This window comes from Trachemys scripta, chromosome 3 (genome assembly GCF_013100865.1).
Source record: "Trachemys scripta elegans isolate TJP31775 chromosome 3, CAS_Tse_1.0, whole genome shotgun sequence".
Classification (NCBI taxonomy): domain Eukaryota; kingdom Metazoa; phylum Chordata; order Testudines; family Emydidae; genus Trachemys; species Trachemys scripta.
In genome coordinates this window covers 43,303,894-43,592,251 of record NC_048300.1, presented here as the reverse complement: position 1 = coordinate 43,592,251, position 288,358 = coordinate 43,303,894, and the positions used below count along the sequence as shown (strand labels likewise).

Sequence of the window (288,358 nt, the reverse complement as noted above, 5' to 3'; positions counted from 1 at the left end):
GACCATGCACCTGGTTTCCAATAGTGCTCATTGAAGTCGATGACAGTGCCTTTAAAAATCAAGCTTTTTATTTAGGTGTGTCTATATGGATTGCAGAGCGTAAGTATAGGTTTGTGAATTTTGGCCATATTTTATCTCAGACCTTGCATTTATCTGCTATCTCCAGAAGCAACATGATGGACAGTTTGCCTTTTGTGAATAAGTGATGAAAACATTTGTACATAGCAAATACCTAGAGTTTACATTTTTGGAGGGGAATATAAAATGCAGAGACAGAAGATTTTAATTTTTTTCAACCTTCCACTAATATTGCTACTATGGCTCTAGACTATGACATATTTGTGGATTAGATAAATGTGTCCACTCAGCTGAATGACTGAGTGAATAACTAATGTATTAATGTGCATGCAATGTGCACATTTATTAATGTGCATCTGCCAAGCCTAGTGTAAAAAATTTCTTCTATGGACATTCTTTTCTGTCAAGAATTATATGTTTTCAGGCATCAGAAAAAAACTCAGTTCCCCTCACCCCCACCCCAGTAATATAAACCAAACAAAAAGCAACCAGTCAAATAGCCATTATTGGTATGTCAGCTAATTTCATCATTAATCAATCATTCACTCACTTCATTGTGATACTGAGGTGTCTCTTGAGCCTTACTTCAGAGAAGCTTGCAGGACATGAAGAGGATTTTGTACAGTCATGCAGAGCATAAACATAACATGAAAGAAAGATATCTCAGCATTATGCAGCAACTGTTTAACAATTAATATATGGAGCATTTAGAGTAAAATTCAGCTATTAGCTGATAGAAAATTAAGCATGTTTCCCCTTTATTTTTGCTTTTCATTTAGTTTTTCTTCTTCTTGTGTCTAGATCTTTGGACTCCCCAGTACTAATATCTTGTAATTCTGCAGTAGGGGTCAGGGCCAGGTCAACTACAAGTTCTCTGACAACACTTCATGCTCAAACACTCCCAAGCTGTTTTGCTCGGGGGGGAGACAACCTGGTGTTGTTACCAAATGCCAAGACCCTAGTTGAGATGCAGACAATGCTTCCAAGCTCCCATTATGTTGTTTCAGCCCTGAGCTCTGAAGAGTATCGATAAGGGGCACAAAATAAAACAGGGAAATCAAGAGACAGGGAGTAATAGATCTGTGGATCTTTGTTACTGTTATATTTACAAATAACACAAACCATTGAGCGGGGGGGACTGGGCTTTGCAGTTCAGCATTGGCCTTGATTACATTATCATTTCTCAGATGTGGAAAAAAGTATATTTGAACATTGATACAATGAAAGTGAATCAATCACAGTTCCTGTATTAAAGAGTTAGCCTCTCCATTCCCCTGTAAAAGTGTCAGCAGTGTACGTGCATTTGTATAGCTTATCCATCTGAATCAAAAGTGTATTCTATATGTGTTGAAAGAGAGAAACTTTTTGTGCCCTGAGTTATTTTTATGTTGTTCACAGTACCTCCTCTCTGTTCTCATGCCCTCTCAATATTGTGATTACAGCTGGTCAGAATTTTTTTGTCAGAACACTTTTTTGAACAAAAACGGCCTTTTGACTAAAATGAAAATTTTCACAGAACTGTTGGTCAAAAAGAATCTCCGGAACTAGAAATAGCTTTTGGTGACATTTTTTAGCTTACTGTAAAAGTATCTGGTTTTGATTATTAAACATAAAAAATGTTATCAAAAGCCAAACTTTTTTTACTGAAAAGTGGCATGTTTTTCATCAACTCCCCTCCCCACAAATCACAGGAAATTTTAATAAAACTAATTGTAAAAAAAAATCCTGAGAAAGATCATTGGCATTGTTTGACTATAGCTAATTTTGAGCCCTTATCAAAACGGTGATTTAACATTTTGAGTTAGAGTGAAACCTGCACTGAAAACCATCTTTAAAATACAACCCTCTACCTCAAGAGAGTGCTTCAAAGTATCCCCAGGATTTCCAGGATATTTTTCCTTGTTCTGCAATTAAAAACATGTGAAAATTAATTTTTTTTCTGTAGTTCTTTGCATCCCAAAAAATCCCCAAACTGATTTTCAAATTGTACATTTAGGAATCACTTCCCCAAGCAATGAAATGCAGCCGTCTCTGGGGTGGAATGCAGCCACTGTTTAACAAAACACACAACACAAAGAGCAGTTCAGGACAGGAAGTGAAGAAGAATAACTTCTCTAGTTGAAAATGGAGAGATTATGTAGAGATGGAATATAATTACCCAAAACTGAATCTTAAATTCTGCTTCATCCGATTTTCTGGATTTTCAGTCTGTTTGCTTAGATTTAAGTGTCAGAAATGTAATTTAAAAGAAACAGAATAAGAAGACAGAAAACATTGGAATGAACAAGAACTATTGCACAGCCAGTGTTAAAAAATGTCTCTTTGGGCTAGACTGCGGCATTTGTGCCACTTCCTGGTGTGGGGGATAGTGCACAATCTCTCCTGGGAGGTCTCAGGGTGTGCACAGGATAGAAGCAATCTACTCCATCAAAGTACAATGGAGCAGATTGTTCCATACAGTGCACCTAGCCCACTCCATGGATGAGTTTGAGGTGGGGAGTTGGTATGGCCTCTTCAGTCCAACACTTCCTGTCTTCAGGCAGTCCGGAGTCCCAAAGGAATGAAGACTCAGCTCCCAGCCACACAAGCAGACGACTGGCCAACTCAGAGTTGGGGAGGAGGTCCCCTTCTGATAATCACCCCTGCCGAGCCACCATGGAGTGGCAGTCCCATCACCCAGAGTCCTCTTCTGTGGTGATTAGTCTCTCCCTCCCACGCAAAAGGCTTCAGAGTTAAGAACTCAGTAAAATAAATGGAGCATTCATCTTCCCCAAAAGATAAGGCTTTCTTCACTCACAATTCAAAACAGAAACGTAAGGTTTGGGTCAGGCAAAAAAAAAAAGCAGAGAGCTCTTTGCAGCCTGCAGTCCTGATATTATAACCTCCCCAGCCTCTGGGGGACCAGGTAACAATAGGATTTGATATACAGCAGGAGTTTATTTGAGGGATGTTGACAAGCCTAATTGCTTGGCTGCCACCACCAGCTGTAGGGCCTCTGGCTGGCTTGGGACAGGGGTTTAATTAACTCTTGGTTTGCCAAGTTTATGTAGGGTTTGCATTCCTCATCACAATTGAAAAAGTGACAGAAAGGTTGTAATGACCAGAGGCATATAGTGAGTGGCGAAAACTGTTCCTCTAAAATGTGCACGTCTCTATACAGAAAGAGAATAAGGAAAATGCTGAAAGGTTATAACAGTATTAGGGGAATTAGTACTAGATCAAAATGGTTAGTGAGCCTAGAAATTGGATTTCTGTGTGAGTTCTCAGCATGGTGAAAGTAATGTGAAGTACTGCTAGCTCATGCCAGAGCAGACCTTTTTTATGTGTTATTCAGACGGCTAGTCACTTGAATAGAAGTGATCAACCAAGGCAAGAATACCATTACAAATTGTTCTCCAACAGAAACAATGAGTCAACTTCTCTTAGCAGTCTCTGTGCCATTATTCCTCTTATAAGGATTTTACTGAACTTTGATCATTTTAGAAGAAGCAATTTTGGCGAATATATGGAACAGGTGACAGGAGAATACAGATCAGAAGACTAGGATTGCTTATCATGACATCAGGCATCACAGATGTTAGAGTCTGCATCATTTCTACCCTGCAGATGTGGGTAATTTGTAAGTCTAACAGCAAAGACCCTACAGTAGTGCATAGGCAGGTTAAAGTTGCTGTGGGAACTTTAACTGTACATTTCCTGATGATTATAGTGATAGTGAAATCTCAATTTGGCATTAAAGTTGTGGTTTTGCATTTAAATTTATACTATCATATGTAGAAAATCACACACAAAAAACAACATTACTATTTTTGTTAAGGAGCTCCCACTTGATCCAGAATATCCCTCATTATGCCTCAGGATATCATGTTAATACAGGGTATTTTGCTACCATTTTCAGGACCTGATTTTCAGGGATGCTGAGCATCTATAACTTTAGTTGAAGTCAAGATGGAGGGGCTCAGTACCTCTGAAAAATAGGCCCAGGTTGTATTAGCTACAATACCTTGCTTTTCTCATTTTAATATCAGTTTGAATGTATATTTTTATGATGTTTTAAGGCAGAGTGTATTAAACTGAATATATGTCGGCTCATCCATCTAGTATAATCTCTTGGACTGGATCCTACAACCTCTCCTTCCTTGTTTCAGACCTGGCTCCCCTGTATTTTCTCTCAGGAAAGATTGTTTCATGTCCTTTTCCTGGTGTTATGCCTCAGTGTATTCTTTCTGGGAAAGGTAGTCATCATGATTCAAATATGCATACACAAGAGATGTCTTCCTGAGCCCTGAGAACTCAGAAAGCTTCCTCTGCACAACTCATGTGATTGTGTTATCTTTTGGCTTGGATCAGTGAATCGCACTTGTGCATCATTTTTGACAGGAATGGCTGGGAGTGCTTATATATCCATCCACACTGTCTGCTTATTCACAGTATGTTTCATCCATACCTCTCATTGGGGCAGAGCTTTTGATTTTGCCTCCCCGACCAAGGTAATTTAAAATGCTGTGTCTTTTTTTTTTTTTTTTTTGGCAATGTACACATTCTTAATATGACAGATCGTGGGCAGCTACCCACCAACAAATTAAAAGATCAGTTCCAGTAGCTACATGTGAGCTAACACACAGAAGGTGAGATTTTAGATAGTTGGTAAACTCAAGTATCGCTTCTGTTGGCTGTTATGGCATGAGAAGTTAATTTTCTACATTGCACTGAGAGTGCGGCAGAATACCTTTTTATCCATTTTAAATAGTCTCTTTTTTCATCATTTCTATCAGATAAGAGTACTTTCTCTTTGTTCACCAGGTAATAATAATAACTCCTTGTTCTTAAACACTTTTCATCAGTAGATTTCAAAGTGCTTTATAAAGGAGGTCAAGAGGGGGGAAACTGAGGTATAGGGAGGTGATGTTATTTGCCCAAGGTCACTCAGTAGGTTAATCGCAGACTAGAACCAAGGTCTCCTGAGACCTATTCTAGTATGATGTGCACTAGGCCATACCAGCTCCTATTTGTTGTCTTGCTGGGCTTTTAATGTGCTGACACGCTAATGTATAAAGCTGAGCAGTTCTAGCATTCAATATACAGTATAGAACCAACATGATTAGATACAGTATGACACCTCCCCAACTGTGTACTCATGTAAATCCATGTGCTTATTTTTATTCATTTTCTTCCAACTCAATCAAAAATAGCAGAATAAGATAAAAAGGGATGCTGCAATCCTGATGGACCCCACCCATTAGTGTTTCTCTGTGAATTGATATTTTTTGTTTGTTTTGGTACTTTTAATGCAGCTCTCAGTGTCAAGCTATCCTACAGCATGAGCAGCACAAGATGGCATTCATGCCAAGACAGGAGAGGGTCACAACGTTAAGGAATCTGCCAGTGTTGCCTATACGATACACAGCTGATAGGAAGGGGGAAATTTTCAGTGTAGTGCAGAGGAATTAGACATTAAGAGATGAAGAATAGTGGCCACTTAATTCCATTCCCCCTGTCCATAAATATTGTTCCCAAATAGTTTGAAGTAGAAATAATTTGAAAAGCCAAAGGCCTTGTCCAATGGGCTGAGCACAAGCCGAGACACAGGATCCTGAATCTGGTATTGACCCAAACTATGGCCTTGAGTGAGTCATTGTCTCTTCTTTGCATCAATTGACGCATCTGTAAAATGGGAATAATAACTCCCAAATGGGAATAACAACAACTCCCTTGCCACTTGTGTGGTAACTATTAGTTTGCTGATGCTTTTAAAGACCTTTAGCAAGGTGTGTGTGGCTGAAGCAGGGCATTTGGGGTCTTGGATTCTATCCCCACCGCTGCCACTGACTCACTGTGTGGCCCTGCTCAAGTCACTTACCTGTCTCATGTGCTCGTAAGCCACACTGAGATATTCAAAGTGTCGTTACTGTGGAAGGTATTGGACATGGGTGCCATGCGGGGTATCAACTCCCTTCATGGTGAGGAGCCCTGCTCTATGGAGTCCCCCTTATAACGACACATGGGGTAACCATAAGTGGGTGGGGCATGAGTCTAATCAGGGCCAGCTCTAGGGTTTTTGCTGCCCCAAGCAAAAAAATGTTTGGCTGCCCCCCATCCCAGCCCTGGGCTCCTCGCCGCACCCCCCCTGCCGCCCCAGCCCTGGGCTCTCACCTCCCCCACCCGCACCCCCCTGCTGCCCCAGCCCTGGGCTCTCCCACACACACACCCTGCTGCCCCAGCTCTGGGTTCCTCCTACCCCCCACCATTGCCCCCCACACACACACCTCGTGCCGCCCCAGCCCTGGGCTCACCGCCCCCACCTGCACCATCCTTCTGCCACAGCCCTGGGTCACTGGCTCCCACGGCAGGTCATTCAGCAGGAATTTTAGATGTGCACAGAACACAGACAGGATTGGTTCCCATATGGTTACAGAACTGCAATAAAGTGGAACAATTTTCAGCTTGTGTGATTGGAGGATATCTGGATGCATATTATAAGACTGTCCTACATAAATGAGGAAAAGTTGAGGTGCCTTTATTATTCTTTTCTTCCACTCTTTCTTTCTATGGGGAATTTGCCAATGCAATATCACTGTCTTCCTTTTAAACAAACAAACAAAAGGCAATGGCTGTTGAAAATAGCAATTCCAGTCCTAATAACCACTGGGAAGCATTTCTTGCTCAATTTTATCCTACTTTTTCTACAGCAAGTTACAGTGGATCAGTATATTTGATTTGGGAGAAATGAAGTAAAAGCTGCCCAAACTGAGCTTGAGCACTCCTGAATTTTGAGGTGTTCAAATCTGGAAGGCAGGTGCTGGGGGAGGGAAGGGAGCCTGTGGCTCTGCGAGGAAGCACGGCAGCATGTATGCAGCCGTGTGTCTGGCGCTGCACGAAGCCAGACACGGTGGTCTGAGTGGCACGGTAAGGGGGTTGGGGGGTTGGAGAAGGGGTAGAGCGTTCCAGGGTGGGGGCAGTAAAGGGACAGGGAGCGGGGGGGAGTTGGATGGGGCGGAGGTTCAGGGGGGCAGTCAGGGGCAGGGAGAAGGGGGGGTTAGATGGGTCAGGGGTTTCGGGGGGGCAGTCAGGGGACAGGCAGCAGTTGGATAGGCATGGGAGTCCCAGGGGTTTGTCAGGGGACAGGTAGGGGGTGAGGTCCTAGGGGGCAAGTTGGGGGGGTCTCAGGAGGGGGCAGTTGGGGACAAGGACCAGTGGGGCCAGTGGAGTCCTGCGGGGCAGTTAGGGGCAGGGGTCCCAGGAGGGGGTGATCAGGGGACAGGGAGCAGGGGGGTTGGATGGGTTGGGGTTTCTGTGGGGGCAGTCGGATGGGGGCAGGGTGGGGCCCTCCCTCCCTGTGGAGAGTCCTATTTTTTGAATGTTAAAATATGGAATCCCTACTCACAGTGCAGCTCTCCATTCACAGCAGGCTACAGCAGGAGGTCTCAGCTTCCTCACTCCCTCCCCCTCTTTCCTGTTGGTAATGGCCAAGGGAATGCTGGGCAATGTAGTTCTTTGCCTGCTCCAGGGCTGGCTTTATAGGCAGGGAGCTAACCAAGGAACTACAGCTCCCAGGGCCCCCTGTTGGTTCTCAGCTCCCATGCTGGATCCCTGCCGCCCCTGCAAATAGGCTGCCCCAAGCACGTGATTGCTTTGCTGGTGCCTAGAGATGCCCCTAAGTCTAATGGAAGGATGGGAGGCCGATAGTCCATTCGGGATCCTCTTGTTTCCTGAACCTACTGGGGAGCTATATAAAGCCATTTCAGTCTGAGAGCCAAAGTACCTTCTGCAGAGCAACCCACAGCCTCTGTGCAGCTTATGAGATGTTTCCTCTTCACCCCCCATGTATCTTCCCTGTACCCAGCCCGGCTAAAGAAGCTGGGAGCTGCATGTGCCCCTAAATTAATGGGAAACTAAGAATGTTGCAAAAGAGGGGAGTTTGAGAACAGGCCTGATTTTATAACCTCCCTGCACCCCGCCTCCCCACCCTTGCTTTTAATTCCAGAGCTTCAGCATACATGGACCATGAAACACAAGGCCCTGGAGGCTATGTAGTTTTGCTGGGTAGGGCTACATTGGTGCTCCAAATGATACACTGAGCATTGCTACCACTCTCATCCTTCAGGCTAACGATGCAAAGACTCGTTTAGTTTAGGGCCTGATATTTAGAGGTGCTGAGCACTCAGACCTCCCATTGACTTCAAATGGAGATCCACATGCTCATCTCTTCTGGCAATCAGGTCCTACTTAAAGTCTCTACTCTCTAAAGCCTTCAGAAATAATGCATGCTGTAGCCAGTAGATGTCAGTAAGTGATAATAAAACACTGGTTTGTACCAAATGCTGCAGTTCCTTGCTACAAGTTTCACTTCGACTGCACCCTGGCCTGCGTAGAGGCTGCATCACTCTCTCATGCATTAGTGAACTGCCACTGAATAGGGGTTTATTTCTGTTTGAAATACGCACCGATCTTGAATGTGAAATAAATACACAGATGGCACGGCTCTGCCCTGCCATAGTCTGCAAACACGATGTCAAATGTGTCAAATTTCCTGCTCTGTGTGCTGTAGTTTAGCTCTCAGATGCCAAAGAGAAAACCAAGTAGATAACTGTTTGGAAGCCAAATTAAGGCTGCAGGAGTTAGAATCCTGCTGTAGCGTGGGAGGGATAGTGCACCACCCAAGTAGTGGTGTCGGAAGAGTTTTTGCTCACAGAAGCCAGAAATAAGCATAATGCCTCCAGGTGCAGCGGGGAAGTGCACTAAACAGCACGTAGTACACATTTGAGCAGGTGTAGCATGCGTTCCCCCTAGCATACCAGTCATACCAGTGCTGAGCAGTCTGCAGAGGGTAGAGTGATGTCCATGCCCCACCTCATGCAGCTATTCTATGAGGTGTTGCTGGGGCAACAGATCTGGGTCCCTGAGGAGTCCTCCACACTGCTTGGCACGGGGCTCCAGTGGAGTCATCATGGCTTTGGCAGCTGTTCCTGGGGCCGCTCCTTAAAGGGAAACCTTCATCATGACTGGCAGGGGAACTCTAACCTGACCTGGGCACTGGCATGATGATATGTGTCTCCTTACCATGGGCCTACCCGCTCCTCCCCCAGGCCTGCCCAGACAGATCCTTAGACCTGGAGAGATTCCTCTGTGGGGTCCACACAAAGGGTGAGGCACTGAGCTCCCTTTCTGTCCAGGAGTAGAAGATCCATTCAGGAGAATCCCTTCCCAAAGTGGATCTCAGGAACACGATTGGGACTGTTGTTATCAGGAACCAAAAGATCAAAAACTTAGGCCTTGATCCTGAATCCCTTATTAAGGAAAATACTCAAACATTTATCTCAGTGCCTGAAAACAAGGTTATCATTAAAAGTATTGTGCCACAAATAACTGTTGGATTTCTCTGCATATATGCTGTTAGTTCTACACCCCTAGAACTCCTCTGTGGGAGATCAGCACCATTTGTCATGTTTAGTTCATGGAGGTTAGCTTTGCTCAGGGGTAGTCCACACACAGTTTTTGTACCACTATGGCTATATCAGTTTAGAAATGATTTATTATGATTTAGATTAGGTTTATGATTTAGAAACTGATATAGTTAAAATGGTACAACCCCTGTAGTGTGGATGCAGTTAGACCAGTATAGAGATGCTTATATTGGTATAGTTTAGTCCCATAAATTTCTAAACTGACCGTTATAGTGGTACAAAAATTGTGTGTACACAAGTCCTTAGTGTAGCTTTGCTTCTCCTGCAGGGGTAGTAAACATGAGCGAGATCCCAGGCAAACATCCCTCCCAGGTACTCACTGCTTGTTTATTCCACTTCCAATCTCACTAGCAGGGCTGGAGAGAGGCAGGAAAAGTTAGTGCCATGTTTCCCTCTCTTCTGGGTAAACGCCTCTCCCCATCACTGAGGCAACTGAATGCGTGTGAGTGTTGACAGGCATATGGAAAGTTACTATGCTGTTGTGAGGAATTTTGAATGAAAGCCTCACAACTGAGCTTTGAACTGTCTGTGTCTGTACTTAGCTCTACAGGCCTCCAGCAAAGTAGAACAAATTCCAGTGGCCTGATGCCTGCAGCTGAACTTTAAAGCGAACCTCTGAGTGGAGGCATCCTGGAGGCAGGCAGGTCAACACGCACAAAAGAGCCAGTGTTTTTTTTTTTTTTTTTTTAAATAAAAAGTAAAACTCTCCTTTGTAGCCCATTGGAAAAAAATATCTATTTATCTCACTTGGGGCCACAGGTAACATTGTCATTATGATTTATTTTATTTCCAGGGCTTAGTGAAGAATGGCACCTGACTAATAAGCAATTAAGGAATTTTTTTAAAATGGAAACAAAGCTTTAAGTTTCGTGTGTGCCATTTCCCAGCCATGTATGTTCTGTCCACTCCAGCACTACGGCTTGCTTCTCTGCTGGTTTCATGTCAGTGTAACTCCATTAATGTCAATAGAATTGTCCTGGAGTAAATGTGATATAATACGGTGGTGAATCAGATCCCTAGTATACTGCAGATAGCTTAAAAAAGATTTCAAGCCCACTATCAGGGCTTTCTGCACCTCACTTCTAACCACTTTATTCATAAGTAAATAAGCTGGCTGTGGAACACACTGGCATGGGTGGCCCAGCCCCAGGAGAACACTTGCTATCAGTGTTATTTCTCTAGCTCAAGTGGGAGAGGCCTGTGCTTTTGATGCTGGAAGTCTAGGGCTCTATCCCCATTGATAACCTCTGGTGGGGATCATTTTGAAGTGACTGCATGCACAATGCCTTCCAGAGCTCCCCAGCATAGAAGAATGTATTCTTTGTGTGGCAAAGGGCCAGGAGTCTCCACCCTGTCCACTTCAGGGTGGCTAGCCTCCTGGGGGTCAGTAAGGGTACGGTGGGTACCTCTACACTACAATAAATCTGCGGCGCAGAGTCTCAGAACCTAGGTCAATCGGCTCGAGCTCACGAGGCTTGGCTGCGGAGCTAAAAATAACAGTGTAGACATTTGGGCGCAGGCTGGTGCCCGGGCTCTGAGACCCACCCCCCTTGTGGGGACTCAGAGCCCAGGCTCCAGCCTTGAGCCCAAAAGTCTACACAGCATTTTTAGCCCCTCAGCCTGAGCCATGGCCATGCTGTGGGTTTTTTATTGCAGGGCAGATGTGCCCTTTGGGTACAGCTATAGGGTATGATTGCAGCTCATGTAGACATACCTGAGCTAGCTTTTAATCTAGTCATGCCTGGGGGCCTGGATAATTGCTCAGGTGGCTAGTCTACTCTGAAGCCCTTGCTGCCATGGTTCTGCTGTTCCATACCTGAGCTAGCTAGATTAAAACTAGTTTGGGTATCTCTACACAAGCTGCCTTAGCGCCTCATAACTGAAGCATTGACATACTCAAAGTCAGCGAAGGAAGGGAGAATGCAGAACTGTGATTGTGGCTGGTGCTTGTGAAAGGGCTGAAGAAAGATCTTTGCATCCATCCCTAGCAATTTATATCAGGGACTGCCACAGTCTAGCCCTGTGTAAAAGTCTGAGAAAGGACCTCAGGATTTAGCTCTAAAACTTTAAAATTGTTAAACCTATTTTCTTCAAACTGGATTTGATTTTCAAGTCTCAAATAGCAACAACTCAATCCCATTGATTTCTATGACATAATTTGTGTGAATGAGATGGGCAGTATTAGGCCCCAGATTTGAGGCTTCTAACTTCAATCATATGGGGAAATATTTTTGTCACACTCAAATATCTCCAAAATAGCTCAGCCAATTTCACTCGAACAATTCACCTCTGGGCTGAAAACAATCACGGCAAATTTCAGCTTGAAAGGAATGCCTGCAGGAGATTCAAGCTCCTAAAAAAGTGAAGTAAGACTGAAGTCTTCTACCCAGCTCTTCCCAGAAGGTTGTCCAACTGTGTTGTGGTAGCTCAACTCTAGCATATTTAGTCCATGCCTGAACCAATGATGAGAGTCAAAATGGGTGAGAGTAAGGATGTTGAAATTCAGCAATGAAGTTTTTAGAAGTGAGGAAGCTCTGGGAGAAATTAAATAGTGTAAAACAATGGATGGAATGAGAAAAGGGAAAATAGGAAATGTGGCCAAAGGTTATAGGGGTCATCCAGTAATGTGTGTGATACTAAAAGTGAAAAAAGGTCAATTCAGATGAGGAAGGTAGTCCAAACAGTAGTCCATGTTAAGATGTTTCATTGAGGTCTAAAACTTCGAGAGCAGAAGACTGGAAAATTAAGTAAAAAGCAAAGGTGAAAATCAATATGGAAATTACATGAAGTTTAAAGGACACTTCTAATTGTTTTTTCATATTATTATTGATTATAGTAATAGTTAGTTTTTGGGCTCCCATACCCAAGACCTCGAGTGCATTAACAAATGATACCTCCAAACACAACCAATCTGAACAAAACTAAGAAAAGGAATAAAAGAACAATGCAGATTCCCACCCTGACCATTAAATAACCCAACATTAAACAATTATTCAAATATTTCTTCCCTTGCTATTTGCAATAAGCCCTTGAAAGCTTGAAACCAAGCATGTGCATACACACAAACTGATTTGTTATTGTAGGTCACCACTGTTGACATATTTATTCACCCAGTTGCTTGTAAGGCCTGTTCTTTTAATGGCTGATCCAAATCCCCTTGGAATCAATGCAGGTCTTTCCACTAACTTCAGTGGCTTTGAATTATGCTCTTTGGTCCTGATCCTGCAGTCCATCTCTATTCAGCTTAAATGTAGGTGTGTGCTTATAGAATTTAAGCACATTTTTAATTGCTTTGTTGAATAGGGGTCGACTTAAACATGTGCTTAAATGCTTTGCTGAACTGGGACCGGAAAAATATGAAGCTTCTCTCAGTGTGCAGTGACAATCTGCAGATTAAACTAAAGATGTATGTATGAAGTTGAGTTTAGCAAATCGTACCTCCCAACTGCCCCCTTAAAAAGATTTTTTTTTTTAAATAGTTTTCCTTTAAAGCTCTATTCTTACCAATTTTATCCTCTGTTTCCAGAAGATTAATGCCTTTTCCAGTATCCATCTCAGTAACAATCTCTCCCAACACACCAGCACATCTCCATGTCACATGCAGTGCTCTGACAAAGCAGGAAATCACCTCTGCAGCTCAGCAGGAAGCAGACCCAATCATCTCACTCCTGTTTCCACATGGAAACACAGTCTATAAGAACTCTATTCGAGTGACAATTTTCCTTGTTTTGCTGCTGCTTTTCCTTTAATGTATGGAGATGCATCTAGCTCATTTGACAACTCTGAGTGCAATTATTTCCTTGTATCACACTGCAGCCCATCCATCATTCTCTCATTATATTAATTCTCCGCAGTCTGCTTCAGTTCAGTTTAAATATCAGCCATAGTTTTCCCCCTTAAATCCAAGTTACATTGAGTCATAACCCCAAACAATCAGTTATCCTCTCCTGCTCCCTTCATATCACGTTTTCACTCCTCTTATTAGTGAGATGTTTGCTGACAACTGGCAGGAGGAACTGTAGCATTGTTCTCTAGAGGCACCAAACCCCGTGCATTTTACAACACTTTAATTTTAACTTATTATTCTCTATTCATACAATTTAGATCTTTCACTGCTACTTTCTTTGTGTTGTCAGCCATTTCTTTTGATGCCTAAATTAACACTAATAGAAACTTCTCTCAACTGTTTTCACGTCTCATAGTCTCATTTTTCTAGACAGAAAGAGGGATGCATGCAGTTCCCGCTGAAGTCCAAAAGTGTTATTTTGAATGCTGATCTGCAAGTGCAACATGAAGCGTGAAATATTAACGGATTGAAATGGAAAGGGATATGGGAACCCTCCAGAAACATAAATGCCAACTGGCTATTTAGAATGGATGCTGGAAGCTAGGATCATACCATCCATTGCCACGTAGCTTTAAAAACCTGTGATTTCCTTGTGCGCGCAGGAAAAAATGTTGGACATCACTGAAAGAATGGAAGGAGTTTTCTGTTTCAATCTTATATCTCCACATTGCCCTTCAATTTTACCCTTTAGATCCAGCCTATTCTAAGGTGCAATCTGAGCAATTTTCTTGGCTTTGTTTTATGGTCTAGTGTATAATACTGTCAAATCATGCTGAGTAAAAAGGCTGCCTCGGTGTCTCAGGGACCTATTTCAAAGGCCATGTCCAAGAAGTCCTGATGTTATTATACAGTGAGCTCTTTTCAAGAAAAAATTAGCTCAAATCACTAACAAGCAACAAAATTCGGCAGGGTTGAAGCAGGATCAATGGAAAAGAGTGGTCTTACATTTTTGATACAGTACTAGCCAAATTCTGAGATCAACTGGCATTCACCTCAGTAAGGGCTGAGTAAAAACTGAGTAAGAACGCCACAGCCCTGTAAGTTTCTGTTCTTAACAGCATTGCAAGAAACTGTTGATATGTACATTTCAAAGATGTCACAGGACAAGGTCTGCAGTCTGCTCTATCAGCAGATTGTGAATTTGAGTCAGTTTTCCTTTGCTGCAGAGGGGATGTACCCAGCTGGCTCTGCAGTCATCTCCTATTGCACCAGTAAAGCCACACTGACCAGCATATGGTTAACGCAGGGCCAAGTCTCCACTCATTCCCTGCCTTCTCCCGCCCTCGTGTATGGGGGTGGGAGGTCATGTAAGTAGCTCTGTGGTGGCTATTGTCCCCTCTGCACAGCTACCCATAGTATGGGTGACTAATACAGAGGAGAAAAGGGGTGACTTATAGTCCCTTACTCCCTTGCACGGGCACACAAGACAGGCCGCAGTCTGGCCGATAGCTATGTATTATTTAGGCAGGCAGGCATAGTTATGAATTATGAAAAGGCATGTATGTAATCTGGAACATGCTAAATAGCTAGATAGACACACAGAGTCTATTTCCTCAACACAGTTGGCTGAAACCTACGTGTTACCTGAAACAATCATCTCCCCTTGACTGGGAAATGGCAGTTGTTTCTGCAAGAAGTTGAATCATGAAATCCTCCATCTGCAAGAAACATTATTCAGCAGCTGAAGGCAACCCAGGGACCAATCGGCACGATGTCATTGATTTTCCCAGTACTGCACACGCAGCACTTGGTGCTGTAATTTATCAACTATTTATAGAAGGGTTTGTTTATGCCTGCCTATTTTTGCAGGGGAAGCACACCATGCTAACACAAGCAAATCCAAGAATATAAATGGAAGTTTCTTCTGATCAACCAGAAGGAGTTACAGCTTTTTCTTTAATCTAGAATGATTTTGAATTGCACCACAGGACACACAAAAATCAAGCATTGTTGCAAAATTCTTCATCTTATTAAATGACCAGTAATGTACTCTAAAATACAATGTGCATTTTTAATAATAGATTATATGCTTCTGTAGGGCCAAATCCTGACCCCTCAAGCAGTCATTAGTCAAATTCCTATTGTGGTGATAGGTTCAGACTCAGCAATAGATTCGGACTCAGCGCTCAACTCTGCCACAGCTTCCTGTGGGATACTGGGCAAGTTGTTTAATCTCTCTGCACCTGAGCTATAAAAAGTATTTTCTGCTTAGATGGTAGATGCTTTTCTTTGTCTCTTACTCTGTGTTTGTACAGTGCCTAACATCATCTCAGTTAAAGCCTCAAGGTACTGCTATTTTACAGGGGTTTTGATAAATGAAAATGTTGACAATGTTTTTGATTAACAAATAAAAATATCAAAAGGCACTGTAATGGGGTGGCACTCACCTCTCACAAGAGCCCCGGGTCGAGTCTGTGTGCCTGCCCTCTCTCAGTTTGTGGTGACCCCTCTCGGTGGTTTCTCAGGCAGGTTTTCAGTGTCTCAGCCCTCTGGCCAAGTCTCATACACAAGCCTTTAACTTGTCCTGGTATAATGCTGTGCCCCCAGAGCTGCCTCCCTGGAGACACTGTCTTCCTGCGTCCCTCCCTGGGGTCAGTCCTTACTCAGTCCCAGCAGCCAACCAGGAGCCCTTTCTTTGCCCCCCCAGACCCTGTCAGCAGCCATCCAGGAGCTCTCTCTTGCTACCCCAGCCCCTGCCAGAACTGAGCTGTCCATGGTGTGGCAGCTCTTTCAGCCAGCCAGGAACACAGTTTTTTCTCCTCCAGCTCCAGGCAGCAACTGGCTGACTCTGGCCCTGCAACTCCTTTTATGTGAGTCTATGGGGCCCTGATTCCCTGCTCCCTGTGGCCTCCCTCATTTGCTGCTTCCCCGCAACAACTCTAGGATGCTTGGAGGAAGTCTCTTCTGCTCCTCTCTGGGACGGGGTGTGGTAGGACCCTGAGGTCTCCAGGCCTAGTCCACCCCATCACAGGCACACTTTAGTGAAAAATGAAATGTTCAATTTTGGGAAAAAAGGCATATTTTCTACCAAAAAATTTCTTTTGAAATTTTCAACCAGCTCTAATCTAATGTCATGTAGTTAGTTAATGGTGTAAATAACTTCATATGATATAGCAAATCAGGCCCCCATTATTTGGTACACTTCCATATACTGTATGATCAGCTAAAGAATATAAAATGAGTAAAATGTATCTGTAAAAAAAGAAAAATATGGATGATTGACCAATTCTGATAAGAAGCACCGTCAGCTCCTACAGACTTTACTAAAGGCTAGAGTGCAATACTCTCCCAGTAAGGTTGAGTGGTACCTTACTACTCAAGTGGTCCCACTGATTTCAATGGGATAACTCAAGGAGTAAGTTAGTGAGGAAGGGTATCACTTTAAAGCCCTGAGAGTTGAGTGTACTCAACACCTTTCAGGACTGGGCTCATTGAGAGGAAAATTAATTGTAGCATTTTGAGATGAATAAAATTAATCTTTATAGTATTTTCTAGGGTCTGAAAAATTGCACAATTTATATGCTAAATCCTCCTGGGGGACGGGAGGAGAGTAGCTCCAGTTTCCATTCCTAAGTGTCTGTTCCATTTAAAGCATGTTAGCCAAGCGAATGAAAAATGCATGAATCAATCAGCAACAAGGACCTTGATCTCAGAATGAGACAATGCTGAGCATTGAGATTTATGGTCTTGCTACCATAAACAACAATTGCAATGGGAGATGACATCAGAATAGTGAGAGAGTTTTTCATTTATTTTCTTTTCCTGTTGCTCACTAGATGTTGATTTCTGTGTCACCCTGTCAAGTGACTAAACGTTCACTGCTTTAAAACCTTACCAATGTTTGTTTAGTTAAATTCAGGAACATCTCAAATGCAAGTATGAAATTACCCTGTGTTTGCACCATGGATTATTTTATCCCCAGAACAATTACCTATTGCTCATTATCATCCTGCACTTGTTCTCTGTGCAGAACTTCCACTGAAATTAAATCGCCAAGAAACATACTATCCTGAATGTCTTGCATTGATGGGGGTAGATAAGACACTCATTCTGACAGCTTGCAAACCCCATCTATCACATCCATGGACAGTTGCAGAATAGGCAGTAGAGCTGTACCCTGCAGCTATGAGACCTACAGTGTGCACTGATGAACTACATCCTAATCTCAGGCCATATTCTGTAAAGTGCTAGAGATGGGAGCAGTTCCAAAATCCACATGCAAACAGTTCAAACACCCCAAAGTTTATGGATGTTTGGATCTGGGGTTTTTGTTGACACTCATCTCTAACACAGAGAATTATAATGGGCAGAAATATTTATAACACAATATAATTAGCACACAGATAATTGTTGCCCACATACCATATATCCATATACTGACACTCCTCTAGTAGAAGACTGTGTACATATATACATGGTAGGAGGGTGGAGAGACACTCACTAGTAGCATATTATCGTGGAGATGTGTATTGTGACAAAGTTCCTCCTCTATCTTGGTGGGTCCTGCGCTTATTGGCGGATTTTCTTGCCTCAGAGATTCACCATGTGGGTTGGGGAACAGCCTAGAGACCTTCCCCTCTGGAAGAACCCACAGTCCAGGTCAATTGGGAGGTTTGGGGGGAACCCAGGCCCACCCTCTACTCTGGGTTCCAGCCCAGGGCCCTGTGGACTGCAGCTGTCTATAGTGCCTCCTGTAACAGCTGCATGACAGCTACAACTCCCTGGGCTACTTCCCCATGGCCTCCTCCAAACACCTTCCTTATTCTCACCACAGGACCTTCCTCCTGGTGTCTGATAACACTTGTGCTCCTCAGTCCTCCAGCAGCACACACTCTCAACTCCTTGCGCCTCTTGCTCCCAGCTCCTCACACTCACACCGCAAACTGAAGTGAGCTCCTTTTAAAACCCAGGTGCCCTGATTAGCCTGCCTTAATTGAGTCTAGCAGCTTCTTCTTAATTGGCTCCAGGTGTTCTAATTAGCCTGCCTGCCTTAACTGGTTCTAGCAGGTTCCTGATTACTCTAGTGCGGCCCCTGCTCTGGTCATTCAGGGAACAGAAAACTACTCATCCAGTGACCAGTATATTTGCCCTCTGCCAGACTCCTGTACCCCACTGGTCTGGGTCTGTCACAATATGCATTTGAAATTGGCTTCAAATATCAGATCCAAATCCAGATTTGAACTGCCCAAAGTCAGAGGATATTTGGATTTAGGGTTTTGTTTCATGACCATTTCTTGAATGAATGGCCCCTGTCCTGTGTTTTATCCTTGTTGCAATGAGTACAGCTCAAGTTGGTAATGGGGCAGGAGGCCAAAGGAGACTTTACACTACCTTTATGCCCTCCCTCACTTACTGATCCTAGAACCAGCCAGGGATAATCGGCCTCAGGGCTGATTCAACATATGCTTGGCTGCCTCTGGCCCTGGCCTCATCATAGGGTTGTAGATATGCCCCAGCCATGCTCCCTTCCATCCAGACATGCTCCCTACTCCAGGGCCCAGGGAGCCAGGAGGTGTGGCATAAAACTCAAGCTAGTGAACCTCTACACTGGGGGAATATGCCAATTACACAAGCATTATAGCTGTTCCCCACTGGGGTGGCACAGAGCATCCATAGCAAAGCCAGGGGTCTGTCCCAATACCCATGTATGAGAAAAATCTGAGTGCATTATATTGCTAAGGCAGAGTCACCAACCAAAGACAACATTTTAAACATGGTTTTGCACAAAATCCCTTAAATAAATCTATATAGGGTGGTAATCTGTCAGGTTAGTCAGCATAGGAAAAAGATACACAGAAATTGGTATATATACACACCCTAACCAAAAACAATTTAGTCTCTTGCAAGACTAGTTCCACACCTCTAGTGTATAGTCTCTCTCAATCACCTATTGTACACAATGGAGAGCTGCAATTTCACAGGACAGATCAAGCAATTCAATGAGGTTGAATCAGTGACACAGCCAACTTTCAGGATGATGTGGCAATACATGAAGATGTTTGAGTCTTTTCTGCTCTTTATTTGATCTGTTAGGACTGGTAATTGGAATTTGCACCTTGCAGCACTGGAAGACTTTGTGAAATACCTTTTTGCTTTAGATTTAACGAACTATTCTGTGATGATTGCCTGGTACCTCCCTGACATATGGGAGGAATTTTGAAAAGGAAATTGGGTTATTACTATCACTCCAACCATTAAAAGTTGCTACCCTGCCAGGTTTCCATGCCTTTTCTGGATGTGACGCTACTGGCAAATTGGCTGGAAAGACCAAATTATCTTACTGAAAGGCATTTGATTTGACCTCCAAAGACTCCCTCATCACTCTGAAGGTGCTTGAAATGGCTGAGACAGTCACTGATGAGGTCATAAATGCACTGGAGGCATTCATATGCCATGTTTACCATTTGAAGACCAACATTACGACACTTTCAGAGCTATGTTGGTGGACGTTTTCCAAGAAGCAGACAAGCAGAGAAAAATTGCCACCACCAATGGATGCATTTATACCTGCTATCAAGAGGGCAAATTATCAAGCAATGGAATGGCTCCGAGATGATCGAGCACATGCAAAACTATCATCCCTATCAGGCATGGAGGGGTCTTGGAGGATAGACTGATCACACCAGTTATGTGTGAAATACCATGCACTCCTGAATTAATCCTTCAGCTAATCAACTGCTCATGTGCAAAGACCAGATGCTCACCACCTTGCAAATGTTTGGCTGGCAGCCTGTCTTGTATGGAGACATGTGAGTGCGGTGTGGACAAGGATCAATGTGACAATGTGGCTAGCAGTGGCACTCTAGATGGAGATGACACTGATGATAACTGATAAAAAATTTTCAGTCCTACATGTCAATGCTAACTTCCCCATAGGATTACCAAAAATCCATGTCTTTTTATGTAAGCAATGCATCCTTGTGTTAAAGAATAATTTTTAAAAGCTTGATTTTTAAATATTTTCTTGAATGTATATCTACATCATTGTTCTAGGCTCATCATGTTTGGTACAATTGTGTTCAGGTGAGAAAGGGCTTTTGAATGATACCCAACTTGATCCATTTCTGATAACATTGTAGTATCAAAATTTCCACCAACTAGAGGACCTGGAACTGGGAGGCTGGGGCAGCAAGTCCCCCCTGCCATGCTGCAGAGGCTGACAACATAGAAATTATGATTCTGTAGATTTTTCTGAATCAAATGACACCTCTCTTATCTTTCTCTCACTAACTTGCCAATGGAATAAGATTTTACTACATTAGGCTCCCAGACTGTTGGGTGCATGGAGAATTTAGTCATGTCCACTAACATAAGTAGGAAATACTCGTGTTATTACTCTACACTTTAAAAATAAAATAGACCTTGACTGAATAGTCCACATTGAAAGAAATATGTTTGTACTTTGGCTTTACGGGTTTCAGCACTTCAGTGAATGTTTACCTCTGTTAATCTAGCCAAAATAATGAATGTTAAATTATATAAATGTTTTCATTTATATTTTCTAGGAACAGTGCTTAGTACAGTCCCTCACAGAGAATGTCATTCAATTCTTAGTAAGAATTCTATGTCTCCTCGCAGGAACATCATTTAATCCACAACTAATTTCCCTAGAGGATTACTTGAACATTTATTTTAATTCCCTTTCAGTTTGTGAGTTTATGAAATCTTACATTCTTCATTTTAAAGCTGAAATACTTTTATCATGTCAAGTTACATTTTTATACAACTGATAATAAGATGCATGTACAGTAACAAATAATTCTATTGAATACTTAAGGCATGAGCTAAAGCCCAGCAGAGTCAATGGGAATCTCTCAGTGTAGACAAGGCCTCAGAGTGGCAGACAAACCTAGCAGTGTATCCAATATATACACAAGTAGGTCAAGTATAGGGATACCTACGGAGAACAGAATGAACTGCATGTGTCAGTGCCTGTCCATCCCTTAGCTTCATCACTGTATGGGCCTCAATGGGAATCTGGGACTATAGGAGAAACAGAGCCTCCGGAAAAGGCTTTAGGGCTTGAGAGAAAGATAATAACCTAGAATTCAATATTAGGATTAGAAAGATTTAAAAGCTTCAAGAAGAAAAGTTAGGAGATTGTACAAGAAAAAAAGAAAAGCTGGAAATCAGGGAAATAGTAAAGCTGGGCAGAAAACAGATTTTCTGTTTTGTGGAAAATTCTGAGAGTTTCATAAGTTTTCCTTTCTAAAGAGGAGCAAAACCAAAACATTCTGAAATTTCCTGCAAAATCAAATTCTGGAAAAAAATATTTTGGTTTGACCAAAACATTTTGTTTCAATAAAATCAAAACATTTTGTTTAGATATTGACTTTTTTATATAAAATGTAAAACATTTCAACACAAAACCCTCCAAAACTTTCCATTCCCAAAATCAACAAGGAGTCCGGTGGCACCTTAAAGACTAAGTTTTATTTGGGCATAAGCTTTCGTGGGTAAAAAATCTCTTCTTCAGATGCATGGAGTGAAAATTACAGATGAGGCATTACATAATGACACATGAAGAGACGGGAGTTACCTCACAAGTGGAGAACCAGTGTTGACAGGGCCAATTCGATCAGGGTGGATGTAGTCCACTCCCAATAATAGATGAGGAGGTGCCAATTCCAGGAGAGGCAAAGCTGCTTTTGTAATGAACCAGCCACTCCCAGTCCCTATTCAAGCCCAAATTAATGATATTAAATTTGCAAATGAATTTTAGTTCTGCTATTTCTCTTTGAATTCTGTTTCTGAAGTTTTTTTGTTCAAGTATAGCTACTTTTAAATCTGTTACAGAATGTCCAGGAAGACTGAAGTGTTCTCCTACTGGCTTTTGTATGTTACCATTCCTAATGTCTGATTTGTGTCCATTTATTCTTTTGCGTAGAGACTGTCCGGTTTGGCCAATGTACATGGCAGAGGGGCATTGCTGGCACATGATGGCATATATAACATTAGTAAACGTGCAGGTGAATGAGCCTCTGATGGTGTGACTGATGTGGTTGGGTTCTCTGATGGTGTCGCTAGCAGGGCCGGCTCCAGGCACCAGCTTAACAAGCAGGTGCTTGGGGCGGCCAAGGGAGAGGGGCGGCACCTGCGGCAATTCGGGGGCGGCAGGTCCCTAACTCCCTCTAGGAGCGAAGGACCTGCCGCTGAACTGCCGATCGCAGCTTTTTTTTTTTCCAATTGCCGCCACCGATCGCGACTTTTTTTTTTTTTTTTTGCTTGGGGTGGCAGAAATGCTGGAGCTGGCCCTGGTCGCTAGAATAGATAAGGGGACAGAATAGGCAATGATGTTTGCTACAGGGATTGATTCCTGGGTTAATGTTTCTGTGGTGTGGTGTGTAGTTGCTGGTGAGTATTTGCTTCAGGTTGTGGGGCTGTCTGTAAGCAAGGACTGGCCTGCCTCCCAAGGTTTGTGAGAGTGAGGGATAGTTTTCCAGGATAGGTTGTAGATCATTGATAATGTGCTGGAGAGGTTTTAGCTGGGGGCTGTACGTGATGGCCAGTGGTGTTCTGTTATTTTCCTTGATGGGCCTGTCCTGTAGTAGGTGATTTCTGGGTACCCGTCTTGCTCTGTCAATCTGTTTCCTCACTTCCCCAGGTGGGTATTGTAGTTTTAAGACTACATCCACCCTGATCAAATTGGCCCTGTCAACACTGGTTCTCCACTTGTGAGGTAACTCCCGTGTCTTCATGTGTCATTATGTAATGCCTGCATCAGTAATTTTCACTCCATGCATCTGAAGAAGTGGTGTTTTACCCACGAAAGCTTATGCCCAAATAAATCTGTTAGTCTTTAAGGTGCCACTGGACTCCTTGTTGTTTTTGTGGATACAGACTAACACGACTAACCCCTGATACTTCATTCCCAAAATGTTGAAACAGAACATTTCGACCTTTTCAAAACACTTTCTTTTCCAAAATAAAATTTTGCTGCAACTGACACTTTTTCATGAAACATTTCACTTTTGATGAATTGCAATTTTCTGTCAGAAAAACATTCCTTCAGAAAATTTCCAGCTAGCTCTAGGAAATAGCTGGGAACAATTATCAAAAGGCCTCTAAAATGTAATTCACTTCCAGTTTGGTGCTTCCCTACCCATGCAACAACCATCATCTAGGTGGGTCTAACTCAGTCACAAACACTGTGAGGTTGCACCATCTTACACGAACTTTTATTCTGGCCCACTATTTCTAGCCAACAAGGAGTGTTAAAAATATTAGTCACTCTCTTTAGCTATCTTTCATCCCTGCAAACACACACAATATTCTTCCAGCCAAGTGATCTAGAGGAAGCACCATGTCATAATTTCCCCTCACCTTCAAGCACCCCCTTGTGGATTGGCATGGTAATGTTGGGATTACTGCCTCAAGTGTCCCTCAAAAACTCCTTAAAAATTCCACCATACATTCTCTTCTGTCCAATATTATCCCTAACTGAGGCCAGTTTATTGTCCCACACAGTGCAAAGTCGTCCTTGAAAGCCCCAAATACAGTCTGTTTATCCCCCACACACAGTGCACATAGTTCATAAAAACCCCAAAACACAGTCCAATGGCTCAGCCCTTTTCAGCCTCCCAACACTGGCTCTCCAGTTCAGAAACATCGGCAGGCTAGTTCCTCCACTACTCACCGAGCCTTCAGCCCTTTTCAGACTCCCAGCACTGAGCATGGTTCTTCTTTTAAGCCCCTCCCTGGAAAACTACCTCTTGCTCCACATGTCTCAGGTTGGGCCGATTAGCCCCCCCCCCCCCCCTTCCTGGCTCCCAAGCCTAATTATCTTGGCGCAGATCCTCAAAGGTATTTGGGCTCCTAGGGTGGGATCCATGATGGTGCCTAAATCTCAGTTTTGGCTCCAATGTGATCCACAAAACTCCCACCAAACCTTGTAGGTGCCTTTTTCAGAGTAAAAGTTCCCTATGAATCTATGTTCCTGCCTCTGGGCATGTGCACTGCTGCCTCACTCTAGGCATCGGGATGCCTAAGCCTCAAATCACTTCACGAACCAGGGGAAGACAGGTGTTCAGCCACCTAAATTGCTTGCCTACATCAAAAGGTGTGCTCAGAGGCCATGCATCAGATCCCACTCTAAAACCAGCTGAAGAAAGAGGTGCCAGCTGAAGAAAGAGATGCCAGGTTGTAACTTTTAGCCAAGTGGTTAGGGTTCAATTACCCTCTCTCTGCCAATGGGGAAGACAGGATTTGCCACCTCTCTGGAGAGTGTTCTAACTACAGGGCATCCACTGGGGAGGTGGAAAACCCTGAGTCCCTTTTCCAGCCACTCTTTCTTTAGCTATCCAGAGCATAACAGCTTCAATAGAAGAGACTGGGGGTGTCCCATATCAGAATACCTTATAGCTCAGTGGTTACCATCAGCCTCTAGCAAGGAAGAAGGCCCTTGTTCAAATCTTCTATCCCCTTGTGGCAAAGAAGGGTGAAATGAACCTGCATCTCCCATGTTGCAGGGGAGTGCTCTAACCACTGGGCTAAAAATCATAAGCCACTCCCCCACCCTCCATTTTGTGTGGAGCAGACAGGCACCTTGCTCATTCCCTCAAAGAGCATTTTAGGTGCCTAAGCTGTCTGACTACAGGTGGTGGGTTTCCCTTGGTGGATCGCTAAGCTGACATAAACGCTTACCTCAGAGAGGGGTGGGGCTTGGCATCTCCCATTGGCTAACTGAATTGGGAGGCTAATATGCTGGCTTTTGTGGATCCCATTCTCAGGTGCCCGTCTCTCCCCATAGGGAGCTTAGGCACCTAACTCAAGCTTTGTGGCTCACAATGTTGTTTCTGTGATTATCTAGGGGCCTAAAAATTAGGCACCATCATGCTGAGTGTTGCATCACCTGAGTCCCTTCATGGATCCTACGCCTCACATCCATTGAAATCAATGGATGTTAGGAGCCTAAATACCCTTAAGGATTTGGGCTCTCCTGACCCCAGGTTATACCCCCGCCCCTGACTAGGGCTAGCCAGCGTGCATCTGTTCAGTTACAGAAGAAGTGACACTCTTCCATACAGGGGGCACCCATAAGGTCCTGTTGATGCCATTCTTGTATCTTCTAATAGAGGTTGCACTGATTTACTCGGCGCATCAAAAACAGACAGTGCTACTTCAGGGGCCCCCAGCATGACAAAGATAATCTGGAGATTGGAAGTCAGGCCTTCTAGCTTAGCAACACACAGTGCTTTCTTATGTTGGCTTTTCTTTTAGCTAAGAAGGACCTTCCAGCATCACCCATTTCCCCAGCAAGGTTACCGCTGTAGGAAAAGACTGGCGGCAAACATAGTAATGAGCCTGTTTCCACTGAGATTTGCTAATCACTATTAATTCCCCCCCTGCTCCCAAATGCTTGAGGAACTACTTATTGAAATTCTTCTTCTCCTGTTTTACTGGAATCCAGCACTGCTGCTGTCAAACCTGCCAACAGGCGCAGCAATGCTACTGTGATAAAATAGGTCCAATTCTATCCCAATCTTTCTTTCCTAGGGAAGAACAGAACTCATTAAATAATTATCAACTGTGACAAGAAAGTAGCTGGCCAAACACTTGCTGCTAATCTAGGCATGACAGCAGGACTATACCTTTCAAAGCGGTAATTAGCTAGATGAACAACAACATAAGTACCAGACAATGACATGGAAAAGATTGTCCCTAAAGGACAGATTCATTATACGTAGGGTTTAGTGTTTGGGTGACTTATGAATGTTATTTTCCATTATACAATTACACTCCTCTCTTTCTCCCTCTTTTCATTTTGTTCTCTCTGTACAGTATATGGAAGGGGATAGTGAGAGAATTTGTAGCGGTGGGTTGGAGTGAGCAATGAGAGGTAAGTGACAGTAGCTACTATAAGGACACTGGTATTTTCATGAGTTAAGGAGTCACAGGATGGGGCAACACTGTCATCAATCATTCCCAACTCATGAAAATTTGAAATCTATTACACAGCCCACCATCATTTTATATTTGTAAGCTATCTCTGTAGGTGACTGCAAAACAAGTCAGTGATAGTTATGAACTTCCAGAAATAACAGGCCTGATCTTCAGTTAGGGCAAACTGAAGTCAATGGGGCAGATTTACACCAATGAGCATCTGGACTAATAATTATTGATATATTTATCTATGACTGGTATTTTGCAATTATACAGCTATATGCTATATTCTAATGCTCTATATACTAATTTATATTATAATGTTGTTTGTTAAACCACTTTCTCTTGCATGTCCCTAATCTGCCAGAGATAATTCCATGAAACTGCAAAGTTGACATTTTGTTGTACACTGGTACAAGGATCAGACTAGATTCTAAGGTATTTCTCCTCGACTGAACATCAAAGCATGATTCCTTTAAACCAAACAAATCATATACACCAAATGACCCGTGTTACAAGACGGACAATTACAGTGAACTGGTAATCAACACCAGTACTGGAGCAGTTGTTATACTGCATGAAATAAATCACAGTCTGGAGAAGTTCACTGCTAATAATAAATGCAAGAGGGAAGACCATGATCTCACTTACACTCAGGTCTGGAACTATATGCAGCCAAACTTGATTTAAATGGGATTCTTTGTATGTACATAAGTGTTTACAGGATGGCAGCCTTGCTTTGGAATGCTAGAATAAATCCAAGTAGTGATGGATTAGTTAGCAGAGTGCGGGTGAGATGGTCAAAGGTGCGTGCAGTTTATCGTATGGCTCTGTAATTTATTCTAGGATTAGCACAAGTGCATATTTGGCATGGGGCTATAGATACACATACACACATATATACACAGAACCAAACTTTTTTGGCATGTGGGCCACACAATCATTTCAAACTGAGACTTTGGGCTGTACTCAGGGCCAGCTCCAGGGTTTTGGCTGCCCCAAGCAGCCAAACAAAAACAAACAAAAAAAACAACAACAAAAAGCTGCAATCGCGGTCTGCGGTAGCAATTCGGCGGGAGGTCCTTCGCTCTGAGTAGAAGTGAGGGACCCTGCCGAATTGCCGCCAAACAGCTGGAAGTGCCGCCCCTCTCCGAAGTGGCCGCCCCAAGCACCTGCTTGGTAAGCTGGTGCCTGGAGCCGGCCCTGGCTGTACTTGTTCCAGGACTGCTTGTCTGTTTCTAACACACTGAAGTGCCTCAGGCTTCGGACTCATTCTTTATTTGCTTGCCCATTAAAGTTCTTATCTCACACTCCTTCTTGGCAGAAAATCCTGTTATTCCTGCTTTATGCTGGCCTAGGCCCTTCTTCTGCCTCTGTTCCTATTAACCTATGGCAGTGACAGGAGCAAACTGAAGCAAACGGCTGTAGACTCTGCTATCAGACTGTGAAACAGCTGCTGTGCAGAGGGACCACACTGAAAAACTTCTATATTTTGGCCACTTCGGACATGGGATAGGGAAAAGGGAGAGCTTCCATTTACAGATATTTAATTGCTGAAAAACAGGGGTGTGTGCAGCAGCTTTATTGGCTGCCACACAGAAGTAGCACTTTTCAGGTACAGTGGAACACCGCTATAACGCGATCATTGGGGTCCAAAAAATTCAATCGTGGTAAATGCGGGGTCGCGTTATAGCAGGGTTCCACTGTACTTGTGTCCAGCTTCCGCGCCCTGGCTAGGTGGAGGGAGGGAGCGGGGGAGAGAGAGAAGGGGAGTGGCCAGGGCTTCCTTCAGCTGGGGCGCTCCAGCCGGGAGAGCGGGGCCACGGGGCTAGCCGCGCTCCGGCCGGCACTCTGGCCAGGGGAGCGGGGCCCCCGAAGACGACCGCCGCCGGCCTGCCATGCCAACTGCCAGGAGGGCTCCGCGCCACTCTGCAGCCCGCTCCCAGCAGGGCGCTCCCCTCCTCTGCGCTGCCGCCCCCTACATTGGTCGGCGGGGAGGGAAGGACGCGGGCTGGAGCCGGCCCTGCCGGGGACAGAGGTGCGCCGGGGCTGCAGCGAGAGTCGCGCCTGCTGCAGCCGCTGGGGCATGGACCACAAACACCCTGCGCCTGCCAGACTCGCCCTGCACCTGCTGCAGCCGCTGGAGCCAGACTCACCCCGCGTTATAAATGAATTTATGTTATAGCGGGGCGCGTTATAGTGGGGTTCCAGTGTATTTTTTGGCACTTAGTAGTGCCATTATCAGTCTTTGCATCAGCATCCAGTGGGCCCATGTTGCAACTGTTAGTTTTTATATAATCAGTAGTATATCTAAAGGTGCATGTGTCTTATTAACTCTGTTTTCTCCTAGAGCTCCAGGAAGAAATCACAGCCAGTGTGGAACAGGCTGTCCAGCACAGTCTGTGATTTGGGGGGCATGTCATAAATATAAAGGAAAGGGTAACAACCTTTACGTATACAGTAATATAAAATCCCTCTTGGCCAGAAGTACAGAATCACTTACCTGTAAGGGGTTAATCAGTTCAATTAACCTAGTTGGCACCTGACCAGAAGGACCCACTGGGGAAAGATGATACTTTCAAAACTGGGGGAGGGGGACTTTGTTTGTTCTCTTGTGTGTGTGTTCGCTCTTGAGACAAAGAAAGAGACCAAGCAGGTAATCCAGCACCTATTGAAATGAAACATCTAAAATTACAGAAATTGTAAGTAATAGCAAGGAAATGCATTAGATTATCTTTTGTTTTAGCTTGTGAATTTTCCCTATGCCAAGAGGGAGGTTTATTCCTGTTTTGTAACTTTGAAGCTGAGCCTAGGGGAATCCTCTGTGTTTTAAATCTTTTTATTACCCTATAAAATTACCTTCCATCCCAATTTTACAGAGGTGCTTCTTTTACTTTTTTTTTATAATAAAGTTCTTCTTTTAAGAACCTGATTGGTTTTTAGTGTCCTAAAACCCCAAGGGTCTGGTCTGTGCTCACCTTGTTAAGCTATTTGGTTGGTGTATTATTCTCAAGCCTCCCCAGGAAAGGGGATGAAGGGGCTTAGGGGGATATTTGGGGGGGGGGGAAACAGGGCTCCAAGTGGCCCCTCCCTGAATGCTTGTTTAAATCACTTGGTGGTGGCAGCAATACCGTCCAAGGACAAGGAAAGACATTTGTGCCTTGGAGAAGTTTTTAAGCTAAACTGGTGGAATATAAGTTTAGGGGGTCTTTTATGTGGGTCCCCACATCTGTACACCAAAGTTCATAGAAGCATAGAATCATAGAATATCAGGGTTGGAAGGGACCTCAGGAGGTCATCTAGTCCAACCCCCTGTTCAAAGCAAGCCCAATCCCAACTAAAGCATCCCAGCCAGGGCTTTGTCAAGCTGGGCCTTAAAAACCTCCAAGGAAGGAGACTCCACCGCCTCCCTAGGTAACGCATTCCAGTGCTTCACCACCCTCCTAGTGAAATAGTGTTTCCTAATATCCAACCTGGACCTCCCCCACTGCAACTTGAGACCATTACTCCTTGTTCTGTCATCTGCCACCACTGAGAACAGCCGAGCTCCATCCTCTTTGGAACCCCCCTTCAGGTAGTTGAAGGCTGCTATCAAATCCCCTCTCATTCTTCTCTTCTGGAGACTAAACAATCCCAGTTCCCTCAGCCTCGCCTCATAAGTCATGTGCTCCAGACCCCTAATCATTTTTGTTGCCCTCCGCTGGACTCTTTCCAATTTTTCCACATCCTTCTTGTAGTGTGGGGCCCAAAACTGGACACAGTATTCCAGATGAGGCCTCACCAATGTCGAATAAAGGGGAACGATCACGTTCCTTGATCTGCTGGCAATGCCCCTACTTATACAGCCCAAAATGCCGTTAGCCTTCTTGGCAACAAGAGCACACTGTTGACTCATATCCAGCTTCTCGTCCACTGTGACCCCTAGGTCCTTTTCTGCAGAACTGCTACCTAGCCATTCGGTCCCTAGTCTGTAGCAGTGCATGGGATTCTTCCATCCTAAGTGCAGGACTCTGCACTTGTCCTTGTTGAACCTCATCAGGTTTTTTTTGGCCCAATCCTCTAATTTGTCTAGGTCCCTCTGTATCCGATCCCTACCCTCTAGTGTATCTACCACGCCTCCTAGTTTAGTGTCATCTGCAAACTTGCTGAGAGTGCAGTCCACACCATCCTCCAGATCATTAATAAAGATATTAAACAAAACCGGCCCCAGGACCGACCCTTGGGGCACTCCACTTGAAACCGGCTGCCAACTAGACATGGAGCCATTGATCACTACCCGTTGAGCCCGACGATCTAGCCAGCTTTCTATCCACCTTACAGTCCATTCATCCAGCCCATACTTCTTTAACTTGGCGGCAAGAATACTGTGGGAGACCGTATCAAAAGCTTTGCTAAAGTCAAGGAATAACACATCCACTGCTTTCCCCTCATCCACAGAGCCAGTTATCTCATCATAGAAGGCAATTAGGTTAGTCAGGCACGACTTCCCCTTCATGAATCCATGCTGACTGTTCCTGATCACTTTCCTCTCCTCTAAATGTTTCATAATAGATTCCTTGAGGACCTGCTCCATGATTTTTCCAGGGACTGAGGTGAGGCTGACTGGCCTGTAGTTCCCCGGATCCTCCTTCTTCCCTTTTTTAAAGATGGGCACTACATTAGCCTTTTTCCAGTCATCTGGGACCTCCCCCCATCGCCATGAGTTTTCAAAAATAATGGCTAATGGCTCTGCAATCTCATCCGCCAACTCCTTTAGCACCCTTGGATGCAGCGCATCCGGCCCCATGGACTTGTGCACGTCCAGTTTTTCTAAATAGTCCTGAACCACTTCTTTCTCCACAGAGGGCTGGTCACCTTCTCCCCATATTGTGCTGCCCAGTGCAGCAGTCTGGGAGCTGATCTTGTTTGTGAAGACAGAGGCAAAAAAAGCATTGAGTACATTAGCTTTTTTCACATCCTTGGTCACTAGGTTGCCTCCCTCATTCAGTAAGGGGCCCACACTTTCCTTGACTTTCTTCTTATTGCTAACATACCTGAAGAAACCCTTCTTGTTACTCTTAACATCTCTTGATAGCTGCAGCTCCAAGTGTGATTTGGCCTTCCTGATTTCACTCCTGCATGCCTGAGCAATATTTTTATACTCCTCCCTGGTCATTTGTCCAATCTTCCACTTCTTGTAAGCTTCTTTTTTGTGTTTAAGATCAGCAAGGATTTCACTGTTTAGCCAAGCTGGTCGCCTGCCATATTTACTATTCTTTCTACACATCGGGATGGTTTGTTCCTGCAACTGCAATAAGGATTCTTTAAAATACAGCCAGCTGTCCTGGACCCCTTTGCCCTTCATGTTATTCTCCCAGGGGATCCTGCCCATCTGTTCCCTGCGGGAGTCAAAGTCTGCTTTTCTGAAGTCCAGGGTCCGTATTCTGCTGCTCTCCTTTCTTCCTTGTGTCAGGATCCTGAACTCGACCATCTTATGGTCACTGCCTCCCAGGTTCCCATCCACTTTTGCTTCCCCTACTAATTCTTCCCTGTTTCTGAGCAGCAGGTCAAGAAAAGCTCTGCCCCTAGTTGGTTCCTCCAGCACTTGCACCAGGAAATTGTCCCCTACACTTTCCAAAAACTTCCTGGCTTGTCTGTGCACCGCTGTATTGCTCTCCCAGCAGATATCAGGGTGATTAAAGTCTCCCATGAGAACCAGGGCCTGTGATCTAGCAACTTCTGCTAGATGCCAGAAGAAAGCCTCGTCCACCTCATCCCCCTGGTGTGGTGGTCTATAGCAGACTCCGACCATGACATCACCCTTGTTGCTCACACTTCTCAACTTTATCCAGAGACTCTCAGGTTTTTCTGCAGTTTCATACTGGAGCTCTGAGCAGTCATACTCCTCTCTTACATACAATGCAACTCCCCCACCTTTTCTGCCCTGCCTGTCCTTCCTGAACAGTTTATATCCATCCATGATAGTACTCCAGTCATGTGAGTTATCCCACCAAGTCTCTATTATTCCAATCGCATCATAGTTCCGTGACTGTGCCAGGACTTCCAGTTCTCCCTGCTTGTTTCCCAGGCTTCTTGCATTTGTGTATAGGCACTTAAGATAACTCATCGATCGTCCCTCTTTCTCAGTATGAGACAGGAGTCCTCCCCTCTTGCACTCTCCTGCTTGTGCTTCCTCCCAGGATCCCATTTCCCCACTTACCTCAGGGCTTTGGTCTCCTTCCCCTGGTGAACCTAGTTTAAAGCCCTCTTCACTAGGTTAGCCAGCCTGCTGGCGAAGATGCTCTTCCCTCTCTTCGTTAGGTGGAGCCCGTCTCTGCCTAGCACTCCTCCTTCTTGGAACACCATCCCATGGTCGAAGAATCCAAAGCCTTCTCTCCGACACCACCTGCGTAGCCATTCGTTGACTTCCACAATTCGACGGTCTCTACCCAGGCCTTTTCCTTGCACAGGGAGGATGGACGAGAACACCACTTGCGCCTCAAACTCCTTTATCCTTCTTCCCAGAGCCACGTAGTCTGCAGTGATCCGTTCAAGGTCATTCTTGGCAGTATCATTGGTGCCCACGTGGAGAAACAGGAAGGGGTAGTGATCCGAGGGCTTGATGAGTCTCGGCAGTCTCTCTGTCGCATCGTGTATCCTAGCTCCTGGCAAGCAGCAGACATCTCGGTTTTCCCGGTCGGGGCGGCAAATAGATGACTCAGTCCCCCTGAGGAGGGAGTCCCCGACCACCACCCTCCTCCTCCTCCTCTTGGGAGTGGTGGTTGTGGAACCCCCATCCCTAGGACAGTGCATCTTTCGCCTTCCAATCGGTGGAGTCTCCTTCTGCTCCCTTCCCTCAGATGGGTCATCTAGTCCACTCTCCGCATTAGTACCTGTAGAGAGAACATGGAAACGATTGCTCACCTGTATCTCCATTGCTGGTGCATGGACCCTCCTTTTTCTCCTTCTGGAGGTCACATGCTGCCAAACCTCTTCACAATCCTTCTGTCCCTGCTGCGCCTGCTCTGAATCTTCAGAACATTGTGGCCGTAGAAGCATCTCCTGACATCTGTCCAGGAAATCTTCATTTTCCCTTATGCAACGCAGAGTCAATACTCGTTTCACCAGCCCTCGAAACTTCTCTTCCAATATGGAGACCAGCTTGCACTTTGTACAGACAAAGTCGTTTCTGTCCTGTGGAAGAAAGACAAACATGGCACAACCTGTGCAGGTTACAACAGCTGATCGCTCACCTTCCATATCACCTTCCTCTTAAGAGCTTCCTCAGCTGTTGCAGGAAATACTCAGAGAAACCTGCAGATGAAAGCCTCAGTGCGCTCTCCCCAAGCGAACTCCCAGGCAAATTCCCGCTGTTAGCCTCTGCTGTTCGCCGCTCAGCTGGTTCCCTGCTGACTGCCCTTATATACCAGTCAGGCCCACTCAAGGCCCACCTGGAATAAAGAGTTCAGAGTAGGGAGGGAACCCTGACAGCAACTGTGGGCTGGTCTATACTACACAGTTACGTCAACATGAGGCAGCTTATGTCGACCTAATTATGTCAGTGTCTACACTACAGCTACAACCTTCCTGCCGCCAATGTAAATTCCCTACTACACCAACTTAATAACACCACCTTCACGAAATGTATGTGGTTTATGTCCGTGTAGTTAGGGTGATGCAGTGTCTGTGTAGATACTGCATCCTTTACATCAGCTGTTGGTGGTCTTGTCAATTTCACAGCAATTGACAAGGCTGCCCCACTCCCGTTGGCGAGCAGGCAGGAGAGGAGTGAGAAGCCCTGGGTGGCTTCCCCCACTTCCGGTGGGAATGGGGGCAGCCCTCCAGGAGTCCAGGAGCCTGTGGGACAGCCTAGCTCCTGGCAGGAAGCTTCCAGCCGAGCTGAGAGATCAGGCTTTCAGCTCCCCACACTGCCCCTCTTAGGTTGGTGGAAGTGCTCCTGGTGAGGTTGACTTATGTTTCTAGTGTAGACATGCCCTCAGTGTGCAACTGATTTCCGAATTTTCTGTTTAAATTACTATATGTTAGTTGGTTATTTTTGGCAGGCATTTATTGATAGCATTTGGCACCAACTTCAAATGAGCAGCCAAATTCTGCTCTCAGTTACAACACTGTGACATCCGGAATAAATATTTATACAGGTGTAACCAAGAACAAAATTTGGTCCTTGTATCTTTATATAATATGTCTTACATATTATATCTGCATGTAGGTATAAGAGATGAGACTGAACGATAATCTCAGATCCAACTCCCATCCCAAGCTTTGGGAAAGTCTGAATTCTGATCTGATTTCAGATCTGAACTTTGTGGCTTGGGCCCCGCTCTAACACATATAATAGTACAGGCAGCTTAATCTTCAGCAAACCAGTCACTTCAGAAGACCATTGTATAATATATTGAAATACCACTCACAAAAGCAGCACGAAATAGTCTGTACCGCTATCAGCTAAAATATTTTACCTTAAGTACCTTCAGATTCTTCATCATGTCAAGCTACATTAATCACTTCACAATCCTTCTAGCGATTTCTAAAGTAAAAGAAATAAAGTAATTGACCAGGGCCTGGGAACTAGGTTTTCATATGAATGAATTAATGGAGAGTGAGGTACTCCAGATGACTGCACAGCTTACTCCACTTGTTCCATTGTGTGGTGTACCCATGCTGCCTGCATGTCAAAAGGTATATTTGTATACAGGAGTCTACATTGTCTAATTTTGGAGTGGATACTAACACAAACAAATATTTCAATTATGCCTATACAAAAACAATAAAATTGTATGCCAATGTCTATCCAATTGGCATGAAAGCCTGAGCTTAGGTTTGTTGCATTCAGCAAACATTAAAAAGTCATATATCAAGCCACTTTCCTGTTTATCATCTTAAAAATGGGAAATCGCTAACTGAACAAAGTCAGTCACCAAGGCCGCCAAGCTAAGTTTGCTGTGACATTGATGAATATTCAAGCCAATGTCTTTCAAACGTTATTGTGAATCACCTTTCCCTCCTTCCTTCCCCTGCTTCACTCATCTTGCTGGCTCAGAATTTTCACCTTTGTCTCAGACCTCAGCTGCCTTCAGTTTATTGCATATGATTGCTATTGTCTTTGTCTCTTTTATCCGCTTCGCTGTGTCTCATTTTCCTAAAGTACCTGGCACCCACTTTTCCATAACATTGTTCCTTTGTTTCAGGAAAACATAATTTCAGGAGGCAGCAGAAATACAGTTCCAAAGGACATAAGGTGACATCCTCTTTCACCTGATCTTTATTCATATCTGGTTTTAATTGCATTTTTTTCCATTTCTCAAGCACTCTGCAACTCCCTTCCTCCCTGACAGGAAGGCGCATTTTATTTCTCATAAAAATGCTTTCCTACTGATCTTCTATTCTTCAGAAGTTTCAGAGGCCCTTATGTTACCTGTTGGTTTTCTCATGTGGTTTGACCTGTTGGCCTCACTGTAGTTTATTACTGTTTCGACATTTTTCCTCTTTCCTAAGTTAGGCAGGACTTTCCCCCTACTGTCATTTCTAATCTCTGCTGTCATTGTCTTCAGCATGAATCTTCCCAATTTATGTTTTTAACTGTGTGACTGATAGCTTTCAATGTCTGACCTGCTATGGCTTTCTTGAAAAGAACATTTCCAATCTAAGGTTAAATTTTGTGCTTGGCTCAAACATAAACTTACCTGCCTAATTTAAATAGTTTTATTTCTTGTCAATGCCATCTATGTTCATTTCTACCAGGTCAAGGAAAGGACACTATCAAAATTATTGGCAAGTACCTTCTTATCTCCCTGATGCATTGAAAAAACCCTCAGATCACTGAAATAACACAAAATCACAGTTACTTGTGTAAATGGCATGTGATTTTCTGTGTATACTGTATTTTACTCCAGAAGGCACAGTTCCTATTGTACGTTCCATTTAGAAATCAAACACAATTGCCCTGCAGCTGTATGGTGCATTCCGGTGAAGTTTAAGGTAGCACAAACTTGCCCATGAATCTATAGATCAGAGGCAGGCAACCTATGGCACACGTGCCAAAGGCGACACACGAGCTGATTTTCAGTGGCACTCATACTGCCTGGGTCCTGGCCACCGGTCCGGGGGCCTCTGCATTTTAATTTAATTTTAAATGAAGCTTATTAAACATTTTAAAAACCTTATTTAGTTTACATACAACAATAGTTTAGTTATATATTACAGACTTATAGAAAGAGACCTTCTAAAAACGTTAAAATGTATTACTGGCACCCGAAACCTTAAATTAGAGTGAATAAATGAAGACTCGGCCCACCATTTCTGAAAGGTTACCGACCCCTGCTGTAGATTAATGGGGCAGAGAAGTACTGGTATCTTCTTTTTTACCCACAAAAGACAGCTCACATGTTCAGATTGTGCTGCAGTCCAAAACCAAAGTTCAACTAGCCACTGGAGTAAAAAAAAACACACAGAGCCTATATCTCAGAAACTGCCCAACTCTTACGGAACACTCCTACAGAATTTAATACAAAATGGTCAGTTTCTACAGGTTTTTTTAAACCATCCTATTGCAGAGATATCTAGAATTCATTACAATGGTTCAAAAAAGGATATATAAAGGGTATCATTCTCTATCGGTTTTAGAGTCATTTCTGTAGAACCCCGTTACATTTCTATAGAACCCTCTGGGTTTCATGACAATTAAGTTACACAGCGCTTTTTCATAAGAGAGCTTTTTTCTGATAGATGGTTGGGTGGCTTTCTGGAGATGTTCAGGGGATAGCTAGGTAGCTCGTGAAGGAGAAGCTGGGGAAAGTTGGGTTTGTGAGATTGTCCAGAGGCAAGTGGCCAGTAGAGGAGGAGAACTGTAGAGGTGCTTTGTAGGAGGTAAGGAACGATGGCAGCTGAGGGTTGAGGGAAGCTGAGTGTATGGAGCGAAAGCTGGACAGATAGCCTAGGGCCAGTACTGGGTCCACTCACCTTCTATCTCCACCTCTGCTCTGCCTACTCCTCCTGTTGTTCTCTCCTCTCTCCAATGCAGCAGAGTGAGCCGCTAGTACCATAGCAGGTACCACAGCCATGGTACCTGCTATGGTGTCCATGAGCCCTAATCACAGGCCATTCCCATGGCCCAGATGAATGCTCGACATCTCAGGTGGGCTGCAGGTATCAGGTAAGACATTTGTCAGGTCTGCACGTGACTCCCTGTCTGGCAGCCCAGAAGGTATTGCCTGTACTCCTACAAAGCTAGAGGGAAGAACATTAATCATATGAAATAACGAATAGGAGTGTGTTCTAGATATGAGAGATGGTACACTTAAGCAACTGGTATGGAAAAGCTTGCCAATATGATGGCAAATGTGACCATAAAACCAACCCTGAAGAAGAAAGATTAGTCATCAGTGAAAACAAGTTTCTCTCCTTCTCCAAAGAACTGAAAAAAGGTCAGAAGTTGCTCTACCTTTCTTTGATGAAGTTAGTAATTTGATATTATTTCATGTTATTCTTATTACCATCCCATTATTCCAACACAAAAGACAGGTCCTAATGAGATAAGAATACCACGATTCGACACATATATATATTTTTAAAAGCGGTACCACATTGTGAACAAACATACAGTGTAATCCTAATTATTGTCCTAGATAACTATCAGACCAAAAAAATCCTACAATCACACTGGAGAAAACAGCTAAATTAAATGGAACTTTTGGTTCTAACCATCACTACTAAACTGTGTTATAGTGTCACTGGATTCACTAACCTATTGTTTAACTTCCAAGAGATAACAAAAATTAAAGTGTCTTGAAGTTTGGCTCTTAATGTAAGCTGAATGCAACAAATTCCATATGAGCATAGGATGAATTCTGGTGTAGTCTGCACAGATAAGTGATTGAAGAAATACTGCAATAGGTTAAAACATTCAAGTACTCAGACATCTGCATTTACAGAAGTAGTAAATGAAATAAGCAACTTGACACCCATTTAGTCAAAGCATTGGCTATGATAAGGGAGATATGGAGAACAATGGAAGCTAAAGCTAGAGTTTCAATGAAAGTTTTATGATCTATTGTCTTTTTCTTCTTCTACGGCCTTGACATAGGGATAACCATTAAGAACAGAGGGAGGACAGAAGCATCAGATTCCTGAATGTAGAAGATGGCAGGATTTGTCATGTTAACTAAATGCAATTCCTTCTAACTGCTGATGCTTTGCACAAAAAGAAGCCAACTATTGTGGCTTGAACACATCCATCACATGGCCCACAAGGGTTTGCTGAAGTGAAAATAGCTGAAAATGATTCAGAGATTAACAAAATATAAGATACAAATTACAGCAACTGTCTTTGAGAGGACTGACTCAGTAAAGTGTTGAACAACATCCCATGTGGTAGCTTTGAATCACCAACTGCTTATTTTGCTAATAAGGCTATCTTTGATAGGGACAAAATAGCTTCCTGAACGACATATTAACTATGCCTTATGTGCTGGAGCTCCGGCTTTGCCTTAGGGGGTCCTGCGCTTCTAGGCAGTTAGGGCTTGCCTCAGAGGTTTGCTGTGACCTTCAATGTAGCCTCTCTCCCCTCCTAGAGGCAAGGGTTACAGCTTACTGCTCCAACTTCATCAACGGCCAGTCAATGCGTTTGGTGTAAGAACCCCAGGGGTGAAAGTAAAATGGAGCACTTAATGTGGAGCACTTGGAGTAAAATGGAGCCAGCTCTCCCCCTACCCCGGAAGGGGCGGGGCATCAGGCGGAAGGGGCGGGGCTGGGGCCAGTGTCCCCCAGCCAGCCCATCTGCGCTGCCAGTCCCGCGCCACCCAGGGCTCCAGTGGCGATTTAAACAACCCGGGGCTCTGGCCACCGCTGCCGTGGCTTTAAGTCACTGCCCCTTTTGTGTCTCCCCCATTGGCGGCCCTGCGCTTTAAAGTCAGCGGTACGGGCTGGTACTGGTGGCTACTTTTTACCAGTACACCGTACCGGTCCATACTGCCTTACTTTCACCCCTGAAGAACCCTTTTTAGTCCCTGTCTTCCTACTCAGGTAGTGTTTCTGTAAAGGTGTGGGAGGGTTGGGAGGAACCCGGGCCCGCCCTCTTCTCTGGGTTCCAGCCCACGGACCCTAATGGCACCGGCAACAGGTACCTGTTTCCTATACTACCGGAGCTATAGCCCTTCCCTGGACTACTTCCCCAAACGGCCCCTCCTAACACCCTCCTTGGTACCTGACCACGCTTGTTCTTCCGGGTCTTTTACTGCACATCTCTTTCTCCCAGTCTTCCCACAACACATCGTCTTACTCCCAGCTTCTACCAGCCGGTCTCTCTGAAGGAGCTTCCTTTTAAACTAGTCCCAGCTGGTTATAAATGGGCTTCACGTGATCTGATTAGCCTGTTTCCCTAATCAGTTCTTAATTGGTTCCAGGTGTCTTATGGAGTCTGCCTGACTTAATTGCTTCTAGCACCTTCCTGACTGCTCTGGCTCCTGCCCTCGTCACTCAGGAAAGAGAAAACGATTCATCCAGTGTCCAGTGTGTTTTCCTTCTACCAGACTTCTGCACCCAACCGGTCTGGGTCTGTCACACTTACTTATTATCATCTTATTAACTAGTCCTAAGCAACCATCTTATCTGGATCAGTTTTATCAGGTCTTAAATAAGAGGATCTAGCTTAGGCTTTTTCTACACTATGTACCTTTTACCGAGAGCTCTCCTGCCAACAAAGTGCTGTTCACACCAGCGCTTTTCATCGACAAAACGTTTGTCGTTCGGGGTGTGTGGTTTTTTAACACCTCTGAACAACAAAAGTTTTGTCGTTCAGTTGCCTGTGTAGACAAAGCCTTATAGCCACTAGACTGCAAGTCACTATCCATTCTATTCCAGAAAATTCATATCATCTGATTGCTATTTGGTGGCTTATGTGAAATTATTTTGGTGGTCTGAGTCCTTTTCCCAATGGATAGGTGTGCATAGTACTCCATGATTAACATTAATTGACACACTTTTAGGAAGATTCAGCAGAAAGGCCAAGGATTGAATGAGCTAGGGAAACCAAACATTAACAGTAATCATCATCATTTAATTGCACTCTTAGAGGTGATCCCTACAGAAAACTGTAGAAGCTGTGCTGGGAGCTTGATCAAAATGTACCTGTTATGGGGCTTTAAAAATAACTCCAGGACTGTCAGTCTGGCTCCTAAAATCACTTTCAATACTTTTTAAAAAAAGTCTTAGGTATATAGCTATTTTGGAACAAATATTTCATTAAATGTAAATGTAAAACAACACTGATGGTATTATGCTGCCGTTATATAAATCGATGGTACACCTCACCTGGAATACTGTGTTCAGTACTCTATCTAGAACTCAGCAAAGTATAATAAATAGAGGGGTTTCAGAGAAAAGTGATGAGAATGATTACAAAGATGGATAAACTTCCATATAAAGAGAGATTGAAAAGACTGGGACTGTGTGACATTCCCCCCTGGTGTTATCAGGACCGGTGATCTGCTAGGTCACTCCAATCCTTGACTCTGGGAGCCAGCCTTATCCTGCTCTGCTGTAAGAACCCCCACTCCTGGGCTGTTTACGCACAGCCTCTAGTGTGTAAGCTGCTCCTTGGATTGTGCAACCGAACGACACTAGCCAATATCTCCGGTCCCAGACACAACCCTAGGAACCTCCGTCTTGCAGTGTCCAGTTATGCCTGCTGGATGCTGCAAGCTTATATGAGTTCATCAATTTAACAAAGAAATTGATATGTACCAGGCTTGTTATCCCAAGGGGAGTCTCTGACACACTTCAAACCAAACGCACTGCTTCAGGTAGAATAAACAAACAGATTTATTAACTATAAAGATAGATTTTAAGTGATTAGAAGTCAAAGCACAAGAAGTCAGATTTGGTCAAATTAAATAAAAGCAAAACACATTCTAAGCTGAGCTTAACACTTTCAGTGCCTTTACAAACTTAGATGCTTCTGACCACAGGCTGGCTGGTTGCTTTTCAGCCAGGGCTCTCCCCTTTGATCAGCGCTTCAGTAACTTGGTGTGGTGGTGTCTGTAGATGTAGGCAGAAGAGAGAGAAAGAGCATGGCAAACATGTCTCCCTTTTATCATGCCCTTTCTTTCCTCTTGGCTTTGCCCCCACCCCTTTAGAGTCAGGTGAGCATTACCTCATCGCAGTCCCAAACAGACCAAAGGAAGGGGGGTGTGACTCACTCGAGAGTCCAACAGATCCTTTGTTGTTGCCTAGGCCAGTGTCCTTTGTTCCTGTGAGGCTGGGCTGGGTTTGTCCCATACATGCCCTGATGAGGTGTGAACTGCCCCTCTGTTCTTAGAGAGTTTTTTCCTGGGCTTGCTTTAAGCCATGAGAATACATTTACAGCCTCATAATTATAAACATGAAATTATAACCTATAACATTACTATAACATTACCGTAACAACAATTACTATAACAACAATGCTCAGTGCATCATGAGCCTTCCGAAGACACCCAACATGACAAACTTTGCATTGGATACCACACAATCATTTTATAAGGATGACATGCGGGCGTAGAATGTTCCCACGAGGTACAGAATATCACAGACTGTTTAGAGAGGAGATGAAAAAGGAAGGACATGACAAAGTCATACAAAATAATGAATGATATAGAGAAAGTAGATAGGGTGAATAGGCATGCCCATTTTCATAATGCAAGTTCAAGGGAACATTCAATGAAACTGAAAGGCAACAACAGGATAAAGAGGATAAAAGGATATACTTTTATACATGATGCACAATTAGCTTGTGGAACTCAGAGCCACAAGATATGGGAGGCTAAGAGCTTAGTAGGTTTCAAATAATCAATTGACATTTATATAGTTAATAAGAACATCCAGAATGATAAAACAAGAGTTTTGGAAGAAATGTAAGTCCCCATGCAACAGGGCATATGCCAATCTCCAGCTGATGGGGAAGAAACTCCTTATGGCCAGGCTATTCCATTGCTGCCTATTGGAAGGTTTCTTGTACCTTCAAACTTCTGGTACTGGCTATTGTCAAGGAATCAAGCTACTGGACTAAATGCACACTGCTCTGAGCAGGTATGGTGATTGCTATATTCCTATGTTCCTAAAATGTGCACATTTCCTACATTCAATCAAACCAAAGCTCCTCAACCTTTGATTCTGTCATTCCTCTCCTCCTGCAAGGCACAAAGAAAATAGTCATGCTTCCCATGATTGTAAAGTCCAGTATTAAATATCTGTGTTAATAAACAAGTAGACATCTTTACAGCAATTTGTAACAGTGAGGATAAGTAACCATTGGAACAAACTACCAAAAGAAGTGGTAGATTTTATCTCTCTTGATATCTTCAGATTAAGACTGGATGCCTTTTTGGAAGTTATGCTTTAGTTAAGCACAAATTATTAGACTCATCAAAAGAGTAAGTGGGTGATATTTAAAGGTCTGTGAGATACAGGAGAACAGATTAGATGACATAATGGCCTTGTGGCCTTAAACTCTAGGAATCTATAGTTGTGGGTTTTTAGGGGCATGCTAAAATGGGAACCAAAAAGGACACTCACCCAGAATATAAGGGAGAGCCACCAGCCCTCCCCCACCCCCTCTGTGAACTTTTTTATTGGGAAAGTTGGCACATAAGGACATAGTTCTTCTCAATAGACTGTGATTGGGGAAATATGTGGCCTTGCTTAGTCTTGGGTCCGGGATTACAGAGGAGGGCACTATGTCCATGCAACTAGAGAGATAGTGCATAGTTCAGTGGCCTTGGGATATACCCACATGTCAGTAAGGGTGAGGTGGCTTACTACAGATAGTGGGATTCATTTAGTGTCATTCACCTGTGTCCCTGGGGACTTGCAGACATTTCCCTTGTCTACAATGCCTTTACAAGTAATAGGATAGATATGATGACCCTGGGTATCTCATTCACTATCCTGGCCAGGAATCTGTGGGATAGATTTGGTCCCAGGAAGTGCTCAATGGGTCAAAGATCTTGCTCAAGTCCAGAGCACAGCAAAAGTTGCAGATAAGCAGCAAAAGGGAAAGTATGTGGCAACTTCATGAGGTTGTGGTAATCTTGGGCCAGATCCTTATCTGTTGTGAGTAGGTGTATTTTCTTTGAAGACCCTGGAACTATGCTGATTTACATCAGTTGAATATCTGACCCGTGGTTGCTCATTGTTTTTTTATTTGCTTGAGTCCTGCAGTGGCTCTTTAAGCAGAAGGTAATGCAGATCTGGCAGGGGCAAGCTGGAGTTAACACAGAATGGCAGTTATGAGGTTGCTGATTCTGTGTGAACTGCAAACATCTGAGTGTTGAGTGTCACTTTCACACCTAGCAGCTGCCCTTGCCTGTTCTCTGTAGTCATCCAGTTCTGTCAGCTTGATAAGGTCCTGAAACTGCATTTGCGCTGCTGTTACTTTTTGTCTTTGGTAATTTGATATTGACATATCAAAAATGCTTGCAAACTTCACTTAGTGGATTGAAATACATTAATCTACAGGCAAACTAGTTCCATACAACAGGCAAAAATTCACATCTTTGCAACTTTCAGGCCAGGGCCTCATTCTCCCATATGCAGTAATAACCTGCACTGGGGATCTAAACTTGGAGAGTTGAAATTTGTGGAGTTCTGTGGGAGTTCTCCCGTGGGGCAGTGGGGAAAGGAGTTTTCTTCCTTCATGGTGTAGTAACTAGGCTATGTCTACACAGCGCAGCTTACAATGGTGTGGCTGTGCCGCTGCAGCTGCACCATTGTAAGTGCGCTGTGTGGCCGCTTTTTGAGCTCTCCTGGCAACAAAATAAAACCACTTCCAATGAGGGGCAGTAGTTTTGCTGCCAGGAGCGCGGCTCCCACCGACAAAGCGCTGTCCACACCGGCACTTTTCGTTGTTAAAACGTTTTTTGTTCAGGGGGGTGTTTTTTCACACCCCCGAGTGACAAACGTTTTAGTGATGAAAGTGCCAGTGTAGACATAGCCTTAATCTGTGTTAGCCCTGGAGTTTGGGAGGGAGGAGAATCTGATATCGTTTGGCTGTTCCCCCAACCTATCCTGCCCCATTAGAATCTAGGTACTTGTATTGAAGGGAAGGAAGGAGTATGTCACAGAGGTAGCATTCCCCATTTCCATCATTATGTCAGCTGTGAGTATGTCTACACAGCAACTGAAGGTGTCATTGCAACTCAGGTACACATCCATTCCTAGCTTTAATCTAGCTAGCATGGGGACAGCAGTGAAACCACGGGGGCACAGGTTTCCGCGCAGACTAGGAATGTAAGTATGTGTCAAGGAAACCAGGCAGGCTTATACAACCCATGCTGAAGCCTGTGCCATAGCAGCTTTACTGCTATTTTTAGCTGTGCCAGCTAGATTAAAGTTAGTGTGGGTATGTCTACCTGAACTGCAATCACACCTCTGATTGCAATGTAGACATATCCTGTGATTCACTGTGCATAAAGAAGTTATGGGGAGCAAGATGGCCTTAATTATTTCTATCTTCAAAGCTTGGTTGAGTCTGAAAGCTAATAAGTGATTAACAGTGGGCAGTTACTAATCTCTCTTGCTCCCTATCTTTTTCATTAGCTCACTGTTTCCTGGCCACCCTATTCATTATTATTTAAAAGCTAGTGGGAGTTTGGCTGAGTAAGGAGTGAGTAAAATCTGAGTAAGGGGGGGGGCCTCAGGATTTAGAATATTTCCATTTCATAATAGTACCTACCACTCTTATACTGCATTTCAAAGAAGAGACAAGGTTACCAAACCAGACCTCTCTGGAAGCAACAGTACCTGATATAGAAGAGTTTATATCTGTTTTTTTCTTGTCCTTTCTCTCCTCACAGGCTGATGGCCTATAATTAGGGCCCTACCAAATTCATAGCCATGAAAAACGCATCACGGACCGTGAAATCTGTACAGTATAAGGTAAAACACACAAAAGACCAGATTTCACTGGGGGAGACCAGCATTTCTCAAACTGGTGGTCCTGACCCAAAAGGGAGTTGCAGGGGGGGTCACAAGATTATTTTTGGGGGTGTCACAGTATTGCCACCCTTACTTCTGTGCTCCCTTCAGAGCTGGGTGGCCGGAGAGTGGCGGCTGTTGGCCATGTGCCCAGCTCTGAAGGCAGTGCCCCATGACCAGCAGCACAGAAGTAAGCGAAGCAATACCATACCATGCCACCTTTATATCTGTGCTGCTGCCTTCAGAGTTGGGCGGCCGGAGAGTGGCGGCTGCTGAATGAGGAACCAGATGTGCAGGTAGCAGCGCAGACGTAAGGATGGCAATACCATACCATGCCATCGTTACTTCTATGCTGCTGCTGGTGGCGGCTCTGCCTTCAGAGCTGGGCTCCCAGCCAGCAACCCCTATTCTCCATCTTCCCAGCTCTGAAGGCAGAGCCATCACCAGCCCCAGTGCAGAAGTAAGGGTAGAAGTACTGCAAACCCCCGCCCCCCCTCACACAATAATGTTTCGACCCCCCCTCCCAACTCCTTTTTGGCTCAGAATCCCTATAATCACAACACCATGAAAATTTCAGATTTAAATAGCTGAAATCACGAAATTTACGATTTTAAAAATCCTATGACCATGAAATTGACCAAAATGGACTGTGAATTCGGTAGGGCTCTAGCTATGATTATTTCTTACACATACCCATAGCTGATTTTTACTCTTGACTCACAGTTCACTTGAGGCTTTAGGTCTTAGTGACTGACTCCCTGTAAATTCCAAGTGAAGGAGCTTGCTTGGCAAGGTCTGTTCATCATGGTACATAATAGAAAAATACAGCTTTCAATGTAGGCTGCTCAAAAGTTTCTCAGGAATTCAGATCATGTTAAAATAACTGTATTGATTCACTAACTAAACTAAAAATCTTTATATCATCCAGTAAAATGCTCACAGTTTTCCACAGAGCAGTTCCAAGGTTGTGCATGAAGGTGAATGGCTTTGGTTCTAAGCACTTCTTCATTTTAAGAAATTCAAAGAACAGACACCGCACTTTGTTCTTTGACTTTCTTAAACCTATACCACACTTCAGATCCTTCCATGAGCTTTCGTCTTTCAGTTCTAAAACACAAAAACTTCAGAGTTTATAAAAAAGATAGAGAAGCAGAAATGTCCTGGGACACATGGTACCATTTAGAGATTTTATCACCCACCATTCCTGCAAGGTGTCCTCAACACCCCTTGTAGGTTTTGGGAATTGAGAGCACTCAGGCCCAGCTCCCATGGGAGTTAGGTGCCTAAATACCGCACCGGATCTGGGCCTCAGCTGCTCTCATGGGTACCTAACACTTCACAGGAATGTTATTTGAACAGCAACTGCACAAATATTTATATGATTAACTTATTGAGAATCAGTATAAACTGATTAACCTATGTTTTTCAATACAAACACAATATTTGGAAGCTAGTGTTTGGCTAGAATATCACTTTCCAGGTAATTATTCATTCTGCCATTCCGACTGATTCCCAAAAATCCATTCATATAAACTCACATACCATGAGAATGAGCATGGCACGAAAACTTAGATAAATTAGACAGATCAGAACACTGTGTTTTATTAGTTTAAATATGTAATTTTATAACAGGGGGAAAGAGGAAAGGACAAGATATTTACAAAGTTATTTTTATTAATAAACTGTCAAACCAGTTTTGGAAAACATCCGAAATATGTTAAAGCTACCCAGGCAACTGGGTGAATTTCTCCCTAATGATTTAAATGGAGCTCAGGGCTTATGGTAAGTTTCACCCTATGTAAATAGATTCATATATTAACTCTTAGAAAGTTTGAACTATAAGCTAAGTTATCTAGGGTAGACTGAATAAAAGCCAATTTAGTAAATATATTTTTTAAAATATAGAAATACAGATGCTTACTCTGGAAGAGGGCCAATGAATTTCAGATTCTGCCTCTTTATCCTCAATATGATCCGATTAATATGCTTCTTCCACTGACGCTATATTTTTAATGGTGCAAGATGCTGAGCATTCTGTGGGACCTAAGCCAGTTAAGCACAAGCTTAGCAAGTGGTTAGGCTCATTGCTACAAGTAAGGACATGATGTGAAATTCTGGCCCCATTTAAATCAATGGGAAGTTTTGCCATTGACTTCAATGGGGCCTAGATTTCACCCCTGGACTATATAATAGTATTTTATGAGATTTGTTATGCAAGTTATGGACCACTTTTCATGTCAGTAAAGTATATATGTCACCACGTGGGGAATCAGAAATTTGATAACAGAGGGCTCTTCAATCTAGCAGACAAAGGTATAACAAAATCCAATGGCTAAAAGTTGAAGCTGGAGAGGTTTAGACTTGAAATAAGACAGAAAGTGTTAACATGAGGATAATTAATCTTGGAAAAACTTACTCAGGGTTATGGTGGGTTCTTCATCACTGGAAATTTTTCAATCAAGACTGGATGTTTTTCTAGAAGATATGCTATAATTCAAACAGCAATTAATTCAAGGAAGTCCTATGGCTTGCTTTATGTAGGAAGTCAGACTAGACTATCACGAAAGACCTTTCTGGCTTTATAATCTATGAATCATACTGGATTAAACACCAGACCAGTTTCTCAAGTAATGTTGAGTTTCTTCATTCCATGGACTGCATTATTAATTATTATTTAACATTTATATTGCAGTAGTGCCTACAGGCCAACCAGATCAGGGCTCCATTGAGCTAGATACTGTACAAATAAACAGTAAATAACAATCATTATCCCAAATATTTTAGTTTTTGTTATTTATTTAGAATCTATTTTTGGAGTTCTAATTGACTATAATTCCATACTCAGTACCCGTAAATCTATGGTGGTGCATGATTTACATTTAGGAGGAGGGAGTGGTATTACATTTTTTAATTACTGAGCCATACTTTTCCATTTTGGTTGCTGACCCTTTCCTCTTAAAAAGATGTAGCAGTTGGACATAAATTAAAATAGTTTAGACCCAGAGGGCTGAATTATTTTTGTAATGCTCCAGTTATTTCCATGTGTTAATATGAGAGAGAACATTGAAAAACAAGAACCATAACTGGATGCATGCTGACATAAAAATGTTTGAAGTTTATATTTAATAGCTTATACAGAAAGACTTTTCTATCATGGCAATTTGGAAGTTAATTTATCTTCATTTCTTTTTATAAGCAGCTAAGTCAGTTATATCAAAACAAATATCATTGAAACCCAGCTGTCAAGCTGTTGCATCATATTAGAAGGCACAAACATCAAGGAAGCGAACAGTTCATTTACCTGGATAGCACCAAACTAGCCAATGGAGACCTCAAAAAAGAAGTAACATCAAGGATAGGAAATGCATCCACAGCATTCACTAAACTCAACAATGTATGGAAATCAAAGGTATACAGCACCAAAATAAAACAGAATTTTCAACTCAAACATAATCTCAATGCTAACTTACGGCTGCAAGAGTGGGAGATCTATTAAAATATTAGATAGAAAACTAATTGCCTTTGAAACTAAGTGCCTAGAAAGATTCTAAGCATTGAGACTGTATTACCAGTGAAGAGATCTGAGAACTTACCAGCCAGCAGCTTGTCTTCACTAGAATTAGAAGGAAGTGCTGCATGTATTTGAGGCATGTACTCTGGACGCCAACACAGAGACTCCCACATGAAGCTGTCAACTGGAAACTAACTGGTGTGAGGAAACGAGAGTGCCCAGGAAGAACCCTTGGCAGGGAGGGCAGAACAGTCAATCTCAACACCATAGAGCAGATGGAAGTGGCAGCTAACTACAGAGAGGGGTGGAAGAGACTGGTTTCTACCCTATGCACCAATATTGGTGCAAGAAAGACATCGGTACTGGAACTACGGGTGCTGGAGGTGCTTCCACACCCTCTGGCTTGAAGTGGTTTCCATTATATACAGGGTTTACAGTTTAGTTCAATGGATCTCAGCATCCCCATTATACAAATTGTTCCAGCACCCCTGAAGAAAGGTATAATGATAAAATAAAAATCAAATAATCATTAAGAAAGTGAATCATTCAGTTACTTCCTTTTTTCTGTGTAACTGTACACTCTTAATATACCATCTTGAGCCAAATTCAGAGGTAAATCAAAATTTGTCTAAGTAAACCTAGTGGGAGTTTTGAGCGTATCTTCTTTTGGCACGTGGATTACACTAGTTTGGACTCTATCTACATTTAGTTAGACTCACTTACACTTGCTTGCTTCAGCCCTTCTCCCTTTTGAGCCCTCCCCCCGGAAGGCTCTGCAGGCACAGAATGCCCTTTGTTCAAAAAGTGCAGTGGTGAGAGAATGTTTTGCATTTTACATTTACCTACTGGTAATTATTTCACATTTCTCTGATGCTATTTGGTTAAGATCTTCCAGTGCAAGGACTGGATTGGAACATTTTGGTTAGTATTAAAACTCTATGGCCCACTCCCATAGTGCTTATTTAGGGACCGCTTCGGATCTCATTTACAATAGACTAACACCAAGGAAGGGATTCTAACTTTACAGGGTATAAATGGCCCTTCAGTTTTACTGGCACTAAAATCAATGAATGGGACTCAGTTTACTATTTTAGTTCACGAAAGTCTTTCTCAACATTAATTTTTTTATTCTTGTTTTGCACCCTCTTTGATTTCTAGTTTATTCATTTACTTTTCCTTGTGAAATTTTTCATTTTGTATATTCCAATCTGCACATATAGACAAACTGTTTCCAGGTAATTTATTGTACAAATAATGTCATGTAAAACTAAATGACCACCTATTTATAGCAGATAGCATACCTTGGATGACTGTATTAATCTAGAGTACACACGTACTACAAGTGATGCAGAAAATATTTATATCCATCTGCATGCTTAACTCGTATTTCTGAAATGAATATCCTTCCAGTGGTAAGTCCAACTGCTGTATAACTAACAAAAAAACTCATGTATTGAAATGCTTAGGCACAAACGTGTGAGTTAAGAGCATTATAATAGCCTTAACTAAGCTTTCTTGAGCTTTGTGGCGTTGAGCCTTACCTTGAAGATAACTGTAGTATAGATTTATTGCATTTATTATTTCTAAGGTAATCAAAGGTAACACTTATTCCTAGTTTGAGTAAATTTAACATTTCCTAGCTCTGATGGCTTTTAGACACATTTATGACATTATTTCTTCTGTTGCACTGGCCTGTAGTATTGATGATTGTATGGGACCCACTGGAACTTTTTGTTATTTGTTTTGTTGCTAATTTTCTTGTTTATAAATGGGAAAGCCTCACCCAGGAGGCTAACTAATTGTAGGTAACAAATAATTACCCCCATTAATTCAACATATTTCCTTCCAAGCTATCAAAATATTGCAATATTCTAGAGTAATGCCCCCATGGTCCTCCACGTCTCATTTTCACTGGTGTAAATACGAAATAACTCTGCTGAAGTCAGTGGGGTTGCATGGATGTAAAATTGAGGTATACTTTTTATAAGTAGGGCTTCCCAAAGCATCTGCGGTCCCTGCAATTCAATTCCTAAGGTTCCCTCATGGATTCCATGGGGTTCACAACTACATGGCAGTGCACGTAGAGTGACGTTGTTAAGTACCATTTTGCTGGATTTTCTAGATTAGGAAGCTTTGTCATATTGGAACCCATTCCAATAGCTCAGCGTCTTTGTGAGTGAGATAGCAAGAAGTTCCCCAAGGCCTGTAGTATTGATGATTGTATGGGACCCACATGACCTTGCTCACTAGCCCTGTTTATAAGGCAAGCAACAAATTGAGAGGCTGCGTGTGACCTACACAGCAAAAATCCTCAGCATGACCACATTTTCTGCATCTTTCTTTACATGCTTAGCTGCTCTTCTTGATAGAGAACCTGAGGTTGGCCTGAGCCAATACTGGTCCTCTGGGATTCATTGTCCATTATACTTGCCCAAGATCAGGTTTATGGTTGAGACTGAGGGTTTATCTATAGTGGATAGTTTTGCTGCTTTAGCAAGACCAGAATAGTTAAAGCAGCAAAACCTGCCTCGTGTGGATATACAGCTTATTGTGATTCAGGAAGAATAAGCTACACTGGTATAAGGCACCTTGTCCTTTATACCAGTATAACTGTATCAACACTAGATGGCTTTTGCATATAGTGTTATAATTATATCTGTAAAAACCCACCCTCTCAACCAATATAGTTATTGCTATAATTTTTGGAGTGCAGAGCAGCCCTAGGGATTTCTGCAGCTCTTAAGGCTGAGCCAGCAATCGGAGAAGACTTTCAGTGCTGATTCCGGTGACCAGACCTCCCCAATATTAGGGGTTTTGTTTTATACAGGCAACTATTACCCCGCCCCCCCAAATGTCCTAATTTTTCCCACTTGCTACTTGGTCACCCCAGTGCTGATGCCACAAGCACAGCTGTCAGAAGAGGGGAGGATCAGAGAGAAAAGTCCCCTGCAGGGAGGCCCCAAGTTTTGAGCCATGGCGTTGTCCGGGTTCACTGCATGTCTCATGATGCCCTCGGCCTCTTTTTTCAGTCTCAAAGGTGGGGCGGCGGGAAGCAACCGCCCTGTCATGCCCAGCAGCTTGGCCTCCTCCAGGGCTTTGGGCACCCGGTGGCGGGCGAAGGGCGGGTAAGCGGGGCGCGCCCGGAGGATGGGCGCACGGGGTCTGCCCGCCCGCCCGGGGGAGGAGGGTGCTGCCTGGCAGGGCGGGCTCTAGGACCCGGTGGGCTCCTGCGGCGGTTTCCCGGGGAGTCGGCTGCCGATGTACGTGGTGCCGCGCGGGTGACTCGGCTCCATTAGTAGCGGCCTGGCGGGGAGCCGCGCGCCTGGCCGGGAAGGATGCGGGCGGAGGGGGGCCCGCGCGAGGAGGGCCTGGAGCGGTTCACCAGCCCGGGCAAGGGCCGGGGGCTGCGGGCCCGGCAGCGCTTCGCCCCGGGGGAGCTGCTCTTCAGCTGCCCGGCCTACACCTGCGTGCTGACCGTCAGCGAGCGGGGCAACCACTGCGAGTGCTGCTTCGCCAGGTACCGGCCGGCCCGGCTCAGCGCCGGACAGCGGCTCCCCGCGGGTCCTAGCACCGCCCGCCCGCTGTGGGGCCGCGGCAGTGCCCGGCAGAGCGGGGGCTGGGCACGCCTGGGCCCGAGAGGGGGTTGGTGGGGAGCGGGGCTATCCCCAGGATGGGTTGGGCTTGGGGAGGGAGGTTAGAAGTGAAGGGTGGATGGATCCTGTGAACAGACTGAGCCTGGGCGGGGCAGGGGAGGTGAGATCCCCAGAACACGTGGGTTTCTAGTGGTAAGAGAGGATGGGTGGAGTCCAGCTGTGGGGGGTGGTGGCCTACACTAGTGGTTTTCAACCTTTTTGTTTTTTCCTCTTCATTTGTGGCTCCCTAAAAATTTCAAATGGAGGTGCTGACTCCTAGTTTGTGGACCCCCCCCCCATCTCCAGTCAGCAGACCCCAAGTTGAAAACCGCTGTTCTATGGTAGTGACAATCTTTCACAGAGGCCTTTGATGTAGATGTTGAACCCCCAGGGGTCTGTGGACCACAGGTTGACAATTACTGCCTTAGATTAGGTCTCTGGGGGTGACTTGGTTTCAATCCTGTGCCTTGCCATAGGCTTCCTGTGTTACCACGAACAACTCACTTATTCTCTCTCTCTCTGCTTCCTTTTCCCATCTGTAAAATGGGAATAGTATTTTCCTATTTCACATGGATGAATTAGGGTTGCCAACCCTCCAGCATTGTCCTGGAGGCACTAGGAATTAAAGATTAATCTTTAATTACAGATAATGTCATGTGATGAAACTTCCAGGAATTTATCCAACCAAATTTGGCAACCATATTTGGCATAAATATGTTAAAGGCTAAAGCACTCATATATTAGGATAAGGGGGGGCTCTATATCTTAGATAGCAGGGGCATCGGTGAATACTGCTGCATCCATGATTGGCACTGCCAAGGGCTTTTACATTGCTGAGACACTTTCCCCAGCCTTTCATTCTCTCAGATTTTCTCTCCCTCAAGTCTATACTCCTCTGAAGATCCATTGACATCCAAGTTTGTCATTATTACACTGTAATTTGATCTTCATGTCCCGATTTTACTCCCTCCTTTTTATTAATTAATCGTGGAGGTGAGCACCACAGACATATAAATACATTCATAAAATAATTCCAAATATGGGCTACAACTTCCTGTGGACTCCAGGATCCTCCTTTAAAAAGCTTTCCTTTTTACAGAATTGTTTCTTTCTTTGTATAAACTTTATATGGGTCTTTGGGTACAGCACTGTTACTAAACTTCTTCCTTAAAACTGTTTTTCTTTCAGTTCCATGTTCAATTCTGTGTAGGTTGTTCTATCGTGCTCATCACCATAGTATCTGAGCACCTTCCAGAAATGCATTAACTAAATGACTAACATCTGCTCTGTATGTTTGTTCCTTCAAGTGTCCCAAAAAAGTGTCCCATTTCCTCTTGAGAATATTCTCATACTCTGTGGCATGATTCTGAAAACTCTTAGGCTGAGGAATAACTTTACTCATGTGAATAATTGCATTCAGTGTGACTAAAGTTACATGCATGCCTAAGTCTTTACAGATCAGGGCCTGTACAGTAACTCCCCACTTAACTTCCTCTCGCTTAACATTGTTTCGATCTTATGTCCCTTCTCAATTACAGAAGATGCTCCATTTAAAGTTGTGCAGTGCTTCACTATAACGTCGTTTGGCTGCCTGCTTTGTCCACAGCTCGCACCCCCCCATCAGCTCCTCTGCGCCCCCCCCCCCCAGCCCTCCTGCCCGCAGGCAGACCCCGGGGATCAGTGCCTTCCCCTTCCTCCCCCCGCCTCCTGCCCACAGCAATCAGCTGGCTTGCGGCATTGGGGGGAGGGGGGGGGGAGCGAGGACTCAGCACACAGGTTCCCCCTACCTCCCGAACTCTGCAAACCAGCTGATTGCCGTGGGCAGGAGGCAGGGGAGGGAGGGGGGAGCCTGTGCGCCAAGTCCTCCCTCCTCCCCCCTCCCTACTGCCCCCTGAACGTTGCAAGCCAGCTGATTGCCACGGGCAGGAGATTGAGGGGGGAGGAGTGAGGACGTGGCGCACCTCCCCCCCTCCCTCCCCTGCCTCCTGCCGGCGGCAATAAGCTGGCTTGTGGTGTTCAGGAGGCAGGGGAGGGGGGGGAGCCTGCGCGGCACGTCCTCGCTCCTCCCCCTGCCTCTGAACGCTGCAAGCCAGCTGATTGCCATGGGCATGAGGTGGGAGAGGAGCGAGGATACGGCGGGCAGAGTAAAGGGGGGGGGAGAAGAGGCAGGTTAAGGGTGGGGGCTTGGGGGAAGGTGTGGCGTGGGCGGGCCGAGGGTTGAGCCCCCCGCCCCTGGTGCTTGCAGAGTAGGGGAAGCTGCCGCTGCTGCTGCGCAACGTGCTTCTCCTAGCCTAGAGCACCTTCAGCCTCCTTGCCTGCCTCATTGTCTCCAGCGCCAGTGGGCTGTGCCTGTGTAGGGTAAGGCGGGGGCACCTCCCAACTATAGTACTGAACTGTACGACCAAAAAAAAAATTCCCTGGAACCTAACCCCTCCATTTACATTCGTTCTTATGGGGAAATTGGATTCGCTTAACATCATTTCACTTAGTCGCATTTTTCAGGAACTTTAGAATGTATCTAACCAAATGTTGCTCAAACAAACATTCACCAAACTTCACCTGTTCGGCAAGATGTAGTTAAACGTGTACTTTTCATGGGTCTTCTCTGTTCTCTGGCCGATGCCTTTCAATCTCCATGCTTCCTAAACCATATTTGAAAGGACACCATTAAGTTGAAACTGTCGATTTCAGCAAAATTAACTAAAATACTTTTGGTGAAGTTGACCCAGATCTAAGTTCCCGGCACATTTTTTTTTAAAATTTAGGCAGTTTGTTTTTAAATGTTTCCCTCCTCTATTGCTTTTTTGGGGGGGGAGGGGTGGGCCTTTCCCACAGCCAAACACTCAAATAGGTGGAAACTGATTATACATGGGGGAAACAGTAAAACTGATCTGCAGAGTGCTATCAGATACACAAAGCTAATGAACTGAAATATATAGAGGAAATTCTAATGACTTTTAGATATAGTACTCTTAAGGGTTACTCAATAGTAGGCATACAGTTTTCAGATGGAAATTTTTTTATTGATGGTGGTGACCTTTAAACCTCAACAACTTTTTTTTTGGGGGGGAGGGGGGTAATGGAGGGAATACACTGCACCTTGCAGCAGAATGAGGACTTCCCTATGGTATTTGCTGTGTTATGGATGTATACAAATGAAAAGGGACTGTGGAGGGTTGAGGGAAACTTTCATAATACATTGAGCGCAGAGCAGATGCTGTACTCAGAATTCAGTCACTTGATAACAGGATACTGAACAAAATGTTTAAAATGTTGTGTGTTTAGATTTCAGAGGGCTTGTTGATTAATAAGAACATTTTCAACCACACAAAAACTATTAGATAGACAAGCAATAGAACTAAAACATTAGGACGCAAAAGATATACATCTCTACTCCAATATAACACGAATCTGGATATAAAGTGGTAAAGCAGTGCTCCGGGTGGGTGGGGCTGCGCACTCCAGCGGATCAAAGCAAGTTCGATATAGCGCAGTAAGATTTTTTGGCTCCTGAGGACAGTGTTATATCAGGGTAGAGGTATATATCCAGGATTAAATCAATCAAGCAACCAATACTTAGAGAAGAAGGAAAAGCAATATATCAGTGTGTGGGATGTAATTACAAAGTAGCAGCATAGAATAACATGTTTCTGAAACTGTGGCTTGATTAGAATAGTAAAGTCTTTTACATAATAACAGCTATTAGGAAAACTTGCATTTGAAATGCTAAATAAATAAAACAAAAATAAATAGACTAGGTTCAAGCTGTAACCAGAATATTCTGGACAGAAGGTCATTTGATTAGGAAAATACTGTGTATTGTGCAAAACTATTTAAAAATAAGTGCATTCCTGTCGCCCAGAGCATATTCACTAAGTCATGAGTGTATGTCAAAGCTATGGGGTATAGCCTCCCTATTAAATTCACTATTAGAAGATAGATATAACTTCTGTTTTATGTTTTTAAGGAAAGAAGGATTGTCCAAGTGTGGAAGATGTAAACAGGCATTTTACTGCAATGTGGAATGTCAGGTATGTGTTACAACAACTTGTGAGGAGGGTAAGGGTTCACTAACGCAGTAAGCTGCACTTATCATTAGTTTAGTACAGCACTGACAGGCTGTAATCACATCTACTGTTAAACTGGTCAGTTTCAGAATCCCACAGATGCTGAGAATGGAGTTGTGTCTTGGACAATTACAGGATTTAGACATGTTCATATTAAGTCATTCAAGATGGGCTATGCTGGGACATGGTATTACTGAGACATTTGATTAGTACAGCCTACCAGCCCACTAATTACTTCAGTAACCAGCCTACTTAACGTTAGTCCCCTAAGCTGGTGAAGAAGTCCCTGTCTAGCTGAAATATCAAAAATAAATATCTGAGTTAGCTTTTTCAAAATCTGTTGCAAGTGTTACTGTTGTTGATGATAATAATAGTGTATATTAGTTTAGAAACCTACTGTGCTTCTTCTCTTAGTCTTCAAAAAAGAACGAGATAGGTTCCTGGAGGATAGGTCCATCAATGGCTATTAGCCAGGATGGGCAGGGATGGTGTCCCTAGCCTCTGTTTGCAAGAGGTTGGGAATGGGTGACAGGGGATGGATCACTTGATGATTACGTGTTCATTCCCTCTGGGGCACCTGGTTTTGGCCACTGTCGGAAGACAGGATACTGGGCTAGATGGACCTTTGGTCTGACCCAGTATGGCCACTCTTATGTTCTTATATTCTCACACTTCTACTAAGAGGCAGAGATAACCAGAGTGGCCATTCTCTAAATTTCATGTTATGGAGCTTTAATATGCTTTAAAGTAGAATAGAATGAAGGACTGGTTCATTGAAAAACACCCCAGTTCAATTATAATTCTATTTTTTCTTTTGTTATGGAGGGAGAGCTTGTTCTTATCTAATTCACTGAATCTAGCCAATCCAGTATCCTGCCTTTGCATGCTGTCAGCTTGACCTAAAGTAACCATGCGCCTTATGTTTCCCTTAGTAGTCATCGTCCCCTCATCCCCAGAGGGCCGGTTTCTGATACCTTACTCACGTCAGTAGGACTGTTTGTGGAATAAGGCATTACCCAATGTGAGTAAGGGTCCAGAGTTAGGTACTAATCAATGTGAGTAATGGGCAGCAGGATCTGGTCTCCTTTGATTTTCTTTCATCTGCAAAGGACAGTGGACAAGGGTATATTTGCCTATTAGCTTTGTTTCACGCCCCCCCTCCCCTTTCGCTTTCTTCATTTCCATTATTTATATAGGATGGAAAGATCCCTGGGAGGTGGTAATATGGCCAGACTTGTTCATGACAACATCTGGGAGGCGATTCATAGACTCTAGGACTGGAAGGGACCTCGAGAGGTCATCGAGTCCAGTCCCTTGCCCTCATGGCAGGACCAAATACTGTCTAGACCATTCCGGATAGACATTTATCTAACCTACTCTTAAATAATCTCCGGAGGTGGAGATTCCACAATCTCCCTAAGCAGTTTATTCCAATGTTTAACCACCTTGACAGTTAGGAACTTTTTCCTAATGTCCAACCTAAACCTCCCTTGCTGCAGTTTAAGCCCATTGCTTCTTGTTCTATCCTTAGAAGTTAAGGTGAACAAGTTTTCTCCCACCTCCTTATGACACCCTTTTAGATACCTGAAAACTGCTGTCATGTCCCCTCTGTCTTCTCTTTTCCAAACTAAACAAACCCAATTCTTTCAACCTTCCTTCATAGGTCATGTTCTCTAGACCTTTAATCATTCTTGTTGCTCTTCTCTGGACCCTCTCCAATTTCTCCACATCTTTCTTGAAATGCGGTGCCCAGAACTGGACACAATACTCCAGCTGAGGCCTAACCAGCACAGAGTAGAGTGGAAGAACGACTTCTCGTGTCTTTCTTACAACACACCTGTTGATGCAGATGAACTATCCCTCTTCAGATCAGGCTCCCCTCTCCCCCCGCCCCATATTTTAGTGTGCAGGAGTAAAAATCTTCAAATGGCCTCCTACTTTTGAGTCACAAGCTGGTTTGGAAAGCTTTTAGCAAAGGCAGCTTAAAAATGTAAATACTGATATTGGCTTACATAAGAGGTTGGAGGAGATTGTCAGGAAAGTAGTTGCATAGAGCAGAAAGTGAAAGCTTCGTGAAATTAGCATCTTTAAGGATCCAGGTGAAAGTCCTGCAAAAGCTTAATAGGAAGCCTAGGTAAATCCTCTGACAACCCATAATCTCATCATGAGAAGCACTTGCACTTAGTTGTAAGAAGTGCATGCTGGGAGACATTGTTTCAAACCAACCCTGTACAATTCATGTGAGAGAATCCAATAATTTTTGCAATAAAATTGCTTTGTGGTCTATAACATCTTCCATCTGAGAATCTTCACAAACAAGGAAATAAGCTCCTGTGAAGTAGATAATGGCTGTTGTTGCCATTTTACAGATGGATTAATTAAGGTAAAGAGAAGTTAAACAACTTGGCCCAGATCAAACAGCAAGTGCACATCGGAGGCAGTAGTAGGACCTAGATCTCCTGACGTTGAGTCATTTGCGTTATCCACAAGTCCATCCTCTGCCTTCCAGTATTCTGGAATCTACACTCCAGACTTGAGGAGCCTTATAGAATAGGAGTTGGTTCCTCTCCTCCCTTACACATTGGCCCCCCAAGAACAGGTATTAATGTATTGTAGATCACTCATTATTTTTTACAGTGTGAGGTAGTGTTTGTATCTTGCTATCTCTAATGTTTTTAAAGGACCAGAACGCCCTTTATTATGATGAAATGTCCTTCCAAGAGGAAAAGTCCTCTCACCATCCATTCAGGAAGACAGAACATCCTGAAAACTTCAGGAGACAACATTTAGCAGAAGAGCTGTTTGTGTGCTAAGCTAATGATAATTAAAACCCTTCCTACATATGTATACATAATGCTTTGTATATAAAATCATTCAGTAGTGTTTCAATGTCTTGAGTGTAGTGTGATGTGCCCCAGCATTGGCTCTTTCTTCATCACTACATGTGAAATGCTTAGGGCTTCTTGCTCTCTCGGCATAAATCTATCTTCAGTGTTTTGGATCCTTCTGAATCACTCAGATGAAATTTAGGAACGTTGCTGGGATTCAATTCTTCTGACATTCTTTCAACGTTATCTTCAAGCACAACATTCTTTAGAAACCGGTCCCCACTGACTGTATATGCTGCACAGACAATCTACATCACATCTTCATCCTTGTCTTGTTCAAAGGCACTTTTCACCAATTCAGCAATTCTCTGTCAAAGCTGAGAAGGACATCTGTGCCTTGATATTGAACTTGTAACAGTGGGGTGTACAGTAAATGTTTCCCTTTCAGCTTCCATGGATGTGGGACCTCATGCTTTGGTTTTCTTCATACCAAACTGATGAAAGTCTGGAGCTGCACTTAAGAGCTTTCTTATAGCATTGTTCATTTGATATTTTTAGTACTCTATGAATCCACACCCATTTGCCCAATTGAACTAAAAATTGCCCTTGCCAACAAGAACCTGGTATAGATACAATGCTATAAACATAATCTGAAAATCACTCAGTCTGACAGCTGTTTGTCACATTCGGTGTACTATGTGGGACATGAAATCAATTTCACTTCAATTCACACTCCCCTTTCTAAAACAGTTTAAAACATAAGAACGGCCATACTGGGTCAGACCAATGGTCCATCTAGCCCAGTTCCTGTCTTCTGACAGTGGCCAATGCCAGCTGCTTCAGAGGGAATGAACAGAACAGGGCAAATCACAGGGAGTGATCCATCCCCTGTTGTCCAGTCCCAGCATCTGACAATCAGAGGCCTAAGGACACCCAGAGTGTAGGGTTGCATCCCTGACCAACTTGGCTAATGGACCTATCCTCCATGAATTTATCTAGTTCTTTTTTGAATGCAGTTATACTTTTAGCACTCGTAACATCCCCTGATGACAAGTTCCCCTTGACTGTGTTGTATGAAGAAGTAAAGTACTTCCTTATGTTTGATTTAAACCTACTGCCTATGAATTTTATTGGGTGACTCCTGTTTCTTCCTGTATGTGAAGGAGTAAATAATACTTTTTCTCAACACCATTCATAATTTTATAAACCTCTACCATACCTCCCCTCCATACCAATCATCTCTGTTTTCCAAGATGGACAGTCCCAGTCTTTTAATCTTTCCTCATATGGAAGCTGTTCCATAACTCCAATCGTTCAGTTATCCTTCTCTGGACTTTGTCCAGTTCTAATATATCTTTTTTTTGAGATGGGATGACCAGAACTGCATGCAATGTTCAAGGTGTGGGTGTACCATGGATTTATATAAAGGCATTTTGATATTTACAGTACAGACCCGTTTACACGCGACCTGTTTACATGCGAATCCACTTAAAGCACGGTAGCGTCATGCTCCCAGTGCTACCTATTTAACACGCGAGACTCATTAACACGCAGTACAGGGACTTGCTATGTAGCACTACAGATTTGCTCACTAACTCACTGACATAGAAATCGACAGGAAGTGCAGAGCGGAAATGTGTTGTATGTCTTTACCATCACGCACGCTTAGTCATTGTCACGCTAGAGAGATATATAATATATACAGTAGTACTGTAGTTGTATAGTAATACAGTATATATACTACATTAGAAAATGTTAACCGTAGGCCTAATATAATGGAAGAGGGCAAGTGTCAGCGTTCCTACACTGTAGAAGACAAGCTAGCTGCAATAGGTCGAGTAAATAGTGGAGAAACCCAGGCCAAAGTTTCAAAAGATATTGGGATTGCCGAATCTACTCTCTGATGATGGCTAAAAAACTAATCTAAACTGAATGGCTTTGTACAAAATATTGATTCTGCTGCGGGGCTTAAGTGAAAACATGTGCTTTGTTCAGCAAAACCCACAATAGATAAAGCCATGCGCACATGGTTTGCTCAGGAAAGGCTTCAAGGAATGCCGCTAAGTGGGCCAATTCTTCAAGCCCAAGCGACAAAATTTGGAAATTTAACGGGGATGAATCATTCCAAGCCAGCTAGGGGTCTATAAGGCTAGGTCTACACTACCCGCCTGAATCGGCGGGTAGAAATCGACCCCCCCCCACCGTAGTGAAGGCTTGCCCTAAGTCATTTTAAAAAGCATCATAGCATAGCGCAGGTATAGATTTCTGGAGACAGCTGATGAATCAGCTGCAAACGCATTTCCCACCGAGTTAAAATCTATTTTACAAAATGAAGACTACCACGAAGAACAACTTTATAATTGTGATGAAACCGCTTTATTTGCAAAACTGCTACCTGATAAGACTTTAGCCTTTAATTGCGAGACACAGAAAACAGCTGGATTTAAAAAGATAAAAGATCGTCTGACTCTTCTTTTTTGTAGTAATAAGACAGGCAGCCATAAGCTTACCCCTCTTCTCATTGGCTGCTTTCATAACCCTCACTGCTTTAATCACCTCAGTAGAGTCAAACTACCAGTAATATACGCTAACAGCAAAAATGCTTGGATGACGAGACACATTTTTGACGACTGGTTCCACAACAGCTTTGTTCCAGCTGTTCGTAAGCATCTGTGTTAATTACAAAACAATTTCTATGGTTACTCCATCCATAATTCTGAAAACTTATCCAAAACCTTTTGTTTGCTATTTTAAACTTGCATACAGACTAATGTATTATCGTAATTCATATATCTCATGCAAGGTATTGTATTTTCCTAATAAAACAAGTTATTTTTTATATATTTGAATGATGCAAAAGTAGGGCAAAAATCAGGGGGGAAAAAAGATGAAATTCAATGCAATAAGTGCAGTGTAATGCACACTGGAAAGCATAATCCCACTTCTATATACAAAATTAGCTGTTACCACTCAAGAAAGACCTTGGAGTACAATTTTGGGCAACACAGCCACACAGCCTCAGAAAGTGGGGATCAAAGATGATTTTAAACAATTTTGATCTCTTCCCTTTCCTGATTCCAGCCCATCCAGGTCCCGGTACTGCAATTTAGGGTAACCTCATGGCTCCTCTAAACTACACCCAGCTGCCCAGAGCTTCAAGGGGCTATTTTGACAGCCAGGTATCACCAGAGCACAGTGACCTGGCTATTCCCTGTTTTCTGTCCATGCCTCCACTCCAGGGGCCAAGTGGCAAAGGTCCACTGAACCAGCCTTGTGCCACCTGGACATTCCTATTAGTAAGGGGAATCCTGAGGAGGTGGATTTAAGTCCAATGTAACTTTGGAATGTTTCTGTTATGTTAAATTTTCATTTAAGTGAACATGCCTCTGGGCTGGGAAAGGAGAGTGAGAGGAGACTTACAATCCTTGAGTTATCAAAATTACTATGGATATAGTGAGAACTGATCAGGAGCTCCTATCTTACCCTTCCCTTTAATATGAGAACAAGGGGACACTTGATGGAAGTTTAAGGCAGTAGGTTTAAAATAAAGGGAAATGCTACCGTAATTTATATACATTGTAAAGTCCATGTGTGGTCTTCACTCTCTCAGGAGATCATTTTGAAAATACTTTTAAAAAGGATTAGGTGATTTGTGTACATTTAGTTGGGCAGTTCCTCGAGTCCTTACTTGAGACATATTCACATTGGTTTTAATGAGAGTTTTGACTGAGTAAAAACATCAGGATTTGGCCCATTGTTGATAAAAGACCAAATGTTCCCCTCTGCTTCCAAGAGGGGAGGGTAGCAAAAAAAGCACTGGACTTGGGGTAGAACTGGGGGAGGTGTAGGGAGAAGGGTTCCACTGTAGTACTCTGTGGTCATGGAGGTGTGAGGCATTCAGGTAGATATCCTGGGCCTCTGAACAGATCGCCTGAGATCTGCAGGTTTTTAGATTAAGCACCACTCTGATGGAATGCTCAAACAAGCTGTATCTACTTCTGAGATTTCCTGTCTCCCACATGTGAATAACCAGCGTTGGATAAATATGGACTCAAGTTATTAAGTCAAAGTATTTTGTGTGGCAGCTGTACAAGCTAAGGCTGCACTCATGGTAATCAAATCTCATTCCTTGCATAGAGTAGCTACCTTACTGGTCAAACTGTTAGAAGTGTTAGTATATGGAAGTGTTTGCTTCTCAGTCTCTTGTCCCTGTCATCTCAGGACTCATTTAATTTAGATTGTGACTAGCTCCACCTGTATCTCTCACGTTATTTCTGCTAATATTGCCCCATTGTCGCCTTTGCCCTACCAGCCTCACTATCCCCTTCATTTCTCAGTCCCACTCTCATGTTCATGTCTCCTTCCATGTTGCTCCATGTGCCTGGAATGATCTTCGCTTCCAGTGGGCCACTCCCTCACCCTTTCCTCATTGAAATCTGTCCTAAAAAGACTCACTTCTTCTGGGAGTCCTTCAAACGCTAACCCATGTCAATCTCGTATCCTCTCCATCCCAACATTTTGTAAATGGGGACGAGAGGGAAAGAAGACACAAGAGCTTGAACCTGAATCACGTATCACTGGGTGAAGCACTTCAGGGCCATATTGCAATACCTTTACTCAAGCTCAACAGTAACATACACCACAAGTAGTCCCACTGAAATCAGTGGGATTCTTTGTGGGGGCAGGAGCACTGCCCAACCCAAGTATCAGTGGTAGAATCAGGCTCTAAGTGTTTGCATGATTGGGCTCCATTAACCCTTTCACTGGCTTTCCCAGGACCTTTTTGTCTTATCTGTGTATCTGTATTCTAGACTCTCTAAGCTCCACTGGACAGAGACTATTTTTATTTGTGTCTTCTTTTGTACCAACAAAGCACATCACTGCCATTTAACAAACGATAGTAATTTTACATGGGACTGAACAATGTTTCCCTTTGGGCTTGTATTGAGTACTGTTTTTTTGTAGTATGCTGCACTAGTCTAGTCTTCAGGCAAATAATCCAGTAGTCCTAGCTGATGCAATCGTTTTGAAGAACTTGGTGGAGGAGGTTACTTTTCCACTCTCTTTGATGTGGAAAACACAAGGCTTAGCAAACTTCCTTTCCAAAAGTGTTGTCACTCTGCCTTAAATGAGGGGAAAAATACAGGAGACATAATGAAAATAGGAAAAAAAGATCATTAATACAGCACTGGGGATTCAGCTAGAACAATGATACCTGCTATAATTCAAACCACTCAGAGAAAACGTGGAAAAGAATGCTAAATGCAATCCTGCTGTGATTGCAGAGAAGGGCTCTCTGAGTGTTTTTATACCAGGTATTACTCAGTCATCACTGTTCTCTATTCCTGCAATGTTTCAGGCTTTTATCTTGCTTTGCACAATCCAGCCGTATCTTGTCCCTTTAACCTCCCTACTAGTTCACATAACTCAGTATGAGTCTGCCTGAGGAAAGATTTTAATTAACAATGCTTAGAGAATAAAGGAAACAAATGCATTTTGAAAACATTATTTTGAGACAGGGATATAATTTTGTATCTTGGCTTTGTTTTTCAAGTATTCTTATTAATTAAACAGTATATGTGAACATAAGTCTGTATTAAAAAAAATGTAGGGTCTGATCTTACACTTCTTCTTGCACACCGAAAACTCATCAAATTGAAGTCAGTGGGAGTTTTGGATGTGCAAAGAATGAAGGACTGGGTCCTCATTGTGTAATTCTTGAACACACAGGCTAAAGACTAAGGGCCCATAGAAATTTTCCAACCATCTCTCAAGTGCATAGGAATTCAGTATTTCCAAGGACAAATTTTGCAATGTGACTGCTGCATCAGTGGGAGCATCCAAGATATTTTTTTAAATGATATGACTAAAATGTAAAATACTTTAAAATTCTACATTGTTGTCGCCTCTTAGAACGGTCAGACCTTGGGGTTGCTTCACATAGGCTGCATGTAAAATCTCAATTTTGGATTTGAAAAAAAGAAACCAAGGGCAATGGGCCTAACTTGGCAAGGTGCTGAGCACCTTTTGCAATCTGTTGAACCTCCAGTGTGAGTTGAGGGCCTTTGTTCCCTCCCACGGCGAGTCCCTAAAATTTATCTCAGTGTATGGGGCAATTACAAATGGCCATTTCCAATGGAAACTCCTGAGGCATCAAGATGAGACAGTGGGTCTGACTTTTATTTTGGTATATAAAGCCTTAAATAGCCATGGGTCAGTCTACCTGAGGGACATTGAGTTGCTCCAAATCCTATCATGGCACTTGAGGGTGGTGATGATGGTCCCCATGCTGGAATTTTTCAAGGGTGATGTGCAGGGCTGTGACTTTGGAGTATGTGTCAGAGTGAAACCTTAGTATCCCTCTAGGGGGAGCCAAAGGCTTCTATGTTCTCACTTTAGCTCAGTGATAAATTTGTGGGACTTGTTATGGTATGCTCCCCTGTCTTTTCTCCTCTCCACCCCACACCTTCCTTGGCTCAGGTGTTTTATTTGAGGATAGGGATTGATTGCCTCTTAAGTATTAAGGGACAAATGCATAAATGTAACCCATTGTGTGGGTTTTTACCACTTCATATGTCCTGTGGGCATGAATGTTAGCACTATATGATATAAAATTGAACATTGATTTATGTTCTAAATATACAAATAAGGTGAAATACACTCCAGTCCAGGAGAGGCCTGAACCACAGCCTGTGTATCACTTAAATCTGTTAATGTGGATCTCTTTGTGCAGGCCTTAATGGCCTGCATCCATTTCATCCATAGAGTGTTCAGGAAAGTCTCATACACCCGAGAACAGCTGTTCATAACTTTGCTTGATTGCAAAAAATTAATTACATGAAATGTTTTACTGTATTTAAGGGAAGTATGTAACATTAAATTTTAACTAAAGGGTGTCTGTCCTCTTTCAGCCACTAATCTTGCTACTACTGCATTGGAGAGCCCCAGGCTTATTCTATTACACTTTGCTAACTAACAAAATAAATCTGAAGAATCTATTCAATAGGTCTGATTCTGATCTTATATACACTGTCTTTATATTGATGCAAACTCATAGATTTCAGAGGACTTACTCCTGATTTATACCAGGGTCATATCTGAATCGGGGCCAATGTATTTATTAAATGGAAATTGAACCCAGTCTAACCATTAAGCGAGAACCTATTCTCCCCTTCCATGCTTGTTGTGAACAATAAGGATTGATTTAGAAACAGTGTTTCATGTTTGTTTCTTCAGAGTTTATATTTTATTTCCACCAAATAAATGAAGATAGGATGACCTTGACTCATCCTTGGCGAGCATGTTTAAAAAGAAAAAGACAGCTTTGTCCCTTAAAAATTACTCCAGCTTTTGTTCCAATTTAGCAAGTATCATTTTATTTTTCTAAAGGAAACACATTTCACTTGACCTCCAGGTTCTGGTGGGACTTGCTGCATCCTCTTTTTTCATCTCTTATTCTACTGTGCTTCTTTTTTTTTTTAACCTTCCAGAAAGCAGATTGGGCTATGCACAAGCTGGAATGTTCTGCTATGTGTGTTTTTGGGCAGAACTGGAATCCCTCAGAGACTGTGAGACTGACGGCGAGGATTCTTGCCAAACAGGTGAGCAGAACGCAAGACTTTGTCTGCTTTCAAAGGGGGGGGTGGAGGCGAGGAGCCGGAAGAGCAGAAAAATGAAAATTTGACCTACAGTAACTGTCCCAGCTTCGTGTTAGTTTCCTGTATACAGATTGGCTGCAGTGCTGAGTGTGAGCAGCTGAAAAAACTGACGGCTGAAATGGCTAAGACGGCATAACGTCCAGTTGGATGCTCTGAGAGGTGTTAAGCTGATGTCTTAGTAGAACCAGTGCAGTGTGGGCTCAAGAAGTCAGTGCATAGCATCAAGGCCAAAGTAGCATAAATGAGAGGGGGATCAGACTCAGTGTTTGCGGTTAAGTTGATGGATGCCACATGTGGTATCTGTTGGCAAACACCGGCTTTTTAATGGCAGCCACTGTTGTTAGACTTGTGTGAAACAGAACTTCCTTCAGCTTTTACTGTATAGCATTGTATAGTTATAGCACCATTCACTCTGTAAGCACCCCATAAGTCCTGATTCTCTTCTCATTCAGACAGATGCATATAGTTACATAAGAGCGGCCACACTGGGTCAGACCAATGGTCCATCTAGCCCAGTCTCCTGTCTCTGACAGTGGCCAATGCCAGCTGCTTCAGAGGGAATGAACAGAACAGGTAATTGAGTGATCCAATTAGAATGAATGGAGTGACCCTGATGTAAAACCAGTGTTGGAGGAAGGAAAATCAGTCCCTTCGTCTTTGGAAAGAGAAGGATTATTTATAGGAAGATACTACGCTAGTGTGCTTGCTCTGATGTTGCATTATTAAATCCATCTGTAATATTCCTTGGAATGCAGAATTTGTGATAGTGGGAAGGGCATAGCAGAAGTGTTTGCAGGGAAGAGATTGGACCTGTAAGTTTCAAGGTTATTACACTGTGTATTTTTGCAAAGCTCTAAATGCTCTCTGCAAAAACAAATCCTCTTTGAAGCACATTTGTATGATCGAGGTCTGCGTATATGACAAGGGCAACCCGGATACTGTATATAGAGAGGATTTTGATGGCCTGCTGGGAAGGTAGCCTGCATATTCCCTCTGTGCCTGTGTGTGTGGGTTTAGTTTTTTTAATTAAAGCACAGTCTAGTGGTGATCCACAAACAAAATTAGATGTTTAATGATTAAAAGTCATTGGAATAAATTTGTGCTTGAGGGAGGGGAGAACCTACATGTCATATAAAAGCTAAATATGCAAACCATAGTCCCTGAACCTCAGCTGCTGGGCCACCTGCAAAGCCATATATAATGGCCAGGATTACAAAGAAGTGGCCTTAGGCCAACAATAGAGCACTGCTTTTGAACTCTGTCAACAGTGAGTTTATTCACTTTCCTCAAAGCAAAGCCTGTCTCTTGCCTGCTTTGCTGCTGTTAGTAGCTTTCTGGGTTTCTAGAACAAAGTAAATGACATATTTTAAAATACTGTACTGGTTATGTGTGTATATTTGATTGGAGTTAATTTATGCCTGCTTTATTTGGCACAGCAATATATATATTTATGGCTTGTAAGGTTAGTCAGTTTGACCAGATCACTGTTCATTGACCTTTATAAAGCCTGAATACAGTGAGAGTTTTATGTTTTTGTTTTGTGGGTAAAAACTCTCAATATAAGCGTTGATTGACAAAATATGTGATAGTTTCACTTTTTTTTCTTGTCATTGCAATCTTTTTCTGTTTCTAGAAAACCCACCCTGAAAGAACACAATCAGAAAAATTGCTTGCTGTAAAAGAGTTTGAATCACGTAAGTAGAGAAGACTTGCAGGTAACAGGAGCTCTTTTCCATAGTGCATTTAGGAGTTGCTTCATTACCCTTCATCAAAACCTTCTCCAAGCATCTCTGTTATAGAAGGAAGGAGTGAAAAAGAGAACCGCATTTCCAAAATTTTTTGTAATGCTTTAATTTCTTTTTCTGTTGGTAGCTTGGGGGAGTGGGGAAGTGAGGGTGAAACTTTAGACAGATTAATTATGTAGTGTTCATCCATCAGATGGCTTTCCTGGCACTCTGGTGACTTTTCTGAATTGTAATGTTGCAAAATTAAAATAGCTGGTATTGTTACCAGGGGGCATAAAATCAGAGACAGCACAGTTGTTTGATGGTGACAATGACTAAGGGGCTAATTGCAGAATCCTCTGGACTGCAGTTCAGTGTCTGTCACTGCCAGTCAAATTTGACATGTTCTCTATGATTGTGTTGAAATTCCATGTCCTGAATGCTCCAAAGTGATCTGAGGAAGGAGAGAAGGCAGTGGCTTGCTTTTATCTGGAAGGTTACTGTTTCCACCCCCACGCCCTTGAGGCAGTTAGAAATTGAGCAACTGTTAAGAGTAACCGGCCTGGAATAGTCTACATGGCGCTGCAGTGTTGCTCCCTTTCTTGGTATTGATAGTATGAAGCGATAGTATTGTAGGCTTACATGCCTTTCATCCTGAAGGATTCCCAAACACTTGACAAAGTGCTAGACAAATGCTGTCATTGATGGAGTGAGAGGTGGCAGTTATTTAACCAAGCCCAGCAAGACTACAGGACAGCTTTAGTACAGAAGGTGAATGAGATTGCCTCAACTGGAACTGCCAGGGGGAATGGAATAGGTAAAATGTTGGCATTTGTCCAAGCCAGAGCAGCCTACACAGAGAGGAATTTCGAGGACAAGTTGTCAAACAAGCTAATGGTGGGAACCGAGAGGTGGGTGTTCATGGAGGGTTTTCTGTGGATTCTGCTGAATTTTAGCCTGCGTTAATATAAATATCTTACTCATTTGGAAGCCCAAAAGGGTTGGGGTTTGGGTCAGTGGATGCTTATCCAAACTGTGGCAGTGCCCTCCTAAAGCACTGAGATGCTCTGCCACCACAATTCTGCCCTTCTCCCCCAAAGGCTCCCTTGCTATTTCTGGCTGTCTTGATGAGAAGCCCCCTCTGCTGCCCGTTACCCACCCCCCTTTGGCATCTTCAGCAGTTGCCCCCCGCCCTCACTCTCTTCCCAGGGATGGGTGAGTGAAGAAATGGCATAGGATTCTCATTGGAAGGCTTCATCTTTCTTTCTTACACCTGAGCTCTCCCTAGTTCTCATCCTGAAATTGTCCCATTTCAGTGTCCCCACTATTCTGTGTCTCCCCTCAGTTGTCCCCACTCTTACGTGTGTCTCCCATTTGTGCCCCTCCTTTTCAGCTCTTTTCCCTGTAGTCTCTCTTCTCACTGCTGTCATATTTTGGGGGGTGCAGAGGGGAATTGTAGCATTACTTTGCTTTGTAGGTGTGATTTGGTACTCTTGCTACTGTGCAGAGTAGGGAGGACGACAGTGGTAACAGCTAGGCACTCCATTCTGCTTCTGTTAGAGTGAGAGCAAAAAGTGTCTCAAGCAGAGAAGGGACTGGGAAAATGCTCAGTCCACAGCCCCCTCGAAATGTCAGACGGCTTAGCTGCCCAGGGTTTTGTCTGGAACCATGAGTGGGACTGGATATAAAATACCAGGACACGACCAGACAAATATGCCAAGACACCACTGCTGATGCCCCAAGCCTTGCAAATAGTAGAGATCTTCAATGTCTGCAAGTGGTTAGGACCTCTGCTGTTAGAGATCCTGTCTTTTGGATGAGGGGCAGAACAGTCTCTTCTAGTATTCTACTGGGACACTTTCAGTACGGACTAGGACACGTCTACATGGGGAAGGTCTGTCATGTTGGGAAATGTTTCACTAGCATGATATTAAATGTGGCTTAGCACCTTTTGTAGACGAGGCCAAGTAGTGTATAAGAACATATTCACAGCCCTGGTTAACCCTAGGGCTAAGTTAACCATCAGCTAACATGTTTTAAATACTACTGTTCTTGTCCTCAGGGATATTGTGTTTAATCTCTTGTTAATAAAAAAGTATCAGCCAACATTTTCTAACCTCATGCATTTTCCCAGTGTATACACGTGGCCTTGGAAGGAGAAGCAATCACAACCACTTCTTGCAATACCTCCATACAGCTGTTCCTTGGGTGTCTCCCATCCAAGTTATGACCTGTTCTAACCTAGCTATGGCTGCAGTTAACCAGAAGAGAGTTCCTTGTATTGAAACAGGATGTCTTCTTTATCCACAGACCTTGATAAACTAGACAATGAAAAGAGAGAGCTGATTCAGAATGACATTGCTGCTCTTCATCACTTTTATTCAAAGCACATAGAGTACCCTGACAACGCTGCCCTTGTAGTCCTCTTTGCACAAGTAAGTTGGCTAGAATAAAATCCATTTAGGTAGGTGGGTATTGTGAGAATCTAGACTTCGTGAAAGAAGCAAAAGACAGCAATGAGAACAGCCTTCCTTGTATCCACAGCAGAGGGGGTAGTGGTAAAGCATTGCTATGGTGTTCTCTCCCAGGCACAAGTTTCTAAATGTGATCCAGTAGTTCATTTATCACCGCTCTGGACAGGTGGCAAGGAAGCAGAATGTTATTTTGGATAACATTTTGAAATCTTAAAATGGTTAATTTTACCTCTGTCTTTTATCTTGAATTTCACATATATCCAGACTTCATGTATTTTATTGGACATAGTAGTAGTTGTGATGCTTTAAGAGTGACATTTCGCCTTCATGCCTGCGTCCTCTCATCTCCCCCCCCCCCCAAAGTGAATGCACATTTTAATCCAGAATTGCGAAGCATCACTCTATCTTTCTGTCTGGACTGTGTGTTTAAGCCTCCAACAAAGGGTGCCATGCCGTCTGTGGTGGTAGGTTTTTGAGATATGGACAACTGCCTACTATTGGGCTGAGACTGCCCACTCATTTTGTATAGGCCAGTGCCTAGCAGTAAGAGGTCATCGTTGCTATTATTACCTTAATTAGTGTTTAAACTGCTGTACTTCAGGTGAAAGTTCCAGTACTGTATTCCATTACTTATCCTCTAAGCCATCTGGTTTCCCATGATTCACTTTTTGTTTTTGTTTGGTTTTCTTTGGCGATTGAAAAGTTTTCTTTCTATTTTTTTTTAAGCCTTTTCAGCTTGTCAAGTGATCTAGAAGGAGATGCATCCAAAATTCAGCTACTTTCTGCATGCTGCTGACCCCCCATTTCCTGCCCTTGGGTACTGCAAAGCCCTCTTCCCCTGCATCCCTGGCATCCGCATTGTTCCCTTCTGTCCCTACAAAACCCAGCTAATGAGATCAGCGTTCTAGCCTGTCACCGCGTCCATGTTACGCGCTACATATTCCTCCAGGTCCTTCCACTGACAACCCTTCTTGATCACATCATGCTCAAGGGGCTTGTCCCCTTCTTCTAGAGTCTGCATAACTCTGCCCCCAGCTTTCTTGCCTGCTCTTGTCTCTTATCCTCTATTGTATCACTGATGCCAGCCTTGAATGCCGTTCAAGTTTCACAAACTTCCCTTTACACATGGAACGCTCTCCCTGAATTAAACTCTAACCCACTAACCTCTTATCCTTCAAATCCCTTCTCCTGACCCATTTCTGCTATGATGCTTACAAGAAAGAGGCACCTACCGATGACTAGGCTGAGAGTAGTTGGAGGTACCTGACTATATATTTATTTAAAAAAACAACTTACAAATCAATTGGAACCATAAAGTTTTGTGTCCGTCACCAGCCTATGTAGCCCTGTGTTCTTATTGCTGTTAACCCCATCCTCTTTCCCGCCTGTTTTATGCTCACCTGTTTTGTGTCTTGTTTTAAATTTGATTGATGGCTTTTGGGGCAGGATGTTTGTACTGCACCTAGCATGCTGAGGCCCCCATCCTGACTGGGACCTTTGGATACTGCCACACTACAAGTAATAATTATTAGAAGTTATTTTACCATTCTGAAGGTGGTGGTGAGGACTCTTTATTTAGAACTATGAATTCTGCTTATGTAGTTCATTGATCTTTATCTGAAGGATGGTCGAGGTGGGTTGGGGGTGGGGTTTCACACTGCTTCTAAAGTACAGTTCTCACTGTAGTGTGGCTAGTGGAGTATAGACGTATGTTCCCAGTAGTTTCAGTAAAGAGAAAAGACGAGGGATTCTTTCAGGGGGCTTCATGTGTAGTTGACAATCCTACTAGTCTATACTTGATCGGCCACACCTGGGTCTATTGTGTCTTCATTTGGCACTTGTGAGACAACAGTTGTGTTCATTCCATTCTGGTATCAGCATGGAAAGGAGAGCTTATCGATACTGGCAGGGAGATATATGGGGGGTTAACTTTCTGCGGGCATAAATGCAGCTATCATCAACATGGGGCCTAAACTACTTGATTGGGGTTGAGATGGATTTTAATGACTGTGAACATAGACGGGAAGTGCAGCTTTAAATGTTGTTTAGTGCACACGCATTGACACTGAGACTATTGTGGGCCAAATCCTGAAGTTCCTACTTAGACTAAGGGCTTGTCTACACTACCGCGTAAGTCAATGTAAGTTACATCACTCAGGGGTGTGAAAAAGCCACCCCTTGAGCAGTACAAGTTACATCAACTTAAAGCAGTGTCCGCACCTGACAATGTTGGTGGAAGAGCATCTCCGGCCACCGTAGCCTCCACCTCTTGCAGAGGTGGAGTAATTATGCTGATGGGAGAGTGCTCTTTCGTCGGTGTAGCGTGTCTTCACCAGACGCGCTACAGCGGCACAGCTGCACCCAAGCAGTGCAGTAGTGTAGACTAACCCTAAGTTCCCATTGAGCTCAATGAGAGAAAAAACATGAGCAGGGATTTCAGGACATGGCTTTATGGCCTGCTTGACTCCTTTCTTTCAAGTGTATTGACAAATATCTGGCCTTGTCCTGTGTCCATGTATTTTAATTAAACCTGTCTGCTCCTGTCCCTCCCACTATGTCTCCACCGTCATTTATTCCCATTGTTAGCTTCTATTCTTTTTGCCACAAAGTTCAAGTTCTTCGTCCATTACTAATAATTCAAAATAAATAAATATTTGTACTGCAGGTGCAGTTTGAGGCATTGACCAGGTTGCAGCCCCACTGTGCCAGGCCTTGTGTATCATATTCAAGGCACTGCACAGGCCCTTCACTGTCTGTCTGGTTTTGTTCACCCTCCCTTTTCTTTGTGCACATAGCTCTGTCCAGTCTTCTGTTGTTAGCATTCCTCTGGGCCTGATCCTGGTCCCATCAACATTCGTAGTTAAATTGCCATTTGAAGCAGGATTGGCCTCTTTTCTCTCCTCTGCCACTTCTCAACTTTGTGCCTTGCTTCACAATGTCCTCTCTGCTTGGAATAGTCTCGCTCTATACAGGCAACCTGTCTCTCCTTCTTCCAAAAATCTCTTTAAGCCTCATGTCCTGTCCTTGGCTATCCAAAGGCTGATTTCCTCTGTGTTGTGATCTGATTCTACTCTGGTGCACGAGTCTTTATCCTTTACATTTAGTCTGCCTAAAAGACTGTAAACTCAACATGAGGACTCTGAACACTAGTAGCTCTGTATAAATACTGACTAAGAATAAACAAAATTGCAACCAGATTACTGCAATTTACTGCTCAGCATGGTCCCTTATAGCCAGAGTATGTATGTAAACATGGAATATTAAACCAGAAGATTGTGATTACCAGAGATCTGAGCTAATCACTCTCTCTTTTCCTTAGGTTAATTGTAATGGCTTCACAATTGAAGATGAAGAACTATCTCACTTGGGATCAGCAATATTTCCTGAGTAGGTTGGATTTTATTTTTTATTTTTTAAACAGACGTGGTAAATTGAATTAACCCATGGTTATGATTCTGTCTCTAATGAAATACTCCAAGATACTGGAGATGTAGCACAGTGGCTTCAAAGAACTGTTTCGTGTATATAGAGGGACCTGTATAGTACTGTGCAATGGAGTTGTGCAAACTTTTTATAATGAAGTTTCACCTGCTTTTGTTGGAAACCCAAAAGTCAGGCCATCTTTGCCAAAGAGTTCAATAAGGTCCACCTACCTTTTGATAAGGGTACAGTTTCAGGTGGCTGTGAACCAGTTTATGATTTTAGACTGCTTTGATTTAAAAACTTTATTATTTCAGCAGAGTTACCCTTTCAGTTTGTTTTGAAACCATGAAACTCAGGGTGTGAACCACATCCAGATTGATCTGAATCAATGGGCTTCTGATGATCAAAATAAATTGAAAATAGTTGCATAGATGACTTCCCCCATAAAATCTTTCCATTTTGTTTTAGTTTGGTGGAGTCCTTAACCTGGTGCTCTCTGAGCAAGTGATTAGTCTCTGTTCAATGCCATCTCCCAAGCTTTGTTCCTTTTTAAGTAGCGGATCTCCTTCCTACATTCCTCCAACCACCTCCTCTGATGTTTTAACAGTGTGATGTGTTATGTTGCCATGACAGTGAAAAATTATGTACAAACTCTGTCAACTCTAGAAATAAATCACAGATGTTATTAAAGTGCTGTTCATGGAATAGGAGACATGGGTCTTTCTAGTGCTCAAGAGGAAGAAAGGTGCCCCCTTCAAGGGAGTTGGTTTGCAAATTCCCCTCTTGCTGCTGACAATATAGCCCATATTGAAAGCATTGCTTAATCTGAGTTTTCTAAGGTATTGAGCACATCCATCGACATCAGCGGGAGCTACAGGGTGATGGTTGGTTGTATTACAGTAACATTTAGAGTCCTCAGCTGAGGACCGGGTACCATTGTGCTAGGTGCAGTTTATGTTGTACATAAACAGAATAACACAGTCCTTCCTCCAAAGAGTTTACACTCTCTAGAAAGACAAGGCAAAGGGTGAGAGACAGGCAGGGATGCTGTTGTCTTATTACAGATGGGGAACTAAGGTACAGAGAGATTAAGTGACTTACCCAAGTTCACAGAGGCAATCTATGGCAGAGCAGGGAATTGAATCTAGAGCTTCTGAGTGCCAGTCCAGTGCCTTAACTGTAAGACCATCCTTTCTGTTTGAGGGTGCTCAGCAACTCTGTGAATTAGGCCTTTTGAATTTAACAACAATTAGACCTTTGAGCTAAAAGTTCTCCTTTTTGATCTCTGACCAAAGATGCAATTATTATTTTGTGGGGGGTGGGTTAAAGAAGGTATGTTAGCTACTATGTCTCATAAAACAGACAAACTGAATTTTCTCAGAGCCCAGAGTGCTGGAGGACATGCTTTCCCCCAGCAATTAGAATTCTTTTGCACACTTTGTGTGCATAACTGAAAAATAATTTTTTTTTTTTTTTAGACTTGGGGCCTGCTTTTGCTCTCTCTGAAGTTGATAGGAGTTTTACAGTTGGTCTCGGACTCCAGTGCAAACAAGTGGCCTTTTGTGTACTAAGTTTCTGTCTGCATTGCTTTCACGTATAATACTTAGTGCTTCTCTTCCCCAAGGGATCCCCTGGCACTTCTCAAGCTATGAGCCTGGCTCTGGTCCCACTGAGACTTGCCATTGACTTTACAAGGCCTGCTCCTGCTCCCATTATACATACCACTGTTATATAGTCACCTTTGGAAAGCAGCTACCCACTAGCATTTAGCACACTGCACAACAAGGGATGGAAGGACCATTTGTCTGATCCTACCCTATTCATTAGCAGGACCATTCGTTGTAATTTTATAATAACAATACTATAGCCTTTCCTAAGGTGGCCAGACAGCAAGTGTGAAAAATCAGGACAGGGGGTGGTGGGTAATAGGAGTCTATATAAGAAAAAGACCCAAAAATCGGTACTGTCCCTATAAAATCGGGACATCTGGTCACCCTAGTTTTCCTAAGGTTACCTATGTTTTTAGCTGAGACGCATCTTGCAGAGCAAGATGACTTGAGCTATGAGATGCTGAAGTGATGCTTTTTGCTTTCAGACACAAAAATTGCCCTTTTGCTTTTACAGTGTTGCACTGATGAACCATAGTTGTTGCCCAAATGTGATTGTAACGTACAAAGGGACCTTAGCTGAAGTCAGAGCTGTTCAAGAGATTGAACCTGGAGATGAGGTAAATGCATATCATGTGAGTGTAAATGCGGTGGTGTGTGGGCATGCATGTGGTAAAGTGGGGGTGAATTTGGCTTGTCAAGCATCACTCCAGTTAAAATGGAAGCCTGTTCCTCATGTCTCTTGTCTTTCAATCAATTCTGAAAACTCACTTTAAAAAAAAAAAAAATGGGGTGGGGCAAGGGGAGACAGTATCTTTTTGTTGGTTAAACCAGAGGAGTGTGAGGCAGGGCATATCTCTGCCACCAGTTCAACACAGGAACCTGACCCCTCTGTGCCTCACTTGCTCCATCTGTAAAATGGGTATAAGTAGCTACCTCACAAGGTAGCTTTGAGGCTTGAGTTATTGATGTTTAGCTGATACTTTGAGATCCCCATATGAAAGGGGTCAAATGAATGTAAACTATTACTGTAATAATTACCATTACCAATATAATAGTATTGTAAGGAAGATGTGGAGGTAGCCAGAACAAGACCAAGTAAAAGGAGGACTGATCACTTCTCTGCTATCCTACTTCTGTCTGGACAGAGTGTTCTTGTAACATGGAGCTCATCCAGACCAGACTGGGTAAAACAGGACTATGCCATGAAAGAATGAAGTTATTTTGACCTCTATGACCCGGGGGGGGGGGGAGGGGCAAGACTGTCAATGAAGGCTGGATTGAATTTCCCATGACTAGAACAAGGCATTTTAGGTTGCGTCAAGCCAATCTGGGTCAGTCACTGATCTTTGACAATGTGTCTTCATCAGCAAAGACCACCTTTATCTGTTAAATTTATCTTGGGCAGGGTGGGGGAGGTGCTCAACCATAATCTTGAGTGACAACAATGGTGCATTTGCTAAATAATCATGGAGTTTGTGTATGATTTCACTGTTACACCTCGATAATGGCATATGAATGATAATGGCTAATCATGTTAAAATAAGTTTGAGGTTAATTTTGGTGGCAATTGCCTATTTATTTATTTGCTTGGGCTTTTTATTTAAGTGTAATGAAAATAATGTGACTGAAGTCACTAAGAGGAGGAAAGCTGTTTGGGGTCAGATTGTGAACACTCCTTATTGACAATGGGTAAAGATTTACTTGCCTGAGTAATGGGACAACCCAGGTGTACAATTCCTCCTCATTCTGAGTAGGGGAGTTGGTCACAGTAACATCAGCACACATTGCAAACAAAGTTTAATTAATGCACATGAGAGAATTACAAGCTGGCTATTTAGTGTGACATCCTGGACATACACCTCTACCCCGATAGAACGCTGTCCTCGGAGCCAAAAAACCTTACCGTGTTATAGGTGAAACCACGTTATATCGAACTTGCTTTGATCCACCGGAGTGCGCAGCCCCGCCGCTCCGGAATGCTTTTTTACTGCATTATATCCGAATTTGTTTTATATCGGGTCGCGTTATATCGGGGTAGAGGTGTAGTATCTTTTATAATGGACTTGCTGTTTGTGGGGTTAAAATGAGAAATAGAACACATCTCTTGACATCTTGACTTTTAAGGCTGGATTGTTATTTACAAAATGATTGCTGATTCTTTGTTAGAAAATTCCCAAAACCGGAATCTTGTATCCCATAACTGGTCTTTTAACATGTAAAAAATGTGCAGTGTGTGGACAAAGTGTGTTGGACTGAATCTCTTTGCTTGTGTACTACAGTCACATGGCCTGTGTCTCCATCTTCTGGTTCAGTGTAGCCATTGCAACAGAAAACTGTCAGTTTCCACTTAAAGCTCCTGCATCTTGTGTGTTTTGTGCCTGGGGAACTAAATGGAGTGCCAGCATAGAACAAAAACAGGTGTAAGTGAAATTGTCTGCTGTTCAGAGAGAGTAAAGACCAGCAAAGACTAGATCAGATTAGCACAACATTTTAAGACTTGGTTCAATTTTCTTATTTATAGTTTTTTCTTGCTCTTCAGTGATGAAGTGGTCAACTGTGTTGTGTATTTAGAATGTTTCTTGGGAGGATACCATTTTAAAACAAAACAGTTTAGTTAGTGCCAAGAGTTCCACTGTGCAGGGCTCAGAAGTAGAGGGAAATTAAAACTAATGAATGAGAAATGCCTGTAAATGAACTATAATAATCTTTTTGTACTTTAAAAATATCACTGCTTTAAATCCTGATAATTTTTTTTTAAATACCCTTCCAGAACTGAAGCACTGGATCTCTTTTGGAAAGTGGAAATCTCCTCAATAAATTAAAGCTCTTGTCCTAAATTTTCCAAAACTGCTAGTGATTCTGGGTGCTCAACTGGAGACACCGTAAAGGGACCTGGTTTTCAGAAAGAGCAGAGCACCCAGCCTCTGACAATCAGGCCCCTTTAAGGTTTCTCAAGTTGGGCACCCCAAATCAGTAATCACTTAGGCCCCAATTTCTAGCCTGGCAGGAGCCGAGATGGCACACTTAAAGCCGTGATATTTTTAGGTACAGAAAAGCTCTCTTGCCCAGTCCAGAATCTTGCCTGTCCTGAGCCTCCATTAGAGGGGAAATTCCACCCTTAGAAGGAGAAAGCATTTCTCTGGCAGACTGAATTAATGAAATAGCGACTGATTGGAGCTGCTGAGAAGTTTTAAATGTAAGAATTAGTCCCTGAGAAGTGGGATTAGTGGACAGGTGATGTGATTGTAGGGATGTGATCTGTTGTACAGGTATATGGTGATCAAATATTAGATATTTGAAATATATGTATGGTTTGTGTGTATGGGGTGTTTGTTATAAAATGTGGGTGCACTTGCATAATAAAGTAAGTTTTTTTTTTTTTTTTTTATTTGATTTTGTATGTTTTTCCTCTAGATTTTTACTAGTTATATCGATCTGTTGTACCCTACAGAAGATAGAAATGATCGGTTAAGAGACTCCTATTTTTTCACCTGTGACTGCAGGGAATGCATTACTAAAGAAAAGGTAATATAACCATGTATAGAAGTATGTTCCTGGTGACCTACCCACATACCAGAGGCTTTCATGCTGTTTTCTATCTGACTAATCAGATTTGGAATGTAGGGAGTGCTTTCTGTCTGAGACCTTCTCTCATACCCTTTCTCTCCACTGTAATCGTGAAGTATCCTAGAATAGCCTGGTGGGTACTTGCTTAAAGGTAATATGAAAACTGTTAGACCCAAATTTTTGTACTGAGTGTCTCCACAAACTGGATGTATGGGGCATTTTGCACAGAAATCAGTTTTTTTTCTGACTTTGGTATTCTTTCCTCCCCTCTCCCCCCCCCTCCCCCCGCATATTGTGAAATTCTCTTGGTTCTTCCTGGCTTTCTGAAAGTATCCCAGGATGCAACATTACAAATACCAGAAGTCTCTCTGCAGTTCATGGTACCAGTGATGTACTGAATGATTGATTAATTCTGGTCTTTCTTCTGTGAACCAAGAAGTACCACAAGGATTTCACAGGGGGAATTTAGGGCTTGATCATGAACCCATCGATGTCAATCCTGGTTTGCCACTGACTTCAAAGAGTTCAGTTAAAAGAGTTAATTAAAACCTAATTCTGTGCTGAATGGCTCCCACAGCCTGATAATTGGGGATTTTCAGCAAACAAATCTCTGCTTAACTGAGTTCTTGTATTTGCGCTGCAGCTCAGCTTTAATGTGACAATACATGTGTGGCACTAACTATCAGATAGGCTAACTTTTGTATCACTTCCATGACCTTGTGTGTTACCCTTGTTATATGTAGTCAGAGAAAAAAGGCATTATGATGGTAGCTGTGGGAACAAAGTTTCAATAAAAGCTCTTTATTAAAAAGAAATCTTGTTAGGCAGAAAAAATAATTGATTTGTTACATACTGTAGGTTACAGTTAACTGTACAAATTAATCAAAGACCTATATATAGATGGCTTTATTTTAGTAAGAAATATGTCACAATTACCAGGCTGACTGCCCCTCTGACTCCTCTTGATCTCTTTGAGTACACCCTCTTTCAGGTCTCTCGCCTGTAGCGATCAGCTTTCTGAGGATGAAATTACACAATTCTCCCACTCAGATCAGATACTGGGCTGCAGGCCCCTGTGATCAACCATGATTACTCAGCAGGCCTGACTTGTGCGCAGCACCTGCAGCTCTGTTCTCTCTAAGGCAAAGACAGTGGTAACCAGTGACCAGCGTCTCTTTAAAGCAACATATTTAATATAACAAAAGCATTAAGAAAAAACAGGTCTTAAAACAATAAAACAGACTGTATTCATGTCTAGTTTACCAGGTATCTAACTATTTTCCACATAGGGATCCTGTAAGTCTGAGTCTTATGGACCACTTGTGAGACGGGGTCTGCAATCCTACACAAAAGGAAGGCAGGCAGGGGGTGAGAAGCCTGCCTGCCTGCAGACAGCAAAACCAGTCCCACCCTACCTCAGCTGTGAGAAATCTCAATTAGGGAGAGAGAAGGCCCCAGCTGCTGTAGCTAATGAGGGCGAACCCAAGTATAAAGAGGGAGGAAGAGACCAGGTAGAAGAGCTCAAGACTTCAAGGGAGTAAAAACTCTTTGTTAGAGGAGCTAGTGTCTGCCTGCCTCTGAGAGACTACTTCCCTCCTGGAAGTACAAGGGAGGTAGCTGGAGATGGGAGTCTTAAGGACCAAAGGTTTTTTGACTCCTTCATGTGATGTTTATGGACTTGGCCTCTTTTTCTTGCTGATTAGATTTATGCCACTGTTGCCCAGGTCCAGGACTGACCTAGGCTGCTTGAGCTGGGTCTTTGTACAAGGTGGTGTCGGTCATTGCTGACACCCCTCCTGAGAGTCTCATTAGTGAAGTCTGTTCCCATAACTCACAAACCATCCTCCTCCTGCACCCCCACACTCCCCTAAGGGAGAATGTCCTTTCAAAGCTGCTTAGTCCTTTTGATCTCCAGGTTCCCAGCCTGGCAAAATAAAACTTGCATCCTCCTTGGAGACAGGATGAAACTAATTGCTTCCCCTGTTGTCTGTCAAAGGTGTGCCTGGATATTCTTAGCTGGGACCATTGTGTTGCTTTCCTGCTTAGTCTCGCCGTAGTCCCCACTGATTTTAAGCATTACAGACCTATAATAAATATTCCACAACCCCCAATATAAATTGGATTCTCGTTAACTAGGTAGGATCTCAGTATTCTTAGATTATTATATAGGAACTCCATGACCATCACGCTCAGTTTTCTATAATATAAATATAGGGTGAAATCCTGCCCCTGTTGAAGTCAATGGGAGTTTTTGCCACTGGCGTCAATGGAGCTGGGATTTCACCCATAACATTTAACAATGTACCACTCACAAAACAACCTGTCGCTCTACCTCTTATGGAAATATCTACAGTCAAAAGGACATGAAGGGAAAGTATGGAATGGGATTCATTTTCCATTGAATTAAGTTTCTTGGTGGGCCTAAAGTGTCTGGGTTTTTAGTAGGGGAATTTAGAAAACTTATGTCAAATAAGCAGTGAAACTTTTTATTTTGAAGTGGGTTAATGACTGACAGTGCAACCAGTTACTACAGTGATGGGCACTTTAGAAATCTGTGTAAAAACAATATTGGAAAACTCTCTTGGTTTATGGACAAAGGAGGGCAATGTTAGATGAGCAGATCAAGCAAATACAGAACAGTGGACACAATCTGCTGTTATACCTACACAATGGGGCCAGACTATTTGAAATTCTGTGTCTTGTGTTACTCAGGTGAGACTAGATGATCAGAATGGTCCATCTGGCCTTAAGATCTGTGAAATCTGTAATGTGATTGAAAGCAGAATTTGGCCATATATAAAAATGATTGGAAAGGTGAATTTAGAGAAGTTTGATTAGTTCCAGTCATGCCAGATGCACTGCATGTACGTCAGAACCCTGCTAATCTGCCCTTCATTAGTTGCATGCTAAGGATCACCCACGCACAACCGGCAGTCTTCCCCCACCTCTCAAAGCTCACATAGCCAGGACCAAGAGGCTTCTGACACCAGGAGCTCACACTTTAGTTTAGAGTTCACACTGCGGTTAACACTGGATGCTTCTAAAAACCCAACGTCACAAGGCAGCAGTTCCGAGCTTTTGAAATTCTTGGAGAGCATCATAGTGTCTAACTGGGGACACACTCTTCACCTTCTTGGAGAGGCAAAGGGGCAATTGACCTGCAAGGGGTGCTTGTACTAGGTGAGGAAGCCATTGCAGAGATAACAAGAGCAAGCAGCAGCTTTCTGGTTTGTAGCGTTATAGCATGACCCCACAAACCAGCACTGTTTCTGAGAGAGCCATTTTGCCACGTCATCCCCCCTAGCAACTATATCCTTGCTTGTACCAGTGTTGTTCTCGTACTTCTGAGGCACCTATTGTATGGTGCCCAGCACTATTGGAGAGAGAGCAGGGGGTTTTGAGTCCTGTCCTGAGGCAGTGCCTTGTGAGATGGAGTCAGAGGCGCTGCTGAATCGGTGCACTTTGCACCGCTTGTAACTTCCCACCAATACTGTGGAGAAACTGTGGCAGCTGGATCTGAGTTGAAGACCTTATCACAGCAACCAGCTGGTACAAGTGACATTTATAAAACGCCTTGGGATAGCTCTTGCGTTGTGGACGCCGTCATCATCCAGGAGTTTGCAAGCTCAGAGCATTCCAGCCGAAGATTTAGAGAAAAATTACAGAGGCATAGTCTACTTTATCTGTTTTCTCCCCTACAGATTTCAGTGATTTCTTTGTGGGAGTCTAAAATTCCAACCATGCCTCTTTATTTTATTAATTTTATGTAGCTTTTAAACTGTGTGTGTGGATGTGCCTTTACATGTGAGGTTTGGGATTGCATTTGTAATTCTTATGTTTCCTTTCAGGACAAAGATAAATTGGAAAAACGCAAACTGAATGAACCTCCATCAGCAGAAACTGTCCGAGACATGATCAAATATGCCCGAAATGTGATTGAGGAATTCAGGAGAGCCAAACACTACAAATATATCCTTTGCCTTGCCTTTCTCTTGCCCCTGCTGGCTTCTTTTGCAAGTTTTAAATCTTTCTGATATCCTGAGGCTCACTCCTTTTAGACTGCCCTTACCCCCCGCAATGCAGTTCTGAAGGCAGCTAGAAACTAGACAGTCTTGTTCTCCTCTTTGTTTGTGAAGAGAGAATTTTCTCTGAAGTGGGTGCACGCGTGTATGAGAGGGATTGTCAGAACATTGTGTTGCTGCCTTCTCTTTACAAAAAGTGTTGTTGTTATGCTGAAGAATGTTTGTTTCCCTTTAGACTGAAAATGTTTCCTGTCTTGAGTGAGGTACATTTTAACAGGTAGAAAATATTCAAGTAGATCCACCACATCCCAGAGCTGGATGGCTTTTTGGCCAATCTGCGTTTGTGCAGAAGCCCATACTTTCTAAGACATAATGGGTAGAAAACTAAAGAACTGAGCCAACAGCGGGATGATTTTAAAGCCCTTAAAATGTCAAAGCAGTTAGGAAGGTTAGTGATACTATTTACAGAGAGTCTCGTCTTACTGTCCTGAAGTTAAGGACTAGTCCAATGGACTGCAGTGGCTGTGGCCCTTAGCCAAGCCATACAGGCTAATTGCACACCGCCAGAAGTTTCCTTCTGTTGGGGTCCAGGCCAAGTCTCTGTCTGTTGCTTTTTTTAAAGTGTTACATCTGAGCCAGCCTCAGCCCTGGGTGCACTCAATGGACTTTCATCCCTTTATACCAAGTCTGGATTTGGCCCTCTGGCTGCACCTGCCCCAATTTATCACATGTGACAATTTAGCCCTTGAGACTATCTGGAGACTCGGCACCAGAATCTGTGGATGTGGCGGTAGTAGGGGCCGGTGGTTGACATTAAAGGGTCTCCCTAGCTGAACAATGTCAAGGGCCATGTAAGGTCTGAAGATTTAATGATAGAATAGTCTTGATTTTAAACATTGGAAGGAGTGGCTACGAGGCCTTAATCGGGGGGGGGGGCGGTCTCTGTGCTTGTGCAACACAGGGGTGCAGCACCTCTGCAGAGCAGCAGCTGCAAATATCTGTAAAAATAAAACTCAGCTGAGCGTCCCACCCTGCACGCTGAGCCTGGTTTTGCAGCAGAGGAGGTAGGTGTGGCCCACAGAAATCTGTTTCCACTGATAAATAAATTGTAAACTCTTCAAGGCAGGGATTGTGTCTTCATGTGTGTTGCACAGAACCATTCCCTGGTCGTGACTGGGATCTGCGTTTGCTAGTGCAAAATAAGCATGGAATAGAGCCATGGAGGAAAACCCTTCAAAAGGCTTTTAAAACTAGATGGAGTTTGTTTGTATTTTTAATCTTAAAAACAAAAAGCTTGTTTGAGCAGTTTAACCATCCACCTGACATCCTGGGTGAGAGAGGTGCAGAGAGCAGACCCAAACATAAGATCATCTAATGGTCACACTAAGGACAAGCTGGTCTTACTATAAAAATTGAGGGAAGAGCAGAAATGACAGGTAAATACCATTGAATAGTGAGTTGAGGGGTGGTCTTGTATAATGTTTGTAGATTATGAAACTTAAATTGTTTCCTTTAAAAATTACTCTTGGAATGCTCCGAAGGGTGTGTGCAAGAGAGAAATGTGTGTGCAATTCCAGAGCTCTTCAAAGTGCTCTGCAAACACTAATCCTCACAACGCCCCTGGGAAGGAGACAAGTACTGTCTTATCCCTTGGATCAACTGGAGCATGGAAAGGTGATGCAGCAAGGCCACCTTGCAAGTCTGTGACAGAGCCAGGATTAGAACACTGGAGTTCCTGTCGTATGCTCAGCCCACTAGACCACACTGCCTCTCTGCGTAACAGAGGCTTTCTGTTCACACGGCAATGAAAAAATTGTGCAGTGCCAAAATAGCTCCCACCAGCTATTGTTAAAAATAGTCTAGGGATGAAATCCTGGTTCCACTAAAGTCGATGGGAGTTTTACCATTGACATCAGTGAAGCCAAGACTTCACTCTGGATGTCTGCAGTCACAAGGGCTGGGTGTCTTAGGGACAGAGTAGCACTCACCACCAAATCCTGGGTGTTCCTCTACTTGTGAAATTGAAAGCATTGCTTCTTCAGTTGCTGTTATCCACTTCAGCAGGAATACTTGTGTGTTGCCATGGAGTAGGCTAGGGTCCTGGAGTAGCACGGGCTCTTTGCGAAATGGTCGTGCTTAGTCTTTTGAAGGCAGAAGAAGAAATAACTTCCATCACTCGCTGTAGAGCATGGCCATGAGAACTTTATGGAGAGGATGTGAAAGCACTTAGGGGAGAGATGTTGAAATAGGAGGTGTAGCTATATCCCCCTGTGGCCAGATGCAGTTTGTAGTCCCCCATACCCTGTGACCCAATCCTTTTCTCAGCCTTGATGCAGGGATGGGCAATTCTGCGAGAGTTGTGGAAAATTCCACTCTTCACTAGCCACTGCTGCCACACTGCACTGCACCTCCCACCCCCCAAAGTACACCAGCAGTGGTGCAAGAAAACCACTCTGGTCTCAAGGCCAGGTTTGCAGATCTGACAATTGGGAGGGGGTGGGGGACATGTGAACTGAGCACACTTGATCTGGAGTTGCTGAGACCTGGAACCCCTTGATGCCATTTTTAATAGTCCCTTTTTCAAAGAAGAGCTGTACTTAAAGAAAAGCTTCTCAAAACCATTCTTTACTGGACAACCATAAGGTGGGTATCCTCAAGCCGTATAACACAGGTATGTAGTTGGAAACCACTCATTTAATGTGTTCCTTGACTCCACTGTACCGCCTAGTGAATTACTGGAGGTTTGTGAGCTTAGTCTGGACAAGATGGGCTCCGTGTTTGAAGACAGTAATGTTTATATGCTGCATATGATGTATCAGGCCATGGGAGTCTGTTTGTACATGCAAGACTGGGATGGTGCATTGCGCTATGGGGAAAAAATTATCAAACCATACAGGTAAACTTAGGAGCTTTTATTTTTAATTACATAATGCAGTAAGTTGAACACATGTTTAAACAAAACATAGGGGCAGGCATCACTAATCTGATTGCACATTGTATATAGATGCACTGTTCAGTAGTGAATGTTTATGGCCTGTTTAGAATGAAATGCAGGTCCAGATTCAGATAGTGTTTACTTGATCAGAATAGGGCCAAGGTATTAACAATACTTGGCTTTTTGCAAATTCCTGCCACAGAATTGCAGGACCTGTTTACCCCCCCAGCTGTCTTTCCTTATATTGGTGACTGTACTAATCTTGCTTAGTTACTGAAACACGTGTTCATCTCTAATATGGTATTGATAGTTTGCCTAAGAGTAATTTTTTAATCTTAACCCTGTCTGAATACTGTAGTTAATATCCTGGTCCTTGCATATTAATAGAGATTCCAGTCGTCCTGTTGGTTCACTTCATTCATCACCCCCTGTGGTAAATGGCTACAACAAGACTCTTTTCCCATTGAATGGACTGGGCAGCAGAGGGAGCTTGAACTCTGCTCCTCCTGATTCTCAGACTGAGCTTGTCAAGTCCTTGCTGCTCTTGGCTACCTCTCCCTTGGAGCAAGAGCCTGAGAGTATGTGCAAACTCAGGGCTCTTGCACCGGGACAGGGCAGTGCAGCACAGCTAGCACCACCCAGATGTTACCTTTGAGAGGAAAACCAAGAATCTCTCTCTGTTGTTGGGTTTCTTTTCTGGGCCATGTTTCCCTAGCTTGACAGCCAGTACATTACGCATGGGTCTGACCCTGCCACAGGTCTCCCCAGGAAATTCTAATCTAAAGGTGTAATTTGCTCTGCAGCTGCGGGAGTGCAAGTGAACCTCTCCCTTTGGAGGCCAGTGTAAAGTCCTAGATCAGCTGGCAGGGAGCTGTGAGTGTGCTGGCTCGCTCGCTTTCTCCCCGGGGGCTGAATAGTATTGATCATCCTTGTGACTTGCCCAGCTTCCACTGGCTTGGAGCCTGGCATTCCAGGTCAGCCGCTGAACCTAGCTCCTGCAGTTTGTAGTTTCCTTTGCTGCAACTGCAGAGCTGCATTCCAAATACGTATTCTGTACACCCCCTCAGCCACCCCCATACACGCAATGCTGACAGTGTGCCTTGGGAATAAGAAGAATCCTTGGTGCTTAGGGGCGGGGGTGGCTCAGAGAATTGGTAATGATGCAGAGCTTTTCACCCTAAATCCAGGGACCGCAAGTCACTGCCACCTGGTGGCTGATCAGAGGCCTGGGGTGGGTGAAATGAATGTTGTGATCTCAGTCCAATTCGCAGTTGTGTCCACCTCCCACAAACAATAGATACTAACTCATGGCAGCCACAGCAGAGAGTGCAAGGATTGAATGGGCAGGGAGAATGAGCCAGCATCTCACACCTAGAGCCAGGGAGAGGGGTTGTGGGGAAATATTGTGGAAACCTTTTTGGCAGGATCTGATTATGCCAAGTTTTTCTTTTGCAGTAAGCATTATCCGTTATACTCTCTGAACGTTGCCTCCATGTGGCTGAAGTTAGGAAGGCTTTATATGGGACTTGAAAACACAACTGCTGGAGTTAAAGCTCTAAAAAAGGTATTTCCACCCTTACCCAGTAACTAGCGATTTTAGCTAGGCACGTGCTCATTGAAGTGTTACCATTTCTTAACCAATGAATGACTTGCTAGAAAACTTATCATGCCTTGTATTTAGTTACTTGATTTTCATCCTTTCCTTAATTCAACATGTGTTTGTTATAAAGATGCAATGTAACAGCAGTTACATCATTTCACTGTCTGTTATGCAAAGCAAGTCTTTCCTGATCTTTTCACAATTAACTTGAATACTTCAGAAGCAAAATCGTATGTATGTATGTCATATTCCCTGCCTATTCCCTTCATTGAGTCAGAGTTCCACTTCAGCTAGAGAAGTAACTGTAGGTGCAGTTGCATTTCATTTACGTGCTTGTCGAATGAGCTATGTCTCTTCCTTCCATCCACCCCGCCCCCCGTCCTGGCCCCTGAAGCATCACATACTTTATTTCTATGGTTCATATATTGTTAAGCTGCTCAAAAACTGAACATGTTTCTGGCTCTCACTCATTCTGGAATAAGACACAGGCAGATTCATTTTCATTAGGTGGGTTGAATTTTTAATGCATATGATAGATTATATTGTGCTGTGATAGCAAACCCTTCACATTTTTCTTTGATTCCTCTCGTCCCATTACTAATCTGTAGTGCGTTTCATGATCCTTTCTTCCCCCTGTTGTTTTTGGATGCATACCCTCTTTGATACAAGTAAATACCCTTTTGGTTTCCTTAACCTCAATGATTTTTTTGTTACTTTGGTCTGGAATTCCCTGATTTTTGTAGAGGTTTTTTAGGTAAGACAGACTTGAGCCAGTATTAAAGCACACCTCCAGCCTACAAGAGCCTGCATAAATTATATTTTAAATGTATTTTTTAACTAATTTAATGTTGGTCAGAATACAAACAGTGCAGGTAGATCTGTTGGCAGTCAGTTTCCCAACATAAATATATTTTTCTAAAGTCTCATTTCCAAAAATAGCCTCCAGGAACACTTGAACACACCGGCAAAAGCATCCCAGATACTCTTGAGGCTTATTAGAAAAACAAAACAATTGTCTTCTCCTGTCTCTTTGGAAATAGCTCAGACGGGATCTGTAGAGTTCACCCTTTGAGTGAGATGGGAACGCACGGGTCGTTGTTGCTGTTCACGAGGAAGTTAAATCTTCTAAAGCCAACAGTAGGGGATAATCCTAGTCAATATTCCCTCGGTAAAATGGGTTCTAAGATGTTGTGAGCTCTTACTCCATGGTCTTTCAGGCTATGCACAGTGTGCCCAGCCATTTGATAGCATTGTCACCAGCCCGGTGAAGAACTGGGAACCCGCAGTCTAAGTCAGCGGGCACGCATCAAGGATATGCGACAGTCTGAAGTTGACCACATCTACATTGCAGGTCATTACAGAAACCCCATTTGAAGAGATTGGCCGCACAATTGCCCAGTCCTGTTCAACACCAGTTCAGGAATGCCCACAGGAGCCTTGGTCAAAACCTGGTGGGCAGGTGGTTGGGTCAGTAACAAGAGCATGATTAATGACCGTCATCACTGCCCACTTGTTATGCCAAGCAGATTCCACAGTCATGTCCTGTGGTGGCATAAGTGACCAAAAAGGGCGTCTATAAGACGTGCGAAGAGTTGAAGATGGTTGAAGAGGTCTGAGTACAGAGGCAAGTTGCTGTTCTCACTGATCTTGGCCAGGAGCATCATGGAGGCATCCCCACAGTGAATGTGAGGTGGTGTTATGTTACCAAGTATTGGCAGCTATGGCAACAGAATTGCACGCAAAATCCCAGTAACAATGCGCATAGCTTTAAGCTCTACGTCTACCAGCCTCATGTGAAACAACACCAGACAGGAACACACTACTCTACTATTGAATAGCAGAGGGCAAGGGCTGATGTTCTAAGCATCTGGACACCCCAGGTTGAGCTGGCCAGTTTTCTAAGCAAGTTGTTCCGAGGGCTAACTTTGGCTGCTGTCTTCAAGTGGTTGTGGTATGTCAATGACCTATCCAGTGTCATGCTGAGGTAAACAGGGTTTGTTTGGGTTGTGCTGCAGGCGTTGGATATTTAAGAAAATATTTAACTCATGGCATAGGCTTGCATTATGCAGATAAAATGTGATAGAAACCGGAAAAGCTTGGCTGCAGGTGTCAGACTACAGTAGTCTGTCATGAGCTTCATATTCTCATTCAGGATCATGTCAATTTCTGAGGCGGATTGAGCGTGCTAGCTGTGGCCAATGTCATTGGCATAGATAAACTTGTGTGAGGTGTGTTGCTGGCAAGTCATCGATGTACGCATTGAACAGTATTAGTGAAAGAACAGAACCTTGAGGAAGTCCACTAATCTGACGCTTCCAGGAACTGCAACCATCACCCATGTGGACTCTGAACCACCTGTTTTTGAGGAAAAGCTTTACTACTTTGACCACCCAAGGCAGGGCAACTCGAGAGAGTTTACACAGAAGACCTGTGTACCAAACCGTGTCAGAAGCAGTGGTCAAATCCAAGAAGATGGCCCTGTCTTTAGATTTTGTTGAAAACCGTTGACTCCATGGTGGCTTCTGTCCTTGGCAAAGTTTGGTCTTAAACTCTCCACTGACTGTTTCCACCCCCATATCTATGCATTCCACTTCTCCAGTCTCACTTTCTTCTCTGTCCTCATTATTGCACCTACGGCTACTTATTTTTCTGCTACTCTTTCACAGATGGATAGTCTCCCTCAATTATCACTTTAAAACCCCATTTTTCCATTGGTGCAATACACACATTCTAAAGCAGTTTGGACACTGTCAATAGCACCAATTGGTTTTGTCTACCCACAGTTTTAGATTTTAAACTCCTGGGGGTGCGGTGTGTCTTCAGATGGAGAGTGTAGATCACCTTATACAATAGGCCCCAATCCTGTGTAGAGCCTCTACATCTTATTGCAGCATAAATGCTTAAGTCTCAGCACTATTTTCCTTTCTGATGTGTGGTGTGATTACTTGATTATGTGCTAGTGGGAGTGGCTTAGTGGTCTAAGGCACCAGGCTTGAAACATCTGATCATGTTATGTTCACTGAAGCCCTTTTGACTTGCTGAGATAAATTTGGGTTCCAGGCAATTTACCATGGGTATAGGAGAGGAGTTGAACTCATCACTCTGGAACATCTGTCAAAATATTCCCTACTTCAGCAGTTCTCAAACTGTGGGTTGGGGTCTCCAGGGCTGGTGTGGTGGGGCTCAGGTTATAGGTCCCCTGCCCAGGGATGAAGCCCTTGGGCTTTGGCTGCCCCCTCTGCCTGTGATGGTGGGGCTTGGGCTTTGGCTCCCCCATCCAGGGTGGCAGGGCTCAGGCTATAGTCCCCCCCCTCCTGGGGTCATGTAGTAATTTTTGTTGTCAGAAGGGGGTGGCGGTGCAGTGAAGTTTGAGAACCCCTGCCCTACTCTATTCCCTAGCTTGCAGCTTTCAATCTTAGAGTTGGCAGCATTTCCAGTGGTGCTGTATGTACATAGTTTTGAAAAATGCTTTGAGATCCTTCAGGATGAAAAGTGCTGTATGAATGTAAAATGGAATTCATATGGTTTCCTATGGAGGAGATAACTTTAAAGGGATAATAGCAAGAGGTATCACCGTTCCATACCCCTGAGGAGAATACTTCTAGCCTAATGCTAACTATGAATCAATTATGTGAATATTTTTTCCTTTCACAGGCAATTGCTATTATGGAAGTAGCACACGGGAAAGATCATCCATACATTTCAGAGATCAAAAACGAATTCAAGGACCACTGAGCCTCTGAATCTATGCAGTCCTTCTACCTTTATTTAAAAGCCTTGCTACCAAACCTACAAGAGTGCTTTGAAAATCGCTGTCTTATGAAAGCACGTCTGTAATATAAGTGGCATGACAAACATGTTGTGCACTTGGGCCTTGCATCTTGCATTCTCTAAGGCTTATGCAAAACATCTTGAGCCTTTGCAAATTCTCAAATGCTTTTTTAAAAAAGGAAAGATCATGGTTTCATACAGTTCATGCCTTCGACAGCTCATGTGCAGAAGACCAATTATTTTCCTCTACAAATTTTAATGTGTTAGCTGTGTAAAGTAAATAAAAGTGGTACATTGTCATGGCCCTAGTTGTTTGCTTTGTGCTTGCCCTAATTTTGTGACAAATTTTCTCTTACTCTCTGAAGAATTAAATATTTTGAGCAGCTACTTTTCCTATATCCATTGTTTCCAGTACTTTTCTTTAGGCACTTGAAAATGTCTCTATTCCTACCAATTTTATTCCATTTCAAAAACCGTGAGCTTAAGAGGAATTGTTGTAGGCTCCCACCCCAATGTACTTCAACTCAGAGTGTTTGTAGGCACCGTAGCAGCTTCTATAGAGGTAGCACATATAGGCCTTTGTCCACTCGGGGGCATAAGCTGGACTATACCCTCTGTCACAGCGGTTATCCTAGCATAGGCCAGGGGCTAAGGTTAAAGTTCCATGGGTTTGGAGGGTGATGAAGTTGGATTCGCCTTCATGCTGAACCCACAAGGGAAGGTGCCATAACTTGCTGCTATTATCCCTTAGCGATTTTGGAACCTTGCCTCCACAGGGTTCCATAGACAGTCTTAGGCTGGGGAGTACCTGGCTGCAGGAAGCCTGTAACAGGGACACGGGCTGGGGGTAAAGTGAGCTGGTCTGAAGTGGACACGCCTTGCCTTGTTAGAGAGAAGCCCTTTTGTCTCCAGCATATTACAGGGAGCTGCCACCAGAGGAGCCAGAGCATCCGTCTGTTAGTTGCTGAGTTGGAGACCAACTTGCACCTCCTTCCCCACTTCCAGAAGAATCCAAAAGAAACTCAAATTGAAACATGGGGTTTGTTTTTACATGAGGCTGGACAGAGGGGGATGGGTTGGCTGTCTTTAAGAATCCAGGAGGCTCCCTTTCCCTCTTAGTTACACATTTAAAGTCTATCAGGTATGGAGTTAAATTACATAAACACTGTACCATTTTTACAGCTTGCAGAGCAGGCATGAGAAATCAGAGATAGTCATTATTGTGTAGCAGCACCCCACCTACCCAGTCTGGCTTCAGGCTAGCTGCTGCCTCAGTTTCCCCTCAGTTCCAGGGCTGATTATCTGCCTTCATTCTCCACCCTGTGTAAGCAGGCTTGTTTCTTCAGTCCAGGAAGGGCTAACCACACCAAGTTTTTCAAGTCCTTTCTGAAAGTCTACATGACAAAATTAAGTCTATGTAAGTTAATCAGCTTACAACCACCGCAGTAATTAAATTGCTTTTGCATATCCATACTACACTCCTTGTGTCAGTGGTGCATGTCCTCACCAGGAGCACTTGCATTGATTTAACTGCTGATGTAAGCAATACAGCATCTGCAGCTACATTGAGACTACGTCGACCTAAGAGGTGGAGTTAAGTCAGTGGAGCGAGCGTGTCATATCAGTAGGAGCTACATTTTAGTGTAGATTGACGTAAGCTGCCTTAATTGACAGAAAAATTCACAAAGTGGCACACACAATGCAGGCTGACACTCCACCTCTCCTCTCCCCTGTTCTTGACTAAGCATGAGAAGATTAGACTAATCCTGTGTAACCACTTCCAGGAACTGCTACAGTACCTCTCTTTGATAGCGCTTTCTCACCATAACTGGAATGATGTTGACAACTACTACCAATGTTTATAATCCTACCCCAAGCAGCAGAGTCAGGGAAGGAAGAAGAGTAGAAAATTCTATGAAGTCCACTAAGGCCGTTGGTGTGCCAACCTAAGAAACATTGGAGGGGCTTAAATACTGCAGTGAAGGGTGCAAGTTTAAAACCTTAAGCTAGACAGGAAGAAAAACAAGTGAATTTCCTTCAGGGGGAAAAAAAAGTTTATTGCATACTATGAATACAAAGGATAGACAATCTTTTACAAAAAAGAGCTTAGTGAGTCATGAGTCTCACATCCGAAAAGGCATATAGGAAACTATTTACACAAAGGCAGTGAAAGATGTAAAAAAGTTATTGCAGTCATCTAATGCTGAATAGTTCTTTTTATAAAGAGAAGAGAAACAGTGCAAAAATACTGTCAAAAGTAATCAGTTTTATACACAAGATAAAACTGATAAGCATAAGCTTATGTACTGATATGAATAATATACATTAAAATATAAAATAGCATGCATAGTTTTTTTTAAAAGACTTTCAATAGTATAAAATGAGTATGCCATTCATCTTGAATTAAAAGGGGTTGGGGTGTGGAAATTGACCTCAATTGTCTACAAAATGTATACATACTATGAGGCTGAGAAATTGTTAAATCATTGTCTTGGACTTAACTGTAATGTACAGAGTTACAGAACAAATACAAAAGCAAGCATTGAAATACTGAAGTAAAATAGAACGTCCAGTGATGTAAAACTAATTTAACATGTTATGTAACATATGTCCCACACAATTATACATGTGTAAACTTTTTTTCCTTTGAAAAATATCAACAGTAAGATACTTTACTAGCGGGGAAAATGTCTTCTATAAGGCGTAACCTCAACAGGCCAATTATCCCATTAACAAAATGCTTCTAGTTTTGTTGATTTGTTTTAAAAAATAGCAGCAAGAGAATGGATCTTTGCAAGCAAAACTGCAGTTATTAAATTCTAATCAATTCCTCTCCATTTTACTCAGGCACCAGTCCTCCTGAGCTGCTTAGGACTCTTACCTGTATAAGGAGTGCTGACCTGAGGTTCTAGATAGGTGAATATTGACATTAAAATAAATTGCAAATTTAAAGAATTTATTTGTTTTTAGAAATGTTAGTTTTATTTCCACTATTTCGAAATGGTGCTGGGATTGTTCGATTAGGGCTGCTGGTATATTGCTAAATTTCCATTTGCTGCCAAGGTGCACAGTCCTGCATTTCTTGTGCCTGTAAAGCGCACGAGAGTTGATATGCATCAGATGCAGAAAGGCTGTCCTTTGTATACAATGAAATACTGATCAACTGGCAAATGCATGGATAGGCTGGGGAATTTCATAGTGGTTTCAGGTAGAGCATGTTGTGGTTTTATTTGCTGGAAGAATTGGATGAATATAAATATATTTTTGACACACACATTGTCTGTCTGGTAAATAACAGTTGACATTAAAACAAAAGTTAAACAAAACTTCCTAAAAGAATTTACCCTAAAGCCTCTGGTTTCTAAGTCCAGAATGTTTTTAATTCTATAAATACAGAATGATACTTGGAGCTGGGACAACAGATAAATAAGCCACAGCTAATGGGGCAGAAGTGTCCTTCAGTGAATTTGGTTTAACTGTCTGGACTGCATTAGTAATGTGAGCAGGTGAAATTAGTGAAAGAATAACCAGTCTGCTATCCTCTCAATCCAAAACAAATCAAACAACATCTGATCACTGTTAACATACCACCTACAATACAAAGTTACATCAGATTTAGTATGAAAGCCTCAAGACTATATTCCACTAACTCTGAAACCCCATTCAGTGCTTAGGGACCTTGCCAGTGCCCAAGGGGATGCAACTCAATTTCCAGCCCACTAGAGAGCATTGTATCAGACTGTGAAGCTGGGTATTCCTGCATGCAGAGTCTCACCCTGCCCTGCCCTACTTGTGCCTGGTCACATGCCCATCTACCATTTATATGCATGGCAAAATGGCCCCAAATTCTGCAGCCGGTACCTTCAAATCATCAGACGAAACCCTCATGTTTAGGGTTTCTGCAGAGACAGCAGCCAGCTGCTGGCATGGCGTGTTGTGGCAGGTCAGTTGAGGCAGCCAGGGACAGAGCAGATGAGCCTCAGGCACTGGGCAGAGCTCCATCCCTTCTGCACCGCAAAGTGTGGTGGAATGCAAACTTCAGAACTCCATAAGTTCTGATCAAACTATTTATAAGTGAATTCTAAATTGAGCAAAGCCATTTTCCCCATCCCTGACCTATATATAGTTAAGAGCATGAACTCTACCCATGAGCTGGGGACTTGGGTACTATGGAATTTGGGGTCAATGTTAACTATTAGCAGTTCAACGTGTTCAATATTAAACCACAAAAGTTATGGCTGTTAAACAGTAACATTTTATCTAGAAAAAAAATGAATGCAGGCTTATTGATCTACTTAAAATTCCCTTTTATGAAGTAGATGAAGGAGCATAAGACATTCACAGGGATATAACATGGGTGAGTGTGTCAGATAGAAACTGGCAAGAGTTGGAAGAAGTCTATTTGGAGTTAGTTTTCAGAACTGCTTCAAGTAGCTGTGCAGTTCAATTTGTGGGAGTTGGTGCTTTAAAAGTGGTTTCTTGTGAACTACCCATTGCCCATGCTTTGATGTGAATACAGCATGAAAACCACAAATATAACTAGAGTTTTCATTCTCCTTTTCCTTTTAAAAGACCCAGATGCTAAAACTGTAGGAGAGAAATGAAAAGATACTGTTCCTTTAAGTCCCATGCTTTCATTTCTACTGTAACAAATGAAATTGGATAGAAAATGCTTATTCCTGTCCTTCCCTTAAGATGAAGAAAATATGTTCCAAAGAACCTGGGTGTGATAAAGCTGCAGTCCTTCAGCATCGGAATATTCCGTTTTTCCTCTACAATATGGAGTAGATTCACCTCTCTCAACTGTAAAACCCTGGCATGATGAAGTTACCGTTACAAATGGGACAAGAGAGGAAGCTCTGGAGACATACACCATTTCAGTTCATTTAAGATACTAGCTGATCTAGTCAAGATAAAATCTAGCAAGAAAAATACACTGAAGTCAGACAAAAGGAAAGTCTAAAATGACCAAGCTTTCAATAAAAGGGAAAGAGTGAGTCACCTTAAACTCCAGCTACCATTTTAGTAGCCGACTGAAAGTGGTTGTTATGTGACCATCTATCTGGCTCATTAATAGGCACTTATTGCTAATGTTGAAAGGCTTTTGGTGCCATTTTGTAATTATTATTATTTTTTTTAAAGAAACCTGTAATGTGCCTTTGCACTACAAAAAGCCACGTAACGACAATGGTGCTGAATTTTCTTCCTTTTTAACACAGCTATTTATGCTCTCATAACTTTTTTTCCTGTGCTTACAGAAGATCCAAAGAAGCAGTAGTCATATACATTTCCGCCAAGATACCTGACTAAGACGACCTAGGAACAATTATTTTCCCTTCTGATTTTCTACCTTTCAAATCCAAATGGAGCAATGGAACTTGACAGGGCTGAGTTCAAACTTAATTCATCATTAGGAAATTATTCAAAAAGCTGTAACGAGATAACTAATTTAATACACTTTGCTTCAAGGTTTATTCCTTGGCCTGATTCCCAGATATAAAGCATCTCTGTGCAATTACCATGCAGATGCCACTGAAAAGACTTTAAATGGTTGCTGCTAATTTAACAAGAGAGATGTTGGCACTGGCAGAAGGCATTAGAGAAAAACTAAAGATGACTGAAAATCAGCTGATTCTTAAACATAATATCAAGATAGTTTAACTAGGTCTATTTTTTTTTTCCTAACCATCCTTTGGTGGCTTGAAACTGAAACCTGTCTTTTCTTTTCTCACCATTATGCCTTCACCCTAGTATGTTACTGTAAATGCCAAGCTACCAGCATAAGCAACATCTGTAAGGCACTCACACCCAGAGCCTCAAAGGTATTTATTTAGGTGCATAATGGGAGTTAAGTATCTAAAATACCTTTGAGGATCTGGTCTGAGTGTCCTCAACTCCCAACTGAAGTTGAGGGCACTCAGAATCTTGTAGGAGTGAGCCTTTAACCATTTGTTTAAAACAATTATGTGGCCTTTGCAAACAGCTTTAATCAGAACAAACAAGAGCTTACATTTGGCTGCTGAAGTCCGGAAGACAAGTTCTGAAAATGCAGCAGCTGGGAGTGACCATACTGAGTGCAATGTTTCACCCTAATCCTGGGTCTCCTATAAAGTTTATACACTGCAGGCTCTGCTTGCTGGACTACAGGCGGTGTTTCCAGATTAGGGGTTAGGCAGCATGGATCTAAACCCACCTACAGTCATTATGTACCCATCCAGTTTAGATTGTTTCTAGAGTAAGATAGGTGGAAGCTATATAATGGGTCATGGCTAGCCAGGATAAAGCAAATAAAACACAGATGACAGCAGGTAAATGTGTCCTTTTGGGAGGAGGGGGGGAGATTTGGCCCTGATTTATACATTGTATAAGCTCAGTCAGGTAATAGCAACGGCCCGAGCAGACTTTTTAAAGTTAAGCTTCCTTTTTTCTGCTCAAAACTAACAGAAAATTGCCCCATCTAAAGTACTGCCAAGTGACTATACCAGACTCAAAATGCTCTTCCATCCATTTCTTTCACAAGTGTTGTAATAGCGTGTCACTAGCATACATTTAAAGCAAACCCTTGACTGAAACCACATTTATGCATGGATTCTTTAATGTTTTCTGGTATTTCAAGCAAAGCCTGCGTGGGCCTTGCAGGGTGATGTACACAAGTGGACTCCTGCCCCTGGCTTCTGGGGGTTGCCGTGGGGGTGCATCATGAAGACTGCACTACAAGATCAGGGCTGTCAGTCATATGGGGCTAAAATTGAGAGCTGAAGAAAGCAAATGCAGTTCCACTGAGCTCAGTACATTACACTGGATTTTAATTTGACCCATTGTACCAAGTTTTCTAAGATATGGTGGCTTTGGTTTTTTACGAGTCAGCACCACCCAGCTATACTGTTAATTACATTTTTTTTTTTTAAAGTACAGCAGCTATCACTTTTGGACAAAGTGATCCACAGTGAACATGTGGCTTCAGTGAAATAAATGAATGATCTAGAGGAGGGAACTTGCACAAAGGATGTGGAACAGTCAGCCAGTCTCAAGGGAAGGCAGAGGGAAAAGAGAGGAAAGTGATGGTCTGGTGGTTAAGGTTCTGGCCTGGGATTTAGAGCCACGAATGGAACCCATGTCTCCTGCCACAGACTTCATGTGTGACCTTGGGTAAGTCACTTAAAGTAGCTGTACCTCACCTCCCCACTTGTATAATGGGGATAACAACACTTCCTTTCTCTCCCCATCTGTCTGTCTTGTCTATTCAGATTGTAAACATTTCAGGGCAGGGATTTTCTCTCCTTATGTGATGTAGCAGACTGGGGCCTTCAGTGGCTACTGGAATATAAATAAAAGGAGAGAAAGGATACAAAGAGACCTGGGATAAAAATGGTAACCTGAGTGGGCAAATGGCCTCTGCAATTTAATGCAGGGGGGCGGGTGGGGGGGAATGAAAGCTAAGAAATAAAGCTTGCCAGTGCCAGAAGGGCTGGGGTGTGATATGGTCAAACTGCGAGACATGGACTGGGAAAGAATCTGAGGGCAGGAGCAGTCTGTAAGCGAAAAACTTCAGTTCACTATTTTGGCAGCAGCCAGGATAGTAAACAGAACACAGGGATATCGGTCAGAGAGCACAGATCATGGGCACTGCACGAAGGGCTAGAAAGTAAACCATCTAAGTGACTGAGAACGATTCGTGCAGAAAACAAAACTCTGCGATTGGAGATGAGATGTCTCGACCTTAATGACATTCCTTGCCTGAATAAGGTGAGTGGGATTTGGCCTTGTGACAACAATGAAAGGGTTAGTCATTTGTGAGAACATAATGTCTGACTTCTATTTTCTGGGCTGCAATTGGCTGACATTTTTCTATTGCTCAATCCAAAGCCCACTAAGGTTGATTGAAAGACTCCCACTGACTACAATGTGGTTGGGTTCAGGGCCCTAGCCAGAGTATTACAGCTCTTTATCTAGGACGGGATCAAAGGCTGGTGGATATTAACAAAAGTGTAATATGGCTTCTTGTCAAGTACTAAGCTGCAATGGTAATTCTTGCCAAATTTTGAACATCTGAGGTCTCTGTACACCTGATTATAGTGGCGTTGGAACAATTTTTATAGTGGGGGTGCGGAGAACCATTGAACAAAACTGTAAACCCTGTATATGATGGAAACCACTTCAAGCCAAGGGGTAATGCCACATACCCAGCTTTCCTGCCTGAAATACCCTACTGCTTACTTTGTAATGCTTCCATCCATTCATTTATGGATGCATGTTTTGGGTTCTCTGCATTGTATCTTCTCTGTATTTATCATCAGATTTGGCCCATTACAGAGTCTTAACTGGCTTTTAGCAGGTCTTGTTTTCATTGTGAAAGCCACAAAATTGGCTCTAAAATGTTCTTACTGGAAAAAAGCCATTCCCTGAAGACCTGTTCATTTCATAAACCATATAACAGAATACAGGTCAACAAAACTCCCCTGGAGAGGATCACCTTCCCTATGGACACTTGGCAACGCAGATCAGTTATGTCAATTCAAACCTCACCACAAGTTTTACAAGTTCAAGAAATTCAGAAGTTATTCCATGAAAAATAAATTACCTTGTACAAAATAATTTGTGGTACTCTCTACGGAAGAACAAGGACTCCTTACTTTTGAGGCAACTTGAGCACGTGCAATATTTGCACACCATGATAAAAGACACGTTTGTCAAAGAAATGTGTCTGTCTTGCCAATAAGGTTCAGTCCAATCCACAATACTGCGTCTGGGATCTCTAAGGAGATTAAATGAGTCTAGAGTTTTGTAGGAACTGGATGAGCACACGATAGACAAATTTGTACTGAGCGATGGTCTGAATCATGAACATTCTCTGCTCCCGTAGGTGTCTCAGCATCACCGGAACATCCACTTTCTGGAAAGTGAAGGTGACAAAGATGTGAGGCTGTGTGTTAATCAAACCCAACATCACCAGAACCCTCCTTTGACTAAGTGTAAGGAAAGAACAAAGATAACTCATTTATAGTTTTGGCCTTACCTTCCACATTATAGCAAGGAATATACATATATATTATACACACAATGAAAGGAAACCAAGGTTCCAATCCTGCTTCCACTGAAGTCAGTGGTAATTTTAACATTAACTTCAATAGCTTTAACACTGAACACCTGGTGTCTTCCAGCTATGTATTACTGTTACCTCATATGGTACCACTGATTGAGTGTGTAGTGAAAGGTTATTCAGGAAACTGAGCAATCTCTTAAAATCCTACCTGGTGGCTTCTTGTTAAATATAGCCACACTCAGCTTGTCCAAAATTAACTAATTGTGTCATGTTACCTGACAAGTCATATGCTGGGAAAATGGAGAATTTCAATAATCAAAATTTAATTTCTTGGGTCAACTCCCCTCTGCCATCCACTGTGCATGCAGGCATGGAAGCCATTTGCACTGTGATTCATGGTCAATTTTACTTATAGAGGAAGGACATTAAGGTTCTACAAATCATGGGAAGCAACCAAGAGTCCAAACAACATTGGGTCCCTGGCCGGAACAGAAGGATTGGCAAATATATCATGACCGTATGATGCAGTTATTGCTCCCTCTTTTCAGGCCACTCAGTTCCTTGCCAAAAAAGAGGAAAGTCACTGGCAATGTCCACAAGACCCAGAAACCCGACACTTGACAGAGAAGCTCTGACCTTCTTTAATTATCAAAGCCAAGACATGAACCAGATTATGTGAAACACAGAGAGGCTTGCAAGATGAAGCATTAGAATTCACTGGAAAATATATGAAGTATTAGCATTTTATTGCCTGCATTGAGAGAGCAAAAGAAGAAAAAACATAGGTAACTTGTTAGAACAGGTATGTGAGGAGTAGTTCAAAAATCATTGAGCTATTGCGCTCAAAACTACCAAGGCCCAAACTGAGGTACCAAAGTACTATTCATGCAGGAAACTTAAAGCACTGAGAAATTCATTCATTTGGTGTAAATAATTCTTTCCATAACCTTAGGTTCATTATTTCTGATGTAAACTATTTTCATTAACAAGGGGGGGGAGCATCAAAATTGGGTGGAATGTGGATGATTTAGGGAATAAAACTAGCAAGAACCCTCAAGAAGATAACAGCCAAGAGGTTTGCATTCAACCTCCACATTACTATGGACCCTGTTCCAGGTTCCTGGAACAACAGCTGTGTGTTGTTTCTTACATGCCGAAAGAGGAAAACCCATGACTCTCTACAGCAATGCTATACTATACTTTTCATTCCAGAAGCACAAGTTGGAACAAACTAAAAATCTTTTGGCTGAAGTCAGCAGCATTATGAGAATGAGGTCAGGGCAAAGGGACAGGGATATAATTGGTTCAGCCTTTAGCCACCAGAGGCTCTCTGTGTTAGGAAATTAGTGTGGTTTCCAAGCATTATGGGAATTGTTTCTAGAAAGTGTTTCACTTTCTCATATACATTTCTGTGTATTTACGTAAAATGATGGAGGCCCCTAGTTTTAATTAAATAAGCCCAAACTGACATGATCACCAATGTTCCCTCTAAATGTTGTGTGTGTTTGTTTTGTACTGAGCAGGTTACAAACTCCACTGGACACTATATTTTTGTCCTTAGGCAAGCTTACACTTGAAGTGAGGGATGTGTATGGGAGGTTTGTGCGGATGTGTGGAAGGGGGCTGTGCGTATGGTGAGAGGCGTGCAAAGTGGGTGTTGTGTGCGTGCATGGGTGCACATATGAGTACACTGCAGAGCCCAATCAGGCCCCTCACCTAAGCTCCTGCACAAGGGGCACCTCAGAGCTGCCACTGCTTCCTCCCAGCCAGTGTGTCCATGAGATCAGAGGCGCTTCCACTCCCACAGCAGCACGCCTGCACAAGTTCTGTCATGGGTGGGGTGGGGCGAGCAGAACAGGTTCTTAAAGGACTACACCACATCCCTGCTGGAGCCACCACAGAGAAGATGAGAGCGGCGGTGCCTGACCTGCACCATATATACAAGACTGCTGCACGGCTGTGCAGTTCACAGGCAACACCGGTGATCACAGCTTTTAAAGTAGAGCCATATTTATGCCATTCCACAAATGAGCTGTTACAGGAGACGGGATGTCAGTTTTGGTTAGATGTATTCCTGGAGGTTTCATCACATGACAATCCTGGAGGGTTGGCAACCCTAACCAGAGAGTAGTTATAGATGGCACATAAATACCAAGAAGGGTAGAAATTGTGATGAGGATTTTCATTTTATTTTCAAATCTGTGTAGATGAGAGCATAAGCTCCTGTTTTGGGTTTACACTGCTAAACCACAGAATGCCTCAGCATGGAATGTGATGGTTAGAAAAGCAATTGGGTCATGTTGAGCCAAGCCATGTCAGAACTTGCCTGAACGACGACAAGACCAAAAAAAAAAAAAAAAGGGGGGGGGGGGGGGGGGGAGACAGCAAACCAGTTTGGGCCTGCACAACCTAAGTTTCAGTCTCAGCATTTGACAGTTTGTTGATTTCTATTGGGCCAATAACATCTGCTGATCAGTCACTTTCTGTGTCATCACCACATGGGTCAGGCTTCGATTCATCTCAGAGCTATTTTGTGTGTGTGTGTAACACTAAGCACACATCTAACGTCTATATTTATAGTCAGCCTTACAAGGATGTACAACAGGCCAGCCCCGACCTATCTCAGGAGAGCTTAATTAACCACTTTATTCCAGGAATGGGGGAATCTTTGCATTCAAAACCCACCACAGTGCATCTGTCAACAAGAGATTAATAATGCTTTGTAAAGGTGATATTTAGTAAGATACAGAATTAAAACAATTACTAGCTTTGCCTTCCACACTACAAACATCTTTCTCACGTAAGGGGCATTGTGGCAAGGATCACTGGTTCACGTTAGAGTGCCAGGTTAGTGCTAGATTCAGGTATACTCGGATCTGACTATGCTGATTGCTATCGTACAGGTGTGGGCAAACTACGGCCCGCAGGCTGGATCCGGCACAAGGGATTAAAGTTTTCCAGCAGTTCACTCGATGAAGGAAGCCCCTTCATTTCAATAGCTGTTTTCCTGAGGTTGGCATTGTACACCAACATCATATTTTTCTTCAGGACGTAGTGTTTTTGCTGCACTGTTCCCCAATGACAAAGAACACAGCAGAACAACAAGTAGTTACATACTGTAACTTCTATGTTGTTGATAGTCTAACAGAGTGCCAGCCTGTGTAATTGGTCTCATAATACTGGCTGTGACCCATCAACCTTTTTTTCCTGTTATTTTTGAGTCACAGCTGAGCTTTGTTCCAGTCTAGAAGCCAAAGAGAGAGAGAGAGAGAGAGAGAGAGAGAGAGAGAGAGGAAACTGAAGATAGAAACTAGAGAACTAAATCAATAGTCCAAACCAGTTTGGAAGCCAGCACGCTTTTCCAGTGGCTCTCAATCTGCTCTTTTACACAGTTCTGTCTCCAGATTGATTAATTAAGACAGGTACAGACCATCTTAATTTAGATTGTAAACTCTTTGGGGCAAGTGTCCTATCTCAGCAGTGCTTTATTAAAATAATAAAAATAAAAACAATACCTACAAAATTGTCAAGGTACATATGGCAGCTAGTGTCAAATCTGCTCACTGTGTCTGGGTACAGTAATGCAATGAGATGGATGATATTTTATGACTAGTTTGCCCCAACACAAATGTAGTAAATTACTCAATGGACCAGCTAAGGGAAAAGAATTATTAAGGGGGAAGTTTACTTACTTCATTATGTTCCAAGCAGCCAATCATCAGTTCTGTTAGGATAACCACCCCTGTCCTCCCTACACCTGCACTGCAGTGAACCACGATTGGCGGGTTGCAATTATTGCTAGCATCCAACACGCTGTTGGTATGGCGACGTACCGACTGTATCTCCTCCAAATAGGCTGTAAGATAAAATGCAAATTATGCTGTAAAATCCTATATGGCTTCACATAAAAGTTGAAAAATTTATGAGAAAGTCAGTTTTCTTTTTAAGTGACAATAATTTACAGTTCCTACAAGACACTAATTATTTGGCCACTGTGTACTGAACAGCACTGAATCCAGCGAGTACCAGCTGGGTGTCAATTATTACTTGGGAGTTTGGTCCCTTAAATTAAATAGTTCTTTTTAAAAAATTAAATTCTGTTTTCCCCTCTGCAAATCCCTAGCTCCCCAAAGCAGATGATTCTAGACATTACTTACAGCAATTCCTGCTATTAACAGGCTGGGATCAAAAACAACAGCTAAGTCCCCTTGAAACTACCGCCTGCCAGAGCCAGTAGCGGATGGGAAGTGAGCATCCATCTGCCCTTTTCTTTCCTTCCCTTGTAGAATGAGTGAGAATGTCAACCATGTCTCTACTTTTTTGTTTGTTTTTCAGCAGGTATTAGGACTTTTTTTTGGACACAGTTCTCTGTGGCTTTCCTGTAATCACGACTGTAAAGTGTAAGGATCTCTGAGAGTCCTCTCGTCTAGCTCTAATGCTCTCCAAAATAGTGGCTTTTTGCTTATTAAAGTATAAACATTTCAGATATCCTAGTGCTCAGCTGGTTGGGTAAACACAATGCAAACCAGGACACTCAGGTTCTGATCTGGGTATGGGGCCTCTCCCAAGGTTATTCCATCAGGAATTGTTTGAACCGCAGAAATGAAGTCTCTGGGCCTAATTCACCATTATACTGCACCCTGTGCAGTCCTTCCCACCTGTGCAAGCAAAATCAGAAAGGTGGCATTTTACACCTGTTTTGCACAAGTGGAAGTGATTCCATTAGGTGTACAGCAGTGGAGAATCATGACCTGCATGTCCAGCTGTATCTATGAACAGCTAGGTTTCAATTTTTACAGCTTCCCAATTGCTGCGGTTGAATGTTGGAAGACTGTCCTTTTAAAAATAAATAAATAAATAAAAAGCTTGGAAATACAATGAGAAACAGGAATAGCCCAACTTAAAGTGGTGGGTGAAAACTCCATTACTAACCCATAATACCCTGAGTCACTTCCTTGGCAAAGCTGAAAATTCTATTTGCATATTCCTCCCTCCAGTTGTAAAGTTAAATAAAACGGGTATGCATTCCTTAGGGTCATTATGGTAGCATTACTATTACTGGCATATTAAGTGTTTATTAGTCATAAAGTAGTAAGGAACAGTACTGAATTAATAGAAGTCAATACAATGGTTGAGAATTTTTCCTCTCACCCAAACCTCCCACACTTTAACAGTCCGATAATTAAAACACCTCCTGGACAGGTAGGGAGTTAAGATTACTGAAGACAGCCCCTAGCATGGGAGGAAAGGGGAAATATGTGGGAGAGGGTGCAGACAGAGTGCCTGCCTTGAGGGAAAGAATGGGGGGCCCTGCAATGAGAAGGGCACACAAACCCTAGGATGGGGGTGAAGTGGAAATGCAGGGGCAAGGAGCACACAAAGCCACTGGCAGTGGGGAGAAGAGGGGAAGTTACAGAGAGCCCCTGAAATACAGGGGGATAGGAGGATGGCACACAGGGAGCTTTTGGGCTGGAAAGGAGGGACGCCAGGAGCCCCTGGCATGTGCAATGAGTTTGGCTGACAGAAGCTACAAAGTGTGCAATGCTCCTTTGGGTCTTAAACATGTTCAGTGACCATAAACGTGTGCATTAATTAAGGGATCTTACACAAAAAGCCTTGGACTTCTTCTGGACAACCATGATCAGGCCAGTCAGTATACTGCAAGTGCCACACTGTCCTCTCCTGCCCAGACAAAAGATGCTTGACCTTCAGCCCCGTAGTAGCATAGCATCCAGAATCCGTGCGGAACTTAGTTGTCACCTTAAACTTCCCATAAGTGGCTGAGCTGTGCTTAGAGCCCAGTTTAGGCCAGTAGCGATGACTCTTGCTTCTTCCTCCTTCCTGAACCGCAAAAAGCAAAATTAAAATGATTCTTCTTGTAGTGTCATGATTATAATTCTCACAAACAGAACCACTTGTGCAGCTAAACTGGGTACTCCTTTTTATCTTCTCTCGTAAGAGAAGAACAAGGGGCTTCCCAAGAAACTGAATGGCATTAAATGAATGGAACCTCAATGCCAGAAAAAATATTTAGTCCAAGGGTTGAGAAGGCTCAAGGCTTGAACATTTAGATGGGTACTAAGAACATCCAAAGTTTCATTAAAGGAGGCCTGCTGACAGGGTGGACAAAGGGGGCAATTGCCCAGGAGCTCGGGCGATCTAAAAGTTGTCCAGGCAGGCTGCAGGGCTCCTAGGCACGCGCGACCGCTGTGGGCCCTGTGCTACGGGCCAGTGCGATTGGCCACGGTGGTCGGTCCTGGAAGTGATGGATTCGGAATTGCTGTCAGCGGGCCTGCATTAAAGAGACTTAAAAAAAAAAAAAAAAAATCTAAGGGAAAAGCTCTCATCCTTCAGGGTATATGTCAACTTCTGATTGCAACAGGTGAGGAAGAAACTTCCCCATAGGCAGGTTATTTCATAACTGTCCATTAAGAGTATTTGTCTCTCTAACTTCTGACAATCCGGTACTGGTTTATGTCAGAGATGCGAAAGTGGACTAGACAGAACACTGGGCTAATGTGGTATTTTAATTCCTATGTTCTGATAAGGCAGCAGGGTTCAAAGCTGGATGTAGTGTTAGTTAGCAACATGTGCAATAAAAATAACTGTTTTGCTTGGCATAGGAATAAAAAGGGTTTTTTTTAAATGGACACTTCTCCAGGAACAACAGCTTCTGGTCTCTTTTCAGCGATAAGAATGATGGTATGCAGAACTGGCCTTGGATGCGCTGGGAATAAATGTCGTTTTAACCAAGAGCAGTTCAGGGTTCTCATTCCAATGGAAACATTTTTGCTTTGTTTGGCAAACCAAAGTCTTACAACTGAACTGAAGCTTGGTGGTGGTTGTTTTTTGTTTTAGTAAATGACAAGCTAAATACTAGAGTGCTATAAAAGACAAGGTCACAGCAGTAGATTATCTCCAGACAACTGTTCAAGGGGAATAAAAGGAGAAAATAAAAGGGCTGCTAAAGAAAAACATTATTGGAATGGGAAGCAGTGACAATGGTAGAGTTGCTCACATTCGGAAAGAATTGCTCTACGTAATTTTACGTACCTCTTCAGCTGTGACCATGGCTATAACATTCACCCCCTGTTCCCACACCATCTGCCAGAAGTCATGGCAAGTGTGTGGCAAAGGTCCTTGTGTGGCTATATAGTGCCATTCCTCCCCACCTACAGTAACCTAGGAGTCAGAAAAAAATAAATACAGTTAATGCCAGACTTTTCTGCAGTGCGATTCAAGACAAGGCGCTCCGACCAACCGTCACAGCAGTAAGGAGGAACTGAGAGGACGTAGGGTTGGCGATGCCTCATATACCAATACATGAGCGTGGCACTCAAGGGGGCGCTATAGCTGACCCTACAGATACTGCTAAGGCAAAAACCTCCGATGACTGTGCATGTGGGTGCGCGCACACCTAGAATGGAATAGACATGAGCACACCCTCGAGAGGAATACTTCTTCCTGTTTTGCAGAAAATTAAGACCATGCAGTGCATAAAATGGAAAAAGGAAAATCTTTGCTTAAGGGCCTGATTCAAAGCCCATTGAAATCACTAAGGATATTTCTACACTGCTGCTGGGAGTGAGCCTCAGATGTGTTTGAGTGCCCGAGCTGCAGCCTGAAAGCAATGTCCACACTTTTATTTTTAGCATGCTAGCTGGAGCCACTCTAGTTCAAAACTGTCTACCTGGGATGGGAGGCTCACTCCCAGTTGCAGTGTAGACTTAACCCTAGAAAGACTCCTGTTGACTCCTATGGGCTTTGCATCAGGCCCTCAGTGATTGCGCTGAAAGAAAGTCTGGGCACTAGGCAGATTCTACATGCATTTCAAAAGACGGCACGGCTGCAAATAACATACAGTTTTGTAAGCACCATTTGAACATTTTGCATCAGGAAAGCCAGAGGTTGATTAGTCCTCTGATGTCACTAGATTTGATTATGCTTAATTATTTTATAATGGACAAAAATTATTTCTAGAAAGTAGTCCTGTTCTGTCACTTTCAAAGTTGCAGTTGAGCCTGTTCCCAAATCATCCAGTTATGCCCACACATTGCATATAACACATTAGTCTGATACGCCAGCAGCCAGCTAGCAATGAAATACAGATAGAATGTCAGAATTTGCTTTGAATTTCTCTTCCTCTACTAATTTAGGTTTTCAGTTCAGTGGTTGCAGTCTATCAATAGATATGGCACATTTAACAGTTTTTCAAGAGTAAATTATGGAAATCTTTTTCCAATACATATAATTGACGTAACAGATCTTGCAAAAATACTTTTGGTGTGTTTGCACTGCAGCATATAAATAGGTAATTAAAAAGAATATTTGAAACAAAATTTACATGCTCTATACTGTGCAATAACTAAAATGTACTGTTAGATCACCTTGAAAATTCCCATTTACAACATATTATTTGTAATTCTCCTATGAAGTAAATCTTCTAAAATATTTAGATAATTTAAAATTTACTTGCTGGTATGTGTAAAAATCTGCCATTTTAACACTATCACCTACTAAATTTCACTTTTTTTTCATATCCAAACTATTTTTCAATTCTACAGCTAAAAAAACCCGAGAACATTTAAAGTCACTAAATCTAATTAAAAAAAAATTACTTTTAGCAGCTTAAAAACAAAACCAGGTGAACCCATTATGACAAAGTTTTATATATATTTTCTGTGTCTCAGAGACAGGGACCTCTAATTCCAAGTTTCAGTCCAGAGCAACTTTTTATTGACAAAGTTATAAATCCCAGAGAAAAAGATTTATATTAAGTGCTGATACAAACACAGATATCAAGGTTCTGGCAGCCAATGCTATAAAGAACAATCAATAATGTTGACCAAACTAAGTGCATACCATGCTTGAGATGCAAGTCTTTGTATAAATTTTAGGAAAGGAATGTCAGTTTAGCTCGTACTGCTGCAGCAGCACTAAACTCGGATGTTTGCCTTTTGCACTTAGATGCCACAATGATTAGACCTGTATTTAAATAATTGTTTTGAATATACCAGGAAAAGTTTTTTCCCCCCTTAAATCTAGCTCCTTGTTTTGTTTCCTATTCAATCATATACACCACTCTTCTGTATGTACAGTAACTACAATCTGTGGGCCAAATCCAGATAATTGATGAACAGTGCTTAAAATCAATTGAAATTTCAAATACTCGACATCTGGCCCTGTATTTGTATATGTAGCTGTATTCAATATATGATTTTTTTTATTCAATTGCATTTTTGTGTAATATGGACCTGATCCAAAGTCCACTGAATCAATGGGAATCTTTTTCACAATCTTTGGATTATGCTGTATGTCAGAGGTGGGCAAACTACGGCCCGTGGGCCACATCCGGCCTACGGTACCCTCCTGCCCAGCCCGAGCTCCTGGCCCAGGAGTCTAGCCCTTGGCCCCTCCCGTGCTGTTCCCCCTGCCCCTGCAGCCTCAGCTCACTGCGCCGCTGGCACGATGCTCTGGGTGGCGGGGCTGCGGGATCCTGGGGCAGCGCAGCTGCAGAGCCGCAGCCTGACCCAGTGCTCTGTGCTGCGCGGTGGCGTGGCTGGCTCCAGCTGGGTGGCACGGCTACCTGTCCTGATGCTCTGGGCAGCACGGCTGTAGCGCCGCCAGCCACCAGTAATCCAGGCAGCGCGGTAAGAGGGCAGGGAGCAGGGAGGGTTGGATAGAGGACTGGGGAGTTCAGGGGAGTGGTCAGGGGGCGGGGATGTGGATAGGGGTCGGGGCAGTCAGAGGGCGGGGAACGTGGGGGCAGAGGTCCCGGAGGGGCAGTCAGGAAGGAGGGAGGGGTTGGATGGGGCAGCAGGGGCAGGGATTCCAGAGGCGGTCAGGGAGAAAGGGTGGTTGAATGGGGCAGAGGTCCCGGGGGGGCAGTCAGGAATGAGAGGAGAGGTTGGATGGGGTAGCAGGGGGCAGTCAGGGGCGAGGGGGCCGGGGCGGTCAGGGGACAGGGAGCAGGTGTGGGGTGGGTGGGGCAGAAGTCCCAGGGGGACCATCAGGGGACAGGGAGGGTTGGATGGGGAAGGGGTCCTGGGGGGGCCCGTCAGGGGGCAAGAAGCAGGGGGGGGGGGTCAGATAGGGGGCGTTGTCCGGGCCACGCTTGGCTGTTTGGGGAGGCACAGCCTCCCCTAACCGGCCCTCCATACAATTTCCAAAACCCGATATGGCCCTCTGGCCAAGAAGTTTGCCCGCCCCTGCTCTATGTTCAGCAAAAAGCAAGAGGGTTTTTTTTAAATCCATAACTTAAATTATGATTTGTGTCTCCGTATTCGGACTGTACTTAACATCTTGACAGGATAGGCCAGTGTTAAGTAAGCAGAGAAGTGCTGACAACCCACAGGGACAGCAGGCTTAGTGGTGGTGGGGTCATGATCCTCCAGGCATGGATCTTATCAAAATGATATAGGAGCTGTCTTTGTCTTCTGACTTCTGGTCCAAATATCCAGCCTCCTGGCATCTGATAGGATAGAACCATAAATAGTCTGGAGGGAGAGTGATACCTTGAATGTTTACTGCATTCTAATGCCCTGACTGCAGGTTATTAAAAATTGAGTATTGGGCTGCAAGCACACACTTTATGCTACAGAGGTAAATTTCACAGATGCGATTTCACCTTCTAAGCAAAAAGATCACTTGCTTGGCTTCTGTAACAGCCACTTGGAGTTCAAGGAGAAAATACTGGCAAGAGCCAAAGTGTCAGATACAAAAACATGAGTGCATGTTCGTGCATGCTCTCTAGATCTCAAATGGGTGTGCGAACAAAAGTGACACAAAAAATGAAATGTGGACTCTTAAAACTGGCTGAGGAAAATTCTTTTTCTGGCTGATACCGACTTATGGGCACAATTTATATTGTTAGGAGTTTTTTTCTCCCACAAATTAGATGAAAAAAAAATTGATTAAATAATCCATCATTCTAGCAATGGCAGATGATGCCAAAAACCAGTATCCTTTTTAGCTTAATACAAGCATTCAGACGCTAGTCTATGCAACATTGCAACAGATAAGGAAATTTCGATACAATGATTTCTAGGTCTCAGAAATGTAATAAATACATCAATTCATGATTGTTCACTGAGCCTTGAAATTAGGAATGTGATGTAGTGACATTGTAGTCCAAGGTAAAACAACCTGCCCATTTTGTAAAGAAACCTAGATAGATGTGAGTAAATGACCTTTTGCAAGTCCTCTAATGTTAGAAAACAATGGCCATACCTGTAACAACATACCCACTCCCCTGTTTCTTCATATGCCATGTGATGCTTCAAAAACCTTTACCTTTATGTGCGAGGCATTGATGTAGCCTGTATTATTTTCTTTGGTTGGTACCAACTCTACTCTGTTCTCCTCATATGGAACGACTTCCCTGATGCGGTTGCGCTCAGCATTTTCAGGCAATGCTGCAGTGGTGAAGATCCCATCTGCCTTTTTCTTTGGAATCTGCTCATATTCGGTGAATACCATCCCCTCTTCCAACTTCCTCTTCAAGATTTTGCACTGTGATTTAACAGAAGGAAAGGAATACTCTCATCAAGTAATTTTTCAAGAAAGAATGACTGCAGAAGTATCACATTGCAGTATTTTATCTCAATACAGAACGAATCATCAAACAAACTAGGATGTTCTCGTCTTTTTGCTTGGAGCTATACTGCTTACTATACAAAGTTTTATGTTGTCTGAGAATGCATAACTCTGTCTGCTTCAGTGTAGTTAAATCAGCAGAGAATTTTATGTTTCTAGCACATTCTCTTTTTATAGTTACAGATTCTGGTGCTAGATAAAGCAAACATCTTCTAGTTACAATCCTGATTCCATAAATGGACTTATCTAAGTACATTTTTGAAAAAAATTCTCTTTAAAAATTCTTTTTGCGGATACAGACTAACACAGCTGCTACTCTGAAACCTGTCTTTAAAAATAGTCACTCTTTTGTTACAATGAATTTAGGTTCACATTTTCAAAACATGGCCTTAATTTGTACATTGCCATTTCTGTGCACATACAAATAAAGACAGTTACCTTTTTCCATAACTGGTGTTCCTCGAGATGTGTTGCTTATATCCATTCAACGTAGGTGTGTTTGCTCGCCACATGCATCGGTGCCAGAAGTTTTTCCCTCAGCAGTATCCGTAGGGGACCGGCTCTGGCGCCCCCTGGAGTGGCGTGTGTATGCTGCGGCATATAGGGTGCTGCCAGCCCCCTACACCCTCAGTTCCTTCTTGCCAGAAACTCTGACAGAGGGGAAGGAGGGCAGGATGTGGAATGGACATGACCAACACATCTCGAAGAACACCAGTTATGGAAAAAGTAACTGTCTTCTTCAAGTACTTGCTCATGTCCATTCAATTTATGTGACTCCCAGCAGTACCTCTGGAGGCAGGACATGTAGATTACAATACAGCTCTGCTGAACCCAGCGTGGTCTCTGGCCTGCTGCATGATGTCGTAGTTGGCCATAAACGCGTATTCTGAGGACCACGTCGCAGCTTTACAGATGTCCTGGATTGGAACGTGTGCCAGGAAGGCCGTTGAGGATGCCTGCGCTCTAGTCGAGTGGGCTCTGATGATTGGCGGCAGAGGGTCTCCCACTAACTCGTAGCGGGTTTGAATGCAATAGGTGATCCAGTTAAAAATCCTTGGTATGGACACTGGGAGGCCCCTCATCCTATCAGCTATGAAAAGCTGAGTCGACTTATGGAAAGGTTTTGTCCAATCTAGGTAGAAAGCCAGAGCTCTTCTTACATCCAAAGCGTGAAGACGCCTCTCTTCACTAGTCTTATGGGGCTTAGGGCAGAAGACCGGAAGAAAGATGTCCTGGCTCATGTGGAAAGCGGACACCACCGTGGGAAGGAAAGTCGGGTGGGGCCGGAACTGAGGGTCGCATCTAGAGCCTGGTGTGGTGCACCATATATATGAATATGCTGCCATGTGACTTAGCATGCACTGGCAAACCCTGGCCATGGTCAAGGGAAATGTGGAGACTTCCACGATGAGGTCTATCAGTGCCCTGACTCTCCAGTATGCCGGTCGATTCGAGCACCACTCTGATGAACTCTATCCTCTGTACTGAAACTAAAGTGGATTTTTTGTCGTTCACAAACAGACCAAGGCCACGACACGTGGCTAGCAGCACTGGGACATCCCCTTGGACCTTGAGCTGCCCTTGATGAGCCAGTCGTCGAGGTATGGGTAGATCTGGATACCCTGACGTCTGAGGTAAGCCGCCACCACCGACGTGCACTTGGTAAATACCCCGGTGCCATCACTTGGCCAAAAGGAAAGTCCGGGAACTGAGAGTGGTTGGAACTTACCGTAAACCGGAGGAAGCGTCTGTGTCCCTTGAAGATGACGATGTGGAAGTATGCATCTTTCAGATTGAGGGCAGCGTAACAGTCTCCTGGATCCAGGGAGACTGTGCAGAACTTCACTTTCGCTAAATAGTGGTTCAAGTATGCAGGTCTAGTATGGGTCGCAGACCATCCTTGGCCTTGGGGATTAAAAAGTATTGGGAATAGAACCCCTTGTTCCTGTACTCCACAGGAACTACTTCCACCACACCCAGCTGTAGTAGACCCTCTACCTCCTGAACGAGAAGATTCTCGTGAGGAGGTCCCTGAGGAGGAACAGGGAGGAGAGGCCGGAAGGGGCAGTAGAAAGTAACTGAAGGGTGTAACCCTGCGCCACTGTATTGAGGATCCATTGGTCCTATGTTATAGACGCCCACGCAAGGAGGAAGGAAGAAAGGCGGTTGGCAAACAGAGGGGAGGAAGGATCTGGGGAACAGTGCGGTAGGTCACCCTCAGGCGTACCCTCAAAACGGGCGCTTGCCCATCTGCTTACTGCAGGTCAAGCCCTCCTGTGATGCAGATGGGGGTTGGTGGCCTAACACCTCTTGTAGCCCCTGGATCTTTTGTGGGGAGGCTCCCCTGGTTCTGAGGCTGCTGTGGCTTAAACCGCTTGCAGGCAGGGTCGGGGACGTACAGGCCCAGTGTATTTAGGGTCGTACATGAATCTTTCAGGCCATGGAGTTTAATGTCTGCCTGTTCTGCGAACAGAGCGTGCCCATCCAAAGGGAGGTCTTGCATTGACTGCCGAGCCTCCGAGGAAAGACCAGACAGGAGCAGCCAGGAAGCCCTGAACAACGAGATGGCTGATGCCATGGTATGGGCGGCGGTGTCTGCAGCATCCGATGCTGCCTGGAGAGCTGCTCTGGCTGCAGTCGAGCCCTCATCAAGGATTGTCCAGAACTCCTTCCTAGAAGCCTCAGGAAGGGCGCTCTTGAACTTGGTCACGGCCTGCCACATATTAAAACCACAACGGCCTAGTGAGGCCTGATGGTTGGCCATCCGCAACTGTAGATTGGAGGATGAATAAACTTTACACCCAAACAAGTCTAGTCGCCTTGAGTCTTTATTCTTAGGGGTAGCCCCCGGTTGACGCTGTCTCTCCCTGTGATTCACCGCCTCTACCACTAGGGAATTGGGAACAGGGGAAAGATACTTGTGGCCTTAGGATGGCACAAAGTACTTGCGCTCCACACTCTTGGAGATCAGAGGCAGGGAGGAAGGAGTTTGCCAGAGGGCATTTGTAATTTTAGTGACCCCTCATGTAGGGGCAAAGCTAGCCTGGCCGGGGCCACGGGGCAGAGAACATTAAAGAGGGAGTCTGTGGGTTCCTCTAACTCCTCCGCCTGGAGGCCCAGGTTGGTGGCAGCTCTCTAACAGCTCCTGATGTGCTTTAGCATCATCCTGGGGCACCGATGGAGGGGGCCCCACTATGGCCTCATCTGGTGACAAGGAGGAGGAAGCCAGTATCAAGGGGTCCTCTGCAACCATAGGTGGTCTGGTGGCTTGCTCGCCCACTTCCTCCTGTGCCTGCAGCCGAGGCCTCTTGGGCTGGAGGGGGGTGAGAGAGGGCGATAGCCAGTCTGGATATTGAGTGGGCGGCCTGAGAGGGCTGAGCGAACCCCCATGGGTACCACTGTGCCAGTCACAGAGTATAAGGCCACGGGCCTGGCTTCAGTGCCGCCGAAGTAGTCTGCACCGTAGGTGCCGGAGCCTGTCCTGCCGCTAGGGAACCTTGCTCTGAACCTGAGCCACAGCCCGAGCGGTCGCTTCCCTGTGACCAAGATGGGGCTGATTGGTGGCTCTGTCCCAATCGGTACCGGTCGCCCTTCCCGAAGCTGGATCTGGCTGACCTCGACGAGCGTCTGGATCAGGGCCTTGGCGACTGGCGGCACTTGGCGGATCTGTGACAGCCCTGGGCTGGCGATCTACGCCTCACACTTAACGAATGGTACCAGGATGTGGAGTGGGAACTAGAGCGGGCTCAGCATCGTGAAGATGTAGCTGCACACGGTGACGCCACCCTGGGGGATTGGCGACGGTCCAGGGAACGGTACCGTTGGTCCCTTGACTTGTCCCTTGAGCGGTACCGGTGCCGGGGAGCTTCTGGGCGCCGACTCCGGAGCTGACGAGGACCTTTGATGCTATCTGACCCCAACCAGTGTATCCCAGGCGGGGAGTGGGCTAGGATACACTGCTCGAGCTGAGCTGGGACCCGGGATCCTGAAGGGGGTGAAGAGGCACCCGAGACAGGGCCTAGGTCCACCCCAGATTTGTCCTTTTCCTTGCAGGAAGCTGGAGACCTTCCTCACCCCGTCTTCCTGGGCTTCTTGGCTGGAGCCATGGAAGGAGACCGGTGCCGGCTCGTAGACAGTACCAGTGGGGTACTGCGTACCGAGGTTATGGTGCTCGAATGAGAACACTGTTCTGGCATCAGGGTAAGGGCAGACTCCATCAGGAGTGCCTTCAAACGAATGTCACGCTCCTTCTTCATCCTGGGCTTGAAGGACTTGCAGATTTTGCACTTATCACTAATGTGACTGGAGATATCCTATCTCCTAGAACTGGAAGGGACCTCGAAAGGTCATCGAGTCCAGCCCCCTGCCTTCACTAGCAGGACCAAATACTGATTTTGCCCCAGATCCCTAAGTGGCCCCCTGAAGGATTGAACTCACAACCCTGAGTTTAGCAGGTCAATGCTCAAACCACTGAGCTATCCCTCCCCCCAAGCACTGAAAACAACTATTATGTGGATCACCAATGGGCATGGGCCTTTTACAGCGATCGCAGGGTTTAAAGCCTGGGGACTGGGGCATGCCTCATCCCGGGGCGAAGTCCCTTTAGGGACCTAAGTCTCTAACTTAACAAATAGGTTGAACTAAACTAAAGCGAAACTATATACAATAATGTTTGCAAGAGGCAAATGAGTTCGAACCAACAAAAAGCAACAGCTCTAGCTGAAGCAGCATCAGTTCCATGCACCATCGCTGGCAGCAAGAAGGAACTGAGGGTGGAGGGGGCTGGTAGTGCTCTATATGCCATGGCATACACGTGCCACTCCAAGGGGTGCCAGAGCCGGTTCCTTACGGATACTGCTGAGGGAAAAACTTCCGGCACCGGTGCATATGGCGAGCACACACACTTAGGTTGAATGGACATGAGCAATCACTCGAACCACCTCTGATGCGTATCCAGGAGAAATGCGCTTACCATATGTAATTGCTGTCATTTGCTTGTACAAACTGTATAGGGCGCAAAATTCCATGCACAAAATCAGGAGGGAGGCCTCTTTGAACATGTGCCCCAAAAGTTAATGGCAGCTGTTATTTTAAAAAATTTTTAATTACATGCATGTGACAGAAATTCACAGAGAAATCTTTAAGAATGGATTTTTTTTTGTCTCTTGGACTGCAACTAGTGCTCTTCTCAGCAACCTACATGCATCATTCAGCACATTATGTTACAACAAAGAGTGACTGCTGTATCAACCGTCCTGGCCAAGAGGAGATGTGCAATATTTTAGATTTAGGGCTTGATCCTGTGAGTCGCTGAACACTTCTTGAGGTGCTAAGCACCTTCAACTTCCACTGACTTCAGTGGGTGATGACGGCATTCAGAACCTCTTACAATGGTTCAACGCCCAAGTTTTTGGCCTCACCGAAGCAGTGACAATACCAAAGACCTCCATCACGGATGTTGCTCTCAATGTGGCCACCAGTAATAGTTTCCAGTTTTTAAAACTTCAAAACGTGTACATTGCTAGAAACAATGGAATAAATAGAACTTCGTGAACGTCTCTCTTACCCTCTCATCCATTGGCACCTTGGCTACTTCATCCTGGCTATCCTCAGGCACTGGAACTCTAGCAACGGAGAGTCCATTTAACGCTGCCAACATCAAGGGCCTCTTCTGGGCCTCCAGGCCTGCCATCTTCTGCTTCTCTAGATTCTTTTGGCAAGAAAAGGCATGTTTTTTATCTCTGTGTTGTTATCTATAATGCCAGTAAAACACTGGAATGTTTTTTTAATCTCCAAAATCTGCAACTCTCTGGCCAAGGAATGCAGATGATCACCATTAGCAGAGTAAATTCAAATACAACCTCCGATTCTTCCTATTATTCCCCAGGGCCTATTCCTACATGAGCACAGAATTTTAATTTCAAAGGAACAATCCAAAGGTAAAATATAGCTTACTTGCTATCAAAAGACTTGCAAATACAAATCTTGGGTATCCTTTCTGTAATGGTAAATTGCTATCAGGACATAATCCCACCATGTCATGATGGCAATACTTATGCAAACATATCCCATAGTTGTTCTAAAGAGTGTTCATTTCCATTTACTGCAGCAGAAAACCATGAAAAATATACACTGCTTGCCCCACTGCACATTTTATCTTTGCTGGGGTGTTTGTTTAATGCTTAGAATGGGAAATACTTTGGTAAATTTAAACTACCGTGGTTGGTAAATGTCCATCTGTTAATGGTGCCCACTGTACGAAGAATGATCTCATGGTGTTTAAAAACAGATTTTAATACCATTCGATGCACAGAACTTGCTTTACATCATATTTGTGTAGTACATTACACTGCTGTATGGAGCGTTTGAGTTTTAATTTAGTTCTGTGGCTAGTGGGAGATGATACATCTAAGAGGTGGAAGGCCACAACTCCAGGAAGGCGAAGAGGGGGAAATATTTCATTTCATTCTCTTGGCGACTCTTCCTGCCTGATTTTGGGGGAAAGCAATGCACAAAGGCTGTCTGGATCACAGCTGCTTTTGAAAACTGCTATTACAAAATAGTCCAAGCTCTCCTACTGGAAAAGCACTCCCCACGGGCGTATAGTAAATGGATTGTTTCTGGAACGGGCCAGCCTGCAAACTTTTCATTGCCATTAGGTACCTGGGCATAACTGCATAAAGATGCTTATGCTACTGGTGAAACTGGCAAAAATTAAACCCACGTTTTTACCAGATTTACAGACAGTTCAAGATCTAGTAATTTTGCCCAATTTCTGTTTGGTTTTCTGCTATGGCAAAAGCTTCATAAAAATCAGCTGTCTTTAACCAAATAGAATGTCCCAAAGTGAAAATGGTGAATTCTGTGCTTACGGGATCAGCCACGGCACCAAATTCACGAATGGTTAGCTGATAGTTTTCAGTGCCCGTGGTGAGAGAGGTAGAAATGTCATGTGATTCCTGAACTAGGCTGGAAAACATTTTAAAAGCAATTTGAGCATAAAAAATAGAATAACCTCCCGCTTCCAAAAAGCAAATGTGCACACAGTGTTGATGGGGTGAACAAAGTTGATCTAATACTCAATGAATATCCAGAACGGAGGTTCTCAGATTATTTTGCCACTCCTGGCCCCAATACCCCAAGCTTTTCTCTATCTTGCCCCACATCCCAGAATCCTCTGTGCCCTGTCTCGGAATCCTTTGTGCTTCTTTGGTCCCCCCAAAAGTCCAAAATGCTGTAACACACGCACACACACACGTTAATTTGATTTGAATTCCATGGGTTGTCTATAGCTAAGGAAGAAAATTACACTCAATGCATGTCCCTTTGATCACTTCATATCTGAAAGAGATCAAAAAATGTAATTCAGATAGTTTTACTGAATATATTCTGGGATGCTACACATTTAATAAGCCTTACTACCGCAGTATTCACATGTGAGAGGTTATATTACGCAAGCAGAAAGGTTAGAAATAACTCTTTTTGTTTGGTTAAATAAAAGCTTAGATTCTGTAGGAAATAACACAACCTCTAGGATACAGCTTTGTGGTGCATCTTTAGACCTTGACCCCCAAGAATCAGAACCAATAATCTAGGAAGTGACAGTTTTCAGGATTTGAGAGATCCATTTTTGCATTTGTTCTAGCACAGAGGTGGGCAAACTACAGCCCGCGGACCACATCTGGCCCATGGGATCCTCCTGCCTGGCCCCTGAGCTCCTGCCCCGGGAGGCTAGCCCCGCTGTTTCCCCTTCCCTGCAGTCTCAGCTCACCCCGCCGCCGGTGCAATGCTCTGAGCGGCGGGGCTGCAAGCTCCTGGGGCAACGCAGCTGCAGAGCCCGGCCTGATCCAGGCAGCGCGGTAAGGGAGCGGGGGGGGGGGTTGGCGTGGATAGAGGGCAGGGGAGTTCAGGGTGGTAGTCGGGGGCGGGGAGGCGGATAGGGGTTGGGGTGGTCAGAGGGTGGGGAACAGGGGGGTTGAATGGGGGCAGTGGTCTTGGGGAGGCAGTCAGGAAGGAGAGGGGGATTGGATGGGGCAGCGGGGGGCATTCAGGGGCAGGGGTTCCAGTGGCGGTCAGGGGACAGGGAGAAGGGGTGGTTGGATGGGGCAGGGATCCCGGGGGGGGGGGGAGGGGCCATCAGGAAGGAGGGGGGGGGTTGGGGAGGTAGGGAAGGGGCAGGGGTTCCAGAGGGACCGTCAGGGAACAGGGGGAATTGGATGGGGCAAGAGTCGAGACAGGAGGTGGGGGCCGAGCCAGGACCCCTCCCCTAACCGGCCCTCCATACAATTTACGAAACTCGANGTCGGGGGGGGAGAAGCAGGAGGGGTCAGGTAGGCGGTGGGTCCGGGCCATGCCTGGCTGTTTGAGGAGGCACAGCCTCTCCTAACCAGCCCTCCATACAATTTTGGAAACCCGATGCGGCCCTCAGGCCAAAAAGTTTGCCCGCCCCTGTTCTAGCAGAACTCAAAGGAAATAGAGGGCCTGTCAACTTTCAGACTAACAAATAATTTTGTTTTCACTACTTCTAAATCATTACTTCAAATGCAAGAATCAGCAATAACAAAATGGCAGCTTTCTAAACAAGCTTAAAAAACCCCCTGGGGTATAGTGAAGTGTTTCATTCTAAATGTAGACATTAAGTAACCTCACTTTATTTGCTGACTAATAGCCTTGCCGTGAAGAATATTAACAGCAAAGCTAGTATTATTTTCTAAACACCCCCAGATCACTTGGACATCACATTAATGTAAATGGATTCAATGTTTCTTCTGCTCTAGAACCCATCCTGAAAAAGCGATATGTACTTGCCTAACTTGACTTAAATAGGACTATTCACAGTTTATAAAGTTAAGCCCATGACTAAGTCTTTATATTTTGATACCTTCCCTGCTGACTATCATTTAGGTCTATGGAAGACCAGACTTTGTATTTGTCCATTTATTAGATTATATTTTAGGGAACATATTATGTATTCCTACAACAAGCAGAAGAGATGGACACTCAATAATAAGTCTTTTCAAAAAGGCATGGCAGAAATGCAGGATGTCTAAATTAAGTTGTTAAAAAAATAGTATTTCACAGTTAGTCACTCTTATCAGTTTAATCTCTTTAAACGCTCTGCTCGCCAGGTATGTGCATAATTCATTAACTGAGTGTTGTGGGCTAGTACATTCATCTGAAAACAGCTGTAGTGTGCAGCTGTGCAGGAAAAAGCAGTTGAGTCAGCATCATCTGTTTGTTCTAGGAAAACGGAATGAGAATTTAAGGATTCCCATTCCCCATACCTCAGGGAAAGAAAAACAGCATCTCAACTTCCTCAAGTTAGCAGTATTGTTCCTTTTGTTGTGCAACAAGTCACTAGTTTAGAAAAGCAGCAATCCAAATTCTATTGCCACCGAAGTTTACTCCTCATAAAACTCAGTCTCATAAAATTGTAGGCTACGCATATGCTACATCAATGTAAAAGCAGCAATCCTAAGTGATAAAGCCATCTAAATGTCATGGTTTGGATTCTCCACACTAACACTGCATATTATGCAGTGCTTTGCTTTATATCCCTGCAAAGTGGGGAGAATATGCTACTGAACCAGAATTCTCCACTCGTACTGGTGATGGCATTGCAAACCCATTCAAATTACAGAGCTCTAAATGACTGCACAAGCAGCCAGGCAATGGAGAATCAGACCCTGCATTTTTTACTCACTCTTACCTTCCAGCTAATCCTATGACCGTCAAAAACTCATTTTTCTGCATAAGGCTGTTTTACATTCCTCATTGTTTAGGCTATAATAGTTTTCAGTTGTGCATTTTGAGATATTAAAAAAAACAAAACAGGTTGGTTCTTTGGTTAAAGAAGCCTCTGCATTAGAGAAAGATACTTACCCTCATCATCATCTCTCTTTCTATAATGCTGTCCTCGATAGAAAACATTTCGGACACAGGCCTTTCCTTCACTGGTTCTTTCTTGACCCTCTCCTTTACACTCGTGAGGTCAGGCTCTGAGATAGATGGTCCAAGTGAGGCCCCATTCATTGTCATTTGATCAGTCCGAGACACGCTAATGGCCTTGGTAGGCCCTGGCCTCATGGCCTTGGCCCTAGCTACAGCCACTGAAATGTTTACTTGGTCCTGCCTCAGGGCTCCATTGCTAATACTTTTCCTTGGCCCGGGATACTCAGGAGGAGGTTTATTTGGTATTCTAGCCAAAGCAGCTTGCAACTGAGCACTATATTCCACATTTTCGTGGAGCGGTGCTATCTGTGACACTGATTCTGAAGCTTCTTCTTCCTCTTCGCTTTCACTGCTGTGTATCAGCATCGTGGCACTCGAGAACGTCTTCTTGTGATGGTAGCAAGGGAGCTGCTGAACCGCGTGTTCCATCTGCGCTGCCTCTTCTGGCTGCACCTGCTCTCGCAAGGTGTTTCTACGTGGCAGAGGGGCATTTAAAGTTTTTAAAGCCATAGCTTCTATACCACGTACCATATTGCTGATGACCTCCAAACTATGGCGCTTGTGCAAAGCTGCATGATGCTTGACTGCCATGAGTGGCTCGCTAACCTCCTGGAGTGACTGATGAACCACTGGCAAGCTGTCCTCTTGGAATGTCTTCACTGAGAGCTGGACCTTACGAGTAACCAAATCAGGGCTACTGCCACTGACATATTTATGACGGTGGCTCGCTAGGTCAGGCGTGCTGGTGGCAGGACGTGGACGTGGATATGGAGGTGGTGGCCTGAAAAGATAGTTATTTAACATATGGACAGTACTATAGCTTTGACTGCTCTGCAGCTGCATGTTAGCCAGTTCTGGCGTGCTAACTGTGTGGGATATGGCACTGGCTGCTGCCTTATTCTGCACAGCATTATTAGGGTTCATTTGGTCAGATGGGGCAACAGGTTTGTTATAACCACCATGCGGCCCGTAAGGAACAGTATAGGGATGTCTCTCTCGAATTTCAGGTTGGCTGTAAACCAGGTCTTCTGGCTGGTTGTAAGCATGTGTATTTCCAATATTGAGGTTCCTTAAAGATTGACTTTGACTATCCATGTGAATAACCCCCCTCTTCATTTGCCTCATGACAGTTTCATAGTCTGGCGTTGGCCTGTAGGACGGCACTATGATGGCACTATGTCTATGGCTGGGGATGTAGTCTGCTCTCATGATATCACTTCCTGGGATGCTGAGATTGGAGGACATTGGAGATGCTTGAACGAAGTTCTGTGAACGGTTGAGAGAGTTCATGCTGTGGGCACTGCACATACTGCCATTTGGCCCATTACCATTTAAGTAGCTGAAGTCCATGGGACACCTGTCCAAGCTGGTCTGAGATCTACAATAGAATGTTTCTTCATTTCCATGGAAAATGCTGTCTGTGTATGGTAGAGATAAAGAAAAGGACACTTTAACCAACAAGGGCACATGCAATGTCATGATCCTCAAAATCTTTCTTAAATAAAATCACCAAAACTTCAAATGCATTCTGAACCAGTGATTAAGAGGCAGCCTTGTGTACATCCGTGCAGGATGTGTGGTCTCAGGACTGGCCTTTCAGATTGTTTTGCTACTCCTGGACCCAATACCCCAAGCTTTTCTCTACCTTGCCTCACATTCCAGAATCCATTGTGCTCTTTCTGTCCTGCCCCCTCCCCTTCCCCAAAAGTCCAAAATTCTGTAATACACCTACACACTGTAGTTTGTTAATTGTGTCAGAATGGGATCAAAACAAAACTCCAGATTCAAACACTCCTGCATTTTGGGAATATTTTGGAGGTTGAACCCTGTCTGTATGATTGGCTGAACCTACATTCTAGATCCAAATTATGCCCAGGCTTCGAAACAATTCAGATCCAGACCCTCTGGGAGGTTCCTAAGGTGCAGGAAGTAGTTGTGGAACTCTCTCTGCCCTCTCCATCCATCTGTCTCTCAGCAGGTTCACAGCTGTTATCTAAAGATACATACCACCATTGGCAGCACTAGGCCCCAGAGCTACTGTACCACTGAATAGTCCCTTAGGTCTCCTCTTGAAGTACTGCCCTCCCCACCCCAAGCAGGCAGAGATTGTGAAAGGGGGGAGAGGTTCCTCCAGGGCTGTAGCAGGTTCCTCAACATCAAACCAATCTGTTGTCTCCAGGACGCTAAGCAAGCCAAAACAGGCTGATCATGCCCCTGAGGAACCAAAACAGCCTACTGATCAGGTAACTGAAGCACAGAAATTAAATTATTTAGCCAAGGTCACAAAGGGAGTTTGCAGCACAGGCAGGAATAAAAAAAATCAGATCTCTTGAGTCACAGCTGAGTGTCTTAACCATAGGACTATCCTTCCTCCTAAATCTCACAGGACTCAGAAGGATGGCCACCTCCAATGATTCTGGTGTAAGCAATTGTCCAACATCACATGAGAAATCTGTGGTAAAGTCCACTCCTGCTGCATCTCAGTCGATTCCTATCTACACCTCTGCCTCATTCACGATACACAAATACTACACTAAGGTTCCATCATGCGTGACAATTGGCTAGGGCACTTCAGCTGTGTCTCTCACAGTATGCAGACATAGCTTTGAGAAAATCATTTCAAAAGAGAGTGTGATTAAGTGAACGAGATGCAGTCTGCCACATTAGAGGCCTGGGCTGTTTCCAGCTCTAGTGGAAGTGACTTGGTGCAACATCTCCATCATCTCATCTGCCAAAAGGGGTGGTGAGAAATAATAGTTGTGTCTCCCTAGTGTAGAGGTGTGTCAATAACAATGCACAGAAACACAAACAGACGTCAGCAGAACGTATGGTCTTCTCATGCCCAGGCCAGTGCACTAGGCTACAGGATATTTTGTGGGAATCTCTCTCTACACCTAGATTCCAGCCACCATACTTTCCTCAGAGAACAGTTCTGAGGCTAACCCTGCACAGAGCCAAAAAATACAACTTTTTATTCACACACTTCTGAAGTTTGACCCTGGTGACAGGAACTAGAACAGAGAAAAGGCCATCAAGTAATATACCGGCTATGTGGGTCTACTCCCCCCTCACCTCCCCAGTTTCACTGGATCTGCAGAAAAAAGCACTATAAGAAAGTTGCAATTTTAAAATCAGGCCATTTGGGGAGACCTGTAACTTGGCAACCCCTTGACCAACTGACCCCAGACATGCCCTATAAACTCTACCCACTGCACTGAACTGGCAGGCCATATTCCAAGCCCATCTAACGGCGCATGTGTATTTTAGATAAGTTTGAAAATTGGGCTTTAAACAGAACCCTGCTGAAACCTTAACTATGAAGTTATTGTGGAGGAGTAATACTAACTCCCATTTGACCAGGACTGCATTTTGGAAATCAAGATCTGATGATCAAGAGCCCCTTTGCTGGCACATTAAGCTGCAGATCTCTGAAAGGAAAAAGGTACCCCCTAAATACCTTGTGAGTTGTTTGTTTCAGTGTAGTGTTCTCCGCACTGGACATGCATAGGTGGCAGTATAAATGGGTGCTGTCTTGGCTGAAATAAAAAGAGAAACATGAATAACCTCAGCAAACTGGAGCTTTGCCACAGTTTTTGAAGATGAAGTGCCAAGGAAATTATTCTAGATTCTTTCCACAATACAGAACATTTCCTTACAGAGCTCTGCAGATGTGTACAGAGCTTTACAAAACAAAAGACACAGAGTAATGAGGTCAAAAGTGCCTACGTGACTTAGGCGCCTACATCCCATTTATAAAAGTGACTTAGCTACTTACGAGCCTGGTTCTTATTGAAAAATCACTGGGACTTAAGCTCTCTAACACACAAGTCACTTTTGAAAATGGGATTAAGGCTCCTCGCCCTCTTTACTTTTCAACATTTTCACCCAGAGTCCTTGCCTCTGAATAGCCTAGAAACGAGGCTCTGACAAAAACAAGAGGAGACCAAAACACAAGGAGTAGTAGGTGGGAGATGAGGGCAAAGGCAATAGCAACATGAGGGGACTCAGCAGAGTCACGCAGTGTCTTGAATGCAGAATTTCAGTGGGCAAACCCCCCACTGATAAATATTGCAGCTAGCATTGTGATACGGTAGGAATCAGGGACAGGGATGCTTTAGCATTAAATCAATGGATTATTTAAAGGTAATAATATAAAGCATGGATGAGGTCATAATCAGCAGTTTTGTCCATGCATAAAGTGAAGTATTTGGAGGTTGGCACTGCAACCACCTCAGTTGTGGGTGTCAGGGGCGGCTCTAGGCACCAGCAAAGCAAGCAGGTGCTTGGGGCAGCCCATTTGCAGGGGCAGCAGCCGGCAGAGAGCCAGCATGGGAGCTGAGAACCAACAGGGAGCCCTGGGAGCTGTAGTTCCTTGGTTAGCTCCCTGCCTATAGAGCCAGCCCTGGAGCAGGGAAAGAACTACATTTCCCAGCATTCCCTTGGCCGCTGTCAACAGGAAAGGGAGGGGGAGGGAGTGAGGTAGCTGAGCTATGCTGCAGCTTGCTGTGAATGGAGAGCTCACTGCTAGAAGGGGGTGGCACTGTGAACGGGGAACAAATATGCCCAAGGAGTAGAAGGCTTTGGCCCAGATATCCCCTTCAGAAGACTTCCCCAGACTGGATTAGGGATACTGGTGTGACCTCACCTTGCAGCCCCCAAAGAAAGAATTGGGTGCACTAAATGGACAGTGCCCCTCTGTATCTGAAGCCTAGCAAGGGAGGTATGTGGATCTCACTAGAATTTAAAATGAAACGTAATAGAGAGGAGGATCTACTAGGACCCGGGCAGCTTTAGATACAGTACCAGGCATGTAGGAGGCTTTCCACTTCTGAGCCATGGACGCATAAATTGACTTTTCCTGTCCAGATTTAGCTAATATTCAGAAAGGGAATCTAGCACCTGCCGTCCAGATTTGAACACCCTCAAAATTCAGGAGTGCTCAAGCTCAATTTGGGCAGCTGTTACTTCATTTCTCCCAAATCAAATATACTGATCCACTGTAACTTGCTGTAGAAAAAGTAGAATAAATTGAGCAAGAAATGCTTCCCAGTGGTTATTAGGACTGGAATTGCTATTTTCAACAGCCATTGCCTTTTTTTTTTTTTTTTTTTAAGTTTTATTTGTTTAAAAGGAAGACAGTGATATTGCATTGGCAAATCCCCATAGAAAGAAAGAGTGGAACAAAAGAATAATAAAGGCACCTCAACTTTTCTTCATTTATGGAGGACAGTCTTATAATATGCATCCAGATATCCTCCAATCACACAAGCTGAAAACTGTTCCACTTTACTGCAGTTCTGTAACCATATGGGAATCAGTCCTGTTTGTGTTCTGTGCACATCTGCTGAATGACCCGCCCTGGGAGCGAGTTACCAGTGACCCAGGGCTGGGGCGGAAGGAGGGTGCAGTTGGCAGGGTAGAGTCCAGGGCTGAGGCGGCAGGGTGTGTGTGTGTGAGGGGGGCACTGGTGGCGGGCAAGGGGGGAGCTCAGAGTTGGGGCGGCAGAGGGGTGCGGGTGGGCGGGGGGGAGAGCCCAGGGCTGGGGTGGCAGAGGGCTGTGGGGGGTAAACCAGGGCTGGGGTGGGGGGCAGCCAAACATTTTTTTGCTTGGGGCGGCAAAAAATCTAGAGCCGGCCCTGGTGGGTGTGATTAAGTAGAGAAGTTTATGCAAGCACACACTGGTGTGTTCAGAGAGAGGCAAACTGCCCTGACTTCTGAGCGAATATACCTGCAGAACCACCTCAGAGGCACATCTCACACAGGCTGGTTCCAGGAGAGCAAAATACTGACTGAGCCCATAGCTTCAAGGGGAGAAGAGGCACAGTTCGCCTTCGTGCAGAGACAAAGGGCCACAATGACAGCTAGCCACTGAATGGGCAAAAAAGGAAGTGGGCTCGGCTTACACCTACATTTTCTATGGGATCGGGGGAATAGAAAAGAAGTGAAAGTGACTGTGATGAGGCATATAAATCCTTGCACGCAATATGGCAGAGGAAAACAGGAAATGCTCCCGCTGGACCCAGTTACAGAAGAGGGTGTTCCGAAGAGTATGGCTCTAGTCAGCAGAAGAATGGTTCTATTGGCAGCCTGAGAGGCAGAACTTAGTCTGGCAAGAACTGAAGGAGCCTACAAAGGTCTGAGCCAGAAAAAAAGCCTTCACAGCAAAGAGAACGGGTCTCCTGCTAGGAATGTATCATATATATTAGGAAATATAGGAAACAAGCTGAATCCCACGTTATTTTGGGACTGGTCTGCAAGGACTCTTCTGTTATTGGAAAAGCAGGACTTTTTTGAGAGACCAGGCAAAACAGTCTACCCTGAAGTAGTTGGGGAGCAGCTTGAAGCCTGGAGGAGTCAGAAATCCACTTCAGAGATCACTGGAGGGGAGGGGTGGGGGGTTAAAAAACAAACCCACACTAGGGCCTCTTACAGGCTTTGTTCCACCTACGTGAGAGTCATTGGAAGTTTGACTAGAGTAAACAGATTTTTGCCCAATGGAAATTAAAAAAGTACAGACTTAATGGGCCTGATTCTCATTTATTATCATATCATTAAGACCATGACAGAGTAGTATAAAAGGGGCTTGAAGTGGGTGTAAATGTAATTACGCTGCCAAAGCAAGGAGGCCTTAGTGTAAATGAGAATCTAGGTCATTTTGTCAAATGTCAGAGACGCACCACAGACTTCACTTCATTATCCCACTTATGCCTACTGATTTATTACAAGGCTACCATAAAAGGCCAAGGAGTACACGGATAGTGCTATCTAGAACTGCTGTATACAGCTCAAGGAGGCCGTCTGCAAGGCTAGTTACTATACAGAACAACTACTCTAACAAGTGAGCAAAACTACTTTTTAAAAAAAGCGCATGAAGGTTCATTTGAACAGAGAGAAAACCAGTTTGGTTTAGAGAACAGAGTCACCTATTCCTCTTTTCATTGCCCCCAATCCATTTTCTCCTTTGCCAAAGGTTTACACATAGAATCTAAACAGAGGAGGCATGATTCATTTTTCCTGTTAAAATATAGGCTTCCATTTTCCATATCTGATAGGAAGAGGGTCTTGTTTTCTTTGCAATAAAGATGAGGCTGATCAGATCATAAGGCATTCAAGGGCCCTTTCATTTCCTTACATTAGATATTTCACATCAGGGCTCACAAAGCAAATTAGCAATTAATAAGAATTTTATATTTTAAAGAATGTAACACAGACAGTGCAATAAGCAAACTGTGCTAACCACTGGCTCTCTGGAAGTAAGCTGAAAATGACAGGCAGATTTGGAAAGGAAACTGGGCAGGACTATTAGTTTAAAACATAGGTACCTGCCCACATGTGAAAACTATTAAAAGCTTTTAGAGAGGAAAATATGACAACTTTTAAAACCACTGAAATAGAATGGACTAGAACAGATTTGTAGAAGGAACAGAATGAATAAATGGTACAGATTTCGTTAAAACACAGGGACTGCCCATCTTAAGAAGGGACAGCTGCTGTGCATGGATAAGAGATGTCAAAAACAGAACTACCAATACTGACTCTGTTACACAGACATATGCTAATAAGATTTATTACTTCAGGAAGGTGCTACAAGGCAAGAAAACTATACTTCATCACTGGGCTTGAAATGAGCCAAGAAGGAAACCAATCTTTTTTTGTTTCACAAGCAAACCATTTTATACAGCCATGATAACCTTTGCCCTCTATGGAAGGGATTGGCAATGTTGTTGCACCTTGCCATTCTCTCTTAGGTTTTCTGCTGGAATTCGATATTTCTTAGGGTAGTTCAAGGGTGCTGGGAGAAAAATGTAGCAGCAAAGGAAAGCTTATCCCTGAAGCTGATTGAAAAATGGGATAATAATGTTTGCAAACATTTCCAGGAAAATTGTCTCTCTTTTTGTGAAAATTTCAATTAAAAAATAATGTTAAAAATTGTAAGCATCTCTACTTAGTCGCATGGATTTACAAAAAAAGAAAATATTGACTCACAGAATCATGTACTGATTATAAAAGTTTTACTCAGAAATATTAGGCACTTCACAGAAATGCATAACAAGATAAAGTTCCCACTACAAAGAGCTCACAGTGTAAATGCAGACTTGACACCTTAGAGTGACAAAAAATAGAGGATGGAGGAAGGGTTCAGGGCAACACACTGTAAAATCATGTAGTGATTCGGTTTTGGCGTATGTATGTTTTGACGTTCCGTTACGTATACAGTAATAGATTTTTCAAACTCTAAGGAGTTTTCTTGTCCTGCAGGACAAATCCCATTGAACATCACTGTATTCCTGCAGAAAAGATGTTCCATTTTTGCAGGACAAGTAGAAACATTAAAGCCCCAAGGCCTGTAATTTTTAGAATCAGTAGTAATAATACGTTCCATTTAAATTAACACACTTCCTGTAGGTGACATGGCAGTAATGAGTTTCAAGAATGCCAATGTCTAGTCGATTAATATATTTGAACTTTAGAAAATGTCCCATCTCATGTACTGCCCCATCCCTGTAGCAGCAATACCAGCATTATTATTGAAGACCCCACTATATTACATACCAAGGATGACCTACTCCAGGTGGGCCGCCGTCTGATAGGGGGAGGAGAACTTGATTGTCTGTGGGGAAAAGTGGAGAGAGATACTAGGAACTAGTCTTATGACAAAATTTAAATTCTGATTCAAGACTGGCTGAAGAAAATAAGAGCCTAAGATACTGAAAGGTATTCCTTATTGATAGATACATATAAAATAAAACAGATGGAAATAATTCATTTCCTGCTCTAAGTATAGATGTATTTTTATTCCAAAATAAACATGCCATCTGATCATTATCCTATTTGGCCTAATTGGAAACAAGGGAAAGAAAATAAACTCTGGTTTTAAAATGACAAACGTAAAAAGTAGAAGTCTCTTGAGGAAGCATGGGCCAGCTCTCAAGATACAGGTGAACAGAAAAACCAGTGACGGCATCTTAGAGAAGTCACAGCAAATCACTAAAAGGCAGTGCACACAGATCAAGAGAGGAAAGAGCGGCTGAAGAATAATTCTAGCAGAGGCAGGTATAATGTTGGAGTAGCCAGATGTAGTGGGAATACTTTAAAAAGAAAGGGGGAAAAGAAAAGAAACATTGAGGAGTCAGAAATATAGTGCTTACGTGTAGAGAGGAAAGGTGGAATTTCTCCTCTTACAATTTCTGATCTGGTGAATGATGTTATGTGCGATTAGAGGAAATGCACACAGAGGAAATACAAACAATAACAGAGTCATTTTAACACAGAGGTTGGGAAAAGTGTTCAGTTAGAAAACACACTGCAATATGTTGCTTGCTATCAATACATCTAACTCAAATGGTGGTAGCAGAGGAGACTCCTGCAAGGACAAGACCAGTTAACTTAGTAACCGTATTTAGTCTTATTTATTTCTCTCAGCAACTTCATTTTGCTACTTATTTTTATCTGAGGACAGAAAAATGCAAGTGTTTTTAGGATGTTATATATTTGAAGTGTGTTTCTATACTGGACTTATGGTATCTGAGCACCTACCCCTCAATGTCAAAGGATAAATAACTTGAGCAAACGCCACTGCTTATGAAGTCTGAATTTAAGCAGCCTTTACTGTAATAGAAGAATCTTCTGTGTTGACCCTGATATATAGTTTCAAAGTAGAAATATGCTCCTCTTTAGGATCTGCTCAAAGTTTTTTTCATAGAATCATAGAATATCAGGGTTGGAAGGGACTTCAGGAGGTCATCTAGTCCAATCCCCTGCTCAGAGCAGGACCAATCCCCAACTAAATCATCCCAGCCAGGGTTTCATCAAGCCTGACCTTAAAAACCTCTAAGGAAGGAGATTCCACCACCTCCCTAGGTAACCCATTCGTTTCTCCTAGTGAAAAAGTATTTCCTAATATTTCCTTCCCCACTGTAACTTGAGACCATTACTCCTTGTTCTGTAGTCAGGTACCACTGAGAACAGTCTAGATCCATCCTCTTTGGAACCCCCTTTCAGGTAGTTGAAAGCAGCTATCAAATCCCCCCTCATTCTTCTCTTCTGCAGACTAAACAATCCCAGTTCACTCAGCCTCTCTTCATAAGTCATGTGCTCCAGCCTCCTAATCATTTTTGTTGCCCTCCGCTGGACTCTTTCCAATTTTTCCACATCCTCCCTGTAGTGTGGGGCCCAAAACTGGACACAGTACCCCAGATGAGGCCTCACCAATGCTGAATAGAGGGGAATGATCACGTCCCTCGATCTGCTGGCAATGCTCCTACTTATACAGCCCAAAATGCTGTTAGCCTTCTTAGCAACAAGGGCACACTGTTGTCTCGTATTCAGCTTCTCGTTCATTGTAATCCCTAGGTCCTTTTCTGCAGAACGGCTGCCTAGCCACTCGGTCCCTAGTCGGTAGCAGTGCATAGGATTCTTCTGTGCCATTTACCCATCACATTGTTTTTTGTTTTTCTAGAGGAGAGAATCAAAACCTTCCCTTTGAACTTGTTCCTCAAACTGTTCAAGACAAAATTAAATCCACAATGTTGGATTATGAAAGTGCAAACATATTTCAATCAATCAGTAGGAAACATGTCCATCTCCCAAGAATAGTAGATAGCAATTGAAATCTGATCATCTACAAGCTTTTTCTTTGTGTGATAAGGCAGTGGTCACATTTAGAATTCCTCCATGAGCCCTCCACTAACTTATCCCATTTGAAAATTTATTTTATGCTCGCGCACGTGTGCACACACTCCCCAACACACCTTCTAGTCTTTCCTTCCTTTATTTTGGCCTTCCATTTTCCAACAGATGACAACACCCAACAGAACAGATGGATGTCCATCTGGGTAAACAGAACTGTGGTGATGATGATAATGGGAGCTTCTTCGCGGCTTTACAGTTAACTAATCAATGTGTTGGATACTTTACAGGGAATTCTCTCTGTGCGTGGCATTGCTCTATAACCCAGCATTATTCAAAAAATGTCAAACTCTAAAATCACAGCTCTCCACTCCAATAGGTACATATATGCTGAGAGATATTTGCAGCTAATAAACTGGCCTTTGTCCCTACACTTTACAACCGAAATTCCACCCATTCCTCTTTCATTAGGGTGAAATCCACCCTTGTGCAGAGGGCCAGCTCAAGGCCTGTGCATTACTAAGGGCTCAAAATAGACTTCAGTGGCACATAGTGATACATAGGCCTCATATGGAACAGGAATTATTCCTTTGCTATATCTTGGTAAAAAAGGGACAGGGTAAAGAGTAATTGGCACAAATTTTTTTTTTAAATGAGAGACAAGCCGAAAATCAGAGCACTTCCAATCAGTGTATTGCAAAAGAAATCTGAAGTATGCATACTCACTCTGTGCAGATTTTATTCTGTTTATAAAACTTATGCCTTGCAGCAAACAGCCGTGAAATATATTTTGCATTTTCAATATCATCCTTTAAAACACAAGAAGAAAAATTGGAAAAGCCAGCTGATTATTCACTCTGCTGCTGTTACAATGAATTGATTTCAGCAACTGAAAGAGTGTTCTAAAAAATTCAACAGCAATAATGCCTTTTAAGGGATGCCACACACAAAGTCAGCTGCCAAGAACATATGCAGTGCCCTCAAACCTTGGACCACTGAAGTGCATCAGCATGTCTTTACATGCTGCCACTTTGCTGCTAATGACAGTGAAAAAACAAAAAGAACGGTTAGAGCCAGGCTGTGTAGTTTACACACTGGCCTGTGCTGGGGGTTATGTGGAGTTGCAGTTTTCTCAGAGCACTGCACAGTCCCTCCTAGAGCTCCAGAGAGCATGTATACAGGCCCCACCATTGCTCGGGGTGCTGCAGCTATGAGAGCATGGTGTGGCAAAGGGCCATGGACATTTCATCCAAAAGACAGTCAAGACAGAGCTCCCAACAGCGTGGATTTCAGGCTGTCTAGAAGGTATTAAATACATTGAAAAGTAAAAAATAAACTGATTCCCCCTCTCCCCCCAAATACAGGTGATGGGAATGTTGGAAAGGGTGAGCAGGTGACAGACTGAATTTGTGATTGCCACCCTCCAAATGCAGGGGAGTGAGGTGACACCTCTATTCAAACATTGGGACTTGAAGCTCAGTCTTTCTGATATACGGTAAAGTTTTTCTGTTGATACTGTTTAGGTACTTTGCTTACTGTGTGAAAGAGCACGGTTTCTTCTTTGTTGATCAACTCCACGATGATTGAAGACTTGTTATGTATTATATTCCCAATATCATTCCACCTGTAGAAAAGAAATGCTGCTGACTTTGCCAAGACACACAGGCAAACATTTCACAGACATGTTAGGAATGTATGAGTTAATGTGCAGGCTCATTTTACGTGAGAAATGCTAGCTGTTTAATGAAGAAAACACAGCCAGCAAAAAATCATGTGCTGTGATTAAAGAAAAAGCCACCCCCAAACACCCCAGATTTTAGAGTAAAACATTTCTTCTTCAAAAACAGCAATGTTAAGGGTTACAATAAAAGATACGATTGGAAATATATGAATGCTTAATTGTAAACTGAATTGTATTGTGTCACAATTTAATTATTATTTGACTGTGATTAGTTGGCAGGGAAATATGTACAGTTCTTGTTGGATTTTTTTCCCCCTAAACTGTTTCCAAATTTCCTAGATTGAGGCTTAGTCTATACCAGAAAATTAGGTCGCTTTAACTACGTTGGTTGGGGCATGAAAAATCCATACCCTGAGCAGCACAGTTAAACCAACCTAAGTCCCCATGTAGACAGCAAGAGGTTGCCAGAAGAATATTTCCATTGACCTAGCTACTGCCTCTCGGGGAGGTGGATTAGGAAAATCCCTCCTGTCAGCATAGGTAGTGTTTACATTAAATCGCTACAGTTTGTTAATGTGCTTTGATCTAGTCCTTTTTGAAACAAGACTAAAGTGCACTAATGAATTTTTAATGAACGTCAGCAGGGCCCACACAGACAGTTAGTTCACAGCAGGGTAGTCCAGGGTACATTCACACACCAGTTCACCACCATTTAATTGTTTGTGTAGATAAGCCCTTACCCATTAGTGTTTTTATACAAGCAAAAGATACCGTGTTACTATTTTGTGTTTTATGCTCCTAATTTTTTTGCCATGTGTTAACTTATTCTTTCCTCCAGTGACTGTCAGGTTGATTAAGATCAGTATTATGATCTTTTTACAACTAGTTGTTGGCGTCGTTTGTGTCCATCATGAAAATCATGTCCATCATGTGTCCCATGAAAACTTTTGGGATGGAAATGACTTGGTCTTCTGGAAAATGTACTTGGATACATCCTGACATTACATGCATGGGAATGCATGCTGAAACAAAACAAACAAGGATACCAGCATTTTCTGAGGACATCTATGCCTTAAAAATAAAATAAAATAAAATAAAAAATCTGAGAGGTGTCTCACTTTTGCAACCTACGTTTTCAAGAAATCTTAGGAATGGCACAATTTAAAAGAAATCTACTCTGATTTCTTCATAAAACTACACATTCAAGAATGAAAGATACATGAAAAATGCAAAAACAGATGGGAATCTTGATGATGTTGGAAAAAAATAATCTAAGCTCTTTAAAATAAATGCTAAGGTCTTTGAAAAAAAGCTCCAACCACTGGCTAAAAACTACAGTGTGACTCATTAAAACATCTGTTTTACTGTAAGTGCTGTACAAATATTCACACACCAAGAGCGCTGGTCAGAAAATCTCACAGATTGTGGTTTATCATTCTAAGATAACAATGAAATAAACAAAAATAACCCATGAAACCACAGAAACAATTAAAAAAGAGGGGGGCGGGGGATGAAATCCTGGCTCCACTGAAATCAATGGGAGTTTTGCCACGGTCTTCAAAGGGACAAGGATTTGACTCGATGCTTTTTGCTACTTTTTTTTTTGATAGAGTAATAAAGATTTATTTTTATAGAATAACAAAGAACAAAATGTAAACAATTATTGGAATTGATAAAACAATCCTTTGCCCAGACGCTCATATTTTGCATTAGCAACACTGGGTAATCCCACAATGAGAAAAACAAGGGCCAAATTTAAATTCAGATATAGCTTTATCAAAGTCTGATCTGAGAAACTCTTTATCTAAAGGCTGCTCAGTGTCCTATGCAAAATGAGTTAGTTTCAACCTAGTTTCTCATGGATAGATGTCACATTATTATTTAGCTCCATAAATAAGCATAGTGGCACACACATAAAGAAAAGACAATAGTCAAGAACTGAAAAAATGAGCCTAAAATTCAGCTCCTTTATCCTTATTGAGACACCGAAATAAGTGACCTGATTTTGGGATGCTGGAACAATTTGTTTAGTGGGGGTGCTGACAGCCATTGAACCAAACTGTAAACCCTGTATATAAGTGGCAATCACTTCAAGCCAGGGGGTGCTCCAGCACCACCAGCACCTCTAGTTCCAGTACCTATGGAAGTGATGTGCACCTAGCAGTCCCCACTGAAGTCTAACTTATTTGCTTTCAGATGCAAGAAAATAAGTGATTTAAGCACAAATTGATCCTAGAACGGCAAGAGGAGAAAAGGCATCAAAAGCTCATAAGCAATTCAAGTGTACACGATAGCCTTGTCTCTCTAGGCATCAACCCCATTCCCAGACATCTATCACAGACTATCCTTTGCTGCGTAGACTTTTATGGGCAAGAGGCCAATCCTGAAAATCCTTACTCATGTCAGTACTCCTTTACTCACAGAAATAGTCCTACTGAAGCCACACTTGATGCCTAAGTCACAGGGAAAAAAGCACAGCTTCCTGTAAAAGGAATTCACATTAAAAGCAGAAGTCCCTTGATGGTACCTGTATATCACTGTTGGCCTTCCAATTCTATTTTTTATGAAGATTCCCATGAAGAAAATGCCAAGATGCATATCATTTCCATGATTGTCCTGCACAAAAACCACATCAACATTTAGTTAATTAATACAGAAACTGGTTTTACATGAAGAACGCCCAGGGAACTACAATAAAATGTTTAAATCAAAATCATCCCCTAAGATATACAGCACATCAGGCATTCAGGAGTCTGTCTGTAGTTTAACCAAAAAACACCCAGTCTGTATAGCAATAAGCAATTGTTTCTTATTTACAAGGTATTTACACAGTAATTCAAAATAAATGTCATATGAATATAAGCCACGTGGCTAAAAGGGTTACTGTATGGAGCAACACAAGGGAAATTAGTGTGCTCTAGTGGAATAAACACTAGACAGAGTCTGAAATTCCTGCATTTTAATTCATATTATATGGATTTGGACCATTCACTTGACCTTTTGGAGACAGATTTTCAGACTGTTCTTAAATGGGCCTCTGTTTTGATAGGTGCAAATACCCAGGGACACAATTTAGGTAGCTTAGATGTCTAAATATCTGATCTGTGGATACAATCTGGTACTCATACATTTAAATGTTAAACTGGATCCCAAAAGAATTATTCCTTCTATCTGTGGATGCAAAACAGGGTATCTGTATTTGCAAATCTGATCCTCTGTGACTCAGTTTGCCCTTCTCTAAAAGAAATAATACTTACCTACCTCACAGGGCTATTTATACTGTGCTTCTAAGATGTAAATCACTGCATAAATATCAATAATTATTTTTACAATAAGTAATATTACCTTCATTCACTGAAGAGAACATGAATTCAGTTCTTTGAAATACAAAGTAACATTTCTGTTTTTCCTATTTTGTACAGAATAGGCACTTTGGCTTCTTATTTAACATGGTCCAGAATGACATGCAATAGCCAAACAGGGACATCCCATATACAAAACCTGAAAAAATTCACTTGCTAGTGCCAAGTGGGAAGCTTTCCCTGGAGAGGGCTGGTGCTTACGCCATCACATTTCTGAAGATTTTACAAAAAGAAATTTGTCTATAGCTCTTCTGATTGCCAAGAGATAAATCCAAACGTGAGCCAAATGTAAACTGATGCAGTGTTGTCTTCCTGAATCTGTAGGCAGGTAGTCCAAGTGCTTCAGCTGCTGCTTACTGGTTTGCAAAGCTTCAGCATATGAAATTAGTAAGAGTTTCAGTGATAGGTGGGCCACAGTGACACTATCACTCTGCTGCTGCTATGGGAGAATTCTATGAGCTGCAACTGAGGCAGGCATGGCTGAGACACGCAGAGTATTTGGGTCAAAGGGACCAAAACAGATAGAAGGGGAAGGAATAGAGGAGACTCCCTTCTGTTCACCAGCACCCTCACACCGTTCAGGACATATTGGAAAAGAGATAGAAGGTGGACCTCCCTAACCTATCTCTCTTCATTGACTGCTTGTAGTGGGGTGGCTGCTCCACTCCTGGAGAACAGGGGTTAAAACAGCCAAGCTAGGCTGATTGCAGTAACAGCCTCAGCTGTGGCCTGCTCAATTAGGGCCCAGCTGGCCCTGATAAGAGGGCTGTGGGCCAGAAGCTGGAGGAGTCTCTCTCTAGCTGTGGCGAGAGAAGGACCTGGCTGCCTGGGAACTCAGCGTACAGGGAGTAGAGCAGGGCTGGGGAAAGGCAAGAGGAGCTGGGGAGCTCCAGGCTGCAGGCCTTGCTAAAAGCCAAAGCAGGTACAGGGGTTGCAGAGGTGCAGCCCGGGCTTAGGCAGAGGCAGCTGGTCCTAACCCCTTGCCAATGATGAGTGGCTATTACAGACTGCAATCTGCCCCAGTGAGCTAGATGATGACTGGCAGTAGCCCACTGAGGCAAGATGGGTTTAGAGAGTTGGGGGTTCCCCAGAAAGGGGAGACCCAGAGAGTGGGGGTACTGCTGGGGCAGAACCCTGAGGTAAAGGGCACCGGGGTCCGGGAGGGACATGGGGCCAGTGACAGGTGAGACACCAGCCAGCAGAGGGCGTTCCGTACGTGGGAAAAGAGCTAATTCCCAGGACGACCAGTAGGAGGTGCCGCGCCGGTGAGTCTTGCTTCGCTACACTGCTGTTTTGCGAAGAGAGAGAATCCTGTATCCCTTCCAGCTTCTGGAGAGTGGTAAAGCTTCACATTTATCAGATGCCTAGTACCAACAGGGTGATACAAAAAGATTAATTCCCTTGGCAGTGTCCAAGACAACACCCTGTTAGAAATCCTAGCTATCTTCTCATTCTCAGGCTCTTTGGATGAGCAGGCGTCTAGATTTTGTCCCAAAGATTCGTTGGTAGTGTGCCCCATGCGTGCATTTTGTATTTATTTCTAGCTAGCAAGGGTTAATCCCCCAGTAAGTAGATGTCTGGTACATTTTTCAAGCCCTGTACATGCACTGATTCCCAACGCTGCATACACCAGAATTCTTCAAATTATACTCCAAATCTGCTGTGGTTTGGACGTTCTCTGCTTAATCATGGGAAGAGCTGTAATAAGCAAAGAAATGGTGAAGATTTTTTTAAAGGGGGGGGGTGGAGGGAGAATGAAGGAAGAAAGGAAGGAAAAAAGGAATCAGCTCTCGAATGCCCATCTCCAGAAGAGGGTCTCTCAATACATTGTGTCTGTCCATACATCTATCCTGCCAGCTCTCCTGGGCGGTGGGGGTTTTTCTGCATCTGCAACTGTGCTTCACCCAGCAACCACCAACAACAATCAGGCAGAATGAGAAATTCTGTTAAGGAAACAAGTTGCCACAGTATAGAGTTTTAATGGGAATTAATCCCAGAACAAACCTTTTATTTCTTTTAGATGCATAAAGATTTGACATCAGAAGACCACATAATTTCTGCCTTCCAGGGAAAAAGCCATTAACTTCAATGGAGACCATCACAAGATCCAAATTACAATCAGCCAATCTGTTTGGTTTTTTTGTCCCTTCAGGCTAACTTCAGGGTTCTCTTATTTTTTATCTCAGTAGCAGGAGAGGCAGAAAAACACTTTTACTAGGAAGTGCCTGGGGTTGGGGACAAGGAGAATTGTTGAGCAGTCCAGTATTTATAACAAATAAGCACAGAAGGAGAGTTTGCAATTGCAGACCGGGCTAAAAGTGTTCAATGTTTTAGCCACCCAATGGATCATAGTGACATGTGCTGTTCAAACTTAACCAGGTTGCAGATGGCACCACGGGGCATTAAGACAAGGAAAACTGATTAAAAATTCAGGGGAATACAGAATAAAAAGGACAAAAATACAGCATAAAAACCCTGGAAAAAAACCAACAACCAGTTGTTAGCCTAACATTACCTTGCTTTTGTTCAGCTGACAGAACCTAGTACAGTTACACAAACCACCATCTAAACATCCTACCTTAGCTAATAAAGTCTCACAACTCTCCTGTGAAGTGAACAAGTGTTGTTCTACTCATTTCACAAATGGGGAAATTGAGATAGATGGTTAAGTGACTTTTGCCAACAATAACTCAGCAAATCAACGGCTGTGCCAGGATAAAATCAGGGTCCTGATTCTTCATTGCCATGCACCTGATGTAGTCATTTATCCCTGTGCAAAATGGATCTAAAACACTACCATTCCAATCTGGTAATTCTTCATTTGGATATACACATATTGTTTACAATAACATGAGTTATACACACATCACCATATACCCCTCAATTGTCTCCTTTTTTTTTTTTTGGATCGGGGTTGTAAGAAGGCTATGTAAATAATAGTAACTAGAGCCCCATACCTTCACAGGAAAGCTTTCTTGTCCAAACCCTTCAAGGCGTTCCACTTCACTGATGTACATAAGTTCAGCTTCTGCTGCTGGTATGCCACTACAATTAAAACAACATAAGACAGCAAGAAATTGTTCAGTACAACAAGTCATATTAAAGGTTCTAGCCAAAAAATGGCAGATTCAGAATAATCTAGATTGACTCACTTTAGATACTACTGAGATTCTGAAGAAAATGTACAATATAATTAAAACAGATCATTATTTGTATTATCAAGATGGGATAGACATTTTAGTTCATTCTCTATATTGTCATTAGTAGGAGGTAGAAAGCACAGTCCAAATCTAGAGAGGAGCAACCAATGTGACAGAGAGGCACTTTCTACTCCAACGTCTAAACCAGGTTGGCAACCAGGGCTATTTTATATTTGTAAAATTTTGTGAGAAGCTGATTAACTTCTGTACAAACTAAATAAAAACCCAACTTAAAGTAGCAGAAGAATAGCCATATGTATCAGTTTCCTACTGCAAGTGAAAACAGAAAAGAGCTGTATCTTAACATTTTGGGACTCACCTGTGAGTTTTATGTTCCTGAGCTACCTTTTGAGTCAGATCTTCCAGGACTGCTTCATCTTGAGTCCAATCCTGTAAGAATACAAACAAGAACACTCTGTTTATTGAGGGATACTAATCAGGAAAGAAACAAAGCAAAACACAGAACAGATACATTGTGATGGTGTATGTTTTAAGGTTGCTACGTGTCTTTAAGCTTGCAGGACAGTGATGATACCTAATACTGATTGCAATGGAAATCTGGATTCGTTTGTTACCCTCAGAAATTTTTTGGTAATAAGATACCAGAGCTTCAGGGAAAACTTGGGGGGATTGGAAATTTTAAGAAGATTGTTAATTCAAAACGAAAAGGTGGCTAGAAATATCTTCCCAAATACAGAACAGAAAGACCCAACACCTTTCTTTTAATAACTGTTTCAAAAAAGGAGGATCAAAAGCTTTGCTGTTCCTTTAAGTGCATAGTAAAGGTTGCCTTGTGTTTTCAACACACAGTTGATGAGGAAATTGTTGTACATTTTGTAAATGTTATAGTGTGTGTATAGTAGGAATAATTCTGAAATCAATTGGGGCAAGGAAGTCTGCTCATAAAATGAAAGCAAAAAAAAAAGGAAAATGAAAAAGTTACCTAGCAAAACCTCAAAATGATTATATTCATATAAAAAAAATACGCCTCAAGGCTGTGTGTATTGTATGTGGCTAAACTGCCTGTTTCTTGCTCAAAGGAGGCCTCCCTGCAATATTTGTTTCTGCCACAGAAAAATGTCAAAGTGGTAGCATGCTAATGAAAAATGGCATGGTACGTGCCTGTACATAGCCACACACCTGTGGGGTGTTCTGTGTACATAACTTTGTTCTTTTCACTGAAGAAATGCCATTTGACACATAATGTAGCCTTACAAGATCAAACACAGTCCAAATGCAGCTACCCCTCCCCCATTCACCAGCACACTGCAATAATATATTTTTCAGCAAATCAGTGTTCCACTTTGAGACCTTATCTACTCCCAAGGGCTGCATAAATCTCCTGACCGCTGCTCTAGCACTGGGGCAGTCTACAACAGTTAGCAGTAGTTCAGCCCTGTAGGGATTTTTACCATTATGTTACCTAACCCTGCCCAGGGGAAAGGACGAAGTAGAATCGGTGACTCAATGCTGGAGGACAACATGCCTCAAGGGCTAGCTGCTTTGGCTGGAAGTGGCAGAAACAATACACCTCTTCAGCTTTGGAGGATGTCTGTGCTTGTGCGGTACTTAGAACAATGGGGCCCTGGCCCATGAGGAGGCTCCTAGGCACTACGGTAATACAACTAATAAGTAATAGAATAATAGTAGTAGTAGCAGCATAAGAGGGAGGTAAGAGACAGCGTGATGACAGGTACAAAGCAGAAGTCAGACAACATAGTCTAAACAACAACAGAGGGCAGGAACGGAAAAAGAAGATATCAACTGATAGGCCCAATCCAGAACACTGGATTCAAACTCCCTCAAACTAGGGAGAAGTTTAGCTCCATATCCAAATTTTGAGACCCCTCTTTATTTTTTCTACTGACAGAAAACTAACTGCAGTGTACTGAAAATCTCAGGAGCGCATTCCTTTGAAATGTGGGCACACAGTGGTAGATTCACTGCAAATCTCTCTGTCCACAGTGCAGCCATAATCTTGCCCCAAGCTGTTACCCCCAATATGATAAACAATCCCCCTCATGGAGTAACACCAAAATAGCTAGTAGTAAATGGGAAAAAAGGCCTCATGAAAACAAGAACTCTGCTAGTCACTCTACATGCGTTTCTCAGTGGAAGTTAAATACCATCTGCCATGACATACGCAACATAAGGCTTCTTACACTTATGTAGGCTCGTTATTTTCCCCTTCCACTTGCAGTTTTCTCTCAGATACATCTGAATTCCCGGCTCACATGAATGACATTCAATTGCCATTTCTCAACCACTCATGCCGTCTGATGAAAACGCCTATAGCTTTACAATCCCTACAAATTTAATTTCAACTCAGAAAGAATTTCAAGATCAGAGCCTGATCATCAAAATTTTATGAAGGTTGAGCTGAAGTTCTGTGGTTGTGAGGTTGCTGGTCTTAGCTAAAGCCTAGCTTAGCCTCAACAACTTCTTAAAGTTATCCATTCTCCCATCGATTGCTCATTGCTATGGTATCAAAGTAGCTGGTATCTTTTACCTCATTCTCTTTTATGGCAGCAATTTTACATTCCTCTGCAGAATTTATCAATAAACATAAAATAGTTCATTAAATATCTGAAAGATTTGATAGTTTCAGATTTAGATTTGAATAACTTTTACTGCACACTCACTGTGGGCCAAAACCTGAAGTCCTGATTCACCTATTATTCAGGCAAAAGGCTGATCCATTTTGATGGGAATTTTTCTTTAGTAAGGACTGTATGATTTGCTCTATAAGATTGCATTTGTTATATGAGCCAGTCCTCACATCCCATTATTATTTACTGTTTTTATTGCAATACTGCCCACAGACTCCCATCAGGAATATGTTAAATGCTGTATAACTTTATACTTTGTTCAAGTAAATATATTTCTTCTACTGAAATCTGTTCCTAGGGGAGAAATAAGCATGAATAGAGCTCATGAAGGGTTAAATCCATGCTTCATGTAGTTGTTTAGCTAAAACCATATGAAACACAATCTTTTTGGAGGCAAAGCTTACTTTAGTCATTTAAAAATTTAGCACTAACACTTTTCATTGAGCTATCAACAACACCATCTCTGAAGGATGGAGGAATTACTCATAGGAGACGATGAAATAAAGAGGGGAAAAAAGTAACTCACCATAGGAAACAGAACATATTCTCGGAGGAAATCATGAGATTCAAACTGATTATAGTCACCAAAATCCGCTGGAAAAAACAACACCACATTTACTCATATTACATAGCACTTTCCATGGATACTAAAGCCTCAATCCTGTGAACCTTTGACTCACATGCTTAACTTTAAGTGTGTGAGTTCTCCCACAGAAACCAAGTGTTTGTAGGATTGAGGCCTTCAACACCAGTTTAAAAAATTATGTCCATGCCTGAGATAATGGTGTCACTAAAGACCAGTTAAAGATTGACCTGGGCACAATTACACAAGGAGCCTCTCCTTTTTTGCAGTACCCCACTCCCTGGAGTGCAGGGATTGGTACTCCGTACTAATGCTTCATTGGCTGCTGCCACCCCAAAAGAGATAGGGTGGCCTCTGGTAGGCATTTTGCTTCTCATTAGCTCCCATCCTCCCCTAACACACAGTACAGAGTGGCCCTGAACATTTCACTCAGCGTTTGCTAAAACACCACAAAAGACCTGTGTGAAAGGTGCTGGATTAACATCCCAGGAGGCTGAAATCCCTTGAAAATTAACAATGTCAATGAACAGCAGAGGTTTAAGTAAATTTGGATTTTCCTTCTCATCCCAGACTGATATATACCAGGCTAGCCAAAAGTTCCTGCCAGGGGCGCTAGTTTAATACTTTATTCCCTCATCCTGGCAATTCCCTCTCATTTGCCCCCCCCCCCCCCTCTTGTGGATACAATCTTGGCACTCACAGCACTGCTCTTAGTCACCCACATGCAACACCGAAAGGATTATTATGGTTTAAATGTTCTTAAAATACTGCAGTTTTGAAAGTGCTTCCTAAAAATTAAAATGCTTCTTCTGAAACATGCACACACAAAAACCCCAAACAAAAACCTCCCCCACCCCAAAAAAGCCACATCTAGCTGTATCTATTTGTTAAATACACAACAGCTTATAACTAAAGAATGAACTTGCTGGAAAGTTATTTTATTTAACTGAACCAGAACAAACGCCATCTACAATATACTAGTATTTTAGAAGCTGGAAATCCCCACCATAAATCACAGTAGCCAAACATTCTTGCTAAGCTTCTAGACAATTTCACGTAGCATAGGATGCCAAAAATGCCATTTCGTGTTGTTTCACCTCAGAGTTATGTTTTAAAATAAACAGGGAATCAAAATGGACATAAAACACAAAGTATATAATTCAAAATAATTGAGTATATTCTAAGTCTTCTTTACAGGATCATGTGCAAAAGATAAAAGACAGCAACACAATGTCATGAGTAAGCAACAAAAATTGGAGTAAGTGTCAGATGCAGCTATCTATCATAACAGATTATGCAGAAAATTCACAACAAAAGAAGTGATTATTACTCAAACCACTTACAGAGACAGGAGAATGGACAATTATATGGTAAGTGAGGCCTGCACAAAGCCACTGGAAAGATCCCAAATTGAGACAGTGTAATCCGATTTGGTGTCTGTCCATCACCAATTCTTGGACTTGTACTTTAGGAAAACCTCATTAAACCGTACTGCAAAGTTCAAGGTGGACATCTCTTTTCAATTATACTAAAGATTCAATTATACTAAAAGATTTCAGGGCAATGGTCACAGAACACATTAGGATTTGTTTTTTCCTTTTGTTTTTGAACACCCTATAGGACATTACAAAGGTATTTCTACCAGCACTGGCAAAGATCAGATTAACTTACTGAATACTACTACTCTTCACCCATTCAACAGCTTTCATCCTGGGCACTCAAAGTGCTATAAGCAGGTGAATATTAGTATTCCTAAACTGAGGCAAAGAGTAAGTTAATGACTTGGCTTTCAAGGTGGTGAGCATCCACAGCTCTCACTGATGTCAGTGGGGATGGAAGATGCTCAGCAGATCTGAAAATCAGTCCACAAGAGACTTGCAAAGGCCTTTGAGCAAGTCAGTGGCTGTCAGAGGTAGCACACAAGTTCTCTACTGCTAGGTCCTTGTCCTAACTACTAGACCATGCAGAAATTCAAGTTCCAGAAGGTCACAAATTAAGCTCTAGAAAATTTCATTTCAGCAACAGAATGCTCTACAAATAAGACGACACAGGATGGTCACATGTTCAAATAGGTTTCAAAAACGCCTAGGGACCTGTTGTACCACAAAAATCTTTAATTTTTGAGAAGCCAGTAACTCTGCTATTATTTTAATAATATTAGCTACTATTTGTATGTACAATTACCTGATTTGAACATTTACATTTGGATTCTTTTCAGCATGCACATCTGTTGCATCAAGTTTTGAAATTCTGCCTATTAAAGTCTATTAGAACTAGACGGCCTGAGAGATATTATACCCTAATACACGTTTATTTTTCTATATTATAAGCATACTTTTTATCTCTCTACTTACTAGGTTACAGCTGTAATAACCACTATTATGTACTCTATAGTACTACTGATAGGAAGTGCCCGCTACAGCAAAGTGAATTTTTAATTAAAGGCAAAATTAAGCTCAGGTTGAAAATAGAATTACACTGAAAATAAAATTTGAGAAACAGTCAGCTCCCATCATTTTACAAAGTAGTCCACTATTATTAGAAGAAGAATCTAGATTTGTTTGTTGTTAATCCAGAAAATCCAATGTTGGAGCTGAACAATGCTTATATGGTATCTATGATCCAGTCCATGATTCTACACCTGACAGTACAAGTAATTCATCAAAAACCCAATCCTACTCCTATTGAAATCAATGGAAAGACTAATGATCCTTAACATGAACTGCGGTGGGCCTAATTAGTGTCAAATGAACACCTGTAGAGGGCAATGTTGGAAGAGAACTAGCAGGTAATTTAACTTTACCTTGCACAGCTAAGCCAGCCAGCCGGATCCCCTGATCCAACGAAGAACGCAATCGACCATCAAGAACATCTTTTTTCACTTGTAGGTAATACTGATACCTGTCAATAAGTGAAACAACAAAACGAGACCCAAAGTTTATATACTTGGATATTTTCTACAGAACAATTGCTGAAGACAGAACATTTTTACGCAAAGGTTGTGTACTTAAATTGTACTGTGTATGTTGCAGATGCCACACATACAATCTTAATTACAGCACTTTAAAATCACCAATGTGATCCCTATCAGGACCATTGTTCCCAACTGTACAAAAGAGAGAAATCAGAATTCCATTTTAATCTAATAAAACCTTTCATATTCTTCTAGAGTGAACTCCTAAATCAGCACAAATGAGATTCAGGATCTTGCCACTAGACAGCACCAAAGTTCTGGTGAGACCTGCATTCTCAGGATTACAGCAATAGTAGCAACACTATAATTTGATCAAGAAGGCATTTTCAGTGTAAAGCCCATTTTCATTTCCTTCAAATTAGAGAAATTCCCCTTCGAGCTGAATTTTTTCAAGTTTACTTAAAGCCCAAAGTTGAATTTTGGGCAAAGTGGGTGAAAAAAACCTATGCAGATAATTTTGGGTTACTAGATTTAAAAAAATAAATAAAATAAAAGCTAAAATATTTTCACGCATTTTCTTGTGCTCTGGTAACTCACAACCAGTTTCATTTTATAAGTTTTGATTTGGCATGCAAGAAAATTGAAAGACTCACATTAATTTCAATGTGCTCTGAACAATTTGATTGTGAGAAAGGAAAGCATGAAACCAATGAGAATAGCACACAGCCTCTCTGCTTGGCCTTTCTGCCTCCAATCTCAAATTTCACAACTCTGGGATTGTGTGGCCTGGAATTCAGCATACTGTGCAAAACATAGATAATCTGAAATTGCAAAGAAATGGCACCAGAGCCAGGCAGAAAGACTGCCAGACTTGCCTTTGCCATCACCTTAAATGGAGGTAGGGGGACACTATGCTTATAATTTCACATCTGCACACTAAATGATTTGAAGTCTATGGGAGTTTTGCCACTGACGTCAGTGGGGCCAGGATTTCAACCACAGTTCCTGCAAAAACTATAGATAAGCCACACTGCAGAATACATGAACAGCAGAAAATATATGATGATACAACAGTTACTGCATCAGAAGTCATGAGAAGATTTTGAAAAGTAACTAGTGATTTTGGGTGCCTCAAAATTCTAGATCAATGGTCCCCAAACTTTTCAGTGTCACGCCCCTCCTTGCCTGTCTGTGCCCCCTGACCCACAGGGCCAGGGCCAGGAACAGGGTTGCGGCTCCAGGGGGGAGGGGAGTCTTGGACGGGGTAGGAGTGCTGAGGCTGGAACCACAACCAAGGTGGGGCTGGAGCCGGGAATGGAGCCGCAGCCAGGGGCCGGGGCTGGGGCCAGGGTCGTGGCCAGGCCATGGTTGGGGGCTGAGGCTGGGTCAGAGCAGAGCTGGGAGCGGAGTGGGGCTGGGTGGTGCATCCTTCCTGCCCCCTGAACATTCCTCCGCCCCCCCCCCCCCCCCCCCCCCGGGGAACGCACCCCACAGTTTGGGAATCTCTGTTCTGTGTTCAACTTGCAACACCTTTAAAAGGCTTGATTTTAGGAAAGTTCTTAGCACCCACCTTTCTGATAACCAAGTTCCTTTATATTATCTCACATTGAACACCCAAAAATGATAGGGTTACCATATCTAACAAATAAAAAAAGAGGACCCTCCACTGGCCCTGGCCCCTCCCATTTCCCCACCCCCAGCCCCAACTCCACCCCTTCCCCGCCCTAACTCCACCCCCTCCTCCCTCCCACTCCCAGCCACGCGGAAAGGGCTGCCCGAGCGCTACCGGCTTCACGGTTTGCTGGGCAGCCCCCAGACCCTGCGCCCTTGGCCGGCGCTTCCCCAGCGCAGCTGGAGCCCGGGAGGGGAAGCGCCCAGCCGGGGGCGCAGAGTCTGGAGGCTGCCCAGCAAACCGTGAAGCCGGTAGCGCTTGGGCTTCGGGCAGCCCCCTTGCCTCCGGACCCTGCGCCCCCAGCCGGGCACTTCCCCTCCCGGGCTCCGGCGGCGCAGGGTCCGGAGGCATGGGGGCTGCCTGAAGCCGGTAGCGCTCGGGCAGCCCGGCTCTTAAACAGAGCCGAAGAGTCAGGGGAGGAGCAGAGCCGCCGCGGGAGGGGAAGTGCCTGGCCGGCATTTTCCCAGACATGTTCGGCTTTTTGGCAATTCCCCCCGGACAGGGGTTTGAGTGCCGAAAAGCCGGACATGTCCGGGAAAAAGAGGACGTATGGTAACCCTAAAAAATGGGGACAGCCACAAGCACAAGTCACTTTTTAAAATCTTGACCTGAATGTTTTTACAGCACCTGTATAAGGCACAGTGTTGCGCAGTGCTGAATTGTATTAAATTGATAGCATATATTAAACCTGACTGGCTGCTGGGTATGGAGATTGGTTATTTATTTCTTTTGTAATATTTGCTAATGTTTCCGATATACACACACCTATGGTTAGGGTGACCAGATAGCAACTGTGAAAAAATGAGACGGGATGGGGGGTAATAGGCCCCTATATAAGAAAGTCCCAAAAAATGGGACTGTCCCTTTAAAAATGGGACATCTGGTCACCCTACCTATGGTAAAAAGAAAGAAATCCAAATAAATAAATAAATAAATAAATAAAAGCAGTAGAAATATAAAACCTACCAACCTTATCTAAAATACACAAGCTTAACTCAGTATTTATTAGAATATTCCCTTGTACTTCCCCATATTTGCTGTATGACATGCTACAGATATGGAAGTTAGCTAACTGCAATTCTTAGCTTGGGAGCATGGACCAGCATTCATGTCACGCTCCCCCCGTCAATACCCAGCCCAGGCCGGGCAAGCTAATGACCCAATCAGCAACCAAATTTGGTGATGAATCCTGATCATGTGCCACTTGAGGCATGTTGGGCATATGCTAAGAAGAATTCTTATTTAGGCCCTGCTCCAAAGCCCATTGAAGTCAATAGAAGGTGTGCTTTAGATCATGCCCTTGCCTATCTAAAGCATCTGTCAAGTTTTTAAGTACCATCACTGTATAGTACTCTTGCACAAAGAGTTAAGTCATAGCTGCTTACGTTATTTCTACTAGGTGGTCACCATTTTCTTTATAAATCCTTATTTTCAGAATGTATAACTTGGTCATAAACGTATGCTGTGGGCTGAAACTTTGGCATGCCAGGGCTCAACCTGGAGCAAATTATTTATTTATATTTACAAAACAAAATGTCTGCTTGGACAATTTTCAGTCAATCATTCTTTTCTTAAAAAAAGGAAATTAACAGGCTCTGGATGGGTACAATTCCAAAGTCACTTTGTTAATTTTAAAAAACATGTGTGGCATGCCCGCTCTTTGATCTACTTTAAAGGAATATGAACTGCTGAGTTTAAGCAGAAAATTCCAGTTTTAGCTTTGGTTGGTGATGGGTTTTTTGGTGGTTGTTTTTGTTTTTAAAGGGGGTTGATTGTTGGGGGTGGGTATCATGAAAAAAAACGCTATCTGAAATTAGAGAAAAGTTATAAACACAGCATTTTCTTTTTGGGTAGAAAACATTTGCTTGCAGGAGAATAATATGGATGTACAATCCCTAAGGGTATAGTAGAAAAATGTAGCCCTGACAGGAACAGAGTAAAACCTAGAGGCTGCTAGGGGTTGGGAGAAGCCTGTTGGGATTGAGTGATAATATGGGGCCCCTGACATCGCTTTTGCCGTGGGAATCATGGGAGCTCTTTGGACAAATGTTGGGACTGCTGCTGGGTGCCAACTCTGGTTCTATTCCAGGATAGGGGATGGTCATACTCCAACATGCAGGGTCCCTGGGAAATCACACTAGATCGTATGTGTTGGGAGGAAAAAGTTGTGGGCTCCACTTTCTAGGAAGGGGTGGAATAGAGGAGAGACTCCACTACTGCTCCGTAGGTACTCAGCTCATCCATGCTGCAAGGCCACCGTCTGGCTCTGTGCCCGTTCAGCAGGTGAGTCAGGCGATGGCCCACAAGCTGTGAAATCCTTAGGGCTCCTTCATATGAAATTATATTAATTAAACGTTATTATATCACTAGCCAAGATTATGTGTTTTTTGTTTTAACTGAAATTAAATATTTACTTAGAATCCTAGATGAATAAAACATTTTTTTAAATTGCCTAAACAAATATTCACTTCGGAGAAACTGTCTCAGAAAAGTAGATAAAAATATGTATTTTATAAACTTTCAATGTTTTATATGTTGGAGAAATAAGCAAATATAATAGACAAAAACATGGTTGCACATTGATACAAACTGTTACACAAGATGGCAGAAACCAAGAAGTTCATAGTTATGAAGCCCTGGTTCAGAGTTATGGGGAAAGGGGAGAGAACAAAAACATGAATTGAGAACTGAGGTTCAATCTTCTTTGCTCATTTTGGGTTAACATTTTTTGAGCATAGTTTTTAAAGTTTAATAAAGGCTACCGCTGTTTGCCAGCCTGTAGTTAATTCCAAGGGGAATGGGAGTGGACAACAAGTCTGAACAAAACCATAATTACAAGGATATAATTTCCCACAACTCCATTCAGTAAACACAGAAACCATTACGAGTATATTTGTTTCTATTGCTTCAATAAGTGAGTCCTGTTCTTTAAAAAGTAACAAAACTGCAAGCAGATATTAGATATCAGAAAGGATCTGAACTTTGTTAAAATATAGCACCTGCCAATATCAATCAGTCAATACCACAAAAGAGAAAAACCAAATGAGCTTAAAAACGTGGAAAAAGGGTGCAGGCTTAAAACTTCATTCCATGATACAGAGTTTGTCTTAGCTACAGCTGCGTTCATCTTGAGAAACTCCAACTGACTGTATAATTTTGCATTGCAAATTTACCACAGCCTATATCAGCACTATCTTTCATACTGGTTTCATTGTCACGTTTGTTTACAATATTTTTGGTTTAGTATTCGCAACATGACTTCACCTACTGGGATGCTTCGACCACCACACTCTGATGCATAACCGATGCCCCTATTATAACAAGGAAATAATCAGGTTCCCTATTTGTATTAGACTTTTGTTATTTTGGGTGGTGAACTTCTTAAATCTCAAAAGCTAAGGAGGGACAGGTATGGTGAATATTGGAGGAGAGATCATCCTGAGAAGTTTATGGGGGCGTTCAAAGATAGCAGGTACGTGAATCAGTCCTGCAGAGCCATATCAGTGTTGGGTCCTTCCCCTTTTTGCTACAAACTCCCAGATAGAACTTTGTAAGGAAAACATTGCATTCAAAGCACTCTATTAATCTCTGCTTCTTCGGCAGAGGACAATGTAACTGCTGCACATAGAGAGAACTGCTCCGGTGGACAGACTTGGTTAGCAGGGCTGATGCTCCCTAAGCTTCAGAGCGCCCAAGCTCCAACCCAAGCTGCAACTTCAATTCACTGTCTACACCACTATCTTTAGAGCGCTAGCGCCCGCCCAAGTCCATTGACCTGGGTTCAGAGGGTTATGTAGACATACCCATAAATGGCTGTCAGCTACACTACAGCCAGAATCCAGGAAAACCAGAGCCAAAAATACAGGCCCTTATGTTTCAATTTAAACCAAATGAGTATTTCAAGACTTGTGGTGCTTATAAACTGGCATTGCAGCAAGACAAGGGTAATGCTGACAGACCCCAGTCGTCAGCAGGCAGGACCAAACCGGGGACATCTCTGGAGCTTAGTGCATGAGCCTCTACAGCAGGGGTCTGCAACCTTTCAGAAGTGGTGTGCCAAGTCTTCATTTATTCACTCTAATTTAAGGTTTCGCATGCCAGTAATACATTTTAACGTTTTTAGAAGGTCTCTTTCTATAAGTCTATAATATATAGCTAAACTATTGTTGTATGTAAAGTAAAAAAATGTTTATGAAGCTTCATTTAAAATTAAATTAAAATGCAGAGCCCCCCCGGACCAGTGGCCAGGACCCGGGCAGCGTGAGTGCCACTGAAAATCAGCTTGCGTGCCATAGGTTGCCTACCCCTGCTCTACAGCATGAGCTAAAAGCCAACTGGCTGTTAGCTAAGGCTGTAGAACAGACTCAATCTCTCTCTCTCTCTCTCTAAGTGGTCTTAATGCCACTAGATGGGACAGAACGCCACACCCAGGAGGTGTGTGGGTTACACAAGCATTGAGAAGAATGGGCATTGGACAGAGGAAGCTGTACAAATCAATCAGGACCCCTCCCTCCTCTTTCTGGCTTCCAGTCCTCAGGAGATGCTACAGCAGATCTTTTCTACTGTGAAAGGGATTCTCCCCAAGTGTGCGCAAATATCTGACGTAGGGATAGGGAGGGCATCCCCGTAACACACACATTCACCAAGTTAGATTCAAACATTCTTCATTATTTCTTTTCTTTTTAACAATCCCCCGGTGAAGAAAAGAAAACAACATGATCAGCGGCAATCAGGCTGCTTTCCTTACACTCCTGCAGCATCCGTCTGCAACAGAGAATCTCATTTCTTTGGCTAAGTCACCTAGAGAACAATAAAATACATTATGTACTGAAGGGGATACTGTGAACAGTATTGTACTTTGAATATTTCTATTTTACTTGCCTCCACTGTGCATCAAAGATGTGGGCTTTTTTGCCAGACACATCAGTTTTGGAGGGCTGGCAAGCGTTATTTCTAGTTTTTTAAAAATAAATGAAAGTCTGATTTTGCTGGGAATTTTTGTCAAGTATAAATAAATATATTAAATAATGTTTTAAAAAGAAAGATTTTTTAAAATTTGATTACATTGGATGTATTTGAAAAAAACCACAAGTTCCTGGTAGTAGCTTGCAAAATGTGCATTAGTTACTCAAGAGGTACAACGCCTTTAGAATTGTCCCTAATGATGTAATTACTGGATTGACTAGCAGTTTTTCATAACTCATTAGGTACCTCTTTGGAGCCAAGCCGATCTGTTGGGTAACTGCTAAACTACATAGTTTTGTTTTGGTTTTTTTAATGGAGGAAAGAAGAGAATGGCTGTAATGTCAAATTAGTAACGTAAGTGGCATGCTGGATCAAAACACTGGTCCAGCTAGTCCAGGATTCTGTTTGAGAAAGAAACAAGAAACCCTGCAGTGGGCAATCATGGAATAGCCTGCCTATAAGGGAAGTTTCTTCTTAACAGCACGCTTGCATCCCTCGGTAGAATTATTTTTTAAATATTAGCATCTCCAATATGGATAGTCTTGTTGTCCATACAATTTAAATCTTTTTAATTCTACTACGCTCTTGAAATCAATTATATCTTGTGGCGGTAAGTTCCACAGATTGAGTGTGGTGTGTTTTTTAAAAAGTATTTCCTTTCTTTCCTTTTAAATTCATTTGTCTCTTATATTTTCATCTTCCATGTTGATTCAATCATTGGCCTACGAGCTGAGAGTGCAAAGGAAGGTGCTAATTAGCACGGACTGAAATGGTGAATCTCTGTAATGTAGACAAATCTCCACCAGTCTGAGGGGATACCCATGTGAAATGAGTTTGTGGTAAGCCAACAGCATCCAAGAGAGGGCAATAACTTTTCCTCATTGCAGACCTAGATAGGGTTTGAAATAATAATAGAAAAAAGGGAAATGCTCAGTCCTTTCAGGCATCCAGATACAACCTTTAGTATATTGACATAAATATATCGGGTTATGATTTCTGGTCCTGGATGTGCTGAAACAGATTTTAGAAGCTGTAATTCAATCAGTACAGTTTAATCTAAAGGCACTTTAAAAATAAAAATGTATATAATGATGATTTTATGGTAGGCGAGAGTATGGCAAGTCTTCATCTCTGTCACTGGAATAATTTAGATTCTGATAACAAATACCAGAATAACTCTAACTTGCTCCACTGGAATTGCACCAACCAATCTATCAATTGTAGCCTGAAGTTTCTGGATACTAATGCCAGCCATTTATCTAGGACTTGTGGTAGAATATCAAATACAGTAGCTGTGTTTCACTACTAAAGAGTAATATTTTGGAAGACTGTCATTTTGTGAAAGTCCACCACACCCTGTAACGGAGGAGGGTGGGAGGGTTAGAGACGGGACCCTCAGCAGGCTAGCCAGGAAAAACTGAAGGAAAATGAAGAGCCTGTGCTGTACCCATCAAACTCCTCCCTTTAGAAACTCAAGCTGTCCATGCCAACTTTTAAGTGCAGTCATAAATAAAAGGTTCCTGGGTCAGAAAATCCTGGAGCTTGAACAGCCTCATCAAGAAATTCCAGGTTAACTGCAGGCGACTGATCAACAAACCCTGGCAAAACCAGAATCAGAATTGCCTTCTAGAGCTGGGTGAAAAAAACAACAACGTAACATTTCATTTCGTGAAATAAAAAGAAAAAGAAAACATCTTCTGGGAGTTTTTGGCCCTACCTACTGATACAAAAGGTCCCTGCTGGGCCAGCATTATTCCCATGACATTTGTTCACAGGACCAAAAGAGAGGATAGTTCAAATACACAACTCCTATCACCTTCCTCTGCCTACTTAAACAAACAAAACTCTTTAAAGGCACCTGTTTGCAAACCTGCTATTGTAACTCTTCTCAGAAAGGTTTTTTCACGGTCAGTTGGGGAATTTCCTTGGGATTCTAGGTGCATCTCCATCCCTTAAAGCTCAGAGGATCCACTAGGCCAACACTATCCTGCAGGCTAGCAAATCTCTCATGTAGTAAATCTGCCAACTGGACTTTGAGGAGGGGAACCTCCAAGCAACCAAAAAATATCCAGTTATAGGTAAGTGGCCTACTGAAAAGGACAAGGAGGTTTGTGTGTGGGATAGCAGAAGATGAACGACTTTGATTAACAAAAATGTCAACTTCACAGAGAGTCACATTCCATTCATTTCAGAGGGCGTTTTGTGGGCATATGTTCAGATAATACATACTGTTAGCTGACCTACTCATATTGCCAGTAGCAGTAAGAAGCATATGCAAAGGCAAGTTACCAGACCAAACTGATTCAAGCTCCCAAAAAAGATGCTTAATATTTTTCAAATTGAAGCCCAGCTACAATATAATCACTTAAAGGCAGCAGAATGTGAAAACCTAGCACAACTAATTAAAGATATATCCTTATTTAAAAAATAGTGCTGCATTGCTCATGTTACTTGCAAGCCCCATTTGCTCAATTTACTGTTTAAAAGTTGTTCTTATTTATGCATTTTAAAAAAGACTGCCCATCAAGATTTCAGATCTATTTTGTTCCACGCTATACATAAGCACCACCAGATTACAAACAAAAACATGCATTTCAGGCATCATGGGCCCAATTCTACTCTCCTACTGCTGTAAATCAGAAGTAATTCTAGGGAAATCAATGGAATCAAATTGGTGTAAGAATAGAATCAGGCATTCAAGAAAGAAAAAAAGTATAGACATTGGGATTTGGAACTGGATGGCTCAAGGGATTAATAACAGGATTTGAAATTTTTCTTGTGTAAACTGCTAGTTCAAATCAAATCCAGCCAAACTCACTGGGGATCAAAAGCTGTTGCCGTTTGGTGGTCAACGTGAATTGAATTGCTAGTGAAATTCCTAGTGGTCAGGTGCCAATCATTATCACATTCAGCATCTTTGCCAGGTGTGTTTGGAAGTGAATTGTGGCTAGGTGAGTGGTGTAGGGCTTTGGTTGTATGGAACATCGGTTCACCTTCTGCGGGGAGAGGGGTCTGTATAGTTTGGATAGCCTCCACCTCAGCAGAAAGGGGACCAATCTCTGTTGGAACAGGCTGGCTTGAGGGGGCTAAACCAGTGTATCTCAAATGCAGCCACCATGGCCATGTGCGGCTACTAGGGGCTTTTCATGCTGCCACAACCTCCTGGGTGGTGATTTGGGGGGTGGGGGGGAAGGAAGGCAGAGGAGTGGGGAGAGAAGCAGTGGCCCCTCCCCCAGGGCCACCAGCAGGGGTTGGGTCTTGCTCCCCTCTGGAAACACAAACACTGGAAGAGCAGGCAGCCAGTGAGTTCCCCACCTTCTTGGGGCAGAGGGGTCGGGCTCAGCCCTGGCATGGCAGGCAGCAGTCTCCAGCCACGAGGCTTCGGGCTCCATCTCCATCCCCGGGCTCCATCCCCAGACCCCATCCCCTGGGCGCAGGGCTTCAGGTTCTGGCCCCTGGCTGTGCGGCAGTGGGCTCTGGGCCCATGCTTACCCCCTCATCACCCCTGGCCCCCGCTGCCTCCCCCAGCCTCCTATCCATTGCCCCTATCACCCCTGGCCCTCCTGTCTCCCTATGCACTTCCCCATCCAGGGCTTAATTTGTTCCCTGGCATGCTGGGGCTGAGTAAGTCTGCTGTGAAAAGTGGTATTTGTATGCTTGTAATATCACTTTTCACAGTAGACTTAGTAGCTAGTTGGGCGGCTGTGAAAAGTGATATTAACATACAAGTATCACTTTTCACAGCAGCAGACTTACTAGCCAGCAAGTCTAAAATAAAAAAGGCAACCGAAAAAGTAAAAGAATCAAGAACAACAAAAGACAAGAACGTACAAAGCACCTTATTTGCATTTCTATTCTGTTTAGGTCCAGTAAAGAATACAGTCAACTGTATATTATTTTTATTATTGAGTCTTCAAAAATTAATTTACATAAATTAATTACAATGATTTGGACATGTATGTACATATTTATTTGTCTTTCCGAAAGTTAATTAAGCATTTTAGGAAAAATTGTCAGAGCAGCCACCAGCAAGAGTTGGTGGCCGTACTTTGAGGCCACCAAAAAATTTGTTGCAAGAACCACGGGGCTAAACTAATAGCAAAAGGGAGGGCAAAAAGAAAGAATATAGGAGCACTCAGCACAAAATTGAGATGCTGAGAACAAATTTAATCAAGAAACTATGAAGAGAAGAAATTCCTGAATTGCCTATACATCAATGCTAAGAGTGTGGGTAACAAACAAGAGGAATTGGAATCACTCATTTATGAGCATAAATTGAGTCTAGCTGGCATTACTGAAAGCTGGTGGGATGATCTGCACAACTGTAATGTTAAAATCAATGATTATAAGCTATTAGGAAAGACTGAGTGGGCAAAAGGGGGATGGGGAGTAGTGCTCTACAAAAAATGGCATTACCTGTTTCCAAGTCACCGATAACTCGGAAGAAAATGATCTTGAATGATCATGAAGCAATGTCTTAACAGATAAAGCACAAAATGAGGTACCAGTTGGCGTCTGCTACGGACCACCAAATTACACTAAGGAACAAGATGACTGCCTGCTTATGCACTTATCTATAAAGTGCAGGGGCAGGGCGGAGAACTGTGTGTAGAGTGGCCAACTGTCTAATCACACAAACCTAAACACCCTTGCCCTGCTCCTTCCCCAAGACCCCGTCCCCTCTATTCCCCCTCCCTCCATCACTTGCTCTCCCCCACTCTCTTTCACCAGGCTGGGGCCGGGGTGTGGCCTCTGGACTAGGGCCAAGGGGTTTGGAGTGTGGGAAGGGGCTCTGGGCTGAGCCTGGGGCAGGGGTGCAGAAGAGGTGTGGGGTGCCAGCTCTGGGAGGGAGTTTGGGTGCAGGAGGGGGCTCCAGCTGGGACAGCGGGTTGGAGTGCAGGAGGGGGTGCGGGATGCAGGCCCGGGAAGGGAGTTTTGGTTCGGGAGGGGGCTCAGGGCTGAGGAAGGGGTTTGGGTGTGGGAGGAGGTGTGGGGTGCTGGTTTGGGGATGGGGCAGGAGAATGGGGTGCAGGAAGGGGTTTGGGGCGCTGATTCCGGGAGGAGGCTCAGGGCTGGGGGGGGAGGAGGGGGGTGTTCGGAATGCAGACTCCAGCCAGGCGGCACTTACCTCAGGCGGTTCTTGGTCAGCAGCGCAGCCGGGCTAAGGCAGGCTCCCTGAAGCGGCCGGCATGTCCCTGAAGCTCCTGGGGGGGGGAGGGGCAGGGGGCTCTACATGCTGCCCCTGCCTGCAGGCACCACCTTCACAGCTCCCATTGGCCGCAGTTCCCAACCAATGGGAGCTGCGGAGTTGGGGCTCAGGGCGGAGCTGCTCAGGCAGCTTGCCCCCGCTCCTGCCCGTTCCCCCTTTCCCCCCAGGGCCGCAGGGACGTGCCGGCCACTTCCGGGAGCGGCGTGGAACCAGGGCAGGCAGGAGCCTGCCTTAGCCCTGCGTGCCGCCGGACTTTTAGCCGCCTAAAAATCTCCCAGTTTGGCTTCAGTAGCCTCTGGGAGATAAAGCCCGATTCCAGGAGACTCCTGGTGAAATCGAGAGGGTTGGCAACCCTAACTGTGTAATCATGGGGAACTTCAATTTGAGTGTCATATGCTGGAGGTCTCATGCTGCCAGTACTTAAACGTAATTGGAATTTTTAAACGTTATAGAGGACAATTTCCTAACTCGAAAAGTGCTGCAGCCAACACAGGGGAATTCTATATTAGACCTTGTCTTAAGAAGAACTGATCACAGAACTAAAGGTTAATGGTAGCTTAAGTAGAATTGATCTTGACTTGATCACATTTTATAATGTGCAAGCGGAATAAATTCCAGAACAGTCATCTATATACTTGATGCTTTAATAGGGACAGTTTCACAGAGCTGAAAACAATTATGAGCCAAATCAATTGGGAGAAAGAATTGAATCAGAAAAATGCGAATGATAATTGGGAATCATTTAAGTATACGTCACTAGATGCCCCAAAGCCACAATTAAGGAAGAAAGCTATGCTGGTTAAAAAAACCAAACTGGTTTAAGAGGGGAAGTGAAGGTAGCTGTAATAAATAAACAAACAAACAACAAATGGAAGAAAGGGGAAATGGACAGTAATGAGTATAAATAAAAAATTAGGAATTGTAGAAAATTGATAAGGGAAGACAAGAGACACAAGGAAAAATCTATGCCCAACAGAGTTAAAGACAATAAGAATAAGTTTTTAAAATATATTAGGAATAAAAAGAATCTTGACAATTACTACATGAAAATGGTAGAATTATCAATAATGCAGAAAAGGCAGATGCTCAATAAATATTTCTGTTCTATATTTGGGGAAAAACAAATGATGCAGTCCCATCATATATTCCTTCCATTTCATTAGTATCTCTGGAATATATTAAACAGAAGCTACTAAAGTTAGACATTTTTAAATGAGCAGGTCCAGATAACTTGCATCCAAGAGTTTTAAAAAAGAGCTGGCTGAGGAGCTTGCTGGGCCATTAACGTTGATTTTCAATAAGTTTTGGCACACTGGGGAAGTTCCAGAAGACTGGAAGAAAGCTAATGTGATAACTTTTTAAAAGTGTAAACAAGATTACCCAAGTAATTATAGGCCTGACATTGATCCCAGGCAAGATAATGGAGCAGCTGATACAAGACTTGATTAATCAAGAACGAAAAGGGAACAATGTAATTAATGCAAATCTATTTATGGAATTAATATAAACCTATTTATGAAAAATAGATCCTGTCAAACTAATTTTTTTTATGAGATTACAAATTTGTTTGATAAGGTAATAGAGTTGATGTAATATAAAGACTTCTGTAAGGCATTTGACTTAGTACTGCAGGACATTTTGATTTAAAAAAAACTAGAACATAAAATTAACATGCATTACATGGATTAAAAAATGGCTAACTGTTAAGTCTCAAATTAAAACTAAACTGGGAATCATCAGAGTGGGTCTGTTTCCAGCGGGTCCCACAGGAATTGGTTCTTGGCCCTATGCTATTTAACACCTTTATCAATGACCTGGAAGAAAACATAAAATAATCACTGATAAAGTTTGAAGATGACACAAAAATTGTGAGAGTGGTAAATAATAAAGAGGACAGGTCACTGAATCAGAGTGATCTAGATCACTTGGTAAACTGGGTGCAAGCAAATAATATGCATCTTAATATGGCCAAATGTAAATGTATACTTCTGGGAATAAAGAATGTAGGTGCTTACAGGATGAGGGAGTCTATCCTGGGAAGCAATGACTATGAAAAAGATTTGAGGATCGTGGTTGATAATCAGCTCGACATGAGCTCCCAGTGTGATGCTTTGGCCAAAAGAGCTAATGTGATTCTGGGATGCATAAATAGGGGAATCTTGAGTAGGAATAGAGAGGTTATTTTAAGTCTGTATTTGGCTCTGATGAGACTTCTGCTGGAATACTGTGTCCAGTTCCTGTGGTCCACAACTGAAGAAGATGTTGATAAATTGGAAAAGGGTCAGAGAAGAGCCACAAGAATGATTGAAGGATGAGAATACATGCCTTACAGTGACAGACTCAAAGAGCTCAAACAAAGAGAAGTTTATCGGGTGATGTAATTACAGTCTGTAAGTACCTACATGGGAACAAATATCTAATAATGAGCTCTTCAATCTAACCCAGAAAGATATAACATGAAGTGGAAGTTAGACAAATTCAGACTAGAAATCAGTTATAAATTTTTTAATGGTGAGAGTAATTAACGCTTGGAACAACTTACCAAGGTTCTTGGTGGATTCTCTAGCACTGAAAATTTTTAACTCAATATTGGATGTTTTCCTAAAAGTATGCTCTAGGAATTATTTTGGGGGAGTGCTCTGGCCTGTGCTATATGAGATGTCAGACTAGATCAGGCCTGCACAACATACGGCCCGCAGGCCGCACGTGGCCCACATGAGCTCACTGTGCGGTCTGCGGGGGGTGAGTAGGCAAGCGGTGGGGTGGGGCAAGCCAACGGCTGGGCTGGCCGGTGAGATGGTGAAGAGGCCAGTGGCAGGCNAGGAGGCGAGCAGGCGGCGGGGGGTGAATAGGCAACCCGGGGGGCGGGGCTAGGGGGAATGACGAACCGGGGCAGTGGCATGGGGGCTTTATACTTGGGGGGGGAGGGGAGGAGGCGAGCGGCAAGTCGGTGGCTGACCTGTTCTACTGATCTTGTCTCTCATAAAAATTGGTCCATTTTGCTGCTTTTCTCTGCGCTGGGGGTTGTCCCAATGCTGCAAAGAAAGTGTTCCCAAAGGAAGGTGCTTGCTAGGCCGTCAGTATGTCTGCTCTTCTCTAGTCAACACACTTGAGAAGTTTGATTGTCCTTGGTCTGGCTCCCATCCCCTCTCCAAAGGTTGCAGCTGTCTGGAGGTGCTTGCCTTCCACGCCTTCCTCATTCACATCTCATACATTCAACAGGGCAAAAAGACATTTTTCTTTTACCTTAATTATACTACCTTAGGGGCCCGCTATAACATATTACCAAAGTTCAATACAAAGTCATATAAAAGTTATACAAAAATGCATTGATTGACTGCTGTGTGCAGCAATATGGTGAGGGGGGTGTTTCGGTGGGGCCGGGGGGCTTCGGCCCTCAGCTGTTTTCTTTGGAGTAATATGGCCCGCGCCGCTTTACGAGTTGTGCAGGCCTGGACTAGATGATCACAATGGTCCCTTCTGGCCTCAGAATCTATGAATCATCAGAGAGGCCCAAGTACTGAATATGCTTGGAGACTTAACTCAGCCCTACTACAAGTTCTCCCTCCTGGTGAGGGTTGAAGTACACGGGCAGGGCAGTGTAGGCCCCCTGCTGCTCATGTGTACCTTTTCTGTTCTTTAACAGAGGACTCCTTTTGTCTCTAGGCCTATCAGTTCAGCACTTTTCACCAGCACTAAATTCTTTTGGGGAAAGAAAAAAAGAGAGAGAGAGAGAGAGAGAGAGAGAAAGAAAGAAAAAGATACATCTAAAACACAAACTCAGATGAAAAATGCTCTGCAAGTGTTTTGTTCTTCCTGCAAACCACAAGCTGCTACATGTGCCTAGGCCTTGTTAAGGCCTGTAGGCATGATATAAGCCTTTCATAACACATACTTCTCTCTTGAAAAGCTTACCCAGCAGACTGGTCTTTCACTATCCATCAATTTCTACAATATTTAGAAAGAAGGAAACCCCAGCCACAACAAGTCTAACCTCCAACCTAGAATCTTTTCTGTTTGTTAATAGTGTATTATACTTTGTGGATACTCTAAGTTAAGATAACCCCTTAAATATGAAGTTAAACCTTAAATAATAAAGATCAGTAATAGCATGCTTCTGCAAGAGAGAAAGGCATGCCACAACCTGATCCTTATTTACTGTCCTTGAACTCTTGAATTAATTATAACAAATTACAGGGAGACTAGGTACAATTTATAAGCACAATAAACTCCCTAATAACCACCTATAATTTAATCTGGGTTAATCCAAAATACCAGAGTTATTATTCAATACAATACACCAACATGCTTTTTAAAGTAAACATTTGTGGTATTGTCTAATCTTCACATAGGCTGAGCTTGACTTCTTTAAGTTGAACTGGCTTCATAAATTTCAGTGAATACAAACCCAAGTGACAACATAAACACCTCAGCATTCAGTTTGGCTAGCCCAGTTTCTAGAGCTTGGAGTGGAATGGGAAAAATAAGGCAAATCACAAACTGAATCAAAAGGGATGAGGGAAATGTACATTTTGGCAGGTTTTCAGTTGAAAATGATGTGTTTGATGCACACATGCATATTACGGAGACACTAGTACAAGAGACTTGGTGGTTAACACTTTGTTAACCATATTTATTTGAAAGCGTACTTAGGTCTGCGGCTCTGATCCAGCAAAGCACTTAACCATGTGCCTAATATTAAGCACATGAACAGGCCAAATAGGACTACTCATGCATTTAACATTAGGCACATGCTTAAGTACCTTTCTGAATTGGGGCCTGAACGAAGAAGGCCCAAATCTTTGAAAACTCATAGCGATCGGGGGAGGTCCCGGATGACTGGAAAAAGGCTAATGTAGAGCCCATCTTTAAAAAAGGGGAGGAGGATCCAGGGAACTACAGGCCAGTCAGCCTCACCACAGTCCCTGGAAAAATCATGGAGCAGGTCCTCAAGAAATCAATTCTGAAGCACTTAGAGGAGAGGAAAGTGACCAGGACCAGTCAACATGGATTCACCAAGGGCAATTCATGCCTGACTAACCTAATTGCCTTCTATGACGAGATAATTGGCTGTGTGGATGAGGGGAAAGCAGTGGACGTGTTATTCCTTGACTTTAGCAAAGCTTTTGATATGGTCTCCCACAGTATTCTTGCCGGCAAGTTAAAGAAGTGTGGGCTGGATGAATGGTCTATAAGGTGGATAGAAAGCTGGCTAGATCATCAGGCTCAACGCTGGCTAGATCATCGGGTAGTGATCAATGGTTCCATGTCTAGTTGGCAGCCGGTATCAAGTGGAGTGCCCCAAGGGTCGGTCCTGAGGCTGGTTTTGTTCAATATCTTCATTAATGATCTGGAGGATGGCGTGGACTGCACCCTCAGCAAGTTTGCAGATGACACTAAACTGGGAGGAGTGGTAGATACGCTCGGGGGTAAGGATAGGATACAGAGGGACCTAGACAAATTAGAGGATTGGGCCAAAAGAAATCTGATGAGGTTCAACAAGGATAAGTGCAGACTCCTGCACTTAGGACAGAAGAATCAATCCCATACACTGCTACAGACTAGGGACCAAATGGCTAGGCAGCAGTTCTGCAGAAAAGGACCTAGGGGTTACAGTGGATGAGAAGCTGGATATGAGTCAACAGTGTGCCCTTGTTGCCAAGAAGGCTAACGGCATTTTAGGATGTATAAGTAGGGGCATTGCCAGCAGATTGAGGGACATGATCATTTCCCTCTGTTCAACATTGGTGAGGCCTCATCTGGAGTACTGTGTCCAGTTTTGGGCCCCACATTACAAGAAGGATGTGGAAAAATTGGAAAGAGTCCAGCGGAGGGCAACAAAAATGATTAGGAGGCTGGAGCACATGACTTATGCGGAGAGGCTGAGAGAACTGGGATTGTTTAGTCTGCAGAAGAGAAGAATGAGGGGGGATTTGATGGCTGCTTTCAACTACCTGAAAGGGGGTTCCAAAGAGGATGGATCTAGACTGTTCTCAGTGGTAGCAGATGACAGAAAAAGGAGTAATGATCTCAAGTTGCAGTGGGGGAGGTTTAGGTTGGATATTAGGAAAAACTTTTTCACTAGGAGGTGGGGAAGCACTGGAATGGGTTACCTAGGGAGGTGGTGGAATCTCCTTCCTTAGAAGTTTTTAAGGTCAGGCTTGACAAAGCCCTGGCTGGGATGATTTAGTTGGGGATTGGTCCTGCTTTGAGCAGGGGGCTGGACTAGATGACCTCCTGAGGTCCCTTCCAACCCTGATATTCTATGATTCTTTCCTTCCTTGTTGGACAAGGCAAACAGAGCCTTCACCATTTTAAGATTTCTTTTAGACCTGGTTGTAAAGGGAAAAAACTTATAGGTACTTGATGACAAAATATTCTATTTTGATAACATTCCTCCCCTTTTCTTTCCACATTTATTCTTTTTTTAACATAAAATATTAAAATATAAACAAATCAAATGGAACAATATTTTGTAGCCCAATTACTCATGAGGTCAATAATGAATAACATACACCACGTCATCCATAGATCTCAAAGTGCTTTACAGAGGATGTCAGTATCACTGTCCCCATTTCACAGATAGGGAAACAGAGGCACAGGGAGGGACGTGACTTGCCCAAGGTCACCCAGCAAAGCAGCGGCAGAGAGGGTAACTGACGCTAGGTTTCCTGTCTCCCAGTCCATTGCCCTATCCACTAGGCTACACTGCCTCCTCTGTCAAACTCAAGTGGATTTCAAATCTGATGTGAAAAATCTCTCTCGCTAAACCTCCTTCGTTGTGTTTTGTCTGTCTATAAGCGATGAGAGAAATGCAGGTTTCAATGGGTTATTTGTGACTCTGCAGTTCAATTATTCTTTGATTTAAGCTGAATAACTGCAATTCTATTTTTATAAGTATAGAAACTAAAAGATGACCCATGGCTGTGTATGTGGAGGAATACGTATCTTGTTAGGAGAAGAGGACCACAAGTTCAAAGCAGTTGGCTCTCTCCCCCTCCCAGCCCCCATGAAAAAATGTACATTAGATTCTGCCCTAAAATACAGATGTCTATAGCTCAGCCTACTTCTTCCACTAACACTGGCTGACTCCGTTCAAAATATGCTGTTGCCTGTCCTGAAAGGTAAGTGCGACTAACATTAGGAATTATCATCACTGTGGTAAAAGATGGCTTAAGTTACATATAGAAGCAACATGAGTCAACAGTTTGAAGATTTTTCTGGTAGCCAGCCAGGTTAATGGTCAAGTAGGTTTGAGTGTCATGCTAAAAAAATTTAACGAGTTGACTAGAGCAAATGTTATGTAGCCTGGAAGGTAAAAACTGCATAGGAAGTCTCTTTAAAAAAATGTGCTTTAATTCAGAAATAGCTTGCAACTGCTCTTAATTTATTCCTTAAGCACAAACAAGTCACTTACGGAATTCTTTTTCAAAGCACTCTGCTCTAGAAGAGACCTAACGTCTTGATTTTCAAAGGCCAGCCACCCTTTGTGTAAAATTGCATTCACACATCACTGCTCCTGCACTTAGCAATGCAAACATCTGTGACCCCACAACAGCACCTGTGCACTTGCATACGTGTGAGTTCACAATCTCAAAATAATGGGGTTTGTGGGTACAAACTCTGACTTGTGTACTCAGGTGCTAGTTTATTTAAAGGGTGAGTATGCATTCAAACTTTTACAGAACACATGCAGATGTTTGCACTTGGAAACTGCAGGCCCTGGTACTGGAAGCAGAATTTTGCTCATGCACAAATGGGGGTTGGGTTAAAGCCAAGCTGAAAATGTACCTCTATGTATTCTATCATTAATACTGGGAGACACAGGATCACAAATCTTCAGCTAACTAGGGAAGCCATCAGTAGAGCCTTTGGATCAGATTCCAAACTCAGAACAGTGTAAACCTATTTATTTTAAGAGTTTTTTTTCCTGCAGTGAGATCAGCATCTAGCCCCCATTCACTGCACCGTGCCTTTGTCACCGACTTGTCTTGGAAATGTTGCATGAAAATATTGCTTAAAATGAAATGTGAGGAGTCAGAAGCTTCTACAAAACAGATAAAACTATCTGGCTTCAGCACCATCAGTATATCTTAAGATACATTCCTGTGAAAAGATTGCCTGAATACCCTCCCCTGTGTAGTAGTAACTAATAGTTAGCAATCCTGCAGAAAGCAATAAATTTCACTCAACTCTCTGTCTTTATTTTTCGCAGAGACCTTGGAGACCTTCACACCTCCATGGGTATGATATAAACTAGTCCCCACTTATCAGGATATAATGGATCAAACTGTGGAAGACAGGGAAATTCTAACATCCCAGCAAACATGACCCTGTGTTAGAGAACAGTGCTCTACTAAAGGCAGGATGTTGCCAGCACACTATGTGAATCAGTGCCCTGCCTGCTGGGTGAAGTGGATTTGTTTTATTAAGTGAGTAATTATTCTTTGTAAAACCTTCAAAAACAACTGAAGATACCAAGTGCCACAGCAGCTGCCAAAGATAAAACAGTGAACCAGTAAACATCTCACTGCACAAGAATCTGCCATCTTCCTACACTGGTATTTCTGCCAAATTCTTGTTGAGATTTTCATAAGGATCGCCACACAAACACTTCTTTTAAACTCATTCAAAGTCCCCAGGACTGAACTGACATCCAACTGCAGATTTTTTAGCCTTATATCCTGCCAAGAGGGGAAAAACGCTGAAGGTATTTGGCTCAAGAAGAAGCTGCTTCTAGAACTATTTCCATGATTTGTTTATATCTTAGAGAAGGAGAAAGTTTGCCATACCTTGCAGTATAACTACCACATTCAACAATTTTTAATAAAGATTAGATAGGTTATTGCAAAAAGAGGTTTTCACTGCTTGACTTTTGACAGAGTAAATTTAAAAGGAACAGCCCATCATTTTTGCGTGACACTTCTTGCACAATTACGTGTGAATGACATAATTGTGTCAAAAATGCGTGGGGTCCTCAGGACTCTCCGGTTTCAAACACAGGCCCACTGTAATATATCCAGGGTTCCTTTATTAGCTGACTCAGTAACTGAGCATTACTACACTATTACACATAGAATCATAGAATATCAGAGTTGGAAGGGACCTCAAGAGGTCATCTAGTCCAACCCCCTGCTCAAAGCAGGACCAATTCCCAGCTAAATCATCCCAGCCAGGGCTTTGTCAAGCCGGGCCTTAAAAACCTCCAAGGAAGGAGACTCCACCACCTCCCTAGGTAACGCATTCCAGTGTTTCACCACCCTCCTAGTGAAATAGTTTTTCCTGATATCCAACCTGGACCTCCCCCACTGCAACTTGAGACCATTGCTCCTTGTTCTGTCATCTGCCACCACTGAGAACAGCCGAGCTCCATCCTCTTTGGAACCCCCCTTCAGGTAGTTGAAGGCTGCTATCAAATCCCCCCTCATTCTTCTCTTCTGGAGACTAAACAATCCCAGTTCTCTCAGCCTCTCCTCATAAGTCATGTGCTCCAGACCCCTAATCATTTTTGTTGCCCTCCGCTGGACTCTTTCCAATTTTTCCACATCCTTCTTGTAGTGTGGGGACCAAAACTGGACACAGTATTCCAGATGAGGCCTCACCAATGTCGAATAAAGGGGAACGATCACGTTCCTCGATCTGCTGGCAATGCCCCTACTTATACAGCCCAAAATGCCGTTAGCCTTCTTGGCAACAAGAGCACACTGTTGACTCATATCCAGCTTCTCGTCCACTGTGACCCCTAGGTCCTTTTCTGCAGAACTGCTACCTAGCCATTCGGTCCCTAGTCTGTAGCAGTGCATGGGATTCTTCCGTCCTAAGTGCAGGACTCTGCACTTGTCCTTGTTGAACCTCATCAGGTTTTTTTTCTGCCCAATCCTCTAATTTGTCTAGGTCCCTCTGTATCCGATCCCTACCCTCTAGTGTATCTACCACGCCTCCTAGTTTAGTGTCATCTGCAAACTTGCTGAGAGTGCAGTCCACACCATCCTCCAGATCATTAATAAAGATATTAAACAAAACCGGCCCCAGGACCGACCCTTGGGGCACTCCACTTGAAACCGGCTGCCAACTAGACATGGAGCCATTGATCACTACCTGTTGAGCCCGACGATCTAGCCAGCTTTCTATCCACCTTACAGTCCATTCATCCAGCCCATACTTCTTTAACTTGGTGGCAAGAATACTGTGGGATATTGTACAGGATAGGTGAGAATGTTATACTGTGATCCTTCAAATGTCATCTATTCTGAAATGTAATTGTAAAAATGGCACTTTCTTACACAGCAGATCTGCTCAGTGTGTGTGTGTGTGTGTGTGTGTGTGTGTGTGTGTGTCCCAGAATATTAGAGAGAAGATGGGTGAGGTAATAGTTTCTATTGGACCAACTTCTGTTGGTGGGAGAGACAAGCTTTCAAGCTACACAGAGCTCTTCTTCAGGTCACAGTGTGTGTGTACTCAGTCAGATCTGCAATGAAAAAGATACCACTTCTTTAATACACCAAACCAGCACAGGTCTGGGAAGTGAACTGCACAAAAACAGAATTGTTAACTGGCTCCCAATTGCAGAGTCACCTGTACAACACCATCGTCTTCAAACTGTGTAGTTACACCTCAGCATTCAGTGCAGCTGCATATGCATAGCTGAGGGTATAATCTGAGGAAAGTGGGATTTGAACAGATGTACATTTGGGCTTCATTTGGTTCCCAGTATCTCTATTACTTGTGGAGATGTACAAACCAATAGAAACAAGCAGGGCTTCCAGATCCCAGGCTGAATTTACAGCTCTGGCATTTAACAGCAAAATTGATATAGAATTCATTGAGAGACAAACATGGAACCACACAATGCCTAGTCAGGAACAATGGTCTCAGGGTTACGGCACTGGACAGGGACTCTGGAGATCTGGATTCAATTGGCAGTTCTTCAACAGTCTTCCTCTCTGACCCAGAACACATTACAATCTCGCTATGTCTCGGTTCCCCGTGTGTCATATGGGGATGATATTTCCATTCACCCACTCTTTGTCTATATTTAGATCACAAGCTTTTGGGGCAAGGAGCATCTCTCCCTATGAGCATGTACAGTACCTCGCACAATGGGGCTCCAATGTCATTTGGTGCTACTCTAATACAAATAATTACTAGAGCCACCCCAGAAAAGAACAATACTTCAATTTTTGCATTTCCTGATTGTTCTGTCTTTTTATATATATAATCTTAATGTAGCATTCCAAATAGGTGGAGTGGGTTTGTTTTGTTTTGGCATTTCATTTTCTCTGGTTTATTTTTTAATGGAAAATAAAGGGGGATGGTAAGACCAAGAAAAATGAAGTGCCTAGGCATGTGAGTACTGTTATTTATTTATTTGGGTTGAAAAAACATCTATCCCAATCTACAGGCATTTGTGTGAAATCTAAAAAATGTTCAGAATTTAAGGACAAATATCTCAGCTTTAAAGACGTGTTCATAACAATCTAGGGTGACCAGACGGATCGGGACTGTCCCGATATTTAGGCATTTGTCCCGCGTCCCAACCAACGTTTGGTCAGGAGGCAATTTGTCCCAATATTTCCCACTCCCGTTTTGTTGTTGTTGTTGTTCCGCTGGCGGGACTCCCCCTCCCTCCATGTGTCCCGATATTTTCTTCATCCCATCTGGTCACCCTATAACAATCCATCCCTGCAGCCAAAGGATACAGCACTCTTTAAAATAAATAATATAAATAAATACCACTCTGGCACCATTACACAAACTGTAAAGCATACTCCCCAATAAAAGCAATGAAACTAGAGAAAGGCATTGTCTATGGACAGATGTAGGATGAGGCAAGTGGTGATAAATCTACAGTCCACTGGTTTGCCATGCACTAACTAGCTGCAGGGACCCTGTTACTGTGCACTAAAAGTTTCCTAGCGTGCTCTGAGTTACTGCTACAGCAGTACTTTTAGTACATGGTAGCAGGTTCCACAGGGCCAGATTCACACCCAGGCTTGCCCCTCCATGTAGCCAATCTTTAAGCGTGGCCTGAATATCCCACCCAATTCCAGACTCTGCTAAGCCAAAGGCTAGGAATAAATTCTGGGGTCAAGGTTCCCTCATGCAGAACCCCTGCTGCCAGCATTCTCATGGGGTATATCTTCACAGCAGGGAGACTGTGTGATCTGCACCCACGTCTGAGAACCCAGGTTAGCCTAGCTAGCCTATGCGTGAGCAGCCACACTGCAAAGCTATACCCGAGTTACTGTGTACTCACTGATGCCATGCTCCTGTGTATGTCACCAGGACTTCTGTGGGCACATCCCATGGTTTTTTGCACTACAGTAAGCTGAGCTGCTCTATGATTCTTTACCACCAAATAATTGGAGAACTTCTCTGTCCTGCTGAGCACACAGGGAGAACTGTGGGAAGGCACTTGAGAACTATTAGCACTTGAGTGATTTAGTCTGTGTCCTCACTGCAAAGTGGGTGGGTTACCAGCCGGAGTGAGCAGAACCCAGGCTCTAACCCCCACCTCCATGCATGTCAGGTTGAAAGCACCACTTAACTCAGGTGAGAGGTTTTTGTGTATGGACAGGAGAGGGGTTAGGGACAACACCCAAGTAAGAGCTCAGGTTAACTCTGCAATGAAGATGTATCTTGAAACCAATGTTGTTAGCCCCAGTGTGTGTCTGCTGATGAAGCAGCCTCTCACAGGAAGAGCTAAGCTCTTGAGAAGACTAGTCCCAAATCATTAGGGCATATGTGTGTCAAAAAAAGAGTTCCTTCAACTACACCTGAAGACAAATTGGAAGCAGTGTAGGATATGGAGCAGTGTAACATTCACTCTGCACACAACACTACGGCCTTGGCTACACTGGCGCTGTACAGCGCTGCAACTTGCTGCGCTCAGGGGTGTGAAAATGCCCCCCCCCCCCCCTCCCGAGCGCAGCGCTGCCATGGCAGCGCTGTGAATTGCCAAGTGTAGCCAAGGCCTATCTAATGAGCAGGCAACACTGTTCTGTATTGACTGGAAGAGGTATTTTTATTTTTTAGGATAACCCCATGTAAATCACATAGTCACCTAAAACTCAGGCTATTACAGAGATCATCGTGCCTTAACTCCTCCGCCTGAAAGATCACATTCTTCTCACCAAATGTAGAGGAAAGGGAGGGCCGATGGCCAAAACTGCTACTTGAGGATCCAGGGATGCAAAGTTATCCTTCTCACTCCTAGTACAAGAAATTCAGTGGATAGCCTTCTAGCACTACTGCCCTTGGAAAAAAAAAATAGCCCTCTCTGATTTGTTAATCATCTGCATGCCGGCTATACTGAAATTTTGCACAACATATTGGGGGAGAAAAGAGACAACATCAGATTAATTAACATAGGTTATCCATTCACTAACCTCGCTTACTTTTAGTACCGTTAGGACCAAATTCCTTTCTGCCAGTCATAAGGAAGAACGTATAAATAGGACAAGAAAGGTGCAGGTCAGTTCAACAAATATTTCTCTAAAAATGTCTGTCTGTCGGTATTTAAATATTTATTTATTTGAAAAATCTGTATTTTCATGTAGCATGACAACATCCTTCTCCTGGAGAAGTTTAGACGTAATGAACATTACATTAATGTACCAAAAACTAGCCCGGGTTTTGGTAGGGCTGTCTCAGATAGGTTGATGAGAAACTGTCATTTATAATTCATGATTAAGCATAAGCTGGTCTTTGTGTTGTAACATGGATCATTTTAATTAAAGTATTTCCTTTCCAATATACAGGAGATGAGAATTAATTGAAAAGAGGGAAGGAGGCAGGAAAAAGTCTACAAAGGAAATATATCTAGTTCTAACACATCACTTTTCTGCTGTTCCAGCTTCTTAGGCTTCTTTATTTTCATAAAATCATTAAAATGTGGGCTCTTTTTAGGCTAGCAAATTAGGTGCTGTACACACTGATTCATGGGAAATTATCGCAAACCATGTCCTCTCACCAGGGTTACATGTTGATATTTTTTTAAATTACATTGCACCCATCATCAAGATATCTAACATAACGAAGGCCTTTATAAACAAAAAAGCGTGTTCCCCCCCCTTTCCTACCCTACCCCAAACCAAAATTTTGACAAAGCCTCCGAGAGTAAATACCTACATGCAACAAGTCTTATCTGAAATGCTACATGACTAGCTAGATTTGCTGTTAAAGATCACTTCCCTCTACAAACCCTTAGGCTATAGTTTTTTTTAAAGTTAATTATTCAGAAGGCCATTCATTTCCCTAAGATAGTGTGTCGCGTAAACAAAGCTAGACTTGTAATTTTCCACTTCATTTCAAAAGGGGGGAAAAAGTTTAATTTTCATGCATGCCTCAGAACATCACAGGAAATTTACAATGGTGCCAAAATGTGGTTTTAAAAGAGTCTCAATCAAGCATAAAACAAAAACAAAGGAACACATTCAGATCACATAAGCAGACTTCAGCTGGAAGGTGCTTGAAAAATTTATGGGGAGTACTGGAAAAATCTAATGGAGAAAAGCCGACAGCCATAACATACTTGAAATAGAGGAACATAGGAATTTATGTACTGGATCGTACTAGTGATCCATCTCCCAACGGCTGCTTCAGAGATAAGTGCAAGAAGGAAGCGGTCATTCAGAGCTAGTGCAACAAACTCATTACAACATATACACAGACAACAGTTTGTCAGGCCAGGACCTGCAGCACCTACACCACAAGCCCCTACAACTTGAGCCCCTAGTGAGTAAATGACAGGCCCTTATCCTCACTGGGGCCAGCCAGTATCAACATGATCACATCCTACACCTTTGTAGCACAATATCACAACTTGAGCAGCTCTTTAAAATGATTGTCACAATGCGTCTTTATTATTTCCCTATGCAAGGATGGCAGTGTGATCTGAGCAACAGGCTTGAAAAGTCTTATGGAAGCCCAGTCAGCAGGGAGAAGGGTTTGCCATCCTCAGCAAATTTTACCAACAGGGAATTAAATGTTGAATCTTAGTCCTCCTTCAGAGTGAAACAAAGTCCCAAGAAGGAAGCCCTTGTCTGTTCTCTGTGGTTCATACAGCATTGTTCATAATGTTAGGGAGTTGCTTCCATGCTCAAGGCCAAAATTTCCACTTCTCTCACAGTTGTGCAGTGTGCATATACCCTCTATCCAGCTGGCTGCCCTCCACCACAAAAGCGGCCGGCTGATTCTAGTATTGCCAAAGCCCAAGCATTAAAAAACCCTGAGTCAGGCCCCCAGAAATTCATCAGATTATTTTTAAACCAATTAGATTTTTTAAAAACAATACATTTGGGGTTCTTTTTATTTTCATGTTGGGTTTTGAGCCTTTAAGGTGCACTCGCGTCACATTTTCAAGCTTTTCTTTGCAACCACATTGTCTAGAAATCTGTTACTCTTTATAAAATTAAAATGGAAATTCTCATGGAATTGCATGACTCCAGGAGCTCGGGATTTAACAACTATTGTGAGACACGTGATATCACAAGAGTTGGCAAGACTGTTTCCTACATTAGTGTACAGTAGGTGTAATATACTTGTAAAATTATGTATTTGTATTAACAATGGGCTTGAGTCATTCCTGGGTGGTAGGCCCCAGCTATGCTACTTCAGTCAGGAACATTCTCCCGCAAAGGGGCCGAGAGCCAGCTGCCAAAGCACACAATGTGGGTGGGTTCAGCCCAGGCCATCCACTCTCTCTCACTAGTGAATGTTTCCACCAGCATAGCAAAGGCTGATCTGGCCCCATGTCTTTAAATATCTATGATAAAGATGTATAACTTTAGAATACTAGGAACTCAAAACCTAACCCTTGGGGAAATGCTGCCATTTAACAAGGCAATATACAAACACCCAGCTGATTTTAAAGATACACAAGTCCCAAGGGGAGTGACATATGCATGAATATGAGACTAAGCCCCCAAACGAAAATGAAGTAATATTTCCTAATGACCAACATGAAAACATTATGCTTCCTAATGCCAGGACATTGCCGTTACAACATTTCTGACCTTCAAAACATAATAACCAGCATTTTTTTCCTGCTTTAAAGTAGCCTGGATCTTAACACTTATATTTACACATTATTCCATGGAATGGTTAAATATGTACTCAACTCCACCCCTGCCACACGCATGAAAACATACTCGCTTTCCAGACTAAAAGCATAGTATAATGTTTTAGATTAGATCTGGGTGTCAACGGCTTCTGAGAATATCTGGCACGAAAAGCTCAGCTTTCAATAACCAACACACAGAGAGAACAAGCTCCTCATTCACTGGAGGGAGTCAGCAGGGAGAAATGTTTGCCATCCTCAGCAAATTATTTTATAAACAGGAATTAATGCTGAATCTTAAGTCCTTGAAGAAGCTCTTATTTTTAAGTCCACAAGCGAGTTTACCAGCCAATAAAACATTTCTAGCTAACATAAAAAACGGGGAAAGAATCCCACTGAATGTTGTTAAAGAAAAAAAACCAAGAAAACCCATCACATTATAACAATGTGAAGCACTCATATTTTGCTTGTTTTTTTAAAGGAAAATATTAAAGCCATTTAAACATTGCTTTGTTTACAATAGGAAAGGGCAATAAAGCTGGTGAAAGCTGCAGTAACTATCAGTATTAAAGAAATCCAATGGTTTAAAAAAAATTGTGTCAGAAACACTGAAACAGGAAAAGGAAAATACTTCAGATTATCTAGTCTAATACAGGATTCTTCCCTAAGGTAATTTCATTGCTTTGTCCACTATGAATTTATATGATTAAAGTTTCTGCTGCTTCCTTTGGGAGACTGTATTAGAATCCAATCTCATTATTAAGATATTTATGCTGAAGCCTAAGTTTTCCTTTTCTTTATTTCATCACATTGATCCCAAGTACTATAGCAGGAGTAATCCTTCAGGTAAGGCCTATGAGACAATTGCCAAAGTAAGTCTATGTGGAGCCTACTAACAACTTTTATAGTATCTCTTTAACGTGTATGATCATTCAGTCTCCTTGGAGGGAATTACTGAGTGGGGGACAACAGAGTTTAACTAGAGTAAATAGATAAAACTAAGAAGAGGGCATTTAGACTGGAGGTCAGGAAAAAAAAATCTTCCTAACCATGTGATCTATTAGGCTATGAAAGAGTTTCCCCAATAGAGAAGTGATAGATGTCTGACTGCTGGAACTTTTAAAACTAGACATGGCAATCCTGAAAACAGTGAGAAGGAGATGATAGATGTGACTTCAGTCATTCTTTTCCATTTCTAATACCTGCTGTTTAGGATAACGCTTATTGTGCTCTTTCGCTATGATCTCTATATCTGAAAATGGTTACTTCTTTTAAAGTTACAATCAGTGGGCCAGACCTGCAGCTGGTGTAAACTGGAACCGCTACCACTGAAGTCAATGGAGCTACAGCAATTGACCATCTGGCCCAGTGCCTTATCAGGTAACACAAAAACAATACACTCTGGGGACCTTCAAAGTTACTTAACTGGACAACAAATAGTTAAAAACAAACAGTCTTTTCCCTTAGAGCACTGAAAAGCTACAGAACTGAGACATCAGAATCTAGACATACCAATGGCTAGATGATAACTCCAGACAGGCAAAGTTGTATAGAGCGGATAAAGTCTGCAGTGAAGGAGAAATCAAAGCATGCTCACTTGCTGTATGAGATAACAACCTGCTTCGGAGAGAGGCTGATGCTGCAATGACAGAAGCTTCCGCAACAGTCCACTGTGAAAATGAGGTGCTCTTAAGAATAACAGGTGCAGCAACATCGTCTGGAGTGAGACTTTCTCTCAGGTGGGACAGATGAGGGATGTCTAACACTCTGCCACTGGTTTGAGACTTAAAATGCCACTTATATATATTAGTGCGGACTTCACCAACTAAATGTAGGATTTGCAAAGCCTCATCAGGCTCTCAATGATTAAGACCTTGGCTGTGAGGGCAGGCGTTTTAAATCTGAATTAACTAGGGTTACCATACGTCCGGATTTTCCCAGACATGTCTGGCTTTTTGGTCCTCAATTCCCCATCTGGGAGGAATTTCCAAAAAGCTGAACATGTCCGGGAAAATAGGGAGGCATGGTAAGGGGACCGCCTCCTCCCTGGGGTTCAACTTTCCCGGCTCCCGCCGCTCTCCCCAGCGCAGCAGCAGCCGGAGCCCGGGAGGAGGCAGCTGTGAGCTGGGATGCTGCCGGCCGGCGCCGCTCGGCCAGGGCTGGGCCCGGGCCGGAGCCACTCGGCCGGGGCTGGTGGGGCCGGGGGTGCTCGGCTGCCGGCCAGGGCTCGGCCGGAGCCGCTTGGCCGGAACTGGGGCCCGAGCCGGAGCCGCTGGGACCAGGGCTGGGGCTGGGGTGCTCGGCCAGCACCGCTTGGCCAGGGCCGGGCCGGAGCAGCTCAGCCAGGCTGGTAGGCGCTGGGGTGCTCGGCTGCTGGCCGGAACTGGGGCCCGAGCCGAGCTGGGCCAGAGCGACCGGGCTGGGGGTGCTTGGCCAGCACTGCTTGGCCAGGAGCAGCTCGGCCGGGGCCGGTGGGGCCGGGGGTGCTCAGCCGCTGGCTGGCAGCCGGAACTGGGGCCCGAGCTGAGCTGGACTGGAGCGACCAGGACTGGGGGTGCTCGGCTGCCAGCCGGCGCTGCTCAACCAGGCCCGGGGGTGCTCAGCCGCTGGCCGGAACTGGGGCCTGAGCTGAGCCGGAGCGACCAGCGCTGGGGGTGCTCGACCAGAGCCTCTTGGCTGGCCGCCGGAGGGAGCCGCTCGGCCAGGGAGGGCGGACTGGGCCGCGTCTCCTCACACCCGCCGCCCAGCTCCAGCCCCAGCTTACCTGCTGCCTGCCTGTTTCAGGCTTCCTGCGAACATTTGATTCGTGGGAAGCAGGGGAGGGGGAGGAGCAGGGGGTGGAGCGTTCAGGGGAGGGGGCAGAGTTGGGCGGGGACTTTGGGGGAAGGGGCAGAGTTGGGCGGGGCTTGGGCAGGGAAGGGGCGGAGCCGGGGCCTCTTGGAGTGTCCTCTCTTTCAGGGGCTCCAATATGGTAACTCTAAATTAACAACCGTGACTTCAGTAGAGTTAACCTAGGTGTACACTGATGTAAGAGAGCTCAGACTCAGGCCTTGTGTATTTAAATCCCTCCTTTCCCCTCCTTGTATCTTTTCTCCCCTCACTGTCAGTTCTTGCATATTTCTCCCAGCCTATCACGTGACAAGATGTTTCATTTCATTTTATTTATTTTACAAATTTACATTTGAAATTATTTGTATATAAAAATTCTGATGATCTTTTACACAACATTAATGTTAAGGATCTTTCTATGTTTCTTGTTGTTCTTGTAAAATCACAATAAGATACAAGCATGTGGCACTTCTTTGCCTCATGCCTTACTTCACACCAGAGGTGTGCATTAATCAGCACTGCCATACAGTCTGTCATGTCTCATTACATCAGGAAAATGCACTCTTGATTATCCTGAATCAATCCTATGGTACAAACCCCATGATTTTCTTGACATACATATGATGTTCTGAATATCTATTTTGGCCAATGGCATTGCTATATTGCTCAAACCCATTACTCCACTTTGAATTCTGAAGCAGACAGACACTCAGCCACAAGGTACAGATGTGACCAAAATTGAAAAGAAAAGCAGTTTATGTACTGTACCACATTAACAGCTAAAATCGTTCCACATCACTGAGTTTGCCACAAAGAGGGACTGACTGGAATAGAAAAATGTGTTATCCTTATCGAGGCAATTAAAAGCACCATTTAAAAACAACAGTGACTAACGCAAAAACAATCAAACGGTATTTGTATTAAAAACTGTAAAAACAGTAACTACACTCCTCAACATTTGATGACGTTTAACTTTAACACAAAACAAAACAGTTCAAATAGCTGAGATATTTAAGAGAGGGACTTTTCCTCGATGAAAAAAAAAATCAGAAAGGAGAGATTAAAAAAAGAGACCTGATCAAAACAAACTGATCTTGCCAGCAATCTTCTGTTTTTCCCCCGAATATATTTATGTTCCACATCTAGTCACAACCCAGATTTTTCCCCAGCCCTATTCTCCAGTGAAGTGAAAAGCATCCGTTCATAACAGTCTGTTGCCATGTTAATGGTAACAGCACATTATCAATTCTTCACTTTGTATTTGAAGAAAAATAAAATAGGATGAGAAAGGATGTGAAGAAGAAACCTTTGTTTAAAGCACGAACAGTAAAGCTGGAAGAAAAAAAAGAGGAGGTGGTGAAACATAAGAAGAAATGGATGTAAACTGAGTTCAAAGAGGGTAGTGCTGGGCCAGTTTTTCAAAAGGCCTCCAAAAACATGCTTGGCAGCCACAAACGCTCCTTTTCCATCTGCAAACACATTCATTTCCAAATTTTGCAGGTGCAGTTGTGGCCATCCCTTTCCAAATTTGGTCCCTGCATAAAAGCTGCACATTGCCTTCCTCAAGGAAAATGAAGAGCTGGCAGTGGGATTCAGATTAGGGGCACAATCCACCATGGTGCTGAGCGACTCCTACAAGATGCAGAGTACTCTGATCTTCCTACACAGACAATAAACCAAATCCTCTAAGGTGCAGCATGCCGCCTGTGAGGTGCTGTATGCTTTCGAACCCCACTGACTGCAATGCGAGGAAAGGTGCTCAGCATCTTGCAGGATTGGGCCCCAGAGGCCCAATTCTGCAAGGGGACAAACACTAATACCACTCAAAACAATGGGCTTAAATTCTACAAGGTACTTAATGCCTCCTGCAAAATGGAATTTTTAAAAAAGGCACTGCAAGATGCACACCACCATGCAAGATCATGCCTGAAGATTGGAATGATCTAGGGACTAAAAATGCAATCTCCACACTTCTCCTGGAATTGTCTGCAGTGAGTGGGCACTGACTGACACTTGTTCAGAAAACAGTATTACACCCACGTGAGAAGCAGCCATGAGAGCATGTGGGGTCTGTTTGCAGAACAACAGTACAATGAGAACAAGTTGGTTTGCTCTAGACATTATACAAAGGCTTATTTTTAAGCACAAATGGTTGGAAGGGTGCCTCCTCTGAGTTAACAGCAAATAAAAGGCAGATTTATAATTTCTAATCTATGCAAATATCCACTCTGCAGGGCATCACAAAGACTGCTTTATCAGACCCCATGCAAATCCAAGGCGCTTTAAATATCCAAAGCAGACACAGCATCTCCACCTGTGATGGCTGGTAACTCGGAGAACAGCTGGATGACTAGAAAAGTTGTTGTTTAACTAGCCTGTAATCGAAATAGTGCCTGCCATGAATAAATCTTTTGCTAATGTGCCAAGACCCCTACTCCCAACCCAATTACTTCTGCTATAGTTGCCATTAAGGGCAGATAGTTTGAGAAATCCTAGAAAAATCTGTGGATAAACCAGGTAGCAAAACTACGTGAACACTTAAATAATAAAACTGCCACTGATTACGCAGCAAAAAGAGCCTGCACTTATATTAGACTCTGCTATGAATTTCTAAACTGGAAAGGAACTTTTACCAAAAATTTCTTGGTGTAGTTTTCTGCCACCATGGACTTTCTGTTATCTTACTCACTCATCCAATGATGAGTTATCATGATGTGCATTTATAAAGGCAACTATCACCATAGTTCATGGGCTCACTTCACGTGATTTAGATGAAGAGTCAATATCATCTTCCCAAATATAGGGCCCTGTTTAGGTGACTAATAAGTTGATCTGTAGTCAGTTTATTACTAATTCTCCTCTCTAGGCAAGGCAGGGCTTCAGGAGCCTCTACCCCACCCTGCGGATCCCAGTCCTTTTTAACTGATGGACAATTGTTATGTTAAAAGGCGTAACAGCCTTCCTATATCATTCCACGGCTTGCCCTCCCACCCCCGGGTAGGATTTCCAGAAGCGCTCAGTGTTGGCCTAACTCTGCTCCCATTGAAGTCAATGGTAAAACTCCTCAATTATGCCACTGCTGAGTGCTTCTTAAAACCCAACCAGTAAATGTCTGGTCAGCTGTGCCATCTTGGGTGGACCAGCGGGAGCGTAATACTGACAGTGGCAATTTGTTCCCGTCTCCCCTAACTTTCACCCACCTAGCTGGGAACTATTTCCCAATTTCCTCTTAAATCCTAGCATTTCTCCCCTTTGATCTTGCCTGCTCCTTAGTCACAGTTACTGGATGCTGATGTGCAACTGAGTTGTCGCTATCTGGAGGTGTTAGATGGAGTCAAGCTCATTTTATCTTTAAAGTGACAGAATTTACATTTCTGGGGTATAGTTTCCTCTCACCAGTGTTTTCACAATGTATGGAGTACTGTCATATCAGAGTCCATGTGTCACAGGGAGAGTGCAGGAGAGCACACAGCCAATTGGACATCTTACCTTCCCTCCACCCACACAGCCCAAAGGCCAAGGATGATTCCCCCCCTCTTCCATACCACAAGGAGTGGGATCTGGGCTCTTGGTTGTCCCTTCACTCCTGGAAGTCGGGAGGGGCATTTGGCTCATAAACCACTGCAGAACCACACTTCCTAATCTTATAGAGGAGGGGCAGAGAAAACTGTGTCAGTAAACGAAATGCCTGGAATTTTGAATATTTGTGGACTATGTGTATATTTGTTGCCCTGAACACTTTATATAACAATCCAGGACTATTAATCAAAGCCAGGAATTCCAGGCCCTGCAGTTAGTTGAAAGCCTAGATTAAGAGAGGAGTTATAGATCACACTCTAAACATGACCAGGCTTAGGCTTAGACATATTTCAAGCAAGAGCAAAATTCCTGAAGTAAGGTGCTCACCACCAGCAAGGCTCTCTCATTGGCTTCACGGGCAGTAAAATTTTTGGTTTGTTTTTGGTAGTTTTGCACCTTTAAATGGAGTGTTTGATCAGAAGAAGATACTCAAAAAAAATCAAATTCCAATTAATACAATTTGTAATTAACAGGCCAGATACAAGGTTGCTGCTAGCATACACTAAGGAGCAGTACTTCCAGGAAGGGGAGCTCTGGGAACTCCATCAGGAGGACCACAGCCAGCCAATACACCCTCAAATATGGAAGATGGCCTAGCACTGATCCTATGGAGCACTGGCTAGAAGTTAAAGCTGCCTCTCCTAGAAATAGGGTAGTCAAATCCCCATCATGGGGAGCAGCTGCCTCACGTGGAGCAGTGGTCGTATGAAGTTCTCTGTTTGTCTGTGGGTTGTTGTCATTACTTTACGTTTGACTATTCTCCATAACCATCCGGTTATTCAAGATTTGTCAGAAATTATTAGACTCTTTGCCTAGCTAGTCTTCTCCCAACTGATCTTTGATGCTTCAGACAGATATCCTCCACTTCCCATGGAGGAAGGGGGAATTCTTCCTGATCCCCACAAGTGAGCATCCCATGCCCTGAAAAACGAAATTTCTTGTCCTTATCTGGATTTGCTTAGCTAAACATTAGGTACAATAAGATTTTCCAGCTCCTTGATACCTAGGAGCAATTTTGCCTTGACAGACCACTGTAGAATGATGTAGGGGGTCGTGTTTCCTTTTTTTTATTCTAAATTTACTGCCCTTTAATTTCCACAGGCTCTTTGTTCTCCTAACAAGTAACATAATAGAAAGACAAAAGCCACCTATTTCCACTGTATCCTCCATAATTTTAATGCCTTTATAAATATAATATAATGTACCAGAGATCCATTAGTGAGTTACTATGTTCACTGTAGCCACTTAATGAGAAAAACTGTCAACCACAGCTTAAAGCACAAAATGTAATTATAGGAATCCACAGCCACTCAAACCTGCAGTACTCGCAAGTACAACAGAGGTTTAAAAGGCCTCAATTACCTTCCCAAAAAAATTACTTACAGCAAGACTGTCAAATGCCTAACACACCTGTGCATGGTAGTTTCTCTTCTCCTCTGTGAGAGCTACCACCACTGCAGGTCACAGCATCCAAGGATATGTCTACACTGCAGTAAAACATCTGCAGCTGGCCTGCGTCTGCTGACTTGGCCTCTCAGGGCTATATAATTGCAGTGTAGATGTTCGGGCTCAGATTGGAGCTCCTCCCTGGGCTCAGGGACCCTGTGAGATGGGAGGGTCACAGAGCCCAGGCTCCAACTTGAGCTCAAACATCTACACTGCAATTTTATAGCCATGCAGCCAAAGCTTGAGGCAGCTGACATGGGCCCATTGCAGGGTTTTTTTACTACAGTGTAGACATATCCCAGGGGCCACTATTGCCCCTTCCACCCAGGTGGGCAGGCCGGCGTGAAGAAAAGACAGTGCCTTAAGTCTGTCCCCCAATGTGTACACTAAGAGGAATGAGACCTGCTGAAGGGCTGGCATGAGTTTCTTCTCCCCTACCCTGAAGCAAGTGGGGAACCAGGGAATAAATTAGGACTGAGTCACAATTCACTCTCTAGGCAACCTCTTATCCAGGGCAGATTTTATTGTCAGTCTAGTCACCAATTTGGCAGGAAGATCTGTCAGAGTCTAAATTTCCAATGGTGAAAGGACAGGGTGGCAAAGATGTTCCTTTTAAAACTAGGGCTGTCAAATGATTTAAAAAATTAATCGCGATTAATTGCAGTTTTAATTGTACTGTCAATAATAGAATATCATTTAAATATTTTTGGATGTTTTCTACAATATGCGAAGTGCACAGTGCTCACTTTGTATTATTTTTAATAATCTTAGTCATGAAAGTCCATTACAGGTAGGACCCCATAAATGTAAACAAACTTGTTCGCCTTAGCGATTGGCTGAACAAGAAGTAGGACTGAGTGTACTTGTAGGCACTAAAGTTTTATTTTTGAGTGCAGTTATGTAACCAAAAAAAAAAAATCTACATTTGCAAATTGCACTTTCATGATAAAGAGATTGCACTACAGTATTTATATGAGGTGAGTTGAAAAATACTATTTCTTTTGTTTATCTTTATTACAATGCAAATATCTGTAACCAAGAATAATACAAAGTGAGCACTGTACACTTCACATTCTGTGTTGTAATTGAAATCAATATATTTGAAAATGTAGAAAATCATCCAAAAATATTTATAATAATTTAAATTGGTATTCTATTATTGTTTAACTGTGTGCTTAAAATGGCAATTAATCAAGATTAATTTGTTTTGAGTTAATCGCTTGAGTTAACTGCAATTGACAGCCCTATTTAAAACTAAAAAACCTCCCAAATTAAATCCACCACTCCCCTGACAAGAAAGAAATCCCCAATTTTCATGTAGAACTTATGTAAAACTCAGTGGTTTACGTGCCCCCTTCACTCACTTGCTCTACAAAAGCTAGCCACGGTTTCCTGAATTTTGCTGTCATCATGGTGGAAAGTAACGCATAAATAGTGAACTTATATAAAATAAGGTTTGAAATTAATTGCAATCCTGTCATGAACTGCAGGAGGAGAAAGAAAATCACAAGAAAGAAAAATATGTCTAGAAAACAAAACTAAGATTTATTTACAGCAGAAGTTATTAAAGAATATAAAGTAGAAACCAAAAATGTAAACAGATGTTATGTGTGTAAGGCTTGTAGAAGAACACATGAAAGCACATGAAGATCTGGCAACTATATTACCCTTCTAACTGATCCAGACACAGAGGTGAAATGGGGACAGACACATGGATAGAGTTGAAGCAGCAGACTGCAACTTTTATTACTCAAACACAAGGGAGGGGCGTGACCCATACTCTCCTATACCAGACATTTAAGTGGTTCCACTGCAGGAGTTAGGGGGCTCCTACCATATAATCCATAATTCGGGGTAGGCTCTCCTCAGCCAATTCCCCAGGACTCAGCTTGCTCTGAGTCTTAGCCCCTCCGCACTGATGAGGGGGTCAGAGGATGCCAAAGAGTAAGGACTTTGTCCCATAAGGGCCACAAGATCTGACCCTATGCCATGAGCCCAAGGCCCATCAGCAAAATCCTAGGTCTTTTTCCTCTGGGCCCATTCATTGTACCCTTTTAACTGCACTGGAAACCAGCAGTAAATTGTTACAAATTAACAACTCTACCAAGTACATCAGTTAGGTACTAAGCGCATTCCTACTTAATCCACTGTGACTCCAAGATGCTGAAAAGAAGGCAAAAATGCTCCCTGGGTTTCTGCCAATTGGCCCTGTGAAAGATAAAATTCCTTCATGATCCCCAAACAGGTGACAGGTTAGACTCACAGCATCTGCCAGGCCAGATTCCCATTTCTAGTTCAGGGTGGGTAGGGCAGGCTTCTGGAATGGAGCCCAAAGAGGCTCTGCACTGCCTATGCTCCATGTTAAATTCCTGGAGCTGGGCTAGGCAGATCAGTGCCCCACTCCATCAATGGGCGCCAGAGATCCAACGGACAAGGAGGAGCTACGTGGAGCCCCTCAGTGAGTGTCTTCCTCCCTCGCTGCTGGGGCTGTCCCTCTTCGCAGCTGGCCCCATCAAGTTCCCCTGCCAGTTGATGCAGGCAGGCAGCATTTTTATCTCCTGTTTTTAATGTGTATTTTATCATCTTGTTTTTGCAGAACACTAGCTGATGCAACACACAGAGTAAATCTTTTCAAATGGATATGCCAACTGGTCATGTCTCTCACTGGTTTTACTTGGAACTGGACAGGAAGGGAACAAAATAAATGACACAAAATCTTAAAAATCAAAACCCAAAAGAGTAATTGTCCATTCATACCCAGGTATGCCACAGATTTACTATTAACAGCACGACCAGAAGGAATTCACATACCTTGTGACCTCCTGCTGCAGTCGGGACACATTGGGCACATAGAACATTACCCCAAAGAAAAGCAAAGGCTCATTGGCAAATTTGTCCAGCTGTTTCTTCAGAGGTTTTTCCAGTTCTACCCATCGTGCTTGCTGGCTCTTGCTGAGAAACCAAAGGCCAAAGTAGTGTGTCTAGATAAAGAAGTGAAATAGAGACAGTTTATTTTCTGAGCCAGTTTACCAAGCCCACACACAACTGAGGTCATCAATACAAATAAGAATGGAAGGCAATAGTGTGTCAATTTTCCCAACCCAGATGCAAGGCCAAAGTTGTCTTTTGCTTTCGCTCTTACTTCTTAGGACTAATTTGAAGAAGATGTCAAATAATTTTTGAAATACAGTGTACATCACAATGCAGGATCAGTGCTTTTCACTATAGCAGTCGTGTTAGTGTATATCCGCAAAAAGAACAGGAGTTCTTGTGGCACCTTAGAGACTAACAAATTTGTTAGTGTCTAATGTGCCACAAGTACTCCTGTTCTTTTTGCTTTTCACTACTGTCTATACAGGGTTGAACATTAAGGATATGTCTACTCAGCAATTAAATACCCACAGCTGGCCTGTGTCGGCTGACTCAGGCTCACAGGATTGGGCTGTGAGGCTGTAAAACTGCAGTGTAGATATGCATCTGTTGCAGAGAAAGTAGATGCCAACTGCTAAGTTGAAAAATACCTCTTCTATAGGAGGGTTTTGAGAGGGGTGTGTTGGTAGGGCCTTCCCTCCCCCATTTAGCACAATGAGATACAAAGAATCTACACATGGAACTTTAGGATTAAAGTAAAAGATTTTATACACATTAAGACTTTTTTCATGAAGTTTTGAAAGGTCTCGAATTCTTTCTGTATCAATATGAAAACACATTATAACAGCTCAATTTTTCCCCCCAAAACAAATGTTTTCTGGCCAGCTCTAGTACTAATAAGCCCTTAAAGTGTGATGTTGGCATGTGTTAGAAATCATTGATATTTCTGCATGTATATCTACTGTCTAATAACACATGTACATTCCAAGAAATTCCATGTCATGTACATAAGCCTGGTGCCATGTGGAACATAAGGCATTTTTTAGAAAACTCTGGAAGAAAACCGTACCAACTTTTTTTTCACTACGGCTCTTTGTATGTGTGTGAAAGGTACCAGACTGAATTCTAGCAACATGTTCTCTTTCTATCCACAAAATGGGTACACCCGGGGTAGTGCCATCGCAAACTTCCCCTCACAGTACCACTTTGAAGTACAGTTCATTGCAAGTGCTGCTTCAGCCACTACTGGCCTCTTTGCTGAAATAGTCTACAGTGTTGCAATTTCTGCTAGTTGTGGCTGTGGGTTTTTTTATGTGGATACTTGTCCAATGAAAACTGGTGATCTGTGTGAAATGAGCTATTTATCTTAATCCAAAGAGCCATCAGAGGGTACCAACTTTTGGGAATGATATATCTGGGCTTGTTCTGAATCATTTGCCTAGAGATGAAAGGCATTCTATTCCGTGACAATACCCAGAAGGCAGAGTCTCCGTACTTGTGAATTATAAACCTTGCTATACAGGAGGTCAGTAATCTTCAGGTTGTTTAATTCCTTTAGCATTATAAAATATTTGAAAGTGTCAAGAATTAATGCCTCAGTGAACTTTCTTTTCTTTTAAGTCAGGTAGCTGAGATTCAGTTAATTGGTACAGCTTTTTTTATGAGTCATTTATCACATACATAGAAAACTACTCTGTGCACTCACAAGTGTATCCAGCCTTTCAGTTTGTGACTTACTTCTCCTCCCTTAAAGCATTTAGCATATCACTTCTTCTACATTCCATAAATGCCCACTGTACTTTCCACCTTTTCTTCCACAGGTCATTATTCAATTATCTGAGATGCATTGGACTGCCTGTTACATCTACCAGAACATGCCAGAAGTTTAGAAGTCAGAGGTGAATTCACTTCATTTTCCTTGGAAAGTTTAAAGTAGTTCAAAATGTTTGATTTTATTTTTTTCTTAGTTTTTATTCCCAGGGTAAAATGACTTCTGCTGTTCAAAGCCTCTTATTCACAGTATTTATATATTTTTTCCTAGCCTTTGAATAACAGATGTAAACTTTAGACTACAAATAATCTTGGTTATTTGGGTGATTTTTAAGATCGCTGACATTGGAAATCCAAGATGACACAGATTACTGCAAGCCCTTTAATAACTTGAAAGTTCAGTACAGTATCTTCAGTAAGGCCTGTGTCATTTCATGTTGAATGTGAACTAGTCAGTTTCAAGAGTTCATGTATTAAAAGATTTCTTCTGAAAGGTGGTAAAATTACTATACTTTATTCTACTCCCACACATTCCTTTTCCTTGCAATCTCTCCTCTCCTCCCACTTACAACTAAATCTAATCTAACCTAGCAGTGAATTAGTAAGGAAGGAACATTCATTTGATGATTACATATATGGAATGATTATGTAGCAGGAAATTAGTTTTAACTGTGTGATTATTATTTTTTTAAGTTTATACTTTGGGATGCATTGTTGCCTCTAAATGTTTTATTCTGCCCATTCCTTTAAAATCTTGATGGAAATTCTACACTGATTTTAAACAAAACAGGGACCGTTTGCCTCACCTTACCAAACAACTGTAAAGAGTAGGGCAGAAGTCACAATTTTCAAACACCCTTGCCTATAATATGCATCGTATTATACATTTTTATTTAAATACCCTTTTTCATCAGAATTTGAGGTGGTTGGAATTTTTCTTTAAATAAAAAGTTGCAAAAAGTTCCAACATTTTCAACATTGTTTCCATTTTACAGGGTTTAATATACTTTTTAATATATTTCATATATTTTTATTGAAATTTTTATCAAAGACTTTATTGAAATGTTTAGTTTTACTTTAAACTGGGTACCAGTATAACCCTTCCTCCTATTGTTCTACTAATGTACCTCAACCCTGACGTGGAGGGACCCCAACTATAGGGATGAAAGGGATTTCAATATCTGTTCAATTGTTGGCCTCTTAGAATCATAGGGTTAAAAGAGACCGCAAGGGTCATATAGTCTAGCCCCCTACCAACATGCAGGATTTGTTGTGTCTAAACCATCCAAGACCGATGGCTATCCAGCCTCCTTTATGAAAACCTCCAGTGAAGGAGATTCTACAACTTTCCTAGGCAGTCTGTTCCACTGTCCTACAGTTCTTACAGTTGGGAAGTTTTCACTGAGGACATGTCTACCCAGGGACACAACAAAGGTGAGCCAAATTAACTGAAGGTGTGAAGTTAAAGTGCATTAATGCACTTTACATGGTGGGTTCAAAGATATAATAATCAATTCATTAAAAATGAACAATGAGACCTTTAATAATACAAAACTTTGTTGTAAAGGCTTAAAAATTCCACAACTTTCAGTTTAATAAATTTTTGCTATACAGTAGTACCTCAGAGTTACAAACATCTTGGGAACGCATGGAGGTTGTTCGTAACTCTGAAACGTTTGTAACTCTGAACAAAACCTTATAGTTGTTCTTTCAAAAGTTCACAACTGAACACTGACTTAATATAGCTTTGAAACTTTACTATGCAGAAGAAAAATGCTGCTTTCCCTTTATTTTTTTAATAGTTTACGTTTAACACTGTACTGTACTGTATTTGCCTTTTTTTTTTTTCCGTCTCTGTGGCTGCCTGATTGCAAATGAAGTGTGTGGTTGACTGGTCGGTTCCTAACGCTAAACTTCTACTGTAACCTGCAGTCTATAATAGAGACGTCCCTACTCATTTGTCAGACACCATGGTGGGAATGCCTGGAGGAGAAAGGCTAATAACACCTATTGAAGTAATTAACTTAAATCAAAGGACTCTAGTGACTCAACACTTATTGGTATATTCAGCTATAAAGCCAAGTATAAATTGAACTTTAAGCAAGAGGAAGAGTCCCTGCTGCTTTAGCCATAAAGCATCAGCACAACTCTAATAGAAGAGTTCCCCCTAATCCCATGCTAGGATATCAGTTCAATACTGATTTAGAGGGAAGATCACCACTTACTACAGCTGCTTGTTCTTGGAAGGTTCTCCCATTCATGTACTGATTGGGTATAATCCTGTTTAGTCTGAGACTGAGACAAGTCAGACACATTTGAGGCAGAAGGACTGCAGAATGCAGGACTTCCTGTTATGTCCAGCCAGTACTTGGATGGGAACTCTTCAGAGAGAAGCCCAGAGTACTGTAGTAAGAGGTGCTGATGATTCAGTAAGTAGCACTCTTCCCTCTGTCTCGGTACTGAACCAGTGATCCATGTGAAGTTCTGTGGCACAATATGGTGCTAGAGGTGCCATTTTTCTTACACCCAACCCCATTATGGCTGGCTACTGAGAGTAGCATAATATCAAGGTAAAGTTTGCAGTGCATGCTTAATATCAACCAACTAATCTATTAATCAGTTAAAAAGTGCATTATTGATTTACATATCCTTAACCAAAATAAAAAAGAAACAGTTTCATAGCCAACTAGCACAGCAAAATTCTTCTGTAATAGTTAATACAGATACTCCTCTCCAATAAAAGAACTGGTGTAAGTCCTATTATGCTAAATTCCTTTCCTGCTGTGTGTGTGTGTGTTTGTGGAAGATGATATAATGCTAAAAGTACAAAAAAATTAAGGCCTACAAGGCTTACAAAAAACTTTATCTTATTGCAACTGATAACTGTCAACAACTCAAAATGAATCAGGTCTTCAAGCTGATGCTTACTAGAAAGGATTCAAGCTGATTTTATAGTAGTTACATGGCTACATTTTCAGCTGACCTATACTTGACTCCTGACTCAGTCAGGGAAAGAACTGTATTCCCTGGAGATCAAATAAAAATATGCATAACCCATTAAATTCTGTTTTTCAGTCATGTGTGGTACAGTGATTGACAGCTCTTCCACAACAACACACATAGTCAACTCAAGCAAATTGAGTTTTGTTTTTAACAAAATATTTTCCTTACACGTCAGCCTGACTGAAAGGTGTGTTTATTTTTGATCCTGATGGTACAATTTTCAAAACACCTGGAAGTTATATAACAGGAGAACTAGTACAAGTATATCAAATTAAAAACACAATTACAGTTTATTTTTAATAGAGTCTTTCATACAATTAACATCACTAGACACCCCAAGGTCTAAAATAGTGGTTTTTAGATAGACACAAAAATATACAATTTTACAAAAGAGATTAAAGCAGGATTACAAAAATTATCTAGATAAAGGCAAGGTGAGGGTAATACTCAGGGTTAGTGAGAGAGAAGAGAGGCAATTTTCAGGGAGGAGACATTGTGCAGAGTTGGTGCAGGACAAGAAACAAGACTGCTCTTTGGCCTAAACTTTCCCCATGCCTAGCCTGAGACACTGCATCTTGATGCATGGAGGTTCTGTTAAGGCTTAGAAGGCTTGCCCCACAATTCAGAGGAAGCAGTAGATCAGTTTGCTGGCTGCTGGCTGCAGAGCTGGTCAAAGAAAAAGTGACAGAACTATATTCTGTAGAAATAGGCAGCTCTAAATAGATCCAAACATTTTGCGAAACTGGGCTGATTTTGTCAGAATTTTATTTCAGAAAAAAATGGAGGAAAAATTTCTGAGGCATTCTGACATTTTCAGAAAGAAATGCTTTTTTTTGTTTTGAAACTACTTTTATATAGACTATTTCCCCCTGCCACATTTTCTGCCTGTATGTGTGCACACACGCACAGAGGGGATTCTTCCTTCATTCTTTATCACTATTGACATTTGTATGAAAACTGTCTATACATTTTCATCTTCTCCATCTATTTATATCCTATCTGCCATTTGTGACATCACAACTTGCTGTTGGAAAAACTATTTGTGATGGTGTCACATTAAATGCGATAAGTTATCAGATTTCCCAGCTGTACTTAAGAAAACTGTCAGCCTGCACATGAGTAATATGACCTCCTACCAGCAGGTGGAGACATGAAAATTGGAAATTCCAATGACATTTGTACTATCAATCAACTAAGAACATTAGTTCTGGTGGAGGAATCTAGATTAAGAAACTTTCCCAGCAGTAAAGAACTTCACTAAAGGAAATTAAAAAACTAATTACACCATTTTTTTAAAAAGTGTAATAAGAAAACCATGAGAAATAGATCAAAAAGGAACGATAAGTGAATACTACTAACAACACTGTGCTCAGATTAAGTTAAGACATGCAAGGATAGGCATGCTGAAACTAGATGGGAGTAATGGTATAGTCTCAGAGCTGCAAAGACTAAGCATACTGGTCTGACACTTTCATCCTCAGACACTGGGTAGATGTTCATTTGAACTAGTTTAAATTAGGAAAAACTAAGTTAAAGGTAACCACAGTACCCTCTCTTCTTCGTCTTTTGGGTCAGCTTAAATATTGGGAACGCTAAATGCAGTACCCCAAATCGATACATGGGGTATAGGGAGCATCTGAGAAGGAAAACCCCTGAAAATCTCCCACCCCTGCCAAAAGCAGTGAGACAGCAAAGGCTGGACATTAAGCCTGTTATGGTGAGAAGTACAGAAGGATGCTGATATGGCTGTCCAGCACTGCCCAAGGGGAGAAACCTCCCCTTTGGGTCAAGAATTAGGCTAATGCCAATGGCTGAATGCCTCAGAACTCTAAGAGTAGGGGCTCTGCCTTTAGCTACTCAGGCTTTTTGATTCACTCCCTCACACATCCATCCATTTAGAGAAGCTGAAACACCCTTCTTCCTGTCCCTCTATCGAATTAAAAGATTTCCAGTCCGTCTAGCCTCAAGGATGGTTTAGATAGATTCTGAGAACCAGAGTGTGGGGTAGTCACACACTGACTTCCTCTTTTTTCTTCAGTGGAAACAGACTGACACCAAACTAAGTGTTTTTCTAACTCATGTCCTGACTCCTATCCAGTTAACTTGCAAAATGTTTAACTGGGTTAAGCCATAGTTGCTTCATGTTTTAGCACTGTCAGGTGACCAGCAAGGACAGTAAGACCAAAAGTGAATTCCATAAACGAGGTCACTTTAGACAGCATTCCAACACCCAAATGCCAGAGCAATGTAAATGGTAAATCTTATCGTCATCTGGACATTGACTCTAAGGGCCAGATTCATTACTGCTGTAACTCAACTAAAAACATGAAAATGGCCATAAAGCTGCCACTCTAAGTGGTCCAGTAGCTAGAGTGCTAGCTTGACATTTGAGAGACCCATTCCCTGATCCTTGACAGACTTCCTTTCTGACCTTGGGCAAGTTACAACCTTTCTGTGCCTTAGTTCTGCACCTGTAAAATGGGGATAATAGCACTTCTCTACCTCACAGAGGTATTGTGAGGAAAAATACATTGAAGATTGTGACGTGCTCAGATACTACAGGGACCATATAAGTACCTAAGATAGATATCTCTGGAGTAGCATCTGTTTACAGATCATCTGAATTTTGCCCTACATGCCTTCAGAGAATTGGTTTCCACCCTAGCACAACCTAAGACATAACATAGGCTCACAAAGCACTGGAGCCACTTGCCAGCTATGCAGGACTTGGAGAAATATGGATTGTAAATGAAAGACCCAGGACTAATCAGCAAGTCTCTGCAACAGAAACTTGGAGATAAACGTGGACAGGAAGGTGCACACTTCACAGAGGAAGTCCAAACCCAACGGGCCAATCCCTGCCTTGACTTATATTCTGTGCAGGTGCACCATAGTCAACAGGGCTTCACAGGATGTAAGTCAGCACAAAATTTGGCCCACAGTATCTAAACTTTTAAAAAAAAAAAAAAGTATCTTTCTTATTAAATCAATTCTAAAAAATACCCATTCAATCTTATTGCACAAAGTAGAAAATAAAGAAGGATGAGATATAAGATGGGAAGGCTCAGCCTCTCAACAAATTTTGAGAATAACTATACACCATAAAAAGCTGCCAAAAGAAGCTCTTCACATATCCACAGGATTTCACCACATACACTACTCAATTTCTATGTATGTTTTAATAAATAAGTAACTTGCTCCTACCAATGCCTATTCTCATATTAAAATAGTGTTATATGCTGTCCAAATTCAAAAGACAATGGACCAGATTCCCATGATTGTAAATCAGAGAGTGGAGTCACTGAAATCAATGATGTTACATCAAAATAAAACCAACATAACCAGGGCCAAAGATACCGCCTAATGCAGGAAGATGTGTCTTAAGGAACAGTCAGCCATTACATAGCTATCACGTGTAGCTTTAGTTAAGGTGTAAGTCAAGTTCTTCTAAACTTCATTTTTTACCCACTCAACTTTCTCAATCATGTTTCTTTTGGACTGAAACTTCCTACAAAACATGGGTTCCAAACAGAGATGTCACTATGCTAAACTGATGGAAGGATCTGATTATCATGTATTTTAATAATCTCTTTTTTAATACATCCAAATACTGAAACTATATATACGCACACATATTGTCTACACAACAGGGATGCTACCAAGAAATAAATTCAATTATACATATAAAGAATGAAAAAGAAACAAATCCTGAAGTCTATTTCCAGTTTGTCTTACTAAGGACTATGTAAAAACCTTAGGATTTGGCCCAAAATGTGCACAGTTAAATTAATATATATTGTACTTTGGTCCTTAACAGCTAGTCCTTTCTCAACAACAACAACAAAAGAACATTAGTCTACTGGCTCTGCCACAAGTGGGAGTTTTAACATTTTTGATGTGATGCCCAAATGTGGAAATTATCAGCTACCCACTCAAAGGTAAAGTAATACACATTTATTTTCATAAGCAAAGAAGAAAGCTTTCTTTCAGATCATGTAGATTTATTCCCAGTGAGGATGAATGTAAATCACAGTACAAACTATAGGCAGTGTGCTGTCCTCAGTTTTCATTAAACCAGACTACGTTTGCCAAAGTTCCGTTTACTGATAAGATCAGGCCAACACAAAGAATAAATGATTCTAATAAACAGATTCTAAATGACAAATTGCTTGAGCTAAAAATATGTTCAATTACAACCGACAGATGGCCTTCCCTGGGTCACCCTTACCTCACGTAATTCCAGCCTCTGGGCCACAGCCTCCAGACACTCCTGCCCTGTGCTCTCCACTGAGAGCGTGCACTCAATCACATTGTTGTCCAGCAGACGGATTTGTGTCACAAAGCAGTTCTTGCTGAGGACATTATAGCGCCTGGTCCGTCGCAATTTCAGCCCGAAAGGCATAGTTGTTGGGCTGGAAGGCTGCCCCTTCCTGTCACACTTTGGATATCCTCAGCACGTTTTCTGGTTTGTCTTGAATGCCACTCCACTAGTTACTACTCTCCTCCAGGACTGGAAATAGTTGTCCATGCCCAGGGCCAACTCCAAGGGATCCCTGTAACACAAACACGAAGCATAGTTAACAATATGAATTAGGATAAGATGTTACTAAAGATCAGTGAAAATGAATGAATCTTAACGGGTTTGAACTCAAAGAAAGACTTACACTTGACAAGTAAAATAGATTCCAAAGCACATTCTACAGCTCCCCAAAAACAAACAAAATATACAACAAAATCTTTTAAAACTATATTCCAGCACTGAATTTTAAAAGCAACTTGAATGTCGTAGACAATCTTTAAGGAACTCCAGAAGCAGCTGCTTTATAGGTAGGGGAAGAATTAGTTTTTTGACAGAAATTGCCTGTAAACATTGATTTCCCCATGCATACGCACACTGACAAAAAATACATACGTTTCCATTCATAATAATCAAAATTTACAGATAGACAAACTAAGCCAAACGCTGCTTGAGAACATAGAGTAAGACATCGAGAACATGCTTCAGAGTTTGATTTAAGGATATTTACTTTCTATATTTTGACATGTGATTTGACAGTTTGTGTTTTAATGGTTATAAAGCTTAAACTTTTTGGAATCTCAATGTCTGCTGTCATTAAATTATTTGTCTGGACCTTCCCAGTGTCTGACGTCTCCTCCCCGCTAATTTCCCACAACTGTGAACATTTAAATAGATAAAAATTGAAACAGTGCTTAAAAATAAACATTGATATTATCTATCAACATTATATTTTTTTTAAATTGAATTCTCCCAAGCCCCATTCAGAGGTGCTAACTCTCCCACAATTAACCTCCACTAAAGGACCTATAACCTAGCCTTATTCTAAACCTTTGGTGCCCCCAGGCCAGCCCTGAATACTGGCTTGAAGTGCTATGTAACTGAACTATTCAAAAGAGGCCTGATTTTCAGAGATGCTGAAGTCAGCAGGAGCTGCCGGTGTTCAGCACCACTGAAAATCTGGCACAAAGTGGATTGAATGCATGTGAAAGGGAAGAAGTGTCAGAAACATTAGAGAAACCTCCTGTGGGGCAATTCCTGCCATTCTACTAATTTCAGCTCCATAATAGTTACATGTCCCACTCTGAGCGAGGCTAAATAAGGACAAGCCCAGCTGACAAAGAAGGTAAAGCCAAAGGGGAGGAGAAGAGCACATATTTTAGATACTATTTTTTAATTTAAACTATTCTTCTTAACAGTCATACACATCCCTGACAAGATTTGTCTTCTTGGGCTAAAACATAATGGAGTTAGAAAAGGGGAGAGAGACTTTTCAAAAAATATAATGAAGTGATTATTTAATTTTGAGGGCTAGAGCTTATTTCTGTTTAGCTAAAATCAATTAGGAAGTGGTTTAAGATAAAGCAAAAGAAGCCTCTCAAACCAAAATAAGGGGGTTTGCTCGGCTATTACTAAGCTAGTTTAAACCCAGTTTAATTTAAAAAGGTGCAACTTTCTCCTGGGCTTAAATACTAAAAATGAAAAGGCTTGGTAGCAAAATCCCCCGGGGTTCTTTTTTGGTGAGTGCGTTTTGGGGGGCTGCACTTACAGCTAAAAAGGTCATTTGCTTTTAACAAGTATTGTAGAAAGATGAATAATGAATAAGAACCAGCTATCATTTTCGTTCTGCTGAAGAGAAGTAACAAAGTGCTTTCATCAAATTATGCATCATTTAGCTAAATGTAGTGACATTTTAAATTGATAGTACATTGCCTACACGTAACATTTGACATGAAACTGCAGTCATCAGTTATTTTCAGTTTTTACTAAGTTGCTATGGTGATTATTAGAAAGACGCAAGCGATAACCACTGCTCAGCAATGCAACCACCATACAGTTGGTTAAAGTTATTTTTCAAACCACTTTACATCTTGACATTTACTAGCAGCTAAAAATAGCTGCTGTTATCCAGCTTTCATAATTGCCCAGCCAGTATGATAACTTTACCATGAAACACACAGAACTTAGAGATGCCTACTGATGTATATGGTAAGTAACCATCTTACTTACTATTGTAAGTAATGTCTGCGTGCACACACACACACACACACACGTGTGTGCATTATATTCACATTACTGTGTATTAGTGTATTTATACGCCCTCACATCATCAGAACATCTGAACACTTCAAACAGAAAATGTATCCTCATACTGCTCCCCGGCCTCATAAGGGTGTTATCATCTACATTTTACAGATGGAGAATGGAGACAAAAAGATTAAAATGACTTGCCCAAGATCATTTAGGAACTCTGTAGAAGATCGGAGATTTGAATCTGTATCTGGAGTTCAATCAAATGCCTTAACACTCAAATCTTGTGAATTGAGAGTTATTTTTCCCATTAATAAACCCAAAATAATAGTATGAAGCTAAAAATTAGAAGAAAAAAAAGAAATCACAGACACAACCTAGGCATGATAGACCCATGCCTTATCAAATATTTTTGTTTGGTCTCTGATTTTGTTCTCATTAGCCAATCCAACTTTAGAGAGCCCTTATCCTGAAGTCAGTATATTCATTTAGTAATTTTTTTTTTTTTAAATAAGCCTTAGCTACACAAGGAAATTTACTGAAATAGCTATGGTAGAATAAACTAATCCAGAATAACTCCCCATGTGGATACACTCTTTTGGAATAAAAATTACTTTTATTCTGGAATAGTTCCACTCGCAAAGCAGAGTTGGTATTCCAGCATAAAAGTGACTTTTATTCCTGAAGAGAGTGTCCATCTGGGGAGCTATTCGGGAATAGCATATTTCACAATAGTTATTCCAGTCAATCTCCCTGTAAAGACCAACATTATTTTCACTTTATTTATTATTATTAAGCAGTCACAAAGAGGAAGAACAAAAATTCAATTTTAATATGATAATAGGTGCTCATAAAAGAGTGGTGGATCAGTATGAAAAACTTAGAGAGGAAAAGCAATGTAGGCCTTATATGGATGAGTCAGAATTTGGAAGTCAGGAGATATGGGTTCAATTCCTGGCTTTACCACGGGCTTTGAAAGGCCTTTGAGATCCACAAATGGAAAGTGCAATAGAAGTGTAAATATAGTGCAAGTACAGTGAGATTTTCCATGGAGCCTAAGGCAGTCAGATGTCCAACTGGACATCCAGCGCCCTTAAGCTTCTTTGAATGTTCCAACCTTACTATATAATAATTGCATGTTACAAACATTTTAATCATTATATAATAAATCCTGGTTCTAAAACAACACTTGCCAGGGCTCTCGGAGTATTATCTGCATAACAATTTACAATAAGAAAAATTTAATACTATATAAACACACACACTTAAAACACAGCACAAAACTGCTCTCCTAAAACTAGATATTGCCAGGCGGGAGAGGAGGAAATATTATTTTTATAACTATATTTAAATAAATACACGTAAAAACACGTATCCATTCCAAGCATCATTGCATTCCGTTACAAATACAATGCATAAACATTACAAAAAAGACTTCAAAAATACACTCACCCACTTATCCAGGCACTGCCACCTCTATCCTCCCCTAATGCTTACTAAAGAAAATGGGCTTTGCAGCACTGCCTGAGTACCAGGCTATTTAAGACCAAGATGAACAGTGAATTTCAAAGTTATGGGGCTGTTACAGGGACCATCCTGCCAGCCGCTCCCTCTCTTATATACCAAGGGAGCTCCAGCTTGCGAGCTTCTTCAGATTTAAACTGCAGCAGTAAGGCACAAGGTGAGAGGCAATCTCTCAAGCTGGATGGTCCCAGCCGATTAGGGCTTTATAGGTCGGAATCAACATCCTCATGTCCACCCAGAAGTCAACAGACAGCCAGTGCAGCTCATAGCATTAATTAGAACCACCGCCATCCTCTCTCATCCTATCAATGGAGATTAGCTTGCACTCTTTTCAAAAAAAGAAGTACACAGACTTTGTGAAGTGCTGTTTTCACTATATTTTCATATTAATCAATAGTTGACTAAGCATGGATTCCCTATGGCACCTTTCTTTTATATTAATTTATTTTATTAATTTTAACAAACCAAATTATTTGCCAAATAAAGACTAAACTCAAAAAATAAATCTATCAGTTTTACTCCACACACACCCCCCATCGCCCGCTTCCCAGAGAGCTTATGCTGAGCCAGCCAGAACCATTTTATGACAAAATCAGTGATATCAACCGAGGAAAATCTTTACCCTTGATTCTGTGCACAATACTAGTATTCCTGGTTGGTCACATATCAAGAGGCGAGGCAAATCTGCTCTTTGGCTTTCATCACTGTCTTAAGATGACATTTTGCAGGTTTAAATAAAACTTTCTGAATAAGATATAACACAGAGACCCTGGTCACTTTTGGTCCTTAAAAGTGATCTTCAAATACAGGGTGAGGGATAGAGGAATTGTGCTTTTGCCTCACTTCATTAGGATGTATAAGAAAGGTCTGAAAGATTCTATTTTCCTCTCTCTTCTCCTACTCCCCCACCCCCCACCCCCACCCCCAGTCCATATCCTTAGAAGTACCAGGAATATCCATTCTTGTCTACCCATATTTCCTAGAGAAGTCTGAGGAGTAAAGAACTGCGGGAAGAATTTTCTCCAGCCTCAACTAAAAGGACAGGAGTGCTAAATTTTTTTACAAAAAGAGCTTTTCTCCCAAAAGGTTGTCAGAAGCTGGGATTAAATAAACAAAAATCTACAGCATTTTGAAACAGTTTAACTAAAGACATCTTTTCCTTCTCAATTATTATTATTTGTATTGTGGCCATGCCTGAGGACCCCAGGTGCTAGGTATTATACATACAGAGAATGAAAAGACTATCCCTGCCCAATATTTCAGTCTAGGGTTGCCAACTGTCTAATCTCACAAAGCCAAACACCCTTGCCCCATCCCCGCTTCTTCCCTGAGGCCCTGCCCCTGCCCCATCCCTTCCCCAAAGCCCAGCCCCCCTCACTCCATCCCCCCCTCCCTCTATCGCTCACTCTCATCCACCCTCACTCACTTTCACCAGGCAAGGGTAGAGGTTGTGGTATAGGAGGGGGCTCAGGGCTGGGGCAGGAATTGGGGTGCAGGGTGCAGGCTCTGGGAGGGAGTTTGGGTGTGGGAGGGGTTTCTGGACTGGAGCAGGGGGTTGAGGGGCAGGAGGGGAATCAGGTTAGGGCAGGTGGTTGGGGTGCAGGCTGTGGCCGGGCAGCACTTACCTCGGCCGGCTCCCAGTTAGCAGTGCAGCACTAAGTCTGCATCGCTCCCGGACAATGGGAGCTGCGGAGTTGGCGCTTGGGACATGGGCAGCCCGTGAAGGCCTCTGTCATCCCCCCTCCCCCAGAGGCCTCAGGGATGCCGGCCGCTTCTGGGAGCAGTGTGGGGCCAGGCCAGGCAGGGAGTCTGCCTTAGCCCCACTGCGCTGCCGGACTTTTAGCGACCTAAAATCTCCCGGTTTGGCTTCAGTAGCCTAACGTACTTACTGTGAGCTATATTCTGCCACCCTTACTCACATTAAGTAGTATCTTATTCCATGATTAGTTTCACTAAAAACAATGGGAAATCTCATAAATAAGATAAACCTCAAATGTGAATAAGGATGCCAGAATCAGCCCCTGCATTATTTTCTACAGCAAATTAATTGCACATGCACCAAACTAATTATGGAAAAAAAATTTAGGGCAGCAATAAGAGTTAAATATATACATATACACACACTTTAATGCTGGCCTGTTTATTTCATGCCAGGGTCACCACTGCTTCCCAGCTACAAGGTTATCAAAAGAGAGTTAATATTCCTAGCCAAATTAACAAACTAAAGAGGTGTTTGTAACACCAATTCCTATTCACAAGCCTACAGACTTTCAATTAGATCAATTAAGCAAACCAAGAAGTGATGGGTCAAATAAATACTATGTGCATATTTCATTCTGTTTTAAACAAGCCCCCTCGTTATGACTAAGGCCTTGTCTACAATGTCAAGTTTCTGCACAGTAAAGCAACTTTCTGTGTTGTAACTCCTGAGGTGTACATACTGCCAACCTTAGTGCGCAGAAACTGTGCAGTTGCAGCGCTGTAAAAAAACCAAACCCCACCCCGACGAGAGGCGTACAGCTTTCTGTGCCGGGGCTACAGCGCTGCGGTGCCAGTGTAGACACTCTGGTTGATTACAGAGCTGCGATTGGCCTCCGGGAGGTGTCCCACAATGCCTGTTCTCGCCACTCTGGTCATCGGTTTGAACTCTACTGCCCTGCCCTCAGGTGACCAACCATGAGCCCCACCCCTTTCATTCCTTTGGAATTTTGAAAGGAGAGGAGGCTGTCCAGCCCCAGCTGTGCTCCAGCCGAAGGAATTATGATACCTATGGACAGATTTCACGATGCATGACAGAAAAGGGCCATGACTGGGACACATTACAGTGCAGGGTCAAAGTGAAGGAGCTGCGGAACGCCTACCACAAGGCACAGGAGGCAAACCACTGCTCCGGTGCTGCACCCACGAGCTGCCGGGTCTACAAAGAGTTGGATGCGATACTCGGTGGCGACCCCACCTCCGCTGTGAAGGCCACTGTGGTGTGGATACTTTGGTGGCTCACGTGCCAGTCGAGAGTGGACTGAGCCAGGAGGAGGAAATCTGGGACGAGGATGTGGAGGGGGACCCAGGGGCAGAGGACAACTCGGAGGTCAGAGATGCATGCTGCCAGGAGCTCTTCTCTACCCTGGAGGAGGCTAGCCAGTCACAGCTGTCGATTTTGGCGAAGCGGAAACAGGAGAGGAGGCCCCTGGTAAGTTTCTTTGATTTTGGAAATTGCTGAAACGAGTTGTTGGGGGCATGATTGCAGAAAGCAGACTTGTGTCTGTATGATGCGAGTACCACCACATGCCTAGTTTGAGCGGCGGAACAGGCTGTTGATTGACCCCCTCACTTCATGCAATTCTGCCTCAGAGATCTCCATGAAACTCTCATGGAGATACTGGGCAATCTGCTGCTGCAGGTCTTTGGCAGAGCTTCTTTGTTTCTTGCCCCATTAAGGGTAACTTTCCCGTGACACTCTACCATCATGGGGGGTGGGTGACCATTGCTGCACACAGGCGAGCCGCATAAGGGCCAGGGCGGAAATCGCAGTCTTGGAGAAGATTCTCCCTTGATTCCCTGCTCACCCTCAGCAGCGAGATCTTCCATAATGAACACAGCCTGTGGAAAATGTGGGGACAGTAATGATTATAAAAAAAACCCTACAATGCTGGCTCTCCCCAAGAGCCACATGCCCAGTGTACAGTAGGGTCCTGGAACACTGATTTACCCTGCCCCTGTGGTTACTCACCACTTTGGGGGTCGTGTGGCTCATGTGTGCTTGCCTGGGGCCAGCCAGTTAGTGAGAGGTATGTGAATACTGGCTGTGTTCTAAATCACTGAATCAGTGGTCTCTGTGTTGTAAACAATACTGTTTCTGTAAAATGTTGCATTTAAACTTCACAGAGATGACCTTGGGAGCCCAGCCTCCCTCTTTGTTATCTCCGGCTTAATGGCTGCGCAGAATTAGAAAGCGACCACGAAGAACTAAAGAGGACTTTCTGCGTGATGTCATGATGCACTCCACAGCCGAAAAACAAGACTCGAAGGAGTGGCGGGACAGTGAAAAGAGGGACCGAAAGGAGAACATGGCACGCCAGAATGAAGCCACGGAGCGGCTCTTAAACATTATGGAGGGCCAAGCGGACACGATCCAGGCGCTACTAGCACGGCAAACCAAGCAGCTCCACGTCCGCTCGCTCCTGCAGCCGCTGTCGCAAAACTCTTTCCCATGTGCCTCCCAGACACTGCCAACACACTCTTATCAACCTCCTGGCTCCAGTCTGTACCCGCTGCATTCCAATCCTGCCCCATCACAGTCCAAACCTGTGGACTCCCAGTACCCACTGCACTCAACACCCATCCCTCTGCAGTTTAGCCCTGCTGAAGTACAGTACCTGCTGCACTGTATTCCAAAGGACAAGGTTGCATATGATACCTCAACACAGACAGATCTTTAACCATCCCGGGACCCCACCTCCTCCTGGGACCCTTCCTTTCCCCATCCCCCACAGTGCTGATGTGATTTTATTTTTGTCTCTCTCCTCTGGTTGTTGTTTTTTAATAAAAGAATTGTTCTGGTTTGAAAACAAATCTTCATTTCTTTAATTGAAAGCAAACAGAACCCTGCAAAACAACTGGCAATTTTCTTAAAACTTCATAGTGCATCGTCTGCACCATCACAATCACCTCCTAACATTACAAGCACTGCACTCCCGAGCATAGCAACAAATATTAGTGGCTTTCAGCTTCAAATTGCTGCCTCAAGGCATCCCTAATCCTTATGGCCCCGTGCTGTGTGCTGTGCCCCTCTAATAGCCCTGGTCTCTGGCTGTTCAAATTCAGCCTCCAGGTGCTGAGCTTCAGTGGTCCAGCCTTGAGTGAAGCTTTCACCCTTCCCTTCACAAATATTATGGAGGGTACAGCACACGGCTATAAGTATAGGAATATTGTCATCGGCCAGGTCCAGCCTCCCATATAGGCAGCGCCAGTGGACCTTTAAATGGCCAAAAGCACACTCAACAGTCACTCTGCACTTTTTCAGCCTGTTGTTGAACCGCTCCTTGCTGCTGTCAAGGTGCCCCGTGTAAGGCTTCATAAGCCATGGCATTAAGGGGTAGGCGGGATCTCCCAGAATCACAAGGGGCATTTCGACTTCCCCTATGGTGATCTGCTGGTCCGGGAAGAAAGTCTCTGCTTGCAGGTTCCTGAGCAGGCCAGTGTTCCAAAAGATGTGTGCGTCATGCACCTTCCCAGACCAGCCAGCGTTAATGTCTGTGAAACGCCCACAGTGATCCACAAGTGCCTAGAGAACCATAGAGAAATACCCCTCTGGATTAATGTACTCGGTGGCTAGGTGGTCTGGTGCCACAATTGGAATATGCATGCTATCTATCGCCCCTCCACAGTAAGGGAAGCCCATTTGTGCAAAGCCATCCACAACGTCACGCATGTGGCCCAGAGTCACGATCTTTCGGAGCAGAATGCGATTAATGGCCCTGCACGCTTCCATCAACAAGAGTCCAAAGGTCGACTTTCCCACTCCGAACTGGTTAGCGGCCAATTGGTAGCAGTCTGGAGTAGCCAGCTTCCAATCGCCAAGCGCTTCTCCCATGACAAGGCAACTCTTGTTCTCATGTCCTTGCGCCACAGGGCTGGAGTGAGCACATCACACAGTCCCATGAATGTGGCTTTCCTCATCTGAAAGTTCTGCAGCCACAGCTCGTCATCCCAGACGTGCATGATGATGTGATCCCACCACTCAGTGCTTGTTTCCCGAGCCCAAAAGCGGTGTTCCACTGTGGTCAGCACCTCTGTGAATGCCACAAGCAATCTCGCATCGTAACTACTACGCATGGCGAAATCAATGTTGCACTTCTCTTGTCTTTGTAGTTTAAGGTATAACTCCACTGCCACTCGTGACACACTAGTGAGAGTGAGCAGCATATTGGTCAACAGTGCGGGATCCATTCCTGCAGACCAAAGAGGCAGAGCAGGCAGTACACAAACTGTTGAAAGATGGCGCCAAATGCGGACAGAAGCACAGGGATTGCTGGGATGCGAAGCAATGCATCACAGGGCATTAGGACAGGACTCAGGATGCCCCGCGACCACCTCCACCTTCCCACAACTCTTAGTGGCAGAAGAGGAAGAGATGCTCCGTGAGATAGCTGCCCAGAGTGCACCGCTCCAAATACCGCTGCAAATGCTGCAAGTGTGAACATGCTTTTGCACAGACAGCTGACAGTATGAACACACAACAGCGGTTTCCCATCAGCGCTCTCTAAGCAGCACTGTAACTGCTGGCGCTGTAACTCTGCCACTCTAGACATACCCTATATATGTTTCAGGTGGGAAAGGCAGTGTCCAGGTTAGAACCTTATTTATCTATCTATCTAAATTAAAATTGGAGGTTCTTTGTGTTCTTTACTTAAAAGTTTCATTTCTCATAAAAAAGTGTTTTGCCGACTCAGATTTTGTTCAAAATGTTGTTTAGGAAAAAGTTGTGAGACTCTTGACAAAAGAAAGACAAACAACAATACCAACAAGACCACAAATATCACTCCAGTAATCCTGCTAATCTGAATTGAGGTTTGTATTAAATCCTCAAGTAGTAAACTCTCTAAATTCTACTACTAGCGCCTGCAACTGACTGCTAACTCAAAACTGAAGTCCCAAAATTGTAGGCTGAAGTGAGGTCCCTTTGAAATAGTGTGGCACTAAAAAATTTAAAATATGTATGGGGATAATAAAACCTCACAGAATTACTGCATATTATTTAATGTTTGCAAAGGTTTTTGAAGATGAAAGGCGCTATATTAAAAAAAAAACACTTTTTTTTTAGGTTCAGGGCTAAGCCAGAGTGCAGTGTACCGACTTCAATTTAAACTTTTTAAAACTTTTAGGCATCTACTCATTTGAAGAGGCCAACTATGTCCTACAAAATACTGTGCCAAACCGCTGTAAAACATTGATGCCAAATGTGTCATCTATAAAGTTGGAATAACCTATCCAAGAATGTCTTTCCTGAACGCAGACCATTCAGTACAAAGGCTGAAAAGACACCATCTTAGAGGTGACCCAGTGAAGCATAAAAAACTTCAGCTAGACAGAAAAGATTAAACCAAGAAATATTGAAGAAAATAATTAAACCAATCCATTGCTACCATGGATATTAAATTGGATATGGCATGTTATTTACTTGCAAAGCCATGTGGATAAAGTCACTGGGGGATAAAGTGTGAGAACAGATTTAGCACAACGTAAATCCAAACAGTCTCCTCTCCCAATCCAAAATAAAATCTCTAATAGTTTTTACTGGACCTCTGCCAGGTTCCAGGCTACTAACTTTGGACTCCGTGTCCTCCTGGAGATGTGATTGTTCATCCACCTCGCTATCACACGTTCTTTACTCTTGCCAGAATACTTCCCACACATGGACAATAACCTGGATGCACACTGCAGAAACACTAAATTACTCTAGCACCCTTTCCATGACTCTGACAAGAAACACCACTATTACTAGCCCACTTCAAAAAAGGGGGACAATGTTCTTGCAGCCATTACTTTTATATAAATGAATCCAAATGAGAGTGGAAAGATATCAGTCCATCACCCTTGGTACAATGGAAAACAGCACTTGGACCCAGAATTGTTGTACTGACTGTGCATGCCTGTATGTCTCCCTCCAATGGCTGGCTCACATGGAAGAACTACCTCCCTCCTCACTGGCGAGTTACTACTTTGGGTCCAGTAACTTAGGCTTATTTGTTTGGTGCTGAAGACACTTGGAGCTATCCCCATTAATGACAATGGTGCATGCAGCAACTGGCTTGCTGCATATTTCTAATCGCTAAAGAGGCAACATGGACCTACTGTCCTAAATCTTAGGTTTTTCTGCAGGAAGAACACAACAATAGCCCCTCTATGCGAACACAGCCTAGAGAATGACTAGGGACTAGGCTATACTAGAATCACTACAGCAGCACAACTGCATCACTGTAGTGCATCTGGTGAAGATGCTCTATGCCGACGGGAGAGAGCTCTTCTGTCAACATACTTAAACCACCTCTGCGAGAGGCAGTAGTTATGCCAGCGGGAGAACTTCTCCCACCGACATAGTGCTGTCCACACCGGAGCATATTGCTCGGGGGGGGGGAGGGTGTGGCTTATTCACTCCCCTGAGCGACATAAATTATGCTGACATAACCTGTAGAGCAGGCAAACCCTAGATCTTTCAAATCTGCAGGTTCTCACTGCAAAGAGCACACTTCCCTACTCTTCTGTGTATCTGCTGGAGTTTAACTTAAAGATGACATCAGGTCATTTGGTCTCCTTGAAATGGAAGAGACAGATGGCTTTATTTCCTTTTTGCAGAAATGGACTCCTAACAAGCTAGAATTTAAAAGTGGTGGATTACTTTTTAATCCACATAACATATAATCTGGAAATTTTCAATGTATATTGAGACTGGTAGAACTCGTATAAACTATATGATCAAAGGAACAGGGGGCATACATATGGGGTTGAGAAATATAAAGATATACAGCAACCACAAAATGCATTTTTCTTCTTTACCTTAGCACTCAGGCAAAATATTAGCCCCCTCTCCCTGCTGGAAAATTGTTCCTAAACAATCTAGTCAAGCCCAATGTTTTATATCCACGCATACTTCATAGGTGATATACTGGAAAATAATACATTTTGAGGGAAGTGCATGCTGAAATAAAACCTCCTGGATAAAAATGAAGAATTTATTCAAAGCACAACCTGGGTGCAGAATCAGAGCACTCTTCTTCAAGGCAAAGATGGCGCTAAATGAAAACTGCAGCCTTAACCAAAAGTTGAGGAAAAGTAGCCACACTGCATTTAGGGCAGTGGTTCTTAACTGGGAGTCCGGGGCCCAAGGAGTCTGCCAAGCAGGGCCAGCATTAGACTTGCTCGGGATCAGGGCAGAAAGATTAAGCCCCATCACTGGGGCTGAAGCCCGAGGCCCTGAGTCCCACCACCCGGGACTGAATCCAAAGCCTGAGCAATGTAGCTTTGCAGGGGGCCCTGTGGCATGGGGCCCCAGGCAACTGCCCTGCTTGCTAACCCCTAATGCCGGCCCTGGCTTTTATAATGCAGAAAACTAATTATTGTGGCACAGGTGGGCCATGGAGTTTTTATAGCATTTTGGGGGGTGAGGGGGCTCAGAAAGAAAAAGGTTGAGAATCCCTGATTTAGAGCACTATGGTTATGTAAATAACTGGCCAAACGCTGAAGTTTTTGACTTCAGTGGCAGTTTTGTCTGTGAGAGGACTAAATATAAGCTAAGAATTCAGTTTATAGTTCTGGGGCATTTCTATTTTAATTGTGGTTTCTGATAGCCTTATCTACAACATACATCACCTTCTAGGGTTACTGCTGATTAAGTTCTGATTCAGATGCAAATGTATCTTTCCAACATCATGTGTTTTTTTTTTCCTCTATAGAAGACTACAGTGGAGTAAAGTTGATATAGGACCTATGCTAAGCAAAAAGGACAAACAACAGAATACTTTGCACCCATTGCTGCATGCGCATATGAACAGTCCAAGGAGACCAATTCCATTTAGGAAGTGCTGCCCTGGTTCCGCAATGGCCAGCATTCTGGGTCTGGGACGAGCAGTCAAAAAAATATTATTTATTAAGACTGATGGGGCAAGAGCAATGGAAAACTCTGGATTTGGAGTACAGGGAGTCAGCAGCCAAAGTCTTCTTGTGTGGTGAAGGACACAGAAGCAACTGCTGCTCCAATCACAGGCAGTTCTCTCACTTCCCCCTAAAAATATTTAATATCAGCACTGAAGAAGGGTCTATATATTAAGGCCAATCAGATTCTCAGGATATTCCAGACATATGCTCTGCTCCTCTTCTTATAGGCTTCAACTACTTTAATGTACTGTATTCTAATGAGAAAACCTGACCACTTAACATGTGTAATTAAATAATATTAAAAATACTTTTCCAACTCCGTTTGCTTTTGAATTTAATTTCTAAAATTCCAGGAAGAAAACAATTACTGTAAAACTGTAGCCTGTATTTACTACCAGCCTCTGGAACAATTTCAGCATTCCATATATTACAGAGCAGCAGCACACCTAACAGAACTATTTTCAGAGGGGTAGCCATGTTAGTCTGTATCAGCAAAAACAACGAGGAGTCCTTGTGGCACCTTAGAGACTAACACATTTATTTGGGCATAAGCTTTCGTGGGCTAGAACCCACTTCATCGGATGCATGAAGTGAAAAATACAGGAGCAGGTATAAATACATGCAAGGATGGGGGTTGCTTTACCAAGTGTGAGGTCAGTCTAATGAGATAAATCAATTAGCAGCAGGATATCAAGGGAGGAAAAATAACTTTTGAAGTGGTAAGAGAGTGGCCCATTACAGACAGCTGACAAGAAGGTGCATGTAACAGTAGGGAGAAATTAGTATTGGGGAAATTAAGTTTAGGTTTTGTAATGACCCAACCACTCCCAGTCTTTATTCAGGCTTAATCTAATGGTATCAAGTTTGCAAATTAATTCCAGTTCTGCAGCTTCACATTGGAGTCTGTTTTTGAAGTTTTTTGTTGAAGAATTGCCACTTTTAGGTCTGTTATTAACCCTGGGCAGGGCATGAGAAGGGACTAATTGATGCAACTTGCTTATGCTGTGCGAGCTTGCAGTTTTAGGGAAGGGTAAAAATAAGTGTAAGGGAGACAGGACTCACCTGGAACAATTCATCTAACAAGAATTCTTTCACAGGTTTTTGAAAGAGAACATTCTTTCCACTGATTAACCATTGTCATGTGAATTTTTCCTGCAGAAGTTTTTACACTGCAGTCTATCCAGGTAACACAACCAAGGCAGAATACATTTTTGTAGTCGATGAGGTGTCTCCATGCTAGGAAGTGGGTGGGATTTGGATAAACTCTGCTAGATGCTCAACACTCAAATAGAGTCACAGACAAATAATGTTTTTCTTCTAGGATTGTAAGTCCCCAAGGGCAAAGACTGTATTCTTGGACAACAGGGGATGGATCACTCGATAACTGCCTGTTCATTCCCTCTGAAGCACCTGGCATTGGTCACTGTCGGAAGACAGGATATTGGGGTAGATGGACCATTAGTCTGACCAGTATAGCCATTCTTATGTTCTTTGTTTCTTCTCTGTACAATGCCTAGCACAAAGGGCCCTGTTCCGAGACTGGGTTCTTAGGTGGTACCATAATACAAACAAATAATACACACTTGATAATATCCACACCTAACTTTTCTGGTTGATGGAAAAATTAAACTTACCATTTTGTTTCATTTTATCAATTAAAATGGCATTTTACCCAGGAGCTGTACCATGGAACATTCTCTAGGTCCGATTCACCATACACCTCTCTGCACCAGCATGGCTCTCTCACTCCACTGGGGGATCCAACCCAAAGGATAGGAGGTGGAGGGACCATGACTGCTGCCCTCCCACAGGAGGCTCTTTAACTCATGTCAGGTACTCCACAATGGTTCTGGTGGCACAGTCTCCGGAGAAGATACATACAATCAATGCTCTACTTGGACACCCAAGCCATGCAGTGTCCCAGCCAGCACCGCCCATTTTTGGTGTCCTCTTCAGATTCCTAAGTCACCTAGCACAAAGGAAACTGCAGCCAGTTTCTATCACTGCCACCTCCACCTCTGATTGACCTTGTGCCACTGAGGCGTCTAACAGACCCTATGCTCTCCGTGCTTTGCAGCTACCACATTTCCCTTAACACAAATTACTGCACACCTTAAGCCAGACTCTGTTCTTGGTAACCCCACTATAGATCTGGAATAACTCCATTGAAGACAACTGAATCATTCTAGATTGATACAGGCATAACATTACAATTCGATCCTTTGTTTCTTCTCATTTTTATTGTTAAGAGAAGACTAGAAGGTGACGAGACGTTAAGATAACATACCAGAAAAGAAGTGAAATGTTAGCCACAATGTTAAGTGAGGAAAAAGGCTTTTAAAAGTTCCCTCAAATATGTCAATATCGCTTTTTTGTTAATCTTTTCACCTTTCATCTAAAATCAAATATCACATCCTTTCAAAAATTTGATCATGTCCTCTATTGCTGAGTGTCCTATCGTTGCCTTCTACCTACCTACCATACTTATATGACACTTATTACCACAGTATCTGAGCGCCTCACAATCTTTAATATATGTATCCTCCCAACACCCCTGCATTGTATGGAAGTACTCTTAGCCCCATTCCACAGATGAAAACCTAAGCAGAAACACTATGTGACTTGTCCACAGGGTCACACAGCACATTTGTGGCAGAACAGGAAACTGAACGTATATTTCCCAAACATCAAATGAGGGTCCTAACCACAAGACCATTCTTCCTCATTGCTGAGGGATGGACTCAATAACCTAACAGGTCTTTTTTTATTAGCCGAGCTTGAGAAAGCTGTGTGATCAACTAGATGACATTTCTAACACTGCATCCGATCAATGCCAACATTTCAGAGAACGTTCAAGCAATCAACTATCAGAACATTACTGATTTTGGGCAAAGATTGGAAACTAAAAGGGAGAAAATTGGAAGACTAGGTTTACACTGCAATTGAAAGCCCGCAGCTGGGCAGTGCCAGCTGACTCAGGCTCACAAGGCTCGGGCTGTGGGGCTGTTTAATCGCAGTGTAGATATTTGAGCTTGGGCTGGAGCTTGGGTTCTAGGACCCTGCAAAGTGGAAGGGTCACAGAGCTCAGGCTACAGTTGGCGCCAGATTGTCTACACCACAATTAATCAGCCTCTTAGCCTGAGTCAGCATGGTCCATTCCCAGGTATCTAATTGCAGTGTAGACATACCCTGTCATCTCTTTAGCACAGCCACAGCTTTAGACACCTCTTGATTGTCTACAGAATAAACAACCGGTTGATGGTACCCATTAATGCCTTCCAGCATAACAATACCCCTGCTCATCCTCCCAATAGATTTGAACACACTGAATGACTTATCTCCCAGATGAATAATAATAAAAGGGGAAAAGGAAGAATGGGGGGGGACATAGAAGGAATGGGGGGAATCAAGGCACATAAAAAGCCATGGTAGGGGGGAGGCACAACGGGGGGCCCTGGTATAGGAGAGGGGTGGAGAGTAGCATTACAGGGAGTACCTGAAATTGAGGGGGATGGAAACGTGGCACACAGGGAGTTTGTGGGGTGCAATGGAGGGATGCAAGGAGCCCCTGTGGTATGCAATAAGTTTGGTTGACAGAAGCTGTGAGACGTGTGACCCCCCTCCACCCCGCCAGTCTATAACTACTGTGATTCCATTGTAGCATAAAGAGCTCTTCTTGGATTTGAGTAGATGGTCACCTTAGCATTAATGCTTTTATGAAGTGATCCATGTGAATGACACAAGTTATCTTTGTAATTAATTTCTGCTTTTCTTTATCTCAGACTAGGAAATCTCTTTAAAACTGCCAGTGATGAAGCAGGAACTTTCTCTTCTTGCCTCTCTAACTTGTACGACTTCATATCTGGGGGGGAAAAAAATACCCTGAATTGTTTTCCTCCTTGAATAAGCATACTCTGCCTGTTCATGCCAGGAATGCATTCCTAGCAACTCCACCTCTTTTAGAGGGAGTTATGCAATGCTAAAGAGTACAGCAGAGTTAACCCTTTATAACCTTATAAGCTCTGATGTGGTCACATCTCAAAGTAAACAAGGGTGAGAGTGATTGGTACTTGGGTGCTGGAACAATTTGCGTAGTGGGAGTGCAGAGAGGCACTGAACCAAACTGTAAACCCTGTATATGGTGGAAACCACTCCAAGCTGGAGGGTGGAGCAGCACCCCCAGTGCCAGCACCTATGGCAGTACTTGGATGGAGGGCCTCTAAGGAACACTTGGGGCTTGTCTACATGGGGAAATTGACCAGAATAGCTATTGCAGAATAAGCTATTCCACAACAGCTCACCGTGTGTTCTGGTGGGCATATTTTATTCCCAATTAATCAGTGTGCTCACAAAGTGCACTAATTATTCCAGAATCAAGTGATCTGCTCCGGAATGGAGTGGCCACAGGGAGATCTGTTCTGGAATAATGATTGTGGAATAGCTTGTTCTGAAATAGCTATTCTGGTCAATTTCCTCATATAGACAAGACCTTTGGTGCTGCAGAAGTGGGGGTGGCAATTCTGAAGTCTGGCATACTATATTCTCTCAAATTAAAGTGTAGCACTATGGTCCATTGTGTTGCTGGAGATACCATTAACCATTTTTCGATAAGACACAATATCAAGATCCTGGACCATCTGTCTGTTGTATATCCTCTTGTCCTATTGCAAAGAAGAGAGGGCTGTAATCCCCAGGGGCCTGGCCAAATGATAATTTTGAGTAATTACATTCTGCCTGTTTAAAATTTCCCTTGTGGTTTCAATTGGATAACATATGCTTCAGTGCTAAACCCTTTCCACATTCCACTTCAGGGTGGCTACATTCAACCGTAATGAAGTGTTCCTGCCATAGACTTCGTATTTCAGTTAGTTATATTTGTCAATTGCTTTCAGATCCTTCAGAGTGAATGGTGCTACATAAATAAGAGTTCCTGATTAACTAATGAATGTGCAAAAAAACATCATAGAACAGCAACGAAATGGTGTTTGAATGAAGAATAGTTTCAGGTGTTTGTTTTCACATTTCTTTCATACTGCAAGGACACAGGCAAAATCTTCTCTGTAAATGAATATGCCTTTAGAACATCAATCACCTACCAACCATCTATAGAGTTAAAGTGCAGCAGCTCTTCATCAGAGTGTGTTATAAGAAAGAGCCTTAGAAGGAAGCAATTAAATTATTAATAATAAATACACTTTTAATATATTGCAACCGGTGTGCATGTAACTTGACAAACAGTCAAGACCCCGGCCCCAAAGAATCTACAATCTACAACATATAAACCAATAATTATCAGTAACAGAACAAAGGACTACAGGTTAGGAAAATAAATAAAAAAATATATACACACAAAGGAGAAGTTGCACAAATCCAAGCCAGCTGTTACACAAGCAAAATCTGCAAGGCTGGGTGCCAAAGTTAGAAACCTGACTCAGAGGCCTGGGCACGCACAACTATTATTACATTCCACAGGAACTGTGAGTGCTCAGCCCCTTGGGAGGTGGGGGAAGAAATCGGGCCACTTATTCAGGTGCCTAACTTTAGCATCCAAGTTTGAAAGACTTGATCTTTGTAGCAACAACTGATTTAGATGTATTTAGGTGATTTATAGATTTGGATGCCAATTTTAGACACCCAAGTTGGAAAATTTTGGCCACGTTGTATGCAAGTCAATAATACCATGTGGATTAATGAAGTGCTATGAACAGTCTAAGCAATAAATTTTCTGAAGAATCAAGCAGTTGGATCAAGTATAAGAATGACCAAAAAAACAGTACAAATGGTGCTAGCTGCTGAGGTGTTGCATAATCTCAGCTGACGCAATCAAAAGTGAATTACAAATCATATAGACAAAATTTCTGAACAGTATCTATGCTGCTGAATTCAAAGCTAGACCAAAAAATCATCACCAAATTTCTTGAAAAGTTCAGTGCATATTCAATTGTCCATTAAAAGGCTGAAATTTTGTCAAGTGTCTCTCAGACATTATAAACCACCAGAGCTTTCCTGCTTAAGAGTACAGCAACTAAAATTGTTGTGAAAAGATGACAAATGTGTGTCACATAATTTCATGTAACCAACAGTTATTAAAATCTCTGTACTGGTATCACTAGTGTGGTCTCATTTCTGAACCCACGCACTGCCAATTCCATAACTCTCCATGACGCCTCTGTTCCTATTCCTCCTCCTGTTCCTTTGTCTCATGAATACCGTCTATGCCTGGAGTGTCAGTCCTGATCCTAGATTCCATTCCTTGTCTTTTAAATCCCTCCTGAAAACCCAACTTCTTCCATAATCCCAGTTAGAGCTGACACAGGATAGCGAGTACTGTGGTACAACAATAGAAGTCTGGGATATAAGCCTAAAAATGAACCTGTACAAAAATTACTCAGATCTCTAAAATGTATTAATCCAAATGGAAACGGGAACAACAACAAAAAACCCACAAGTGTGCTTACAACATACTTTTAGCACATGCCATTTTATAAGCCCAAACACAAAGCATCTACGAGACTTTCTGAAAAATCTTTGCCATTTTATCAGCCCAAACAGTAGTTTAACATCTGGAAAGAATAGGCTAATTTCACTCCTGATCACGTGAGCAACCCCCCAAAAAAGTAACTGGGTCTAAGGGAAGAACCTGGTACCAGCTATTCATTTGACTGACAGATTCCAATCCTGCTCTGAAGTCATTCTCTCATTTGTGCTCAGATTTCTACACAGAAAATACAGCAGAGCCTTTACCATTCAGAGTTGTGTAAAAGAAAAAAAGTGCTCATATGTTTTGTTTTTAAATACAACATTTTTGGAGGATACCAAGTTACAGGAATTATCCTCTCAAGTAAACAGGAATGTAGGAATGAGAGATTAGTCACCATGCGCAGTAACTGGAGTTCTTTGAGATGCATGTCCCTATGGATGCTCCACTTCAGGTGCACATGCACCCATGTGCCTTTCTGATGAAAGGCATCACATGTGTGCTCTAGTTCTCCCCATGCCCTGTACTGAGGACAGATACAGCTGCCTTCAGTTCCTTCTCTAGCCAAGAGACAAGACTTGGGAGCAGAGGGGAAGGAGGGTGGGTAATGGAGTGCCCATAGGGGGACACACATCACAATCAACTCCAATTACTGCATAAGGTGAGTAACCTCTCCTCCTTCTTTGAGTAATGTCCTATAGATGGCTCCATTTCAGGTGACTCCCGAGCAATAACCCCTGATGGAGATGATAGATTCAGAGTCAGATCTAGCACTGAAGACTACATTGCCAACATCATCAGCTCTAGAAGCATAAACCAGAGTATAATGTTTGGGAAAAGTACGTATTGAGGTCCAGGTTGCAGTTCTGCAAATTTCAATAACTGGGAAATCCTTCAATATGGCCACAGAAGTAGACTGGGACTTTGGAGAATGGGCTATGATCATAGAAGGAGGCTGAACATTGGCAATGTCATAACAAGAGATAATACATCCAGAGATCCACTTTGAGAATCTTTGGGATGAAATTGCAGAACCTCTGGATCTGTCAGCAATTGAAACAAAGTCTACGAGACTTTCTGAAAAAAATCTTTGCTTAAATCTAAATAGAAGGTCAGTGTTGCTCAGACATCCAATAAACGTAAGGCAGCTTCCTCTATGGTCTGGTGTGGCTTTGGAAAGAAAACCAGGAGGTGAATAACCTGATTCATATGGAATTCAGAAGGAACTTTCGGTAGAAATCTAGGATGGGGTCATAATGAAACTTTGTACCTGAAGAACATTGTGAAGGGAGGGTTTGCCATCAGAGTCCCCATTTCTCCAACCCTTTGGGCAGAAGTGATGGCCACCAGGAAGGCTGTCTTCATAGAAAGGTGGAGTAATGAACAGATAGCCAGTGTTTCAAAGGAGGGCTTCATATCACAGTTAAGGACCAAGTTCAAATCTCATACTAGGGTGGAAGGAGAACAGGAGTACTTGTGGCACCTTAGAGACTAACAAATTTATTAGAGCATAAGCTTTCGTGGACTACAGCCCACTTATGCTCTAATAAATTTGTTAGTCTCTAAGGTGCCACCAGTACTCCTGTTCTTTTTGCGGATACAGACTAACACGGCTGCTACTCCGAATACTAGGGTGGGTTCCTTAATCTGTGGAAAAAGATTCATACATCCTTGGAGGAATCTTGCTGTCATGGGGTAAGCAAAAATTGAAAAACGCTCTACAGATGAATGAGTGGTTGTGGTAGCCACCAAGTGAATCTTGACAGATCTCATAGCAAGAACTGACTTTTCTAATTCCAACAGGTAGTTGAGAAGAGTGAAAACAGGAAAAGTCTGTCATCACAGACCCTAATGGTGAAATCTCTTGCATTTCTGAGAGTAAGTATTTTGTACAGAAGTCTTCCAGCTGTTTAACAATACCCTTTTCTTGCTTGGTTCAGTAGATCTATGGTAGGATGAGTACTGAGCTGGATGAAATCTCTGTGCTGTGTACAACCTGCTAAATTTTCTCTTATTTTCAGGAATATTAATGCCAAGGGACCTGAGTGTGGCCCTAGAATCTTTTAAAGTGTGAAAGGATTCATCCATGGACTCAGAGAAGAGCTTAAGCCCATCAAAAGGAGGGTCTTCTACAGTATTTTGTATCTCCCTAGGAAAGCCGGACAGTCACAGCCAAGATGCTCTACACATAACAGCAGTTGAGATGGAGTGGGCCACTGTGGGAAGCTTGTAGAGAGATTCCTGCTAACAGCGGACTTCGTCAATGATGGTTTGAACTGTTCTCGATGTTCCATTTGGAGGTGATGAATAAAATTGTAGAATGTGTCATAAATGATGTAGGTATATTTTGCCATCAAGACTTGATAATTAGTGATTCAGAACGGCAGAGTTGCTTGTATCCAAATCGGTTCAGATGCTTTTGGTCCATGACAGAGAGTATGAATTTCATCTGGTGTTATCTGCCACACTCATTGACTGCCTCTACAACCAAAGAATTTGACTGAGGGTGCAAGAATGTATTTTTCATTGGTATATGAAATATTTTTTTGTCTGCCTGTTTGCAAGTAGGCAGTGCAGTGGCTGGAATTTGTCAGACGGTTTTGGCAGGATTAAGTATCACTTCATTCACTGGTAGAGCTACTCTGCCAGAAGCTGATATACGTAAAATGTTCAAAAGCCTATGCTGAAAGTCCTGGATCTCTACTAGCACAATCTGTAATGATTTAGCAATATATTTCATCATCAGCTCCTGAAACTGCTTAAAGTCATCAGCAACAGAAGGTGGAGGTGGCATTACAAGTCTTGTCTGGTGAGGATGATGAAATCTTAGTTTGCGGTGTCACCTCCTTGTCCGCTGTAGCTTACTGGTCTGCAAAAGACTCCTCCTGAGGCTGCTGAGGAGTAAGTGATGAGACAGGGAGTGTCTCCCTCAATGATCCCCATGGGAGGAACTGGGAGGCTTTGAGAATTGCAGGCAGTATACAGCCTACGGGTCCCAGCAGGGCCACTGAGGCTGATCATAAGGCAAAGGAAAGAGTATTCAATGCTGGTCATGCCAATAAGGAAGAACACGAGATGGTCTGTACCTTGAGATTTCCCTCTGAGGATAGAAATATGGGGGAATGTCTCTTGTAGAATAGTCAGCGGAACCCTATATGAAGATCTGGACTTGCTGCATCAGTTATGAATGCAAAAAAATTGTATGAGCCCCAGCATCTAATTTCTTGAGCCCCGGCACCTCTTTAATTACAAATTAAGCACTGTCTGAAGTTAAATGCAACTGCCTGTCCATTGTGATGGGTACCAGAAAGCTAGAAGGTTCCGGTGAAAGATACCATCTTGGTGACCCAGTAGATCCTGGTACTGACAATCATTGGGTACCCACTAATGAGCGGGATTCTGGCTTGTCTGACATGACCGAGTCTCTAGAATATCTAAATCCTTGTGGTACCAGGTATAAATGAGCCAAAGTCAGTTGAGGCTCCACAGGAATCTGTGTCGATACTAAAGAGCCTGCCTGCTTTGGTGGTCCCATTTTGGAAGATGGGACAAGTATCGAAGGCAGTGATTGTAGAGATACAGGCCTCCATACCAAGGATGTAGATAGCCTCTGTTGTACTGGTGCCAATGTCTGGGATATTTCTTCAGTGAGGAGTCTGAAAATGGTACAGGCATCCGTGAAGTAGAATGTTTGGTGACTTTGCTAGGTCTATCATGCTTCAGTGGTACCCGAGCTGGATCCAGTACCAAAGTACAACTGGTATCAGTGTTTCAAAGAGCTTCTGGTACTTTTCTTAGGAGCTTGTCAATACCTTTTGCAGTCTTCTCTGTCACGGATCTCAGTGACTGAGAAGCAGAGGTCAAAAGGACACTAAGAGGCTGATGTACTGGGGGTGGATGGGGGTTCCCTGAGGCTGGTCACAGAGTCTGGCTCCACCATCAGGAGCCTAAACTTGATTTCTCTGTTCTTCTTCAATCAGCTTTTAAAAGAGGTACAGTTCTTGCACTCTGCAGAGTGTCCATCACTGACTTGGATGGATTCTCTGCAGGAGAGGCAACATTTGAATCCTGGGAATCCTGGCAAAAAACAACCCTTGACGAACTCCCCTCGGAGGGTGGGGAGGGGTTATCACATGGAAACCCCCCTGTGAAATCACTACCAGATTAAGTAAAGTGAACTCAAACTAAACAAAACCTACTAGTTAAAATTAAAACAGTAATGCTAAACTAGAGGCTTAGCACAACGTGGGCACATTAGATGCTCCGTCTCAGGCCGAGGGTGGTACAGACGGAACGGAGGGAAGCTCGCCCACGCAGCTATCCTCAGTTTGGGGCACAAGGAAGACTAGAGCACATGTGCAGGCTGAACAGGCACTGCTTCAGAAAATCTCCAGTCACAGGTGCAGTCTCACCTGAAGCGGAACACCCATAGGGACACTACTCAAAGAAGAAGGGCTAGATTTACAATTACAGATTTCTAAAATGCACCAGGCCACATATACCTCTAAAATTACAACAACAAAAAAGTCAAATTATTTGTTCAAAGAACCAAAGTCACAATATGTTATGCTCAATGTAAAGCCTAAAAAAGGGGGTAACCATTCCAGCAATATATGGTTTTTAAAGAGACTCAACAAAAACACACACACTCCATGTACTAAATAATCTGATGTAAACAAACTTGTGCATGATAAGGGGAAAAGATTCTTATCTGTCTTTTAGAGACTAAGGGATCAATTCTGCTTTCATTGACTGCATTGATTCAGGATTAGGCCCCTGAGTATTTATGGTATTAGTAATAAAGCTTCAACTGTCTTCAGGATACCCACAGTAAAAGACCACCTCCCAATGTGTCAGAGTGCCCTAATTAATTGAATAGGCAAGCTTATTTAAATGGGAGGACAGGAAAGTTGGGAATGCTTACCAACAGCTGAATTTGAGCACAGAGGCAGTACTGCAAACATTAAACCTAATTTAAGTTAGATAAGTTGCTATTTAGTGCAAACTCACAACATGAACTTTCGAACTTGGGTAGCAGTGGCAAACTCTCAACCTGGTCTCAACAAAATGTGAATTGTACCAATCGCTGAAAAAAAATCTTTAAAGTCCCATCAGAGAAAGTGTATATTGTGTATGCATGCATGAAGAAAGTGAATCTGTTATCTTTAATTGAATAAAAGCCTTGATGTAAATCATGCCGCTAACAGTTTATGAATAACTGCATTTGTTTCAAATCACATAACAGAACAACACCTCCTTTGCAATACTGAGTAGCAGTCGGAAGTGAGATAATGGTACAGTTCTTTTTGTATGATAGGATTATTTTCCAGTTGCACTGTGTAGGCTTAAAAACTCCAGCCTGAATCAGCCAAAATATTTAGAAGGAAGATTTATGGCTGAAATGAGGGGGATCTTTCTTTGAAGTGACTGACTTCTTTGACTGGTGTCTGAGAATTACAAAGCTTCAAAAGGACCCTTTCTGTGAACAGCCTTTTACATTTTTCCTTCATCTCCACTGCATATCATTATATTGCTAAACAATGTTTGAAAGTAATTAAATGGACATCAGTAGGGATGAATGGAACATAAGAATGCAGATGTTATTGAAAACAGATGTCCATTACTATAATAATGTTAAACAGAGAAAGTGGTATGATTTCCTTTACAACTGCATAAACAAACAATAGCAATTCTTCAGTGCTAGAGCATTTTTCATCAAAAGATCTTAAAACACTTTACAAACATTAATGAATTTAGACTCAAAATGCCCACGAGATAAGTGTTGTTATCCTCATCTACAGATGAGGCAACTGTATAAGTTGTAATTACGTACTGTTTCTTAATGTAATAGTGTCCTTCTCAATTCTGTCTTATTATGGCTGATCAGAAGAACTTGCCCATTCCAATTCCGCAGGTTGTTTATATTTTACTTCCTCTAACATATATTATTCAACTTTAATTATTATCAAGAGAACAGTTTTGCAGTAAAGGCCAGAAAAAATAATCTGAAATACAAATTGTAAATTGAAAAAACATTGTACACAAAACTATTGAAAATCAATTGAAAAAAGTGTGACATATTATTTACTGCTGAGTGTAACATGTTATAAGGGTATGTAATAAGCCCTCTACAACCACTGTCCAAAGGAGTAATTGGCATGATATTTGGCATTTGAATATGGTGCTATCCTGAAGCACCACCTCAAAGAAAGCTTTCATCTTTTAATGTGATTAAAGTTTATCGTCTCACAGAACGTGGCTAGTAGACCTACTGTCATTGCTTACATTTTTCTATTAACTGTCCTTGCTATTCAAACAACTGCCTTCAAAACATTCCATGGAAAAACATTTTACATAATTTTTTTACATAAATAAAGTCATGGGAAATCTAGAAATCCTATTTTAAAATATGGAGCTTGTTTCACCAGTTACTCCAATTTTATACCAGTATATAACTGTACATAAGGATGATGATGAGGAGGAGTCTATAACTGGCATAAAGAAGAACAGGAGTATTTGTGGCACCTTAGAGACTAACAAATTTATTAGAGCATAAGCTTTCGTGGATATGCATATGCATATGCATCCGAAGAAGTGGGCTGTAGTCCACGAAAGCTTATGCTCTAATAAATTTGTTAGTCTCTAAGGTGCCACAAATACTCCTGTTCTTCTTTTTGCGGATACAGACTAACACGGCTGTTACTCTGAAACCTATAACTGGCATGAAACTGGAGCAATGCAATAATGAATTAGCTCTACGTATTTTCTTATCTGCAGACAACATATTTGAATATTAAAACTGTAGAAAAAGAACAGGTAATTTAATTTTCCCCATTTTATTGTTCATTTGCATTTTTTGCACATTAGTTAGCTTAAATAATTCAAACAGAGAAGTCAGTCTCGATTTCTGGTTCTGACAGTAGCACTAAAGATGCTGCAAAGCTGAAGGTTGGTCCCAGTCTGGAGCACCCTCCTACACACCAAACCACTCATTCCCAGCCCCACCCCAGAGCCCGCACCTCTAGCCAGAGCCCTCACCCCCACACCCCAACCCAGAGCCCCCTCCCACACTATGAATTCCTCATTTCTGGCCCCACCCCAGAGCCCACACTCCCAGCCAGAGCCCTCACCCCCTCCTGCACCCCAACTCCAATTTTGTGAGCATTCATGGCCCGCCATACAATTTCCATACCCAGATGTGGCCCTCGGGCCAAAAAGTTTTCCCACTGCTGACATAAGTGCACGCTTAGTAGTCTAAGAAACAAATGAGTAAGTTGAATCCAATGAATACCACGAGAAGAAACAAAAGTGAAGTGCGGAAACACCATGTGATAGTGCTCTTCCTGTAATTCTGTTCTGAGCTAGTCAGCTGGAAGCAGAGCATTCTTTGACCTGAAGCCTGATATGTAGATTCCTTTGTAAATTAACAAGGATGAGGGCAACAGAATACATTAGTGTCTTAAAGAAGCTAAATGATTTAGTGTAGCAAGCCCCCACAATCTACAAATTAGAGGGTAAGAAGCCTTATATCTGTATCTACTGAAGAAAAAAAAAGAAATCAAAAGGAAACCAGCTTCCATGACAACTATTTCTCCTATAAAAAGTAGACAATGGTGCATAACCAATAGACAAGACCTCAATCACCAAGTTCAATCCTAGATACACAACTCCACTGAAGTCATTGTGGTGTTGTGTGACCCCCAACAGCTTTGAAATGTGTTGATCAGTATCTGTAACCATATATCTAATTATAGCATTTGGACAACTACTGGTAAATGGCTTTTGGCTGAATTAGAAACCAAATAGTGGACAGAGCAATAAATTATAGTGACTTGTATTACACCTGATCATTTACCACAGCAGGATGTTGGTAATAAGAAAATAATAGTCATATCATCACAAAACAGAACACATATTTGATATTACTTTTCCTATTATATTGGCATAATAATTATCATGCATCAGAGAAGCATAGCAAATAAAAATGTATTGTTCTATATTTGTCTTCTAGTGACATCTACACTGTGTTAAGCAATTTCCATCACTCACAGGAAGATGCAGTCCCTGCCCCATAGAGTACAATTTATTTCTGATTAAAACAGTTTCACTAGAATTTCAATTCTGAACCCCTGTCACTAACGGTTGCTCTTCCCATTTTCTGTAATAAGGTTTTGACAGCTAAATCTTAACAGAATTATTTGCTTTTTATTAAAAAATATCCTTTTTGTTTTTAAAAAGGTTTAAGGTGAACTAAGGCACTCCAAAAAAGTGAAGACCCTATAACATGATTACTTGTGACACTGATCTAAAAGGCTAAACCAATAAGTAATGGGGAAATGGTCGTTTTAGAGTAAGGAATGAAATAAACAGCTTCCCCAGAGACTACAGGCACATCTCAAACCTGCACTCTCCCAGAATTCCTGAGTTCACTCTTGAATGGAAGAGAGAATCTGATAATAGGCCGCAAGAAGAGGGGAGACGTAATGGCCAATGACATGGAGCCGGTTTGCCTATTTTACCCTCACCTCCTAGCTCACATTGGGCCTACATCCAATCTGGCCACAAGGGAGAGAAGAAGCAGCGACTAAGCCAACGATGTTGCAGATACCACAAGTAAAGATCAGTGCCTCTTCCTCCTGGCATCTGAAAAGTTATTTAGCTGAAAGGGAATGTTATAAACTTTAGCCATAATTCAGGTGACTACCCCTCAGAGGCTAAATTTCAGTACAGCCCTAGTAATATAATCAATATGAAGGTTGTTTCAGAACACGCTACCTAAAGTATGTACCGCAGTACCAGTCTACTCTTTAAGAAGCCAACAGATTGAAGAGCTATACCACAAACAACTGTCTGGTTTCCTGGGGGATATTTTATTTAATCATTGAGGTGCCTTGTGGTCCAGTGGAAGCATAATATGCTGCCACAGGAGGGGATTGGCAGGTGACAGAATTCAGGTCCGGTGGAATCTCAGTGGTGGCAGCATACTTAGCCTCATGTTTGTAAAAGAAGGAACACACTATTTTTCTCCAATAATTTCTCCCTTTGGTGGGCATAATGGAGTACGTTAGACTAGTTCCCGAGAGTACAGTCAGTGTCTAAGACTAAACAAAGCATCAGTATACAATGGTGGGGAAAACAGAAGAATCCTTCTGAAGGACCATCCCCAAAAACATGCTGAGTTTTTTAGAGTCATGTTGAAAGTGGCAACATATTAGTATGTCAAACTCAGGAAGTCCCTGGAACTATCACTACTCTGTTAGCATGCCCTGGAATGTTTACAAACAAGTATGTAGAAGCTGGTGAAGAATATGACATTTGCTTAACAGACTCTTCCCAGGGCTTTTTGTCTTCATCACTCACAAACACAAAAAAGCTTGTGGAATATTTTTGCATCCTTACATGATTTCTTGGCTTTATTATTATTATTATTGGCACTCATTAGTATTACAATGACAGGTTTCAGAGTAGAAGCCGTGTTAGTCTGTATCCTCAAAAAGAACAGGAGTACTTGTGGCACCTTAGAGACTAACAAATTTATTAGAGCATAAGCTTTCGTGGGCTACAACATCCGAAGAAGTGGGTTGTAGCCCACGAAAGCTTATGCTCTAATAAATTTGTTAGTCTCTAAGGTGCCACAAGTACTCCTTTTCTTTTTTAGTACTAAAATCTTACACCTGTTATCAGTGTATTACTCAGAAATATGAAATTGACAGAAAAGTAATGAAGTTGATCATCATGAATGGAAACCGTTGGACGGGGAGAGGGGGAATCTAAATCTATTAGAACTCTGGAACTTTATTGTCTGCAGGCTTTTAAACATGAAAAGATCATCTCAAAAACAAAAAACAAAATTCAAGCTTAGGAGACTGTTTCACATAAAAGCTGTATCTAGAGAAATAGTAAAAAAAATCTGTCCGGCAGTTTGACAGAGAAATATAAGGAGAAAAGAAGGTGGTCATGGGTGATCAGATGACTCTTATGGTTCTAACATATAAGTGGTACAACTATTTTAGGTAATTATAATCAACAGGCAAGGCATTTTCTGGGGAAAATAATAATAAGATGAAGAATACTTTGCAAATATACAGCAACTTTGTCCAAAAGTTCTCAAAGTGTTCCACTGGCATTAATTAAATCTTACGCCCCCTGTGTAATAAAGGAGTTTGCTATACACAAGTAAACAAACTGAGGAACAGAAAAGGCAACAGACCACCCCTAAGATCAGACACTGCATTAGTGGATCAGAGTAGCAGCCGTGTTAGTCTGTATCCGCGAAAAGAACAGGAGTACTTGTGGCACCTTAGAGACTAACAAATTTATTAGAGCAATCTAGAAAGAGAATCGAAGAGTCTTGACTCTAATTCCTTGCTCTAATCATTAGAAAATACTCCAATTAACATCCTGCTTGGGGAAGCTGATGGTCAAACTTATAACTGGAGACCATTCATCCCCAAGATTTCTGTAAGCTCCTAAGACTAGGGAACCTTATTTCCTTCCTTTCTTGCTTGCTTCCCATTCTGAACAGATTGTCAGGACCACCAAATGTTGTCTAATTCATATCATCTGTTTCATATGTGACAGACACAGGAGTACCGACAGCAGGACTGAATGACTAGTCTCCCACCAACACCAACAATAGGGTGCACACATCACGAAAAACTCTAATCCACTTGAGCTGCGGTCACCTATGGCCCCTATAAGTCTCCTTCACCACGTTATCCCTTTGCTCCTCAAAATTTCACCAAGCTTGGTGAAAGTAAACGATCATCTAGACTAACATATGCAGTATTGCCAACTTAAACCATTCAAATCATGGGTCAGTCCCCAACAAAGTCACAAGACTGATTTAAAAATCATGAGATTTTTAAATAAAATTATTAATAATAATAATAATAATAATAATGTTTCTTTTTATTTACTCTAAAGTGCACTCAGGTAACATTTTCAAGCTTTTCTCCATAAGCTTGAGGACCAGAAACTTACTTAAAAAGAGAAAGAAAAGTGAGATTTGCATATGATCACTTGTTTCCAGGAGTCTTCCAGGACTTAAAGTAAAACACCTAATACCATGAGACTAACAATAAAATTTCAAAAGTTGGCAACAATATGGAAAAGGCCAAATGCATCTCATTTTTTTTGGCTGTGCCTTGTCTATCTAGCAGCTTGCTAGAAAATAAAAGGAACAATTCACAAACCTCAACAAAAATATAGAGATAGAATCATAGAATATCAGGGTTGGAAGGGCCCTCAGGAGTCATCTGGTCCAACCCCCTGCTCAAAGCAGGACCAATCCCCAGGCAGATTTTTGCCCCCAATCCCTAAATGGCCCCCTCAAGGATTGAACTCACAACCCTGGGTTTAGCAGGCCAATGCTCAAACCACTGAGCTATCCCTCCCCCATTTCCTACTGTTACTTTTCCAATTGCTGTAGTTGCCACTGGGGTGTCACATGATTGTGAATGGAAGGGGAGATGGTATGTGCTACTGGAAGGGGAGATAGTTCATGCTATTGTGAATAGAAGGAAGGTGAAGGGAGGTGTCCATGAGACAATCTCTGTATTAAGATTGGTCCACTTGATGAACAAGGATGGAGGGAGCAATCTGATAGGAATAATGAAATTATTTTAAATTACATGAGAACCAAACTGCTTTACAGCTGTATACAAATAGAACCACTGAAATACAGCCAGTTCCCATATCAAGAGTGATAGACAAAATACAGTACAACAGAATAGGGAGGGAAAGTTAATCTACAAACAATAGTGCAAGCCTCTAATTTTAGGCATGTTTTTCTACAAAACAATGAGTGAAATATTCCATGTAACATTTTATTCTTCTGCAAATCAAGTGTACAGCATGCAGACTTCCTGTAGTTGAATGCACTTTTCTTTTCCATATGCAATTTAAACTGCCAAGATTAAACAGAGAAAAATATTATATGTATCCATGGATATCTAAATTTAGAAATACAAACAGTTCTCCTGCTGCAGCTGAAAAAGAGATGGTAGGAAATCAGTACTTGCTAAGAATCATACAGAAGGAGCTGTCATGGTATATGTTGTGAATAGGGCACTGGAGGTATTAAAAGACTAAGAACTAGCAGCACTAGGGCAAGTACACATGCTGGGGAGAAAAGGGTCATTTACACTTTGCAGTTAAAATGAACTGGAAATGGTAAATGTCAGCATGCTAGCAGCAACAGAAAGATGCCAAATAAATGAGTAAATAGATTGAAAGGTCTGCACTTAGGCCCATACAAAGAAAAAAAGTGGGCTTCTACACACAACCCCAGTCCTGGCACTAATTTAATTAAATAAGGACAACCCCTGAACGTGGCCTCAGTTACACCAGTATCAAGCTGTTTATATTGGTACAGTATGCTGGCCAGCTCAGAAGGACTTCAGTGCAGAAAGCATCCTTCAGTACATAAAGAGGCATTGCTCTGATGCCCTACTGAGCCAGGCAGACCTTGGAGAAGACAGCTACCTATCCTCTCTTTGAGGAAAGCCAAGGTGCTCTTAGAACAGGGGTGGGCAAACTTTTGGCCCGAGGGCCACATCTGGGTATGTAAATTGTACGGTGGGCCATGAATGCTCATGAAATTGGGGTTGGGGTGCAGGAGGGGGTGATGGCTCTGGGGTTGGGCCAGAAATAAAGAGTTCAGGGTGTGGGAGGGGGCTCTGGGCTGGGGCAGGGGGTTGGGGCACGGTATGCAGTCAGAGGTGCAAGTTCTGGGTGGTGCTTACCTCAAGCAGCTCTTGGAAGCAGCGGCATGTCCCCCCTCTGGCTTCTATGCAGAGGTGTGGCCAGGAGGCTCTGTGCGCTGCCCCGACCGCAGGCGCTGCCCCTGCAATTCCCATTAGCTGCAGTCCCCTGGCAATGGGAGCTACGGGGTGGTGTTTGGGGCGGGGGCAGTGCATGGAACCCCCTGGCTACCTCTAAATGTAGGAGCCAGAGAGGGGGCATGCTGCTGCTTCCGGGAGCCTCAGCATGCACACGACCTCACTCCGCAGCTGGAGTGCAGGAGCAGGGCAAGCCCCAGACCTCACTCCCCAGCGAGAGCTCGAGGGACAGATTAAACAGGCTGGAGGATCGGATGTGGCCCCCAGGCCGTAGTTTGCCCATCCCTGCCTTAAAGGCTTTCCACACATTTTCATGTTTCATCCCACGAGTATAAGCACTGAGACTGGCATGCCTCTAACTGCATGACAGTGACTCTAAAGCATGCAAGTAGTTATACACTGTTTTGTCCAGTAGTCATGTTTATATGGACAGAATCTGGCCAGATTTTTTAGTAAACTTGTTTGAGGATCTGTTCATACCCAGGACCTGAAGGAGAGAACAATATATATTGTGCTGGGTGTAATAATACCTTTCCTTACTAGTGCTACCAACAAAAATGAAATGAAATCCAGTATCTAAATTATACCTGGAACTTACTAGGAGGAGGAGATATATAGACCAAAACCCTCACAAGTCCTTATTTCAAATTTGTAGCCTTTCTTCTCAGGTAAGGATTTCACTTGTAATGCTCAAGACAGAAAACTCACATAAGAACCCAGCTGGCTCTGCAGCATTACAACAGCCAACAAAGCTGAGCAGGCAATTCAGAATACCAGCCTTCAGACAGGTAAAGGTTAAACATGCCCAAACACCGTGGGCCAGCTAATGCGCAAACAGCGAGTGTTCCAGGTCCTCTATGGAGTGTTAGAGAAGGATGAAGATACTACAGAGCAACAAGGCAGAGAAATTCAGAATCCAGCATTCTAAGGGACAGGCTGGTAGGTAAGCTGACTGGTGCGAGTGCTACATGCTCTTCCCCTTCCCAAAACAAGGTGGTGATGTGACGAAACCGATGAGACTTGGGCAGTGAAAGCTCCTGTTCTTAAGGATTTCAGTCCCACTTGTAAAGAAACTAGCTGCAAGCAAAAGGATGGCAGGCTGAATGGCAGGTAGCCAAGAACTTTCTGCAATCAAGAAGTTTCTTGATAATGAATGGCACTGAAAGAGTCTTCTATGGGGAGCACACATTCTGTGGGTATAATTACAAGTACGGAAAGCTTCTTGAGACAGTAGTATTTTCAAATATTTTTAAAGATAAACATATATGAACTACCTAATTCTTCTAAATGTAAAACAAATCATACATCACTTCAAATTTCCACTTCAGTTTTATGCAAGCTTATGAATGTAATAACAGCCCTCAAACAAAATATTTATGCTCACTTGAGTATGTAGTGCTTCTGCATAACTAGGGCCCAGCAGACAAATAAGAAAGGTACCCAAGAGGAAATGCAGAACAACAATATGCAAAGAGGCTCTGGAGTAGAAAGTCAGACTAGGAAACAGTTTTATAAATGTAATATCCACGTTGGAAAACAGATGCTAGAACTAAGGGGTGAGGAAATGAACTTTAATTAGCCTAGATAGTTGTAGGGCTCCTTCAGGAGCTCCCAGCATTCATTGCAGGCACAACTCCATCACTGGTATATATGGTTTCTCAAAGGTGCTTTGAATAGCATTATAGTGTGCCTTGTGAGCAGTTCAGGCACTGGGCCAGTTTCAATTATGAACACACACCATAATTCAGAGGTACCATCAGGTTGTGTTGTGCAATTTATAAAGCATTGTTACATTATTTTTAAAAATAATTAACTTAATATTTGAAGCAAGAATTGCCATCTCACCTTAGGAAGTGATTTTTTGTTGTTGTTTCTCATGTCTTTGATCACATGTCCAGGATCAGCAGGAAAAGTTTACTGCTCCTGAAAGCTTTTGCACTAGTGAGCCAAACCATCTCTTATCCTGCAAAGTCATATGGACTTTTAAAAGCATTATCATTCTGATGTTGCTTCCCATCCTACACTTCAATTATCACATGATTCTTAACAGCTCATAAATTTTAACCATTGCAGATTAGTTCATATCAGTGATTCCAGATCTTCAACACTAGTTTTTAATTTTTTGCAACATTCAACACAAAGCGACATGGGAAAAAGCAAAATAGTAATCAGATCACCATGATCTTAAAAGATCCCACTATCAAGACTTTCCATGGCCATAAACAAATAATTCCTCTCACTGAAAAGCTAAGGTTAGCTTCCCAAATGAATCAAATATGCATTTCGGACCCTGATGCTTGCAAGCTATTGGACCACAAGAGTATTTGATCCTCTGGTTTAACAGTCCTCCTGTTGGCACTGGTCCAGGAATGAATGCAGCAAGTCCCAGATCTCAGAACAGTGCTACTTTTATTCCCTGCCCTTACAGAGCAAATGCAATAGAAATGTCCTATTGGAACTGTCCCATTGTATGAGATGCATGTTTTCTTAATTACGTTATGAATGTTCAGCCAACTGAGCAATCTGACAATCTTAATGTTAATAAAACGCAGTATTAAACATCAAATTTTAAACTTGGATTACCCATTAATGATGGCGCAATTAAAAATTGGCCTGATGCTAAACAAAACAAAAACCAAAAGACCTATGAAAACCCAGGAATTTTGTATTTTTATTAACAAAAAATAATTTTAAGAATTGGAGTAGTCTTAAAAAGTTTACAATACTATTGTGATCTTACTGGGCTGTAGAACTAGCTGCTAAACAATAATGAATTTCACTTACAGAATGACAATTGCATTAAAAATGCAAAAAAAGCTTTAAATTAGGTGTTTAATCATCATAAGGAGAGCTGTCCTTAAGCACAAAGCTTTTCCTTGGGATGCCTAAATTCTATATGGACCTTGCAAATCAGGAGACTCTGGGCCAATCAAAGAGGAACAGTACTGACTGAACACACATTACACAAAGACCCCAAATCCTTGTAGCCAAAGGGTAAAAGGTCAGTGAATAAAAGCTATAATGCCAAACCTAGAGAGCTAGGACCCAGGTCATAAGCACACGTTCAAGAACTGACGGACATTGTATCTGAAATGTGATCTGGTCTCTGATACACTCAGTAGTTTAGAAAGTGGAGAAATCATATCCTATTAAAAAACAGGAAATTGACTTTAGCAATAAATCTAACGCTCCGGCCACTGCTATTTCTTATCTTGGATGAGCAGTTGTTAGCGTGTAAGAGACCAGATAGCTTTTTTTCTTTTCTTTTTAAAACAAAAAAGTTAAATTCACTCTAGAACTGCAACTTCTACTTGGTGATATAACTGACCCTGTATCAGCCAGCCATAGCCTTCGGACATGTGGAGCCCTAAGATCTTCTTTTTGTCATGGCAGGGTATCCTGTTATATTTCTGATGGTTTATTGCTGCCTGCAGGCAAAAATGTGTCACTGAGAAAGTTAAGTCAGTGCACTGAGGTTGAGGAGTCCCAAGGAATCTAATCAGGGACTTTGATAGTACTTGTGTATTCCTTTTGTGTGATCTCTGCATCCAAATGATACCTATAACTCCTCTGATGACATTTCTCCCGGTCTATGAAATTGACTGAAGATCTGGTCAAAGATTATGACATTTCTTTAAACTGTCTGAGGATTTGTTTGTTTTTAGCACAGAGGTGTAAGTGACTCTTCCGTCTTATTTCCTGCCCAATCTAACCATTAGTCAGCAATGTCTTTGCATTTGTTTGTTATTCTGATGATGTCCTAGGAGCTCCTTTGCAGGCGTTCTTCATGCACAGAATACAATTTTATGTTGGAACCATTTTTAAAAACACTCAGTCTGGGTCAATGTAGGCAAGAAAGAAACTGACTACAACTGTTTTTGTTCAATGGACAAATGTTCACCAGAAGAGCGAGGGAAGTCTCCAAACCATTTATTCCATGCCTTTGTTTAAAGATATACTTGATATTTCTCAGTTGGGTATTCAGTTTTTGTATGAAATATTTACAAAAACAAAAATACAAAGGTCTGATGGCAGCATCCAGGAGAAAGTAAGTACTTCCAACCCCAATGGTTTATATTCAGCCCTGATGCAAGCAGGTCATTTCAATGGAGTTGCAAACACTTGCACCAGTATTGAATATCAAACATCTATTTGGCACAAATTTGGGGCCCAATACTCTCCTCAGTGGCTACCAATGGAAGGCAAGAGGAAAGGGAGCTCTGTCTCATTAGCATCCTGTGCTCTTCACCCCTCTGCATAAGAGCCCGAAATCAACTCCACATCCCCTTTGGAAGAGTGTTTCAACTCATGGAGTTCCCTACAGTTTCCACTCCTTTATGTAGGTTATTCTGGCTGAGGAGACAAGGAGGCTCTTTATTTGAAATTATGTTCTTAGATAGCTGAAACCACTGTGGAATCTGAGCTTCTGTAAGTTACTATAAACAATTAATGAAATAGAAAACAGCTACACCAAAGCTCAAGTTCTTCTCTCTCTACTTTGGGCAAATGCATTCTTTCTACCTCAATGATATCAGTGTTCTAACTGAGGAAACTGCTGCATCCACAACTATTGTGTGAACCTTTCACTCCAAGTGCCTCATTTTGAGTTAAGACTAGTATCTATTCTTGATAATAGTTTCTGAAAAGCATATGATGCCTTGTCCATACTTACAGATAAAGCCATGCCAGTTTAAAAAAAACCTTTGTTTTTATAAACCGTTTCCTTGCATTGTCTTTTCTGTAGTACAGATAGTACCCTATAAAAGTTTGCGAAGTGACTGGGGATACTTCCCGAGGAAAGTTGCTATATACAAAGCAGATCATCATCATCATCATCTCAAGCCACCACAATGCCTTTCAACTCAATTGTTAAAAGACAGAGTTACAGCCATGGAATTCCTTCATGCTTGAGGGCTAACTCTTACCAACATCAACCCATCTATCATGTGTTGTTTTATGTCTGCTTAGTTTTTCTTCTCTTTCCAAAAAGAGAATGCACTTCAGAAATGTTACGGACCACCAAATTTGTTTCATTCAAACATTTTATGGAGATTAAGAGATTACAGTCCAAGTGTGTTTATTCTTCTGCATGCAAGGTTCTCTCTCTTTCAATCAAATTATGTAGTACTGCAAGGTATGATGTTAATACCGGAGGGGAAATGATATATAACCCCACCTCCCCACCACCACACACACACACCAGTTGGCTTGCTTGTGGTTGCTTTTACAGCCTGGAATCCGTTTCAATCTATGCTTGTTTAAAAAATGCAAGCCTACATTGTTCATTTACTAAAAGCCCTGTGCAGTAAATGTTCAGAATATTAGAACTAATACTTGTGTAACTTCTTCCAAAAATTACAAAAATGTTTACAAAATACATAAACGATAGTAGTAGTATGCAGGATTCATTATTAGTCACTGCAGAATTCCATATCCTAACCAATTTCATAGTTTTGATAAACCATATATAAGTATTCTAAGAGATGAGTAAAATTTTAGATTTATACCACAATCTGGGAGTGACTAATTATTAGTGAATCCAGCACAAAACTTGCTATGTGTATTGTCACAGAACTTTTTGTATCCAAAACACCATTGCCATGAACACTGCTTCAGATAATGTCCAAAATAGTAAGTCTCTGGGCTTTTACTAAAACACTTAAGCCAATTTAAAAAAAAAAACAGGAAATGCAGGACCACAGTATGCAAAGAGGCTCTGGAGTAGAAAGTCAGACTAGGAAACAGTTTTATAAATGTAATATCCATGTTGGAAAACTGATGCCAGAACTAAGGGGTGAGGAAATGAACTTTAATTAGCCTAGAAAGTTGTCGAGCTCCTTCATGAGCTCCCAGCATTCATCACTGGCACAACTCCATCACTGGTATATATGGATTCTCAGAGGTGCTTTGAATAGCGTTATAGTGTGCCTTGTGAGCAGTTCAGGCACTGGGCCAGTTTCAATTATGAACACACACTATAATTCAGAGGTACCTTCAGGTTATCTTCTGCTCCTAAATCCATATTTAGGCGCCTAATACCATATTTAAATGCCTAAGGAAGTAGCCTGATTCTCAAAAGTGGCACACACACACACACACACACACACACACACACCCCAGTTTGTGGGTGGTGTTGAGTGCTCAGCACTTTTGAAAATCAGAGCACTTATTCAGGTAACTAAATATGGATTTAGAAGCCTAACTTTAGAAACTGCTTAGTGCCCCAGTCCTCCAGCCCTTTGCTCACATGAGCAAACAGTAGCAGGATTAGGTCCACAAACTGTTTTGAAATGATTCGTTACCTACAAGAATTTTCTATGGATTATTAAAAATTTTAATTGACTGGGATGTGTCATTCTGCTCTCTCTCTCAAAAGCAAATATGAGAAAATTAAGCTTTGGAATGCAAAACAATTTTAGTCTGGATAATGTAGCTACTATTCCCTCCCAAAATTTATCCTCTCTTCAGTTTTCTATTCATATAGCATTTCTCCATTTAGCTGGTTCCAGAGACACTAAGCCAAAGCTGCTTCGACTTCCACCTTACATATTCCCACTGAGACAAGTGCAATGGGATTGTTCAGTGCAGAACAGAACTCTGTTTGACTGATGTTGGTAACTCACCGTCATAGTCCCCATAGTACCTGGACTCTGTCTCTTGTGTTGGGGAGAGAGCTTTTTTTCTTTTTCTAATCAAATCATAGAATATCAGGGTTGGAAGGGACCTCAGGAGGTCATCTAGTCCAACCCCCTGCTCAAAGCAGGACCAATCCCCAGATTTTTGCCCCAGATCTCTAAATGGCCCCCCTCAAGGATTGAATTTACAACCCTGGGCTTCGCAAACCAATGTTCAAACCACTGAGCTATCCCTCCCCCCAAGCCATGAAAAGTTGCTTTAGGGAAGGATTTGGGATTGTAGCTCAAGACACAGAGAATAATGTCCAGAAATTAATAAATAGTTTAGAAGTATTTTTGTTTAAGAAGTTTACAGTTGAGACCCTGATATCAACAATGCAAACAATAGTAGCTGAAGGTATTCAGAATTAATGTGCACCCCTATGTTCCCTTTAAACCAATGTCAATTCCAATACACCAGGAAGTACACAGATACTTGCTCTGTAAATCATGAGAGAGAGAGAAAAAAATCAGTATACTCTCCCAAACACAATATTTTTAAAATAAGAATGTAATTTTCATTTCTAAATGTATTAAACCAAACTGCTTGGTGCAGTACAAGAAAGAGTTAAAGCATTATTAGCACTTGAGATATTGGAGGGAACAGAGGAGATGAAGGAAGGACAGAAAGGATAATGTCACAGCCATCAAAGCACAGAAAAGGGTTTTTGCACTTAAGATAGCAAGGGAAGGTTAGATCCATCTTTCATCAGTCATTATATACATTCAGAGCCTGGCCTGTCTGATGAAACTGCCAACAAGAGTATCAACTATGATGATAAAGTGTTCACAAAATTACTAGGAATAGGAATGGGCCACTGAACCACCACCAAGCAATACTTTTGTTAACTACTAATCTAGTCTTAATTTGCACTTCTGCAGCATTGGTTCAAAATTCTGTGCTGAATAACTAATCTCTTGAATCATTCAATTCGCCTCAGGGTCTGATTTTTCTAATCATACGGCATATAGGCATACAAACATTTTTATTTACAAAATTTGCATTTCTTTTAGTGGATTTGGGGGAGGGATTTAAGACAAAAAAAATCAGAATTCTCCACATTCACCTTGATCAAAAATACATTCTGAAGATTTATAACAAGATTTTGCACATTGATAGAGAAAATACCATCAGGTATGATGTGCTAAACTACATACATATTTCTTGCTGCTAAAAGCATGGAAACTTAGTATTAGTATGAAAAGAGGACACTTTTATAGCAAGGAAAAGACATGTCAGTAAGTTTGGTTAATTGGTATTAGTGTATACCTTAACTCGTTGAATATGTCTAACCACCTTATATTTTGATGTTTGCAGGTTGGTCTGAAGTTTTAAACTGGATGATGCATACTAAATAAATAAAAGTCTCCTAACTTTCAAAGGTGCTGAGAACTTCTGAGTATCACGCCCCTTATTTAGATACTAAATATGGATTTAGGAACCTAACTTTAGGCATCCAGGTTTGGCAATTTTGACTCACTTAGAGCTACACTAGTTTGAAAGTGTAGGGGAAAAACAAAAAAAACCCAAAGATAATGTAAAAGCAGGAAAGATTTGCTAGCAACAAACATTGTTGCTCAACAGGTGAGCAAATATTAATGATTAATTATACTTTGTAACACAGCCTGTTTAGTGCTAATGTTTGTAAGTGATAGGCATTTAAGATTTAAAATTATTTACAGCCTGCAAGAGTTAGGTATTGCAAATTCTCGATCCATGTATTCCATGGCCAGAAAGAATCATTGTAATCATCTAGTCTGTCCTCCTTTATAGTATAGGCCATAGAACTCTCCCCTCCCTCCCCCCGCAAATTTCTAGAGCATAGCTTTTATAAAAGCATCCAATCTTGATTTAAAAATTACCAGTGATGGAGAGTCCACCTTGATATTTGGTAAGTTGTTCCAATTATTAATGACTCTCACTAGTATAAATTTACACCTTATTTCCAGTCTGAAAGTATCTAGCTTCAACTTCAAGCCACCAGATCATGTTGTACCTTTCTCAGCTAGATTGAAGAGTCCATTATTAAATATATGTTCCCCACATAGGTACCTATAGACCAGGGGTTCTCAAACTGGCGGTCGTGACCCCTTAGGGGGTCATGAGGTTATTATGTGGGGGTCACGAGCTGTCAGGCTCCACTCCCAAACCCCGCTTCACCTCCAGCATTTATAATAGTACCATATTAAATATTTATAAAATGTGTTTTTAATTTATATGGGGGAGTAGCACTCAGAGGCTAACTATGTGAAAGGGGTCACCAATATAAGCGTTTGAGAACCACTGCTATAGACTGTGATAAATCACCCTTTAATCTTCTGTTTGATAAGTGAAGCAGATTATGATCCTTGAGTCTATCCATTTAAGGGAAGTTTTCTAATCCTTTAAATCATTCTCGTGGCTCTTCTCTGAATCCTCTCCAATTTTTCAACATCCTTCCTTAAGTGTGAACACCAGAACTGGACACAGTATCCCAGCACTGGTCACACCAGTGCCAGACAGAGGTAAAATAATCTCTCTGTTCTACTTGAGATTCCCCAATTGGTTTTAGTGAATCAGTAACTATAGTAATCAGTTAGCCACCCCCTTCTCATTCTTAGCAGATGATTCACCAGAGATAAAGTGTTAAATCTGGCATGTTGCTCAGGTTAACCCTCTGGCTACTGACATTTCTTCCCTCCTCCCCTTCCAACATCGGAAACAAATGATCACAGTAAGGTAGAGTCTGCAGGTGTCTATAGTAGCCTGGTAGGGTTAATCCTCAGACTCCGTGCCATAGTCATTTTGATTACAGTGTTGTTGTCGTGTGTTGGTCCCAGGTAATATATAAATAAATATATATTGAAACCAAATTATGTTGGTGGAAGGTACAAGATACCAAGCTATACAGAGCTCATCTTCTTTGTGAGTAGCTCGAAAGCTTGTACCTTCCACCAACAGATATTGGTCCAATAAAAGATATTGCCTCACCTATCTTGTCTCTTTCTAATCACTTTGAGTCTTTCAACAGGCATATCTTTTCATATGTAACTGAGTCACTAGCGGTCTTGTCTCATAAAAGAAAATAATTCGGGGGGAAGAAATTAAATGTGTATATCATTTGACAATCCTCTTTTCACACGATCTTCCTCTTGGCAATTCTTCACCCATCAGTCATGGCATAGCAGGTGCCATCTTCATTTTTCTGGTGAATTCAGTGATGCCAGTTGTTTTAAGCAATTTGTTGCACTCCTTTCTTTTAAACTGTAACAAGTTCCAAAAGAAAGAAAAAGTAACTTGCTCTTACAACTAATTGCTTTCCACAGGTATCCAATATATTCAGCAATCATATACCACCTGTTTAGTGAGTCCCAGCATCCCCCACCTGTCAGAATCTCCTTCAGTACTCCCTGGTATCAGATGAGATTGTTTTGATCTGCAAGCAGGTCCAGATGGTGTCGCAATGTTGCCCCATTTTTTCCTTCTAGACAGGTTGTCACTGCTGCACTTATTTTCCAGCAAAGAGGGTTGGGCAAATGATCCTTTCAGAGTAAGTGATTAAGCACTGTAGATCAGCAGTCAAATTACTGACTCAATCAAATCATCGTTATTGGAAATGGAATACCCAAGAATGTTCCCAATATCTAAATGCACCAAGAGCAACTGATGGGATATGCGCTGTAGATGCCTGATTGAGCATTGTACTTTCACAAAGCAACCAGGCTGGTAGCCACCAATCATTGAGTTCATTCAGAATAATTTAAATTGCTGATGCTTAACCACAAGTTAGCCTACTAACTTAGCTCACCTGGATACCCGTGTTCTGGAATTAATTTGGGATTCCTACCCCCCAGCACTGACAGAGTGGCATAGGCTAGCTCAGCTTTCACCACAGTGATAATAGCAACAGAAGGGTGTGCTGATGATACCTATATGAAATGAAGAGCGAGGGAAGGAGGCCTCAGGGTTAAAGCAGAATATAAACTGACCATAATCCTTTACTCCACCTTAACTGGTCTCTCAAATGACTGGCTCCATGGGGTTTCTATTACTGGAAAGGGAAAGCCAATCAAGCTAAAATGCCCAGAAAACTCCATGTCACTGACCCCTTTGCTGCAAAATTTTCAAAAACAAACACACACCAACAACAAAGACTAGTAATGCACAAAACTAAGTAAAAGCAACAAATCAAGTTACTGAGTAGGGTAAGTAATTTGCTGTCTTCTGAAGAAATCAATAAGGTAGACTAGCTGCTCAGAAAAAGAGAGAAGTTACAGTAATAGTTTTTCATGTAACAAGCTAACTCCCATTGACATTAGTCCATAATGTACAGCAATGTCATCATTAACACAGTACACAGACTTACCAGAATCCTCACCTCTCCTACTCCCTACTCTGCCCGTACAACAATTTGAAGCAGCTATCCTGGAACTAGAGGGAAAAAATCACTTAATGGCAACAATGCATTTTTATATATATATTAATTATACTTGTAACTCCAGAAATAATTTACAGCAAGGTAGACTGAACCACTACTTTATAGGCCAAATACAATACTTGATAATGAATTACAAGACTGTCCTCAATGTCCCATTTCAACAACAATAAAAATAATAATCTCTGTAAAATACATACAACTGATATTATATGTGCCAGAATATATTGTACTTGTATTCCTCTAAAATCGATGGTTTAATATGGCCATGTTGATTTTCCAACCAGCATCCACATTCTTAGCAGATTAGCACTGTAACAAAACGCATACTGGTACATGATGTGGTATGCATAGTTTAGATGAAATGTCAGTACAGGTAGTTTAGAATAGACAGTCCATATAGCTATCAGAAACTGTAAATACTTCCTCAGTTTGCAGCGACTAAGGCAGTTTCAAAATAAAGTAGGAAAGTGTCTCTATTTGGATAAGTTGGAATTCTTTTAAAGAAAAACAGGCATGGAATGTAATTTCAGAAGAAACAACAACTTAGTACCTTTCATACCAAGATCTTAAAGTGCTTTACAAAACGTGGGTAAGCAGTGTTAATCCCACAATATAAATGGCAAAATTGAGACCCACACAGAAAGTTCAAATGAGTTGCCCAACATCACATAGCAAGTTAGTGACTTTCAGAAACAGAATCCAGGCCACGATTAGTCTCAAATCTCAACATCCTATAACCATCATACATGCAGCCTAAGCAACTTTTACATCTTTAACCGTGCTCTCGGGATTATGATCAGAAAACACCTCCTAACATTAAAAAAAAAGAGGGGGGGGCTCTGTTACAGTTAGGAAGATTATTTTGTCCACACTCAGTCAACTTATTCTACTATAAAAGTAGAATAAATTGTACAGAAAAGTATTCTGTTGAAAAAGTGAAGGTCTCACTATGCTCAGCTCAATCAGCCTCCATTGTATAAGTTCACCAGTTCCCCAATGGCCTGGTATAACACTGGGCTCAAATCACTGAATAATGAGGATCTCTCTTTCAGGAGGAAACTCTCAAAAATTAAAACCCAATCAATCAAGTTTGTAAAATCACTTACTCTTCAAAAATTGTCAAGCCTGAGTGTTAAATCTGAGAAATGAACTTTGTTTCTTTCAACCCATAATTACCTCCTTATAGAAGCTAAAAGCGTTTTAAATTTTGCCTCTACAAGGGAACGTCTGAAAGGACAATTTGCTGGAGGAATGAGGCTGACTCCCGCATCAACAAAAATCCCACTTTATACTTGAACGTGTAATTAAATATATTAAATATTATCCAAAAACACAAATTGGACAAAATGTTGAAAACAGTTCCCAGTACAGGGGACACCAGATATTAATCCCCATAAAAAGGAATGAGAGAAAATATAATACATGCTTGGAAGGGGGACTTATCTTTTTTCAATAGATAAATTAATAACTATCTTTTCAGGAAAGGTATATTTTCCACTTGTCAAGTGTTAAAATATATTAGTCTCCAAGCACAGCTACATATTTCAAATATCTTAAAATGCTATGCAATAAATTATATCATTTGTTTTCCAAATCTACAATAGCATTTATTTATTCAGAGTAAAATTTTACAATTACATGAAAATATCCAATAAAATATCTTTTGAACTGAAAGAGAAATTCAGTCTATTGTGAAACACGAGAATTAAAGGGACACTGTCAACCTGACAAATCACACTTCTGTCTGAAAATATTTTACATACCCTTGTCACAATTAACAACAAAGGTGACTGACTATACTTGAAAGAGATCAGAGAAAAGATTTTTTTCCCCGTTTACTTTGTCATTTGACAGCCTTGTCTATAGTCAATTTCACTGTTTCCCCCGTCCTACCAATTTTCAGAGGAAATCAGAGAACTGCTTGAGAGGTACCACTTCCTTCCTAAGGACAGATCCAATAATGGACTCTCCCATGTTCACCCCACAAACTGTTGAATGTGTACCACCACACAGAGAAGCAGGCTCTCAAACAAACACCATGCCCAAACCCCATTCCACCCACAGAGGAGGGCTCGATACAGCTTACCTGCCCATCGCCTATTCCATATAGTGGCATCTGGTGAGGCTTCTCTCTATAGCTCCTTGAACCTCCAGCTTCTGAGCAGCTAGTGCAGAAACACCCCAAGCACCTGAGGCTACCAGCTCTAAAGATTCCTGGAAATAGCAGCAGTGGTCAGTTCAAGCTCCTTTTGCTGGAGAGCTCCTGTCGTCCTTCCCCTCCTTTGGGCAGCTGCTGGTGACTGGGGATCCTATGGCCTCCCTCTTCCTTTTGCTCTTCACCCTGGACTCCTCTTAGGAGGTTCTGGGCCCTTCTTACTTCTTCTGATGAGGTTGTATATGCCATTGCTATTCCATGTGACAGGCCTAAAAGGCTCCATGTGCAGCCACAAGTCTGACACTTATTTAGGACTGGCTCTGTCTATACATTCATGCAGTTTCCCTTGTTGGCCATGTGTGCTTTTAACACAGCAACAAAGGAGAAACATTTTTAAAATAGGGGAGTGTGACGGTAAAACCAAAATACAGTATTTGGCAGGAGGATTCAAGGGCAAGCTTGGGCTACATCTACACTACGGGGGGGGGGGGGGAACGATTTCAGATACGCAAATTCAGCTACGCGAATAGTGTAGCTGAATTCGACGTATCTGATCCGACTTACCCCACTGTGAGGATGGAGGCAAATCGACCGCCGCGGCTCCCCCGTCGACGGCGCTTACCTGGGCTGGTGGAGTACGTGCGTCGATTCGGGGATTGATTATCGCATCCCGACAAGACGCGATAAATCGATCCCCGAGAGATCGATTTCACTGCTCTACAGCCAAAATGCTTCTGAAATAAATGTAGTCAAACTTTACTAATTCTGGGTCACTAAGGAACAAAAATGATGCTTAAAATTGTTGATTGGCTCTAGTTTTCAAGATATGCTATTGGGTCAGTATATATGACCCTTGGGGACTTGGGAATGGCAGAGGATAAGTGAGTTATAAAGGGAAAGGATCTCAATTTAAACCAGAAATGACTAAAATACATCTTTGACTGGATCTATGAATAAATCTATGACTAGATTTGGACAGTACTTGCTTTTTAGGCAAAACAATGAATGATGCAATCTGAAGCTGTATTGCGTCATACATGATATGAATTGCATCATGTTATTCCTAGAAGCCACGGATGATGCAATCATAACGAAGCTTACATCACTCTGCTGAACAAATTGCCCTATATCAGCTCTAGAAATCATACAGTGTCGTGCTCTCTTATTTGTCAGTGTTTGATTTTGCAAAGGGACACATTTCTGTTTAGCCAAAGTGAGCAGAGATGCCTCATACTTGTGTGAACAGTGCAGATAACTTCTGCTATGTTTGTGGTGAAATGATTTTTGCATCACAAAAGCACAGTATAACCACTATGGTTAAGAAAACCTAGCACCTTTATTTTGGCTGCAAAATTGGAGATCAGGACAAGAGGTGGGCCCCACACATATGCTGCAACACTTGTGCAACAAATCTTCGCCAGTGGTTGAACAGGAAAAGGAAATCTATGCCTTTTGCAGTGCCAATGATTTAGAGAGAGCCCACAGATCATACCAGCAATTGTTACTTCTGCATGGTGCCTCCAGTTGGGAAAGGTGTGTCACAGAAGAAAAAGTGGACTGTGCATTATCCAAACATTCCATCAGCTACACGCCCAGTACCCCATGGAGAAGGACTGCCGGTTCCTGATGCACCAGAATCATTCTCACTTGAGTCAGATGAGGAAGAGGATGAAACTTCTGGTCCTGAACCATCAATGTCACAGGACCTACATTTTCTCCCATCCTCCTCCTCTGAACCACACCTCATAACACAAGGTGAACTGAATGACCTTGTCAGGGATTTGGAACTACCCAAGAGTAAGGCAGAGCTGTTGGGCTCCGGACTACAGCAGTGGAATCTCCTGGCAGGTGATGTTAGGGTTTCCATGGTCCGTGACCGTCAAAAGGATCTTGTCCCATTCTTCTTCATGGAAGGTGATCTTGTAGCCTGCAACAACATCGATGGTGTGATGGCAGCCCTCAACATCGTTCACGATCCAGATGAGTGGAGACTGTTCATTGATTCATCAAAGACGAGTCTTAAAGCTGTTTTACTGCATAATGGCAATGTTTTGCCATCAATTCCAGTTGGTCATGCAGTCCATATGAAGGAAACCTATGACAACATGAAACAAGTTTTGAGGTGCATAAACTATGACCAACATCAGTGGCAGCTTTGTGGCGATTTGAAGGTTGTTGCTCTCTTGCTTGGTCTGCAGACTGGATACACAAAGTACTGCTGTTTTCTCTGCGAATGGGACAGTCGTGCAAGAGATTCCCACTACATCAAGAAAGATTGGCCACTCCGACAGTCATTGGAGCCTGGGAGGAAAAGTGTTCAGCATCCACCACTTGTTGAATCAAGGAAGATTTTGTTACCACCCTTACATATCAAGCTGGGTCTGATGAAGAACTTTGTCAAGGCCATTGACAAAACACAAGCAGCTTTCAAGTACCTCCATGGAAAATTTCCAAGGTTAAGTGAAGCTAAGATAAAGGAAGGTGTCTTTGTTGGTCCTCAGATTCGTGAACTTCTTCGAGATGATGCATTTGACCATGCACTGCGTGGCAAGGAAAAGACGGCATGGAAAGCCTTCCAGTTAGTGGCAATAAATTTTCTCGGAAACAACAAGGCAGACAACTACAGGTTGTTGGTGGAAAACCTCCTCAAGGCATACAAAAGCCTTGGTTGCAACATGTCACTAAAGATACATTTTTTGCACTCTCATCTAGATTTTTTTCCACCGAACTGCGGAGCAGTGAGCGATGAGCACGGCGAGCGATTTCACCAGGACATTGCAACAATGGAGAAATGCTATCAGGGCAAATGGAGCCCATCAATGCTTGCAGACTATTGCTGGACAGTGACAAGAGATGCTCCATTTAATGAATACAAGAGACAAGCCAAGAAGCGCCGAGTAGACACTGAATAGGACTAAACTATGTACATAATAGTTTTTTGCCTTTTGTTTCATAATAAATTTTATTTATATAACCCTTTTGCTGATTTTTAAAGTGTTACATAAACAGGACAGGTGAAATATTATCATGTAAAGCAACCATAAACACATGAAAAGACCTAGGTTTACAATTTATGATTAAAACTCTACTATCTACACAATACACATAAGACATAAAATGTAAAAACTTAAATATCTTAGAAACAGTAGCCAATCAGTTGTTTGAATTGTCATATTTGAATTCGGCACATCAAAATACATAATAAATAGCACATTTTATCTCTGAAGCAGACGACTTCTCAAAAATTGTAGACCAGTGTTTTCTACCGCCGATCCGGGCGGGTAGTGAAGACCAGCCCTCACTCCCTGAAACTACTTTTGGCTCATTTTAAAAACTGACTAGGTTTTAAGTTGGTAGGGTTCCTTAAAAGTCCTGACTTGCTTCAGTAAACTCCAACGTGAAAACTGCAATTCAAGTTATTGTGAGCCTCCAAATAGTACAGGCCAATAGGAAAATAATGACTTTGCTATGAACCAAAACTGGGCCTCATCTGAAAAGCCAGCATAAACTGGCAAGGTAGGCAACAGTTCCTTCCTACAGGTTGTAGTGCACCAGAGGAGACATTACATCCTCTTGAAGCATGAAAAAGGTTTTTATGTCCTACTAATATTGGGAAAGATACTATTAGTACTGAGTTCTTCAAAAGGCATTCTGGTAGACCACTTATTTGGTGGTTCAACTTTTCAACGGGATATGCCAGAAAATGCATTGGACCCTCCCCATGCCCGATACCAACAAAAGTGTGTGCTGCATCTCACTTTTGGCAGCTCAGTCTTCAAAAAAGGAGCCCACCAAGGGGATGTTGAACTAAGGACCTGCCTAGACTAACACAAATTTGCACTGAAATAACCACATAGATGTAGTTACACTTATGCAAATTCTAAGGGTATGTCTTCACTACCGTCCAGATCGGCGGGCAGAGATTGATCCAGCGGGGATCAATTTATTGCGTCTAGTCTAGATGCGATAAATCGATCCCCGAGCATTCTCCCGTCAACTCCGGTACTCCAGCTCAGTGAGAGGCGCAGGTAGAGTCGACGGGGGAGCGGCAGCAGTCGCCTCACCGTAGTGAAGACACCCCGTTAAATAGATCTAAGTACATCAACTTCAGCTACGTTATTCACGTAACTGAAGTTGTGTAACTTAGATCGATCCTCCCCTCCCCCAGTGTAGATGAGGCCTAAGTGTAGATCCACTGTACTGGTGCAAGCATAGGTTTGCACCAACCAGTGAAGTTTATCTACGCTGGGCGGTTGCATCAGTGAAATGTCTTGGAATAGCTATAGCAGTACCAAAAATAAAAAAAAAAAAATCAACAGTAAGGACAGGGCCTTAGAAACTTGCAATGGTGCCCGCTTTAGGCAACTATACTACCTTTCCCTATCAAGTGTCATTTGTATTTGTATGTCCACATCTGTGGAGACAGATGTGATCCCCTGTAATGAAACATATGGTCTTAAACTGGCATTGTTTGCAAACAGGAGGAGAGATTCTTCTGGCAAGAGAGATTGAACATGAAGCGTTCTGCAGGCTGCCCCTCTTAACCCATCTTCGGTTGGATCCTCTGCTGTGCTGAAACTAGTAGGCTACTTTGTGAGTGGGCACAATGCCAATCTAACAGATGGGCAGGAGTGAAGTCATGCCAAAGAACCAGAATGTGCATCTAATTTGATAATTATGATCTGAATTCTCCTCCAGAAATATTCAAATGGCAGTCTATGCTGAATTTCCATGCTGAAATGTAAGAGAATATGATTATATGACTTCAGCTCAGGAGTTGGTTAATTTAAAAAAAGAAAACAAATCAGTTCGTCAGCCACAGAGGGAAAACTGTGGGCTCCTGTCATTCAGGATTAGTGTTCTTCAAGAAGAGGGAAGACAAGCATTAAGATTAAACCTTTATCCCCAAACAGTTATTCATGAGGGTCACCTGCAGATCTTGGCCAAAAGTGTTCTGTGGCCTTGCTGGAATAATTTATGCTGAATAGAGATAAAAATGAGGAACCGATGGCCATTTTACAAAGCATTAAACACAGCCTTCCTGTCCACAAGAAGTAAAAAGCTACTGGTTAGTCGTAAGTACAGAGTATGTACAGCTCAGTGGAAACAAAAAACACCAAATATAAAAATGTGTGAATATACTTTGAACTGACGACAATTACTGTCTTGGTTTTGATTTACTGTAGCATAGAACTGTCTACTTTAAAAAAAAAAGTCATGATGGGGGAGTAAAATTGGGATTGAATTGTAATTCCTTTTCCTATATTCGAACAATGTATACATTTTCATACTTTAATGCAGTGGTTCTCCAACTGTTATTTGTAGACTTCTGTAGGGGCAGGATCTTCTCATGAACCATTTCCTCACCATCAAACCTAACCCTTTCCGTCTGGTTTTCCAAAATGTTTCATTCTGCAGATCACAATCACCAAAAGCTAAGTAAACCACAACTTGACAATCCACAACTTTAATGCATCCCCCTCTTCCCTTCATTTTTTCTTCCAAAGCATTTATTTTAAAGATCCTCCTCTTCTTATAAGATAGCCAATGGTGAAGGATTTACAGCTTTTTAAAACAAAAATATTAAGAGTAATATCACTATGAATCTGAGGATTTAGAGAGGTTTGTTTTGTATAAAGAAAAAATAAATTCCCAATTCATCTTTAATCCTTATTATAAATCACTAGGTTCTAATATTTGAGAGATTTAAATGTAAGCATTGAGGCACACTGGTGGTGGTACTCATGTTGTCAATACTTGGAAACTATTTTTCCAGGTCTAGTGGCGTTGTAAGGATTTTTCAGTCCTGAGCAGGGAACTTAGCCACATTTCTTCCATTAAATGAAAATTAATGAATGATGTGTGGCTAAATCCCCTGCACTGCTTTGAAAACCTCAACCAGGCATTTATCATTGAAAGACCCTGTCTATGAAACCTGCTCTCTCTGATAGTCTGCCAGAGTTTGACAATCTTGTAGGTAGAATGCAAATCTTTCTGCTGTGTAAATTACCACTGAGGCAGGAATGTGTAGATGCAAAATATAACTTGGGCAACTCAATTCAATCAGCCAGTTAGGATGATTCAAAAGTTTGTTTGTTTTTAAATTGCTACTATGGTTATAGACTTGATTTAAAAAAAAAAAACAACTAGAAGATTTCAACCAGTCATTTACTAAACATTTCCTTTTTAGGTCTACATGAATTAAATGAGGATACACCAGACCCTCGCTAGAACGCGGGATTTGGGATCCATGCCAAGTACCGCGTTATAGCATGGACCGCATTAAAATGAAATTACTGTATAAAGTAAACATCACATCCATAAAGTATAGAAAACCTTAGAAAATAAACTCCTACTTGAAGGAAACAATAAACAAGAAAAAAAGTGTTGCTTTATTGGAGATTTAAAGTAGACATTACAATAAACAGGTCTAGTTTTTCTTTAAAAAGTTGGTGAGTTGCTTTTGCTTCTTGCTGCTGTGCTACTTCCACTTAGCAAACTGCAAAAGACTACGTAGCTGCATAATTTTTATAGGTTCAACGTCTTGCATCTCAAACCACCTCAAAGCAGTCTCTAAGCCGGCTACGGTCGCAGTTGACGTTGGAATGACATCCACTTCATCTTCCTCTTCTTCTTCCACGGCAAAGGCCAATTCTTCAGCTTCTGGAATGTTGTTTGGTCATACTGCCTGAAGAATTTGGTCATCAGTTAGACTTCAGTAACAGGACAAAATTCTTCTGCTTCATCGTCGCCTCTTATCCAGGACTCGATATTTTGTGGCAGAACAGTTACCCTGAGCCTGGACAGTTGCTGGCACAGCTCCTGCATCCACTCCATGTCTGTTCTTCCAACTTTCTCCTCTGTAAATCCCTTGAAGTCGAATTCCTCGTCAGACCATGATCTGCTTTCTTCATTTTCTTTCAGGAGCAGGTGGCCAAACGACTCTCTCAGTCCCACCATCCAACAGTGGTTTATCGTTTCAGAGCGTAATAAATTCCAGGAATCACCGCCAATGTAAAAAGTATTTTATAGTCAACTTCTTCAGAAAATCAGTGACAGACAACTCGCTTTCTATCATTTGTCGTACCAAGTTCCGTCGACAGTGCTGCTTAAAAATGGCGATAACACCTTGATCAAGTGGCTGGATTCTGGAAGTCGTGTTTTTAGGTAAGTATTCAACCCGCATTTTACCGTCACAGGTTCTGGGTCTTTTGGCTGGAGGATGCGCTGGACAGTTGTCTAGCAAAAGAACGGCCTTTTCTTCTAAGTGTTTTGCCCACAAATGCTTTCACACAGAAGGGACTGATTCGGTGAAGAACCATTGTTCAAAAATCTCTCGTCATCCAAGAATTTTTGGAGTTCTTGTACGAAAACGGCAGGCAATTCACATTTACCTGATGAAAGCACCGAGGCATGCGAGACTTTCCAATGCACAATGGTTTTAATTTATGCTTGCCTGTTGCATTCACACAAAACAATAAAGTAAGACGATCTTTGCCTGTTTATATCCTTCTTTCTTAAAACCCTGTTCATCAGAACAGATGAATGTATCGGGCAACATTTTATAATAAATTCCTGTTTCGTCTGCGTTGTAAACCTGTTCCTCCGAGTAACCCTCTGCCTGTAAAGTTTCCCTCGGCTTCCCAGGGTACGATTGCGCGGCTTCGGCGTCAGCAGAGCGTTCTTCTCCCGAAACTGCAATCTGAGAGATTCCGTGTCTTTTCTGAAATCGCCATAGCCAACTCGAACTCGCCTTAAAATTACTGAATTCACAATTAAGTTCCTGGTTGAATTTTTCCGCTTGCATGACTATAAGCGGACCAGAGATCGGAATGCCTTTCTGCTGTTCTTGCACAAACCACGTGTATACCGCAGAATCAAGATCAGCATCATTCGCTAAACGGGCTCGTTTTCTTTGAAGGCCATGCTCTTCATCCAGGTTACGAATGTAAGTTCCGAGCTTGTCAGCATTCTTTAGCTATCCACGAAAGGTGGACTCATTAATGCCAATATCGCGGCTAATGTTTGCCTGGGTTTTGCCATTTCTAAGTCATTCGATAGAATCCAATTTCTCCTGCACTGAGTAAGCCTTCCTTTTACCAAACGTTTTTGACATCTTTCTAAAGATAAATACCTGTAAATTTTTATCACATTACATTTGTATGGCGTTCTACGACTACAGCCATCGTCTTAGGGCTTGTTTACACTACTGCATGGGGTCGATCTAAGATACGCAACTTCAGCTACAGTACGTGAATAGCTGATGCTCTCCCGTTGACTGCGCTTGCGCTCCTCATTCTGGTGGAGTACTAGAGTCGACAGGAGAGCATTCAGCGGTCCATTTATCGCGTCTATACTCAAAAAAATTGTACTGTACAATACTTAAAATTGGGATCCATGGCTGCGACCGCGTTATATCCAAATTCGCGTTATATAGACGCGCGTTCTAGCAAGGGTCCAGTGTACTTAGGGCTGGTCTTCTCTAGTGGAGACCCGCTAAATCGACAGCAGAGCGCTCTCCGGTCAACCCCGGTACTCCAGCTCTCAGAGCAAGGGAAGTCGACCGGAGAGCGTCTCCCGTCGACGCAGCGCAGTGAAGACACCAGGGTAAGTTGACCTAAGCTACGTCGACTCCAGTTAAGTTATTCACGTAGCTGGAGTAGCATAATTTAGGTCGACTTACCCCCACAGTGAAGACAAGCCCTTAGTAACTAGGAAAGGAGAAGAATCACAATGTAAAGAAAATTACTGCTGTGGAAATAAAAATAATTTGCATCATGAAGGCTTTATATCAAGGGGCAACTTGCCCAGTTAAAGTCAACACAGACTTGAGTGAATAGGGTGTGAAACCTTCTCCTAGCTCTCCTGTTTGACACTGCCATAGACTTCATTATAAGAAAGCATAGAAGACACAGTGCTTTGACTTTTAGCAGGTTAGCAGCTTGAGTTGAACTCAAGATCCTAAACCAAGTTGTTGTGGTGTCACTGCTACTTTAAACTGGATTAGCTAATTTGAGTTAAGAACTTTTTTTTTCCTGCAGTGTAGATAAACCCCAAATGACAGCTCAACCAACAAGCAGGCCAAGACCAAAAGATTGTCCAGCATGGCAGGTAAGCTATTAGGCAGCTGGAAGACCTTGTAAAAGGAAATAGTATTTAGAGAGGGAAAACTTATGGGACTTAACAATATAGAAGACATGCAAAGAGCGGCCCATGATAGACAGGGATAGTGCCACCTTGTTCGTGCCTTAGGCAATGTCTGATAGCATCAGAAGGCTTCAGAAATAACTCTGGGCTTCTAGAGGTCAGAGACCTCGCATTCTTATCTACTGTTCATGACCACATCTGAAACTTGTCCCTTCTCTTCAACTATCTTCAACCTAGCCAATTTCACACTAACAGCATCTCATCTGAAAACGCTGAAGTGTTATAAAAGAAAAAAAGTATGTCTAAGCCCCCCCATCCTTTTAAAGCATGGTGGCTGCCTTCAAAAAACAATCAATTGAACCAAACCAACCAAACAAAACCTTATGCCCACTATATAAGGTACCTGCATATTCCAAACTTCTTACCTGGATGTGAATCACAAACAAACTATGCATCTCAAATACCGGACAACCAGTTCAGGCATGTTTTGCAACCGAAGGCTGGCCTGCTATACTTAGGCACTATACCTGCAAAATGCTCAGAGCTCTCAACCTCCACTTTATTCAATTGAATTAGGAGGTGTGAGCAGAGTGAGTGGAGTGAGCGGAAAGGCATTCTATAGGAGGCACTCAGCAAACAGCAGGATCAGGTCCTTGCAAGTGAATTTGGGGTCAGAGCGCCTAAATGGGCATTACAGCTGAACAACTCGTTTAGCTCTGTCAGTTGCACAAGCCATTGAACAGAGAGGAATAGTCTCATGTTTTCCTAGCCTGAGGGTTATCACCACAGTGGCTACTGCCATTAAAAAACAAGCCTGGGGCAATTTCACAGAGGTAGAAAGGTGAAGGTCTGTTTGTAAAAGTGGGGGGGGGGGGAGGAATTTATATCCTAAAGTATCAAAAGAAAAAAAAATCAAAAGGTTAAGTAAAACCCGTAGAATCACTTCATTAATTACAAAGAAGAGTAAATCACTTTTTTATTTTATCTTAAACATGATAAAAAATAATTAGTGAAACAATTATAGATTTGTCCTTAAAATAATCTCCAGGTTTTCTCACGCGTTTCGAGAGCTAAACAGTACTTCCTTTGTCATAAAGTACAGTGCTGATCCTCCAAACCTTTGCCATATGAGCTGCCTAATTGGCTTCAATGGGACTAGCTGCAGGAGTAAGAACTATCAGCATGTTTAAGGCTTTTTGGAATTGGGACCTATGTCAGCAGACTGCGCTTCTTGCTGAGACGCTGCAGTACCAAGGCAACTAATCATGACACACATCTCAATCATTCATGGTCACGGAGATATTGGATGCGTCAAATAGGAAAAATAGATTGACAGTTCAATTGTTAGATATTTTAGTACATAGTCACTGTATTAGAATGTAATATATTACATGTATTACAGTATCTATTAACACAATATTACTTAGCCTTTACATAGCATTAGAAAGAGTCCACATTTTGAACTGTATCTGTATCTCCTGCACCAGGTGCTGTACCCACTCTATTTAATTATGTTGCTCTACAACTGTCTCATTCAAATAGTCATTGTCTAAATAATACAACTCTCAAATGTACATCTTTCAAACTGTGTTCACTCTCAGCTCACACTCTTACTGGTCACTCATTTAGAACTGGACAAAAATACAGCGGGCTGCAGCCCCACAGTGGCAGGAAAAGGACAGAATAATCAGTTTTTCAGGCTTACCAGGCATGAAAGCCAGGTATTTTGTTTGATTTATTATTATTATCATCTCCACCACCACCACCTTTGGTCCTTAGAGTGTGTCCTTGTAATTTCTCACTACGTGTCAACCAACACATCTGTGTTTAAATAAGCTCTGTACACCAACTACTACCACAGATGTTTGACAATGTCCTTTGCCCACACTTCCACCAATTTCACACAGCGTTGTAATTTATTCCTACAGGTTTTTTTTTTTTTTTAAACAAAGATCAAAGGGCAAGGAAACTCAGAGGTATTGCTATCAAGTGCATTTTTGACATTCTGCCTTTAAACGTGGCGTGCATGTTAGTGGGGCATACATGTTATAAAATCCAATGTGATAATTTTAATTAACATTTCAAGGTTACACACACAGAGAAAAAATGATTATTTCATTATCTGATGTGTTTACGATCCCAAGCAGAGGAAATAGAACTGTGAAGATATATTTTCTGGGCAAGTCTAGACACTACTTTTTCAAGGCAGAACCCTACAATGAGTGTGTCAATAGGCAACATGACACTGCTATCACAAACAATATTACTGCCTACAGTCTGTAACAAAATGTTTTAGTCTGCAGGCTTATGAAAAACCATAGAAAAGAACAAAGGCTTGTGTTGCAAGTAAATATGGTTGGCTACATAAACTGAAGGCACAAAAATAAATAAAACAGCTGCTAGATGAGAAGCTTCCTCCTACTGCACAAAATAGTTGCTAATTTTTTTTTAATTAAAAAAAAGGTAAGTAGTTGCCAACATTGACAAGCTGTTCTCTTACCGAAGCAGAAGAAGAGAAGGTATCAAATATACAAAATAAAGCCCTGATCCTGCAATGAGCTCTGCACACAGACGATCCCGTGACCAAACAAAGCTCCACTGACTTCGCTGGCTCCATGCAGGCACAGGTCTCCTCCTGCATGGAGTTCATTGCAGGACTGACGCTTCAAACAACCCAGCACTGTTGAGACAGTTAGCATTCTGGGTTTCAGTGGATATATGAAATACACTGGTAATATTGTCAATCCTACATGTTCAACAATCAAGAGAGGAGTAATAAATAAAGTTTATTTGCCTTTTGGTTTTTGAGCCACTAGGAGGCATGCAGGTGACATTTCCAAGTTTTTCTCTTCAGCCATGAGGTCCAGAGACTTAGCTTTCGTATTAAACAAAAAACAAACAAAAGAAGGATTCTCATATAATTATTCATCTCCAGGAGGTGAGGCTTTAAGTAAGGCCCGTCTACACTACACAGTTTTGTCGGCAAAAGGTAGCTTTTGTTGACAAAACAGTGGAGATGCACGCACTACAATGCTCCTCCCACCGACAAAACTCTCCTGCTTTGCCAACAAAATCAAATCACTTCAACAAGAGGCATAGAGCTTTTGGTGGCAAAGTCAGATCGACAAAGTGTCAGTGTAGACACTGCATTCGTTACATCACCATAACTGGCCTCCAGGAGGTATCCCACAATATCCACCATGACCGCTGGGCTCACAGCTTTGAACTCTGTTGTCCTGCATCCAACTACACAGACATGCGCCCATCCCCTTTCAAAGCCCCAGGAAGTTTTGAAATTGCTCAGCATGGAGAGCTCACATAGCTTCTGCTCAGTTGCGCATGCCAGCTCCCAGCAGCAAACACACTCCTGCATGGACTACAGGGGAGGGGGTGGATCTCCTTGGTTTGTGGGGAGAGGAGAATGTGGGAGAACTCGGAGGGAGTCACGGAATCAAAACATTAACGCGGAATCCAGCTCTTCCCAGCACTAGGACCATAGTGGCAAGCAGGCAGGGTAGGCTGCTGCTCTGGGCAGGGGAGGGGGTGGGGAGCAGGGCCAAGGAGAGAGGCATGGGCTGATTTGGGGTGTCCCTCTCCCCCGGCTGGTGTACCAGTCTCTGCTGAGCTGGAGGTGGGGGGGGGAAGGGGAACAGGGGGACACCAACTATCTGTGCACCAGCTTCAGCCTCAGGATTGGTTGCTTCCAGCTGCTGCCTGAACTTAGAGAGACAGCACGCTGATACACTCAGTCTCCCCCAAGGTACACACTTCCCCATCTCTCTCTCTCTCACACACACACACATTAACACAAGAAGCCAGCAAAAGTATGCATGTTCAGCTGTGTCAGTCTGGTCACATTACTGAGTGCTACTTTAAAAAGTGATTTAAAATGTACACCAACACACATTACTTTGGCTCAGGGCTTGTCTACACTGGCAAGTTTTTTCGATGAAACTAATGTCACCAAGGGGGGAGGAGGAGGGAAATTGACAAACGCAAAGTCGCCAAAGTGTGTCTACATTTGCTCCCTCTGTTGACAGATCTTGTCCACATTCGGGGCACCATTGTCGATAGCGAGAGAAATGGACTGTGAGTATGTATCCCACAGTGCCTGGCAACACCATCCGTCGCTAGGTGTTGTGGGAATGTGGAAACACGGCGCATCCTGGGATGTGCAAAATGTACCGTCATGCACCGCTTTGTGTCCCACCCCTCCAAAGGTTTCTGGCTTCCTTTTGCGCCGTTTTCCCAACTATCATTCTTTTGTAGTGCACACCAGGATCTGCAGTGAGAGAGGATGGATCCTGCACTTCTCTCCTATGTGCTGTTAGCTGTCGTGAGGACATCGCACATGGCAGCACAGTTACTCGCAGAATTACTTGCAAAGTTTGCAGAGGATGAACCGCAGGCACCCGAGTGTGATATGGACAGCAGCAATTTATCAATGTTTTGTGCATTCACAAAGGAGCTGCACATGGTATACCGTTGCTTTTGACCTAGGGAAACAAGCACTGATTGGTGGGATTGTATTGTCATGCAGGTGTGGGATGACAACCAGTGGGTACAGAACTTTAGAATGCATAAAGCAACCTTCATGGAGTTATGTGATGAGCTGTCCCCTGACCTGCGGTGCAAGGACACCAGATTGAGAGCTGCCCTTTCAGTTGCAATCCCTGTGTGGAAGCTAGCAAATCCAGACTGCTACCAGTCAGTTGCAAATCATTTCGGAGTAGGAAAGTTCACTGTTGGGGCTGTATTATTCTAAGTGTGTAGGGCAATAAATCGCATCCTGTTGCATAGGACCATGACTCTGGGAAATGTGCATGAAATAGTAGATGGCTTTGCAGAGATGGGTTTCCCTAACTGTGGCGGGGAAATTGATGGCACACACATTCCAATTTTAGCACCAGACCACCTTGCCTCTGAATACATCAATAGGAAGGGATACTTCACGATGTTGCAGGCGCTTGTGGATCATCGGAGGCATTTCACGGACGTCAATCCAGGCTAGTCTGGAAAGGTGCATGATGCATGCATCTTCAGGAACAGAGGCCTGTACAGGAAGCTGAAGGCGAGGACTTTCTTTCCAGACCACAAGTTCACAGTGGGGGATGTGGAAATGCCCATAGTCAGGGGCGGCTCCAGGCACTAGCACTCCAAGCGCGTGCCTGGGGCGGTAAGCTGCGGGGGGGCGCCAAGCTGCGGGGGGGGGCGCCCTGCCGGTCCCTGGGAGGGTGGCAGTCAGGCTGCCTTCAGCGGCATGCCTGTGGGAAGTCTGCCGGTCCCGCAGTTTCAGCGGCAATTGGGCGGCGGGTATGCCGAAAGGACCGGTGGACCTCTCGCAGGCATGCCGCCGAATCCGTGTTACCAGTGGACCGCCCGCAGATGCGCCGCCGAAGGCTGCCTGACTGCCGTGCTTGGGGCGGCAAAATACATAGAGCCGCCCCTGCCCATAGTAATCCTGGGAGACCTGGCTTACCCCTTACAGCCCTGGCTCATGAAACCTTACACAGGGAACCCGGACAGCAGCAAGAAGCGTCTTAATAACAGGCTGAGCAGGTGCCACATGGTAGTCGAATATGCCTTTGGCCATTTGAAAGCTTGCTGGAGATGTTTAAATGGCAGGCTAGACCTTACCGAGGATAATATTCCCGTGGTCGTAGCCACGTGCTGCACTTTGCATAATCTGTGTGAATCTAAGGGTGAAATGTTTGCTCAGGTGTGGAGCACTGAGGCAGAGCGTTTGGCTGCACAGTTTGAACAGCCAGATGCTAGGGCTGTCAGAGGAGCCCAGAGGGCTGCTATTAACATCGGAGAGGCTTTGAGGAACCACTTTGACAATGATGGGCAGTAACACATCTGCTTTGGAGTTGCTTCCCTGGTGCATCCATGTACAATTTTGGGGCCCAAGATCCGTGCAACACAATGCTTTAGAAGCCTGTTCCCAAGAGTGAAGTGATTGCTATACACTTTTGTAGAACACAGAGTAAAAGGGCTGTACCATTAAATACTTTAGCTCTAATTATTGTTAAAAGGGGGTAAAACCTCACAACTGTGTATAGCTCCAGCTATCATTGTGCAAGCTGTGAGAGGGGGTGGAGTGATGGGGAAACTCAGAAGTGCTGTGAAGTGAAAAGGAATGTGTGGGCGTAGAGGGGGGTGGGGTTGGCAAAGAATTGTGCATCTGCATGTGTTGCAGTGGAGGTTGACCATGGAGCTGCTCAGTCTGCAGCTGAATCAAAGACTTGAACATCTTTGTCTGATTCTCCATAACTTTTATCATCCGCTCTGTCGCTTGCCTAGCAAAAGCAGCATTCTCTTTTCTGTCCTGCCTTTCGGCTTCCCAGCACTCTTTCCATTCCCTGGTGTGTCTCTCATCGTGCTGCAGCACCTCCCAGAACATGTCTTCTTTGCTGCGCCTAGGGTTTTTTCTTATCTGCCGAAACCGGTCCGCGGGGTGCGTGGTGTGTTCTTCAAGGTCTGTGCTGAACAGAAGAGGGATTGTTACATTCCAGCGAACGATTGAAACATTTTAGTAAAAAGGGCCTTTTGCTAGTAGAAATCACTTTCTCTCTGAGATTCTAGGCAGGCACACAGCTCCACGAGCACCCCAATAATGGGGAGTGTCAGGAGTGGGGGGGAAGGCGGTTGTGCATACGGACAAAAAGGTCATGGCTTGCAGGGCAGCTTTGCAGGGAACTCATTCTAAAATTATCCCCTACTTTTTCACAGGTAGCCAGCCTGCTGGCTGACAACTTGCTGCTACGGGTGACCAGAGAAACCAGGGCACAGCTGCTGAATGTTTGCGGCTTTCACCCCAATCTATATGCAGCTCAGCTATGTGCCACTTTGGTCCCAGCTCCAGTGATTGCTAAATGGCATGGGACAGTTTCCTACAATGGGGGAAACTAACAAGGCTGCAATCCCTTGGACTCTGTGGCAGAGGATTAACAAAGTACCTCTTTGAAACTTTCCAGAGCTTCTCTCTGGAGGATTCCCTGCAGGTCTCGATGTCCGTCGACACCCTGCTTGGCCACGCAGATTAGCTACACAGGGCAATGTCCAGCTCACAGAAAACGTTACCTGCCTCCCACTTTTCGATTCCCTACACAAGCCACAGCCACTTACATGGCGCCTCATCTGCTTCCTGCTCCCCACTGAGCACTTCTGGAGTGGATAAAAGTTCCTGGCTGCCTGCCCCACCGGGAGACCCCCCTCGGAGCTCCACATCCTCTTCTAGCTCGAATTCTTCATCCAGAATTTCAGCCTGAGGGCTACCCCCTCTTTCAGCTGCATGTGAAGTATCCACAGGGCTATCGGAGGTGGGGTCACCGCCGAGGATAGCATTCAGCTCCTTATAGAAGTAGCAGGTCTTAGGTGCACTACCAGAGCGATGGCAGTGGTCTCCAAAGTGGGGTGCGCAAGAGGATTCTTGGGAGTGCGTGGCAGGAGGAGCACCTTTTTTTTTTTTTTTTTGCTTTGGCAGTTCGGGCGGGAGTCCGAGCGGCTTTTTTTTTTTTTTGCTTCTGGGCAGGAGCTTCGGTGCGGCAGGGGGTGCGTGCTCAACATTTTTTTACTGATAGGGGTGTGTGATCAAAAAAGTTTGGAGACCACTGCCTTATGGTACGCCTGCCTGAGATCCTTTATATTTGCTCTGCACTGCTGCATGTCTCGATCATAGCCCTTTTTGCACAAGCCTCTAGAAATTTGTCCATATGTGTCCCAATTCCTATGGGTCACTCACAGCCGCGTCTGAACAGATTCCTCTCCCCATGTACTGATCAGATCCAACAACTCAGCGGTGGTCCAAGCGGGAACACGTTTGGTGTGATAGCCAGCCATGCTCACCTGGGAAGCTCCTCTGGGAAGTCAGCAAGCAGGAAATGAGATTTAAAATTCCCGGGCACGGGCGGGTTGGCTGCAGGGTAGCGGAGTTCAAACCGCTGACCAGAGCGGCAGCACGGGAATTGTGGGATACTTTCTGGAGGCCAATAAAATAAAATAAAATAAAAACTATGGCATCTACATTGCATGTTTGTCTACAATAAAGGGAGGCGAAAAGACAAAAGTCTCTTGCAGGGATGGAAGTTTTTTGTCGCCAAAAGTAGGTGTTTTTTTCCCCCAAAAAAGTCACATTGCAGTGTAAAAACAACAAGGAGTCCGGTGGCACCTTAAAGACTAACAGATTTATTTGGGCATAAGCTTTCGTAGGTAAAAACCGTCCCTTCTTCAGATGCAGTGAGGTTTTTTACCCACAAAAGCTTGTGCCCAAATAAATCTGTTAGTCTTTAAGGTGCCACCGGACTCCTTGTTTTTGTGGATACAGACTAACGGCTATCTCCTGATACATTGCAGTGTGTATGCTATCGCTGTTTTGTCACCAAAAGCCAGTTTTTGGCGACAAAACTTGCCAGTGTAGACAAGCCCTCAGTGTTAATATGCTCCTTCAAGACATCCCCCAGCCGAATAGCCCCCTGTTGGGCTCCTCTTACAGCCTTGTGTTCATAATGCACAGCACAATGCTGAACAGCAGCGCAGGATCCAAGTTGAAAAACGGCTGGCAATCTAACAGAATGTCCATGGAACGATGGGATTGAGAAACCATCACATGACACTGTACCTGCCCCCATGAGGCATTTCAAACCCTTCCTAAAGTGCACTGCAGCCAGTTGCACTCTGGGATAGCTACCCACAGTGCACTGCTCTCTGTGCCAATGCAACAGCTGCTAGTGTGGATGCACTCTACCGACACAAGGAGCATAGTTTAGACATGCAACATTGGTTTAATTACAGCAGTGCCTGTATGTTGGCATAACTTGCGTCGACAAAACTATAGTGTAGACAAGGCTTAAGCAAACAAATAAACTACTTGCAATAAAATTATAGGAGTTATCAACAATATAATGGTCCCAATTCTCCACTTCTTTGCATCTTGAGCAGTTATTTATACCTGCTGAAAGTAAGTATATTTAAGAATATTAACTTTGTCTTGAACACCACAGTAATTCCGGGCAATCCTGTTTATGCATTTCTGCTACCGTCCAGTGGACAGCAAGTTAATAAGAAAACCTCCTCCAAGGCATGCTTGCTACACATGGAATGGATTGCTATTGAGAACCTGAGGTGGGCAAAAAAAGCAAGCAAACTGCCCGCGTGTGAGCAGTGCTATTCCCACAGGTAAGTGGCTTTGGGCAGACCTGACTCTTGTGAACAAAGCAGACCACACAGGTCACTTAAGCAGTGAAGTGCACTGCAGGACAGTGATGAAAAGACTCTTTGTACAGTAAGTGATACTGTGTGATCGATTCCTGTCCACAACAGAACTACACCAGCGGAGTTAAGAACTTTACTCAAAGCAAGTCTAATCCAAAACAGAGATGTGGTCACCTGTGCACCACTGGGAGCATTTCTATGGAACTGTTCAAGGCATGCTAAGCGGTCCAAATGGTAGTCGCATACCAAACTTCTAAGTGTAACCAAAAGTACAAAATTATGTTACTAAAAAGATTGCTTGATTCACCAAGAAACTGGACTACCTATAAATATGTACTTTAAGTGTCTCCTGCTAAGTTTTATACTGTTATTATAAGTGGTTATTCCAGTCTCTTATTAAATATGAATCTCCCTCACTGCTATAGATTTGCATATGGTAAGAATTATCAAAGCTTGTGAACACAGATGTCATATAAAATCTGTTTTATATTCTCAACACCACCACCAAGTGGGAGACCTATTCAGTTACAAAAATTAGAAGCCTATTAGGTTCCCTACTCCATCTTTCTTCCAGTATGGAATTACTGGTGCTTTGTCCAGTCTTGTTATTAGTGCTGTGGGTAATGGAATTCCCTCTGACATTCTTGAGAAATTATTCCACAGCCTAATAGAGCTGATATCAGGAAGTTTTGCCTGATAGAAATTTAGGTTGCCTCTCTTAATATCCATGAAACACCTTTTATTTTCTATTCTTTTTCATCACTAGGTCTCTGCCAACATTACAGTTTCACAGGTTTCTCCCTTCTGCCGAATGTGTTTCAGACTATTTTCCCTAGACATATTAGTGTACCTCTTTTCTAAACTGAATCGTGTTTTGTTATTTCCTACTCAATTGTTATTTCCTTTATAGCACACCTAACAAGTCCTGCATATTGTAAACCCAGAAGCTTGGTACTACATCTATAGTAAAGACTATACACTAAACAGTCACTCTGCTTCTAAAAAAGGCTTCCCCATGCTCAGTGAATTCAAAATCATGCTCTACAATATTGAAAAAAATCTATTGCTCGATCTCTCGTATCTATCTTCTTCCTGCGATTGAACTTGACACAAGAAGACTCTCCAAACTCATCCTGAATGCATCATGAATGAAGTTATTATCCCTGATTTCATAAAATCTTCCCTCACTCACACTATTTGTTTCATCCTTGGAATGTTCCAGGATAATTAATGACTTCCTTTACTGTTACTGTTATATCCTTCATACTGGTATCTGGAAGGTAGCATATCATTCTGACTGACTGCAAAACACCACATGGAGATGTTGAGAAGTACATTCACTTCCATCCTCTTTATAGCTACATTTTTTCATTGGAAAGATTAGATTTCCAATAGGCTTGGAAGGATTAGATTTTTATCAGTAAATGTTGGTAAACATTAACGTAGACACACACAAATCAAGGAAAAATATTTGCTTATTTGACAATAAGCAAAATTTACAGACAGGCAAAGTAAAAAAGATGCTGCTTGAGAACTTATTAGAATTTGATTTAAGGATATTTACTTAGTAAATTGTCATTATCATATGTCAAAATATATGTTTTAATTATTATAAAACTAACTTTTTGATTCTCAATGGCTACTGCCATTAAATAATTGTATGACCCCCTTATAATTTCCTGCAACTGTGAACATTTAAATTGATAACAAAATGCTTAAAACACATAATTTTGTGCAACTGTGAAAATTTAAATAGATAAAAATTTAAGAATGCATAAAAATAAACATTGATATCTGTTGAAATTATTTAAAAAAATAAAAATTGAATTCTGCCAACCTAAATATAAATGAGGCTACTTAGGAGCAAAGAACAACCAAAGCTAAGTGGCATGTAATAATATGCACTGTTCCTTGAAGTTAGCTCTTGTAAGTCCCTTTTATATTACAGATTTAACTGCATGACATTTGCTCCATTGGCCTGAATACACAGTCTCACTAGACATGAATATTTACTTCAAATACATTTTATATTAAAAGAATTGAAAGAGAAATTTCACAGCAATTCCCAGAGACTTAATGACAGTTATTGAGTATACTAAACATTCAGGCATGACCAGAGGACTAAGCTATTTGTTAACAAACTTCTATTGTATCACAAGCTTAAAATCCAAAATCAGCATTTGTAAATCATGCCAGGAAATCCTATATTCACATTAACAGAGGTTAACATTACTGACTCAACAACAAAGAAGTGCAAATTGCCTCAAACTCATGCCCACCCCTTGTCAGATATTTTCACAGATTAATTACTACCTGGGTGACAATCTAGAAAGCCAACTCAGACTTTCCAGAAACCTATACAAACCACATTTATAACCTCTGTGGATAAAATCATTTGTATGTCAGAGGTAACATCATACCCATCACTGGACAAAAAGTTTAGAAAGTTGCAGAAATATAGCTCATCTACGTTACTTGTTTATTTCATCAGCAGTGCAGCATTACAAACTCACAATTTTATGTTACAAAAATATGGAGTTGTACTGTAATAATAGTAACTTAAATATTTTTTTAGTTATGTCAGTGACATAAGAGATAATAGAAGGAACTACAGCAAAGCAGAACATGGTTGGTAGGAAGAAGAAAGAATAGTAAGAAGTTACAGACCAGATCCTCTGAGGCCTTGGCTACACTGGCGCTGTACAGCGCTGCAACTTGCTGCGCTCAGGGATGTGAAAACACCCCCCTCCCCCGAGCGCAGCGAGTGCAGCGCTATAAAGCGACAGTGTAATCAGCGCCTGCAGCGCTGCACGCTCGCTCGCAGCTCTGCAAGCTACTCCCCTCAGAGAGGTGGAGTACTTACAGCGCTGCGAGAGAGCTCTCTCGCAGCACTGGCGGCACGACTACACTCGCGCTTCACAGCGCTAAGACGGCAGCACTGTGAATTGCCAAGTGTAGCCAAAGCCTCAAATGTTGAGTGCCTCCTGAGGGCTGCAAAGCAGCCACAGCTCCAAATGACTTCAGAGGAATTTGAGGGAGGTCAGGACTCCTTAAAAGGTGCTCATCCCTTCACAAGACCAGGCATTATGACAGTAAATAATTTCTCTCATAAGCCATGTTCCCCCAAAATCATTTAATTTGAAATCAAAATATATTGCAGTAAAAATACGCAACTCTAAATGTACATTTAATAGTTTTATCATTAAATTACTTCTCCAACCAATAAACCTTCACGAAACTAGCCAGCTAATCACTAATGAGAAGAGTAGATAAGGACAATTTATTCAAACAAACCTACAAAACTAAAATACACGTGCCAGCTTTTACCCTGCCTGCTTGTTGTATTCGTTCCTATACCTTCCTTTTTCTATCTCTCCCACCCCCCTTTGGGATAAGGACTGTGCATGTCTTTATATTTGTACAGTGCCTGGTACCTGCTGACTGCTACTGTAATATAAAAATAATTCAAAATAAGAAAAATAGAAGGAAATCTGAACATACAGTACATGGCAAAATAAGACTCTTTCCTTACAATAACTCTTCTTTCAACATGCCTCTCAAGAAAATGCTGCGATACAATAATATTACATGTAAAATATATCCACAAGAGATAAAATGTAGTGTCTAGGATAAATGTTATACTTTAAGAGTAGTTTATATTTCCTAAATTTCATAAAGAAACTGCATAAAACCAGTTTTTGAAACCCAACCATCAGCAAAGAACGAACACACTTGGTATGCTGGTGTTATACACTACATTATCTGGATAATACTCTCTTGTAGTATTTTAGTTTTCACTTTTATGGCTGAGACACTACTTTAAGCACAAATGAATTTTCTAAGTGTCACTGAACTGTGGAGAGGAAAGGGATTAAACTGCATGCATCTGCAAGAAATAAGTTTTGAGATAATCATTCCACCACTTCTTTTCTTTGTTCTCGGCGTGCCAGAGGCAAGCATAACTACTGCAAAGCAACAGCAGTCACTAGCATATGTAGAGAGGCTACAGTGCTGTGGTCTGGCTTTACCTTGAAGTTGCACGTTCACACAGCTTTCGCAAATCAGTTGTTGCAAACAAAGGGTCCAATGTGGCAAGAAACAGGAGCTACAATAAGTTAATTACAAGAGTTCTTATGGGTTGGAGTGGACCAACTGGCCAGGAGATTTTCTTAGATAGCTTAAACCTTCAACATACTGTTCAGAGGGTAGGAAGTCACCAAACTGCTGACCCAACTCTGTGGCTCCAACCCAGTAGCTGGGAAACTCAACTAATGAAAGATGCCTGCCAAGAGAAAGATCCAGGAGGGTCATAAATGAAGCATGTTCAGAACCCCTCTAGCTAACTTCCAACCAACCTCAGAATTCATCAGGGATTTCTATCTATACTGAACAATCAGGTAGTTTTCCCACAAAGAGTGGAGTTTGCTTTCCTCATCTACATTAGGGTGTGATTTTCAAAAGCACTCAACACTGGCCTACCTCTACTCTCAATGGCAGAGTGTTACCATTGACTGCAGTGGGAACAGAATTAAGCCAACCCTGTTAGTGCTTTTGAAAGTCTCAGCTCTAATGTTTAGCAGTTTATTCTGTGTCACAGTAAACAATGAGGCCAAAGCTTGTGGCAATGTAGGTGAAGTAAGTGCTGTCTCACCAGCCCCAGAAGTGAGCCTTACCCATTGGTTGGCGGTTTAATGCAGGCTTCTCCAGTAGGGTTGCCCAGTCTTGTGAGGGGAAGTTCTAAGGGGAGAGAACATACAGTAGGCACTAAGAAACTTGAGCAGGGAACTGGCTACTAGTAGCCGAATCTCAGACTGCCACCCCATGATCAGGCCTGTCCAAACAGCTAGCTTTATCATCCTCATCAATAAAAGGCTGCAGCCAACTTTATCTACAAGTCAATGTGTGTCTTTTCTCAAAAGACGAAGTCCTGTGATAAGAGCTAATCTAAGAAACCTGAAGAATGTAAACTATTTTTTCTTGGTAAGAAAAAACACACAAGCACAAAGCTAGAAGGATTACTGTTGACCTCACCCTCTCTGCCTGATTTATCCTGGGTTATGGCCTGCTCCCGTGCCCATTGAAGCCAATATGCCTTGGATCAGGTCTATAGTTTTTAAAAGGATGTCATCCTAAAAGGAGGACAAGCACCCTTCAGATTTGTACAGAAATGCTGGTGTCTCCCAAACTCAGGAAACTAGAAACTAAGGCAAATATTGTAGATATTCATCTTAATAAATACCTGGGGCTTCATCCTCACCGCCAACATGAAGTCAGCAAAAAAAATTCACTTTTATTTTGTAAATAATGTTAAAATAAGGGAATTGGAAGGAAAGCCTGGGAGAGTCCCCACTTCCATGATACTGAGAAAGCATTTATTCAGTGGACTCAGCAGGGCACAGTTTAGCAGCAGATCCTCTTAGTTCCATTTGGCTCTGGGGACCTTTGCAGAGTTTGTGAATGTGGCTAGATAGGATACACTTTATGATACGTAAGTTCTCAAACAGAATCCTTTCTCTGGCAGCATGAACAGGCAGCATTGTTCATGTTACCTTAATCTGTAAGAACCCCTATCCCTTCTCTTTTGCAGAATTAGCACACTCCACAGTTTGGACAGATACAGGAACTTTGACAAATCTTTGCAAATATTAGCCAAGTCCTTTATTCTGAAGCACTGAACAGATCTCTTGGTAAGTCTTCATATAAGTGTCTAACACATTATACTCCTGATTTACTGGTATTATAAGCAGTTACGTACTATTGACCCAATCTGTCTGCAGAAACAGCTGCAACTCCTATTGATTTAAAAAGGGTATTTCTGCCTCAGATAAAGGGATGGATTTGGCACTTCCTGTTTTCCTTTTGAGTACACCAATACAGTTTTCAAATATTTCTTATTCTTGTACTTTTTTTAAAAGTTACAATATGCACAGAAAAAATTATTCTTAATAATGTAACAAATTAGAAGTGAGGAGACGTAATAATTAAACTGTTTCTGTTCACTTTCACATCTGACATAGATGCAGAATTTTAAAAAGTCTGTAGTTGTATTAAAATTTCAGAGATAATTCAGCAGAGTAAGAAGTGTTCTCTATTGCTATAACTATTGAATTATTTTTCTGAAAAACCCACACTCACTAAATTACACCACGGTCTGCTCCTTACATTCAGAGAATGGCTCACATGTTTCTAACATTTAGAATGTTTCTCACATTTACCACTGTCACCCAGATGTAAACAATTATCCCAATCCTCTTTTTCAAGAGAGAATTCAGGAATATTATGCATATGTTAAATACATGAGTAGTTTACAATAAGTTTTATAGAATTTTTTTTTAAATGAACAAATTATACCAAGTAGATAACATGATTTCAGTGACAGGTGCCAATGGTAATTGCCCCCATGGTACTTTAAATAGAACCTAACTGCCAGCTCTTCTCCCCTCTCTGCTAATCCTCACCACAGCCCAGTGTGCCCTCCATAATACATAAAACATAATACAATATTATCTTACATCATCGTTATGTTTATTTCAGGACCACAAATGGAAGTCCCAAAATAGGCTTTCCTTTCCAGCATTGGTATAGCTATATTAAGTCCTCTCATTACGGGTTCATTATTTTTTAACTAAAAACCATCATCACACAGAAACACAGCAATTGTCATACTGTGTCAAACCAGCCGTCCACCTAGGTATCCTGTCTATGACAGTGGTTTATATACTATGCGCTTCAGAAGATGGTACAGGAAATCTCACAGTGGACAATTATGGAATAACCCCTAAGGGAAGTTTCTTCCTACACCAGGTCAGAGAGTGGTTGACATACAGTATATATAAAATCCTTTTATAAAAAAAAAAAAATCCTACTTGGCCTCAATGATATCGTGTGGCATTGAGTTCCGATGATTATAATTGTGCATTGTGTTAAAAAAAACAACTTTTCATCGGTTTTAAATTTCTTCCTTTTTACATTCATTGGCTGTACCCCTAGTCATGCATTATAAGAAAGGGTAAATAAGAGAACCTGGTTTACCTTCTCTATTCTACTTATTATTTTATATCCGTATCATGTCCCCTCTTATTCGTTTTCCCCCTAAAACAGTCCCAATGTTTTCAACTGATCTTCATATGGAAGTCTCTTAATTACTTCCCTTTCTAATTCTACTATACCTTTTTTGAGATAGAGTGACCAGTATTCTGAGTAGAATGTGGCCACTGATTTATGTTAAATTCTATCCCAGTCTTTATACATCCCTATTTTATTTCCTTTTCTGTTCACTGCAACACATTAAGTAGATGTAGAAAGTTCACTGAACCCATCAAAACCCAAGTCTTTTATTCTTAGTGGATATAATAAATTTAAAACCCAGTAACATGTATGAGCAGTTCAACTATTCCTTCCAACATGTATAACCTTGCCTTTAACGGATGAAATTCAACGTTGATATCATGATGCCCTTTCATCTGGCTTTGTTAGGTCCTCTCGGTCTTCTCTAGTCTTGACTAACCCTAATAATTTTGCATCAGCAGTAAATTTTGGCACCTTGCTGTTTGGCCTCTTTATTAGATCACTAACAACATTAAACAACAAAAAGAACAGGAGTACTTGTGGCACCTTAGAGACTAACTAATTTATTATCTAAATTTATTCGGATGCATCCGAAGAAGTGGGCTGTAGTCCACGAAAGCTTATGCTCTAATAAATTTGTTAGTCTCTAAGGTGCCACAAGTACTCCTGTTCTTTTTGCGGATACAGACTAACAAGGCTGCTACTCTGAAACCTAACATTAAACAACAGTTCTCCAGAGTTCTTTTTTGCTCAGAGTCTAATTCAATTAGACTATTATCATAATTCTATTACTACTACAAAAACCTAACTAATGGTGGGCACCAATCTTGGCACCCCCTAGGCACTAGAGTAATAAACATAATAAATAATAATAGAAATATATATGCTGGTTTATTTTTCACAAAAATTGTAAGAGAAGAAAGCAGCCTGGGCAGTCTGTTAACTTTTCAAAGTTTGGGTTTTACTCCTCACATTAGCAGAGCACCAGGAAAGTCCCTTAAAGAATGTCAAATTGGGATTAAATTACTCAAGGTTTCTGTTAATTCTCGAATACCAAAGGTTTGACATTTCAAATACCATGCTGACTCCCTTAAGAGGAATGTCTTTCATATGGATCTGTTTTAAGATTACTATTTCATTAAATTCCTAACTATCAAACAAAGTATTTTTCAATAGCTGCTTGAAAATAACCACAATTCTTTACCAGGCTAGCAGAAGTAGGAAAAACAGTGGAGGATGAACACTTGAGCCAGAGGAGCTTTAAAATTCTTGTCCTTAAGCAATCTCTCAGTTACTTTAAGCAGTGATTAGAGATGGATGTGGTCTTGAACAGGAGGAGATGCCACAATACAAAGCCCAAGCATAGGAAAGAAACTTATAAATGTAGATGCAATCTACAAAATCCAAAAGGGTCAATCCCCATGAAGGGGTTGGAAGGCAAACCACTGTGCACACACAGTTATGTCACACTAATCTTACCATGATCTAATGTTGCTAATTCACTAGAGTAGATCTAATTTCATTACAATATCATCATGTCATTGTCATTGCAAGTAAAGACAACTATAATAACCAGGATCCTGCAGTCCTTCCTCTCACAAAACTCCCCTTGAACTCAATGAGAATGATTTTTAAAATGACCAATGTTATAGTAGATTATCCAGTACAAATCCAACATATCAGATAAAGTCAATGGAGACTGTATATGATTTCAAAAGAAAAATGTGCCATTTGCACTATCTTAAAGGAAATGTATCAATAAAACTATATTAAGACATAACACTGTAAAGCCCAAGGAAATTCTGAGTCATAGTTCCATGTTGTCCTTTACTACTCACTGGAATCACTTATAAGAAGGTCCAGCACCCTATGACAATATAGTTTCACTGAGAAGCAAATATTTATTTTGCCATATGGGTGAAACATACAAAGAAGAGAGAAAATACACACACAAACTGAATGCATACTGCCTATTTGCTCTTCTGGCTAAAACACAGGCTTGGTAATCAGGAGATCTTGATTCCCATGTTCATTTCAGAAATCTGTAAAATTAGAAGAGTATTGCACCATTGCCAAAAATACCAGTGACTCATGACTTAATAAAATGGAACAGAACTATTCAAGGGCAATAACTCTAGGGTAATAGTAGTAGCTCACCAATGGAGTGACTAAACGAGGTGAATAGGCATTTGTTTATCTATTCTAGGTTGATTTCAATGTATGTTTCCATTTTTCTTCCGGTCCTTTTCTATTTCCATCTCTTCAGTTTAAACCAGGGGCTCTCAAACTGGGGGTCGGGACGCGTCAGGGGGTCACAAGGTTCTTACATGTGGGGTCACGAGCTGTCAGCCTCTACCCCAAGCCCCACTTTGCCTCCAGCATTTATAATGGTGTTAAATATATAAAAAGTGTTTTTAATTTATAAGCAGGTGGCACTCAGAGGCTTGCTATGTGAAACTGATCACCAGTACAAAAATTTGAGAACCCCTGGTTTAAACAAAATTTTGATATATTATTTATTGTAATTATTTTCTTTAAGCTTTTTATTAATTATTTTAATCTCTAAATTGTTTTTCTTGTTTTTTAAGAGGTGGAAAAACAATTGAAAACTTTTCACAAAAAAGTTTAAATTTCAGGGGTTTTTTTCATTTCAAAGTGTTTGAAATGGAGCGATTTTTTATCTTTTTGAATTTCACGGAATTTGTTTTCACCACAAAACTTTACAATTCTTTTTGCTTATCAAACACTCAATTTATAATAAATTGTAACAAACATAATCAAGAGATTTATTTTTTTTAAAAAGAGGTGGAAATAGAACAGAAACCATACTAAAAAGAGGCGAATGCATTTGAAGACCTTCTAGTGTAGTTAAATATAATTTTCAATAAAGGAAAAATGTATATAAATTTCCTTAACAACTTTGATAAAAAAAATTGTAAAACAAAGAAAAAGTCCATGAATAATATTGTCTGTGAAGAGGCCATTTTTTTATTACAGATCTTTTTATTTGAAAAACTTCCATATGCTTTAATGATTTCTTCTTGTGGTTTTATTATTTTTGTTCTTGTTTTCTGTGCTTTTCCCACCATTAGTGTTAGTAATTATTATTAAATCTGAAGTGGTCTCCATTGCACTAGGCAATTGTTTAAACAAAAAAAAAAACAAATAAAAAAAACAAAAACAAAAAAAAGAGAGGGAGGGAGAGAGAAGATAATCCTTGCCCCAAAGAACAATCTAAAAAAAAAAAAAAAAGACTATCAATAGCCAGACAGAAAATAACCAAACAATAGGTATGCAACACCTCAGAAATACAAACTTGCTACACTCCCCCCCACAACCCTATCTTCCAGTATTTAGTTTCCCAGAACCAAACCCACCCTTCCTCCCCTCTGTGCACATGCCAACCACCAGCCCTAAGTGCCCTCCTTTCAGCCTGCCCACCTCATAAAACAGCTGCAGGCTCAGGCTGGGAAAAAACACTCACAAACTGGCTCAAAGCGTGTGAAGGACTGCTCCTGGGTAGTCTCTACACTCACTCTTTACTCTTTCCCTGGGCTTTCCCTCACCTGAATCACCCTACACTCACTCTCTCCCAGCTCTTCCATCCACTTTTGTTAAGTCAGCCAGACCGATGCACATTTGCTATTATCCTTCACCTTCCCTGGGTCACCATCCCTCCCAAATTCTTTCCTCCCTCCTATTCCACAACATCTGCAACCACAATCTCTTCAGTCCTTCCCACCTAAGGTGACCAGATGTCCTGATATCAGGGCTTTGTCTTAAATAGGCAACTATACCACCCATCCCCTCTGTAAAAAAAAAAAAGTGACCCAATTTTTCACAGTTGCTATCTGGCCAACCTATTCCCACCTGTCTTCTGGAGTGCCCTCTTCTCACTGTTTTCCTTCATTTGGGGCCAGGAGTCTTCCTCCTCAGAACATCCACTTGGGAGTCCACACTCCTGGAGTTCCAGAACTTTCCTCATTTTCTAAGGGTCTCTAGGCAGGCCACAAGATGCTTCAAGGGGTTGGGAAACCATTGGTGAAAAATCACTTGTGGCATAACTCAGTGCTGTTCGGGGGGGTAGGGGGGGAAGGTGTGTGTGAGAGGGATTCATCTCAAACTTCCCTGCGGTTCTGCTGCATCCTATAGCTAATGGAGTATAGAGATGAGGAGTGTTGGCACATTGGTCTCCTTAACAGGCTTCAATTAGTTGGTTCAGTAGGAGCAAAGCAGGAGAATAGTCTAGTTGGGAGGGGAAAGAAATACCTGCAGGAGGGAATCCATCTGGGAGGAGAGGGAGCTGGTATGGTTGGTAATCAGGGTGATCACCCTGGGTTCTAACTTCTAGGGGTGCCAAATCAGCATATGGGGGGGGACCTCCTTCAACCTTTTCCTTTTTTGGGCTCAGTTACTTGGTGGGAATAAGGGGCAAAAACACTTTTTATTTAGGTTGGCAAGACACCTATGGCTGGCCCTTGGAACTGGCTTCATTTCTGCCGCCCCACCCTGTTCCATGGGGGGGGGGGGGAATTAGACATGAGCGTAGGACTAAGAGGTCAGGGCACAATCCTGTGCTCTAGAATTAACTTTGGGCTTCTCTTCCTGGCTCTGCCACACACTAGGATGTAACCTTGGGCAAGTCACTTAATATCTGTACCTCGGTTTCCCAATCTATAAACTAAGGACAATAATATTTGCCTACCTCATGAGGCTCTGTGACACTTAACTCAACAGTATTTGTAAAATGCTTTGAGATCCCTAAATAGAAAGTATTATAAAAATAAAAATAAAAATTATTTATTACAATATCTTACAAAAGAGTCTTTTAGAACTTAATGGAGATTAAATCAATAGGGTTCTATGGAAATTACTCTGAACCACCTGTTTAATAAAGAATTATCTTAAATATCCCACAGATTTTAATACAAAACTACATGCTTTTCTATAAAATTCCCTCAGTCTACAGATGGTCAATAGTTTTCTCACCGGAGAAATGGTCTTTAGAGCTTGTTTCAAGAACAATAAAAAACTGCCTTTATGAAACTTTCTGTTGACATCAATGTTTTCAGGCACAAGAGGATTAAATCAAGATTGCTATAGTATCCCTACACTATAACAATCTCTATTTTGGTAATTGTGCTTGATAAGTACACACAATCATACTATTTACATCCTAATTATTATGGCAAAAACTTATGCACATACTTCATATTTACATAAAGTTAACCACATGGGTAAGTCTTTGAAGAACTGGGACCTATAATTAAAATACTGAGTATGAAAGCCTAATGAAAAACTTTCTAAGACATATTAAATAACTGCATTCTTACAAGAGTTATTTATATCAACAACCTAACTACAACTTTGGCAAGTCAGTTCTGTTGTACCAATGAAGGAGCCTGATTTATTAAATTTTTTAAGTGTGCCTTTCATGCTACAGAGTCAAATAATATACTTGTGCTTTAGCACTATGTAATCAATTCCAGACCCAAAGTAAGGACAAATAAGATGAAAAAATATCTGTGGTCCTTTGACTACACTGGTATCAGACAGTTTTCAAAAGCACCTCTGACCCTTCTTCAGGATGAAACTTTCTCCCTGGTTGGTTTAGCCATTTTTTAGAAGTTTGAGCAAATTTGAGTAAAATCAAACAAACAAACAAACAAAAAAAACCCTAATTCATGGAAGACTGTTCCATATTTAAGCAACAACAACTGAGGCACAAGGCATCTGCAGGCATTTAATGACCAGCTGAGAAGTACATGAATAGCCATTAACAACAGTGGCTAATTAATCCTCAAGGAACACCATTGTATTATAATAGCTGTAACAACTGGGATGCAAACATTTGAAAGTCACAGATTTTAAATGTTCTCTTTTTCAGACACATTGTATTTACAAAGCAGCACTAAGGGCTCCATCCTGCCATCTTCATCCATGCGGGCCCTGATCCTGAGGTCAGAACTGCACAGACAGACCTCTTGTAATTATACAGAGCCATCGAACCTTTACATGGGCACAAGGGTTTTCCCATACAGATGTGATGGCAGGCTTGTGGACCCAGGAGTTATCCCATGGATTTAAAGGACTATCATTTGAATAAGGACTTTGGGACTGGGCCCAAATCAGCAGTTTGCATGGCTCAAAAACTTCTATATCATGCCCACTGGGTTTGGATTTAGGCCCCAATCCTGCAAGAAACTCTGCTCAGGCAAACGCCCTGTGTCTGTGCAGAGACCCACTGAAATCAAGGGAGGTCCATCTTCACAGTCATTTACAGATCACTGCCCAAATCCCATTCTATGCATATATAAAAACTACATTAACCTCTTATATTTTAAACCAATGACCAATGTAGATATGAGCAACAGCCTTCCTAAAAGGGCAATAGCAAACCCTGGAGTCTGTATGTCATTATGATGTTTGATACAGGCAATTTCAAATAAATGGTCAGAAGAGACCAGACAACGGTGATAACCTCCAGCAAGTGTCTCCTAAAAATGTAGTTGTCTTCTTCAATCTCTCCCACCGTCAGAAGGTGGACAGGTGGCTTCAAGAGCTCCTGCTTAAGGGAGCCATTTTATAGACTGAAGTCACAAGCACTAAAGAATTCAGCATACAGTAAGTGTATTAGTTTTCACACATTTTAATAGCAAATGTCTATGCAGAAACAGAGTAAAAACAATCCAATCAACTGTGAATACTGCCCTTGATTTCGGGCCATATACCACAATCTCAGGAACAATCTCTGAGTGATCATTCACTGTTATTGTCCAGTTTACCAGTAACTATTTGTTTCTATAAAGTTAAAGTTACAATGCACTTTAGATAGAGAGGTGCTTATACTGAAACTGCTTTTGCAACCAAAACTACAGAGTTCACTGTAATGCCCACACATGCAGACACAAAATACCTACTGTATGCCCCCAAATGGATTTTAATAAGGGAGATTACTTTTGAATCTTTTAAGATTCATGGACTTTGGCACATTAGAAACGAGAAGAGATGTCACAATGCTCACATAGTCTTGTAATATTGTAATTTCTGCCCAACTTGTTATAGCATTTGCTATAGAGGAATGGCCCGTGTAGACTTGACTTGTAACTAACAAAGAACAAGGTAAATCCATCCGGTGGGATGAGGTAGGGGAGAGGAGGATCCTGAAAGCTAAACAGAGTCATGCTGCAGTGTAAATAAGAAAGCAGAAAGCTTAGCTTGTCCCCATCTGTTTACAAATACATATTTATATTGAATCTATAAAGCATATATTGTTTAGACATTTGCTTCAGTATATTTCTGGATTAGGACTTTTATAATTATATTTACATAAAGTGACCGTGTTTTATTATAATTCACAGATTAGCATTCATTTGTAGCAGCATAATCACGTTTAGTTGGGATAAATATACACATACAGTAATGGGTCCATAATTGTGTTACAACGGATGATAAATTATAATGGATGGGAACAGATTTTTATACGCACACATACGCCATAAATTATGTCAAGACTGTTTTGAAAAAGTCACTACCGCTCGGGCGCTGCGATCAGCGGTACAAGCAACTACAAGGTCTAAATTAAAACAAACCGGACAAACTTCAGCAAACTCTGCTGCTGCTGCTTACCTACGTTTACATGTCGAGGCCGCTTCTCTTCTTGGGTAGTGGCAATGGGAATAGACTCGGTAGCTCAGGCTTCGTTCAAAATCCCCCAGGAGGGTTTCCCAGTGGAGAAGGAGGTTTCCGTCTTGACCAGGAGAGGGATCCCAACTGGTGAGGAGGGGACAAAGTAGGAACCGGCGCTGCTAGGAAGACCAGATTGCTGCCCAACCGGGGCGAGGGGAAATCAGGGTGGTGCCTGATTTGGGGGCTCCGGAGGAGAGGGAGGGAAACTAAACCCCCGCCCCCACCTAACAATCTTGTCCCGGCTGCGGCGGGGAAAGTTTGAAGGAGTTTGGGGAGGCGGAGGCAGGACGCTGCGGCTGGCAGGGGAGTTTGCAGGCGGGGAAGGGAGCCGTGGGCTCCCGCTGCAGCCCGCGGGGGTGGGGGAAGGAGAGAGGGAGGGGATTGTTGTCCCGAGAGAGCGAATGGGGCCGGAGGCGGCGGCTGCAGAGCGAGTGCGTGTCGGAGTCGCTGCGGAGCGCGGGGCTGGAGCGCGGAGTCACAGCCCTGGAATCCCAGGAATGCGGAGCGGCCGCTGCTACTGCAGGGCCTGGAGACGTCGGGGACTTGACATGGGCTTTGTTGTTGTTGTTTTGTTTTCTTTGCAAAAGAGGAGGAACGAACCCAGTCCGCGGGAGGAAGGGGAGGGGCGGGCTCCTGCCAATTCCGCCTGCTGCAACTCTGCCAAGGTCGGGACAGAGCCGCGGGACGGGTTTTTCGCTGATTTCCCCTCGGAGCCCCCCTGTCTGCGCTAGTCCCGCCGCGCCCTTTTGCCTGCGCTACCTTTGCAACCCAGTTCCTCCTCCCGAGTTCTTCCAGCCCGTGTAGACAGGCCCAAAGAGAGGGGGCAGGGAGCGAGGGGCACCCGGGGGCTGGGAGAACAGGGAGAGTCTGAGTCCGCAGGGAAGGGAAGGGTTTGGTTTGGGGGGTAGGGAGCGGGAATGTTTGAGGGGGAGGAAAGGGCTGAGTCAGTCCTAGGGTGTGTGTTCGGTCTGCGGGGGCTGAGGCAGCCCAGGGGAGTCTTTTGGAGGCCAGCTTCTGTGCCCCGCCTCCCCGTTTCAGCCCCACTTCCTCTGCTCTGCCCCCCACCCTGCCATTCCATCTCCTCCCTGCCCTTCAGGCTGTCTGGTCTAGCCCTCCAATGCCACCCCTCATCCTCTTCAGCCCCTTTCCCTGTATTACATAATGGGCCCTCTTTGAGCCCTTGCGCGCTTCCCTGCTTCAGCCTCTGCTCCCCGTTCTGTCCCCCTATCCTGTCTCTTTGTCACACTTGTGTTAGGACCCACACTTGTCCAGTTGCAGGGCGCTGGGTAATCCAGCTGCTGCCAGTTCTCCCAACTCCTTGCCAACTATATGCTCGGATCCTCCAGGGGGAGCAGATGGAACGCACCCTGGCTACCTGCGACGCTGGCACCACTGTAATTGGAGGAGAAACAGCAGAAGAAACCCTGCAGCCCCCCAGATGTGCGATGGGGTATCACAGATGGGAATGTCATGCCAGAAGCATAACAATTGGTGACTGAGGAAGGGCCTGTCCAGTGGCTGCACTAAGGTTGGCTGAGGAACATGGTTGGGTCACATTGTAAAGCCAGGCTGCAGCTTCTGCCAAGATGATGAATCAGTTATGATGAACTGGTGTTAAGAATATGTAGACCCTACAAACAATTCCCCAGATATTTATAGAGTTTTACACGTGTTGGGCATTTAAATAATATATCATTAAAATAAATTCACAAAATTTTTACTCTTGTAGCCCTTGTTTGCCTAAAAATCAACACTGAAAAATAGGAGGAAATTACCTAAACCCAGATTTTGAACCTTATATTAAACCACTTTTAGCTCTTGAATTCACCTTTCTATGCTTGATTTCAGGCCATGGGAGATTGTTTAGGAGGGTAGTTTGAGTAAAATCTGTTTATCCATTTTTGAGTTAGCAGAGCAGGGGAGAATCAAATGGAGGGTAGGAGCAACCCTAGAATAGGGCACAGAATTCCTCTTGGTGTCAGTTAGAGAGGTGCACAGAATATGCTCCTAAAACTGTAAAATTCCCTACACTGGAGTTAGAGAGCCTAATAGCAGTCATTTCTAAAAAATGGGTGAAAATTGGAGGTTTGTTTTTTTGTTTTACATTTATGTAACACATTTTCATATTCGTACATACTTTTCTCCTCATTGAAGGGCCTGGTCCTGCAATACTCATTCAGTACATGAGTAGTCAGTGGGCATTACTCACATCAGTAAAGGTAATAGGATCAAGCCCTTAAAAGAGAGAGAAATAGCACAGTTCCTCAATTTAGATACATAATTGTGCTTAAGTACCGTATGTGGAGTCACAAGTCTGTGCCTTACCCCTGGCATTGTAAAATGTAATTACACGTTGCAGAGAAAGTCCTATTTATCTGAAACGCTCTAACAAAGGTGCTGTGAGGCTTAGTGAAGTAAGTAAATAGTATCCACATCTTACAGATGGTTATGCTGAGAAGCGTCACTGACAGTAAACTCCCATCTTTTCATGTATTTATACCTGCTCCTGTATTTTCCACTCCATGCATCTGATGAAGTGGGTTCTAGGCCATGATAGTCTCTAAGGTGCCACAAGAAATCCTCATTATTTTTGATGGTAAATTGTTGCATTCAAAGGTTTTTCTTGTTCCAGGTCACACACTGAGACAGATATGGAGCTGTGAATAGCACCCAACTGCAGAACTACAAAGACACATTCAGTCACAGTATAGCAGTAGGTAGCATACCATGAGCAGAGTAGCTACAGCTGGTAGCAAAGCAGGAGAACACAGTGGAGTTTAGAGCTTCCTTACTCCAGATCTGTAAGATTCTTTTTTATTTTTCCCACCTCATAAGTAGAAAAACACAGAGGATGGGGTGGGAAAGTGGGCATGAAACTCCTGAAGTTTCTGCTGGATTCTCTCCACAACTTTGAGGTCCTATCAAGCAGGCAGAAGACTTCGCTTCTAAACACCGTGGAGGCTGGCATTCATAGGCGTATCTTAATGCCTCACCACAGGGTGTTAGCCACCTCTGCGGTTTTGTTGGGCCCCAGGTACTGCTCCTGGCCCCTTTTTCCTCCTATAGACCTCACTGCACCTGTACAGAGCTCTTCCTTTCAAGGAGTTTTAAGTGCAAGCATATGGTAATGTTGCAAGCAGCACTAACACAGTGGCAAATACTGGCTCAAATTTCTGCTAGTTTTGAATGGGAGCTGAATCCCAGCTCCTGCCTCTCCTGTCCCAGCACAGTCTCTGAAATATTGAAGAGTCCAAGAGGAGATAAAAATATGCCCCAAAACACAGCTGCTTACAGAGCTGACCCTTTTACAAAGCTCTGCCTGCGATGGCAAGCTGTAGCACAAAGAGAAAACCTGCCCAAATAAGAAAAAGCTGCTGAACCAAGGCATGGTGAAAAGCATTGCCTACTGTGTGACTTAATACAAATATTAATACCTGTATTTGGCTCCTAGATACTATGGAGAGAGGTGCTTTAAGAAATACACAATTTGTTAATACAGAGAAGCTTCTGAGCAGAGGTATGTCACTTTGGTACCACTCTCACCTTCAGCATGTGTAGGACCCATTGTATTCTTGTTGCCATTCCTTTGTTCTCCAAAACAGAGTGGAAAGGAGCATACAGCCCTGCGGATTAAGAAAACATGTTACCAGCTTCCTAGACACCATGTTTAAATATAACACTTGCTAGAAAGGTGTTCCCATCATTTAAAATATTATTACAGATGGGACTTAGTGGTTTTATATGGTGGTTTATGGAGTTTCTCTCTCTAATATCCCATCTGCCCTGGAAAAAGTGTTTTTTGTTTGGGGATCCTTTTGCAGCAGAGTAGTCCTAACAAAGTTAATATACAGTTTGGATTTGCAGAGCAGACAGGACTGAATCATGTTTTAAGTCTGTTCCTAAACCATGCTAAAGTCTGTCACTAAGCAGAGCTGTAACATGGCTCAAAAAGATAGTGAAAACATAATCCAGTACCATCCATAATGAACGAATAGTGTGTCAACTCTATCAGAGGATTATTGTTTTTTATCTGGGTCCCTGCACAGTAAAATGTACAGTGCCTATGGGACTTGGATATAGTTTACAATGAGATTTGAAATAGTTCTAGCGCCTACTAACACCTGTGTTTAAACACTTCCAAAATCTTTATCCTGGGCTAAAGCAATTTTTAAAATCTTGTTATAACACGGAAAATGTTCAGTCCTTGTTTGTTGGTAAAACCATGTCATAACCTGTTTTCAACAAAACTCCCTTTAAACTGTGCTTAAGCAACATCTGGCGGTTTGCTCTGAGAACAGTAGATGAGGTTTAATTAGCTTTACAGCCATCTACATTACAATCAAATCAAAGGACACAGTTGCAACACAGTTCCAATGTGTAGTGTAAATATGACCTTAACTGTGTTCCCTAACTATTCTAAAACTTGGGACATGTGCTGGGTATCCTGACTTGGCTGTAATTGTCATGAAGACAAAAGCTTAGGCAGTATACTGGGAGAAGCTTCTTAGTACTAAAATCATATTTGTACTTTGTAAATTGGTACTTTCAATTTTTTTAAGCTTACCATAATTAAGACAAGTTTACTTGTCTAGTGCCCTATGTGCTCGTTAATGATTGCATTTAATAGTCCTTTTCAAAAATCTTCTCTTTGAAAAGGAATTTGGATTACACAATTATGGAAAACAAACCTGTTGCCATCAAGCATGAGCTAACACGTTATATTACTCTATAGCTTACAGTGACTAAGCCAGCACCCAGTTTTGTGGACCAGAAAAAGTTTCCAATGATCATCCATACACATAAATTATGGAACATTGAACATTCTAGTTTGCTTAATGTTACAGTCTATTTCTACAGGTTTGGGGAATAACTGAAAATGTCTGCCTTTTTTTAACCCTTGAATAAAAGTTTGGAAAATCAAAAAAGTTTTAGCACTTGAGACTGATTATAGTGGTGAACTCTAGCTTCCACAGTTACGGTTGTGTCACCACTTCTATTATAAACCCCATTTTTCATGCTCTTATAGAAATTGTATAAAAATTTGTTTCCGGGTGAACATTAATTTGACACAGAGACTTAGGACAGAAGCAAATATTTTTCCTAAGGAGTTTTGGGGTGTTATTTTATTTTGTTTTGTTTTAACATCAGTTAGGATATTCTAGCACAATTAGCAGTTTATTATTGTAATTTTTTAGTTTATATAATCCAAAATTGGCATTCATTAAAACAAAAAAGCTCATGGTTTTTAGTGAATTTACTGCTCCTGAAATTACTGGTTTGACAACCCTGGAGATCCAAATCCATAATGTATCCATATAACAAGGCAACAGTAGTGCAAACCTAAATAAAAGTGACATGATTTTCAGAGGTGCTGAGCACCCTGCATCTCATAAGGGCACATTTCAGCAAAGAACATTTAAGCATGTGCTTACGTTCCATGGAAGTTAATGAGACAAGCACATGCCTAAAGGTAAGCATAAAGATGGACTACTGAACAAGGGTCTTAGTCTAAGGGAATTTCAGGTGCTCAGCACTTCTGAAAATCAGTCTCTTATTTAGGCACCTAAATATGTATTTAGGTACCTAACTTTGGGTACCCTCATTTGAAAATATTGATCTATAACCACCCTCTGAGCCATCTAGTCCCTGAAAATAGCAAAGAACTGGTACCAAGAGACCTGAGTTTATTCTTGGTGCTGTCAAAGACTTTGACACCTACACCTTGCTTATCTGTAAAATGGATATAATCCCCACCTAGTTTACAATATTGTTGTAAGGCTCAATTCAGTCAAGGTTTTAAGGCTCTTTAAAATCAGCAGATGGAAGGCATTATATAGCAATATAAATATCAGCTTTGTCTTCATCTATGTTTGTAGAGCACCTAGTATAAGGGAGTCCTGATTCACACTGGATTTTATGGCAACTACAATAATATAAATATTAAATAATTATACGTTTTCTTTTCATTAGTGATTAATTCAGAATATGATAATAAGGTTTTCCTGGTATATAATAAAGCCATTTTAGAATGTTGAGAGACTGAGATTTAAAAATTGGCTATTATATGTGCGTCACTTCTTTAATTTTCACAAAATGTTAAATATTGTAAGTATGTGACCAATTCGCCTTCATACCATTCAGAGTCATTGCGATCTATCTGGTCAGTGATTCATGAACTAAGAGTGATTTAATCAATAGTCTGTAATGGACATCAGGCCAAAAAATGCATTTCTAAATAGCCCCTATAATTTAGAGTTTTAATTCATAGAGACATGATTCCAATAAATACAAGTGACAAGTGTATTGAATAAGTGATATCATTTGTCAAAATGGTGAAGTGTGATTTAGGGAACTGGTAGTGGGATTTAAACCCTTTTACCTCATGAATAGTGATTTGAATCTGACCCAAATTGTTGTTAGTGACTGAAAGTTGTTACTGTCTGATGGCTCTTTTTATCTGGGGCCTATGTGAAATTAGTTAATGGCCTGAGTCCATTCTCAATGGACAGATTACAGTTGGCCAGTTTGCTGGCAGTCTTAGCAGAAAGGCCAGTTAAGACTCAGCGGATTTTCAGTCTGACTCACTCTCAGAGTCCTAGATGTGGTCTGATAAAGAACAGCACTAAGGCACATTAATGGAGCTGTGCAAGGAACTTTGCAACTGCCTACAGTAGATAGGTTATTTCAGTTTACAGCTGTGAAGAATCGGGCATCTTTCATGATCATTAAATTGATTTTAAAAATTGCATAGCAACATCCAGATCAAACCAATAACTTTTACAGATATACTAGTATATCTGTAAAATAAATACACTATATATTTAGAGTTCGGGCTGAACTTCTGACTTGATCTCATCCTAAGCAAGCCTGTCCTACCAGTGTTACATACTATATCGGGGTGGTCAAACAGACTGGCCCGCCAATCCACATCCGACAATCTTCAGAGGTTCACAAGCCGGGGCACACCTGCCGGGGGCTGAGGCTCAGGGCTTCAGCCTCAAGCCCCAGGCAGTGTGTCCCACAGGGTTGAAGCCCTGAGACTCCCCTCCTTGCTGGGCACAAGCCCATACTCCAGCACCCTGCTGCTAGGCCGGGGTCCTGAGCTCCCCCTCCAGTTTAATAGGTAGAGAACAGGGGAGGGCCTTGGGGGGCTCCGCGAGCCGCACTTTAACGGTAAAAGAGCCGCATGTGGCTCGTGAGCCACAGTTTGGCCACCCCGTACTATACCATAACTTACGCAATGGCTGGATAGGCTATAGCAGTGGTTCTCAACCTTTTGTACTGCTGACCCCTTTCACACAACAAGTCTCTGAGTGCAACCCCACCTATAAATTAAAAACACTTTTTTATGTATTTAACACCATTATAAATGCTGGATGCAAAGCGGGGCTTGGGGTGGAGGCTGACCGCTCGCAACCCCCCATATAATAACCTTGTGACCCCCTGAGGGGTCCCGACCCCCAGTTTGAGAACAAATTAAGGTGAATGTTAAAGTGTAGTGTTTATAGCTAGAGTTATGCCTTGTGTGACAGAGTGACAATATACTGTAATATCCTGAATAAACCTGATGGAATCAAGATAAACTTTATTGAATTAGGGTTAATAACTTTGGCTTACATTGTATTAAAAATGCAATTGTGGATGTGTTATTGTGGCATTGTATTTATCTTCTCCAGTAGGGAGAAGGATGCTAATGTAATTCCTCCCTTATCAGCCACGCCCCTGGAAAGGTCCACATATACTAGTTCAAATTGTATTCTTCAGGAACTAACAGAAAGAATTGTTGGATAAATAGCCTGGCTCAGGGCCTTCTTCCTTGTCCAGCAAATGAACAGGACCCCTGATCCATGGAGGGCCCCATTCCTTAGGGTAGGGTTGGAAGGATTGAACGGACTGAGTACTTGTTCTCAGCTGAAGCTGTGATGAACTTGTGACCACAAAGAAAATTCCTTGGGTGCAGTGTTGAAGGACTACTCCTGCTACAGCCCCTGTTAGAGCTGGGGTGATGTCTGGTGAGCTTATTAGCAAGTGTGTAGGGTTTTTAATTGTATTTAATATGTTTTCTCTGTAGTGCTTTTACCCTAATAATAAAATTAGTCTTGCATAAAAAGAGCTGTGTGGTGCCTTATAACTGTAGCAATTACATCTGTTAACCACCTCTGAGGAGAAAGCGAGCAGGTGTCCTTGGGCAACCTGTCTGTGATGGGAGTAATACAGTGAAGCCAAGGAACTGTGCAGCCTGGAAGTACCCCAGTCAGAAGGGAGAGAGATGTGGATCTCCACCCAGGAAAGGCAATGGCTGGGGAGCAGGAAGCCTAGAAGTTGGTGCCTTTGCCAGACCGCTTAGGGGAAATACAGGTGCAGTTGCCCTGAAATGTGACACCTTGTAGTGCACTTGTAAATTTTTGAACCACTCTTCCTGTGTTCATAGTTCAGTTGCTAGTTTGTTGTTGGAGCTGAGCTCCTTATGGATTGTCAGATGATGTACATACTATTTGTTCTCATGGAGATTTTTCTTTCTTTTTTTGTGTAGCTTTTCACTTAAACTAAAAGTCATTCATACCAAATGTCTCTATTTGCTCTTTGACTGGAGTCCCACACAAAGGAAACAGAATCTGCTTACCTTTACATCTGTCACCACATTGACTTTTGTGTGCTTGCAGACGTGTAAGTGGGCCCTAACAGATTCTTAAATACAGTATCTTTTTTTTTTATACTAAAATTCCAACTTTATGTGCAGCTCAGGCATTGGTAATTTACAGCCCTACAAAAGAACTGAAGACTTAGCTGTATCATTTCATAATGTAACTGTCATAATTATTTATAATTTCCTTCTCATACTAAATCCATGAGCATTATGCTAACTGAGGTATTCATAGCCTTGCTCCACTGGACAGCATAAATAGAATATCTTTGTGGGTTTGCTCTTATTGCAATCACAGCATTTCTGTGGCCATGTAACTTGCCAAACTCCCCTTCTGACTGACTGGGTATTTTTAAAAAACATTGCTGTTAGAATCATTATTACTTTCTTTCCAGAGCATAGGGAATCATCTAGTGGCAGCACTAGAAAATGTTCATGATTTAGTTCATGTTACTAACATTTAAAGTATTGAGTTGCATTTATGTAGACCAGGGGTAGGCAACCTATGGCACGGGTGCCGAAGGCGGCACGCGAGCTGATTTTCAGTGGCACTTACACAGCCTGGGTCCTGGCCACTGGTCCGGGGGACTCTGCGTTTTATTTAATTTTAAATGAAGCTTCTTAAACATTTTAAAAACCTTATTTACTTTACATACAACAATAGTTTAGTTATATATTATAGACTTATAGAAAGAGATCTTCTAAGAACGTTAAAATGTATTACTGGCACGCAAAACCTTAAATTAGAGTGAATGAATGAAGACTCGGCACACTACTTCTGAAAGGTTGCCGACCCCTGATGTAGACTCAGAGACTTAAGGTCAGAAGGGATCATTATGGTCATGTAGTCTGACCTCCTGCACAATGCAGGCCACAGAATCTCACCCACCCACTCCTGTAACAAACCCCTAACCTATGTCTGAGTTATTAAAGTCATCAAATCATGGTTTAAAGGCCTCAAGGTGCAGAGAATCTTCCAGCAAGTGACCCGTGCCCCATGCTGCAGAGGAAGGCGAAAAACCTCCAGGGCCTCTGCCAATCTTCCCTGGAGGAAAATTCCTTCCCAACCCCAAATATGGCGATCAGTTAAACCCTGAGTATGTGGGCAAAACTCACCAGCCAGCACCCAGGAAAGAATTCTCTGTAGCAACTCAGATCCCACCCCATCTAACATCCCATCACAGACCATTGGGCCTATTTACCTGCTAATAATCAAAGATCAATTAATTGCCAAGATTAGGCTATCCCATCATCCCATCCCCTCCATAAACTTATCAAGCTTAGTCTTGAAGCCAGATATGTCTTTTGCCCCCACTACTCCACTTGGAAGGCTGTTCCAGAACTTCACACCTCTAATGGTTAGAAACCTTCGTCTAATTTCAAGTCTAAACTTCCTAGTGTCCAGTTTATATCCATTTGTTCTTGTGTCCACATTGGCACTAAGCTTAAATAATTCCTCTCCCTCCCTGATATTTATCCATCTGATATATTTATAAAGAGCAATCATATCTCCCCTCGGCCTTCTTTTGGTTAGGCTGAACAAGCCAAGCTCTTTCAGTCTCCTTTCATAAGACAGGTTTTCCATTCCTCGGATCATCCTAGTAGCCTTTCTCTGTACCTGTTCCAGTTTGAAGTCATCCTTCTTAAACATGGGAGACCAGAACTGCACACAGTATTCCAGATAAGGTCTCACCAGTGCCTTGTATAACAGTACTAACACCTCCTTATCTTTACTGGAAATACCTTGCCTAATGCATCCTAAAACCACATTAGCTTTTTAAACGGCCATATCACATTGGCAGCTCATAGTCATCCTGTGATCAACCAATACTCCAAGGTCCTTCTCCTCCTCTGTTACTTCCAACTGATGTGTCCCCAATTTATAACCAACATTCTTGTTATTAATCCCTAAATGCATGACCTTGCAGTTTTCACTATTAAATTTCATCCTATTACTATTACTCCAGTTTACAAGGTCATCCAGATCTTCCTGTATGATATCCCGGTCCTTCTCTGTATTACAATACCTCCCAGCTTTGTGTCATCCGCAAACTTTATTAGCACATTCCCACTTTTTGTGCCAAGGTCAGTAATAACAAGATTAAATAAGATTGGTCCCAAAACCGATCCCTGAGGAACTCCACTAGTAACCTTCTTCCAGCCTGACAGTTCACCCTTCAGTATGACCCGTTGTAGTCTCCCCTTTAACCAGTTCCTTATCCACCTTTCAGTTTTCATATTGATCCCCATCTTTTCCAATTTAACTAATAATTCCCCATGTGGAACCATATCAAATGCCTTACTGAAATCGAGGTAAATTAGATCCACTGCGTTTCCTTTGTCTAAAAAATCTGTTACCTTCTCAAAGAAGGAGATCAAGTTGATTTGGCACGATCTATCTTTTGTAAAACCATGCTGTATTTTGTCCCAATTACCATTGACCTCAATGTCCTTAACTACTTTCTCCTTCAAATTTTTTTCCAAGACCTTGCATACTACAGATGTTAAACTAACAGGCCTATAGTTACTCGGATCACCTTTTTTCCCTTTCTTAAAAATAGGAACTATGTTAGCAATTCTCCAGTCGTACGGTACAATCGCTGAGTTTACTGATTCATTACAAATTCTTGCTAAGAACAGGGCTTGCAATTTCATGTGTCAGTTCCTTTAATATTCTTGGATGAAGATTATCTGGGCCCTCCGATTTCGTCCCATTAAGCAGTTCGAGTTTGGCTTCTACCTCGGATGTGGTAATATCTACCTCCATATCCTCATTCCCATTTGTCATCCTACCATTATCCCTAAGCTCCTCATTAGCCTCATTAAAGACTGAGGCAAAGTATTTGTTTAGATATTGGGCCATGCCTAGGTTATCTTTAACCTCCACTCCATCCTCAGTGTTTAGCAGTCCCACTTCTTCTTTCTTTGTTTTCTTCTTATTTATATGGCTATAGAACATTTTACTATTGGTTTTAATTCCCTTTGCAAGGTCCAGCTCTACATGGCTTTTGGCCTTTCTCACTTTATTCCTACATGTTCTGACCTCAATAAGGTAGCTTTCCTTGCTAATCCCTCCCATCTTGCACTCCTTGTAGGCTTTCTGCTTTTTCTTAATCGCCTCTCGGAGATGCTTGCTCATCCAGCTTGGTCTACAACTCCTGCCTATTAATTTTTTCCCCTTTCTTGGGATGCAGGCTTCTGATAGTTTCTGCAACTTTGACTTGAAGTAATTCCAGGCCTCCTCCGCCTTTAGATCCACGAGTTCTTCAGTCCAATTCACTTCCCTAACTGATTTCCTTAATTCTTTAAAGTTAGCCCTTTTGAAATCAAAAACCCTAGTCCCAGATCTATTTTTGTTTATGTAATATATTAGTGATAATCAAATAGAAATGCTAAGATTTTAGCAGGAGTTTGTGGGATAATACAAGATTAATTTTAGCTAAAAGTTACATCAAAGTTACAAGGGAATATTTTCCTATGTTCATAACTAAGATTGTCAGTCTTTCCCGGAGGTCACAGAAGTCACGGATTCCGTGACTTTCCAGGACCTCTATGACTTCTGCAGCGGCCGGGGAGTCTGACACCAGGGCCGCTGGGGCAGTCCCAGGGCCAGCCACACCGGACACTGCTCGGGAGACCCCAGGCAGCTGGTCCTAGGCGCTGCCCCGGAGGAGCGGTCCAGGAGCAGTAGCAGCGTCAGGGCCTGGGCTGAACAGTAGTGGTAGGGCCCCAGGCCATCCCCTGCCCTCAGCAGCAGCCACCGCCGGAGGTCCCTCCCCTGAGCATCTACATTTTAGTCGGGGTATTTATATAGTACATATCATGGACATGTCACGGGGCAGGCCATGACTTTTTGTTTATTGCCCATAACCTGTCCATGGCCTGACTTTTACTAAAAATACCCCATGACTAAATTGTAGCCTTATTCATAACTATTCACAGTAATTTTACCTAAAAGTTATCAGATTTTTCCATACTTTTTTAAAAGTGAAAGCAGCAACCATAAGACATTATATAACGTACTAAATGGAAAGTTCTAAAACAAAGAAATACAAGTCAGCCCACATAGCAAAGTTAAAAGAATGAATCAAATCACCCACTATCACAGCGGTTTTCAACCAGGGGTCTGGGGCCCCCAGGGGGCCGCAAGCAAGTTTCAGGGGTCTGCCAAAATAAACCAGAGAGCAAATCCCTGGGGGTGAGGGTAAAAAGCTGAAGCCCAAGCCACATGGGGCTGAAGCCAAAGCCCAAGCAGCTCAGCTTTGCAGGGCCCCCTGTGGTGTGGGGCCACATACAATTGCCCTGTTTGCTACCCCTTAACACCAGCCCTGGCTTTTAATCTACCGGATAGGCAGAAAAACACTTACTGTGACACAGGTGGGCCATAGAGGTTTTTATAGCATGTTGTGGGGCTTTAGAAAGAAAAAGGTTGAGAACCCCTGCACTATCAGACATGACAGAAAGGCACAATTGTCTAGTGGCTAGATCACAGGCTTAGTTTCTAGTCCCACTTCTACACAATTCACTATGTGACCTTAGACAAGTCATGTAACCTCGCTAACCTCTATACAGTAGAACCTCAGAGTTATGAACACCTCAGGAATTGAGGTTATTTGTAACTCTGAAATGTTTGTAACTCTGAACAAAACGTCATGGTTGTTCTTTCAAACGTTTACAACTGAACATAGACTTAATACAACTTTGAAACGTCTATGCAGAAGAAAAATGCTCCTCTTAATCATCTTAATTTAAATGAAACAAGCACAGAAACAGTTTCCTTACCCAGGGTTGGCAGGTTTGTATAATTTATGGTGGGGCCCAGAACAGGTTCAAGTCCTGCTCTCCTCCCCCCGCCCACCTGCCTAAGGGTCTGGGAGGGAGTTTGGGTGCGGGAGGGGGTTTGGCTGCAGGCTCTGGGAGGAAGTTTGGGTGCAGGAAAGGGCTTGAGGTGCAAGCTCTGGGAGAGGGTTTGGGTGTGGGCTCTGGGAGAGAGTTTGGGTGCTGGGTGCAGGCTCCGGGCTGGGACAGGGGATTGGGGTGCAGGAGGAGATGTGGGAGGCGGGTTAGTGTGCTGGGTGTGGGAGGGGGTTTGGGTGTTGGGTGCAGGCTCTGGGCTGGGACAGAGGGTTGGGATATGGGAGGGGATGCTGCGCTGGGGATGGGGATGAGGAGTTTGGGGTGCAGCAGGCAGGCTGCCTTGGGGTTGGGACAGGGAGCCAGAGAGGAGGACTTCCCCACACCTCTCCCTGCCGGCAGCCCCTCCCCAGCCCCCCCAGCATGACACTCACCCAAG

The 288,358-nt window shown here is 42.5% G+C and overlaps 2 protein-coding genes across 8 annotated transcripts; one reads left to right on the top strand and one right to left on the bottom strand.

Annotated features, from left to right (window-relative positions):
- Positions 1-50,109: 50,109 nt before the first annotated feature.
- Positions 50,110-92,343, top strand: SMYD2 (SET and MYND domain containing 2). Of its 3 annotated transcripts, none has more exons than XM_034764567.1 (12): positions 50,110-50,142; positions 56,330-56,393; positions 66,748-66,858; positions 68,549-68,609; positions 70,950-71,074; positions 74,433-74,500; positions 76,661-76,763; positions 79,561-79,671; positions 83,562-83,682; positions 86,457-86,631; positions 88,126-88,234; positions 91,925-92,343. In XM_034764567.1, the coding sequence occupies exons 3-12, from the start codon at positions 66,763-66,765 to the stop codon at positions 92,003-92,005; spliced, it is 1,050 nt and encodes a 349-aa protein (XP_034620458.1). In that variant the 5' UTR covers positions 50,110-50,142; positions 56,330-56,393; positions 66,748-66,762; the 3' UTR covers positions 92,006-92,343. The 3 variants fall into 3 exon arrangements, with proteins under 3 accessions (XP_034620458.1, XP_034620457.1, XP_034620456.1); XM_034764566.1 differs by lacking the exon at positions 50,110-50,142 and adding an exon at positions 51,689-51,855; XM_034764565.1 differs by lacking the exon at positions 50,110-50,142 and adding an exon at positions 52,005-52,247.
- An 89-nt stretch (positions 92,344-92,432) lies between these two features.
- On the bottom strand, positions 92,433-274,765 carry PTPN14 (protein tyrosine phosphatase non-receptor type 14). Of its 5 annotated transcripts, XR_004644977.1 has the most exons (20): positions 274,362-274,757; positions 195,241-195,565; positions 186,180-186,349; positions 147,498-147,595; positions 144,638-144,705; positions 141,822-141,892; positions 141,260-141,347; positions 137,468-137,556; positions 134,796-134,883; positions 133,986-134,068; positions 131,184-131,241; positions 126,088-126,166; positions 122,562-124,048; positions 118,246-118,389; positions 112,377-112,595; positions 108,138-108,266; positions 106,691-106,925; positions 104,777-104,940; positions 100,623-100,934; positions 93,329-93,435 (listed from the first exon to the last, which is right to left on the bottom strand). XR_004644977.1 is itself a non-coding variant. In XM_034764563.1 (19 exons), exons 2-19 carry the CDS (start codon positions 195,412-195,414, stop codon positions 93,340-93,342), a joined length of 3,540 nt encoding a protein of 1,179 aa, XP_034620454.1. In that variant the 5' UTR covers positions 195,415-195,565; positions 274,362-274,765; the 3' UTR covers positions 92,433-93,339. The 5 variants fall into 5 exon arrangements, 4 of the variants coding, with proteins under 4 accessions (XP_034620454.1, XP_034620451.1, XP_034620453.1 ...); XM_034764563.1 differs by lacking the exon at positions 100,623-100,934 and having other exon boundaries at positions 92,433-93,435; positions 274,362-274,765; XM_034764560.1 differs by lacking the exon at positions 93,329-93,435 and having other exon boundaries at positions 94,078-100,934.
- Between the last annotated feature and the right edge of the window lie 13,593 nt (positions 274,766-288,358).

Coding starts and splice junctions, on each gene's coding strand:
- SMYD2 (XM_034764565.1), top strand. CDS start 52,066: ATGCGGGCGGAGGGGGGCCCGCGCGAGGAGGGCCTGGAGCGGTTCACC. Junction 71,075..74,432: donor TTGTAGTCCTCTTTGCACAA/GTAAGTTGGCTA, acceptor TCTTTTCCTTAG/GTTAATTGTAATGGCTTCAC. Junction 79,672..83,561: donor AATGCATTACTAAAGAAAAG/GTAATATAACCA, acceptor GTTTCCTTTCAG/GACAAAGATAAATTGGAAAA.
- PTPN14 (XM_034764560.1), bottom strand. CDS start 195,414: ATGCCTTTCGGGCTGAAATTGCGACGGACCAGGCGCTATAATGTCCTC. Junction 134,069..134,795: donor AAACCGTGCTCTTTCACACA/GTAAGCAAAGTA, acceptor TGTGTTTTAAAG/GATGATATTGAAAATGCAAA. Junction 124,049..126,087: donor TGAAACAAACAACTCACAAG/GTATTTAGGGGG, acceptor TACCATACACAG/ACAGCATTTTCCATGGAAAT.